This window comes from Schistocerca cancellata, unplaced genomic scaffold (assembly GCF_023864275.1).
Source record: "Schistocerca cancellata isolate TAMUIC-IGC-003103 unplaced genomic scaffold, iqSchCanc2.1 HiC_scaffold_1150, whole genome shotgun sequence".
NCBI lineage: Eukaryota > Metazoa > Arthropoda > Insecta > Orthoptera > Acrididae > Schistocerca > Schistocerca cancellata.
This window is the reverse complement of record NW_026047149.1, coordinates 464,870-711,318: the sequence shown is the minus strand read 5'-3', so window position 1 is coordinate 711,318 and position 246,449 is coordinate 464,870. Positions and strand designations below refer to the sequence as shown.

The 246,449-nt window shown below is 58.6% G+C and overlaps 73 protein-coding genes across 73 annotated transcripts; all 73 read left to right on the top strand.

Annotated features, from left to right (window-relative positions):
- The first annotated feature begins 10,806 nt into the window (after positions 1–10,806).
- Positions 10,807–11,250, top strand: LOC126160068 (uncharacterized). The gene has a single exon (XM_049916874.1). The coding sequence runs from the start codon at positions 10,807–10,809 to the stop codon at positions 11,248–11,250; it is 444 nt and encodes a 147-aa protein (XP_049772831.1).
- Positions 11,251–12,279: 1,029 nt separating this feature from the next.
- LOC126160066 (uncharacterized) lies at positions 12,280–13,092 on the top strand. The gene has a single exon (XM_049916873.1). It carries the CDS (start codon positions 12,280–12,282, stop codon positions 13,090–13,092), a length of 813 nt encoding a protein of 270 aa, XP_049772830.1.
- Positions 13,093–17,881: 4,789 nt separating this feature from the next.
- Positions 17,882–19,373, top strand: LOC126160065 (glycine, alanine and asparagine-rich protein-like). The gene is made up of 2 exons (XM_049916871.1): positions 17,882–18,602; positions 18,745–19,373. The coding sequence occupies exons 1-2, from the start codon at positions 17,882–17,884 to the stop codon at positions 19,371–19,373; spliced, it is 1,350 nt and encodes a 449-aa protein (XP_049772828.1).
- Positions 19,374–20,375: 1,002 nt separating this feature from the next.
- On the top strand, positions 20,376–21,374 carry LOC126160064 (ice-structuring glycoprotein-like). Its single transcript, XM_049916870.1, has one exon. It carries the CDS (start codon positions 20,376–20,378, stop codon positions 21,372–21,374), a length of 999 nt encoding a protein of 332 aa, XP_049772827.1.
- A 463-nt stretch (positions 21,375–21,837) lies between these two features.
- On the top strand, positions 21,838–22,434 carry LOC126160063 (trophinin-like). Its single transcript, XM_049916869.1, has one exon. It carries the CDS (start codon positions 21,838–21,840, stop codon positions 22,432–22,434), a length of 597 nt encoding a protein of 198 aa, XP_049772826.1.
- Positions 22,435–26,934: 4,500 nt separating this feature from the next.
- On the top strand, positions 26,935–27,894 carry LOC126160061 (ice-structuring glycoprotein-like). Its single transcript, XM_049916868.1, has one exon. The coding sequence runs from the start codon at positions 26,935–26,937 to the stop codon at positions 27,892–27,894; it is 960 nt and encodes a 319-aa protein (XP_049772825.1).
- LOC126160060 (uncharacterized) lies at positions 27,891–28,505 on the top strand. The gene has a single exon (XM_049916867.1). The coding sequence runs from the start codon at positions 27,891–27,893 to the stop codon at positions 28,503–28,505; it is 615 nt and encodes a 204-aa protein (XP_049772824.1).
- On the top strand, positions 28,502–29,098 carry LOC126160059 (trophinin-like). Its single transcript, XM_049916866.1, has one exon. The coding sequence runs from the start codon at positions 28,502–28,504 to the stop codon at positions 29,096–29,098; it is 597 nt and encodes a 198-aa protein (XP_049772823.1).
- Positions 29,099–35,872: 6,774 nt separating this feature from the next.
- LOC126160058 (uncharacterized) lies at positions 35,873–36,685 on the top strand. Its single transcript, XM_049916865.1, has one exon. It carries the CDS (start codon positions 35,873–35,875, stop codon positions 36,683–36,685), a length of 813 nt encoding a protein of 270 aa, XP_049772822.1.
- LOC126160057 (trophinin-like) lies at positions 36,682–37,278 on the top strand. The gene has a single exon (XM_049916864.1). It carries the CDS (start codon positions 36,682–36,684, stop codon positions 37,276–37,278), a length of 597 nt encoding a protein of 198 aa, XP_049772821.1.
- Positions 37,279–38,085: 807 nt separating this feature from the next.
- LOC126160056 (uncharacterized) lies at positions 38,086–38,898 on the top strand. Its single transcript, XM_049916863.1, has one exon. It carries the CDS (start codon positions 38,086–38,088, stop codon positions 38,896–38,898), a length of 813 nt encoding a protein of 270 aa, XP_049772820.1.
- A 3,254-nt stretch (positions 38,899–42,152) lies between these two features.
- Positions 42,153–42,764, top strand: LOC126160055 (uncharacterized). Its single transcript, XM_049916862.1, has one exon. The coding sequence runs from the start codon at positions 42,153–42,155 to the stop codon at positions 42,762–42,764; it is 612 nt and encodes a 203-aa protein (XP_049772819.1).
- A 197-nt stretch (positions 42,765–42,961) lies between these two features.
- On the top strand, positions 42,962–44,185 carry LOC126160054 (ovarian abundant message protein-like). Its single transcript, XM_049916860.1, has one exon. The coding sequence runs from the start codon at positions 42,962–42,964 to the stop codon at positions 44,183–44,185; it is 1,224 nt and encodes a 407-aa protein (XP_049772817.1).
- A 5,958-nt stretch (positions 44,186–50,143) lies between these two features.
- Positions 50,144–51,103, top strand: LOC126160053 (ice-structuring glycoprotein-like). The gene has a single exon (XM_049916859.1). It carries the CDS (start codon positions 50,144–50,146, stop codon positions 51,101–51,103), a length of 960 nt encoding a protein of 319 aa, XP_049772816.1.
- A 5,922-nt stretch (positions 51,104–57,025) lies between these two features.
- Positions 57,026–57,985, top strand: LOC126160052 (ice-structuring glycoprotein-like). Its single transcript, XM_049916858.1, has one exon. It carries the CDS (start codon positions 57,026–57,028, stop codon positions 57,983–57,985), a length of 960 nt encoding a protein of 319 aa, XP_049772815.1.
- Positions 57,982–58,596, top strand: LOC126160050 (uncharacterized). The gene has a single exon (XM_049916857.1). The coding sequence runs from the start codon at positions 57,982–57,984 to the stop codon at positions 58,594–58,596; it is 615 nt and encodes a 204-aa protein (XP_049772814.1).
- LOC126160049 (trophinin-like) lies at positions 58,593–59,189 on the top strand. The gene has a single exon (XM_049916856.1). The coding sequence runs from the start codon at positions 58,593–58,595 to the stop codon at positions 59,187–59,189; it is 597 nt and encodes a 198-aa protein (XP_049772813.1).
- A 6,792-nt stretch (positions 59,190–65,981) lies between these two features.
- On the top strand, positions 65,982–66,794 carry LOC126160048 (uncharacterized). Its single transcript, XM_049916855.1, has one exon. The coding sequence runs from the start codon at positions 65,982–65,984 to the stop codon at positions 66,792–66,794; it is 813 nt and encodes a 270-aa protein (XP_049772812.1).
- On the top strand, positions 66,791–67,387 carry LOC126160047 (trophinin-like). Its single transcript, XM_049916854.1, has one exon. The coding sequence runs from the start codon at positions 66,791–66,793 to the stop codon at positions 67,385–67,387; it is 597 nt and encodes a 198-aa protein (XP_049772811.1).
- Positions 67,388–68,194: 807 nt separating this feature from the next.
- LOC126160046 (uncharacterized) lies at positions 68,195–69,007 on the top strand. Its single transcript, XM_049916853.1, has one exon. The coding sequence runs from the start codon at positions 68,195–68,197 to the stop codon at positions 69,005–69,007; it is 813 nt and encodes a 270-aa protein (XP_049772810.1).
- Positions 69,008–73,195: 4,188 nt separating this feature from the next.
- On the top strand, positions 73,196–74,098 carry LOC126160045 (uncharacterized). The gene has a single exon (XM_049916852.1). The coding sequence runs from the start codon at positions 73,196–73,198 to the stop codon at positions 74,096–74,098; it is 903 nt and encodes a 300-aa protein (XP_049772809.1).
- On the top strand, positions 74,095–75,141 carry LOC126160044 (trophinin-like). The gene has a single exon (XM_049916851.1). It carries the CDS (start codon positions 74,095–74,097, stop codon positions 75,139–75,141), a length of 1,047 nt encoding a protein of 348 aa, XP_049772808.1.
- A 3,445-nt stretch (positions 75,142–78,586) lies between these two features.
- Positions 78,587–79,057, top strand: LOC126160043 (keratin-associated protein 4-3-like). Its single transcript, XM_049916849.1, has one exon. It carries the CDS (start codon positions 78,587–78,589, stop codon positions 79,055–79,057), a length of 471 nt encoding a protein of 156 aa, XP_049772806.1.
- Positions 79,058–79,134: 77 nt separating this feature from the next.
- LOC126160042 (uncharacterized) lies at positions 79,135–81,015 on the top strand. Its single transcript, XM_049916848.1, has one exon. It carries the CDS (start codon positions 79,135–79,137, stop codon positions 81,013–81,015), a length of 1,881 nt encoding a protein of 626 aa, XP_049772805.1.
- An 11,847-nt stretch (positions 81,016–92,862) lies between these two features.
- Positions 92,863–93,675, top strand: LOC126160041 (uncharacterized). The gene has a single exon (XM_049916847.1). It carries the CDS (start codon positions 92,863–92,865, stop codon positions 93,673–93,675), a length of 813 nt encoding a protein of 270 aa, XP_049772804.1.
- A 4,789-nt stretch (positions 93,676–98,464) lies between these two features.
- Positions 98,465–99,956, top strand: LOC126160039 (glycine, alanine and asparagine-rich protein-like). The gene is made up of 2 exons (XM_049916846.1): positions 98,465–99,185; positions 99,328–99,956. Exons 1-2 carry the CDS (start codon positions 98,465–98,467, stop codon positions 99,954–99,956), a joined length of 1,350 nt encoding a protein of 449 aa, XP_049772803.1.
- Positions 99,957–100,997: 1,041 nt separating this feature from the next.
- Positions 100,998–101,921, top strand: LOC126160038 (ice-structuring glycoprotein-like). The gene has a single exon (XM_049916845.1). It carries the CDS (start codon positions 100,998–101,000, stop codon positions 101,919–101,921), a length of 924 nt encoding a protein of 307 aa, XP_049772802.1.
- A 463-nt stretch (positions 101,922–102,384) lies between these two features.
- LOC126160037 (trophinin-like) lies at positions 102,385–102,981 on the top strand. Its single transcript, XM_049916844.1, has one exon. The coding sequence runs from the start codon at positions 102,385–102,387 to the stop codon at positions 102,979–102,981; it is 597 nt and encodes a 198-aa protein (XP_049772801.1).
- On the top strand, positions 102,978–104,504 carry LOC126160036 (glycine, alanine and asparagine-rich protein-like). Its single transcript, XM_049916843.1, has 2 exons — positions 102,978–103,503; positions 103,876–104,504. Exons 1-2 carry the CDS (start codon positions 102,978–102,980, stop codon positions 104,502–104,504), a joined length of 1,155 nt encoding a protein of 384 aa, XP_049772800.1.
- A 1,041-nt stretch (positions 104,505–105,545) lies between these two features.
- Positions 105,546–106,469, top strand: LOC126160035 (ice-structuring glycoprotein-like). Its single transcript, XM_049916842.1, has one exon. It carries the CDS (start codon positions 105,546–105,548, stop codon positions 106,467–106,469), a length of 924 nt encoding a protein of 307 aa, XP_049772799.1.
- Positions 106,470–106,932: 463 nt separating this feature from the next.
- LOC126160034 (trophinin-like) lies at positions 106,933–107,529 on the top strand. The gene has a single exon (XM_049916841.1). The coding sequence runs from the start codon at positions 106,933–106,935 to the stop codon at positions 107,527–107,529; it is 597 nt and encodes a 198-aa protein (XP_049772798.1).
- A 4,862-nt stretch (positions 107,530–112,391) lies between these two features.
- On the top strand, positions 112,392–113,351 carry LOC126160033 (ice-structuring glycoprotein-like). The gene has a single exon (XM_049916840.1). The coding sequence runs from the start codon at positions 112,392–112,394 to the stop codon at positions 113,349–113,351; it is 960 nt and encodes a 319-aa protein (XP_049772797.1).
- On the top strand, positions 113,348–113,962 carry LOC126160032 (uncharacterized). Its single transcript, XM_049916838.1, has one exon. The coding sequence runs from the start codon at positions 113,348–113,350 to the stop codon at positions 113,960–113,962; it is 615 nt and encodes a 204-aa protein (XP_049772795.1).
- Positions 113,959–114,555, top strand: LOC126160031 (trophinin-like). The gene has a single exon (XM_049916837.1). It carries the CDS (start codon positions 113,959–113,961, stop codon positions 114,553–114,555), a length of 597 nt encoding a protein of 198 aa, XP_049772794.1.
- Positions 114,556–118,310: 3,755 nt separating this feature from the next.
- Positions 118,311–118,853, top strand: LOC126160030 (uncharacterized). Its single transcript, XM_049916836.1, has one exon. The coding sequence runs from the start codon at positions 118,311–118,313 to the stop codon at positions 118,851–118,853; it is 543 nt and encodes a 180-aa protein (XP_049772793.1).
- A 2,494-nt stretch (positions 118,854–121,347) lies between these two features.
- LOC126160028 (uncharacterized) lies at positions 121,348–122,160 on the top strand. The gene has a single exon (XM_049916835.1). It carries the CDS (start codon positions 121,348–121,350, stop codon positions 122,158–122,160), a length of 813 nt encoding a protein of 270 aa, XP_049772792.1.
- LOC126160027 (trophinin-like) lies at positions 122,157–122,753 on the top strand. The gene has a single exon (XM_049916834.1). The coding sequence runs from the start codon at positions 122,157–122,159 to the stop codon at positions 122,751–122,753; it is 597 nt and encodes a 198-aa protein (XP_049772791.1).
- An 807-nt stretch (positions 122,754–123,560) lies between these two features.
- Positions 123,561–124,373, top strand: LOC126160026 (uncharacterized). Its single transcript, XM_049916833.1, has one exon. It carries the CDS (start codon positions 123,561–123,563, stop codon positions 124,371–124,373), a length of 813 nt encoding a protein of 270 aa, XP_049772790.1.
- Positions 124,370–124,966, top strand: LOC126160025 (trophinin-like). Its single transcript, XM_049916832.1, has one exon. The coding sequence runs from the start codon at positions 124,370–124,372 to the stop codon at positions 124,964–124,966; it is 597 nt and encodes a 198-aa protein (XP_049772789.1).
- Positions 124,967–128,723: 3,757 nt separating this feature from the next.
- LOC126160024 (uncharacterized) lies at positions 128,724–129,626 on the top strand. The gene has a single exon (XM_049916831.1). It carries the CDS (start codon positions 128,724–128,726, stop codon positions 129,624–129,626), a length of 903 nt encoding a protein of 300 aa, XP_049772788.1.
- Positions 129,623–130,669, top strand: LOC126160023 (trophinin-like). Its single transcript, XM_049916830.1, has one exon. It carries the CDS (start codon positions 129,623–129,625, stop codon positions 130,667–130,669), a length of 1,047 nt encoding a protein of 348 aa, XP_049772787.1.
- Positions 130,670–130,761: 92 nt separating this feature from the next.
- On the top strand, positions 130,762–133,574 carry LOC126160022 (trophinin-like). The gene is made up of 3 exons (XM_049916829.1): positions 130,762–131,316; positions 131,394–132,263; positions 132,645–133,574. The coding sequence occupies exons 1-3, from the start codon at positions 130,762–130,764 to the stop codon at positions 133,572–133,574; spliced, it is 2,355 nt and encodes a 784-aa protein (XP_049772786.1).
- A 487-nt stretch (positions 133,575–134,061) lies between these two features.
- On the top strand, positions 134,062–135,657 carry LOC126160021 (trophinin-like). The gene has a single exon (XM_049916827.1). It carries the CDS (start codon positions 134,062–134,064, stop codon positions 135,655–135,657), a length of 1,596 nt encoding a protein of 531 aa, XP_049772784.1.
- A 3,569-nt stretch (positions 135,658–139,226) lies between these two features.
- On the top strand, positions 139,227–139,697 carry LOC126160020 (keratin-associated protein 4-3-like). Its single transcript, XM_049916826.1, has one exon. It carries the CDS (start codon positions 139,227–139,229, stop codon positions 139,695–139,697), a length of 471 nt encoding a protein of 156 aa, XP_049772783.1.
- A 77-nt stretch (positions 139,698–139,774) lies between these two features.
- Positions 139,775–141,655, top strand: LOC126160019 (uncharacterized). Its single transcript, XM_049916825.1, has one exon. The coding sequence runs from the start codon at positions 139,775–139,777 to the stop codon at positions 141,653–141,655; it is 1,881 nt and encodes a 626-aa protein (XP_049772782.1).
- Positions 141,656–144,159: 2,504 nt separating this feature from the next.
- Positions 144,160–145,305, top strand: LOC126160017 (Golgi associated RAB2B interactor protein 3-like). Its single transcript, XM_049916824.1, has one exon. The coding sequence runs from the start codon at positions 144,160–144,162 to the stop codon at positions 145,303–145,305; it is 1,146 nt and encodes a 381-aa protein (XP_049772781.1).
- Positions 145,302–149,181, top strand: LOC126160016 (uncharacterized). The gene is made up of 4 exons (XM_049916823.1): positions 145,302–145,950; positions 146,669–146,898; positions 147,048–147,382; positions 148,146–149,181. The coding sequence occupies exons 1-4, from the start codon at positions 145,302–145,304 to the stop codon at positions 149,179–149,181; spliced, it is 2,250 nt and encodes a 749-aa protein (XP_049772780.1).
- A 1,736-nt stretch (positions 149,182–150,917) lies between these two features.
- On the top strand, positions 150,918–151,388 carry LOC126160015 (keratin-associated protein 4-3-like). Its single transcript, XM_049916822.1, has one exon. The coding sequence runs from the start codon at positions 150,918–150,920 to the stop codon at positions 151,386–151,388; it is 471 nt and encodes a 156-aa protein (XP_049772779.1).
- A 77-nt stretch (positions 151,389–151,465) lies between these two features.
- LOC126160014 (uncharacterized) lies at positions 151,466–153,346 on the top strand. Its single transcript, XM_049916821.1, has one exon. The coding sequence runs from the start codon at positions 151,466–151,468 to the stop codon at positions 153,344–153,346; it is 1,881 nt and encodes a 626-aa protein (XP_049772778.1).
- A 15,019-nt stretch (positions 153,347–168,365) lies between these two features.
- Positions 168,366–169,325, top strand: LOC126160013 (ice-structuring glycoprotein-like). The gene has a single exon (XM_049916820.1). The coding sequence runs from the start codon at positions 168,366–168,368 to the stop codon at positions 169,323–169,325; it is 960 nt and encodes a 319-aa protein (XP_049772777.1).
- A 463-nt stretch (positions 169,326–169,788) lies between these two features.
- Positions 169,789–170,385, top strand: LOC126160012 (trophinin-like). The gene has a single exon (XM_049916819.1). The coding sequence runs from the start codon at positions 169,789–169,791 to the stop codon at positions 170,383–170,385; it is 597 nt and encodes a 198-aa protein (XP_049772776.1).
- Positions 170,386–175,247: 4,862 nt separating this feature from the next.
- Positions 175,248–176,207, top strand: LOC126160011 (ice-structuring glycoprotein-like). Its single transcript, XM_049916818.1, has one exon. It carries the CDS (start codon positions 175,248–175,250, stop codon positions 176,205–176,207), a length of 960 nt encoding a protein of 319 aa, XP_049772775.1.
- On the top strand, positions 176,204–176,818 carry LOC126160010 (uncharacterized). The gene has a single exon (XM_049916816.1). It carries the CDS (start codon positions 176,204–176,206, stop codon positions 176,816–176,818), a length of 615 nt encoding a protein of 204 aa, XP_049772773.1.
- On the top strand, positions 176,815–177,411 carry LOC126160009 (trophinin-like). Its single transcript, XM_049916815.1, has one exon. It carries the CDS (start codon positions 176,815–176,817, stop codon positions 177,409–177,411), a length of 597 nt encoding a protein of 198 aa, XP_049772772.1.
- Positions 177,412–186,666: 9,255 nt separating this feature from the next.
- On the top strand, positions 186,667–187,479 carry LOC126160008 (uncharacterized). Its single transcript, XM_049916814.1, has one exon. It carries the CDS (start codon positions 186,667–186,669, stop codon positions 187,477–187,479), a length of 813 nt encoding a protein of 270 aa, XP_049772771.1.
- On the top strand, positions 187,476–188,072 carry LOC126160006 (trophinin-like). The gene has a single exon (XM_049916813.1). The coding sequence runs from the start codon at positions 187,476–187,478 to the stop codon at positions 188,070–188,072; it is 597 nt and encodes a 198-aa protein (XP_049772770.1).
- A 3,757-nt stretch (positions 188,073–191,829) lies between these two features.
- Positions 191,830–192,732, top strand: LOC126160005 (uncharacterized). Its single transcript, XM_049916812.1, has one exon. The coding sequence runs from the start codon at positions 191,830–191,832 to the stop codon at positions 192,730–192,732; it is 903 nt and encodes a 300-aa protein (XP_049772769.1).
- Positions 192,729–193,775, top strand: LOC126160004 (trophinin-like). The gene has a single exon (XM_049916811.1). The coding sequence runs from the start codon at positions 192,729–192,731 to the stop codon at positions 193,773–193,775; it is 1,047 nt and encodes a 348-aa protein (XP_049772768.1).
- A 3,516-nt stretch (positions 193,776–197,291) lies between these two features.
- Positions 197,292–197,762, top strand: LOC126160003 (keratin-associated protein 4-3-like). Its single transcript, XM_049916810.1, has one exon. It carries the CDS (start codon positions 197,292–197,294, stop codon positions 197,760–197,762), a length of 471 nt encoding a protein of 156 aa, XP_049772767.1.
- A 77-nt stretch (positions 197,763–197,839) lies between these two features.
- On the top strand, positions 197,840–199,720 carry LOC126160002 (uncharacterized). Its single transcript, XM_049916809.1, has one exon. It carries the CDS (start codon positions 197,840–197,842, stop codon positions 199,718–199,720), a length of 1,881 nt encoding a protein of 626 aa, XP_049772766.1.
- Positions 199,721–202,224: 2,504 nt separating this feature from the next.
- On the top strand, positions 202,225–203,370 carry LOC126160001 (Golgi associated RAB2B interactor protein 3-like). Its single transcript, XM_049916808.1, has one exon. It carries the CDS (start codon positions 202,225–202,227, stop codon positions 203,368–203,370), a length of 1,146 nt encoding a protein of 381 aa, XP_049772765.1.
- Positions 203,371–205,022: 1,652 nt separating this feature from the next.
- LOC126160000 (ice-structuring glycoprotein-like) lies at positions 205,023–205,982 on the top strand. The gene has a single exon (XM_049916807.1). The coding sequence runs from the start codon at positions 205,023–205,025 to the stop codon at positions 205,980–205,982; it is 960 nt and encodes a 319-aa protein (XP_049772764.1).
- Positions 205,983–209,278: 3,296 nt separating this feature from the next.
- On the top strand, positions 209,279–210,238 carry LOC126159999 (glycine, alanine and asparagine-rich protein-like). Its single transcript, XM_049916805.1, has one exon. The coding sequence runs from the start codon at positions 209,279–209,281 to the stop codon at positions 210,236–210,238; it is 960 nt and encodes a 319-aa protein (XP_049772762.1).
- Positions 210,239–214,999: 4,761 nt separating this feature from the next.
- LOC126159998 (uncharacterized) lies at positions 215,000–215,812 on the top strand. The gene has a single exon (XM_049916804.1). The coding sequence runs from the start codon at positions 215,000–215,002 to the stop codon at positions 215,810–215,812; it is 813 nt and encodes a 270-aa protein (XP_049772761.1).
- Positions 215,813–218,288: 2,476 nt separating this feature from the next.
- Positions 218,289–219,101, top strand: LOC126159997 (uncharacterized). The gene has a single exon (XM_049916803.1). The coding sequence runs from the start codon at positions 218,289–218,291 to the stop codon at positions 219,099–219,101; it is 813 nt and encodes a 270-aa protein (XP_049772760.1).
- Positions 219,098–219,694, top strand: LOC126159995 (trophinin-like). Its single transcript, XM_049916802.1, has one exon. It carries the CDS (start codon positions 219,098–219,100, stop codon positions 219,692–219,694), a length of 597 nt encoding a protein of 198 aa, XP_049772759.1.
- Positions 219,695–220,501: 807 nt separating this feature from the next.
- On the top strand, positions 220,502–221,314 carry LOC126159994 (uncharacterized). Its single transcript, XM_049916801.1, has one exon. It carries the CDS (start codon positions 220,502–220,504, stop codon positions 221,312–221,314), a length of 813 nt encoding a protein of 270 aa, XP_049772758.1.
- LOC126159993 (trophinin-like) lies at positions 221,311–221,907 on the top strand. The gene has a single exon (XM_049916800.1). It carries the CDS (start codon positions 221,311–221,313, stop codon positions 221,905–221,907), a length of 597 nt encoding a protein of 198 aa, XP_049772757.1.
- A 3,757-nt stretch (positions 221,908–225,664) lies between these two features.
- LOC126159991 (uncharacterized) lies at positions 225,665–226,567 on the top strand. Its single transcript, XM_049916799.1, has one exon. It carries the CDS (start codon positions 225,665–225,667, stop codon positions 226,565–226,567), a length of 903 nt encoding a protein of 300 aa, XP_049772756.1.
- On the top strand, positions 226,564–227,610 carry LOC126159990 (trophinin-like). The gene has a single exon (XM_049916798.1). The coding sequence runs from the start codon at positions 226,564–226,566 to the stop codon at positions 227,608–227,610; it is 1,047 nt and encodes a 348-aa protein (XP_049772755.1).
- Positions 227,611–231,018: 3,408 nt separating this feature from the next.
- LOC126159989 (keratin-associated protein 4-3-like) lies at positions 231,019–231,489 on the top strand. Its single transcript, XM_049916797.1, has one exon. The coding sequence runs from the start codon at positions 231,019–231,021 to the stop codon at positions 231,487–231,489; it is 471 nt and encodes a 156-aa protein (XP_049772754.1).
- A 77-nt stretch (positions 231,490–231,566) lies between these two features.
- On the top strand, positions 231,567–233,447 carry LOC126159988 (uncharacterized). The gene has a single exon (XM_049916796.1). The coding sequence runs from the start codon at positions 231,567–231,569 to the stop codon at positions 233,445–233,447; it is 1,881 nt and encodes a 626-aa protein (XP_049772753.1).
- A 2,414-nt stretch (positions 233,448–235,861) lies between these two features.
- LOC126159987 (Golgi associated RAB2B interactor protein 3-like) lies at positions 235,862–237,007 on the top strand. The gene has a single exon (XM_049916794.1). It carries the CDS (start codon positions 235,862–235,864, stop codon positions 237,005–237,007), a length of 1,146 nt encoding a protein of 381 aa, XP_049772751.1.
- The last annotated feature ends 9,442 nt before the right edge of the window (positions 237,008–246,449 follow it).

Below are 246,449 nucleotides of genomic sequence, written 5' to 3'. Positions count from 1 at the left end.
CCACGCTTGGTGTGCCATCCTTGCAAGGTGTGCCATCCCCACAAGATGTGCCTTCCTCACAAAGGGTGCCATCCTCACAAGGTGTGCTGTCCTCGCAAGGTGTGCTGTCCTCGCAAGGTGTGCCGTCCTCGCAAGGTGTGCCGTCCTCGCAAGGTGTGCCATCCTTGCAAGGTGTGCTGTCCTCACAAGGTGTGCTGTCCTCACAAGGTGTGCTGTCCTCACAAGGTGTGCTGTCCTCACAAGGTGTGCTGTCCTCGCAAGGTGTCCTGTCCTCGCAAGGTGTGCCGTCCTCGCAAGCAGTGCTGTCCTCTCAGGGAGTGCCATCCTTGCAAGGAGTGCCAACATTGCTAGCTGTGCTGTACGCACATACAATGCATGACAAGCCCCCCTTGCAGAGCAAGCTAAGCTCACATTGTGTGGTTCTACCATCCCAAGATGTTCTGACCTCACATAATGCGCTGTCCTCAGTAGGGATGCTGCCCTCAAATAAAGTGGTGCCCACACTTCACGTTCTGTCCTTCAATAGAGTCACTTCCTAATAATATGTGCCATCTAAGATCAGTGTAGCCTCTCACAATCTGTACTGTCTTTCGAATGTGTGTTGCCCCTGGTAGATGTGCTTTCCTTTCATGGTGAGCTGTGAGCTGCGCTGACAAGAGCGACTGATATCAGAACGTATGCTCCTCTACCTGTAGCAACATGTCTCTTTCTTAAATTATCTTAATCACAACCTGGGATTATTACATTAAAAGAGCTATCCCACTAGGTGTACTGACTACATGTCATGATGCTTGGACATGGTTCGCAGTCCTTACGTCCACAAAGATCTTCTCACTTATTAGGAGTGACGAAATCAGACTACGCAGTATTAACAGTGTGTGAAGACTTCGCAAGGTGTGCAGCCTTTTTAAGGAGTGCGGCCTTTTTAAGGAGTGCAGCCCTTGCAAAGGGTGAGACTTTCAATGACTGGAGCCTTCACAATAAGTGCAGCCTCCACATGGAGTGAGTGCAGCCTCCACATGGAGTGCAGTCTCTGCATGGATTGCACCCTGCACTGGGAGTACACCTTCCGCAGGGAGTGAAGCCTCCACACGGAGTACACCCTTCGCACAGAGTGCAGTCTTTGCATGCAGTGCAGCCTTCGCATGGAAGGCAGCCTACGCATGGAGTGCAGCCTTCGCATGGAGTGCAGCCTTCGCATGGAGTGCTGCCTTCGCAAGGAGTGCAGCCTTCGCATGGAGTGCAGCCTTCACATGATAGTGCAGCCTACGCATGGAGTGCAGCCTTCGCAAGGAGTGCTGCCATCGCATGGAGTGCTGAATTCGCACGGAGTGCTGCCTTTGCACGGAGTGCTGCCTTTGCACGGAGTGCTGCCTTTGCACGGAGTGCTGCCTTCCCAAGGGGTGCTGCCGTCGCAAGGAGTGCTGCCTTCGCAAGGAGTGCTGCCTTCGCAAGGAGTGCTGCCTTCGTAAGGAGTGCTGCCTTCGCAAGGAGTGCTGCCTTCGCAAGGAGAGCTGCCTTCACAAGGAGTGCTGCCATCGCAAGGAGTGCTGCCTTCGCAAGGAGTGCTGCCTTCGCAAGGAGTGCTGCCTTCGCAAGGAGTGCTGACTTCGCAAGGAGTGCTGCCTTCGCAAGGTGTGCTGCCTTCGCAAGGTGTGCTGCCTTCGCAAGGTGTGCTGCCTTCGCAAGGAGTGCTGCCTTTGCAAGGAGTGCTGCCTTTGCAAGGTGTGCTGCATTCGCACGGAAAGCATCCTTCGCAAGGAGTGCTGCCTTTGCACGGAGTGCTGCCTTCGCACGGAGTGCAGCCTTCGCACGTAGTGCTGACTTTGCATGGAGTGCTGCCTTTCTACAGATTGCTGCCTTCGCAAGGAGTGCTGCCTTCGCAAAGAGTGCTGACTTCGCAAGGTATGATGCCTTCGCAAGGAGTGCTGCCTTCGCAAGGAGTGCTGCCTTCGCAAGGAGTGCTGCCTTTGCATGGAGTGCTGCCTAAGCAAGGAGTGCTGTCTTCGCACAGAGTGCGCCTTCTCACGAAGTGCTGCCTTCACAGGGAGTGCTGCCTTCGCAAGGAGTGCTGCCTCCGCAAGGAGTGCTGCCTTCGCAAGGAGTGCTGCCTTCACACAGAGTGCTGCCTTCGCAAGGAGTGCTGCCTTCACACAGAGTGCTGCCTTCGCACGGAGTGCTGGTTCGCACAGAGTGCAGCCTTCGCATGGAGTGCTGATTTCGCAGGGAGTGCTGCCTTCGCAAGGAGTGCTGCCTTTGCATGGAGTGCAGCCGTCACACGTAGTGCTGCCTTCGTACTGAGGCCTGCCTTTGCACTGAGTGCTGCTTTCGCACGGAGTGCTGCCTTTGCATGGAGTGCAGCCTTCGCACATAGTGCTGCCTTCACACGGAGTGCTTCCTTTGACACAGTGCTGCCTTCGCAAGGAGGGCTGCCTTCGCAAAGAGTGCTGCCTTCGCAAGGAGTGCTGCCTTTGCACAGAGTACTGCCTTTGCAGGGAGTGCTGCCTTTGCACAGAGTGCTGCCTCCGCAAGGACTGCTGCCTTTGCATGGAATGTTGCCTTTGCATGGACTGTTGCCTTTGCAAGGAGTGCTGCCTTCGCAAGGAGTAATGCCTTCGCTAGGAGTGCTGCCTTCGCAAGGAGTGCTGCCTTCGCAAGGAGTGCTGCCTTCGCAAGGAGTGCTGCCTTCGCTAGGAGTGCTGCCTTCGCTAGGAGTGCTGCCTTCGCTCGGAGTGCTGCCTTCGCAGGGAGTGCTGCCTACGCAAGGAGTGCTGCCTTCGCAAGGAGTGCTGCCTTCGCAAGGAGTGCTGCCCTCGCAAGGAGTGCTGCCTTCGCAAGGAGTGCTGCCTTCGCAAGGAGTGCTGCCTTCGCAAGGAGTGCTGCCTTCGCAAGGAGTGCTGCCTTCGCAAGGAGTGCTGCCTTCGCAAGGAGTGCTGCCTTCGCAAGGAGTGCTGCCTTCCAAGGAGTCCTGCCTTCGCTAGAAGTGCTGCCTTCGCACGGAGGGCTGCCTTCGCAAGGTGTGCTCCCTTCGCAGGGAGTGCTGCCTTCGCAAGGGGTAATGCCTTCGCAAGTACTGCTGCCTTTGCAAGGGAGTACTGCCTTTGCAACGAGTGCTGCCTTCCAATGAGTGCTGCCTTCGCAAGGAGTACTGCCTTCGCACGGAGTGCAGCCTTCGCATGGAGTGCTGCTTTTGCTCAGAGTGCTGCCTTCGCAAAGAGTGCAGCCTTCGCAAGGAAGGCTGCCTTCGCATGTAGTTCTGCCTTCGCAAGGAGTGCTGCCTTTGCACAGAGTGCTGCCTTTGCAGGGAGTGCTGCCTTTGCACACAGAATGCTGCCTCCGCAAAGAGTGCTGCTTTTGCATGGACTGTTACCTTAGCAATAGTGCTGCCTTTGCAAGGAGTGCTGCCTTCGCTAGGAGTGCTGCCTTCGCTAGGAGTGCTGCCTTCGAAAGGAGTGCTGCCTTCGCAAGGAGTGCTGCCTTTGCCAGGAGCGCTGCCATCGCAAGGAGTGCTGCCTTTGCATGGAGTGCTGCCTAATCAAGGAGTGCTGTCTTCGCACAGAGTGCGCCTTCTCACGAAGTGCTGCCTTCACAGGGAGTGCTGCCTCCGCAAGGACTGCTGCCTTTGCATGGACTGTTGCCTTTGCATGGACTGTTGCCTTTGCAAGGAGTGCTGCCTTCGCAAGGAGTAATGCCTTCGCTAGGAGTGCTGCCTTCGCAAGGAGTGCTGCCTTCGCAAGGAGTGCTGCCTTCGCAAGGAGAGCTGCCTTCGCTAGGAGTGCTGCCTTCGCTAGGAGTGCTGCCTTCGCAAGGAGTGCTGCCTTCGCTCGGAGTGCTGCCTTCGCAGGGAGTGCTGCCTACGCAGGGGGTGCTGCCTTCGCAAGGAGAGCTGCCTTCGCAAGGAGTGCTGCCTTCGCAAGGAGTGCTGCCTTCGCAAGGAGTGCTGCCTTCGCAAGGAGTGCTGCCTTCGCAAGGAGTGCTGCCTTCGCAAGGAGTGCTGCCTTCGCAAGGAGTGCTGCCTTCCAAGAAGTCCTGCCTTCGCTAGAAGTGCTGCCTTCGCACGGAGGGCTGCCTTCGCAAGGGGTAATGCCTTCGCAAGTACTGCTGCCTTTGCAGAGAGTACTGCCTTTGCAACGAGTGCAGCCTTCCAATGAGTGCTGCCTTCGCAAGGAAAGCTGCCTTCGCACGGAGTGCAGCCTTCGCATGGAGTGCTGCTTTTGCTCAGAGTGCTGCCTTCGCAAAGAGTGCAGCCTTCGCAAGGAGTGCTGCCTTCGCAAGGAGTTCTGCCTTCGCAAGGAGTGCTGCCTTTGCACAGAGTGCTGCCTTTGCAGGGAGTGCTGCCTTTGCACACAGAATGCTGCCTCCGCAAAGAGTGCTGCTTTTGCATGGACTGTTACCTTCGCAAGGAGTGCTGCCTTTGCAAGGAGTGCTGCCTTCGCTAGGAGTGCTGCCTTCGCTAGGAGTGCTGCCTTCGAAAGGAGTGCTGCCTTCGCAAGGAGTGCTGCCTTTGCAAGGAGCGCTGCCATCGCAAGGAGTGCTGCCTTCGCAAAGAGGGCTGCCTTCGCAGGGAGTGCTGCCTTCGCAAGGGGTAATGCCTTCGCAAGTAGTTCTGCTTTCGCAGGGAGTACTGCCTTTGCAAGGAGTGCTGCCTTCCAAGGAGTGCTGCCTTCGCAAGGAGTGCTCCCTTGGCAAAGAGTGCTGCCTTCGCAAGGAGTGCTGCCTTCGCAATGAGGGCTGCCTTCGCTAGGAGTGCTGCCTTCGCTAAGAGTGCTGCCTTCGCTAGGAGTGCTGCCTTCGCTAGGAGTGCTGCCTTCGCAAGGAGTGCTGCCTTCGCAAGGAGTACTGCCTTTGCACAGAGTGCAGCCTTCGCACATAGTGCTGCCTTCACACGGAGTGCTTCCTTTGACAGAGTGCTGCCTTCGCAAGGAGTGCTGCCTTCGCAAGGAGTGCTGCCTTCGCAAGGAGTGTTGCCTTCGCAAGGAGTGCAGCCTTTGCAAGGAGTGCAGCCTTTGCAAGGAGTGCAGCCTTCGCAAGGAGTGCTGCCTTCGCAAGGAGTGCTGCCTTCGCAAGGAGTGCTGCCTTAGGACGGAGTGCTGCCTTCGCTAGGAGTGCTGAATTCGTACGGAGTGCAGCCTTCGCAAGGACTGCTGCCTTTGCAAGGAGTGCTGCCTTCGCAAGGAGTGCTGCTTTCGCACAGAGTGCAGCCTTCGCACATAGTGCTACCTTCACACAGAGTGCTGCCTTCTCAAGGAGGGCTGCCTTCGCAGGGACTGCTGCCTACGCAGGGAGTGCTGCCTTCGCAAGGAGTGCTGCCTTCGCAAGGAGTGCTGCCTTCGCAAGGAGTGCTCCCTTCTCACGGAGTGCAGCCTTCGCACATAGTGCTGCCTTCACAACGAGTGCTTCCTTTGACAGAGTGCTGCCTTCGCAAGGAGGGCTGACTTTGCACAGATTGCTGCCTTCGCACGGAGTGCAGCCTACGCACAGTGTGCTGCCTTCGCAAGAAGTGCTGCCTTCGCAGGGACTGCTGCCTTCGCATGTGGTGGCGCCTTCGCAAGGAGTGCTGCCTTCGCAGGGAGTGCTGCCTTTGCGAGGAGTGTTGCCTTTGCAAGGAGTGCTGCGTTCACAAGGAGTGCTGCCTTCGCAAGGAGTGCTGCCTTCGCAAGGAGTGTTGCCTTCGCAAGTAGTACTGCCTTTGCAAGGAGTGCTGCCTTCGCAAGGAGTGCTGCCTTCCAAGGAGTGCTGCCTTCGCTAGAAGTGCTGCCTTCGCACGGAGGGCTGCCTTTGCAAGGAGGGCTCCCTTCACATGGAGTGCTGCCTTCGCAAGGGGTAATGCCTTCGCAAGTACTGCTGCCTTCACAGGGAGTACTGCCTTAGCAACGAGTGCTGCCTTCCAATCAGTGCTGCCTTTGCAAGGAGTGCTCCCTTCGCACAGAGTGCAGCCTTCAAATGGAGTGCTGCTTTTGCTCAGAGTGCTGCCTTCGCAAGGAGTGGAGCCTTCGCAAGGAGTGCTGCCTTCGCAAGGAGTGCTGCCTTTGCTAGGAGTGCTGCCTTCGCAGGGAGAGCTGCCTACGCAGGGAGTGCTGCCTTCGCAAGGAAAGCTGCCTTCACAAGGAGTGCTGCCTTCGCAAGGAGTGCTGCCTTTGCACAGAGTGCTGCCTTTGCAGGGAGTGCTGCCTTTGCACAGAGTGCTGCCTCCGCAAGAGGAGTGCTGCCTTTGCAAGGATTGCTGCCTTTGCAAGGATTGCTGCCTTTGCAAGGATTGCTGCCTTCGCAAGGAGTGCTGCCATCGCTAGGAGTGCTGCCTTTGCTAGGAGTGCTGCCTTCGCAGGGAGAGCTGCCTACGCAGGGAGTGCTGCCTTCGCAAGGAAAGCTGCCTTCACAAGGAGTGCTGCCTTCGCAAGGAGTGCTGCCTTCGCAAGGAGTTCTGCCTTTTCAAGGAGTGCTGCTTTCGCACGGTGTGCACCCTTCGCACATAGTGCTGCCTTCACTCAGAGTGCTTCCTTTGACAGAGTGCTGCCTTCGAAAGGAGGGCTGCCTTCGCAGGGAGTGCTGCCTACGCAGGGAGTGCTGCCTACGCAGGGAGTGCTGCCTTCGCAAGGAGTGCTGCCTTCGCAAGGAGTGCTGCCTTCGCAAGGACTGCTGCCTTCGCAAGGACTGCTGCCTTCGCAAGGAGTGCTGCCTTCGCACAGAGTGCAGCCTTCGCACATAGTGCTGCCTTCACACGGAGTACTTCCTTTGACAGAGTGCTGCCTTCGCAAGGAGGGCTGCCTTCGCAAAGAGTGCTGCCTTCGAAAGGAGTGCTGCATTTGCACAGAGTGCTGCCTTTGCAGGGAGTGCTGCCTTTGCACCGAGTGCTGCCTCCGTAAGGACTGCTGCCTTTGCAAGGATTGCTGCCTTCGCAAGGAGTGCTGCCTTCGCTAGGAGTGCTGCCTTCGCTAGGAGTGCTGCCTTCGCAGGGAGTGCTGCCTACGCTGGGAGTGCTGCCTTCGCAAGGAGTGCTGCCTTCGCAAGGAGTGCTGCCTTCGCAAGGAGAGCTGCCTTCGCAGGGAGTGCTGCCTTCGCAATGAGGGCTGCCTTCGCAGGGAGCGCTGCCTTTGCAGGGAGTGCTGCCTTCGCAAGGAGTGGTGCCTTCGCAAGCAGTGCTGCCTTCGCAAGGAGTGCTGCCTTTGCAAGGAGCGAAGCCATCGCAAGGACTGTTGCCTTCGCTAGGAGTGCTGCCTTCGCAAGGAGGGCTGCCTTCGCAAAGAGGGCTGCCTTCGCAGGGAGTGCTGCCTTCGCAAGGGTTAATGCCTTCGCAAGTAGTTCTGCTTTTGCAGGGAGTACTGCCTTTGCAAGGAGTGCTGCCTTCCAAGGAGTGCTGCCTTCGCAAGTAGTGCTCCCTTCGCAAAGAGTGCTGCCTTCGCAGGGAGTGCTGCATCCGCAAGGAGTGCTGCCTTCGCAAGGTGTGCTGCCTTCGCAAGGAGTGCTGCCTTTGCAAGGAGCGCTGCCATCGCAAGGAGTGCTGCCTTCGCTAGGAGTGCTGCCATCGCAAGGAGGGCTGCTTCGCAAAGAGGGAGTACTGCCTTTGCAACGAGTGCTGCCTTCCAATGAGTGCTGCCTTTGCAAGGAGTGCTGCCTTTGCAAGGAGTGCTGCCTTCACAAGGAGTGCTGCCTTCGCAACGAGGGCTGCCTTTGTAGGGAGTGCTGTCTTCATAAGGGGTTTTCCCTTCGCCAGGACTGCTGCCTTTGCAAGGAGTGCTGCCTTCGCAAGGAGAAATCCCTTCCCAAGGAGTGCTGCCTTCGCAAGGAGTGCTGCCTTTGCACAGAGTGCTGCCTTTGCAGGGAGTGCTGCCTTTGCACAAAGTGCTGCCTCCGCAAGGAGTGCTGCCTTTGCAAGGATTGCTGCCTTCGCAAGGAGTGCTGCCTTCGCTAGGAGTGCTGCCTTTGCTAGGAGTGCTGCCTTCGCTAGGAGTGCTGCCTTCGCAGGGAGAGCTGCCTACGCAGGGAGTGCTGCCTTCGCAAGGAGAGCTGCCTTCACAAGGAATGCTGCCTTCACAAGGAGTGCTGCCTTCGCAAGGAGTGCTGCCTTCGCAAGGAGTGCAGCCTTCGCACGTAGTGCTGCCTTCCCACGGAGTGCTGCCTTTGCACAGAGATCTGCATTCGCAGGGTGTGGTGCCTTCGTAAGGTGTGCTGCCTTCGGTAGGAGTGCTGCCTTCAAAGGGAGTGCTGCATCCGCAAGGAGTGCTGCCATCGCAAGGAGTGCTGCCTTCGCAAGGAGTGCTGCCTTTGCAAGGAGCGCTGCCACCGCAAGGACTGTTGCCTTCGCTAGGAATGCTGCCTTCGCAAGGAGGGCTGCCTTCGCAAAGAGGGCTGCCTTCGCAGGGAGTGCTGCCTTCGCAAGGGGTAATGCCTTCGCAAGTAGTTCTGCATTCGCAGGGAGTACTGCCTTTGCAAGGAGTGCTGCCTTCCAAGGAGTGCTGCCTTCGCAAGTAGTGCTCCCTTCGCAAAGAGTGCTGCCTTCGCAATGAGTGCTGCCTTCGCAATGAGGGCTGCCTTCGCTAGGAGTGCTGCCTTCGCAAGGAGTGCTGCCTTCGCAAGGAGTGCTGCCTTCGCAAGTAGTGCTGTCTTCGCAAGGAGTGCTGCCTTCGCAAGGAGTGCTGCCTTCGCAGGGAGTGCTGCCTTCGCAAGGAGTGCTGATTTCGCAAGGAGTGCTGCCTTCCCAAGGAGTGCTGCATTGGGACAGAGTGCTGCCTTCGCTAGGAGTGTTGCATTCGTACACAGTGCAGCCTTCGCAAGGAGTGCTACCTTCGCAAGGTGTGCTGCCTTCGCTAGCAGTGTTGCCTTCGCAAGGAGTGCTGCGTTCAGAATGAGTGGTGCCTCCGCAAGGGGTGATGCCTTCGCAAGGAGTGCTGCCTTTGCAAGGAGTACTGCCTTCGCAAGGAGGGCTGCCTTCGCAAGGAGTGCTGCCTTCGCTAGGAGTGTTTCCTTCGCAAAGAGGGCTGCCTTCACAAGGAGGGCTGCCTTCGCAGGGAGTACTGCCTTCGCTAGGAGTGATGTCTTTGCAAGGAGGGCTGCCTTCAAGAGGAGGGCTGCCTTCGCAGGGAGTGCTGCCTTCGCAAGGGGTAATGCCTTCGCAAGTAGTGCTGCCTTCTCAGGCAGTACTGCCTTTGCAATGAGTGCTGCCTTCCAATGAGTGCTGCCTTCCCAAGGAGTGCTGCTTTCGCAAGGAGGGCTGCCTTCGCAGAGAGTGCTGCCTTTGCAGGGAGTACTGCCTTCGCAAGGAATGGTGTCTTCGCAAGGAGTGCTGCCTTCGCAGGGAGTGCTGCATCCGCAAGGAGTGCTGCCATTGCAATGTGTGCTGCCTTCGCAAGGAGTGCTGCCTTTCCAAGGAGCGCTGCCATCGCAAGGAGTGCTGCCTTCGCTGGGAGTGCTGCCTTCGCAAGGAGGGGCTGCCTTCGCAAAGAGGGAGTACTGCCTTTGCAACGAGTGCTGCCTTCCAATGAGTGCTGCCTTTGCAAGGAGTGCTGCCTTCGCAAGGAGTGCCGCCTTCGCAAGGAGTGCTGCCTTCGCAACGGGGGCTGCCTTTGTAGGGAGTGCTGTCTTCGTAAGGGGTTTTCCCTTGCCAGGAGTGCTGCCTTTGCAAGAAGTGCTGCCTTTGCAAGGAGTGCTGCCCTTGCAAGGAGTGCTGCCTTCGCAAGGAGTGCTGCCTTCGCAAGGACTGCTGCCTTCGCAAGGAGTGCTTCCTTTGCACAGAGTGCTGCCTTTGCAGGTAGTACTGCCTTTGCACAGAGTGATGCCTCCGCAAGGATTGCTGCCTTTGCATGGACTGTTGACTTCGCAAGGAGTGCTGCCTTTGCAAGGATTGCTGCCTTCACAAGGAGTGCTGCCTTCGCTAGAAGTACTGCCTTTGCATGGAGGGCTGCCTTCGCAAGGAGGGCTCCCTTCACATGGAGTGCTGCCTTCGCAAGGGTTAATGCCTTCGCAAGTACTGCTGCCTTCACAGGGAGTACTGCCTTAGCAGCGAGTGCTGCCTTGCAATCAGTGCTGCCTTTGCAAGGAGTGCTCCCTTCGCACGGAGTGCAGCCTTCAAATGGAGTGCTGCTTTTGCTCAGAGTGCTGCCTTCGCCAGGAGTTGAGCCTTCGCAAGGAGTGCTGCCTTCGCAAGGAGTGCTGCCTTCGCAAGGAGTGCTGCCTTTGCACAGAGTGCTGCCTTTGCAGGGAGTGCTGCCTTTGCACAGAGTGCTGCCTCCGCAAGGAGTGCTGCCTTTGTATGTACTGTTGCCTTCGCAAGGAGTGCTGCCTTTGCAAGGATTGCTGCCTTTGCAAGGATTGCTGCGTTTGCAAGGATTGCTGCCTACGCAAGGAGTGCTGCCATCGCTAGGAGTGCTGCCTTTGCTAGGAGTGCTGCCTTCGCAGGGAGAGCTGCCTACGCAGGGAGTGCTGCCTTCGTAAGGAAAGCTGCCATCACAAGGACTGCTGCCTTCGCAAGGCGTACTGCCTTCGCAAGGAGTTCTGCCTTCGCAAGGAGTGCTGCTTCCGCACGGTGTGCACCCTTCGCACATAGTGCTGCATTCACACAGAGTGCTTCCTTTGACAGAGTGCTGCCTTCGCAAGGAGGGCTGCCTTCGCAGGGAGTGCTGCCTACGCAGGGAGTGCTGCCTACGCAGGGAGTGCTGCCTTTGCAAGGAGTGCTGCCTTCGCAAGGAGTGCTGCCTTCGCAAGGACTGCTGCCTTCGCAAGGAGTGCTGCCTTCGCACAGAGTGCAGCCTTCGCACATAGTGCTGCCTTCACACGGAGTGCTTCCTTTGACAGAGTGCTGCCTTCGCAAGGATGGCTGCCTTCGCAAAGAGTGCTGCCTTCGAAAGGAGTGCTGCCTTTCCACAGAGTGCTGCCTTTGCAGGGAGTGCTGCCTTTGCTCAGAGTGCTGCCTCCGTAAGGACTGCTGCCTTTGCATGGACTGTTGCCTTCGTAAGGAGTGCTGCCTTTGCAAGGATTGCTGCCTTCGCAAGGAGTGCTGCCTTCGGTAGGAGTGCTGCCTTCGCTAGGAGTGCTGCCTTCGCAGGGAGTGCTGCCTACGCTGGGAGTGCTGCCTTAGCAAGGAGTGCTGCCTTCGCAAGGAGTGCTGCCTTCGCTAGGAGTGCTGCCTTCGCAATGAGGGCTGCCTTTGCAGGGAGTGCTGCCTTCGCAAGGGGTGGTGCCTTCGCAAGCAGTGCTGCCTTCGCAAGGAGTGCTGCCTTTGCAAGGAGCGCAGCCATCGCAAGGACTGTTGCCTAAGCTAGGAGTGCTGCCTTCGCAAGGAGGGCTGCCTTCGCAAAGAGGGCTGCCTTCGCAGGGAGTGCTGCCTTCGCAAGGGGTAATGCCTTCGCAAGTAGTTCTGCTTTCGCAGGGAGTACTGCCTTTGCAAGGAGTGCTGCCTTCCAAGGAGTGCTGCCTTCGCAAGTAGTGCTCCCTTCGCAAAGAGTGCTGCCTTCGCAAGGAGTGCTGCCTTCGCAATGAGGGCTGCCTTCGCTAGGAGTGCTGCCTTCGCAAGGAGTGCTGTCTTCGCAAGGAGTGCTGCCTTCGCAAGGAGTGCTGCCTTCGCAAGGAGTGCTGCCTTCGCAAGGAGTGCTGCCTTCGCAAGGGGTGCTGCCTTCCCATAAACTGCTGCCTTGGGACAGAGTGCTGCCTTCGCTAGGGGTGTTGCCTTCGTACACAGTGCAGCCTTCGCAAGGAGTGCTGCCTTCGCAAGGTGTGCTGCCTTTGCAAGGAGTACTGCCTTCGCAAGGAGTGCTGCCTTCGCAAGGAGTGCTGCCTTCGCTAGCAGTGTTGCCTTCGCAAGGAGCGCCTCGTTCAGAAGGAGTGGTGCCTCCGCAAGGGGTGCTCCCTTCGCAAGGAGTGCTGCCTTTGCAAGGAGTACTGCCTTCGCAAGGAGTGCTGCCTTTGCAAGGAGTGCTGCCTTCGCAAGGAGGGCTGCCTTCGAGAGGAGGGCTGCCTTCGCAGGGAGTGCTGCCTTCGCAAGGGGTAATGCCTTCGCAAGTAGTGCTGCCTTCTCAGGGAGTACTGCCTTTGCAACGAGTGCTGCCTTCCAATGAGGGCTGCCTTCGCAAGGAGTGCTGCTTTCGCAAGGAGTGCTGCCTTCGCAGGGAGTGCTGCATCCGCAAGGAGTGCTGCCTTCGCAAGGTGTGCTGCCTTCGCAAGAAGTGCTGCCTTTGCAAGGAGCGCTGCCATCGCAAGGAGTGCTGCCTTCGCTAGGAGTGCTGCCTTCGCAAGGAGGGATGCTTCGCAAAGAGGGAGTACTGCCTTTGCAACGAGTGCTGCCTTCCAATGAGAGCTGCCTTTGCAAGGAGTGCTGCCTTCGCAAGGAGTGCTGCCTTCGCAAGGAGTGCTGCCTTCGCAACGAGGGCTGCCTTTGTAGGGTGTGCTGTCTTCATAAGGGGTTTTGCCTTCGCCAGGACTGCTGCCTTTGCAAGGAGTGCTGCCTTCAAAAGGAGAAATGCCTTCGCAAGGAGTGCTGCCTTTGCAAGGATTGCTGCCTTCACAAGGAGTGCTGCCTTCGCTAGGAGTGCTGCCTTTGCTAGGAGTGCTGCCTTCGCTAGGAGTGCTGCCTTCGCAGGGAGAGCTGCCTACGCAGGGAGTGCTGCCTTCGCAAGGAGAGCTGCCTTCACAAGGAATGCTGCCTTCACAAGGAGTGCTGCCTTCGCAAGGAGTGCTGCCTTCGCAAGGAGTGCAGCCTTCGCACGTAGTGCTGCCTTCCCACGGAGTGCTGCCTTTGCACAGAGATCTGCATTCGCAGGGTGTGGTGCCTTCGGTAGGAGTGCTGCCTTCAAAAGGAGTGCTGGCTTCGCAAGGAGTACTGCCTTCGAAAGGAGTGCTGCCTTCGCAAGGAGTGCTGCCTTCGCTAGGAGTGTTGTCTTCGCAAGGAGGGCTGCCTTCGAGAGGAGGGCTGCCTTCGCAGGGAGTGCTGCCTTCGCAAGGGGTAACGCATTTTCAAGTAGTGCTGCCTTCTCAGGGAGTACTGCCTTTGCAACGAGTGCTGCCTCCCAAAGAGTGCTGCCATCACAAGGAGTGCTGCCTTCGCAAGGAGTGCTGCCTTCGCAAGGAGTGCTGCCTTCGCAAGGAGTGCTCCCTTCACAATGAGGGCTGCCTTTGCAGGGAGTGCTGCCTTCGCAAGGGCTGGTGCCTTCGCAAGCAGTGCTGCCTTTGCAAGGAGTGCTGCTTTCGCAAGGAGTGCTGCCTTCGCTAGGAATGCTGCCCTTCTAAGGAGAGCTGGCTTCGCAAGGAGTGCTGCCATCGCTAGGAGTGCTGCTTTCGCAAGAGGGCTGATTTCGCAGGGAGTGCTGCCTTTGCAGGAAGTGCTGCCTTTGCAAGGAGTGGTGCCTTCGCAAGGAGTGCTGCCTTCGCAGGGAGTGCTGCATCCGCAAGGAGTGTTGCCTTCGCAAAGAGTGCTGCCTTTGCAAGGAGTGCTGCCTTTGCAAGGAGCGCTGCCATCGCAAGGACTGTTGCCTTCACTAGGAGTGCTGCCTTCGCAAGGAGGGCTGCCTTCGCAAAGAGGGCTGCCTTCGCAGGGAGTGCTGCCTTCGCAAGGGGAAATGCCTTCGCAAGTAGTTCTGCATTCGCAGGGAGTACTGCCTTTGAAGGAGTGCTGCCTTCCAAGGAGTGCTGCCTTCGCAAGTAGTGCTCCCTTCGCAAAGAGTGCTGCCTTCACAAGAAGTGCTGCCTTCGCAATGAGGGCTGCCTTCTATAGGAGTGCTCCCTTCACAAGGAGTGCTGCCTTCGCAAGGAGTGCTGCCTTCGTAAGGAGTGCTGCCTTCGCAAGGAGTGCTGCCTACGCAGGGAGTGCTGCCTTCGCAAGGAGTGCTGCCTTCGCAAGGCGTGCTGCCTTCCCAAGGAGTGCTGCGTTGGGACAGAGTGCTGCCTTCGCTAGGAGTGTTGCATTCGTACACAGTGCAGCCTTCTCAAGGAGTGCTACCTTCGCAAGGTGTGCTGCCTTTGCGAGGAGTACTGCCTTCGCAAGGAGTGCTGCCTTCGCAAGGAGTGCTGCCTTCGATAGCAGTGTTGCCTTCGCAAGGAGTGCTGCGTTCAGAATGAGTGGTGCCTCCGCAAGGGGTGATGCCTTCGCAAGGAGTGCTGCCTTTGCAAGGAGTACTGCCTTCGCAAGGAGGGCTGCCTTCGCAAGGAGTGCTGACATCGCTAGGAGTGTTGCCCTCGCAAAGAGGGCTGCCTTCGCAAGGAGGGCTGCCTTCGCAGGGAGTACTGCCTTCGCTAGGAGTGATGTCTTCGCAAGGAGGGCTGCCTTCGAGAGGAGGGCTGCCTTCGCAGGGAGTGCTGCCTTCGCAAGGGGTAATGCCTTCGCAAGTAGTGCTGCCTTCTCAGGCAGTACTGCCTTTGCAACGAGTGCTGCCTTCCAATGAGTGCTGCCTTCCCAAGGAGTGCTGCTTTCGCAAGGAGGGCTGCCTTCGCAGAGAGTGCTGCCTTTGCAGGGAGTACTGCCTTCGCAAGGAATGGTGTCTTCGCAAGGAGTGCTGCCTTCGCAGGGAGTGCTGCATCTGCAAGGAGAGCTGCCTTCGCAATGTGTGCTGCCTTCGCAAGGAGTGCTGCCTTTCCAAGGAGCGCTGGCATCGCAAGGAGTGCTGCCTTCGCTGGGAGTGCTGCCTTCGCAAGGAGGGGCTGCCTTCGCAAAGAGGGAGTACTGCCTTTGCAACGAGTGCTGCCTTCCAATGAGTGCTGCCTTTGCAAGGAGTGCTGCCTTCGCAAGGAGTGCTGCCTTCGCAAGGAGTGCTGCCTTCGCAACAGGGGCTGCCTTTGTAGGGAGTGCTGTCTTCGTAAGGGGTTTTCCCTTGCCAGGAGTGCTGCCTTTGCAAGAAGTGCTGCCTTTGCAAGGAGTGCTGCCTTTGCAAGGAGTGCTGCCTTCGCAAGGAGTGCTGCCTTCGCAAGGAGTGCTGCCTTCGCAAGGAGTGCTGCCTTTGCACAGAGTGCTGCCTTTGCAGGGAGTACTGCCTTTGCACAGAGTGCTGCCTCCGCAAGGAGTGCTGCCTTTGCATGGACTGTTGCGTTCGCAAGGAGTGCTGCCTTTGCAAGGATTGCTGCCTTCGCAAGGAGTGCTGCCTTCGCTAGGAGTGCTGCCTTTGCTAGGAGTGCTGCCTTCGCAGGGAGTGCTGCCTACGCAGGGAGAGCTGCCTTCGCAAGGAGAGCTGCCTTCACAAGGAGAGCTGCCTTTGCAAGGAGTGCTGCCTTCGCAAGGAGGTCTGCTTTCGCACGGAGTGCAGCCTTCGCACATAGTGCTGCCTTCACACAGAGTGCTTCCTTTGACAGAGTGCTGCCTTCGCAAGGAGGGCTGCCTTCGCAGGGAGTGCTGCCTACGCAGGGAGTGCTGCCTTCGCAAGGAGTGCTGACATCGCAAGGAGTGCTGCCTTCGCAGGGAGTGCTGCCTTCGCAAGGAGTGCTAACTTCGCACGGAGTGCAGCCTTCGCACAGATAGCTGCCTTCACACGGAGTGCAGCCTACGCACAGTGTGCTGCCTTCGCAATAAGTGCTGCCTTCGCAGGGAGTGCTGCCTTAGCATGAGGTGGTGCCTTCGAAAGGAGTGCTGCCTTTGCAGGGAGTGCTGCCTTTGCAAGGGGTGTTGCCTTCGCAAGGAGTGCTGCGTTCACAAAGAGGGCTGCCTTCGCAAGGAGTGCTGCCTTCGCAAGTAGTGCTGCCTTCTCAGGGAGTACTGCCTTTGCAACGAGTGCTGCCTTCCAATGAGTGCTGCCTTCGCAAGGAGTGCTGCCTTCGCAAAGGGGTGCTGCCTTCGCAAGGAGTGCTGCCTTCGCAATGAGGGCTGCCTTTGCAGCGAGTGCTGGCTTCGCAAGGGGTGGTGCCTTCGCAAAGAGTGCTGCCTCTGCAAGGAGTGCTGCCTTCGTAAGGAGATATGCCTTCGCAAGGAGTGCTGCCATCACTAGGAGTGCTGCTTCGCAAGGAGGGCTGAATTCGCAGGGACTGCTGCCTATGTAGGCAGTGCTGCCTTTGCAAGGAGTGCTGCCTTCGTACGGAGTGCAGCCTTCGCACTTAGTGCTGCCTACCCATGGAGTGCTGCCTTTGCACTGAGATCTGCATTCGCAGGGTGTCTTCAAAAGGAGTGCAGCCTTTGCAAGGAGTATTGTCTTCGAAAGGAGTGCTGCTTTCGCAAGGAGTGCTGCCTTCGCTAGGAGTGTTGTCATCGCAAGGAGTGCTGCCTTCCAGAGGAGGGCTGCCTTCGCAGGGAGTGCTGCCTTCGAAAGGGGTAATGCATTCGCAAGTAGTGCTGCCTTCTCAGGGAGTACTGCCTTTGCAACAAGTGCTGCCTCCCAATGAGTGCTGCCTTCGAAGGAGTGCTGCCTTCGCAAGGAGTGCTGCCTTCGCAAGGAGTGCTGCCTTCGCAATGAGGGCTGCCATTGCAGGGAGTGCTGCCTTCGCAAGGGAAGGTGTCTTCGCAAGGAGTGCTGCCCTTCTAAGGAGAGCTGGCTTCGCAAGGAGTGCTGCCATCGCTGGGAGTGCTGCTTTCGCAAGGAGGGCTGACTTCGCAGGGAGTGCTGCCTTTGCAGCGAGTGCTGCCTTCGCAAGGAGTGGTGCCTTCGCAGGGAGTGCTGCCATCGCAGGGAGTGCTGCATCCGCAAAGAGTGCTGCCTTCGCAAGGAGTGCTGCCTTCACAAGGAGTGCTGTCTTTGCAAGGAGCGCTGCCATCGCAAGGAGTGCTTCCTTCGCTAGGAGTGCTGCCTTCACAAGGAGGGCTGCCTTCGCAAATTAGGGCTGCCTTCCGAGGGAGTGCTGCCTTCGCAAGCAGTATTGCCTTCGCAAAGAGTGCTGCCTTCGCAAGGAGTGCTGCCTTCGCAAGGAGTGCTCCCTTCGCAAAGAGTGCTGCCTTCGCAAGGAGTGCTGCCTTCGCAATGTGGGCTGCCTTCGCTAGGAGTGCTGCCTTCGCAAGGAGTGCAGCCTTCGCAAGTAGTGCTGCCTTCGCAAGGAGTGCTGCCTTCCCAATGAGTGCTGCCTTAGGACGGAGTGCTGCCTTCGCTAGGAGTGCTGCCTTCGTACGGAGTGCAGCCTACGCACAGAGTTCTGCCTTCGCAAGAAGTGCTGCCTTCGCAGGGAGTGCTGCCTTCGCTAGGAGTGCTGCCTTTGCACAGATTGTTGCCTTTGCACGGAGTGCAGCCTACGCACAGAGTGCTGCCTTCGCAAGAAGTGCTGCCTTCGCAGGGAGTGCTGCCTTCGCATGGGGTGGCGCCTTCGCAAGGAGTGCTGCCTTCGCAGGGAGTGCTGCCTTTGCAAGGAGTGTTGCCTTCGCAAGGAGTGCTGCATTCACAAGGAGTGCTGCCTTCGCAAGGAGTGCTGCCTTCGCAAGGAGTGTTGCCTTCGCAAGTAGTACTGCCTTCGCAAGGAGTGCTGCCTTCGCAATGAGTGCTGCCTTCCAAGGAGTGCTGCCTTCGCTAGAAGTGCTGCCTTTGCACGGAGGGCTGCCTTCGCAAGGAGGGCTCCCTTCGCAGGGAGTGCTGCCTTCGAAAGGGGTAATGCCTTCGCAAGTACTACTGCCTTCGCAGGGAGTACTGCCTTTGCAACGAGTGCTGCCTTCCAATGAGTGCTGCCTTTGCAAGGAGTGCTGCCTTCGCAAGGAGTGCTGCCTTCGCAAGGAGTGCTGCCTTCGCAACGAGGGCTGCCTTTGTAGGGAGTGCTGTCTTCGCAAGGGGTTTTGCCTTCGCCAGGAGTGCTGCCTTTGCAAGGAGTGCTGCCTTCGCAAGGAGAAATGCCTTCGCAAGGAGTGCTGCCTTCGCAAGGAGTGCTGCCTTCGCACAAAGGGCTGCTTCGCAAGGAGGGCTCCCTTCGCAGGGAGTGCTGCCTTCGCAAGGGGTACTGCCTTCGCAAGTACTGCTGCCTTCGCAGGGAGTACTGCCTTTGCAACGAGTGCTGCTTTCCAATGAGTGCTGCCTTTGCAAGGAGTGCTGCCTTCGCAAGCAGTGCAGCCTTGGCAAGGAGTGCTGCTTTCGCAAGGAGTGCTGCTGTCGCAAGGAGTGCAGCCTTGGCAAGGGGTGCTGCTTTCGCAAGGGGTGCTGCCTTCGCAAGGAGTGCTGCCTTTGCACAGAGTGCTGCCTTTGCAGGGAGTGCTGCCTTTGCACAGAGTGCTGCCTCCGCAAGGAGTGCTGCCTTTGCATGGACTGTTGCCTTCGCAAGGAGTGCTGCCTTTGCAAGGATTGCTGCCTTCGCAAGGAGTGCTGCCTTCGCTAGGAGTGCTGCCTTCGCAAGGAGTGCTGCCTTCGCAAGGAGTGCTGCCTTCCCAAGGAGTGCTGCCTTAGGACGGAGTGCTGCCTTCGCTAGGAGTGCTGCCTTCGTACGGAGTGCAGCCTTCTCAAGGAGTGCTGCCATCGCAAGGAGTGCTGCCTTTGCACAGATTGCTGCCTTCGCACGGAGTGCAGCGTACGCACAGAGTGCTGCCTTCGCAAGAAGTGCTGCCTTAACAGGGAGTGCTGCCTTCGCATGTGGTGGCGCCTTCGCATGGGGTGGCGCCTTCGCAAGGAGTGCTGCCTTCGTAGGGAGTGCTGCCTTTGCAAGGAGTGTTGCCTTCGCATGGAGTGCTGCGTTCACACGTAGTGCTGCCTTCGCAAGGAGAGCTGCCTTCGCAAGGAGTGTTGCCTTCGCAAGTAGTACTGCCTTCGCAAGGAGTGCTGCCTTCGCAATGAGTGCTACCTTCCAAGGAGTGCTGCTTCGCTAGAAGTGCTGCCTTTGCCCGGAGGGCTGCCTTCGGAAGGAGGGCTGCCTTCGCAGGGAGTGCTGCCTTTGCAGGGAGTGCTGCCTTCGCAAGGAGTGGTGCCTTCGCAAGCAGTGCTGCCTTCGCGAGGAGTGCTGCCTTTGCAAGGAGCGAAGCCATCGCAAGGACTGTTGCCTTCGCTAGGAGTGCTGCCTTCGCAAGGAGGGCTGCCTTCGCAAAGAGTGCTGCCTTCGAAAGGAGTGCTGCCTTTGCACAGAGTGCTGCCTTTGCAGGGAGTGTTGCCTTTGCACAGAGTGCTGCCTCATTAAGGACTGCTGCCTTTGCATGGACTGTTGCCTTCGCAAGGAGTGCTGCCTTTGCAAGGATTGCTGCCTTCGCAAGGAGTGCTGCCTTCGCTAGGAGTGCTGCCTTCGCTAGGAGTGCTGCCTTCGCAGGGAGTGCTGCCTACGCTGGGAGTGCTGCCTTCGCAAGGAGTGCTGCCTTCACAAGGAGTGCTGCCTTCGCAAGGAGTGCTGCCTTCGCAAGGAGAGCTGCCTTCGCTAGGAGTGCTGCCTTCGCAATGAGGGCTGCCTTCGCAGGGAGTGCTGATTTGCAGGGAGTGCTGCCTTCGCAAGGAGTGGTGCCTTCGCAAGCAGTGTTGCCTTCGCAAGGAGAGCTGCCTTTGCAAGGAGCGAAGCCATCGCAAGGACTGTTGCCTTCGTAGGAGTGCTGCCTTCGCAAGGAGGGCTGCCTTCGCAAAGAGGGCTGCCTTCGCAGGGAGTGCTGCCTTCGCAAGGGGTAATGCCTTCGCAAGTAGTTCTGCTTTCGCAGGGAGTACTGCCTTTGCAAGGAGTGCTGCCTTCCAAGGAGTGCTGCCTTCGCAAGTAGTGCTCCCTTCGCAAAGAGTGCTGCCTTCGCAAGGAGTGCTGCCTTCGCAATGAGGGCTGCCTTCGCTAGGAGTGCTGCCTTCACAAGGAGTGCTGTCTTCGCAAGGAGTGCTGCCTTCGCAAGGAGTGCTGCCTTCACAAGGAGTGCTGCCTTCGCAAGGAGTGCTGCCTTCGCAAGGAGTGCTGCCTTCGCAAGGAGTGCTGCCTTCCCATGGAGTGCTGCCTTGGGACAGAGTGCTGCCTTCGCTAGGGGTGTTGCCTTCGTACACAGTGCAGCCTTCGCAAGGAGTGCTGCCTTCGCAAGGTGTGCTGCCTTTGCAAGGAGTACTGCCTTCGCAAGGAGTGCTGCCATCGCAAGGAGTGCTGCCTTCGCTAGCAGTGTTGCCTTCGCAAGGAGTGCTGCGTTCAGAAGGAGTGGTGCCTCCGCAAGGGGTGCTGCCTTCGCAAGGAGTGCTGCCTTTGCAAGGAGTACTGCCTTCACAAGGAGTGCTGCCTTCGCAAGGAGTGCTGCCTTCGCAAGGAGGGCTGCCTTCGAGAGGAGGGCTGCCTTCGCAGGGAGTGCTGACTTCGCAAGGGGTAATGACTTCGCAAGTAGTGCTGCCTTCTCAGGAAGTACTGCCTTTGCAACGAGTGCTGCCTTCCAATGAGTGCTGCCTTCCAATGAGTGCTGCCTTCGCAAGGAGTGCTGCCTTCGCAGGGAGTGCTGCATCCGCAAGGAGTGCTGCCTTCGCAAGGTGTGCTGCCTTCGCAAGGAGTGCTGCCTTTGCAAGGAGCGCTGCCATCGCAAGGAGTGCTGCCTTCGCTAGGAGTGCTGCCTTCGCAAGGAGGGCTGCTTCGCAATGAGGGAGTACTGCCTTTGCAACGAGTGCTGCCTTCCAATGAGTGCTGCCTTTGCAAGGAGTGCTGCCTTCGCAAGGATTGCTGCCTTCGCAAGGAGTGCTGCCTTCGTAAGGAGTGCTGCCTTCGCAACGAGGGCTGCCTTTGTAGGGAGTGCTGTCTTCATAAGGGGTTTTGCCTTCGCCAGGACTGCTGGCTTTGCAAGGAGTGCTGCCTTCGCAAGGAGAAATGCCTTCGCAAGGAGTGCTGCCCTCGCAAGGAGTGCTGCCTTTGCACAGAGTGCTGCCTTTGCAGGGAGTGCTGCCTTTGCACAGAGTGCTGCCTCTGCAAAGAGTGCTGCCTTTGCAAGGATTGCTGCCTTCGCAAGGAGTGCTGCCTTCACTAGGAGTGCTGCCTTTGCTAGGAGTGCTGCCTTCGCAAGGAGTGGTGCCTTCGCAAGCAGTGCTGCCTTCGCAAGGAGTGCTGCCTTTGCAAGGAGCGAAGCCATCGCAAGGACTGTTGCCTTCGCTAGGAGTGCTGCCTTCGCAAGGAGGGCTGCCTTCGCAAAGAGTGCTGCCTTCGAAAGGAGTGCTGCCTTTGCACAGAGTGCTGCCTTTGCAGGGAGTGCTGCCTTTGCACAGAGTGCTGCCTCCATAAGGACTGCTGCCTTTGCATGGACTGTTGCCTTCGCAAGGAGTGCTGCCTTTGCAAGGATTGCTGCCTTCACAAGGAGTGTTGCCTTCGCTAGGAGTGCTGCCTTCGCTAGGAGTGCTGCCTTCGCAGGGAGTGCTGCCTACGCTGGGAGTGCTGCCTTCGCAAGGAGTGCTGCCTTCGCAAGGAGTGCTGCCTTTGCAAGGAGCGCTGCCATCGCAAGGAGTGCTGCCTTCGCTAGGAGTGCTGCCTTTGCAAGGAGCGCTGCCATCGCAAGGAGTGCTGCCTTCGCTAGGAGTGCTGCCTTCGCAAGGAGGGCTGCTTCGCAAAGAGGGAGTACTGCCTTTGCAACGAGTGCTGCCTTCCAATGAGTGCTGCCTTTGCAAGGAGTGCTGCCTTCGCAAGGAGAAATGCCTTCGCAAGGAGTGCTGCCCTCGCAAGGAGTGCTGTCTTTGCACAGAGATCTGCATTCGCAGGGTGTGGTGCCTTCGCAAGGTGTGCTGCCTTCGGTAGGAGTGCTGCCTTCAAAAGGAGTGGTGCCTTCGCAAGGAGTACTGCCTTCGAAAGGAGTGCTGCCTTCGCAAGGAGTGCTGCCTTCGCTAGGAGTGTTGTCTTCGCAAGGAGGGCTGCCTTCGAGAGGAGGGCTGCCTTCGCAGGGAGTGCTGCCTTCGCAAGGGGTAATGCATTTTCAAGTAGTGCTGCCTTCTCAGGGAGTACTGGCTTTGTATCGAGTGCTGCCTCCCAAAGAGTGCTGCCATCACAAGGAGTGCTGCCTTCGCAAGGAGTGCTGCCTTCGCAAGGAGTGCTGCCTTCGCAAGGAGTGCTCCCTTCGCAATGAGGGCTGCCTTTGCAGGGAGTGCTGCCTTCGCAAGGGCTGGTGCCTTTGCAAGCAGTGCTGCCTTTGCAAGGAGTGCTGCTTTCGCAAGGAGTGCTGCCTTCGCTAGGAATGCTGCCCTTCTAAGGAGAGCTGGCTTCGCAAGGAGTGCTGCCATCGCTAGGAGTGCTGCTATCGCAAGGAGGGCTGACTTCGCAGGGAGTGCTGCCTTTGCAGGAAGTGCTGCCTTTGCAAGGAGTGGTGCCTTCGCAAGGAGTGCTGCCTTCGCAGGGAGTGCTGCATCCGCAAGGAGTGCTGCCTTCGCAAGGAGTGCTGCCTTCGCAAGGAGTGCTGCCTTTGCAAGGAGCACTGCCATCGCAAGGACTGTTGCCTTCGCTAGGAGTGCTGCCTTCGCAAGGAGGGCTGCCTTCGCAAAGAGGGCTGCCTTCGCAGGGAGTGCTGCCTTCGCAAGGGGTAATGCCTTCGCAAGTAGTTCTGCATTCGCAGGGAGTACTGCCTTTACAAGGAGTGCTGCCTTCCAAGGAGTGCTGCCTTCGCAAGTAGTGCTCCCTTCGCAAAGAGTGCTGCCTTCGCAAGGAGTGCTGCCTTCGCAATGAGGGCTGCCTTCGCTAGGAGTGCTGCCTTCGCAAGGAGTGCTGCCTTCACAAGGAGTGCTGTCTTCGCAAGGATTGCTGTCTTCGCAAGGAGTGCTGCCTTCGCAAGGAGTGCTGCCTTCGCAGGGAGTGCTGCCTTCGCAAGGAGTGCTGCCTTCGCAAGGAGTGCTGCCTTCCCAAGGAGTGCTGCCTTGGGACAGAGTGCTGCCTTCGCTAGGAGTGTTGCATTCGTACACAGTGCAGCCTTCGCAAGGAGTGCTACCTTCGCAAGGTGTGCTGCCTTTGCGAGGAGTACTGCCTTTGCAAGGAGTGCTGCCTTCGCAAGGAGTGCTGCCTTCGCTACCAGTGTTGCCTTCGCAAGGAGTGCTGCGTTCAGAATGATTGGTGCCTCCGCAAGGAGTGATGCCTTCGCAAGGAGTGCTGCCTTTGCAAGGAGTACTGCCTTTGCAAGGAGGGCTGCCTTCGCAAGGAGTGCTGCCTTCGCTAGGAGTGTTGCCCTCGCAAAGAGGGCTGCCTTCGCAAGGAGGGCTGCCTTCGCAGGGAGTACTGCCTTCGCTAGGAGTGATGTCTTCGCAAGGAGGGCTGCCTTCGAGAGGAGGGCTGCCTTCGCAGGGAGTACTGCCTTCGCTAGGAGTGATGTCTTCGCAAGGAGGGCTGCCTTCGAGAGGAGTGCTGCCTTCGCAACGGGGGCTGCCTTTGTAGGGAGTGCTGTCTTCGTATGGGGTTTTCCCTTGCCAGGAGTGCTGCCTTTGCAAGAAGTGCTGCCTTTGCAAGGAGTGCTGCCTTTGCAAGGAGTGCTGCCTTCGCAAGGAGTGCTGCCTTCGCAAGGAGTGCTGCCTTCGCAAGGAGTGCTGCCTTTGCACAGAGTGCTGCCTTTGCAGGGAGTACTGCCTTTGCACAGAGTGCTGCCTCCGCAAGGAGTGCTGCCTTTGCATGGACTGTTGCCTTCGCAAGGAGTGCTGCCTTTGCAAGGATTGCTGCCTTCGCATGGAGTGCTGCCTTCGCTAGAAGTGCTGCCTTCGCACGGAGGGCTGCCTTCGCAAGGAGGGCTCCCTTCACATGGAGTGCTGATTTCGCAAGGGGTAATGCCTTCGCAAGTACTGCTGCCTTCACAGGGTGTACTGCCTTAGCAACGAGTGCTGCCTTCCAATCAGTGCTGCCTTTGCAAGGAGTGCTCCCTTCGCACGGAGTGCAGCCTTCAAATGGAGTGCTGCTTTTGCTCAGAGTGCTTTCTTCGCAAGGAGTGGAGCCTTCGCAAGGAGTGCTGCCTTCGCAAGGAGTGCTGCCTTCGCAAGGAGTGCTGACTTTGCACAGAGGGCTGCCTTTGCAGGGAGTGCTGCCTTTGCACAGAGTGCTGCCTCCGCAAGGAGTGCTGCCTTTGTATGTACTGTTGCCTTCGCAAGCAGTGCTGCCTTTGCAAGGATTGCTGCCTTTGCAAGGATTGCTGCCTTTGCAAGGATTGCTGCCTTTGCAAGGATTGCTGCCTTCGCAAGGAGTGCTGCCATCGCTAGGAGTGCTGCCTTTGCTAGGAGTGCTGCCTTCGCAGGGAGAGCTGCCTACACAGGGAGTGCTGCCTTCGCAAGGAAAGCTGCCTTCACAAGGAGTGCTGCCTTCGCAAGGAGTGCTGCCTTCGCAAGGAGTTCTGCCTTCGCAAGGAGTGCTGCTTTCGCAGGGTGTGCACCCTTCGCACATAGTGCTGCCTTCACACAGAGTGCTTCCTTTGACAGAGTGCTGCCTTCGCAAGGAGGGCTGCCTTCGCAGGGAGTGCTGCCTACGCAGGGAGTGCTGCCTACGCAGGGAGTGCTGCCTTCGCAAGGAGTGCTGCCTTCGCAAGGAGTGCTGCCTTCGCAAGGACTGCTGCCTTCGCAAGGAGTGCTGCCTTCGCACGGAGTGCAGCCTTCGCACATAGTGCTGCCTTCACACGGAGTGCTTCCTTTGACAGAGTGCTGCCTTCGCAAGGAGGGCTGCCTTTGCAAAGAGTGCTGCCTTCGAAAGGAGTGCTGCCTTTGCACAGAGTGCTGCCTTTGCAGGGAGTGCTGCCTTTGCACAGAGTGCTGCCTCCGTAAGGACTGCTGCCTTTGCATGGACTGTTGCCTTCGCAAGGAGTGCTGCCTTTGCAAGGATTGCTGCCTTCGCAAGGAGTGCTGCCTTCGGTAGGAGTGCTGCCTTCGCTAGGAGTGCTGCCTTCGCAGGGAGTGCTGCCTACGCTGGGAGTGCTGCCTTCGCAAGGAGTGCTGCCTCCGCAAGGAGTGCTGCCTTCGCTAGGAGTGCTGCCTTCGCAATGAGAGCTGCCTTTGCAGGGAGTGCTGCCTTCGCAAGGGGTGGTGCCTTCGCAAGCAGTGCTGCCTTCGCAAGGAGTGCTGCCTTCGCAATGAGGGCTGCCTTTGCAGCGAGTGCTGGCTTCGCAAGGGGTGGTGCCTTCGCAAAGAGTGCTGCCTCTGCAAGGAGTGCTGCCTTCGTAAGGAGATATGCCTTCGCAAGGAGTGCTGCCATCACTAGGAGTGCTGCTTCGCAAGGAGGGCTGAATTCGCAGGGACTGCTGCCTTTGCAGGCAGAGCTGCCTTTGCAAGGAGTGCTGCCTTCGTACGGAGTGCAGCCTTCGCACTTAGTGCTGCCTACCCATGGAGTGCTGCCTTTGCACTGAGATCTGCATTCGCAGGGTGTCTTTAAAAGGAGTGCAGCCTTTGCAAGGAGTATTGTCTTCGAAAGGAGTGCTGCTTTCGCAAGGAGTGCTGCCTTCGCTAGGAGTGTTGTCATCGCAAGGAGTGCTGCCTTCCAGAGGAGGGCTGCCTTCGCAGGGAGTGCTGCCTTCGAAAGGGGTAATGCATTCGCAAGTAGTGCTGCCTTCTCAGGGAGTACTGCGTTTGCAACAAGTGCTGCCTCCCAATGAGTGCTGCCTTCGAAGGAGTGCTGCCTTCGCAAGGAGTGCTGCCTTCGCAAGGAGTGCTGCCTTCGCAATGAGGGCTGCCATTGCAGGGAGTGCTGCCTTCGCAAGGGAAGGTGTCTTCGCAAGGAGTGCTGCCCTTCTAAGGAGAGCTGGCTTCGCAAGGAGTGCTGCCATCGCTGGGAGTGCTGCTTTCGCAAGGAGGGCTGACTTCGCAGGGAGTGCTGCCTTTGCAGCGAGTGCTGCCTTCGCAAGGAGTGGTGCCTTCGCAGGGAGTGCTGCCATCGCAGGGAGTGCTGCATCCGCAAGGAGTGCTGCCTTCGAAGGAGTGCTGCCTTCGCAAGGAGTGCTGCCTTCGCAGGGAGTGCTGCCTTTGCAAGGAGATCTGCCTTCGCAAGGAGAGCTGCCTTCGCTAGGAGTGCTGCCTTCGCAATGAGGGCTGCCTTCGCAGGGAGTGCTGCCTTTGCAGGGAGTGCTGCCTTCGCAAGGAGTGGTGCCTTCGCAAGCAGTGTTGCCTTCGCAAGGAGTGCTGCCTTTGCAAGGAGCGAAGCCATCGCAAGGACTGTTGCCTTCGCTAGGAGTGCTGCCTTCGCAAGGAGGGCTGCCTTCGCAAAGAGGGCTGCCTTCGCAGGGAGTGCTGCCTTCGCAAGGGGTAATGCCTTCGCAAGTAGTTCTGCTTTCGCAGGGAGTACTGCCTTTGCAAGGAATGCTGCCTTCCAAGGAGTGCTGCCTTCGCAAGTAGTGCTCCCTTCGCAAAGAGTGCTGCCTTCGCAAGGAGTGCTGCCTTCGCAATGAGGGCTGCCTTCGCTAGGAGTGCTGCCTTCACAAGGAGTGCTGTCTTCGCAAGGAGTGCTGCCTTCGCAAGGAGTGCTGCCTTTGCAAGGAGTGCTGCCTTCGCAAGGAGTGCTGCCTTCGCAAGGAGTGCTGCCTTCGCAAGGAGTGCTGCCTTCCCATGGAGTGCTGCCTTGGGACAGAGTGCTGCCTTCGCTAGGGGTGTTGCCTTCGTACACAGTGCAGCCTTCGCAAGGAGTGCTGCCTTCGCAAGGTGTGCTGCCTTTGCAAGGAGTACTGCCTTCGCAAGGAGTGCTGCCATCGCAAGGAGTGCTGCCTTCGCTAGCAGTGTTGCCTTCGCAAGGATTGCAGCGTTCAGAAGGAGTGGTGCCTCCGCAAGGGGTGCTGCCTTCGCAAGGAGTGCTGCCTTTGCAAGGAGTACTGCCTTCGCAAGGAGTGCTGCCTTCGCAAGGAGTGCTGCCTTCGCAAGGAGGGCTGCCTTCGAGAGGAGGGCTGCCTTCGCAGGGAGTGCTGCCTTCGCAAGGGGTAATGACTTCGCAAGTAGTGCTGCCTTCTCAGGGAGTACTGCCTTTGCAACGAGTGCTGCCTTCCAATGAGTGCTGCCTTCCAATGAGTGCTGCCTTCGCAAGGAGTGCTGCCTTCGCAGGGAGTGCTGCATCCGCAAGGAGTGCTGCCTTCGCAAGTTGTGCTGCCTTCGCAAGGAGTGCTGCCTTTGCAAGGAGCGCTGCCATCGCAAGGAGTGCTGCCTTCGCTAGGAGTGCTGCCTTCGCAAGGAGGGCTGCTTCGCAAAGAGGGAGTACTGCCTTTGCAACGAGTGCTGCCTTCCAATGAGTGCTGCCTTTGCAAGGAGTGCTGCCTTCGCAAGGAGTGCTGCCTTCGCAAGGAGTGCTGCCTTCGCAAGGAGTGCTGCCTTCGCAACGAGGGCTGCCTTTGTAGGGAGTGCTGTCTTCATAAGGGGTTTTGCCTTCGCCAGGACTGCTGGCTTTGCAAGGAGTGCTGCCTTCGCAAGGAGAAATGCCTTCGCAAGGAGTGCTGCCCTCGCAAGGAGTGCTGCCTTTGCACAGAGTGCTGCCTTTGCAGGGAGTGCTGCCTTTGCACAGAGTGCTGCCTCTGCAAAGAGTGCTGCCTTTGCAAGGATTGCTGCCTTCGCAAGGAGTGCTGCCTTCACTAGGAGTGCTGCCTTTGCTAGGAGTGCTGCCTTCGCAAGGAGTGGTGCCTTCGCAAGCAGTGCTGCCTTCGCAAGGAGTGCTGCCTTTGCAAGGAGCGAAGCCATCGCAAGGACTGTTGCCTTTGCTAGGAGTGCTGCCTTCGCAAGGAGGGCTGCCTTTGCAAAGAGTGCTGCCTTCGAAAGGAGTGCTGCCTTTGCACAGAGTGCTGCCTTTGCAGGGAGTGCTGTCTTTGCACAGAGTGCTGCCTCCATAAAGACTGCTGCCTTTGCATGGACTGTTGCCTTCGCAAGGAGTGCTGCCTTTGCAAGGATTGCTGCCTTCGCAAGGAGTGCTGCCTTCGCTAGGAGTGCTGCCTTCGCTAGGAGTGCTGCCTTCGCAGGGAGTGCTGCCTACGCTGGGAGTGCTGCCTTTGCAAGGAGTGCTGCCTTCGCAAGGAGTGCTGCCTTTGCAAGGAGCGCTGCCATCGCAAGGAGTGCTGCCTTCGCTAGGAGCGCTGCCTTTGCAAGGAGCGCTGCCATCGCAAGGAGTGCTGCCTTCGCTAGGAGTGCTGCCTTCGCAAGGAGGGCTGCTTCGCAAAGAGGGAGTACTGCCTTTGCAACGAGTGCTGCCTTCCAATGAGTGCTGCCTTTGCAAGGAGTGCTGCCTTCGCAAGGAGTGCTGCCTTCGCAAGGAGTGCTGCCTTCGCAAGGAGTGCTGCCTTCGCAACGAGGGCTGCCTTTGTAGGGAGTGCTGTCTTCATAAGGGGTTTTGCCTTCGCCAGGACTCCTGGCTTTGCAAGGAGTGCTGCCTTCGCAAGGAGAAATGCCTTCGCAAGGAGTGCTGCCCTCGCAAGGAGTGCTGCCTTTGCACAGAGATCTGCATTCGCAGGGTGTGGTGCCTTCGCAAGGTGTGCTGCCTTCGGTAGGAGTGCTGCCTTCAAAAGGAGTGCTGCCTTCGCAAGGAGTACTGCCTTCGAAAGGAGTGCTGCCTTCGCAAGGAGTGCTGCCTTCGCTAGGAGTGTTGTCTTCGCAAGGAGGGCTGCCTTCGAGAGGAGGGCTGCCTTCGCAGGGAGTGCTGCCTTCGCAAGGGGTAATGCATTTTCAAGTAGTGCTGCCTTCTCAGGGAGTACTGGCTTTGTAACGAGTGCTGCCTCCCAAAGAGTGCTGCCATCACAAGGAGTGCTGCCTTCGCAAGGAGTGCTGCCTTCGCAAGGAGTGCTGCCTTCGCAAGGAGTGCTCCCTTCGCAATGAGGGCTGCCTTTGCAGGGAGTGCTGCCTTCGCAAGGGCTGGTGCCTTTGCAAGCAGTGCTGCCTTTGCAAGGAGTGCTGCTTTCGCGAGGAGTGCTGCCTTCGCTAGGAATGCTGCCCTTCTAAGGAGAGCTGGCTTCGCAAGGAGTGCTGCCATCGCTAGGAGTGCTGCTTTCGCAAGGAGGGCTGACTTCGCAGGGAGTGCTGCCTTTGCAGGAAGTGCTGCCTTTGCAAGGAGTGGTGCCTTCGCAAGGAGTGCTGCCTTCGCAGGGAGTGCTGCATCCGCAAGGAGTGCTGCCTTCGCAAGGAGTGCTGCCTTCGCAAGGAGTGCTGCCTTTGCAAGGAGCACTGCCATCGCAAGGACTGTTGCCTTCGCTAGGAGTGCTGCCTTCACAGGGAGGGCTGCCTTCGCAAAGAGGGCTGCCTTCGCAGGGAGTGCTGCCTTCGCAAGGGGTAATGCCTTCGCAAGTAGTTCTGCATTCACAGGGAGTACTGCCTTTACAAGGAGTGCTGCCTTCCAAGGAGTGCTGCCTTCGCAAGTAGTGCTCCCTTCGCAAAGAGTGCTGCCTTCGCAAGGAGTGCTGCCTTCGCAATGAGGGCTGCCTTCGCTAGAAGTGCTGCCTTCGCAAGGAGTGCTGCCTTCGCAAGGAGTGCTGCCTTCGCAAGGAGTGCTGTCTTCGCAAGGAGTGCTGCCTTCGCAAGGAGTGCTGCCTTCGCAGGGAGTGCTGCCTTCGCAGGGAGTGCTGCCTTCCCAAGGAGTGCTGCCTTGGGACAGAGTGCTGCCTTCGCTAGGAGTGTTGCATTCGTACACAGTGCAGCCTTCGCAAGGAGTGCTACCTTCGCAAGGTGTGCTGCCTTTGCGAGGAGTACTGCCTTCGCAAGGAGTGCTGCCTTCGCAAGGAGTGCTGCCTTCGTTACCAGTGTTGCCTTCGCAAGGAGTGCTGCGTTCAGAATGAGTGGTGCCTCCGCAAGGGGTGATGCCTTCGCAAGGAGTGCTGCCTTTGCAAGGAGTACTGCCTTTGCAAGGAGGGCTGCCTTCGCAAGGAGTGCTGCCTTCGCTAGGAGTGTTGCCCTCGCAAAGAGGGCTGCCTTCGCAAGGAGGGCTGCCTTCGCAGGGAGTACTGCCTTCGCTAGGAGTGATGTCTTCGCAAGGAGGGCTGCCTTCGAGAGGAGGGCTGCCTTCGCAGGGAGTGCTGCCTTCGCAAGGGGTAATGCCTTCGCAAGTAGTGCTACTTCTCAGGCAGTACTGCCTTTGCAACGAGTGCTGCCTTCCAATGAGTGCTGCCTTCCCAAGGAGTGCTGCTTTCGCAAGGGAGGCTGCCTTCGCAGAGAGTGCTGCCTTTGCAGGGAGTACTGCCTTCGCAAGGAATGGTGTCTTCGAAAGGAGTGCTGCCTTCGCAGGGAGTGCTGCATCCGCAAGGAGTGCTGCCTTTGCAATGTGTGCTGCCATCGCAAGGAGTGCTGCCTTCGCTGGGAGTGCTGCCTTCGCAAGGAGGGGCTGCCTTCGCAAAGAGGGAGTACTGCCTTTGCAACGAGTGCTGCCTTCCAATGAGTGCTGCCTTTGCAAGGAGTGCTGCCTTCACAAGGAGTGCTGCCTTCGCAAGGAGTGCTGCCTTCGCAACGGGGGCTGCCTTTGTAGGGAGTGCTGTCTTCGTATGGGGTTTTCCCTTGCCAGGAGTGCTGCCTTTGCAAGAAGTGCTGCCTTTGCAAGGAGTGCTGCCTTTGCAAGGAGTGCTGCCTTCGCAAGGAGTGCTGCCTTCGCAAGGAGTGCTGCCTTCGCAAGGAGTGCTGCCTTTGCACAGAGTGCTGCCTTTGCAGGGAGTACTGCCTTTGCACAGAGTGCTGCCTCCGCAAGGAGTGCTGCGTTTGCATGGACTGTTGCCTTCGCAAGGAGTGCTGCCTTTGCAAGGATTGCTGCCTTCGCAAGGAGTGCTGCCTTCGCTAGAAGTGCTGCCTTTGCACGGAGGGCTGCCTTCGCAAGGAGGGCTTCCTTCACATGGAGTGCTGCCTTCGCAAGGGGTAATGCCTTCGCAAGTACTGCTGCCTTCACAGGGAGTACTGCCTTAGCAACGAGTGCTGCCTTCCAATCAGTGCTGCCTTTGCAAGGAGTGCTCCCTTCGCACGGAGTGCAGCCTTCAAATGGAGTGCTGCTTTTGCTCAGAGTGCTGCCTTCGCAAGGAGTGGAGCCTTCGCAAGGAGTGCTGCCTTCGCAAGGAGTGCTGCCTTCGCAAGGAGTGCTGACTTTGCACAGAGTGCTGCCTTTGCAGGGAGTGCTGCCTTTGCACAGAGTGCTGCCTCCGCAAGGAGTGCTGCCTTTGTATGTACTGTTGCCTTCGCAAGCAGTGCTGCCTTTGCAAGGATTGCTGCCTTTGCAAGGATTGCTGCCTTTGCAAGGATTGCTGCCTTCGCAAGGAGTGCTGCCATCGCTAGGAGTGCTGCCTTTGCTAGGAGTGCTGCCTTCGCAGGGAGAGCTGCCTACACAGGGAGTGCTGCCTTCGCAAGGAAAGCTGCCTTCACAAGGAGTGCTGCCTTCGCAAGGAGTGTTGCCTTCGCAAGGAGTTCTGCCTTCGCAAGGAGTGCTGCTTTCGCACAGTGTGCACCCTTCGCACATAGTGCTGCCTTCACACAGAGTGTTTCCTTTGACAGAGTGCTGCCTTCGCAAGGAGGGCTGCCTTCGCAGGGAGTGCTGCCTACGCAGGGAGTGCTGCCTACGCAGGGAGTGCTGCCTTCGCAAGGAGTGCTGCCTTCGCAAGGAGTGCTGCCTTCGCAAGGACTGCTGCCTTCGCAAGGAGTGCTGCCTTCGCACGGAGTGCAGCCTTCGCACATAGTGCTGCCTTCACACGGAGTGCTTCCTTTGACAGAGTGCTGCCTTCGCAAGGAGGGCTGCCTTTGCAAAGAGTGCTGCCTTCGAAAGGAGTGCTGCCTTTGCACAGAGTGCTGCCTTTGCAGGGAGTGCTGCCTTTGCACAGAGTGCTGCCTCCGTAAGGACTGCTGCCTTTGCATGGACTGTTGGCTTCGGAAGGAGTGCTGCCTTTGCAAGGATTGCAGCCTTCGCAAGGAGGGCTGCCTTCGGTAGGAGTGCTGCCTTCGCTAGGAGTGCTGCCTTCGCAGGGAGTGCTGCCTACGCTGGGAGTGCTGCCTTCGCAAGGAGTGCTGCCTCCGCAAGGAGTGCTGCCTTCGCTAGGAGTGCTGCCTTCGCAATGAGAGCTGCCTTTGCAGGGAGTGCTGCCTTCGCAAGGGGTGGTGCCTTCGCAAGCAGTGCTGCCTTCGCAAGGAGTGCTGCCTTTGCAAGGAGCGCAGCCATCGCAAGAACTGTTGCTTCGCTAGGAGTGCTTCCTTCGCAAGGAGGGCTGCCTTCGCAAAGAGGGCTGCCTTCGCAGGGAGTGCTGCCTTCGCAAGGGGTAATGCCTTCGCAAGTAGTTCTGCTTTCGCAGGGAGTACTGCCTTTGCAAGGAGTGCTGCCTTCCAAGGAGTGCTGCCTTCGCAAGTAGTGCTCCCTTCGCAAGGAGTGCTGCCTTCGCAATGAGGGCTGCCTTCGCTAGGAGTGCTGCCTTCGCAAGGAGTGCTGTCTTCGCAAGGAGTGCTGCCTTCGCAAGGAGTGCTGCCTTCGCAAGGAGTGCTGCCTTCGCAAGGAGTGCTGCCTTCGCAAGGAGTGCTGCCTTCCCATGGAGTGCTGCCTTAGGACAGAGTGCTGCCTTCGCTAGGGGTGTTGCCTTCGTACAAAGTGCAGCCTTCGCAAGGAGTGCTGCCTTCGCAAGGTGTGCTGCCTTTGCAAGGAGTACTGCCTTCGCAAGGAGTGCTGCCTTCGCAAGGAGTGCTGCCTTCGCTAGGAGTGTTGCCTTCGCAAAGAGTGCTGCGTTCAGAAGGAGTGGTGCCTCCGCAAGGGGTGCTGCCTTCGCAAGGAGTGCTGCCTTTGCAAGGAGTACTGCCTTCGCAAGGAGTAATGCCTTCGCAAGGAGTGCTCCCCTCGCAATGAGGGCTGCCTTCGAGAGGAGGGCTGCCTTCGCAGGGAGTGCTGCCTTCGCAAGGGGTAATGCCTTCGCAAGTAGTGCTGCCTTCTCAGGGAGTACTGCCTTTGCAACGAGTGCTGCCTTCCAATGAGTGCTGCCTTCGCAAGGAGTGCTGCTTTCGCAAAGAGTGCTGCCTTCGCAGGGAGTGCTGCATCCGCAAGGAGTGCTGCCTTCGCAAGGTGTGCTGCCTTCGCAAGGAGAGCTGCCTTTGCAAGGAGCGCTGCCATCACAAGGAGTGCTGCCTTCGCTAGGAGTGCTGCCATCGCAAGGAGGGCTGCTTCGCAAAGAGGGAGTACTGCCTTTGCAACGGGTGCTGCCTTCCAATGAGTGCTGCCTTTGCAAGGAGTGCTGCCTTCGCAAGGAGTGCTGCCTTCGCAAGGAGAAATGCCTTCCCAAGGAGTGCTGCCTTCGCAAGGAGTGCTGCCTTCGCAAGGAGTGCAGCCTTCGCACGTAGTGCTGCCTTCCCACGGAGTGCTGCCTTTGCACAGAGATCTGCATGCGCAGGGTGTGGTGCCTTCGCAAGGTGTGCTGCCTTCGGTGTTAGTGCTGCCTTCAAAAGGAGTGCTGCCTTCGCAAGGAGTACTGCCTTCGAAAGGAGTGCTGCCTTCGCAAGGAGTGCTGCCTTCGCTAGGAGTGTTGTCTTCGCAAGGAGGGCTGCCTTCGAGAGGAGGGCTGCCTTCGCAGGGAGTGCTGCCTTCGCAAGGGGTAATGCATTTTCAAGTAGTGCTGCCTTCTCAGGGAGTACTGCCTTTGCAACGAGTGCTGCCTCCCAAAGAGTGCTGCCATCACAAGGAGTGCTGCCTTCGCAAGGAGTGCTGCCTTCGCAAGGAGTGCTGCCTTCGCAAGGAGTGCTCCCTTCGCAATGAGGGCTGCCTTTGCAGGGAGTGCTGCCTTCGCAAGGGCTGGTGCCTTTGCAAGCAGTGCTGCCTTTGCAAGGAGTGCTGCTTTCGCAAGGAGTGCTGCCTTCGCGAGGAATGCTGCCCTTCTAAGGAGAGCTGGCTTCGCAAGGAGTGCTGCCATCGCTAGGAGTGCTGCTTTCGCAAGAAGGGCTGACTTCGCAGGGAGTGCTGCCTTTGCAGGAAGTGCTGCCTTTGCAAGGAGTGGTGCCTTCGCAAGGAGTGCTGCCTTCGCAGGGAGTGCTGTATCCGCAAGGAGTGCTGCCTTCGCAAGGAGTGCAGCCTTCGCAAGGAGTGCTGCCTTTGCAAGGAGCGCTGCCATCGCAAGGACTGTTGCCTTCGCTAGGAATGCTGCCTTCGCAAGGAGGGCTGCCTTCGCAAAGAGGGCTGCCTTCGCAGGGAGTGCTGCCTTCGCAAGGGGTAATGCCTTCGCAAGTAGTTCTGCATTCGCAGGGAGTACTGCCTTTGCAAGGAGTGCTGCCTTCCAAGGATTGCTGCCTTTGCAAGGATTGCTGCCTTCGCAAGGAGTGCTGCCATCGCTAGGAGTGCTGCCTTTGCTAGGAGTGCTGCCTTCGCAGGGAGAGCTGCCTACACAGGGAGTGCTGCCTTCGCAAGGAAAGCTGCCTTCACAAGGAGTGCTGCCTTCACAAGGAGTGCTGCCTTCGCAAGGAGTTCTGCCTTCGCAAGGAGTGCTGCTTTCGCACAGTGTGCACCCTTCGCACATAGTGCTGCCTTCACACAGAGTGTTTCCTTTGACAGAGTGCTGCCTTCGCAAGGAGGGCTGCCTTCGCAGGGAGTGCTGCCTACGCAGGGAGTGCTGCCTACGCAGGGAGTGCTGCCTTCGCAAGGAGTGCTGCCTTCGCAAGGAGTGCTGCCTTCGCAAGGACTGCTGCCTTCGCAAGGAGTGCTGCCTTCGCACGGAGTGCAGCCTTCGCACATAGTGCTGCCTTCACACGGAGTGCTTCCTTTGACAGAGTGCTGCCTTCGCAAGGAGGGCTGCCTTTGCAAAGAGTGCTGCCTTCGAAAGGAGTGCTGCCTTTGCACAGAGTGCTGCCTTTGCAGGGAGTGCTGCCTTTGCACAGAGTGCTGCCTCCGTAAGGACTGCTGCCTTTGCATGGACTGTTGGCTTCGCAAGGAGTGCTGCCTTTGCAAGGATTGCTGCCTTCGCAAGGAGTGCTGCCTTCGGTAGGAGTGCTGCCTTCGCTAGGAGTGCTGCCTTCGCAGGGAGTGCTGCCTACGCTGGGAGTGCTGCCTTCGCAAGGAGTGCTGCCTCCGCAAGGAGTACTGCCTTCGCTAGGAGTGCTGCCTTCGCAATGAGAGCTGCCTTTGCAGGGAGTGCTGCCTTCGCAAGGGGTGGTGCCTTCGCAAGCAGTGCTGCCTTCGCAAGGAGTGCTGCCTTTGCAAGGAGCGCAGCCATCGCAAGAACTGTTGCTTCGCTAGGAGTGCTGCCTTCGCAAGGAGGGCTGCCTTCGCAAAGAGGGCTGCCTTCGCAGGGAGTGCTGCCTTCGCAAGGGGTAATGCCTTCGCAAGTAGTTCTGCTTTCGCAGGGAGTACTGCCTTTGCAAGGAGTGCTGCCTTCCAAGGAGTGCTGCCTTCGCAAGTAGTGCTCCCTTCGCAAAGAGTGCTGCCTTCGCAAGGAGTGCTGCCTTCGCAATGAGGGCTGCCTTCGCTAGGAGTGCTGCCTTCGCAAGGAGTGCTGTCTTCGCAAGGAGTGCTGCCTTCGCAAGGAGTGCTGCCTTCGCAAGGAGTGCTGCCTTCGCAAGGAGTGCTGCCTTCGCAAGGAGTGCTGCCTTCCCATGGAGTGCTGCCTTAGGACAGAGTGCTGCCTTCGCTAGGGGTGTTGCCTTCGTACAAAGTGCAGCCTTTGCAAGGAGTGCTGCCTTCGCAAGGTGTGCTGCCTTTGCAAGGAGTACTGCCTTCGCAAGGAGTGCTGCCTTCGCAAGGAGTGCTGCCTTCGCTAGGAGTGTTGCCTTCGCAAAGAGTGCTGCGTTCAGAAGGAGTGGTGCCTCCGCAAGGGGTGCTGCCTTCGCAAGGAGTGCTGCCTTTGCAAGGAGTACTGCCTTCGCAAGGAGTGCTGCCTTCGCAAGGAGTGCTCCCCTCGCAAGGAGGGCTGCCTTCGAGAGGAGGGCTGCCTTCGCAGGGAGTGCTGCCTTCGCAAGGGGTAATGCCTTCGCAAGTAGTGCTGCCTTCTCAGGGAGTACTGCCTTTGCAACGAGTGCTGCCTTCCAATGAGTGCTGCCTTCGCAAGGAGTGCTGCTTTCGCAAAGAGTGCTGCCTTCGCAGGGAGTGCTGCATCCGCAAGGAGTGCTGCCTTCGCAAGGTGTGCTGCCTTCGCAAGGAGTGCTGCCTTTGCAAGGAGCGCTGCCATCGCAAGGAGTGCTGCCTTCGCTAGGAGTGCTGCCATCGCAAGGAGGGCTGCTTCGCAAAGAGGGAGTACTGCCTTTGCAACGGGTGCTGCCTTCCAATGAGTGCTGCCTTTGCAAGGAGTGCTGCCTTCGCAAGGAGTGCTGCCTTCGCAAGGAGAAATGCCTTCCCAAGGAGTGCTGCCTTCGCAAGGAGTGCTGCCTTTGCACAGAGTGCTGCCTTTGCAGGGAGTGCTGCCTTTGCACAGAGTGCTGCCTCCGCAAAGAGTGCTGCCTTTGCAAGGATTGCTGCCTTCGCAAGGAGTGCTGCCTTCGCTAGGAGTGCTGCCTTTGCTAGGAGTGCTGCCTTCGCTAGGAGTGCTGCCTTCGCGGGGAGAGCTGTCTACGCAGGGAGTGCTGCCTTCGCAAGGAGAGCTGCCTTCACAAGGAATGCTGCCTTCACAAGGAGTGCTGCCTTCGCAAGGAGTGCTGCCTTCGCAAGGAGTGCAGCCTTCGCACGTAGTGCTGCCTTCCCACGGAGTGCTGCCTTTGCACAGAGATCTGCATGCGCAGGGTGTGGTGCCTTCGCAAGGTGTGCTGCCTTCGGTATTAGTGCTGCCTTCAAAAGGAGTGCTGCCTTCGCAAGGAGTACTGCCTTCGAAAGGAGTGCTGCCTTCGCAAGGAGTGCTGCCTTTGCTAGGAGTGTTGTCTTCGCAAGGAGGGCTGCCTTCGAGAGGAGGGCTGCCTTCGCAGTGAGTGCTGCCTTCGAAAGGGGTAATGCATTTTCAAGTAGTGCTGCCTTCTCAGGGAGTACTGCCTTTGCAACGAGTGCTGCCTCCCAAAGAGTGCTGCCATCACAAGGAGTGCTGCCTTCGCAAGGAGTGCTGCCTTCGCAAGGAGTGCTGCCTTCGCAAGGAGTGCTCCCTTCGCAATGAGGGCTGCCTTTGCAGGGAGTGCTGCCTTCGCAAGGGCTGGTGCCTTTGCAAGCAGTGCTGCCTTTGCAAGGAGTGCTGCTTTCGCAAGGAGTGCTGCCTTCGCGAGGAATGCTGCCCTTCTAAGGAGAGCTGGCTTCGCAAGGAGTGCTGCCATCGCTAGGAGTGCTGCTTTCGCAAGAAGGGCTGACTTCGCAGGGAGTGCTGCCTTTGCAGGAAGTGCTGCCTTTGCAAGGAGTGGTGCCTTCGCAAGGAGTGCTGCCTTCGCAGGGAGTGCTGTATCCGCAAGGAGTGCTGCCTTCGCAAGGAGTGCAGCCTTCGCAAGGAGTGCTGCCTTTGCAAGGAGCGCTGCCATCGCAAGGACTGTTGCCTTCGCTAGGAATGCTGCCTTCGCAAGGAGGGCTGCCTTCGCAAGGAGGGCTGCCTTCGCAGGGAGTGCTGCCTTCGCAAGGGGTAATGCCTTCGCAAGTAGTTCTGCATTCGCAGGGAGTACTGCCTTTGCAAGGAGTGCTGCCTTCCAAGGAGTGCTGCCATCGCAAGTAGTGCTCCCTTCGCAAAGAGTGCTGCCTTCGCAAGGAGTGCTGCCTTCGCAATGAGGGCTGCCTTCGCTAGGAGTGCTGCCTTCGCAAGGAGTGCTGTCTTCGCAAGGAGTGCTGCCTTCGCAAGGAGTGCTGCCTTCGCAAGGAGTGCTGCCTTCGCAAGGAGTGCTGCCTTCGCAAGGAGTGCTGCCTTCCCATGGAGTGCTGCCTTGGGACAGAGTGCTGCCTTCGCTAGGGGTGTTGCCTTCGTACAAAGTGCAGCCTTCGCAAGGAGTGCTGCCTTCGCAAGGTGTGCTGCCTTTGCAAGGAGTACTGCCTTCGCAAGGAGTGCTGCCTTCGCAAGGAGTGCTGCCTTCGCTAGGAGTGTTGCCTTCGCAAAGAGTGCTGCGTTCAGAAGGAGTGGTGCCTCCGCAAGGGGTGCTGCCTTCGCAAGGAGTGCTGCCTTTGCAAGGAGTACTGCCTTCGCAAGGAGTGCTGCCTTCGCAAGGAGTGCTCCCCTCGCAAGGAGGGCTGCCTTCGAGAGGAGGGCTGCCTTCGCAGGGAGTGCTGCCTTCGCAAGGGGTAATGCCTTCGCAAGTAGTGCTGCCTTCTCAGGGAGTACTGCCTTTGCAACGAGTGCTGCCTTCCAATGAGTGCTGCCTTCGCAAGGAGTGCTGCTTTCGCAATGAGTGCTGCCTTCGCAGGGAGTGCTGCATCCGCAAGGAGTGCTGCCTTCGCAAGGTGTGCTGCCTTCGCAAGGAGTGCTGCCTTTGCAAGGAGCGCTGCCATCGCAAGGAGTGCTGCCTTCGCTAGGAGTGCTGCCATCGCAGGGAGGGCTGCTTCGCAAAGAGGGAGTACTGCCTTTGCAACGGGTGCTGCCTTCCAATGAGTGCTGCCTTTGCAAGGAGTGCTGCCTTCGCAAGGAGTGCTGCCTTCGCAAGGAGAAATGCCTTCCCAAGGAGTGCTGCCTTCGCAAGGAGTGCTGCCTTTGCACAGAGTGCTGCCTTTGCAGGGAGTGCTGCCTTTGCACAGAGTGCTGCCTCCGCAAAGAGTGCTGCCTTTGCAAGGATTGCTGCCTTCGCAAGGAGTGCTGCCTTCGCTAGGAGTGCTGCCTTTGCTAGGAGTGCTGCCTTCACTAGGAGTGCTGCCTTCGCGGGGAGAGCTGTCTACGCAGGGAGTGCTGCCTTCGCAAGGAGAGCTGCCTTCACAAGGAGTGCTGCCTTCACAAGGAGTGCTGCCTTCGCAAGGAGTGCTGCCTTCGCAAGGTGTGCAGCCTTCGCACGTAGTGCTGCCTTCCCACGGAGTGCTGCCTTTGCACAGAGATCTGCATTCGCAGGGTGTGCTGCCTTCGCAAGGTGTGCTGCCTTCGGTATTAGTGCTGCCTTCAAAAGGAGTGCTGCCTTCGCAAGGAGTACTGCCTTCGAAAGGAGTGCTGCCTTCGCAAGGAGTGCTGCCTTCGCTAGGAGTGTTGTCTTCGCAAGGAGGCCTGCCTTCGAGAGGAGGGCTGCCTTCGCAGGGAGTGCTGCCTTCGCAAGGGGTAATGCATTTTCAAGTAGTGCTGCCTTCTCAGGGAGTACTGCCTTTGCAACGAGTGCTGCCTCCCAAAGAGTGCTGCCATCACAAGGAGTGCTGCCTTCGCAAGGAGTGCTGCCTTCGCAAGGAGTGCTGCCTTCGCAAGGAGTGCTCCCTTCGCAATGAGGGCTGCCTTTGCAGGGAGTGCTGCCTTCGCAAGGGCTGGTGCCTTTGCAAGCAGTGCTGCCTTTGCAAGGAGTGCTGCTTTCGCAAGGAGTGCTGCCTTCGCGAGGAATGCTGCCCTTCTAAGGAGAGCTGGCTTCGCAAGGAGTGCTGCCATCGCTAGGAGTGCTGCTTTCGCAAGGAGGGCTGACTTCGCAGGGAGTGCTGCCTTTGCAGGAAGTGCTGCCTTTGCAAGGAGTGGTGCCTTCGCAAAGAGTGCTGCCTTCGCAGGGAGTGCTGCATCCGCAAGGAGTGCTGCCATTGCAATGTGTGCTGCCTTCGCAAGGAGTGCTGCCTTTCCAAGGAGCGCTGCCATCGCAAGGAGTGCTGCCTTCGCTGGGAGTGCTGCCTTCGCAAGGAGGGGCTGCCTTCGCAAAGAGGGAGTACTGCCTTTGCAACGAGTGCTGCCTTCCAATGAGTGCTGCCTTTGCAAGGAGTGCTGCCTTCGCAAGGAGTGCCGCCTTCGCAAGGAGTGCTGCCTTCGCAACGGGGGCTGCCTTTGTAGGGAGTGCTGTCTTCGTAAGGGGTTTTCCCTTGCCAGGAGTGCTGCCTTTGCAAGAAGTGCTGCCTTTGCAAGGAGTGCTGCCCTTGCAAGGAGTGCTGCCTTCGCAAGGAGTGCTGCCTTCGCAAGGACTGCTGCCTTCGCAAGGAGTGCTTCCTTTGCACAGAGTGCTGCCTTTGCAGGGAGTACTGCCTTTGCACAGAGTGATGCCTCCGCAAGGATTGCTGCCTTTGCATGGACTGTTGACTTCGCAAGGAGTGCTGCCTTTGCAAGGATTGCTGCCTTCACAAGGAGTGCTGCCTTCGCTAGAAGTACTGCCTTTGCACGGAGGGCTGCCTTCGCAAGGAGGGCTCCCTTCACATGGAGTGCTGCCTTCGCAAGGGTTAATGCCTTCGCAAGTACTGCTGCCTTCACAGGGAGTACTGCCTTAGCAGCGAGTGCTGCCTTCCAATCAGTGCTGCCTTTGCAAGGAGTGCTCCCTTCGCACGGAGTGCAGCCTTCAAATGGAGTGCTGCTTTTGCTCAGAGTGCTGCCTTCGCCAGGAGTTGAGCCTTCGCAAGGAGTGCTGCCTTCGCAAGGAGTGCTGCCTTCGCAAGGAGTGCTGCCTTTGCACAGAGTGCTGCCTTTGCAGGGAGTGCTGCCTTTGCACAGAGTGCTGCCTCCGCAAGGAGTGCTGCCTTTGTATGTACTGTTGCCTTCGCAAGGAGTGCTGCCTTTGCAAGGATTGCTGCCTTTGCAAGGATTGCTGCGTTTGCAAGGATTGCTGCCTACGCAAGGAGTGCTGCCATCGCTAGGAGTGCTGCCTTTGCTAGGAGTGCTGCCTTCGCAGGGAGAGCTGCCTACGCAGGGAGTGCTGCCTTCGTAAGGAAAGCTGCCATCACAAGGACTGCTGCCTTCGCAAGGCGTACTGCCTTCGCAAGGAGTTCTGCCTTCGCAAGGAGTGCTGCTTCCGCACGGTGTGCACCCTTCGCACATAGTGCTGCATTCACACAGAGTGCTTCCTTTGACAGAGTGCTGCCTTCGCAAGGAGGGCTGCCTTCGCAGGGAGTGCTGCCTACGCAGGGAGTGCTGCCTACGCAGGGAGTGCTGCCTTTGCAAGGAGTGCTGCCTTCGCAAGGAGTGCTGCCTTCACAAGGACTGCTGCCTTCGCAAGGAGTGCTGCCTTCGCACAGAGTGCAGCCTTCGCACATAGTGCTGCCTTCACACGGAGTGCTTCCTTTGACAGAGTGCTGCCTTCGCAAGGAGGGCTGCCTTCGCAAAGAGTGCTGCCTTCGAAAGGAGTGCTGCCTTTCCACAGAGTGCTGCCTTTGCAGGGAGTGCTGCCTTTGCTCAGAGTGCTGCCTCCGTAAGGACTGCTGCCTTTGCATGGACTGTTGCCTTCGCAAGGAGTGCTGCCTTTGCAAGGATTGCTGCCTTCGCAAGGAGTGCTGCCTTCGGTAGGAGTGCTGCCTTCGCTAGGAGTGCTGCCTTCGCAGGGAGTGCTGCCTACGCTGGGAGTGCTGCCTTAGCAAGGAGTGCTGCCTTCGCAAGGAGTGCTGCCTTCGCTAGGAGTGCTGCCTTCGCAATGAGGGCTGCCTTTGCAGGGAGTGCTGCCTTCGCAAGGGGTGGTGCCTTCGCAAGCAGTGCTGCCTTCGCAAGGAGTGCTGCCTTTGCAAGGAGCGCAGCCATCGCAAGGACTGTTGCCTAAGCTAGGAGTGCTGCCTTCGCAAGGAGGGCTGCCTTCGCAAAGAGGGCTGCCTTCGCAGGGAGTGCTGCCTTCGCAAGGGGTAATGCCTTCGCAAGTAGTTCTGCTTTCGCAGGGAGTACTGCCTTTGCAAGGAGTGCTGCCTTCCAAGGAGTGCTGCCTTCGCAAGTAGTGCTCCCTTCGCAAAGAGTGCTGCCTTCGCAAGGAGTGCTGCCTTCGCAATGAGGGCTGCCTTCGCTAGGAGTGCTGCCTTCGCAAGGAGTGCTGTCTTCGCAAGGAGTGCTGCCTTCGCAAGGAGTGCTGCCTTCGCAAGGAGTGCTGCCTTCGCAAGGAGTGCTGCCTTCGCAAGGGGTGCTGCCTTCCCATAAACTGCTGCCTTGGGACAGAGTGCTGCCTTCGCTAGGGGTGTTGCCTTCGTACACAGTGCAGCCTTCGCAAGGAGTGCTGCCTTCGCAAGGTGTGCTGCCTTTGCAAGGAGTACTGCCTTCGCAAGGAGTGCTGCCTTCGCAAGGAGTGCTGCCTTCGCTAGCAGTGTTGCCTTCGCAAGGAGCGCCTCGTTCAGAAGGAGTGGTGCCTCCGCAAGGGGTGCTCCCTTCGCAAGGAGTGCTGCCTTTGCAAGGAGTACTGCCTTCGCAAGGAGTGCTGCCTTCGCAAGGAGTGCTGCCTTCGCAAGGAGGGCTGCCTTCGAGAGGAGGGCTGCCTTCGCAGGGAGTGCTGCCTTCGCAAGGGGTAATGCCTTCGCAAGTAGTGCTGCCTTCTCAGGGAGTACTGCCTTTGCAACGAGTGCTGCCTTCCAATGAGGGCTGCCTTCGCAAGGAGTGCTGCTTTCGCAAGGAGTGCTGCCTTCGCAGGGAGTGCTGCATCCGCAAGGAGTGCTGCCTTCGCAAGGTGTGCTGCTTTCGCAAGGAGTGCTGCCTTTGCAAGGAGCGCTGCCATCGCAAGGAGTGCTGCCTTCGCTAGGAGTGCTGCCTTCGCAAGGAGGGATGCTTCGCAAAGAGGGAGTACTGCCTTTGCAACGAGTGCTGCCTTCCAATGAGAGCTGCCTTTGCAAGGAGTGCTGCCTTCGCAAGGAGTGCTGCCTTCGCAAGGAGTGCTGCCTTCGCAACGAGGGCTGCCTTTGTAGGGTGTGCTGTCTTCATAAGGGGTTTTGCCTTCGCCAGGACTGCTGCCTTTGCAAGGAGTGCTGCCTTCAAAAGGAGAAATGCCTTCGCAAGGAGTGCTGCCTTTGCAAGGATTGCTGCCTTCGCAAGGAGTGCTGCCTTCGCTAGGAGTGCTGCCTTTGCTAGGAGTGCTGCCTTCGCTAGGAGTGCTGCCTTCGCAGGGAGAGCTGCCTACGCAGGGAGTGCTGCCTTCGCAAGGAGAGCTGCCTTCACAAGGAATGCTGCCTTCACAAGGAGTGCTGCCTTCGCAAGGAGTGCTGCCTTCGCAAGGAGTGCAGCCTTCGCACGTAGTGCTGCCTTCCCACGGAGTGCTGCCTTTGCACAGAGATCTGCATTCGCAGGGTGTGGTGCCTTCGGTAGGAGTGCTGCCTTCAAAAGGAGTGCTGGCTTCGCAAGGAGTACTGCCTTCGAAAGGAGTGCTGCCTTCGCAAGGAGTGCTGCCTTCGCTAGGAGTGTTGTCTTCGCAAGGAGGGCTGCCTTCTAGAGGAGGGCTGCCTTCGCAGGGAGTGCTGCCTTCGCAAGGGGTAACGCATTTTCAAGTAGTGCTGCCTTCTCAGGGAGTACTGCCTTTGCAACGAGTGCTGCCTCCCAAAGAGTGCTGCCATCACAAGGAGTGCTGCCTTCGCAAGGAGTGCTGCCTTCGCAAGGAGTGCTGCCTTCGCAAGGAGTGCTCCCTTCACAATGAGGGCTGCCTTTGCAGGGAGTGCTGCCTTCGCAAGGGCTGGTGCCTTCGCAAGCAGTGCTGCCTTTGCAAGGAGTGCTGCTTTCGCAAGGAGTGCTGCCTTCGCTAGGAATGCTGCCCTTCTAAGGAGAGCTGGCTTCGCAAGGAGTGCTGCCATCGCTAGGAGTGCTGCTTTCGCAAGAGGGCTGATTTCGCAGGGAGTGCTGCCTTTGCAGGAAGTGCTGCCTTTGCAAGGAGTGGTGCCTTCGCAAGGAGTGCTGCCTTCGCAGGGAGTGCTGCATCCGCAAGGAGTGTTGCCTTCGCAAAGAGTGCTGCCTTTGCAAGGAGTGCTGCCTTTGCAAGGAGCGCTGCCATCGCAAGGACTGTTGCCTTCACTAGGAGTGCTGCCTTCGCAAGGAGGGCTGCCTTCGCAAAGAGGGCTGCCTTCGCAGGGAGTGCTGCCTTCGCAAGGGGAAATGCCTTCGCAAGTAGTTCTGCATTCGCAGGGAGTACTGCCTTTGAAGGAGTGCTGCCTTCCAAGGAGTGCTGCCTTCGCAAGTAGTGCTCCCTTCGCAAAGAGTGCTGCCTTCACAAGAAGTGCTGCCTTCGCAATGAGGGCTGCCTTCTATAGGAGTGCTCCCTTCACAAGGAGTGCTGCCTTCGCAAGGAGTGCTGCCTTCGTAAGGAGTGCTGCCTTCGCAAGGAGTGCTGCCTACGCAGGGAGTGCTGCCTTCGCAAGGAGTGCTGCCTTCGCAAGGCGTGCTGCCTTCCCAAGGAGTGCTGCGTTGGGACAGAGTGCTGCCTTCGCTAGGAGTGTTGCATTCGTACACAGTGCAGCCTTCTCAAGGAGTGCTACCTTCGCAAGGTGTGCTGCCTTTGCGAGGAGTACTGCCTTCGCAAGGAGTGCTGCCTTCGCAAGGAGTGCTGCCTTCGATAGCAGTGTTGCCTTCGCAAGGAGTGCTGCGTTCAGAATGAGTGGTGCCTCCGCAAGGGGTGATGCCTTCGCAAGGAGTGCTGCCTTTGCAAGGAGTACTGCCTTCGCAAGGAGGGCTGCCTTCGCAAGGAGTGCTGACATCGCTAGGAGTGTTGCCCTCGCAAAGAGGGCTGCCTTCGCAAGGAGGGCTGCCTTCGCAGGGAGTACTGCCTTCGCTAGGAGTGATGTCTTCGCAAGGAGGGCTGCCTTCGAGAGGAGGGCTGCCTTCTCAGGCAGTACTGCCTTTGCAACGAGTGCTGCCTTCCAATGAGTGCTGCCTTCCCAAGGAGTGCTGCTTTCGCAAGGAGGGCTGCCTTCGCAGAGAGTGCTGCCTTTGCAGGGAGTACTGCCTTCGCAAGGAATGGTGTCTTCGCAAGGAGTGCTGCCTTCGCAGGGAGTGCTGCATCTGCAAGGAGAGCTGCCTTCGCAATGTGTGCTGCCTTCGCAAGGAGTGCTGCCTTTCCAAGGAGCGCTGGCATCGCAAGGAGTGCTGCCTTCGCTGGGAGTGCTGCCTTCGCAAGGAGGGGCTGCCTTCGCAAAGAGGGAGTACTGCCTTTGCAACGAGTGCTGCCTTCCAATGAGTGCTGCCTTTGCAAGGAGTGCTGCCTTCGCAAGGAGTGCTGCCTTCGCAAGGAGTGCTGCCTTCGCAACAGGGGCTGCCTTTGTAGGGAGTGCTGTCTTCGTAAGGGGTTTTCCCTTGCCAGGAGTGCTGCCTTTGCAAGAAGTGCTGCCTTTGCAAGGAGTGCTGCCTTTGCAAGGAGTGCTGCCTTCGCAAGGAGTGCTGCCTTCGCAAGGAGTGCTGCCTTCGCAAGGAGTGCTGCCTTTGCACAGAGTGCTGCCTTTGCAGGGAGTACTGCCTTTGCACAGAGTGCTGCCTCCGCAAGGAGTGCTGCCTTTGCATGGACTGTTGCCTTCGCAAGGAGTGCTGCCTTTGCAAGGATTGCTGCCTTCGCAAGGAGTGCTGCCTTCGCTAGGAGTGCTGCCTTTGCTAGGAGTGCTGCCTTCGCAGGGAGTGCTGCCTACGCAGGGAGAGCTGCCTTCGCAAGGAGAGCTGCCTTCACAAGGAGAGCTGCCTTTGCAAGGAGTGCTGCCTTCGCAAGGAGGTCTGCTTTCGCATGGAGTGCAGCCTTCGCACATAGTGCTGCCTTCACACAGAGTGCTTCCTTTGACAGAGTGCTGCCTTCGCAAGGAGGGCTGCCTTCGCAGGGAGTGCTGCCTACGCAGGGAGTGCTGCCTTCGCAAGGAGTGCTGACATCGCAAGGAGTGCTGCCTTCGCAGGGAGTGCTGCCTTCGCAAGGAGTGCTAACTTCGCACGGAGTGCAGCCTTCGCACAGATAGCTGCCTTCACACGGAGTGCAGCCTACGCACAGTGTGCTGCCTTCGCAATAAGTGCTGCCTTCGCAGGGAGTGCTGCCTTAGCATGAGGTGGTGCCTTCGAAAGGAGTGCTGCCTTTGCAGGGAGTGCTGCCTTTGCAAGGGGTGTTGCCTTCGCAAGGAGTGCTGCGTTCACAAAGAGGGCTGCCTTCGCAAGGAGTGCTGCCTTCGCAAGTAGTGCTGCCTTCTCAGGGAGTACTGCCTTTGCAACGAGTGCTGCCTTCCAATGAGTGCTGCCTTCGCAAGGAGTGCTGCCTTCGCAAAGGGGTGCTGCCTTCGCAAGGAGTGCTGCCTTCGCAATGAGGGCTGCCTTTGCAGCGAGTGCTGGCTTCGCAAGGGGTGGTGCCTTCGCAAAGAGTGCTGCCTCTGCAAGGAGTGCTGCCTTCGTAAGGAGATATGCCTTCGCAAGGAGTGCTGCCATCACTAGGAGTGCTGCTTCGCAAGGAGGGCTGAATTCGCAGGGACTGCTGCCTATGTAGGCAGTGCTGCCTTTGCAAGGAGTGCTGCCTTCGTACGGAGTGCAGCCTTCGCACTTAGTGCTGCCTACCCATGGAGTGCTGCCTTTGCACTGAGATCTGCATTCGCAGGGTGTCTTCAAAAGGAGTGCAGCCTTTGCAAGGAGTATTGTCTTCGAAAGGAGTGCTGCTTTCGCAAGGAGTGCTGCCTTCGCTAGGAGTGTTGTCATCGCAAGGAGTGCTGCCTTCCAGAGGAGGGCTGCCTTCGCAGGGAGTGCTGCCTTCGAAAGGGGTAATGCATTCGCAAGTAGTGCTGCCTTCTCAGGGAGTACTGCCTTTGCAACAAGTGCTGCCTCCCAATGAGTGCTGCCTTCGAAGGAGTGCTGCCTTCGCAAGGAGTGCTGCCTTCGCAAGGAGAGCTGGCTTCGCAAGGAGTGCTGCCATCGCTGGGAGTGCTGCTTTCGCAAGGAGGGCTGACTTCGCAGGGAGTGCTGCCTTTGCAGCGAGTGCTGCCTTCGCAAGGAGTGGTGCCTTCGCAGGGAGTGCTGCCATCGCAGGGAGTGCTGCATCCGCAAAGAGTGCTGCCTTCGCAAGGAGTGCTGCCTTCACAAGGAGTGCTGTCTTTGCAAGGAGCGCTGCCATCGCAAGGAGTGCTTCCTTCGCTAGGAGTGCTGCCTTCACAAGGAGGGCTGCCTTCGCAAATTAGGGCTGCCTTCCGAGGGAGTGCTGCCTTCGCAAGCAGTATTGCCTTCGCAAAGAGTGCTGCCTTCGCAAGGAGTGCTGCCTTCGCAAGGAGTGCTCCCTTCGCAAAGAGTGCTGCCTTCGCAAGGAGTGCTGCCTTCGCAATGTGGGCTGCCTTCGCTAGGAGTGCTGCCTTCGCAAGGAGTGCAGCCTTCGCAAGTAGTGCTGCCTTCGCAAGGAGTGCTGCCTTCCCAATGAGTGCTGCCTTAGGACGGAGTGCTGCCTTCGCTAGGAGTGCTGCCTTCGTACGGAGTGCAGCCTACGCACAGAGTTCTGCCTTCGCAAGAAGTGCTGCCTTCGCAGGGAGTGCTGCCTTCGCTAGGAGTGCTGCCTTTGCACAGATTGTTGCCTTTGCACGGAGTGCAGCCTACGCACAGAGTGCTGCCTTCGCAAGAAGTGCTGCCTTCGCAGGGAGTGCTGCCTTCGCATGGGGTGGCGCCTTCGCAAGGAGTGCTGCCTTCGCAGGGAGTGCTGCCTTTGCAAGGAGTGTTGCCTTCGCAAGGAGTGCTGCATTCACAAGGAGTGCTGCCTTCGCAAGGAGTGCTGCCTTCGCAAGGAGTGTTGCCTTCGCAAGTAGTACTGCCTTCGCAAGGAGTGCTGCCTTCGCAATGAGTGCTGCCTTCCAAGGAGTGCTGCCTTCGCTAGAAGTGCTGCCTTTGCACGGAGGGCTGCCTTCGCAAGGAGGGCTCCCTTCGCAGGGAGTGCTGCCTTCGAAAGGGGTAATGCCTTCGCAAGTACTACTGCCTTCGCAGGGAGTACTGCCTTTGCAACGAGTGCTGCCTTCCAATGAGTGCTGCCTTTGCAAGGAGTGCTGCCTTCGCAAGGAGTGCTGCCTTCGCAAGGAGTGCTGCCTTCGTAACGAGGGCTGCCTTTGTAGGGAGTGCTGTCTTCGCAAGGGGTTTTGCCTTCGCCAGGAGTGCTGCCTTTGCAAGGAGTGCTGCCTTCGCAAGGAGAAATGCCTTCGCAAGGAGTGCTGCCTTCGCAAGGAGTGCTGCCTTCGCACAAAGGGCTGCTTCGCAAGGAGGGCTCCCTTCGCAGGGAGTGCTGCCTTCGCAAGGGGTACTGCCTTCGCAAGTACTGCTGCCTTCGCAGGGAGTACTGCCTTTGCAACGAGTGCTGCTTTCCAATGAGTGCTGCCTTTGCAAGGAGTGCTGCCTTCGCAAGCAGTGCAGCCTTGGCAAGGAGTGCTGCTTTCGCAAGGAGTGCTGCTGTCGCAAGGAGTGCAGCCTTGGCAAGGGGTGCTGCTTTCGCAAGGGGTGCTGCCTTCGCAAGGAGTGCTGCCTTTGCACAGAGTGCTGCCTTTGCAGGGAGTGCTGCCTTTGCACAGAGTGCTGCCTCCGCAAGGAGTGCTGCCTTTGCATGGACTGTTGCCTTCGCAAGGAGTGCTGCCTTTGCAAGGATTGCTGCCTTCGCAAGGAGTGCTGCCTTCGCTAGGAGTGCTGCCTTCGCAAGGAGTGCTGCCTTCGCAAGGAGTGCTGCCTTCCCAAGGAGTGCTGCCTTAGGACGGAGTGCTGCCTTCGCTAGGAGTGCTGCCTTCGTACGGAGTGCAGCCTTCTCAAGGAGTGCTGCCATCGCAAGGAGTGCTGCCTTTGCACAGATTGCTGCCTTCGCACGGAGTGCAGCGTACGCACAGAGTGCTGCCTTCGCAAGAAGTGCTGCCTTAACAGGGAGTGCTGCCTTCGCATGTGGTGGCGCCTTCGCATGGGGTGGCGCCTTCGCAAGGAGTGCTGCCTTCGTAGGGAGTGCTGCCTTTGCAAGGAGTGTTGCCTTCGCATGGAGTGCTGCGTTCACACGGAGTGCTGCCTTCGCAAGGAGAGCTGCCTTCGCAAGGAGTGTTGCCTTCGCAAGTAGTACTGCCTTCGCAAGGAGTGCTGCCTTCGCAATGAGTGCTACCTTCCAAGGAGTGCTGCTTCGCTAGAAGTGCTGCCTTTGCCCGGAGGGCTGCCTTCGGAAGGAGGGCTGCCTTCGCAGGGAGTGCTGCCTTTGCAGGGAGTGCTGCCTTCGCAAGGAGTGGTGCCTTCGCAAGCAGTGCTGCCTTCGCGAGGAGTGCTGCCTTTGCAAGGAGCGAAGCCATCGCAAGGACTGTTGCCTTCGCTAGGAGTGCTGCCTTCGCAAGGAGGGCTGCCTTCGCAAAGAGTGCTGCCTTCGAAAGGAGTGCTGCCTTTGCACAGAGTGCTGCCTTTGCAGGGAGTGTTGCCTTTGCACAGAGTGCTGCCTCATTAAGGACTGCTGCCTTTGCATGGACTGTTGCCTTCGCAAGGAGTGCTGCCTTTGCAAGGATTGCTGCCTTCGCAAGGAGTGCTGCCTTCGCTAGGAGTGCTGCCTTCGCTAGGAGTGCTGCCTTCGCAGGGAGTGCTGCCTACGCTGGGAGTGCTGCCTTCGCAAGGAGTGCTGCCTTCACAAGGAGTGCTGCCTTCGCAAGGAGTGCTGCCTTCGCAAGGAGAGCTGCCTTCGCTAGGAGTGCTGCCTTCGCAATGAGGGCTGCCTTCGCAGGGAGTGCTGATTTGCAGGGAGTGCTGCCTTCGCAAGGAGTGGTGCCTTCGCAAGCAGTGTTGCCTTCGCAAGGAGAGCTGCCTTTGCAAGGAGCGAAGCCATCGCAAGGACTGTTGCCTTCGTAGGAGTGCTGCCTTCGCAAGGAGGGCTGCCTTCGCAAAGAGGGCTGCCTTCGCAGGGAGTGCTGCCTTCGCAAGGGGTAATGCCTTCGCAAGTAGTTCTGCTTTCGCAGGGAGTACTGCCTTTGCAAGGAGTGCTGCCTTCCAAGGAGTGCTGCCTTCGCAAGTAGTGCTCCCTTCGCAAAGAGTGCTGCCTTCGCAAGGAGTGCTGCCTTCGCAATGAGGGCTGCCTTCGCTAGGAGTGCTGCCTTCACAAGGAGTGCTGTCTTCGCAAGGAGTGCTGCCTTCGCAAGGAGTGCTGCCTTCACAAGGAGTGCTGCCTTCGCAAGGAGTGCTGCCTTCGCAAGGAGTGCTGCCTTCGCAAGGAGTGCTGCCTTCCCATGGAGTGCTGCCTTGGGACAGAGTGCTGCCTTCGCTAGGGGTGTTGCCTTCGTACACAGTGCAGCCTTCGCAAGGAGTGCTGCCTTCGCAAGGTGTGCTGCCTTTGCAAGGAGTACTGCCTTCGCAAGGAGTGCTGCCATCGCAAGGAGTGCTGCCTTCGCTAGCAGTGTTGCCTTCGCAAGGAGTGCTGCGTTCAGAAGGAGTGGTGCCTCCGCAAGGGGTGCTGCCTTCGCAAGGAGTGCTGCCTTTGCAAGGAGTACTGCCTTCACAAGGAGTGCTGCCTTCGCAAGGAGTGCTGCCTTCGCAAGGAGGGCTGCCTTCGAGAGGAGGGCTGCCTTCGCAGGGAGTGCTGCCTTCGCAAGGGGTAATGACTTCGCAAGTAGTGCTGCCTTCTCAGGAAGTACTGCCTTTGCAACGAGTGCTGCCTTCCAATGAGTGCTGCCTTCCAATGAGTGCTGCCTTCGCAAGGAGTGCTGCCTTCGCAGGGAGTGCTGCATCCGCAAGGAGTGCTGCCTTCGCAAGGTGTGCTGCCTTCGCAAGGAGTGCTGCCTTTGCAAGGAGCGCTGCCATCGCAAGGAGTGCTGCCTTCGCTAGGAGTGCTGCCTTCGCAAGGAGGGCTGCTTCGCAAAGAGGGAGTACTGCCTTTGCAACGAGTGCTGCCTTCCAATGAGTGCTGCCTTTGCAAGGAGTGCTGCCTTCGCAAGGATTGCTGCCTTCGCAAGGAGTGCTGCCTTCGCAAGGAGTGCTGCCTTCGCAACGAGGGCTGCCTTTGTAGGGAGTGCTGTCTTCATAAGGGGTTTTGCCTTCGCCAGGACTGCTGGCTTTGCAAGGAGTGCTGCCTTCGCAAGGAGAAATGCCTTCGCAAGGAGTGCTGCCCTCGCAAGGAGTGCTGCCTTTGCACAGAGTGCTGCCTTTGCAGGGAGTGCTGCCTTTGCACAGAGTGCTGCCTCTGCAAAGAGTGCTGCCTTTGCAAGGATTGCTGCCTTCGCAAGGAGTGCTGCCTTCACTAGGAGTGCTGCCTTTGCTAGGAGTGCTGCCTTCGCAAGGAGTGGTGCCTTCGCAAGCAGTGCTGCCTTCGCAAGGAGTGCTGCCTTTGCAAGGAGCGAAGCCATCGCAAGGACTGTTGCCTTCGCTAGGAGTGCTGCCTTCGCAAGGAGGGCTGCCTTCGCAAAGAGTGCTGCCTTCGAAAGGAGTGCTGCCTTTGCACAGAGTGCTGCCTTTGCAGGGAGTGCTGCCTTTGCACAGAGTGCTGCCTCCATAAGGACTGCTGCCTTTGCATGGACTGTTGCCTTCGCAAGGAGTGCTGCCTTTGCAAGGATTGCTGCCTTCACAAGGAGTGTTGCCTTCGCTAGGAGTGCTGCCTTCGCTAGGAGTGCTGCCTTCGCAGGGAGTGCTGCCTACGCTGGGAGTGCTGCCTTCGCAAGGAGTGCTGCCTTCGCAAGGAGTGCTGCCTTTGCAAGGAGCGCTGCCATCGCAAGGAGTGCTGCCTTCGCTAGGAGTGCTGCCTTTGCAAGGAGCGCTGCCATCGCAAGGAGTGCTGCCTTCGCTAGGAGTGCTGCCTTCGCAAGGAGGGCTGCTTCGCAAAGAGGGAGTACTGCCTTTGCAACGAGTGCTGCCTTCCAATGAGTGCTGCCTTTGCAAGGAGTGCTGCCTTCGCAAGGAGAAATGCCTTCGCAAGGAGTGCTGCCCTCGCAAGGAGTGCTGCCTTTGCACAGAGATCTGCATTCGCAGGGTGTGGTGCCTTCGCAAGGTGTGCTGCCTTCGGTAGGAGTGCTGCCTTCAAAAGGAGTGGTGCCTTCGCAAGGAGTACTGCCTTCGAAAGGAGTGCTGCCTTCGCAAGGAGTGCTGCCTTCGCTAGGAGTGTTGTCTTCGCAAGGAGGGCTGCCTTCGAGAGGAGGGCTGCCTTCGCAGGGAGTGCTGCCTTCGCAAGGGGTAATGCATTTTCAAGTAGTGCTGCCTTCTCAGGGAGTACTGGCTTTGTATCGAGTGCTGCCTCCCAAAGAGTGCTGCCATCACAAGGAGTGCTGCCTTCGCAAGGAGTGCTGCCTTCGCAAGGAGTGCTGCCTTCGCAAGGAGTGCTCCCTTCGCAATGAGGGCTGCCTTTGCAGGGAGTGCTGCCTTCGCAAGGGCTGGTGCCTTTGCAAGCAGTGCTGCCTTTGCAAGGAGTGCTGCTTTCTCAAGGAGTGCTGCCTTCGCTAGGAATGCTGCCCTTCTAAGGAGAGCTGGCTTCGCAAGGAGTGTTGCCATCGCTAGGAGTGCTGCTATCGCAAGGAGGGCTGACTTCGCAGGGAGTGCTGCCTTTGCAGGAAGTGCTGCCTTTGCAAGGAGTGGTGCCTTCGCAAGGAGTGCTGCCTTCGCAGGGAGTGCTGCATCCGCAAGGAGTGCTGCCTTCGCAAGGAGTGCTGCCTTCGCAAGGAGTGCTGCCTTTGCAAGGAGCACTGCCATCGCAAGGACTGTTGCCTTCGCTAGGAGTGCTGCCTTCGCAAGGAGGGCTGCCTTCGCAAAGAGGGCTGCCTTCGCAGGGAGTGCTGCCTTCGCAAGGGGTAATGCCTTCGCAAGTAGTTCTGCATTCGCAGGGAGTACTGCCTTTACAAGGAGTGCTGCCTTCCAAGGAGTGCTGCCTTCGCAAGTAGTGCTCCCTTCGCAAAGAGTGCTGCCTTCGCAAGGAGTGCTGCCTTCGCAATGAGGGCTGCCTTCGCTAGGAGTGCTGCCATCGCAAGGAGTGCTGCCTTCGCAAGGAGTGCTGCCTTCGCAAGGAGTGCTGTCTTCGCAAGGAGTGCTGCCTTCGCAAGGAGTGCTGCCTTCGCAGGGAGTGCTGCCTTCGCAAGGAGTGCTGCCTTCGCAAGGAGTGCTGCCTTCCCAAGGAGTGCTGCCTTGGGACAGAGTGCTGCCTTCGCTAGGAGTGTTGCATTCGTACACAGTGCAGCCTTCGCAAGGAGTGCTACCTTCGCAAGGTGTGCTGCCTTTGCGAGGAGTACTGCCTTTGCAAGGAGTGCTGCCTTCGCAAGGAGTGCTGCCTTCGCTACCAGTGTTGCCTTCGCAAGGAGTGCTGCGTTCAGAATGATTGGTGCCTCCGCAAGGAGTGATGCCTTCGCAAGGAGTGCTGCCTTTGCAAGGAGTACTGCCTTTGCAAGGAGGGCTGCCTTCGCAAGGAGTGCTGCCTTCGCTAGGAGTGTTGCCCTCGCAAAGAGGGCTGCCTTCGCAAGGAGGGCTGCCTTCGCAGGGAGTACTGCCTTCGCTAGGAGTGATGTCTTCGCAAGGAGGGCTGCCTTCGAGAGGAGGGCTGCCTTCGCAGGGAGTGCTGCCTTCGCAAGGGGTAATGCCTTCGCAAGTAGTGCTACTTCTCAGGCAGTACTGCCTTTGCAACGAGTGCTGCCTTCCAATGAGTGCTGCCTTCCCAAGGAGTGCTGCTTTCGCAAGGGAGGCTGCCTTCGCAGAGAGTGCTGCCTTTGCAGGGAGTACTGCCTTCGCAAGGAATGGTGTCTTCGCAAGGAGTGCTGCCTTCGCAGGGAGTGCTGCATCCGCAAGGAGAGCTGCCTTCGCAATGTGTGCTGCCATCGCAAGGAGTGCTGCCTTCGCTGGGAGTGCTGCCTTCGCAAGGAGGGGCTGCCTTCGCAAAGAGGGAGTACTGCCTTTGCAACGAGTGCTGCCTTCCAATGAGTGCTGCCTTTGCAAGGAGTGCTGCCTTCACAAGGAGTGCTGCCTTCGCAAGGAGTGCTGCCTTCGCAACGGGGGCTGCCTTTGTAGGGAGTGCTGTCTTCGTATGGGGTTTTCCCTTGCCAGGAGTGCTGCCTTTGCAAGAAGTGCTGCCTTTGCAAGGAGTGCTGCCTTTGCAAGGAGTGCTGCCTTCGCAAGGAGTGCTGCCTTCGCAAGGAGTGCTGCCTTCGCAAGGAGTGCTGCCTTTGCACAGAGTGCTGCCTTTGCAGGGAGTACTGCCTTTGCACAGAGTGCTGCCTCCGCAAGGAGTGCTGCCTTTGCATGGACTGTTGCCTTCGCAAGGAGTGCTGCCTTTGCAAGGATTGCTGCCTTCGCATGGAGTGCTGCCTTCGCTAGAAGTGCTGCCTTCGCACGGAGGGCTGCCTTCGCAAGGAGGGCTCCCTTCACATGGAGTGCTGATTTCGCAAGGGGTAATGCCTTCGCAAGTACTGCTGCCTTCACAGGGAGTACTGCCTTAGCAACGAGTGCTGCCTTCCAATCAGTGCTGCCTTTGCAAGGAGTGCTCCCTTCGCACGGAGTGCAGCCTTCAAATGGAGTGCTGCTTTTGCTCAGAGTGCTTTCTTCGCAAGGAGTGGAGCCTTCGCAAGGAGTGCTGCCTTCGCAAGGAGTGCTGCCTTCGCAAGGAGTGCTGACTTTGCACAGAGTGCTGCCTTTGCAGGGAGTGCTGCCTTTGCACAGAGTGCTGCCTCCGCAAGGAGTGCTGCCTTTGTATGTACTGTTGCCTTCGCAAGCAGTGCTGCCTTTGCAAGGATTGCTGCCTTTGCAAGGATTGCTGCCTTTGCAAGGATTGCTGCCTTTGCAAGGATTGCTGCCTTCGCAAGGAGTGCTGCCATCGCTAGGAGTGCTGCCTTTGCTAGGAGTGCTGCCTTCGCAGGGAGAGCTGCCTACACAGGGAGTGCTGCCTTCGCAAGGAAAGCTGCCTTCACAAGGAGTGCTGCCTTCGCAAGGAGTGCTGCCTTCGCAAGGAGTTCTGCCTTCGCAAGGAGTGCTGCTTTCGCAGGGTGTGCACCCTTCGCACATAGTGCTGCCTTCACACAGAGTGCTTCCTTTGACAGAGTGCTGCCTTCGCAAGGAGGGCTGCCTTCGCAGGGAGTGCTGCCTACGCAGGGAGTGCTGCCTACGCAGGGAGTGCTGCCTTCGCAAGGAGTGCTGCCTTCGCAAGGAGTGCTGCCTTCGCAAGGACTGCTGCCTTCGCAAGGAGTGCTGCCTTCGCACGGAGTGCAGCCTTCGCACATAGTGCTGCCTTCACACGGAGTGCTTCCTTTGACAGAGTGCTGCCTTCGCAAGGAGGGCTGCCTTTGCAAAGAGTGCTGCCTTCGAAAGGAGTGCTGCCTTTGCACAGAGTGCTGCCTTTGCAGGGAGTGCTGCCTTTGCACAGAGTGCTGCCTCCGTAAGGACTGCTGCCTTTGCATGGACTGTTGCCTTCGCAAGGAGTGCTGCCTTTGCAAGGATTGCTGCCTTCGCAAGGAGTGCTGCCTTCGGTAGGAGTGCTGCCTTCGCTAGGAGTGCTGCCTTCGCAGGGAGTGCTGCCTACGCTGGGAGTGCTGCCTTCGCAAGGAGTGCTGCCTCCGCAAGGAGTGCTGCCTTCGCTAGGAGTGCTGCCTTCGCAATGAGAGCTGCCTTTGCAGGGAGTGCTGCCTTCGCAAGGGGTGGTGCCTTCGCAAGCAGTGCTGCCTTCGCAAGGAGTGCTGCCTTCGCAATGAGGGCTGCCTTTGCAGCGAGTGCTGGCTTCGCAAGGGGTGGTGCCTTCGCAAAGAGTGCTGCCTCTGCAAGGAGTGCTGCCTTCGTAAGGAGATATGCCTTCGCAAGGAGTGCTGCCATCACTAGGAGTGCTGCTTCGCAAGGAGGGCTGAATTCGCAGGGACTGCTGCCTTTGCAGGCAGAGCTGCCTTTGCAAGGAGTGCTGCCTTCGTACGGAGTGCAGCCTTCGCACTTAGTGCTGCCTACCCATGGAGTGCTGCCTTTGCACTGAGATCTGCATTCGCAGGGTGTCTTTAAAAGGAGTGCAGCCTTTGCAAGGAGTATTGTCTTCGAAAGGAGTGCTGCTTTCGCAAGGAGTGCTGCCTTCGCTAGGAGTGTTGTCATCGCAAGGAGTGCTGCCTTCCAGAGGAGGGCTGCCTTCGCAGGGAGTGCTGCCTTCGAAAGGGGTAATGCATTCGCAAGTAGTGCTGCCTTCTCAGGGAGTACTGCGTTTGCAACAAGTGCTGCCTCCCAATGAGTGCTGCCTTCGAAGGAGTGCTGCCTTCGCAAGGAGTGCTGCCTTCGCAAGGAGTGCTGCCTTCGCAATGAGGGCTGCCATTGCAGGGAGTGCTGCCTTCGCAAGGGAAGGTGTCTTCGCAAGGAGTGCTGCCCTTCTAAGGAGAGCTGGCTTCGCAAGGAGTGCTGCCATCGCTGGGAGTGCTGCTTTCGCAAGGAGGGCTGACTTCGCAGGGAGTGCTGCCTTTGCAGCGAGTGCTGCCTTCGCAAGGAGTGGTGCCTTCGCAGGGAGTGCTGCCATCGCAGGGAGTGCTGCATCCGCAAGGAGTGCTGCCTTCGAAGGAGTGCTGCCTTCGCAAGGAGTGCTGCCTTCGCAGGGAGTGCTGCCTTTGCAAGGAGATCTGCCTTCGCAAGGAGAGCTGCCTTCGCTAGGAGTGCTGCCTTCGCAATGAGGGCTGCCTTCGCAGGGAGTGCTGCCTTTGCAGGGAGTGCTGCCTTCGCAAGGAGTGGTGCCTTCGCAAGCAGTGTTGCCTTCGCAAGGAGTGCTGCCTTTGCAAGGAGCGAAGCCATCGCAAGGACTGTTGCCTTCGCTAGGAGTGCTGCCTTCGCAAGGAGGGCTGCCTTCGCAAAGAGGGCTGCCTTCGCAGGGAGTGCTGCCTTCGCAAGGGGTAATGCCTTCGCAAGTAGTTCTGCTTTCGCAGGGAGTACTGCCTTTGCAAGGAATGCTGCCTTCCAAGGAGTGCTGCCTTCGCAAGTAGTGCTCCCTTCGCAAAGAGTGCTGCCTTCGCAAGGAGTGCTGCCTTCGCAATGAGGGCTGCCTTCGCTAGGAGTGCTGCCTTCACAAGGAGTGCTGTCTTCGCAAGGAGTGCTGCCTTCGCAAGGAGTGCTGCCTTTGCAAGGAGTGCTGCCTTCGCAAGGAGTGCTGCCTTCGCAAGGAGTGCTGCCTTCGCAAGGAGTGCTGCCTTCCCATGGAGTGCTGCCTTGGGACAGAGTGCTGCCTTCGCTAGGGGTGTTGCCTTCGTACACAGTGCAGCCTTCGCAAGGAGTGCTGCCTTCGCAAGGTGTGCTGCCTTTGCAAGGAGTACTGCCTTCGCAAGGAGTGCTGCCATCGCAAGGAGTGCTGCCTTCGCTAGCAGTGTTGCCTTCGCAAGGATTGCAGCGTTCAGAAGGAGTGGTGCCTCCGCAAGGGGTGCTGCCTTCGCAAGGAGTGCTGCCTTTGCAAGGAGTACTGCCTTCGCAAGGAGTGCTGCCTTCGCAAGGAGTGCTGCCTTCGCAAGGAGGGCTGCCTTCGAGAGGAGGGCTGCCTTCGCAGGGAGTGCTGCCTTCGCAAGGGGTAATGACTTCGCAAGTAGTGCTGCCTTCTCAGGGAGTACTGCCTTTGCAACGAGTGCTGCCTTCCAATGAGTGCTGCCTTCCAATGAGTGCTGCCTTCGCAAGGAGTGCTGCCTTCGCAGGGAGTGCTGCATCCGCAAGGAGTGCTGCCTTCGCAAGTTGTGCTGCCTTCGCAAGGAGTGCTGCCTTTGCAAGGAGCGCTGCCATCGCAAGGAGTGCTGCCTTCGCTAGGAGTGCTGCCTTCGCAAGGAGGGCTGCTTCGCAAAGAGGGAGTACTGCCTTTGCAACGAGTGCTGCCTTCCAATGAGTGCTGCCTTTGCAAGGAGTGCTGCCTTCGCAAGGAGTGCTGCCTTCGCAAGGAGTGCTGCCTTCGCAAGGAGTGCTGCCTTCGCAACGAGGGCTGCCTTTGTAGGGAGTGCTGTCTTCATAAGGGGTTTTGCCTTCGCCAGGACTGCTGGCTTTGCAAGGAGTGCTGCCTTCGCAAGGAGAAATGCCTTCGCAAGGAGTGCTGCCCTCGCAAGGAGTGCTGCCTTTGCACAGAGTGCTGCCTTTGCAGGGAGTGCTGCCTTTGCACAGAGTGCTGCCTCTGCAAAGAGTGCTGCCTTTGCAAGGATTGCTGCCTTCGCAAGGAGTGCTGCCTTCACTAGGAGTGCTGCCTTTGCTAGGAGTGCTGCCTTCGCAAGGAGTGGTGCCTTCGCAAGCAGTGCTGCCTTCGCAAGGAGTGCTGCCTTTGCAAGGAGCGAAGCCATCGCAAGGACTGTTGCCTTTGCTAGGAGTGCTGCCTTCGCAAGGAGGGCTGCCTTTGCAAAGAGTGCTGCCTTCGAAAGGAGTGCTGCCTTTGCACAGAGTGCTGCCTTTGCAGGGAGTGCTGTCTTTGCACAGAGTGCTGCCTCCATAAAGACTGCTGCCTTTGCATGGACTGTTGCCTTCGCAAGGAGTGCTGCCTTTGCAAGGATTGCTGCCTTCGCAAGGAGTGCTGCCTTCGCTAGGAGTGCTGCCTTCGCTAGGAGTGCTGCCTTCGCAGGGAGTGCTGCCTACGCTGGGAGTGCTGCCTTTGCAAGGAGTGCTGCCTTCGCAAGGAGTGCTGCCTTTGCAAGGAGCGCTGCCATCGCAAGGAGTGCTGCCTTCGCTAGGAGCGCTGCCTTTGCAAGGAGCGCTGCCATCGCAAGGAGTGCTGCCTTCGCTAGGAGTGCTGCCTTCGCAAGGAGGGCTGCTTCGCAAAGAGGGAGTACTGCCTTTGCAACGAGTGCTGCCTTCCAATGAGTGCTGCCTTTGCAAGGAGTGCTGCCTTCGCAAGGAGTGCTGCCTTCGCAAGGAGTGCTGCCTTCGCAAGGAGTGCTGCCTTCGCAACGAGGGCTGCCTTTGTAGGGAGTGCTGTCTTCATAAGGGGTTTTGCCTTCGCCAGGACTCCTGGCTTTGCAAGGAGTGCTGCCTTCGCAAGGAGAAATGCCTTCGCAAGGAGTGCTGCCCTCGCAAGGAGTGCTGCCTTTGCACAGAGATCTGCATTCGCAGGGTGTGGTGCCTTCGCAAGGTGTGCTGCCTTCGGTAGGAGTGCTGCCTTCAAAAGGAGTGCTGCCTTCGCAAGGAGTACTGCCTTCGAAAGGAGTGCTGCCTTCGCAAGGAGTGCTGCCTTCGCTAGGAGTGTTGTCTTCGCAAGGAGGGCTGCCTTCGAGAGGAGGGCTGCCTTCGCAGGGAGTGCTGCCTTCGCAAGGGGTAATGCATTTTCAAGTAGTGCTGCCTTCTCAGGGAGTACTGGCTTTGTAACGAGTGCTGCCTCCCAAAGAGTGCTGCCATCACAAGGAGTGCTGCCTTCGCAAGGAGTGCTGCCTTCGCAAGGAGTGCTGCCTTCGCAAGGAGTGCTCCCTTCGCAATGAGGGCTGCCTTTGCAGGGAGTGCTGCCTTCGCAAGGGCTGGTGCCTTTGCAAGCAGTGCTGCCTTTGCAAGGAGTGATGCTTTCGCGAGGAGTGCTGCCTTCGCTAGGAATGCTGCCCTTCTAAGGAGAGCTGGCTTCGCAAGGAGTGCTGCCATCGCTAGGAGTGCTGCTTTCGCAAGGAGGGCTGACTTCGCAGGGAGTGCTGCCTTTGCAGGAAGTGCTGCCTTTGCAAGGAGTGGTGCCTTCGCAAGGAGTGCTGCCTTCGCAGGGAGTGCTGCATCCGCAAGGAGTGCTGCCTTCGCAAGGAGTGCTGCCTTCGCAAGGAGTGCTGCCTTTGCAAGGAGCACTGCCATCGCAAGGACTGTTGCCTTCGCTAGGAGTGCTGCCTTCACAGGGAGGGCTGCCTTCGCAAAGAGGGCTGCCTTCGCAGGGAGTGCTGCCTTCGCAAGGGGTAATGCCTTCGCAAGTAGTTCTGCATTCACAGGGAGTACTGCCTTTACAAGGAGTGCTGCCTTCCAAGGAGTGCTGCCTTCGCAAGTAGTGCTCCCTTCACAAAGAGTGCTGCCTTCGCAAGGAGTGCTGCCTTCGCAATGAGGGCTGCCTTCGCTAGAAGTGCTGCCTTCGCAAGGAGTGCTGCCTTCGCAAGGAGTGCTGCCTTCGCAAGGAGTGCTGTCTTCGCAAGGAGTGCTGCCTTCGCAAGGAGTGCTGCCTTCGCAGGGAGTGCTGCCTTCGCAGGGAGTGCTGCCTTCCCAAGGAGTGCTGCCTTGGGACAGAGTGCTGCCTTCGCTAGGAGTGTTGCATTCGTACACAGTGCAGCCTTCGCAAGGAGTGCTACCTTCGCAAGGTGTGCTGCCTTTGCGAGGAGTACTGCCTTCGCAAGGAGTGCTGCCTTCGCAAGGAGTGCTGCCTTCGTTACCAGTGTTGCCTTCGCAAGGAGTGCTGCGTTCAGAATGAGTGGTGCCTCCGCAAGGGGTGATGCCTTCGCAAGGAGTGCTGCCTTTGCAAGGAGTACTGCCTTTGCAAGGAGGGCTGCCTTCGCAAGGAGTGCTGCCTTCGCTAGGAGTGTTGCCCTCGCAAAGAGGGCTGCCTTCGCAAGGAGGGCTGCCTTCGCAGGGAGTACTGCCTTCGCTAGGAGTGATGTCTTCGCAAGGAGGGCTGCCTTCGAGAGGAGGGCTGCCTTCGCAGGGAAAGCTGCCTTCGCAAGGGGTAATGCCTTTGCAAGTAGTGCTACTTCTCAGGCAGTACTGCCTTTGCAACGAGTGCTGCCTCCCAATGAGTGCTGCCTTCCCAAGGAGTGCTGCTTTCGCAAGGGAGGCTGCCTTCGCAGAGAGTGCTGCCTTTGCAGGGAGTACTGCCTTCGCAAGGAATGGTGTCTTCGAAAGGAGTGCTGCCTTCGCAGGGAGTGCTGCATCCGCAAGGAGTGCTGCCTTTGCAATGTGTGCTGCCATCGCAAGGAGTGCTGCCTTCGCTGGGAGTGCTGCCTTCGCAAGGAGGGGCTGCCTTCGCAAAGAGGGAGTACTGCCTTTGCAACGAGTGCTGCCTTCCAATGAGTGCTGCCTTTGCAAGGAGTGCTGCCTTCACAAGGAGTGCTGCCTTCGCAAGGAGTGCTGCCTTCGCAACGGGGGCTGCCTTTGTAGGGAGTGCTGTCTTCGTATGGGGTTTTCCCTTGCCAGGAGTGCTGCCTTTGCAAGAAGTGCTGCCTTTGCAAGGAGTGCTGCCTTTGCAAGGAGTGCTGCCTTCGCAAGGAGTGCTGCCTTCGCAAGGAGTGCTGCCTTCGCAAGGAGTGCTGCCTTTGCACAGAGTGCTGCCTTTGCAGGGAGTACTGCCTTTGCACAGAGTGCTGCCTCCGCAAGGAGTGCTGCGTTTGCATGGACTGTTGCCTTCGCAAGGAGTGCTGCCTTTGCAAGGATTGCTGCCTTCGCAAGGAGTGCTGCCTTCGCTAGAAGTGCTGCCTTTGCACGGAGGGCTGCCTTCGCAAGGAGGGCTTCCTTCACATGGAGTGCTGCCTTCGCAAGGGGTAATGCCTTCGCAAGTACTGCTGCCTTCACAGGGAGTACTGCCTTAGCAACGAGTGCTGCCTTCCAATCAGTGCTGCCTTTGCAAGGAGTGCTCCCTTCGCACGGAGTGCAGCCTTCAAATGGAGTGCTGCTTTTGCTCAGAGTGCTGCCTTCGCAAGGAGTGGAGCCTTCGCAAGGAGTGCTGCCTTCGCAAGGAGTGCTGCCTTCGCAAGGAGTGCTGACTTTGCACAGAGTGCTGCCTTTGCAGGGAGTGCTGCCTTTGCACAGAGTGCTGCCTCCGCAAGGAGTGCTGCCTTTGTATGTACTGTTGCCTTCGCAAGCAGTGCTGCCTTTGCAAGGATTGCTGCCTTTGCAAGGATTGCTGCCTTTGCAAGGATTGCTGCCTTCGCAAGGAGTGCTGCCATCGCTAGGAGTGCTGCCTTTGCTAGGAGTGCTGCCTTCGCAGGGAGAGCTGCCTACACAGGGAGTGCTGCCTTCGCAAGGAAAGCTGCCTTCACAAGGAGTGCTGCCTTCGCAAGGAGTGCTGCCTTCGCAAGGAGTTCTGCCTTCGCAAGGAGTGCTGCTTTCGCACAGTGTGCACCCTTCGCACATAGTGCTGCCTTCACACAGAGTGTTTCCTTTGACAGAGTGCTGCCTTCGCAAGGAGGGCTGCCTTCGCAGGGAGTGCTGCCTACGCAGGGAGTGCTGCCTACGCAGGGAGTGCTGCCTTCGCAAGGAGTGCTGCCTTCGCAAGGAGTGCTGCCTTCGCAAGGACTGCTGCCTTCGCAAGGAGTGCTGCCTTCGCACGGAGTGCAGCCTTCGCACATAGTGCTGCCTTCACACGGAGTGCTTCCTTTGACAGAGTGCTGCCTTCGCAAGGAGGGCTGCCTTTGCAAAGAGTGCTGCCTTCGAAAGGAGTGCTGCCTTTGCACAGAGTGCTGCCTTTGCAGGGAGTGCTGCCTTTGCACAGAGTGCTGCCTCCGTAAGGACTGCTGCCTTTGCATGGACTGTTGGCTTCGGAAGGAGTGCTGCCTTTGCAAGGATTGCTGCCTTCGCAAGGAGTGCTGCCTTCGGTAGGAGTGCTGCCTTCGCTAGGAGTGCTGCCTTCGCAGGGAGTGCTGCCTACGCTGGGAGTGCTGCCTTCGCAAGGAGTGCTGCCTCCGCAAGGAGTGCTGCCTTCGCTAGGAGTGCTGCCTTCGCAATGAGAGCTGCCTTTGCAGGGAGTGCTGCCTTCGCAAGGGGTGGTGCCTTCGCAAGCAGTGCTGCCTTCGCAAGGAGTGCTGCCTTTGCAAGGAGCGCAGCCATCGCAAGAACTGTTGCTTCGCTAGGAGTGCTGCTTTCGCAAGGAGGGCTGCCTTCGCAAAGAGGGCTGCCTTCGCAGGGAGTGCTGCCTTCGCAAGGGGTAATGCCTTCGCAAGTAGTTCTGCTTTCGCAGGGAGTACTGCCTTTGCAAGGAGTGCTGCCTTCCAAGGAGTGCTGCCTTCGCAAGTAGTGCTCCCTTCGCAAAGAGTGCTGCCTTCGCAAGGAGTGCTGCCTTCGCAATGAGGGCTGCCTTCGCTAGGAGTGCTGCCTTCGCAAGGAGTGCTGTCTTCGCAAGGAGTGCTGCCTTCGCAAGGAGTGCTGCCTTCGCAAGGAGTGCTGCCTTCGCAAGGAGTGCTGCCTTCGCAAGGAGTGCTGCCTTCCCATGGAGTGCTGCCTTAGGACAGGGTGCTGCCTTCGCTAGGGGTGTTGCCTTCGTACAAAGTGCAGCCTTCGCAAGGAGTGCTGCCTTCGCAAGGTGTGCTGCCTTTGCAAGGAGTACTGCCTTCGCAAGGAGTGCTGCCTTCGCAAGGAGTGCTGCCTTCGCTAGGAGTGTTGCCTTCGCAAAGAGTGCTGCGTTCAGAAGGAGTGGTGCCTCCGCAAGGGGTGCTGCCTTCGCAAGGAGTGCTGCCTTTGCAAGGAGTACTGCCTTCGCAAGGAGTAATGCCTTCGCAAGGAGTGCTCCCCTCGCAATGAGGGCTGCCTTCGAGAGGAGGGCTGCCTTCGCAGGGAGTGCTGCCTTCGCAAGGGGTAATGCCTTCGCAAGTAGTGCTGCCTTCTCAGGGAGTACTGCCTTTGCAACGAGTGCTGCCTTCCAATGAGTGCTGCCTTCGCAAGGAGTGCTGCTTTCGCAAAGAGTGCTGCCTTCGCAGGGAGTGCTGCATCCGCAAGGAGTGCTGCCTTCGCAAGGTGTGCTGCCTTCGCAAGGAGTGCTGCCTTTGCAAGGAGCGCTGCCATCGCAAGGAGTGCTGCCTTCGCTAGGAGTGCTGCCATCGCAAGGAGGGCTGCTTCGCAAAGAGGGAGTACTGCCTTTGCAACGGGTGCTGCCTTCCAATGAGTGCTGCCTTTGCAAGGAGTGCTGCCTTCGCAAGGAGTGCTGCCTTCGCAAGGAGAAATGCCTTCCCAAGGAGTGCTGCCTTCGCAAGGAGTGCTGCCTTCGCAAGGAGTGCAGCCTTCGCACGTAGTGCTGCCTTCCCACGGAGTGCTGCCTTTGCACAGAGATCTGCATGCGCAGGGTGTGGTGCCTTCGCAAGGGGTGCTGCCTTCGGTATTAGTGCTGCCTTCAAAAGGAGTGCTGCCTTCGCAAGGAGTACTGCCTTCGAAAGGAGTGCTGCCTTCGCAAGGAGTGCTGCCTTCGCTAGGAGTGTTGTCTTCGCAAGGAGGGCTGCCTTCGAGAGGAGGGCTGCCTTCGCAGGGAGTGCTGCCTTCGCAAGGGGTAATGCATTTTCAAGTAGTGCTGCCTTCTCAGGGAGTACTGCCTTTGCAACGAGTGCTGCCTCCCAAAGAGTGCTGCCATCACAAGGAGTGCTGCCTTCGCAAGGAGTGCTGCCTTCGCAAGGAGTGCTGCCTTCGCAAGGAGTGCTCCCTTCGCAATGAGGGCTGCCTTTGCAGGGAGTGCTGCCTTCGCAAGGGCTGGTGCCTTTGCAAGCAGTGCTGCCTTTGCAAGGAGTGCTGCTTTCGCAAGGAGTGCTGCCTTCGCGAGGAATGCTGCCCTTCTAAGGAGAGCTGGCTTCGCAAGGAGTGCTGCCATCGCTAGGAGTGCTGCTTTCGCAAGAAGGGCTGACTTCGCAGGGAGTGCTGCCTTTGCAGGAAGTGCTGCCTTTGCAAGGAGTGGTGCCTTCGCAAGGAGTGCTGCCTTCGCAGGGAGTGCTGTATCCGCAAGGAGTGCTGCCTTCGCAAGGAGTGCAGCCTTCGCAAGGAGTGCTGCCTTTGCAAGGAGCGCTGCCATCGCAAGGACTGTTGCCTTCGCTAGGAATGCTGCCTTCGCAAGGAGGGCTGCCTTCGCAAAGAGGGCTGCCTTCGCAGGGAGTGCTGCCTTCGCAAGGGGTAATGCCTTCGCAAGTAGTTCTGCATTCGCAGGGAGTACTGCCTTTGCAAGGAGTGCTGCCTTCCAAGGATTGCTGCCTTTGCAAGGATTGCTGCCTTCGCAAGGAGTGCTGCCATCGCTAGGAGTGCTGCCTTTGCTAGGAGTGCTGCCTTCGCAGGGAGAGCTGCCTACACAGGGAGTGCTGCCTTCGCAAGGAAAGCTGCCTTCACAAGGAGTGCTGCCTTCGCAAGGAGTGCTGCCTTCGCAAGGAGTTCTGCCTTCGCAAGGAGTGCTGCTTTCGCACAGTGTGCACCCTTCGCACATAGTGCTGCCTTCACACAGAGTGTTTCCTTTGACAGAGTGCTGCCTTCGCAAGGAGGGCTGCCTTCGCAGGGAGTGCTGCCTACGCAGGGAGTGCTGCCTACGCAGGGAGTGCTGCCTTCGCAAGGAGTGCTGCCTTCGCAAGGAGTGCTGCCTTCGCAAGGACAGCTGCCTTCGCAAGGAGTGCTGCCTTCGCACGGAGTGCAGCCTTCGCACATAGTGCTGCCATCACACGGAGTGCTTCCTTTGACAGAGTGCTGCCTTCGCAAGGAGGGCTGCCTTTGCAAAGAGTGCTGCCTTCGAAAGGAGTGCTGCCTTTGCACAGAGTGCTGCCTTTGCAGGGAGTGCTGCCTTTGCACAGAGTGCTGCCTCCGTAAGGACTGCTGCCTTTGCATGGACTGTTGGCTTCGCAAGGAGTGCTGCCTTTGCAAGGATTGCTGCCTTCGCAAGGAGTGCTGCCTTCGGTAGGAGTGCTGCCTTCGCTAGGAGTGCTGCCTTCGCAGGGAGTGCTGCCTACGCTGGGAGTGCTGCCTTCGCAAGGAGTGCTGCCTCCGCAAGGAGTACTGCCTTCGCTAGGAGTGCTGCCTTCGCAATGAGAGCTGCCTTTGCAGGGAGTGCTGCCTTCGCAAGGGGTGGTGCCTTCGCAAGCAGTGCTGCCTTCGCAAGGAGTGCTGCCTTTGCAAGGAGCGCAGCCATCGCAAGAACTGTTGCTTCGCTAGGAGTGCTGCCTTCGCAAGGAGGGCTGCCTTCGCAAAGAGGGCTGCCTTCGCAGGGAGTGCTGCCTTCGCAAGGGGTAATGCCTTCGCAAGTAGTTCTGCTTTCGCAGGGAGTACTGCCTTTGCAAGGAGTGCTGCCTTCCAAGGAGTGCTGCCTTCGCAAGTAGTGCTCCCTTCGCAAAGAGTGCTGCCTTCGCAAGGAGTGCTGCCTTCGCAATGAGGGCTGCCTTCGCTAGGAGTGCTGCCTTCGCAAGGAGTGCTGTCTTCGCAAGGAGTGCTGCCTTCGCAAGGAGTGCTGCCTTCGCAAGGAGTGCTGCCTTCGCAAGGAGTGCTGCCTTCGCAAGGAGTGCTGCCTTCCCATGGAGTGCTGCCTTAGGACAGAGTGCTGCCTTCGCTAGGGGTGTTGCCTTCGTACAAAGTGCAGCCTTCGCAAGGAGTGCTGCCTTCGCAAGGTGTGCTGCCTTTGCAAGGAGTACTGCCTTCGCAAGGAGTGCTGCCTTCGCAAGGAGTGCTGCCTTCGCTAGGAGTGTTGCCTTCGCAAAGAGTGCTGCGTTCAGAAGGAGTGGTGCCTCCGCAAGGGGTGCTGCCTTCGCAAGGAGTGCTGCCTTTGCAAGGAGTACTGCCTTCGCAAGGAGTGCTGCCTTCGCAAGGAGTGCTCCCCTCGCAAGGAGGGCTGCCTTCGAGAGGAGGGCTGCCTTCGCAGGGAGTGCTGCCTTCGCAAGGGGTAATGCCTTCGCAAGTAGTGCTGCCTTCTCAGGGAGTACTGCCTTTGCAACGAGTGCTGCCTTCCAATGAGTGCTGCCTTCGCAAGGAGTGCTGCTTTCGCAAAGAGTGCTGCCTTCGCAGGGAGTGCTGCATCCGCAAGGAGTGCTGCCTTCGCAAGGTGTGCTGCCTTCGCAAGGAGTGCTGCCTTTGCAAGGAGCGCTGCCATCGCAAGGAGTGCTGCCTTCGCTAGGAGTGCTGCCATCGCAAGGAGGGCTGCTTCGCAAAGAGGGAGTACTGCCTTTGCAACGGGTGCTGCCTTCCAATGAGTGCTGCCTTTGCAAGGAGTGCTGCCTTCGCAAGGAGTGCTGCCTTCGCAAGGAGAAATGCCTTCCCAAGGAGTGCTGCCTTCGCAAGGAGTGCTGCCTTTGCACAGAGTGCTGCCTTTGCAGGGAGTGCTGCCTTTGCACAGAGTGCTGCCTCCGCAAAGAGTGCTGCCTTTGCAAGGATTGCTGCCTTCGCAAGGAGTGCTGCCTTCGCTAGGAGTGCTGCCTTTGCTAGGAGTGCTGCCTTCGCTAGGAGTGCTGCCTTCGCGGGGAGAGCTGTCTACGCAGGGAGTGCTGCCTTCGCAAGGAGAGCTGCCTTCACAAGGAATGCTGCCTTCACAAGGAGTGCTGCCTTCGCAAGGAGTGCTGCCTTCGCAAGGAGTGCAGCCTTCGCACGTAGTGCTGCCTTCCCACGGAGTGCTGCCTTTGCACAGAGATCTGCATGCGCAGGGTGTGGTGCCTTCGCAAGGTGTGCTGCCTTCGGTATTAGTGCTGCCTTCAAAAGGAGTGCTGCCTTCGCAAGGAGTACTGCCTTCGAAAGGAGTGCTGCCTTCGCAAGGAGTGCTGCCTTTGCTAGGAGTGTTGTCTTCGCAAGGAGGGCTGCCTTCGAGAGGAGGGCTGCCTTCGCAGGGAGTGCTGCCTTCGCAAGGGGTAATGCATTTTCAAGTAGTGCTGCCTTCTCAGGGAGTACTGCCTTTGCAACGAGTGCTGCCTCCCAAAGAGTGCTGCCATCACAAGGAGTGCTGCCTTCGCAAGGAGTGCTGCCTTCGCAAGGAGTGCTGCCTTCGCAAGGAGTGCTCCCTTCGCAATGAGGGCTGCCTTTGCAGGGAGTGCTGCCTTCGCAAGGGCTGGTGCCTTTGCAAGCAGTGCTGCCTTTGCAAGGAGTGCTGCTTTCGCAAGGAGTGCTGCCTTCGCGAGGAATGCTGCCCTTCTAAGGAGAGCTGGCTTCGCAAGGAGTGCTGCCATCGCTAGGAGTGCTGCTTTCGCAAGAAGGGCTGACTTCGCAGGGAGTGCTGCCTTTGCAGGAAGTGCTGCCTTTGCAAGGAGTGGTGCCTTCGCAAGGAGTGCTGCCTTCGCAGGGAGTGCTGTATCCGCAAGGAGTGCTGCCTTCGCAAGGAGTGCAGCCTTCGCAAGGAGTGCTGCCTTTGCAAGGAGCGCTGCCATCGCAAGGACTGTTGCCTTCGCTAGGAATGCTGCCTTCGCAAGGAGGGCTGCCTTCGCAAAGAGGGCTGCCTTCGCAGGGAGTGCTGCCTTCGCAAGGGGTAATGCCTTCGCAAGTAGTTCTGCATTCGCAGGGAGTACTGCCTTTGCAAGGAGTGCTGCCTTCCAAGGAGTGCTGCCATCGCAAGTAGTGCTCCCTTCGCAAAGAGTGCTGCCTTCGCAAGGAGTGCTGCCTTCGCAATGAGGGCTGCCTTCGCTAGGAGTGCTGCCTTCGCAAGGAGTGCTGTCTTCGCAAGGAGTGCTGCCTTCGCAAGGAGTGCTGCCTTCGCAAGGAGTGCTGCCTTCGCAAGGAGTGCTGCCTTCGCAAGGAGTGCTGCCTTCCCATGGAGTGCTGCCTTGGGACAGAGTGCTGCCTTCGCTAGGGGTGTTGCCTTCGTACAAAGTGCAGCCTTCGCAAGGAGTGCTGCCTTCGCAAGGTGTGCTGCCTTTGCAAGGAGTACTGCCTTCGCAAGGAGTGCTGCCTTCGCAAGGAGTGCTGCCTTCGCTAGGAGTGTTGCCTTCGCAAAGAGTGCTGCGTTCAGAAGGAGTGGTGCCTCCGCAAGGGGTGCTGCCTTCGCAAGGAGTGCTGCCTTTGCAAGGAGTACTGCCTTCGCAAGGAGTGCTGCCTTCGCAAGGAGTGCTCCCCTCGCAAGGAGGGCTGCCTTCGAGAGGAGGGCTGCCTTCGCAGGGAGTGCTGCCTTCGCAAGGGGTAATGCCTTCGCAAGTAGTGCTGCCTTCTCAGGGAGTACTGCCTTTGCAACGAGTGCTGCCTTCCAATGAGTGCTGCCTTCGCAAGGAGTGCTGCTTTCGCAAAGAGTGCTGCCTTCGCAGGGAGTGCTGCATCCGCAAGGAGTGCTGCCTTCGCAAGGTGTGCTGCCTTCGCAAGGAGTGCTGCCTTTGCAAGGAGCGCTGCCATCGCAAGGAGTGCTGCCTTCGCTAGGAGTGCTGCCATCGCAGGGAGGGCTGCTTCGCAAAGAGGGAGTACTGCCTTTGCAACGGGTGCTGCCTTCCAATGAGTGCTGCCTTTGCAAGGAGTGCTGCCTTCGCAAGGAGTGCTGCCTTCGCAAGGAGAAATGCCTTCCCAAGGAGTGCTGCCTTCGCAAGGAGTGCTGCCTTTGCACAGAGTGCTGCCTTTGCAGGGAGTGCTGCCTTTGCACAGAGTGCTGCCTCCGCAAAGAGTGCTGCCTTTGCAAGGATTGCTGCCTTCGCAAGGAGTGCTGCCTTCGCTAGGAGTGCTGCCTTTGCTAGGAGTGCTGCCTTCGCTAGGAGTGCTGCCTTCGCGGGGAGAGCTGTCTACGCAGGGAGTGCTGCCTTCGCAAGGAGAGCTGCCTTCACAAGGAGTGCTGCCTTCACAAGGAGTGCTGCCTTCGCAAGGAGTGCTGCCTTCGCAAGGTGTGCAGCCTTCGCACGTAGTGCTGCCTTCCCACGGAGTGCTGCCTTTGCACAGAGATCTGCATTTGCAGGGTGTGCTGCCTTCGCAAGGTGTGCTGCCTTCGGTATTAGTGCTGCCTTCAAAAGGAGTGCTGCCTTCGCAAGGAGTACTGCCTTCGAAAGGAGTGCTGCCTTCGCAAGGAGTGCTGCCTTCGCTAGGAGTGTTGTCTTCGCAAGGAGGGCTGCCTTCGAGAGGAGGGCTGCCTTCGCAGGGAGTGCTGCCTTCGCAAGGGGTAATGCATTTTCAAGTAGTGCTGCCTTCTCAGGGAGTACTGCCTTTGCAACGAGTGCTGCCTCCCAAAGAGTGCTGCCATCACAAGGAGTGCTGCCTTCGCAAGGAGTGCTGCCTTCGCAAGGAGTGCTGCCTTCGCAAGGAGTGCTCCCTTCGCAATGAGGGCTGCCTTTGCAGGGAGTGCTGCCTTCGCAAGGGCTGGTGCCTTTGCAAGCAGTGCTGCCTTTGCAAGGAGTGCTGCTTTCGCAAGGAGTGCTGCCTTCGCGAGGAATGCTGCCCTTCTAAGGAGAGCTGGCTTCGCAAGGAGTGCTGCCATCGCTAGGAGTGCTGCTTTCGCAAGGAGGGCTGACTTCGCAAGGACTGTTGCCTTCGCTAGGAATGCTGCCTTCGCAAGGAGGGCTGCCTTCGCAAAGAGGGCTGCCTTCGCATGGAGTGCTGCCTTCGCAAGGGGTAATGCCTTCGCAAGTAGTTCTGCATTCGCAGGGAGTACTGCCTTTGCAAGGAGTGCTGCCTTCCAAGGAGTGCTGCCATCGCAAGTAGTGCTCCCTTCGCAAAGAGTGCTGCCTTCGCAAGGAGTGCTGCCTTCGCAATGAGGGCTGCCTTCGCTAGGAGTGCTGCCTTCGCAAGGAGTGCTGCCTTCGCAAGGAGTGCTGCCTTTGCAAGGAGTGCTGTCTTCGCAAGGAGTGCTGCCTTCGCAAGGAGTGCTGCCTTCGCAGGGAGTGCTGCCTTCCCAAGGAGTGCTGCCTTGGGACAGAGTGCTGCCTTCGCTAGGAGTGTTGCATTCGTACACAGTGCAGCCTTCACAAGGAGTGCTACCTTCGCAAGGTTAGCTGCCTTCGCTAGCAGTGTTGCCTTCGCAAGGAGTGCTGCGTTCAGAATGAGTGGTGCCTCCGCAAGGGGTGATGCCTTCGCAAGGAGTGCTGCCTTTGCAAGGAGTACTGCCTTCGCAAGGAGGGCTGCCTTCGCAAGGAGTGCTGCCTTCGCTAGGAGTGTTGCCCTCGCAAAGAGGGCTGCCTTCGCAAGGAGGGCTGCCTTCGCAGGGAGTACTGCCTTCGCTAGGAGTGATGTCTTCGCAAAGAGGGCTGCCTTCGAGAGGAGGGCTGCCTTCGCAGGGAGTGCTGCCTTCGCAAGGGGTAATGCCTTCGCAAGTAGTGCTGCCTTCTCAGGCAGTACTGCCTTTGCAACGAGTGCTGCCTTCCAATGAGTGCTGCCTTCCCAAGGAGTGCTGCTTTTGCAAGGAGGGCTGCCTTCGCAGAAAGTGCTGCCTTTGCAGGGAGTACTGCCTTCGCAAGGAATGGTGTCTTCGCAAGGAGTGCTGCCTTCGCAGGGAGTGCTGCATTAGCAAGGAGTGCTGCCATCGCAATGTGTGCTGCCTTCGCAAGGAGTGCTGCCTTTCCAAGGAGCGCTGCCATCGCAAGGAGTGCTGCCTTCGCTGGGAGTGCTGCCTTTGCAAGGAGGGGCTGCCTTCGCAAAGAGGGAGTATTGCCTTTGCAACGAGTACTGCCTTCCAATGAGTGCTGCCTTTGCAAGGAGTGCTGCCTTCGCAAGGAGTGCTGCCTTCGCAAGGAGTGCTGCCTTCGCAACGGGGGCTGCCTTTGTAGGGAGTGCTGTCTTCGTAAGGGGTTTTCCCTTGCCAGGAGTGCTGCCTTTGCAAGAAGTGCTGCCTTTGCAAGGAGTGCTGCCCTTGCAAGGAGTGCTGCCTTCGCAAGGAGTGCTGCCTTCGCAAGGAGTGCTGCCTTCGCAAGGAGTGCTGCCTTTGCACAGAGTGCTGCCTTTGCAGGGAGTACTGCCTTTGCACAGAGTGATGCCTCCGTAAGGAGTGCTGCCTTTGCATGGACTGTTGACTTCGCAAGGAGTGCTGCCTTTGCAAGGATTGCTGCCTTCGCAAGGAGTGCTGCCTTCGCTAGAAGTACTGCCTTTGCACGGAGGGCTGCCTTCGCAAGGAGGGCTCCCTTCACATGGAGTGCTGCCTTCGCAAGGGGTAATGCCTTCGCAAGTACTGCTGCCTTCACAGGGAGTACTGCCTTAGCAACGAGTGCTGCCTTCCAATCAGTGCTGCCTTTGCAAGGAGTGCTCCCTTCGCACGGAGTGCAGCCTTCAAATGGAGTGCTGCTTTTGCTCAGAGTGCTGCCTTCGCAAGGAGTGGAGCCTTCGCAAGGAGTGCTGCCTTCGCAAGGAGTGCTGCCTTCGCAAGGAGTGCTGCCTTTGCACAGAGTGCTGCCTTTGCAGGGAGTGCTGCCTTTGCACAGAGTGCTGCCTTTGCAAGGATTGCTGCGTTTGCAAGGATTGCAGCCTTCGCAAGAAGTGCTGCCTTTGTATGTACTGTTGCCTTCGCAAGGAGTGCTGCCTTTGCAAGGATTGCTGCCTTTGCAAGGATTGCTGCGTTTTCAAGGATTGCTGCCTTCGCAAGGAGTGCTGCCATCGCTAGGAGTGCTGCCTTTGCTGGGAGTGCTGCCTTCGCAGGGAGAGCTGCCTACGCAGGGAGTGCTGCCTTCGCAAGGAAAGCTGCCTTCACAAGGACTGCTGCCTTCGCAAGGCGTGCTGCCTTCGCAAGGAGTTCTGCCTTCGCAAGGAGTGCTGCTTTCGCACGGTGTGCACCCTTCGCACATAGTGCTGCATTCACACAGAGTGCTTCCTTTGACAGAGTGCTGCCTTCGCAAGGAGGGCTGCCTTCGCAGGGAATGCTGCCTACGCAGGGAGTGCTGCCTACGCAGGGAGTGCTGCCTTCGCAAGGAGTGCTGCCTTCGCAAGGAGTGCTGCCTTCGCAAGGACTGCTGCCTTCGCAAGGAGTGCTGCCTTCGCACAGAGTGCAGCCTTCGCACATAGTGGTGCCTTCACACGGAGTGCTTCCTTTGACAGAGTGCTGCCTTCGCAAGGAGGGCTGCCTTCGCAAAGAGTGCTGCCTTCGAAAGGAGTGCTGCCTTTGCACAGAGTGCTGCCTTTGCAAAGAGCGCTGCCTTTGCACAGAGTGCTGCCTCCGTAAGGACTGCTGCCTTTGCATGGACTGTTGCCTTCGCAAGAAGTGCTGCCTTTGCAAGGATTGCTGCCTTCGCAAGGAGTGCTGCCTTCGGTAGGAGTGCTGCCTTCGCTAGGAGTGCTGCCTTCGCAGGGAGTGCTGCCTACGCTGGGAGTGCTGCCTTCGCAAGGAGTGCTGCCTTCGCAAGGAGTGCTGCATTCGCTAGGAGTGCTGCCTTCGCAATGAGGGCTGCCTTTGCAGGGAGTGCTGCCTTCGCAAGGAGTGGTGCCTTCGCAAGCAGTGCTGCCATCGCAAGGAGTGCTGCCTTTGCAAGGAGCGCAGCCATCGCAAGGACTGTTGCCTTCGCTAGGAGTGCTGCCTCCGCAAGGAGGGCTGCCTTCGCAAAGAGGGCTGCCTTCGCAGGGAGTGCTGCCTTCGCAAGGGGTAATGCCTTCGCAAGTAGTTCTGCTTTCGCAGGGAGTACTGCCTTTGCAAGGAGTGCTGCCTTCCAAGGAGTGCTGCCTTCGCAAGTAGTGCTCCCTTCGCAAAGAGTGCTGCCTTCGCAAGGAGTGCTGCCTTCGCAATGAGGGCTGCCTTCGCTAGGAGTGCTGCCTTCGCAAGGAATGCTGTCTTCACAAGGAGTGCTGCCTTCGCAAGGAGTGCTGCCTTCGCAAGGAGTGCTGCCTTCGCAAGGAGTGCTGCCTTCGCAAGGGGTGCTGCCTTCCCATAAACTGCTGCCTTGGGACAGAGTGCTGCCTTCGCTAGGGGTGTTGCCTTCGTACATAGTGCAGCCTTCGCAAGGAGTGCTGCCTTCGCAAGGTGTGCTGCCTTTGCAAGGAGTACTGCCTTCGCAAGGAGTGCTGCCTTCGCAAGGAGAGCTGCCTTCGCTAGCAGTGTTGCCTTCGCAAGGAGTGCCTCGTTCAGAAGGAGTGGTGCCTCCGCAAGGGGTGCTGCCTTCGCAAGGAGTGCTGCCTTTGCAAGGAGTACTGCCTTCGCAAGGAGTGCTGCCTTCGCAATGAGTGCTGCCTTCGCAAGGAGGGCTGCCTTCGAGAGGAGGGCTGCCTTCGCAGGGAGTGCTGCCTTCGCAAGGGGTAATGCCTTCGCAAGTAGTGCTGCCTTCTCAGGGAGTACTGCCTTTGCAACGAGTGCTGCCTTCCAATGAGTGCTGCCTTCGCAAGGAGTGCTGCTTTCGCAAGGAGTGCTGCCTACGCAGGGAGTGCTGCATCCGCAAGGAGTGCTGCCTTCGCAAGGTGTGCTGCCTTCGCGAGGAGTGCTGCCTTTGCAAGGAGCGCTGCCATCGCAAGGAGTGCTGCCTTCGCTAGGAGTGCTGCCTTCGCAAGGAGGGCTGCTTCGCAAAGAGGGAGTACTGCCTTTGCAACGAGTGCTGCCTTCCAATGAGTGCTGCCTTTGCAAGGAGTGCTGCCTTCGCAAGGTGTGCTGCCTTCGCAAGGAGTGCTGCCTTCGCAACGAGGGCTGCCTTTGTAGGGAGTGCTGTCTTCATAAGGGGTTTTGCCTTCGCCAGGACTGCTGCATTTGCAAGGAGTGCTGCCTTCGCAAGGAGAAATGCCTTCGCAAGGAGTGCTGCCTTCGCAAGGAGTGCTGCCTTTGCACAGAGTGCTGCCTTTGCAGGGAGTGCTGCCTTTGCACAGAGTGCTGCCTCCGCAAAGAGTGCTGCCTTTGCAAGGATTGCTGCCTTCGCAAGGAGTGCTGCCTTCGCTAGGAGTGCTGCCTTTGCTAGGAGTGCTGCCTTCGCTAGGAGTGCTGCCTTCGCAGGGAGAGCTGCCTACGCAGGGAGTGCTGCCTTCGCAAGGAGAGCTGCCTTCACAAGGAATGTTGCCTTCACAAGGAGTGCTGCCTTCGCAAGGAGTGCTGCCTTCGCAAGGAGTGCAGCCTTCGCACGTAGTGCTGCCTTCCCACGGAGTGCTGCCTTTGCACAGAGATCTGCATTCGCAGGGTGTGGTGCCTTCGGTAGGAGTGCTGCCTTCAAAAGGAGTACTGCCTTCGCAAGGAGTACTGCCTTCGAAAGGAGTGCTGCCTTCGCAAGGAGTGCTGCCTTCGCTAGGAGTGTTGTCTTCGCAAGGAGGGCTGTCTTCGAGAGGAGGGCTGCCTTCGCAGGGAGTGCTGCCTTCGCAAGGGGTAATGCATTTTCAATTAGTGCTGCCTTCTCAGGGAGTACTGCCTTTGCAACGAGTGCTGCCTCCCAAAGAGTGCTGCCATCACAAGGAGTGCTGCCTTCGCAAGGAGTGCTGCCTTCGCAAGGAGTGCTGCCTTCGCAAGGAGTGCTCCCTTCACAATGAGTGCTGCCTTTGCAGGGAGTGCTGCCTTCGCAAGGGCTGGTGCCTTTGCAAGCAGTGCTGCCTTTGCAAGGAGTGCTGCTTTCGCAAGGAGTGCTGCCTTCGCTAGGAATGCTGCCCTTCTAAGGAGAGCTGGCTTCGCAAGGAGTGCTGCCATCGCTAGGAGTGCTGCTTTCGCAAGGAGGGCTGACTTCGCAGGGAGTGCTGCCTTTGCAGGAAGTGCTGCCTTTGCAAGGAGTGGTGCCTTCGCAAGGAGTGCTGCCTTCGCAGGGAGTGCTGCATCCGCAAGGAGTGCTGCCTTCGCAAAGAGTGCTGCCTTTGCAAGGAGTGCTGCCTTTGCAAGGAGCGCTGCCATCGCAAGGACTGTTGCCTTCGCTAGGAGTGCTGCCTTCACAAGGAGTGCTGCCTTCGCAAGGAGTGCTGCCTTCGCAAGGAGTGCTGCCTTCGCAAGGAGTGCTGCCTACGCAGGGAGTGCTGCCTTCGCAAGGAGTGCTGCCTTCGCAAGGAGTACTGCCTTCCCAAGGAGTGCTGCGTTGGGACAGAGTGCTGCCTTCGCTAGGAGTGTTGCATTCGTACACAGTGCAGCCCTCGCAAGGAGTGCTACCTTCGCAAGGTGTGCTGCCTTTGCGAGGAGTACTGCCTTCGCAAGGAGTGCTGCCTTCGCAAGGAGTGCTGCCTTCGATAGCAGTGTTGCCTTCGCAAGGAGTGCTGCGTTCAGAATGAGTGGTGCCTCCGCAAGGGGTGATGCCTTCGCAAGGAGTGCTGCCTTTGCAAGGAGTACTGCCTTCACAAGGAGGGCTGCCTTCGCAAGGAGTGCTGCCTTCGCTAGGAGTGTTGCCCTCGCAAAGAGGGCTGCCTTCGCAAGGAGGGCTGCCTTCGCAGGGAGTACTGCCTTCGCTAGGAGTGATGTCTTCGCAAGGAGGGCTGCCTTCGAGAGGAGGGCTGCCTTCGCAGGGAGTGCTGCCTTCGCAAGGGGTAATGCCTTCGCAAGTAGTGCTGCCTTCTCAGGCAGTACTGCCTTTGCAACGAGTGCTGCCTTCCAATGAGTGCTGCCTTCCCAAGGAGTGTGCTGCTTTCGCAAGGAGGGCTGCCTTCGCAGAGAGTGCTGCCTTTGCAGGGAGTACTGCCTTCGCAAGGAATGGTGTCTTGGCAAGGAGTGCTGCCTTCGCAGGGAGTGCTGCATCTGCAACGAGTGCTGCCTTCGCAATGTGTGCTGCCTTCGCAAGGAGTGCTGCCTTTCCAAGGAGCGCTGCCATCGCAAGGAGTGCTGCCTTCGCTGGGAGTGCTGCCTTCGCAAGGAGGGGCTGCCTTCGCAAAGAGGGAGTACTGCCTTTGCAATGAGTGCTGCCTTCCAATGAGTGCTGCCTTTGCAAGGAGTGCTGCCTTCGCAAGGAGTGCTGCCTTCGCAAGGAGTGCTGCCTTCGCAACGGGGGCTGCCTTTGTAGGGAGTGCTGTCTTCGTAAGGAGTTTTCCCTTGCCAGGAGTGCTGCCTTTGCAAGAAGTGCTGCCTTTGCAAGGAGTGCTGCCTTTGCAAGGAGTGCTGCCTTCGCAAGGAGTGCTGCCTTCGCAAGGAGTGCTGCCTTCACAAGGAGTGCTGCCTTTGCACAGAGTGCTGCCTTTGCAGGGAGTACTGCCTTTGCACAGAGTGCTGCCTCCGCAAGGAGTGCTGCCTTTGCATGGACTGTTGCCTTCGCAAGGAGTGCTGCCTTTGCAAGGATTGCTGCCTTCGCAAGGAGTGCTGCCTTCGCTAGGAGTGCTGCCTTTGCTAGGAGTGCTGCCTTCGCGGGGAGTGCTGCCTACGCAGGGAGAGCTGCCTTCGCAAGGAGAGCTGCCTTCACAAGGAGAGCTGCCTTTGCAAGGAGTGCTGCCTTCGCAAGGAGGTCTTCTTTCGCACGGAGTGCAGCCTTCGCACATAGTGCTGCCTTCAAACAGAGTGCTTCCTTTGACAGAGTGCTGCCTTCGCAAGGAGGGCTGCCTTCGCAGGGAGTGCTGCCTATGCAGGGAGTGCTGCCTTCGCAAGGAGTGCTGACATCGCAAGGAGTGCTGCCTTCGCAGGGAGTGCTGCCTTCGCAAGGAGTGCTAACTTCGCACGGAGTGCAGCCTTCGCACAGATAGCTGCCTTCACACGGAGTGCAGCCTACGCACAGTGTGCTGCCTTCGCAATAAGTGCTGCCTTCACAGGGAGTGCTGCCTTAGCATGGGGTGGTGCCTTCGCAAGGAGTGCTGCCTTTGCAGGGAGTGCTGCCTTTGCAAGGGGTGTTGCCTTCGCAAGGAGTGCTGCGTTCACAAAGAGGGCTGCCTTCGCAAGGAGTGCTGCCTTCGCAAGGAGTGCTCCCTTCGCAAGGAGTGCTGCCTTCGCAATGAGGGCTGCCTTTGCAGCGAGTGCTGGCTTCGCAAGGGTTGGTGCCTTCGCAAGGAGTGCTGCCTCTGCAAGGAGTGCTGCCTTCGTACGGAGTGCAGCCTTCGCACTTAGTGCTGCCTACCCACGGAGTGCTGCCTTTGCACAGAGATCTGCATTCGCAGGGTGTCTTCAAAAGGAGTGCTGCCTTTGCAAGGAGTACTGTCTTCGAAAGGAGTGCTGCTTTCGCAAGGAGTGCTGCCTTCGCTAGGAGTGTAGTCATCGCAAGGAGTGCTGCCTTCCAGAGGAGGGCTGCCTTCGCAGGGAGTGCTGCCTTCGAAAGGGGTAATGCATTCGCAAGTAGTGCTGCCTTCTCAGGGAGTACTGCCTTTGCAACGAGTGCTGCCTCCCAATGAGTGCTGCCTTCGAAGGAGTGCTGCCTTCGCAAGGAGTGCTGCCTTCGCAAGGAGTGCTGCCTTCTCAATGAGGGCTGCCATTGCAGGGAGTGCTGCCTTCGCAAGGGAAGGTGTCTTCGCAAGGAGTGCTGCCCTTCTAAGGAGAGCTGGCTTCACAAGGAGTGCTGCCATCGCTGGGAGAGCTGCTTTCGCAAGGAGGGCTGACTTCGCAGGGAGTGCTGCCTTCGCAGGGAGTGCTGCCTTCGAAAGGGGTAATGCATTCGCAAGTAGTGCTGCCTTCTCAGGGAGTACTGCCTTTGCAAGGAGTGCTGCCTTCCAAGGAGTGCTGCCTTCGCAAGGTGTGCTCCCTTCGCAAAGAGTGCTGTCTTCGCAAGAAGTGCTGCCTTCGCAATGAGGGCTGCCTTCGCTAGGAGTGCTGCCCTCACAAGGAGGACTGCCTTCACAAGGAGGGCTGCCTTCGCAGGGAGTGCTGCCTTCACAAGGGGTAATGCCTTCGCAGGGAGTGCTGCCTTCGCAAGGGGTGGTGCCTTCGCAAGGAGTGTTGCCTTCGCAAGGAGTGCTGCATTCACAAGGAGTGCTGCCTCCGCAAGGAGTGCTGCTTTCGCAAGGAGTACTGCCTTCACAAGGAGTACTGCCTTCGCAAGGAGGCCTGCCTTCACAAGGAGTGCTGCCTTTGCTAGGAGTGCTGTCTTCGCAAGGAGGGCTGCCTTCGAGAGGAGGGCTGCCTTCGCAAGGGGTAATGCCTTCGCAAGTAGTGCTGCCTTCTCAGGGAGTACTGCCTTTGAACGAGTGCTGCCTTCCAATGAGTGCTGCCTTCGCAAGGAGTGCTGCCTTCGCAAGGAGTGCTGCCTTCGCAAGGAGTGCTGCCTTCGCAAGGAGTGCTGCCTTCGCAATGAGGGCTGCCTTTGCAGGGAGTGCTGCCTTCGCATGGGGTGGTGCCTTCGCAAAGAGTGCTGCCTTCGCAAGGAGTGCTGCCTTCGCAAGGAGTGCTGCCTTCGCAAGGAGTGCTGCCTTTGCAAGGAGCGCTGCCATCGCAAGGAGTGCTGCCTTCGCTAGGAGTGCTGCCTTCGCAAGGAGGGCTGCCTTCACAAGTGGTGGTGCCTTCGCAAGGAGTGCTGCCTTCGCAAGGAGTGCTGCCTTCGCTAGGAGTGCTGCCCTTCTAAGGAGAGCTACCTTCGCAAGGAGTGCTGCCTTCGCTAGGAGTGCTGTTTTTCGCAAGGAGGTCTGCCTTCGCAGGGAGTGCTGCCTTTGCAGGGAGTGCTGCCTTCGCAAGGAGTGGTGCCTTCGCAAGGAGTGCTGCCTTCGCAGGGAGTGCTGCATCCGCAAGGAGTGCTGCCTTCGCAAGTTGTGCTGCCTTCGCAAGGAGTGCTGCCTTTGCAAGGAGTGCTGCCATCGCAAGGAGTGCTGCCTTCGCTAGGAGTGCTGCCTTCGCAAGGAGGGCTGCCTTCGCAAAGAGGGCTGCCTTCGCAGGGAGTGCTGCCTTCGCAAAGAGTAATGCCTTCGCAAGTAGTTCTGCTTTCGCAGGGAGTACTGCCTTTGCAAGGAGTGCTGCCTTCCAAGGAGTGCTGGCTTCGCAAGGAGTGCTGCCTTCGCAAGGAGTGCTCCCTTCGCAAGGAGTGCTGCCTTCGCAAGGAGTGCTTCCTTCGCAAGGAGTGGTGCCTATGCACATAGTGCTGCCTTCGCACAGGTTGCTGCCTTTGCATGAAGTGCTGCCTTCGCACAGAGTGCAGCCTTCGCATGGAGTGCTGCTTTTGCTCAGAGTGCTGCCTTCGCAAGGTGTCCTGCCTTCGCAAGGAGTGCTGCCTTCGCCAGGAGTGCTGCCTTCGCCAGGAGTGCTGCCTTCGCAACGAGTGCTGCCTTCGCAAGGGGTGCTGCCTACAAAAGGAGTGCTGCCCTCGTAAGGAGTTCTGCCTTCGCAAGGAGTGCTGCCTTCGCAAGGAATGCTCCCTTCTCACGGAGTGCTGCCTTTGCACAGAATGCTGCCTTCGCAAGGACGTCTGCCTTTGCACAGAGTGCTGCCTTTGCACAGAGTGCTACCTTCGCAAGGAGTGCTGCCTTCGCTACCAGTGTTGCCTTCGCAAGGAGTGCTGCGTTCAGAAGGAGTGGTGCCTCCGCAAGGAGTGCTGCCTTCACAAGGAGTGCTGCCTTTGCAACGAGTACTGCCTTCGCAAGGAGTGCTGCCTTCGCAAGGAGTGCTGCCTTCGCTAGGAGTACTGCCCTCACAAGGAGGACTGCCTTCACAAGGAGGGCTGCCTTCGCAGGGAGTGCTGCCTTCACAAGGGGTAATGCCTTCGCAGGGAGTGCTGCCTTCGCAAGGGGTGGTGCCTTCGCAAGGAGTGTTGCCTTCGCAAGGAGTGCTGCATTCACAAGGAGTGCTGCCTCCGCAAGGAGTGCTGCTTTCGCAAGGAGTACTGCCTTTGCAAGGAGTACTGCCTTCGCAAGGAGTGCTGCCTTCACAAGGAGTGCTGCCTTCGCTAGGAGTGCTGTCTTCGCAAGGAGGGCTGCCTTCGAGAGGAGGGCTGCCTTCGCAAGGGGTAATGCCTTCGCAAGTAGTGCTGCCTTCTCAGGGAGTACTGCCTTTGAACGAGTGCTGCCTTCCAATGAGTGCTGCCTTCGCAAGGAGTGCTGCCTTCGCAAGGAGTGCTGCCTTCGCAAGGAGTGCTGCCTTCGCAAGGAGTGCTGCCTTCGCAATGAGGGCTGCCTTTGCAGGGAGTGCTGCCTTCGCAAGGGGTGGTGCCTTCGCAAAGAGTGCTGCCTTCGCAAGGAGTGCTGCCTTCGCAAGGAGTGCTGCCTTCACAATGAGGGCTGCCTTTGCTGGGAGTGCTGGCTTCACAAGGGGTGGTGAATCCGCAAGGATTGCTGCCTTCGCAGGGAGTGCTGCCTTCGCAAGGAGTGGTGCCTATGCACATAGTGCTGCCTTCGCACAGGTTGCTCCCTTTGCACGGAGTGCTGCCTTCGCACAGAGTGCAGCCTTCGCATGGAGTGCTGCTTTTGCTGAGAGTGCTGCCTTCGCAAGGAGTGCAGCCATCGCAAGGAGTGCTGCCTTCGCAAGGAGTGCTTCCCTCGCAAGGAGTGCTGCCTTCGAAAGGAGTGCTGCCTTCGCAAGGAGTCCTGCCTTCGCAAGGAGTGCTGCCTTCGCCAGGAGTGCTGCCTTCGCCAGGAGTGCTGCCTTCACTACGAGTGCTGCCTTCGCAAGGGGTGCTGCCTACAAAAGGAGTGCTGCCCTCGTAAGGAGTTCTGCCTTCGCAAGGAGTGCTGCCTTCGCAAGGAATGCTACCTTCTCACAGAGTGCTGCCTTTGCACAGAATGCTGCCTTCACAAGGACTGCTGCCTTTGCACAGATTGCTGCCTTTGCACAGAGTGCTGCCTCCGCAAGGAGTGCTGCCTTTGGATGGACTGTTGCCTTCGCAAGGAGTGCTGCCTTTGCAAGGATTGCTGCCTTCGCAAGGAGTGCTGCCTTCGCTAGGAGTGCTGCCTTCGCTAGGAGTGCTGCCTTCGCTAGGAGTGCTGCCTTCGCAGGCAGTGCTGCCTACGCAGGGAGTGCTGCCTTCGCAAGGAGAGCTGCCTTCACAAGGAATGTTGCCTTTGCAAGGATTGCTGCCTTCGCAAGGAGTGCTGCCTTCGCTAGGAGTGCTGCCCTTCTAAGGAGAGCTGGCTTCGCAAGGAGTGCTGCCATCGCTAGGAGTGCTGCTTTCGCAAGGAGGGCTGACTTCGCAGGGAGTGCTGCCGTTGCAAGGAGTGCTGCCTTCGCAAGGAGTGGTGCCTTCGCAAGGAGTGCTGCCTTCGCAGGGAGTGCTGCATCCGCAAGGAGTGCTGCCTTCGCAAGGTGTGCTGCCTTCGCAAGAAGTGCTGCCTTTGCAAGGAGTGCTACCTTCGCAAGGAGTGCTGCCTTCGCTAGGAGTGCTGCCCTTCTAAGGAGATCTGGCTTCGCAAGGAGTGCTGCCTTCGCTAGGAGTGCTGCTTTCGCAAGGAGTGCTGCCTTCGCAAGGAATGCTGCCTTCCCAAGGAGTTCTGCCTTGGGACCGAGTGCTGCCTTCCCTAGGAGTGTTGCCTTCGTACAGAGTGCAGCCTTCACAAGGTGCTGCCTTCGCAAGGTGTGCTGCCTTTGCAAGGAGTACTGCCTTCGCAAGGAGTGCTGCCTTCGCAAGGAGTGCTGCCTTCGCTAGCAGTGTTGCCTTCGCAAGGAGTACTGCGTTCAGAAGGAGTGGTGCCTCCGCAAGGAGTGCTGCCTTCGCAAGGAGTGCTGCCTTTGCAAGGAGTACTGCCTTCGCAAGGAGTGCTGTCTTCGCAAGGAGTGCTGCCTTCGCTAGGAGTGCTGCCCTCACAAGGAGGGCTGCCTTCGCAAGGAGTGCTGCCTTTGCAACGAGTACTGCCTTCGCAAGGAGTGCTGCCTTCGCAAGGAGTGCTGCCTTCGCTAGGAGTGCTGCCCTCACAAGGAGGGCTGCCTTCGCAAGGAGGGCTGCCTTCGCAGGGAGTGCTGCCTTCACAAGGGGTAATGCCTTCGCAGGGACTGCTGCCTTCGCAAGGGGTGGTGCCTTCGCAAGGAGTGTTGCCTTCGCAAGGAGTGCTGCATTCACAAGGAGTGCTGCCTCCGCAAGGAGTGCTGCTTTCACAAGGAGTACTGCCTTCGCAAGGAGTACTGCCTTCGCAAGGAGTGCTGCCTTCACAAGGAGTGCTGCCTTCGCTAGGAGTGCTGACTTCGCAAGGAGGGCTGCCTTCGAGAGGAGGGCTGCCTTCGCAAGGGGTAATGCCTTCGCAAGTAGTGCTGCCTTCTCAGGGAGTACTGCCTTTGAACGAGTGCTGCCTTCCAATGAGTGCTGCCTTCGCAAGGAGTGCTGCCTTCGCAATGAGGGCTGCCTTTGCAGGGAGTGCTGCCTTCGCAAGGGGTGGTGCCTTCACAAAGAGTGCTGCCTTCGCAAGGAGTGCTGCCTTCGCAAGGAGTGCTGCCTTCGCAAGGAGTGCTGCCTTCGCAATGAGGGCTGCCTTTGCTGGGAGTGCTGCCTTCGCAAGGGGCGGTGCCTTCGCAAGGAGTGCTGCATTTGCAAGGAGTGCTGCCTTCGCAAGGAGATATGCCTTCGCAAGGAGTGCTGCCTTCGCTAGGAGTGCTGCCCTTCTAAGGAGAGCTACCTTCGCAAGGAGTGCTGCCTTCGCTAGGAGTGCTGCTTTCGCAAGGAGGGCTGCCTTCGCAGGGAGTGCTGCCTTTGCAGGGAGTGCTGCCTTCGCAAGGAGTGGTGCCTTCGCAAGGAGTGCTGCCTTCGCAGGGAGCGCTGCATATGCAAGGAGTGCTGCCTTCGCAAGGTGTGCTGCCTTCGCAAGGAGTGCTGCCTTTGCAAGGAGCGCTGCCATCGCAAGGAGTGCTGCCTTCGCTAGGAGTGCTGCCTTCGCAAGGAGGGCTGCCTTCGCAAAGAGGGCTGCCTTCGAAGGGAGTGCTGCCTTCGCAACGAGTAATGCCTTCGCAAGTAGTTCTGCTTTCGCAGGGAGTACTGCCTTTGCAAGGAGTGCTGCCTTCCAAGGAGTGCTGCCTTCGCAAGGTGTGCTGCCTTCGCAAGGAGTGCTGCCTTTGCAAGGAGCGCTGCCATCGCAAGGAGTGCTGCCTTCGCTAGGAGTGCTGCCTTCGCAAGGAGGGCTGCCTTCACAAGTGGTGGTGCCTTCGCAAGGAGTGCTGCCTTTGCAAGGAGTGCTGCCTTCGCAAGGAGATATGCCTTCGCAAGGAGTGCTGCCTTCGCTAGGAGTGCTGCCCTTCTAAGGAGAGCTACCTTCGCAAGGAGTGCTGCCTTCGCTAGGAGTGCTGTTTTTCGCAAGGAGGTCTGCCTTCGCAGGGAGTGCTGCCTTTGCAGGGAGTGCTGCCTTCGCAAGGAGTGGTGCCTTCGCAAGGAGTGCTGCCTTCGCAGGGAGTGCTGCATCCGCAAGGAGTGCTGCCTTCGCAAGGTGTGCTGCCTTCGCAAGGAGTGCTGCCTTTGCAAGGAGCGCTGCCATCGCAAGGAGTGCTGCCTTCGCTAGGAGTGCTGCCTTCGCAAGGAGGGCTGCCTTCGCAAAGAGGGCTGCCTTCGCAGGGAGTGCTGCCTTCGCAAAGAGTAATGCCATCGCAAGTAGTTCTGCTTTCGCAGGGAGTACTGCCTTTGCAAGGAGTGCTGCCTTCCAAGGAGTGCTGCCTTCGCAAGGAGTGCTGCCTTCGCAAGGAGTGCTCCCTTCGCAAGGAGTGCTGCCTTCGCAAGGAGTGCTGCCTTCGCAAGGAGTGGTGCCTATGCACATAGTGCTGCCTTCGCACAGGTTGCTGCCTTTGCACGGAGTGCTGCCTTCGCACAGAGTGCAGCCTTCGCATGGAGTGCTGCTTTTGCTCAGAGTGCTGCCTTTGCAAGGTGTCCTGCCTTCGCAAGGAGTGCTGCCTTCGCCAGGAGTGCTGCCTTCGCCAGGAGTGCTGCCTTCGCAACGAGTGCTGCCTTCGCAAGGGGTGCTGCCTACATAAGGAGTGCTGCCCTCGTAAGGAGTTCTGCCTTCGCAAGGAGTGCTGCCTTCGCAAGTTGTGCTCCCTTCGCAAAGAGTGCTGTCTTCGCAAGGAGTGCTGCCTTCGCAAGGAGTGCTGCCTACGCTAGGAGTACTGCCCTCACAAGGAGGACTGCCTTCACAAGGAGGGCTTCCTTCGAAGGGAGTGCTGCCTTCACAAGGGGTAATGCCTTCGCAGGGAGTGCTGCCTTCGCAAGGGGTGGTGCCTTCGCAAGGAGTGTTGCCTTCGCAAGGAGTGCTGCATTCACAAGGAGTGCTGCCTCCGCAAGGAGTGCTACTTTCGCAAGGAGTACTGCCTTTGCAAGGAGTACTGCCTTCGCAAGGAGTGCTGCCTTCACAAGGAGTGCTGCCTTCGCTAGGAGTGCTGTCTTCGCAAGGAGGGCTGCCTTCGAGAGGAGGGCTGCCTTCGCAAGGGGTAATGCCTTCGCAAGTAGTGCTGCCTTCTCAGGGAGTACTGCCTTTGAACGAGTGCTGCCTTCCAATGAGTGCTGCCTTCGCAAGGAGTGCTGCCTTCGCAAGGAGTGCTGCCTTCGCAAGGAGTGCTGCCTTCGCAAGGAGTGCTGCCTTCGCAATGAGGGCTGCCTTTGCAGGGAGTGCTGCCTTCGCAAGGGGTGGTGCCTTCGCAAAGAGTGCTGCCTTCGCAAGGAGTGCTGCCTTTGCAATGAGAGCTGCCTTTGCTGGGAGTGCTGGCTTCACAAGGGGTGGTGAATCCGCAAGGAGTGCTGCCTTTGCAAGGAGTGCTGCCTTAGCAAGGAGATATGCCTTCGCAAGGAGTGCTGCCTTCGCTAGGAGTGCGGCCCTTCTAAGGAGAGCTACCTTCGCAAGGAGTGCTGCCTTCGCTAGGAGTGCTGCTTTCGCAAGGAGGTCTGCCTTTGCAGGGAGTGCTGCCTTTGCAGGGAGTGCTGCCTTCGCAAGGAGTGGTGCCTTCGCAAGGAGTGCTGCCTTCGCAGAGAGTGCTGCATCCGCAAGGAGTGCTGCCTTCTCAAGGTGTGCTGCCTTCGCAAGGAGTGCTGCCTTTGCAAGGAGCGCTGCCATCGCAAGGAGTGCTTCCTTCGCTAGGAGTGCTGCCTTCGCAAGGAGGGCTGCCTTCGCAAAGAGGGCTGCCTTCGCAGGGAGTGCTGCCTTCGCAAAGAGTAATGCCTTCGCAAGTAGTTCTGCTTTCGCAGGGAGTACTGCCTTTGCAAGGAGCGCTGCCTTCCCAGGAGTGCTGCCTTCGCAAGGAGTGCTGCCTTCGCAAGGAGTGCTCCCTTCGCAAGGAGTGCTGCCTTCGCAAGGAGTGCTGCCTTCGCAATGAGGGCTCCCTTCGCAGGGAGTGCTGCCTTCGCATGGGGTGGTGCCTTCGCAAAGTATGCTTCGTTCGCAGGGAGTGCTGCCTTTGCACAGAGTGCTGCGTTCTCTTGGAGTGCTGCCTTCAAAGGGAGTGCTGCCTTCACAAGGGATGGTGCCTACGCACGTAGTGCTGCCTTCGCACGGAGTGCTGCCTTCGCAAGTAGTGGTGGATTCGCAAGGGGTGCTGCCTTCGCACGGAGTGCTGTCTTTGCACAGAGTGCTGCCTTTGCACGGAGTGCTATCTCCGCACGGAAAGCAACCTTCGCAAGTAGTGCTTCCCTTGCACGGTATTCTGCCTTTGCAAGTAGTTCTGCCTTCGCAAGGAGTGCTGCCTTTGCAAGGAGTGCTGCCTTCGCAAGGAGTGGTGCCTTCGCAAGGAGTGCTGCCTTCGCAGGGAGTGCTGCATCCGCAAGGAGTGCTGCCTTCGCAAGGTGTGCTGCCTTCGCAAGGAGTGCTGCCTTTGCAAGGAGCGCTGAAATCGCAAGGAGTGCTGCCTTCGCTAGGAGTGCTGCCTTCGCAAGGAGGGCTGCCTTCGCAAGGAGGGCTGCCTTCGGAAAGAGGGCTGCCTTCGCAGGGAGTGCTGCCTTCGCAAAGAGTAATGCCTTCGCAAGTAGTTCTGCTTTCGCAGGGAGTACTGCCTTTGCAAGGAGTGCTGCCTTCCAAGGAGTGCTGCCTTCGCAAGGAGTGCTGCCTTCGCAAGGAGTGCTCCCTTCGCAAGGAGTGCTGCCTTCGCAAGGAGTGCTGCCTTCGCAAGGACTACTGCCTTTGCACAGAGTGCAGCCTTCGCACATAGTGCTGCCTTCACACGGAGTGCTTCCTTTGACAGAGTGCTGCCTTCGCAAGGAGTGCTGCCTTCGCAAGGAGTGCTGCCTTCGCAAGGAGTGTTGCCTTCGCAAGGAGTGCAGCCTTTGCAAGGAGTGCAGCCTTCGCAAGGAGTGCTGCCTTCGCAAGGAGTGCTGCCTTCGCAAGGAGTGCTGCCTTAGGACGGAGTGCTGCCTTCGCTAGGAGTGCTGAATTCGTACGGAGTGCAGCCTTCGCAAGGACTGCTGCCTTTGCAAGGAGTGCTGCCTTCGCAAGGAGTGCTGCTTTCGCACAGAGTGCAGCCTTCGCACATAGTGCTACCTTCACACAGAGTGCTGCCTTCTCAAGGAGGGCTGCCTTCGCAGGGACTGCTGCCTACGCAGGGAGTGCTGCCTTCGCAAGGAGTGCTGCCTTCGCAAGGAGTGCTGCCTTCGCAAGGAGTGCTCCCTTCTCACGGAGTGCAGCCTTCGCACATATTGCTGCCTTCACAACGAGTGCTTCCTTTGACAGAGTGCTGCCTTCGCAAGGAGGGCTGACTTTGCACAGATTGCTGCCTTCGCACGGAGTGCAGCCTACGCACAGTGTGCTGCCTTCGCAAGAAGTGCTGCCTTCGCAGGGACTGCTGCCTTCGCATGTGGTGGCGCCTTCGCAAGGAGTGCTGCCTTCGCAGGGAGTGCTGCCTTTGCGAGGAGTGTTGCCTTTGCAAGGAGTGCTGCGTTCACAAGGAGTGCTGCCTTCGCAAGGAGTGCTGCCTTCGCAAGGAGTGTTGCCTTCGCAAGTAGTACTGCCTTTGCAAGGAGTGCTGCCTTCGCAAGGAGTGCTGCCTTCCAAGGAGTGCTGCCTTCGCTAGAAGTGCTGCCTTCGCACGGAGGGCTGCCTTTGCAAGGAGGGCTCCCTTCACATGGAGTGCTGCCTTCGCAAGGGGTAATGCCTTCGCAAGTACTGCTGCCTTCACAGGGAGTACTGCCTTAGCAACGAGTGCTGCCTTCCAATCAGTGCTGCCTTTGCAAGGAGTGCTCCCTTCGCACAGAGTGCAGCCTTCAAATGGAGTGCTGCTTTTGCTCAGAGTGCTGCCTTCGCAAGGAGTGGAGCCTTCGCAAGGAGTGCTGCCTTCGCAAGGAGTGCTGCCTTTGCTAGGAGTGCTGCCTTCGCAGGGAGAGCTGCCTACGCAGGGAGTGCTGCCTTCGCAAGGAAAGCTGCCTTCACAAGGAGTGCTGCCTTCGCAAGGAGTGCTGCCTTTGCACAGAGTGCTGCCTTTGCAGGGAGTGCTGCCTTTGCACAGAGTGCTGCCTCCGCAAGAGGAGTGCTGCCTTTGCAAGGATTGCTGCCTTTGCAAGGATTGCTGCCTTTGCAAGGATTGCTGCCTTCGCAAGGAGTGCTGCCATCGCTAGGAGTGCTGCCTTTGCTAGGAGTGCTGCCTTCGCAGGGAGAGCTGCCTACGCAGGGAGTGCTGCCTTCGCAAGGAAAGCTGCCTTCACAAGGAGTGCTGCCTTCGCAAGGAGTGCTGCCTTCGCAAGGAGTTCTGCCTTTTCAAGGAGTGCTGCTTTCGCACGGTGTGCACCCTTCGCACATAGTGCTGCCTTCACTCAGAGTGCTTCCTTTGACAGAGTGCTGCCTTCGAAAGGAGGGCTGCCTTCGCAGGGAGTGCTGCCTACGCAGGGAGTGCTGCTACGCAGGGAGTGCTGCCTTCGCAAGGAGTGCTGCCTTCGCAAGGAGTGCTGCCTTCGCAAGGACTGCTGCCTTCGCAAGGACTGCTGCCTTCGCAAGGAGTGCTGCCTTCGCACAGAGTGCAGCCTTCGCACATAGTGCTGCCTTCACACGGAGTACTTCCTTTGACAGAGTGCTGCCTTCGCAAGGAGGGCTGCCTTCGCAAAGAGTGCTGCCTTCGAAAGGAGTGCTGCCTTTGCACAGAGTGCTGCCTTTGCAGGGAGTGCTGCCTTTGCACCGAGTGCTGCCTCCGTAAGGACTGCTGCCTTTGCAAGGATTGCTGCCTTCGCAAGGAGTGCTGCCTTCGCTAGGAGTGCTGCCTTCGCTAGGAGTGCTGCCTTCGCAGGGAGTGCTGCCTACGCTGGGAGTGCTGCCTTCGCAAGGAGTGCTGCCTTCGCAAGGAGTGCTGCCTTCGCAAGGAGAGCTGCCTTCGCAGGGAGTGCTGCCTTCGCAATGAGGGCTGCCTTCGCAGGGAGCGCTGCCTTTGCAGGGAGTGCTGCCTTCGCAAGGAGTGGTGCCTTCGCAAGCAGTGCTGCCTTCGCAAGGAGTGCTGCCTTTGCAAGGAGCGAAGCCATCGCAAGGACTGTTGCCTTCGCTAGGAGTGCTGCCTTCGCAAGGAGGGCTGCCTTCGCAAAGAGGGCTGCCTTCGCAGGGAGTGCTGCCTTCGCAAGGGTTAATGCCTTCGCAAGTAGTTCTGCTTTTGCAGGGAGTACTGCCTTTGCAAGGAGTGCTGCCTTCCAAGGAGTGCTGCCTTCGCAAGTAGTGCTCCCTTCGCAAAGAGTGCTGCCTTCGCAGGGAGTGCTGCATCCGCAAGGAGTGCTGCCTTCGCAAGGTGTGCTGCCTTCGCAAGGAGTGCTGCCTTTGCAAGGAGCGCTGCCATCGCAAGGAGTGCTGCCTTCGCTAGGAGTGCTGCCATCGCAAGGAGGGCTGCTTCGCAAAGAGGGAGTACTGCCTTTGCAACGAGTGCTGCCTTCCAATGAGTGCTGCCTTTGCAAGGAGTGCTGCCTTTGCAAGGAGTGCTGCCTTCACAAGGAGTGCTGCCTTCGCAACGAGGGCTGCCTTTGTAGGGAGTGCTGTCTTCATAAGGGGTTTTGCCTTCGCCAGGACTGCTGCCTTTGCAAGGAGTGCTGCCTTCGCAAGGAGAAATCCCTTCCCAAGGAGTGCTGCCTTCGCAAGGAGTGCTGCCTTTGCACAGAGTGCTGCCTTTGCAGGGAGTGCTGCCTTTGCACAAAGTGCTGCCTCCGCAAAGAGTGCTGCCTTTGCAAGGATTGCTGCCTTCGCAAGGAGTGCTGCCTTCGCTAGGAGTGCTGCCTTTGCTAGGAGTGCTGCCTTCGCTAGGAGTGCTGCCTTCGCAGGGAGAGCTGCCTACGCAGGGAGTGCTGCCTTCGCAAGGAGAGCTGCCTTCACAAGGAATGCTGCCCTCACAAGGAGTGCTGCCTTCGCAAGGAGTGCTGCCTTCGCAAGGAGTGCAGCCTTCGCACGTAGTGCTGCCTTCCCACGGAGTGCTGCCTTTGCACAGAGATCTGCATTCGCAGGGTGTGGTGCCTTCGTAAGGTGTGCTGCCTTCGGTAGGAGTGCTGCCTTCAAAGGGAGTGCTGCATCCGCAAGGAGTGCTGCCATCGCAAGGAGTGCTGCCTTCGCAAGGAGTGCTGCCTTTGCAAGGAGCGCTGCCATCGCAAGGACTGTTGCCTTCGCTAGGAATGCTGCCTTCGCAAGGAGGGCTGCCTTCGCAAAGAGGGCTGCCTTCGCAGGGAGTGCTGCCTTCGCAAGGGGTAATGCCTTCGCAAGTAGTTCTGCATTCGCAGGGAGTACTGCCTTTGCAAGGAGTGCTGCCTTCCAAGGAGTGCTGCCTTCGCAAGTAGTGCTCCCTTCGCAAAGAGTGCTGCCTTCGCAAGGAGTGCTGCCTTCGCAATGAGGGCTGCCTTCGCTAGGAGTGCTGCCTTCGCAAGGAGTGCTGCCTTCGCAAGGAGTGCTGCCTTCGCAAGTAGTGCTGTCTTCGCAAGGAGTGCTGCCTTCGCAAGGAGTGCTGCCTTCGCAGGGAGTGCTGCCTTCGCAAGGAGTGCTGATTTCGCAAGGAGTGCTGCCTTCCCAAGGAGTGCTGCATTGGGACAGAGTGCTGCCTTCGCTAGGAGTGTTGCATTCGTACACAGTGCAGCCTTCGCAAGGAGTGCTACCTTCGCAAGGTGTGCTGCCTTCGCTAGCAGTGTTGCCTTCGCAAGGAGTGCTGCGTTCAGAATGAGTGGTGCCTCCGCAAGGGGTGATGCCTTCGCAAGGAGTGCTGCCTTTGCAAGGAGTACTGCCTTCGCAAGGAGGGCTGCCTTCGCAAGGAGTGCTGCCTTCGCTAGGAGTGTTTCCCTCGCAAAGAGGGCTGCCTTCGCAAGGAGGGCTGCCTTCGCAGGGAGTACTGCCTTCGCTAGGAGTGATGTCTTTGCAAGGAGGGCTGCCTTCAAGAGGAGGGCTGCCTTCGCAGGGAGTGCTGCCTTCGCAAGGGGTAATGCCTTCGCAAGTAGTGCTGCCTTCTCAGGCAGTACTGCCTTTGCAACGAGTGCTGCCTTCCAATGAGTGCTGCCTTCCCAAGGAGTGCTGCTTTCGCAAGGAGGGCTGCCTTCGCAGAGAGTGCTGCCTTTGCAGGGAGTACTGCCTTCGCAAGGAATGGTGTCTTCGCAAGGAGTGCTGCCTTCGCAGGGAGTGCTGCATCCACAAGGAGTGCTGCCATTGCAATGTGTGCTGCCTTCGCAAGGAGTGCTGCCTTTCCAAGGAGCGCTGCCATCGCAAGGAGTGCTGCCTTCGCTGGGAGTGCTGCCTTCGCAAGGAGGGGCTGCCTTCGCAAAGAGGGAGTACTGCCTTTGCAACGAGTGCTGCCTTCCAATGAGTGCTGCCTTTGCAAGGAGTGCTGCCTTCGCAAGGAGTGCCGCCTTCGCAAGGAGTGCTGCCTTCGCAACGGGGGCTGCCTTTGTAGGGAGTGCTGTCTTCGTAAGGGGTTTTCCCTTGCCAGGAGTGCTGCCTTTGCAAGAAGTGCTGCCTTTGCAAGGAGTGCTGCCCTTGCAAGGAGTGCTGCCTTCGCAAGGAGTGCTGCCTTCGCAAGGACTGCTGCCTTCGCAAGGAGTGCTTCCTTTGCACAGAGTGCTGCCTTTGCAGGGAGTACTGCCTTTGCACAGAGTGATGCCTCCGCAAGGATTGCTGCCTTTGCATGGACTGTTGACTTCGCAAGGAGTGCTGCCTTTGCAAGGATTGCTGCCTTCACAAGGAGTGCTGCCTTCGCTAGAAGTACTGCCTTTGCACGGAGGGCTGCCTTCGCAAGGAGGGCTCCCTTCACATGGAGTGCTGCCTTCGCAAGGGTTAATGCCTTCGCAAGTACTGCTGCCTTCACAGGGAGTACTGCCTTAGCAGCGAGTGCTGCCTTCCAATCAGTGCTGCCTTTGCAAGGAGTGCTCCCTTCGCACGGAGTGCAGCCTTCAAATGGAGTGCTGCTTTTGCTCAGAGTGCTGCCTTCGCCAGGAGTTGAGCCTTCGCAAGGAGTGCTGCCTTCGCAAGGAGTGCTGCCTTCGCAAGGAGTGCTGCCTTTGCACAGAGTGCTGCCTTTGCAGGGAGTGCTGCCTTTGCACAGAGTGCTGCCTCCGCAAGGAGTGCTGCCTTTGTATGTACTGTTGCCTTCGCAAGGAGTGCTGCCTTTGCAAGGATTGCTGCCTTTGCAAGGATTGCTGCGTTTGCAAGGATTGCTGCCTACGCAAGGAGTGCTGCCATCGCTAGGAGTGCTGCCTTTGCTAGGAGTGCTGCCTTCGCAGGGAGAGCTGCCTACGCAGGGAGTGCTGCCTTCGTAAGGAAAGCTGCCATCACAAGGACTGCTGCCTTCGCAAGGCGTACTGCCTTCGCAAGGAGTTCTGCCTTCGCAAGGAGTGCTGCTTCCGCACGGTGTGCACCCTTCGCACATAGTGCTGCATTCACACAGAGTGCTTCCTTTGACAGAGTGCTGCCTTCGCAAGGAGGGCTGCCTTCGCAGGGAGTGCTGCCTACGCAGGGAGTGCTGCCTACGCAGGGAGTGCTGCCTTTGCAAGGAGTGCTGCCTTCGCAAGGAGTGCTGCCTTCGCAAGGACTGCTGCCTTCGCAAGGAGTGCTGCCTTCGCACAGAGTGCAGCCTTCGCACATAGTGCTGCCTTCACACGGAGTGCTTCCTTTGACAGAGTGCTGCCTTCGCAAGGAGGGCTGCCTTCGCAAAGAGTGCTGCCTTCGAAAGGAGTGCTGCCTTTCCACAGAGTGCTGCCTTTGCAGGGAGTGCTGCCTTTGCTCAGAGTGCTGCCTCCGTAAGGACTGCTGCCTTTGCATGGACTGTTGCCTTCGCAAGGAGTGCTGCCTTTGCAAGGATTGCTGCCTTCGCAAGGAGTGCTGCCTTCGGTAGGAGTGCTGCCTTCGCTAGGAGTGCTGCCTTCGCAGGGAGTGCTGCCTACGCTGGGAGTGCTGCCTTAGCAAGGAGTGCTGCCTTCGCAAGGAGTGCTGCCTTCGCTAGGAGTGCTGCCTTCGCAATGAGGGCTGCCTTTGCAGGGAGTGCTGCCTTCGCAAGGGGTGGTGCCTTCGCAAGCAGTGCTGCCTTCGCAAGGAGTGCTGCCTTTGCAAGGAGCGCAGCCATCGCAAGGACTGTTGCCTAAGCTAGGAGTGCTGCCTTCGCAAGGAGGGCTGCCTTCGCAAAGAGGGCTGCCTTCGCAGGGAGTGCTGCCTTCGCAAGGGGTAATGCCTTCGCAAGTAGTTCTGCTTTCGCAGGGAGTACTGCCTTTGCAAGGAGTGCTGCCTTCCAAGGAGTGCTGCCTTCGCAAGTAGTGCTCCCTTCGCAAAGAGTGCTGCCTTCGCAAGGAGTGCTGCCTTCGCAATGAGGGCTGCCTTCGCTAGGAGTGCTGCCTTCGCAAGGAGTGCTGTCTTCGCAAGGAGTGCTGCCTTCGCAAGGAGTGCTGCCTTCGCAAGGAGTGCTGCCTTCGCAAGGAGTGCTGCCTTCGCAAGGGGTGCTGCCTTCCCATAAACTGCTGCCTTGGGACAGAGTGCTGCCTTCGCTAGGGGTGTTGCCTTCGTACACAGTGCAGCCTTCGCAAGGAGTGCTGCCTTCGCAAGGTGTGCTGCCTTTGCAAGGAGTACTGCCTTCGCAAGGAGTGCTGCCTTCGCAAGGAGTGCTGCCTTCGCTAGCAGTGTTGCCTTCGCAAGGAGCGCCTCGTTCAGAAGGAGTGGTGCCTCCGCAAGGGGTGCTCCCTTCGCAAGGAGTGCTGCCTTTGCAAGGAGTACTGCCTTCGCAAGGAGTGCTGCCTTCGCAAGGAGTGCTGCCTTCGCAAGGAGGGCTGCCTTCGAGAGGAGGGCTGCCTTCGCAGGGAGTGCTGCCTTCGCAAGGGGTAATGCCTTCGCAAGTAGTGCTGCCTTCTCAGGGAGTACTGCCTTTGCAACGAGTGCTGCCTTCCAATGAGGGCTGCCTTCGCAAGGAGTGCTGCTTTCGCAAGGAGTGCTGCCTTCGCAGGGAGTGCTGCATCCGCAAGGAGTGCTGCCTTCGCAAGGTGTGCTGCCTTCGCAAGGAGTGCTGCCTTTGCAAGGAGCGCTGCCATCGCAAGGAGTGCTGCCTTCGCTAGGAGTGCTGCCTTCGCAAGGAGGGATGCTTCGCAAAGAGGGAGTACTGCCTTTGCAACGAGTGCTGCCTTCCAATGAGTGCTGCCTTTGCAAGGAGTGCTGCCTTCGCAAGGAGTGCTGCCTTCGCAAGGAGTGCTGCCTTCGCAACGAGGGCTGCCTTTGTAGGGTGTGCTGTCTTCATAAGGGGTTTTGCCTTCGCCAGGACTGCTGCCTTTGCAAGGAGTGCTGCCTTCAAAAGGAGAAATGCCTTCGCAAGGAGTGCTGCCTTTGCAAGGATTGCTGCCTTCGCAAGGAGTGCTGCCTTCGCTAGGAGTGCTGCCTTTGCTAGGAGTGCTGCCTTCGCTAGGAGTGCTGCCTTCGCAGGGAGAGCTGCCTACGCAGGGAGTGCTGCCTTCGCAAGGAGAGCTGCCTTCACAAGGAATGCTGCCTTCACAAGGAGTGCTGCCTTCGCAAGGAGTGCTGCCTTCGCAAGGAGTGCAGCCTTCGCACGTAGTGCTGCCTTCCCACGGAGTGCTGCCTTTGCACAGAGATCTGCATTCGCAGGGTGTGGTGCCTTCGGTAGGAGTGCTGCCTTCAAAAGGAGTGCTGGCTTCGCAAGGAGTACTGCCTTCGAAAGGAGTGCTGCCTTCGCAAGGAGTGCTGCCTTCGCTAGGAGTGTTGTCTTCGCAAGGAGGGCTGCCTTCGAGAGGAGGGCTGCCTTCGCAGGGAGTGCTGCCTTCGCAAGGGGTAACGCATTTTCAAGTAGTGCTGCCTTCTCAGGGAGTACTGCCTTTGCAACGAGTGCTGCCTCCCAAAGAGTGCTGCCATCACAAGGAGTGCTGCCTTCGCAAGGAGTGCTGCCTTCGCAAGGAGTGCTGCCTTCGCAAGGAGTGCTCCCTTCACAATGAGGGCTGCCTTTGCAGGGAGTGCTGCCTTCGCAAGGGCTGGTGCCTTCGCAAGCAGTGCTGCCTTTGCAAGGAGTGCTGCTTTCGCAAGGAGTGCTGCCTTCGCTAGGAATGCTGCCCTTCTAAGGAGAGCTGGCTTCGCAAGGAGTGCTGCCATCGCTAGGAGTGCTGCTTTCGCAAGAGGGCTGATTTCGCAGGGAGTGCTGCCTTTGCAGGAAGTGCTGCCTTTGCAAGGAGTGGTGCCTTCGCAAGGAGTGCTGCCTTCGCAGGGAGTGCTGCATCCGCAAGGAGTGTTGCCTTCGCAAAGAGTGCTGCCTTTGCAAGGAGTGCTGCCTTTGCAAGGAGCGCTGCCATCGCAAGGACTGTTGCCTTCACTAGGAGTGCTGCCTTCGCAAGGAGGGCTGCCTTCGCAAAGAGGGCTGCCTTCGCAGGGAGTGCTGCCTTCGCAAGGGGAAATGCCTTCGCAAGTAGTTCTGCATTCGCAGGGAGTACTGCCTTTGAAGGAGTGCTGCCTTCCAAGGAGTGCTGCCTTCGCAAGTAGTGCTCCCTTCGCAAAGAGTGCTGCCTTCACAAGAAGTGCTGCCTTCGCAATGAGGGCTGCCTTCTATAGGAGTGCTCCCTTCACAAGGAGTGCTGCCTTTGCAAGGAGTGCTGCCTTCGTAAGGAGTGCTGCCTTCGCAAGGAGTGCTGCCTACGCAGGGAGTGCTGCCTTCGCAAGGAGTGCTGCATTCGCAAGGCGTGCTGCCTTCCCAAGGAGTGCTGCGTTGGGACAGAGTGCTGCCTTCGCTAGGAGTGTTGCATTCGTACACAGTGCAGCCTTCTCAAGGAGTGCTACCTTCGCAAGGTGTGCTGCCTTTGCGAGGAGTACTGCCTTCGCAAGGAGTGCTGCCTTCGCAAGGAGTGCTGCCTTCGATAGCAGTGTTGCCTTCGCAAGGAGTGCTGCGTTCAGAATGAGTGGTGCCTCCGCAAGGGGTGATGCCTTCGCAAGGAGTGCTGCCTTTGCAAGGAGTACTGCCTTCGCAAGGAGGGCTGCCTTCGCAAGGAGTGCTGACATCGCTAGGAGTGTTGCCCTCGCAAAGAGGGCTGCCTTCGCAAGGAGGGCTGCCTTCGCAGGGAGTACTGCCTTCGCTAGGAGTGATGTCTTCGCAAGGAGGGCTGCCTTCGAGAGGAGGGCTGCCTTCGCAGGGAGTGCTGCCTTCGCAAGGGGTAATGCCTTCGCAAGTAGTGCTGCCTTCTCAGGCAGTACTGCCTTTGCAACGAGTGCTGCCTTCCAATGAGTGCTGCCTTCCCAAGGAGTGCTGCTTTCGCAAGGAGGGCTGCCTTCGCAGAGAGTGCTGCCTTTGCAGGGAGTACTGCCTTCGCAAGGAATGGTGTCTTCGCAAGGAGTGCTGCCTTCGCAGGGAGTGCTGCATCTGCAAGGAGAGCTGCCTTCGCAATGTGTGCTGCCTTCGCAAGGAGTGCTGCCTTTCCAAGGAGCGCTGGCATCGCAAGGAGTGCTGCCTTCGCTGGGAGTGCTGCCTTCGCAAGGAGGGGCTGCCTTCGCAAAGAGGGAGTACTGCCTTTGCAACGAGTGCTGCCTTCCAATGAGTGCTGCCTTTGCAAGGAGTGCTGCCTTCGCAAGGAGTGCTGCCTTCGCAAGGAGTGCTGCCTTCGCAACAGGGGCTGCCTTTGTAGGGAGTGCTGTCTTCGTAAGGGGTTTTCCCTTGCCAGGAGTGCTGCCTTTGCAAGAAGTGCTGCCTTTGCAAGGAGTGCTGCCTTTGCAAGGAGTGCTGCCTTCGCAAGGAGTGCTGCCTTCGCAAGGAGTGCTGCCTTCGCAAGGAGTGCTGCCTTTGCACAGAGTGCTGCCTTTGCAGGGAGTACTGCCTTTGCACAGAGTGCTGCCTCCGCAAGGAGTGCTGCCTTTGCATGGACTGTTGCCTTCGCAAGGAGTGCTGCCTTTGCAAGGATTGCTGCCTTCGCAAGGAGTGCTGCCTTCGCTAGGAGTGCTGCCTTTGCTAGGAGTGCTGCCTTCGCAGGGAGTGCTGCCTACGCAGGGAGAGCTGCCTTCGCAAGGAGAGCTGCCTTCACAACGAGAGCTGCCTTTGCAAGGAGTGCTGCCTTCGCAAGGAGGTCTGCTTTCGCACGGAGTGCAGCCTTCGCACATAGTGCTGCCTTCACACAGAGTGCTTCCTTTGACAGAGTGCTGCCTTCGCAAGGAGGGCTGCCTTCGCAGGGAGTGCTGCCTACGCAGGGAGTGCTGCCTTCGCAAGGAGTGCTGACATCGCAAGGAGTGCTGCCTTCGCAGGGAGTGCTGCCTTCGCAAGGAGTGCTAACTTCGCACGGAGTGCAGCCTTCGCACAGATAGCTGCCTTCACACGGAGTGCAGCCTACGCACAGTGTGCTGCCTTCGCAATAAGTGCTGCCTTCGCAGGGAGTGCTGCCTTAGCATGAGGTGGTGCCTTCGAAAGGAGTGCTGCCTTTGCAGGGAGTGCTGCCTTTGCAAGGGGTGTTGCCTTCGCAAGGAGTGCTGCGTTCACAAAGAGGGCTGCCTTCGCAAGGAGTGCTGCCTTCGCAAGTAGTGCTGCCTTCTCAGGGAGTACTGCCTTTGCAACGAGTGCTGCCTTCCAATGAGTGCTGCCTTCGCAAGGAGTGCTGCCTTCGCAAAGGGGTGCTGCCTTCGCAAGGAGTGCTGCCTTCGCAATGAGGGCTGCCTTTGCAGCGAGTGCTGGCTTCGCAAGGGGTGCTGCCTTCGCAAAGAGTGCTGCCTCTGCAAGGAGTGCTGCCTTCGTAAGGAGATATGCCTTCGCAAGGAGTGCTGCCATCACTAGGAGTGCTGCTTCGCAAGGAGGGCTGAATTCGCAGGGACTGCTGCCTATGCAGGCAGTGCTGCCTTTGCAAGGAGTGCTGCCTTCGTACGGAGTGCAGCCTTCGCACTTAGTGCTGCCTACCCATGGAGTGCTGCCTTTGCACTGAGATCTGCATTCGCAGGGTGTCTTCAAAAGGAGTGCAGCCTTTGCAAGGAGTATTGTCTTCGAAAGGAGTGCTGCTTTCGCAAGGAGTGCTGCCTTCGCTAGGAGTGTTGTCATCGCAAGGAGTGCTGCCTTCCAGAGGAGGGCTGCCTTCGCAGGGAGTGCTGCCTTCGAAAGGGGTAATGCATTCGCAAGTAGTGCTGCCTTCTCAGGGAGTACTGCCTTTGCAACAAGTGCTGCCTCCCAATGAGTACTGCCTCCGAAGGAGTGCTGCCTTCGCAAGGAGTGCTGCCTTCGCAAGGAGTGCTGCCTTCGCAATGAGGGCTGCCATTGCAGGGAGTGCTGCCTTCGCAAGGGAAGGTGTCTTCGCAAGGAGTGCTGCCCTTCTAAGGAGAGCTGGCTTCGCAAGGAGTGCTGCCATCGCTGGGAGTGCTGCTTTCGCAAGGAGGGCTGACTTCGCAGGGAGTGCTGCCTTTGCAGCGAGTGCTGCCTTCGCAAGGAGTGGTGCCTTCGCAGGGAGTGCTGCCATCGCAGGGAGTGCTGCATCCGCAAAGAGTGCTGCCTTCGCAAGGAGTGCTGCATTCACAAGGAGTGCTGTCTTTGCAAGGAGCGCTGCCATCGCAAGGAGTGCTTCCTTCGCTAGGAGTGCTGCCTTCACAAGGAGGGCTGCCTTCGCAAATTAGGGCTGCCTTCCGAGGGAGTGCTGCCTTCGCAAGCAGTATTGCCTTCGCAAAGAGTACTGCCTTCGCAAGGAGTGCTGCCTTCGCAAGGAGTGCTCCCTTCGCAAAGAGTGCTGCCTTCGCAAGGAGTGCTGCCTTCGCAATGTGGGCTGCCTTCGCTAGGAGTGCTGCCTTCGCAAGGAGTGCAGCCTTCGCAAGTAGTGCTGCCTTCGCAAGGAGTGCTGCCTTCCCAATGAGTGCTGCCTTAGGACGGAGTGCTGCCTTCGCTAGGAGTGCTGCCTTCGTACGGAGTGCAGCCTACGCACAGAGTTCTGCCTTCGCAAGAAGTGCTGCCTTCGCAGGGAGTGCTGCCTTCGCTAGGAGTGCTGCCTTTGCACAGATTGTTGCCTTTGCACGGAGTGCAGCCTACGCACAGAGTGCTGCCTTCGCAAGAAGTGCTGCCTTCGCAGGGAGTGCTGCCTTCGCATGGGGTGGCGCCTTCGCAAGGAGTGCTGCCTTCGCAGGGAGTGCTGCCTTTGCAAGGAGTGTTGCCTTCGCAAGGAGTGCTGCATTCACAAGGAGTGCTGCCTTCGCAAGGAGTGCTGCCTTCGCAAGGAGTGTTGCCTTCGCAAGTAGTACTGCCTTCGCAAGGAGTGCTGCCTTCGCAATGAGTGCTGCCTTCCAAGGAGTGCTGCCTTCGCTAGAAGTGCTGCCTTTGCACGGAGGGCTGCCTTCGCAAGGAGGGCTCCCTTCGCAGGGAGTGCTGCCTTCGAAAGGGGTAATGCCTTCGCAAGTACTACTGCCTTCGCAGGGAGTACTGCCTTTGCAACGAGTGCTGCCTTCCAATGAGTGCTGCCTTTGCAAGGAGTGCTGCCTTCGCAAGGAGTGCTGCCTTCGCAAGGAGTGCTGCCTTCGCAACGAGGGCTGCCTTTGTAGGGAGTGCTGTCTTCGCAAGGGGTTTTGCCTTCGCCAGGAGTGCTGCCTTTGCAAGGAGTGCTGCCTTCGCAAGGAGAAATGCCTTCGCAAGGAGTGCTGCCTTCGCAAGGAGTGCTGCCTTCGCACAAAGGGCTGCTTCGCAAGGAGGGCTCCCTTCGCAGGGAGTGCTGCCTTCGCAAGGGGTACTGCCTTCGCAAGTACTGCTGCCTTCGCAGGGAGTACTGCCTTTGCAACGAGTGCTGCTTTCCAATGAGTGCTGCCTTTGCAAGGAGTGCTGCCTTCGCAAGCAGTGCAGCCTTGGCAAGGAGTGCTGCTTTCGCAAGGAGTGCTGCTGTCGCAAGGAGTGCAGCCTTGGCAAGGGGTGCTGCTTTCGCAAGGGGTGCTGCCTTCGCAAGGAGTGCTGCCTTTGCACAGAGTGCTGCCTTTGCAGGGAGTGCTGCCTTTGCACAGAGTGCTGCCTCCGCAAGGAGTGCTGCCTTTGCATGGACTGTTGCCTTCGCAAGGAGTGCTGCCTTTGCAAGGATTGCTGCCTTCGCAAGGAGTGCTGCCTTCGCTAGGAGTGCTGCCTTCGCAAGGAGTGCTGCCTTCGCAAGGAGTGCTGCCTTCCCAAGGAGTGCTGCCTTAGGACGGAGTGCTGCCTTCGCTAGGAGTGCTGCCTTCGTACGGAGTGCAGCCTTCTCAAGGAGTGCTGCCATCGCAAGGAGTGCTGCCTTTGCACAGATTGCTGCCTTCGCACGGAGTGCAGCGTACGCACAGAGTGCTGCCTTCGCAAGAAGTGCTGCCTTAACAGGGAGTGCTGCCTTCGCATGTGGTGGCGCCTTCGCATGGGGTGGCGCCTTCGCAAGGAGTGCTGCCTTCGTAGGGAGTGCTGCCTTTGCAAGGAGTGTTGCCTTCGCATGGAGTGCTGCGTTCACACGGAGTGCTGCCTTCGCAAGGAGAGCTGCCTTCGCAAGGAGTGTTGCCTTCGCAAGTAGTACTGCCTTCGCAAGGAGTGCTGCCTTCGCAATGAGTGCTACCTTCCAAGGAGTGCTGCTTCGCTAGAAGTGCTGCCTTTGCCCGGAGGGCTGCCTTCGGAAGGAGGGCTGCCTTCGCAGGGAGTGCTGCCTTTGCAGGGAGTGCTGCCTTCGCAAGGAGTGGTGCCTTCGCAAGCAGTGCTGCCTTCGCGAGGAGTGCTGCCTTTGCAAGGAGCGAAGCCATCGCAAGGACTGTTGCCTTCGCTAGGAGTGCTGCCTTCGCAAGGAGGGCTGCCTTCGCAAAGAGCGCTGCCTTCGAAAGGAGTGCTGCCTTTGCACAGAGTGCTGCCTTTGCAGGGAGTGTTGCCTTTGCACAGAGTGCTGCCTCATTAAGGACTGCTGCCTTTGCATGGACTGTTGCCTTCGCAAGGAGTGCTGCCTTTGCAAGGATTGCTGCCTTCGCAAGGAGTGCTGCCTTCGCTAGGAGTGCTGCCTTCGCTAGGAGTGCTGCCTTCGCAGGGAGTGCTGCCTACGCTGGGAGTGCTGCCTTCGCAAGGAGTGCTGCCTTCACAAGGAGTGCTGCCTTCGCAAGGAGTGCTGCCTTCGCAAGGAGAGCTGCCTTCGCTAGGAGTGCTGCCTTCGCAATGAGGGCTGCCTTCGCAGGGAGTGCTGATTTGCAGGGAGTGCTGCCTTCGCAAGGAGTGGTGCCTTCGCAAGCAGTGTTGCCTTCGCAAGGAGAGCTGCCTTTGCAAGGAGCGAAGCCATCGCAAGGACTGTTGCCTTCGTAGGAGTGCTGCCTTCGCAAGGAGGGCTGCCTTCGCAAAGAGGGCTGCCTTCGCAGGGAGTGCTGCCTTCGCAAGGGGTAATGCCTTCGCAAGTAGTTCTGCTTTCGCAGGGAGTACTGCCTTTGCAAGGAGTGCTGCCTTCCAAGGAGTGCTGCCTTCGCAAGTAGTGCTCCCTTCGCAAAGAGTGCTGCCTTCGCAAGGAGTGCTGCCTTCGCAATGAGGGCTGCCTTCGCTAGGAGTGCTGCCTTCACAAGGAGTGCTGTCTTTGCAAGGAGTGCTGCCTTCGCAAGGAGTGCTGCCTTCACAAGGAGTGCTGCCTTCGCAAGGAGTGCTGCCTTCGCAAGGAGTGCTGCCTTCGCAAGGAGTGCTGCCTTCCCATGGAGTGCTGCCTTGGGACAGAGTGCTGCCTTCGCTAGGGGTGTTGCCTTCGTACACAGTGCAGCCTTCGCAAGGAGTGCTGCCTTCGCAAGGTGTGCTGCCTTTGCAAGGAGTACTGCCTTCGCAAGGAGTGCTGCCATCGCAAGGAGTGCTGCCTTCGCTAGCAGTGTTGCCTTCGCAAGGAGTGCTGCGTTCAGAAGGAGTGGTGCCTCCGCAAGGGGTGCTGCCTTCGCAAGGAGTGCTGCCTTTGCAAGGAGTACTGCCTTCACAAGGAGTGCTGCCTTCGCAAGGAGTGCTGCCTTCGCAAGGAGGGCTGCCTTCGAGAGGAGGGCTGCCTTCGCAGGGAGTGCTGCCTTCGCAAGGGGTAATGACTTCGCAAGTAGTGCTGCCTTCTCAGGAAGTACTGCCTTTGCAACGAGTGCTGCCTTCCAATGAGTGCTGCCTTCCAATGAGTGCTGCCTTCGCAAGGAGTGCTGCCTTCGCAGGGAGTGCTGCATCCGCAAGGAGTGCTGCCTTCGCAAGGTGTGCTGCCTTCGCAAGGAGTGCTGCCTTTGCAAGGAGCGCTGCCATCGCAAGGAGTGCTGCCTTCGCTAGGAGTGCTGCCTTCGCAAGGAGGGCTGCTTCGCAAAGAGGGAGTACTGCCTTTGCAACGAGTGCTGCCTTCCAATGAGTGCTGCCTTTGCAAGGAGTGCTGCCTTCGCAAGGATTGCTGCCTTCGCAAGGAGTGCTGCCTTCGCAAGGAGTGCTGCCTTCGCAACGAGGGCTGCCTTTGTAGGGAGTGCTGTCTTCATAAGGGGTTTTGCCTTCGCCAGGACTGCTGGCTTTGCAAGGAGTGCTGCCTTCGCAAGGAGAAATGCCTTCGCAAGGAGTGCTGCCCTCGCAAGGAGTGCTGCCTTTGCACAGAGTGCTGCCTTTGCAGGGAGTGCTGCCTTTGCACAGAGTGCTGCCTCTGCAAAGAGTGCTGCCTTTGCAAGGATTGCTGCCTTCGCAAGGAGTGCTGCCTTCACTAGGAGTGCTGCCTTTGCTAGGAGTGCTGCCTTCGCAAGGAGTGGTGCCTTCGCAAGCAGTGCTGCCTTCGCAAGGAGTGCTGCCTTTGCAAGGAGCGAAGCCATCGCAAGGACTGTTGCCTTCGCTAGGAGTGCTGCCTTCGAAAGGAGTGCTGCCTTTGCACAGAGTGCTGCCTTTGCAGGGAGTGCTGCCTTTGCACAGAGTGCTGCCTCCATAAGGACTGCTGCCTTTGCATGGACTGTTGCCTTCGCAAGGAGTGCTGCCTTTGCAAGGATTGCTGCCTTCACAAGGAGTGTTGCCTTCGCTAGGAGTGCTGCCTTTGCTAGGAGTGCTGCCTTCGCAGGGAGTGCTGCCTACGCTGGGAGTGCTGCCTTCGCAAGGAGTGCTGCCTTCGCAAGGAGTGCTGCCTTTGCAAGGAGCGCTGCCATCGCAAGGAGTGCTGCCTTCGCTAGGAGTGCTGCCTTTGCAAGGAGCGCTGCCATCGCAAGGAGTGCTGCCTTCGCTAGGAGTGCTGCCTTCGCAAGGAGGGCTGCTTCGCAAAGAGGGAGTACTGCCTTTGCAACGAGTGCTGCCTTCCAATGAGTGCTGCCTTTGCAAGGAGTGCTGCCTTCGCAAGGAGAAATGCCTTCGCAAGGAGTGCTGCCCTCGCAAGGAGTGCTGCCTTTGCACAGAGATCTGCATTCGCAGGGTGTGGTGCCTTCGCAAGGTGTGCTGCCTTCGGTAGGAGTGCTGCCTTCAAAAGGAGTGGTGCCTTCGCAAGGAGTACTGCCTTCGAAAGGAGTGCTGCCTTCGCAAGGAGTGCTGCCTTCGCTAGGAGTGTTGTCTTCGCAAGGAGGGCTGCCTTCGAGAGGAGGGCTGCCTTCGCAGGGAGTGCTGCCTTCGCAAGGGGTAATGCATTTTCAAGTAGTGCTGCCTTCTCAGGGAGTACTGGCTTTGTATCGAGTGCTGCCTCCCAAAGAGTGCTGCCATCACAAGGAGTGCTGCCTTCGCAAGGAGTGCTGCCTTCGCAAGGAGTGCTGCCTTCGCAAGGAGTGCTCCCTTCGCAATGAGGGCTGCCTTTGCAGGGAGTGCTGCCTTCGCAAGGGCTGGTGCCTTTGCAAGCAGTGCTGCCTTTGCAAGGAGTGCTGCTTTCGCAAGGAGTGCTGCCTTCGCTAGGAATGCTGCCCTTCTAAGGAGAGCTGGCTTCGCAAGGAGTGCTGCCATCGCTAGGAGTGCTGCTATCGCAAGGAGGGCTGACTTCGCAGGGAGTGCTGCCTTTGCAGGAAGTGCTGCCTTTGCAAGGAGTGGTGCCTTCGCAAGGAGTGCTGCCTTCGCAGGGAGTGCTGCATCCGCAAGGAGTGCTGCCTTCGCAAGGAGTGCTGCCTTCGCAAGGAGTGCTGCCTTTGCAAGGAGCACTGCCATCGCAAGGACTGTTGCCTTCGCTAGGAGTGCTGCCTTCGCAAGGAGGGCTGCCTTCGCAAAGAGGGCTGCCTTCGCAGGGAGTGCTGCCTTCGCAAGGGGTAATGCCTTCGCAAGTAGTTCTGCATTCGCAGGGAGTACTGCCTTTACAAGGAGTGCTGCCTTCCAAGGAGTGCTGCCTTCGCAAGTAGTGCTCCCTTCGCAAAGAGTGCTGCCTTCGCAAGGAGTGCTGCCTTCGCAATGAGGGCTGCCTTCGCTAGGAGTGCTGCCTTCGCAAGGAGTGCTGCCTTCGCAAGGAGTGCTGCCTTCGCAAGGAGTGCTGTCTTCGCAAGGAGTGCTGCCTTCGCAAGGAGTGCTGCCTTCGCAGGGAGTGCTGCCTTCGCAAGGAGTGCTGCCTTCGCAAGGAGTGCTGCCTTCCCAAGGAGTGCTGCCTTGGGACAGAGTGCTGCCTTCGCTATGAGTGTTGCATTCGTACACAGTGCAGCCTTCGCAAGGAGTGCTACCTTCGCAAGGTGTGCTGCCTTTGCGAGGAGTACTGCCTTTGCAAGGAGTGGTGCCTTCGCAAGGAGTGCTGCCTTCGCAGGGAGTGCTGCATCCGCAAGGAGTGCTGCCTTCGCAAGGAGTGCTGCCTTCGCAAGGAGTGCTGCCTTTGCAAGGAGCACTGCCATCGCAAGGACTGTTGCCTTCGCTAGGAGTGCTGCCTTCGCAAGGAGGGCTGCCTTCGCAAAGAGGGCTGCCTTCGCAGGGAGTGCTGCCTTCGCAAGGGGTAATGCCTTCGCAAGTAGTTCTGCATTCGCAGGGAGTACTGCCTTTACAAGGAGTGCTGCCTTCCAAGGAGTGCTGCCTTCGCAAGTAGTGCTCCCTTCGCAAAGAGTGCTGCCTTCGCAAGGAGTGCTGCCTTCGCAATGAGGGCTGCCTTCGCTAGGAGTGCTGCCTTCGCAAGGAGTGCTGCCTTCGCAAGGAGAGCTGCCTTCGCAAGGAGTGTTGCCTTCGCAAGTAGTACTGCCTTCGCAAGGAGTGCTGCCTTCGCAATGAGTGCTACCTTCCAAGGAGTGCTGCTTCGCTAGAAGTGCTGCCTTTGCCCGGAGGGCTGCCTTCGGAAGGAGGGCTGCCTTCGCAGGGAGTGCTGCCTTTGCAGGGAGTGCTGCCTTCGCAAGGAGTGGTGCCTTCGCAAGCAGTGCTGCCTTCGCGAGGAGTGCTGCCTTTGCAAGGAGCGAAGCCATCGCAAGGACTGTTGCCTTCGCTAGGAGTGCTGCCTTCGCAAGGAGGGCTGCCTTCGCAAAGAGTGCTGCCTTCGAAAGGAGTGCTGCCTTTGCACAGAGTGCTGCCTTTGCAGGGAGTGTTGCCTTTGCACAGAGTGCTGCCTCATTAAGGACTGCTGCCTTTGCATGGACTGTTGCCTTCGCAAGGAGTGCTGCCTTTGCAAGGATTGCTGCCTTCGCAAGGAGTGCTGCCTTCGCTAGGAGTGCTGCCTTCGCTAGGAGTGCTGCCTTCGCAGGGAGTGCTGCCTACGCTGGGAGTGCTGCCTTCGCAAGGAGTGCTGCCTTCACAAGGAGTGCTGCCTTCGCAAGGAGTGCTGCCTTCGCAAGGAGAGCTGCCTTCGCTAGGAGTGCTGCCTTCGCAATGAGGGCTGCCTTCGCAGGGAGTGCTGATTTGCAGGGAGTGCTGCCTTCGCAAGGAGTGGTGCCTTCGCAAGCAGTGTTGCCTTCGCAAGGAGAGCTGCCTTTGCAAGGAGCGAAGCCATCGCAAGGACTGTTGCCTTCGTAGGAGTGCTGCCTTCGCAAGGAGGGCTGCCTTCGCAAAGAGGGCTGCCTTCGCAGGGAGTGCTGCCTTCGCAAGGGGTAATGCCTTCGCAAGTAGTTCTGCTTTCGCAGGGAGTACTGCCTTTGCAAGGAGTGCTGCCTTCCAAGGAGTGCTGCCTTCGCAAGTAGTGCTCCCTTCGCAAAGAGTGCTGCCTTCGCAAGGAGTGCTGCCTTCGCAATGAGGGCTGCCTTCGCTAGGAGTGCTGCCTTCACAAGGAGTGCTGTCTTCGCAAGGAGTGCTGCCTTCGCAAGGAGTGCTGCCTTCACAAGGAGTGCTGCCTTCGCAAGGAGTGCTGCCTTCGCAAGGAGTGCTGCCTTCGCAAGGAGTGCTGCCTTCCCATGGAGTGCTGCCTTGGGACAGAGTGCTGCCTTCGCTAGGGGTGTTGCCTTCGTACACAGTGCAGCCTTCGCAAGGAGTGCTGCCTTCGCAAGGTGTGCTGCCTTTGCAAGGAGTACTGCCTTCGCAAGGAGTGCTGCCATCGCAAGGAGTGCTGCCTTCGCTAGCAGTGTTGCCTTCGCAAGGAGTGCTGCGTTCAGAAGGAGTGGTGCCTCCGCAAGGGGTGCTGCCTTCGCAAGGAGTGCTGCCTTTGCAAGGAGTACTGCCTTCACAAGGAGTGCTGCCTTCGCAAGGAGTGCTGCCTTCGCAAGGAGGGCTGCCTTCGAGAGGAGGGCTGCCTTCGCAGGGAGTGCTGCCTTCGCAAGGGGTAATGACTTCGCAAGTAGTGCTGCCTTCTCAGGAAGTACTGCCTTTGCAACGAGTGCTGCCTTCCAATGAGTGCTGCCTTCCAATGAGTGCTGCCTTCGCAAGGAGTGCTGCCTTCGCAGGGAGTGCTGCATCCGCAAGGAGTGCTGCCTTCGCAAGGTGTGCTGCCTTCGCAAGGAGTGCTGCCTTTGCAAGGAGCGCTGCCATCGCAAGGAGTGCTGCCTTCGCTAGGAGTGCTGCCTTCGCAAGGAGGGCTGCTTCGCAAAGAGGGAGTACTGCCTTTGCAACGAGTGCTGCCTTCCAATGAGTGCTGCCTTTGCAAGGAGTGCTGCCTTCGCAAGGATTGCTGCCTTCGCAAGGAGTGCTGCCTTCGCAAGGAGTGCTGCCTTCGCAACGAGGGCTGCCTTTGTAGGGAGTGCTGTCTTCATAAGGGGTTTTGCCTTCGCCAGGACTGCTGGCTTTGCAAGGAGTGCTGCCTTCGCAAGGAGAAATGCCTTCGCAAGGAGTGCTGCCCTCGCAAGGAGTGCTGCCTTTGCACAGAGTGCTGCCTTTGCAGGGAGTGCTGCCTTTGCACAGAGTGCTGCCTCTGCAAAGAGTGCTGCCTTTGCAAGGATTGCTGCCTTCGCAAGGAGTGCTGCCTTCACTAGGAGTGCTGCCTTTGCTAGGAGTGCTGCCTTCGCAAGGAGTGGTGCCTTCGCAAGCAGTGCTGCCTTCGCAAGGAGTGCTGCCTTTGCAAGGAGCGAAGCCATCGCAAGGACTGTTGCCTTCGCTAGGAGTGCTGCCTTCGAAAGGAGTGCTGCCTTTGCACAGAGTGCTGCCTTTGCAGGGAGTGCTGCCTTTGCACAGAGTGCTGCCTCCATAAGGACTGCTGCCTTTGCATGGACTGTTGCCTTCGCAAGGAGTGCTGCCTTTGCAAGGATTGCTGCCTTCACAAGGAGTGTTGCCTTCGCTAGGAGTGCTGCCTTCGCTAGGAGTGCTGCCTTCGCAGGGAGTGCTGCCTACGCTGGGAGTGCTGCCTTCGCAAGGAGTGCTGCCTTCGCAAGGAGTGCTGCCTTTGCAAGGAGCGCTGCCATCGCAAGGAGTGCTGCCTTCGCTAGGAGTGCTGCCTTTGCAAGGAGCGCTGCCATCGCAAGGAGTGCTGCCTTCGCTAGGAGTGCTGCCTTCGCAAGGAGGGCTGCTTCGCAAAGAGGGAGTACTGCCTTTGCAACGAGTGCTGCCTTCCAATGAGTGCTGCCTTTGCAAGGAGTGCTGCCTTCGCAAGGAGAAATGCCTTCGCAAGGAGTGCTGCCCTCGCAAGGAGTGCTGCCTTTGCACAGAGATCTGCATTCGCAGGGTGTGGTGCCTTCGCAAGGTGTGCTGCCTTCGGTAGGAGTGCTGCCTTCAAAAGGAGTGGTGCCTTCGCAAGGAGTACTGCCTTCGAAAGGAGTGCTGCCTTCGCAAGGAGTGCTGCCTTCGCTAGGAGTGTTGTCTTCGCAAGGAGGGCTGCCTTCGAGAGGAGGGCTGCCTTCGCAGGGAGTGCTGCCTTCGCAAGGGGTAATGCATTTTCAAGTAGTGCTGCCTTCTCAGGGAGTACTGGCTTTGTATCGAGTGCTGCCTCCCAAAGAGTGCTGCCATCACAAGGAGTGCTGCCTTCGCAAGGAGTGCTGCCTTCGCAAGGAGTGCTGCCTTCGCAAGGAGTGCTCCCTTCGCAATGAGGGCTGCCTTTGCAGGGAGTGCTGCCTTCGCAAGGGCTGGTGCCTTTGCAAGCAGTGCTGCCTTTGCAAGGAGTGCTGCTTTCGCAAGGAGTGCTGCCTTCGCTAGGAATGCTGCCCTTCTAAGGAGAGCTGGCTTCGCAAGGAGTGCTGCCATCGCTAGGAGTGCTGCTATCGCAAGGAGGGCTGACTTCGCAGGGAGTGCTGCCTTTGCAGGAAGTGCTGCCTTTGCAAGGAGTGGTGCCTTCGCAAGGAGTGCTGCCTTCGCAGGGAGTGCTGCATCCGCAAGGAGTGCTGCCTTCGCAAGGAGTGCTGCCTTCGCAAGGAGTGCTGCCTTTGCAAGGAGCACTGCCATCGCAAGGACTGTTGCCTTCGCTAGGAGTGCTGCCTTCGCAAGGAGGGCTGCCTTCGCAAAGAGGGCTGCCTTCGCAGGGAGTGCTGCCTTCGCAAGGGGTAATGCCTTCGCAAGTAGTTCTGCATTCGCAGGGAGTACTGCCTTTACAAGGAGTGCTGCCTTCCAAGGAGTGCTGCCTTCGCAAGTAGTGCTCCCTTCGCAAAGAGTGCTGCCTTCGCAAGGAGTGCTGCCTTCGCAATGAGGGCTGCCTTCGCTAGGAGTGCTGCCTTCGCAAGGAGTGCTGCCTTCGCAAGGAGTGCTGCCTTCGCAAGGAGTGCTGTCTTCGCAAGGAGTGCTGCCTTCGCAAGGAGTGCTGCCTTCGCAGGGAGTGCTGCCTTCGCAAGGAGTGCTGCCTTCGCAAGGAGTGCTGCCTTCCCAAGGAGTGCTGCCTTGGGACAGAGTGCTGCCTTCGCTAGGAGTGTTGCATTCGTACACAGTGCAGCCTTCGCAAGGAGTGCTACCTTCGCAAGGTGTGCTGCCTTTGCGAGGAGTACTGCCTTTGCAAGGAGTGCTGCCTTCGCAAGGAGTGCTGCCTTCGCTACCAGTGTTGCCTTCGCAAGGAGTGCTGCGTTCAGAATGATTGGTGCCTCCGCAAGGAGTGATGCCTTCGCAAGGAGTGCTGCCTTTGCAAGGAGTACTGCCTTTGCAAGGAGGGCTGCCTTCGCAAGGAGTGCTGCCTTCGCTAGGATTGTTGCCCTCGCAAAGAGGGCTGCCTTCGCAAGGAGGGCTGCCTTCGCAGGGAGTACTGCCTTCGCTAGGAGTGATGTCTTCGCAAGGAGGGCTGCCTTCGAGAGGAGGGCTGCCTTCGCAGGGAGTGCTGCCTTCGCAAGGGGTAATGCCTTCGCAAGTAGTGCTACTTCTCAGGCAGTACTGCCTTTGCAACGAGTGCTGCCTTCCAATGAGTGCTGCCTTCCCAAGGAGTGCTGCTTTCGCAAGGGAGGCTGCCTTCGCAGAGAGTGCTGCCTTTGCAGGGAGTACTGCCTTCGCAAGGAATGGTGTCTTCGCAAGGAGTGCTGCCTTCGCAGGGAGTGCTGCATCCGCAAGGAGAGCTGCCTTCGCAATGTGTGCTGCCATCGCAAGGAGTGCTGCCTTCGCTGGGAGTGCTGCCTTCGCAAGGAGGGGCTGCCTTCGCAAAGAGGGAGTACTGCCTTTGCAACGAGTGCTGCCTTCCAATGAGTGCTGCCTTTGCAAGGAGTGCTGCCTTCACAAGGAGTGCTGCCTTCGCAAGGAGTGCTGCCTTCGCAACGGGGGCTGCCTTTGTAGGGAGTGCTGTCTTCGTATGGGGTTTTCCCTTGCCAGGAGTGCTGCCTTTGCAAGAAGTGCTGCCTTTGCAAGGAGTGCTGCCTTTGCGAGGAGTGCTGCCTTCGCAAGGAGTGCTGCCTTCGCAAGGAGTGCTGCCTTCGCAAGGAGTGCTGCCTTTGCACAGAGTGCTGCCTTTGCAGGGAGTACTGCCTTTGCACAGAGTGCTGCCTCCGCAAGGAGTGCTGCCTTTGCATGGACTGTTGCCTTCGCAAGGAGTGCTGCCTTTGCAAGGATTGCTGCCTTCGCATGGAGTGCTGCCTTCGCTAGAAGTGCTGCCTTCGCACGGAGGGCTGCCTTCGCAAGGAGGGCTCCCTTCACATGGAGTGCTGATTTCGCAAGGGGTAATGCCTTCGCAAGTACTGCTGCCTTCACAGGGAGTACTGCCTTAGCAACGAGTGCTGCCTTCCAATCAGTGCTGCCTTTGCAAGGAGTGCTCCCTTCGCACGGAGTGCAGCCTTCAAATGGAGTGCTGCTTTTGCTCAGAGTGCTTTCTTCGCAAGGAGTGGAGCCTTCGCAAGGAGTGCTGCCTTCGCAAGGAGTGCTGCCTTCGCAAGGAGTGCTGACTTTGCACAGAGTGCTGCCTTTGCAGGGAGTGCTGCCTTTGCACAGAGTGCTGCCTCCGCAAGGAGTGCTGCCTTTGTATGTACTGTTGCCTTCGCAAGCAGTGCTGCCTTTGCAAGGATTGCTGCCTTTGCAAGGATTGCTGCCTTTGCAAGGATTGCTGCCTTTGCAAGGATTGCTGCCTTCGCAAGGAGTGCTGCCATCGCTAGGAGTGCTGCCTTTGCTAGGAGTGCTGCCTTCGCAGGGAGAGCTGCCTACACAGGGAGTGCTGCCTTCGCAAGGAAAGCTGCCTTCACAAGGAGTGCTGCCTTCGCAAGGAGTGCTGCCTTCGCAAGGAGTTCTGCCTTCGCAAGGAGTGCTGCTTTCGCAGGGTGTGCACCCTTCGCACATAGTGCTGCCTTCACACAGAGTGCTTCCTTTGACAGAGTGCTGCCTTCGCAAGGAGGGCTGCCTTCGCAGGGAGTGCTGCCTACGCAGGGAGTGCTGCCTACGCAGGGAGTGCTGCCTTCGCAAGGAGTGCTGCCTTCGCAAGGAGTGCTGCCTTCGCAAGGACTGCTGCCTTCGCAAGGAGTGCTGCCTTCGCACGGAGTGCAGCCTTCGCACATAGTGCTGCCTTCACACGGAGTGCTTCCTTTGACAGAGTGCTGCCTTCGCAAGGAGGGCTGCCTTTGCAAAGAGTGCTGCCTTCGAAAGGAGTGCTGCCTTTGCACAGAGTGCTGCCTTTGCAGGGAGTGCTGCCTTTGCACAGAGTGCTGCCTCCGTAAGGACTGCTGCCTTTGCATGGACTGTTGCCTTCGCAAGGAGTGCTGCCTTTGCAAGGATTGCTGCCTTCGCAAGGAGTGCTGCCTTCGGTAGGAGTGCTGCCTTCGCTAGGAGTGCTGCCTTCGCAGGGAGTGCTGCCTACGCTGGGAGTGCTGCCTTCGCAAGGAGTGCTGCCTCCGCAAGGAGTGCTGCCTTCGCTAGGAGTGCTGCCTTCGCAATGAGAGCTGCCTTTGCAGGGAGTGCTGCCTTCGCAAGGGGTGGTGCCTTCGCAAGCAGTGCTGCCTTCGCAAGGAGTGCTGCCTTCGCAATGAGGGCTGCCTTTGCAGCGAGTGCTGGCTTCGCAAGGGGTGGTGCCTTCGCAAAGAGTGCTGCCTCTGCAAGGAGTGCTGCCTTCGTAAGGAGATATGCCTTTGCAAGGAGTGCTGCCATCACTAGGAGTGCTGCTTCGCAAGGAGGGCTGAATTCGCAGGGACTGCTGCCTTTGCAGGCAGAGCTGCCTTTGCAAGGAGTGCTGCCTTCGTACGGAGTGCAGCCTTCGCACTTAGTGCTGCCTACCCATGGAGTGCTGCCTTTGCACTGAGATCTGCATTCGCAGGGTGTCTTTAAAAGGAGTGCAGCCTTTGCAAGGAGTATTGTCTTCGAAAGGAGTGCTGCTTTCGCAAGGAGTGCTGCCTTCGCTAGGAGTGTTGTCATCGCAAGGAGTGCTGCCTTCCAGAGGAGGGCTGCCTTCGCAGGGAGTGCTGCCTTCGAAAGGGGTAATGCATTCGCAAGTAGTGCTGCCTTCTCAGGGAGTACTGCGTTTGCAACAAGTGCTGCCTCCCAATGAGTGCTGCCTTCGAAGGAGTGCTGCCTTCGCAAGGAGTGCTGCCTTCGCAAGGAGTGCTGCCTTCGCAATGAGGGCTGCCATTGCAGGGAGTGCTGCCTTCGCAAGGGAAGGTGTCTTCGCAAGGAGTGCTGCCCTTCTAAGGAGAGCTGGCTTCGCAAGGAGTGCTGCCATCGCTGGGAGTGCTGCTTTCGCAAGGAGGGCTGACTTCGCAGGGAGTGCTGCCTTTGCAGCGAGTGCTGCCTTCGCAAGGAGTGGTGCCTTCGCAGGGAGTGCTGCCATCGCAGGGAGTGCTGCATCCGCAAGGAGTGCTGCCTTCGAAGGAGTGCTGCCTTCGCAAGGAGTGCTGCCTTCGCAGGGAGTGCTGCCTTTGCAAGGAGATCTGCCTTCGCAAGGAGAGCTGCCTTCGCTAGGAGTGCTGCCTTCGCAATGAGGGCTGCCTTCGCAGGGAGTGCTGCCTTTGCAGGGAGTGCTGCCTTCGCAAGGAGTGGTGCCTTCGCAAGCAGTGTTGCCTTCGCAAGGAGTGCTGCCTTTGCAAGGAGCGAAGCCATCGCAAGGACTGTTGCCTTCGCTAGGAGTGCTGCCTTCGCAAGGAGGGCTGCCTTCGCAAAGAGGGCTGCCTTCGCAGGGAGTGCTGCCTTCGCAAGGGGTAATGCCTTCGCAAGTAGTTCTGCTTTCGCAGGGAGTACTGCCTTTGCAAGGAATGCTGCCTTCCAAGGAGTGCTGCCTTCGCAAGTAGTGCTCCCTTCGCAAAGAGTGCTGCCTTCGCAAGGAGTGCTGCCTTCGCAATGAGGGCTGCCTTCGCTAGGAGTGCTGCCTTCACAAGGAGTGCTGTCTTCGCAAGGAGTGCTGCCTTCGCAAGGAGTGCTGCCTTTGCAAGGAGTGCTGCCTTCGCAAGGAGTGCTGCCTTCGCAAGGAGTGCTGCCTTCGCAAGGAGTGCTGCCTTCCCATGGAGTGCTGCCTTGGGACAGAGTGCTGCCTTCGCTAGGGGTGTTGCCTTCGTACACAGTGCAGCCTTCGCAAGGAGTGCTGCCTTCGCAAGGTGTGCTGCCTTTGCAAGGAGTACTGCCTTCGCAAGGAGTGCTGCCATCGCAAGGAGTGCTGCCTTCGCTAGCAGTGTTGCCTTCGCAAGGATTGCAGCGTTCAGAAGGAGTGGTGCCTCCGCAAGGGGTGCTGCCTTCGCAAGGAGTGCTGCCTTTGCAAGGAGTACTGCCTTCGCAAGGAGTGCTGCCTTCGCAAGGAGTGCTGCCTTCGCAAGGAGGGCTGCCTTCGAGAGGAGGGCTGCCTTCGCAGGGAGTGCTGCCTTCGCAAGGGGTAATGACTTCGCAAGTAGTGCTGCCTTCTCAGGGAGTACTGCCTTTGCAACGAGTGCTGCCTTCCAATGAGTGCTGCCTTCCAATGAGTGCTGCCTTCGCAAGGAGTGCTGCCTTCGCAGGGAGTGCTGCATCCGCAAGGAGTGCTGCCTTCGCAAGTTGTGCTGCCTTCGCAAGGAGTGCTGCCTTTGCAAGGAGCGCTGCCATCGCAAGGAGTGCTGCCTTCGCTAGGAGTGCTGCCTTCGCAAGGAGGGCTGCTTCGCAAAGAGGGAGTACTGCCTTTGCAACGAGTGCTGCCTTCCAATGAGTGCTGCCTTTGCAAGGAGTGCTGCCTTCGCAAGGAGTGCTGCCTTCGCAAGGAGTGCTGCCTTCGCAAGGAGTGCTGCCTTCGCAACGAGGGCTGCCTTTGTAGGGAGTGCTGTCTTCATAAGGGGTTTTGCCTTCGCCAGGACTGCTGGCTTTGCAAGGAGTGCTGCCTTCGCAAGGAGAAATGCCTTCGCAAGGAGTGCTGCCCTCGCAAGGAGTGCTGCCTTTGCACAGAGTGCTGCCTTTGCAGGGAGTGCTGCCTTTGCACAGAGTGCTGCCTCTGCAAAGAGTGCTGCCTTTGCAAGGATTGCTGCCTTCGCAAGGAGTGCTGCCTTCACTAGGAGTGCTGCCTTTGCTAGGAGTGCTGCCTTCGCAAGGAGTGGTGCCTTCGCAAGCAGTGCTGCCTTCGCAAGGAGTGCTGCCTTTGCAAGGAGCGAAGCCATCGCAAGGACTGTTGCCTTTGCTAGGAGTGCTGCCTTCGCAAGGAGGGCTGCCTTTGCAAAGAGTGCTGCCTTCGAAAGGAGTGCTGCCTTTGCACAGAGTGCTGCCTTTGCAGGGAGTGCTGTCTTTGCACAGAGTGCTGCCTCCATAAAGACTGCTGCCTTTGCATGGACTGTTGCCTTCGCAAGGAGTGCTGCCTTTGCAAGGATTGCTGCCTTCGCAAGGAGTGCTGCCTTCGCTAGGAGTGCTGCCTTCGCTAGGAGTGCTGCCTTCGCAGGGAGTGCTGCCTACGCTGGGAGTGCTGCCTTTGCAAGGAGTGCTGCCTTCGCAAGGAGTGCTGCCTTTGCAAGGAGCGCTGCCATCGCAAGGAGTGCTGCCTTCGCTAGGAGCGCTGCCTTTGCAAGGAGCGCTGCCATCGCAAGGAGTGCTGCCTTCGCTAGGAGTGCTGCCTTCGCAAGGAGGGCTGCTTCGCAAAGAGGGAGTACTGCCTTTGCAACGAGTGCTGCCTTCCAATGAGTGCTGCCTTTGCAAGGAGTGCTGCCTTCGCAAGGAGTGCTGCCTTCGCAAGGAGTGCTGCCTTCGCAAGGAGTGCTGCCTTCGCAACGAGGGCTGCCTTTGTAGGGAGTGCTGTCTTCATAAGGGGTTTTGCCTTCGCCAGGACTCCTGGCTTTGCAAGGAGTGCTGCCTTCGCAAGGAGAAATGCCTTCGCAAGGAGTGCTGCCCTCGCAAGGAGTGCTGCCTTTGCACAGAGATCTGCATTCGCAGGGTGTGGTGCCTTCGCAAGGTGTGCTGCCTTCGGTAGGAGTGCTGCCTTCAAAAGGAGTGCTGCCTTCGCAAGGAGTACTGCCTTCGAAAGGAGTGCTGCCTTCGCAAGGAGTGCTGCCTTCGCTATGAGTGTTGTCTTCGCAAGGAGGGCTGCCTTCGAGAGGAGGGCTGCCTTCGCAGGGAGTGCTGCCTTCGCAAGGGGTAATGCATTTTCAAGTAGTGCTGCCTTCTCAGGGAGTACTGGCTTTGTAACGAGTGCTGCCTCCCAAAGAGTGCTGCCATCACAAGGAGTGCTGCCTTCGCAAGGAGTGCTGCCTTCGCAAGGAGTGCTGCCTTCGCAAGGAGTGCTCCCTTCGCAATGAGGGCTGCCTTTGCAGGGAGTGCTGCCTTCGCAAGGGCTGGTGCCTTTGCAAGCAGTGCTGCCTTTGCAAGGAGTGCTGCTTTCGCGAGGAGTGCTGCCTTCGCTAGGAATGCTGCCCTTCTAAGGAGAGCTGGCTTCGCAAGGAGTGCTGCCATCGCTAGGAGTGCTGCTTTCGCAAGGAGGGCTGACTTCGCAGGGAGTGCTGCCTTTGCAGGAAGTGCTGCCTTTGCAAGGAGTGGTGCCTTCGCAAGGAGTGCTGCCTTCGCAGGGAGTGCTGCATCCGCAAGGATTGCTGCCTTCGCAAGGAGTGCTGCCTTCGCAAGGAGTGCTGCCTTTGCAAGGAGCACTGCCATCGCAAGGACTGTTGCCTTCGCTAGGAGTGCTGCCTTCACAGGGAGGGCTGCCTTCGCAAAGAGGGCTGCCTTCGCAGGGAGTGCTGCCTTCGCAAGGGGTAATGCCTTCGCAAGTAGTTCTGCATTCACAGGGAGTACTGCCTTTACAAGGAGTGCTGCCTTCCAAGGAGTGCTGCCTTCGCAAGTAGTGCTCCCTTCGCAAAGAGTGCTGCCTTCGCAAGGAGTGCTGCCTTCGCAATGAGGGCTGCCTTCGCTAGAAGTGCTGCCTTCGCAAGGAGTGCTGCCTTCGCAAGGAGTGCTGCCTTCGCAAGGAGTGCTGTCTTCGCAAGGAGTGCTGCCTTCGCAAGGAGTGCTGCCTTCGCAGGGAGTGCTGCCTTCGCAGGGAGTGCTGCCTTCCCAAGGAGTGCTGCCTTGGGACAGAGTGCTGCCTTCGCTAGGAGTGTTGCATTCGTACACAGTGCAGCCTTCGCAAGGAGTGCTACCTTCGCAAGGTGTGCTGCCTTTGCGAGGAGTACTGCCTTCGCAAGGAGTGCTGCCTTCGCAAGGAGTGCTGCCTTCGTTACCAGTGTTGCCTTCGCAAGGAGTGCTGCGTTCAGAATGAGTGGTGCCTCCGCAAGGGGTGATGCCTTCGCAAGGAGTGCTGCCTTTGCAAGGAGTACTGCCTTTGCAAGGAGGGCTGCCTTCGCAAGGAGTGCTGCCTTCGCTAGGAGTGTTGCCCTCGCAAAGAGGGCTGCCTTCGCAAGGAGGGCTGCCTTCGCAGGGAGTACTGCCTTCGCTAGGAGTGATGTCTTCGCAAGGAGGGCTGCCTTCGAGAGGAGGGCTGCCTTCGCAGGGAGTGCTGCCTTCGCAAGGGGTAATGCCTTCGCAAGTAGTGCTACTTCTCAGGCAGTACTGCCTTTGCAACGAGTGCTGCCTTCCAATGAGTGCTGCCTTCCCAAGGAGTGCTGCTTTCGCAAGGGAGGCTGCCTTCGCAGAGAGTGCTGCCTTTGCAGGGAGTACTGCCTTCGCAAGGAATGGTGTCTTCGAAAGGAGTGCTGCCTTCGCAGGGAGTGCTGCATCCGCAAGGAGTGCTGCCTTTGCAATGTGTGCTGCCATCGCAAGGAGTGCTGCCTTCGCTGGGAGTGCTGCCTTCGCAAGGAGGGGCTGCCTTCGCAAAGAGGGAGTACTGCCTTTGCAACGAGTGCTGCTTTCCAATGAGTGCTGCCTTTGCAAGGAGTGCTGCCTTCACAAGGAGTGCTGCCTTCGCAAGGAGTGCTGCCTTCGCAACGGGGGCTGCCTTTGTAGGGAGTGCTGTCTTCGTATGGGGTTTTCCCTTGCCAGGAGTGCTGCCTTTGCAAGAAGTGCTGCCTTTGCAAGGAGTGCTGCCTTTGCAAGGAGTGCTGCCTTCGCAAGGAGTGCTGCCTTCGCAAGGAGTGCTGCCTTCGCAAGGAGTGCTGCCTTTGCACAGAGTGCTGCCTTTGCAGGGAGTACTGCCTTTGCACAGAGTGCTGCCTCCGCAAGGAGTGCTGCGTTTGCATGGACTGTTGCCTTCGCAAGGAGTGCTGCCTTTGCAAGGATTGCTGCCTTCGCAAGGAGTGCTGCCTTCGCTAGAAGTGCTGCCTTTGCACGGAGGGCTGCCTTCGCAAGGAGGGCTTCCTTCACATGGAGTGCTGCCTTCGGAAGGGGTAATGCCTTCGCAAGTACTGCTGCCTTCACAGGGAGTACTGCCTTAGCAACGAGTGCTGCCTTCCAATCAGTGCTGCCTTTGCAAGGAGTGCTCCCTTCGCACGGAGTGCAGCCTTCAAATGGAGTGCTGCTTTTGCTCAGAGTGCTGCCTTCGCAAGGAGTGGAGCCTTCGCAAGGAGTGCTGCCTTCGCAAGGAGTGCTGCCTTCGCAAGGAGTGCTGACTTTGCACAGAGTGCTGCCTTTGCAGGGAGTGCTGCCTTTGCACAGAGTGCTGCCTCCGCAAGGAGTGCTGCCTTTGTATGTACTGTTGCCTTCGCAAGCAGTGCTGCCTTTGCAAGGATTGCTGCCTTTGCAAGGATTGCTGCCTTTGCAAGGATTGCTGCCTTCGCAAGGAGTGCTGCCATCGCTAGGAGTGCTGCCTTTGCTAGGAGTGCTGCCTTCGCAGGGAGAGCTGCCTACACAGGGAGTGCTGCCTTCGCAAGGAAAGCTGCCTTCACAAGGAGTGCTGCCTTCGCAAGGAGTGCTGCCTTCGCAAGGAGTTCTGCCTTCGCAAGGAGTGCTGCTTTCGCACAGTGTGCACCCTTCGCACATAGTGCTGCCTTCACACAGAGTGTTTCCTTTGACAGAGTGCTGCCTTCGCAAGGAGGGCTGCCTTCGCAGGGAGTGCTGCCTACGCAGGGAGTGCTGCCTACGCAGGGAGTGCTGCCTTCGCAAGGAGTGCTGCCTTCGCAAGGAGTGCTGCCTTCGCAAGGACTGCTGCCTTCGCAAGGAGTGCTGCCTTCGCACGGAGTGCAGCCTTCGCACATAGTGCTGCCTTCACACGGAGTGCTTCCTTTGACAGAGTGCTGCCTTCGCAAGGAGGGCTGCCTTTGCAAAGAGTGCTGCCTTCGAAAGGAGTGCTGCCTTTGCACAGAGTGCTGCCTTTGCAGGGAGTGCTGCCTTTGCACAGAGTGCTGCCTCCGTAAGGACTGCTGCCTTTGCATGGACTGTTGGCTTCGGAAGGAGTGCTGCCTTTGCAAGGATTGCTGCCTTCGCAAGGAGTGCTGCCTTCGGTAGGAGTGCTGCCTTCGCTAGGAGTGCTGCCTTCGCAGGGAGTGCTGCCTACGCTGGGAGTGCTGCCTTCGCAAGGAGTGCTGCCTCCGCAAGGAGTGTTGCCTTCGCTAGGAGTGCTGCCTTCGCAATGAGAGCTGCCTTTGCAGGGAGTGCTGCCTTCGCAAGGGGTGGTGCCTTCGCAAGCAGTGCTGCCTTCGCAAGGAGTGCTGCCTTTGCAAGGAGCGCAGCCATCGCAAGAACTGTTGCTTCGCTAGGAGTGCTGCCTTCGCAAGGAGGGCTGCCTTCGCAAAGAGGGCTGCCTTCGCAGGGAGTGCTGCCTTCGCAAGGGGTAATGCCTTCGCAAGTAGTTCTGCTTTCGCAGGGAGTACTGCCTTTGCAAGGAGTGCTGCCTTCCAAGGAGTGCTGCCTTCGCAAGTAGTGCTCCCTTCGCAAAGAGTGCTGCCTTCGCAAGGAGTGCTGCCTTCGCAATGAGGGCTGCCTTCGCTAGGAGTGCTGCCTTCGCAAGGAGTGCTGTCTTCGCAAGGAGTGCTGCCTTCGCAAGGAGTGCTGCCTTCGCAAGGAGTGCTGCCTTCGCAAGGAGTGCTGCCTTCGCAAGGAGTGCTGCCTTCCCATGGAGTGCTGCCTTAGGACAGAGTGCTGCCTTCGCTAGGGGTGTTGCCTTCGTACAATGTGCAGCCTTCGCAAGGAGTGCTGCCTTCGCAAGGTGTGCTGCCTTTGCAAGGAGTACTGCCTTCGCAAGGAGTGCTGCCTTCGCAAGGAGTGCTGCCTTCGCTAGGAGTGTTGCCTTCGCAAAGAGTGCTGCGTTCAGAAGGAGTGGTGCCTCCGCAAGGGGTGCTGCCTTCGCAAGGAGTGCTGCCTTTGCAAGGAGTACTGCCTTCGCAAGGAGTAATGCCTTCGCAAGGAGTGCTCCCCTCGCAATGAGGGCTGCCTTCGAGAGGAGGGCTGCCTTCGCAGGGAGTGCTGCCTTCGCAAGGGGTAATGCCTTCGCAAGTAGTGCTGCCTTCTCAGGGAGTACTGCCTTTGCAACGAGTGCTGCCTTCCAATGAGTGCTGCCTTCGCAAGGAGTGCTGCTTTCGCAAAGAGTGCTGCCTTCGCAGGGAGTGCTGCATCCGCAAGGAGTGCTGCCTTCGCAAGGTGTGCTGCCTTCGCAAGGAGTGCTGCCTTTGCAAGGAGCGCTGCCATCGCAAGGAGTGCTGCCTTCGCTAGGAGTGCTGCCATCGCAAGGAGGGCTGCTTCGCAAAGAGGGAGTACTGCCTTTGCAACGGGTGCTGCCTTCCAATGAGTGCTGCCTTTGCAAGGAGTGCTGCCTTCGCAAGGAGTGCTGCCTTCGCAAGGAGAAATGCCTTCCCAAGGAGTGCTGCCTTCGCAAGGAGTGCTGCCTTCGCAAGGAGTGCAGCCTTCGCACGTAGTGCTGCCTTCCCACGGAGTGCTGCCTTTGCACAGAGATCTGCATGCGCAGGGTGTGGTGCCTTCGCAAGAGGTGCTGCCTTCGGTATTAGTGCTGCCTTCAAAAGGAGTGCTGCCTTCGCAAGGAGTACTGCCTTCGAAAGGAGTGCTGCCTTCGCAAGGAGTGCTGCCTTCGCTAGGAGTGTTGTCTTCGCAAGGAGGGCTGCCTTCGAGAGGAGGGCTGCCTTCGCAGGGAGTGCTGCCTTCGCAAGGGGTAATGCATTTTCAAGTAGTGCTGCCTTCTCAGGGAGTACTGCCTTTGCAACGAGTGCTGCCTCCCAAAGAGTGCTGCCATCACAAGGAGTGCTGCCTTCGCAAGGAGTGCTGCCTTCGCAAGGAGTGCTGCCTTCGCAAGGAGTGCTCCCTTCGCAATGAGGGCTGCCTTTGCAGGGAGTGCTGCCTTCGCAAGGGCTGGTGCCTTTGCAAGCAGTGCTGCCTTTGCAAGGAGTGCTGCTTTCGCAAGGAGTGCTGCCTTCGCGAGGAATGCTGCCCTTCTAAGGAGAGCTGGCTTCGCAAGGAGTGCTGCCATCGCTAGGAGTGCTGCTTTCGCAAGAAGGGCTGACTTCGCAGGGAGTGCTGCCTTTGCAGGAAGTGCTGCCTTTGCAAGGAGTGGTGCCTTCGCAAGGAGTGCTGCCTTCGCAGGGAGTGCTGTATCCGCAAGGAGTGCTGCCTTCGCAAGGAGTGCAGCCTTCGCAAGGAGTGCTGCCTTTGCAAGGAGCGCTGCCATCGCAAGGACTGTTGCCTTCGCTAGGAATGCTGCCTTCGCAAGGAGGGCTGCCTTCGCAAAGAGGGCTGCCTTCGCAGGGAGTGCTGCCTTCGCAAGGGGTAATGCCTTCGCAAGTAGTTCTGCATTCGCAGGGAGTACTGCCTTTGCAAGGAGTGCTGCCTTCCAAGGATTGCTGCCTTTGCAAGGATTGCTGCCTTCGCAAGGAGTGCTGCCATCGCTAGGAGTGCTGCCTTTGCTAGGAGTGCTGCCTTCGCAGGGAGAGCTGCCTACACAGGGAGTGCTGCCTTCGCAAGGAAAGCTGCCTTCACAAGGAGTGCTGCCTTCGCAAGGAGTGCTGCCTTCGCAAGGAGTTCTGCCTTCGCAAGGAGTGCTGCTTTCGCACAGTGTGCACCCTTCGCACATAGTGCTGCCTTCACACAGAGTGTTTCCTTTGACAGAGTGCTGCCTTCGCAAGGAGGGCTGCCTTCGCAGGGAGTGCTGCCTACGCAGGGAGTGCTGCCTACGCAGGGAGTGCTGCCTTCGCAAGGAGTGCTGCCTTCGCAAGGAGTGCTGCCTTCGCAAGGACTGCTGCCTTCGCAAGGAGTGCTGCCTTCGCACGGAGTGCAGCCTTCGCACATAGTGCTGCCTTCACACGGAGTGCTTCCTTTGACAGAGTGCTGCCTTCGCAAGGAGGGCTGCCTTTGCAAAGAGTGCTGCCTTCGAAAGGAGTGCTGCCTTTGCACAGAGTGCTGCCTTTGCAGGGAGTGCTGCCTTTGCACAGAGTGCTGCCTCCGTAAGGACTGCTGCCTTTGCATGGACTGTTGGCTTCGCAAGGAGTGCTGCCTTTGCAAGGATTGCTGCCTTCGCAAGGAGTGCTGCCTTCGGTAGGAGTGCTGCCTTCGCTAGGAGTGCTGCCTTCGCAGGGAGTGCTGCCTACGCTGGGAGTGCTGCCTTCGCAAGGAGTGCTGCCTCCGCAAGGAGTACTGCCTTCGCTAGGAGTGCTGCCTTCGCAATGAGAGCTGCCTTTGCAGGGAGTGCTGCCTTCGCAAGGGGTGGTGCCTTCGCAAGCAGTGCTGCCTTCGCAAGGAGTGCTGCCTTTGCAAGGAGCGCAGCCATCGCAAGAACTGTTGCTTCGCTAGGAGTGCTGCCTTCGCAAGGAGGGCTGCCTTCGCAAAGAGGGCTGCCTTCGCAGGGAGTGCTGCCTTCGCAAGGGGTAATGCCTTCGCAAGTAGTTCTGCTTTCGCAGGGAGTACTGCCTTTGCAAGGAGTGCTGCCTTCCAAGGAGTGCTGCCTTCGCAAGTAGTGCTCCCTTCGCAAAGAGTGCTGCCTTCGCAAGGAGTGCTGCCTTCGCAATGAGGGCTGCCTTCGCTAGGAGTGCTGCCTTCGCAAGGAGTGCTGTCTTCTCAAGGAGTGCTGCCTTCGCAAGGAGTGCTGCCTTCGCAAGGAGTGCTGCCTTCGCAAGGAGTGCTGCCTTCGCAAGGAGTGCTGCCTTCCCATGGAGTGCTGCCTTAGGACAGAGTGCTGCCTTCGCTAGGGGTGTTGCCTTCGTACAAAGTGCAGCCTTCGCAAGGAGTGCTGCCTTCGCAAGGTGTGCTGCCTTTGCAAGGAGTACTGCCTTCGCAAGGAGTGCTGCCTTCGCAAGGAGTGCTGCCTTCGCTAGGAGTGTTGCCTTCGCAAAGAGTGCTGCGTTCAGAAGGAGTGGTGCCTCCGCAAGGGGTGCTGCCTTCGCAAGGAGTGCTGCCTTTGCAAGGAGTACTGCCTTCGCAAGGAGTGCTGCCTTCGCAAGGAGTGCTCCCCTCGCAAGGAGGGCTGCCTTCGAGAGGAGGGCTGCCTTCGCAGGGAGTGCTGCCTTCGCAAGGGGTAATGCCTTCGCAAGTAGTGCTGCCTTCTCAGGGAGTACAGCCTTTGCAACGAGTGCTGCCTTCCAATGAGTGCTGCCTTCGCAAGGAGTGCTGCTTTCGCAAAGAGTGCTGCCTTCGCAGGGAGTGCTGCATCCGCAAGGAGTGCTGCCTTCGCAAGGTGTGCTGCCTTCGCAAGGAGTGCTGCCTTTGCAAGGAGCGCTGCCATCGCAAGGAGTGCTGCCTTCGCTAGGAGTGCTGCCATCGCAAGGAGGGCTGCTTCGCAAAGAGGGAGTACTGCCTTTGCAACGGGTGCTGCCTTCCAATGAGTGCTGCCTTTGCAAGGAGTGCTGCCTTCGCAAGGAGTGCTGCCTTCGCAAGGAGAAATGCCTTCCCAAGGAGTGCTGCCTTCGCAAGGAGTGCTGCCTTTGCACAGAGTGCTGCCTTTGCAGGGAGTGCTGCCTTTGCACAGAGTGCTGCCTCCGCAAAGAGTGCTGCCTTTGCAAGGATTGCTGCCTTCGCAAGGAGTGCTGCCTTCGCTAGGAGTGCTGCCTTTGCTAGGAGTGCTGCCTTCGCTAGGAGTGCTGCCTTCGCGGGGAGAGCTGTCTACGCAGGGAGTGCTGCCTTCGCAAGGAGAGCTGCCTTCACAAGGAATGCTGCCTTCACAAGGAGTGCTGCCTTCGCAAGGAGTGCTGCCTTCGCAAGGAGTGCAGCCTTCGCACGTAGTGCTGCCTTCCCACGGAGTGCTGCCTTTGCACAGAGATCTGCATGCGCAGGGTGTGGTGCCTTCGCAAGGTGTGCTGCCTTCGGTATTAGTGCTGCCTTCAAAAGGAGTGCTGCCTTCGCAAGGAGTACTGCCTTCGAAAGGAGTGCTGCCTTCGCAAGGAGTGCTGCCTTTGCTAGGAGTGTTGTCTTCGCAAGGAGGGCTGCCTTCGAGAGGAGGGCTGCCTTCGCAGGGAGTGCTGCCTTCGCAAGGGGTAATGCATTTTCAAGTAGTGCTGCCTTCTCAGGGAGTACTGCCTTTGCAACGAGTGCTGCCTCCCAAAGAGTGCTGCCATCACAAGGAGTGCTGCCTTCGCAAGGAGTGCTGCCTTCGCAAGGAGTGCTGCCTTCGCAAGGAGTGCTCCCTTCGCAATGAGGGCTGCCTTTGCAGGGAGTGCTGCCTTCGCAAGGGCTGGTGCCTTTGCAAGCAGTGCTGCCTTTGCAAGGAGTGCTGCTTTCGCAAGGAGTGCTGCCTTCGCGAGGAATGCTGCCCTTCTAAGGAGAGCTGGCTTCGCAAGGAGTGCTGCCATCGCTAGGAGTGCTGCTTTCGCAAGAAGGGCTGACTTCGCAGGGAGTGCTGCCTTTGCAGGAAGTGCTGCCTTTGCAAGGAGTGGTGCCTTCGCAAGGAGTGCTGCCTTCGCAGGGAGTGCTGTATCCGCAAGGAGTGCTGCCTTCGCAAGGAGTGCAGCCTTCGCAAGGAGTGCTGCCTTTGCAAGGAGCGCTGCCATCGCAAGGACTGTTGCCTTCGCTAGGAATGCTGCCTTCGCAAGGAGGGCTGCCTTCGCAAAGAGGGCTGCCTTCGCAGGGAGTGCTGCCTTCGCAAGGGGTAATGCCTTCGCAAGTAGTTCTGCATTCGCAGGGAGTACTGCCTTTGCAAGGAGTGCTGCCTTCCAAGGAGTGCTGCCATCGCAAGTAGTGCTCCCTTCGCAAAGAGTGCTGCCTTCGCAAGGAGTGCTGCCTTCGCAATGAGGGCTGCCTTCGCTAGGAGTGCTGCCTTCGCAAGGAGTGCTGTCTTCGCAAGGAGTGCTGCCTTCGCAAGGAGTGCTGCCTTCGCAAGGAGTGCTGCCTTCGCAAGGAGTGCTGCCTTCGCAAGGAGTGCTGCCTTCCCATGGAGTGCTGCCTTGGGACAGAGTGCTGCCTTCGCTAGGGGTGTTGCCTTCGTACAAAGTGCAGCCTTCGCAAGGAGTGCTGCCTTCGCAAGGTGTGCTGCCTTTGCAAGGAGTACTGCCTTCGCAAGGAGTGCTGCCTTCGCAAGGAGTGCTGCCTTCGCTAGGAGTGTTGCCTTCGCAAAGAGTGCTGCGTTCAGAAGGAGTGGTGCCTCCGCAAGGGGTGCTGCCTTCGCAAGGAGTGCTGCCTTTGCAAGGAGTACTGCCTTCGCAAGGAGTGCTGCCTTCGCAAGGAGTGCTCCCCTCGCAAGGAGGGCTGCCTTCGAGAGGAGGGCTGCCTTCGCAGGGAGTGCTGCCTTCGCAAGGGGTAATGCCTTCGCAAGTAGTGCTGCCTTCTCAGGGAGTACTGCCTTTGCAACGAGAGCTGCCTTCCAATGAGTGCTGCCTTCGCAAGGAGTGCTGCTTTCGCAAAGAGTGCTGCCTTCGCAGGGAGTGCTGCATCCGCAAGGAGTGCTGCCTTCGCAAGGTGTGCTGCCTTCGCAAGGAGTGCTGCCTTTGCAAGGAGCGCTGCCATCGCAAGGAGTGCTGCCTTCGCTAGGAGTGCTGCCATCGCAGGGAGGGCTGCTTCGCAAAGAGGGAGTACTGCCTTTGCAACGGGTGCTGCCTTCCAATGAGTGCTGCCTTTGCAAGGAGTGCTGCCTTCGCAAGGAGTGCTGCCTTCGCAAGGAGAAATGCCTTCCCAAGGAGTGCTGCCTTCGCAAGGAGTGCTGCCTTTGCACAGAGTGCTGCCTTTGCAGGGAGTGCTGCCTTTGCACAGAGTGCTGCCTCCGCAAAGAGTGCTGCCTTTGCAAGGATTGCTGCCTTCGCAAGGAGTGCTGCCTTCGCTAGGAGTGCTGCCTTTGCTAGGAGTGCTGCCTTCGCTAGGAGTGCTGCCTTCGCGGGGAGAGCTGTCTACGCAGGGAGTGCTGCCTTCGCAAGGAGAGCTGCCTTCACAAGGAGTGCTGCCTTCACAAGGAGTGCTGCCTTCGCAAGGAGTGCTGCCTTCGCAAGGTGTGCAGCCTTCGCACGTAGTGCTGCCTTCCCACGGAGTGCTGCCTTTGCACAGAGATCTGCATTCGCAGGGTGTGCTGCCTTCGCAAGGTGTGCTGCCTTCGGTATTAGTGCTGCCTTCAAAAGGAGTGCTGCCTTCGCAAGGAGTACTGCCTTCGAAAGGAGTGCTGCCTTCGCAAGGAGTGCTGCCTTCGCTAGGAGTGTTGTCTTCGCAAGGAGGGCTGCCTTCGAGAGGAGGGCTGCCTTCGCAGGGAGTGCTGCCTTCGCAAGGGGTAATGCATTTTCAAGTAGTGCTGCCTTCTCAGGGAGTACTGCCTTTGCAACGAGTGCTGCCTCCCAAAGAGTGCTGCCATCACAAGGAGTGCTGCCTTCGCAAGGAGTGCTGCCTTCGCAAGGAGTGCTGCCTTCGCAAGGAGTGCTCCCTTCGCAATGAGGGCTGCCTTTGCAGGGAGTGCTGCCTTCGCAAGGGCTGGTGCCTTTGCAAGCAGTGCTGCCTTTGCAAGGAGTGCTGCTTTCGCAAGGAGTGCTGCCTTCGCGAGGAATGCTGCCCTTCTAAGGAGAGCTGGCTTCGCAAGGAGTGCTGCCATCGCTAGGAGTGCTGCTTTCGCAAGGAGGGCTGACTTCGCAGGGAGTGCTGCCTTTGCAGGAAGTGCTGCCTTTGCAAGGAGTGGTGCCTTCGCAAGGAGTGCTGCCTTCGCAGGGAGTGCTGCATCCGCAAGGAGTGCTGCCTTCGCAAGGAGTGCTGCCTTCGCAAGGAGTGCTGCCTTTGCAAGGAGCGCTGCCATCGCAAGGACTGTTGCCTTCGCTAGGAATGCTGCCTTCGCAAGGAGGGCTGCCTTCGCAAAGAGGGCTGCCTTCGCATGGAGTGCTGCCTTCGCAAGGGGTAATGCCTTCGCAAGTAGTTCTGCATTCGCAGGGAGTACTGCCTTTGCAAGGAGTGCTGCCTTCCAAGGAGTGCTGCCATCGCAAGTAGTGCTCCCTTCGCAAAGAGTGCCGCCTTCGCAAGGAGTGCTGCCTTCGCAATGAGGGCTGCCTTCGCTAGGAGTGCTGCCTTCGCAAGGAGTGCTGCCTTCGCAAGGAGTGCTGCCTTTGCAAGGAGTGCTGTCTTCGCAAGGAGTGCTGCCTTCGCAAGGAGTGCTGCCTTCGCAGGGAGTGCTGCCTTCCCAAGGAGTGCTGCCTTGGGACAGAGTGCTGCCTTCGCTAGGAGTGTTGCATTCGTACACAGTGCAGCCTTCACAAGGAGTGCTACCTTCGCAAGGTTAGCTGCCTTCGCTAGCAGTGTTGCCTTCGCAAGGAGTGCTGCGTTCAGAATGAGTGGTGCCTCCGCAAGGGGTGATGCCTTCGCAAGGAGTGCTGCCTTTGCAAGGAGTACTGCCTTCGCAAGGAGGGCTGCCTTCGCAAGGAGTGCTGCCTTCGCTAGGAGTGTTGCCCTCGCAAAGAGGGCTGCCTTCGCAAGGAGGGCTGCCTTCGCAGGGAGTACTGCCTTCGCTAGGAGTGATGTCTTCGCAAAGAGGGCTGCCTTCGAGAGGAGGGCTGCCTTCGCAGGGAGTGCTGCCTTCGCAAGGGGTAATGCCTTCGCAAGTAGTGCTGCCTTCTCAGGCAGTACTGCCTTTGCAACGAGTGCTGCCTTCCAATGAGTGCTGCCTTCCCAAGGAGTGCTGCTTTTGCAAGGAGGGCTGCCTTCGCAGAAAGTGCTGCCTTTGCAGGGAGTACTGCCTTCGCAAGGAATGGTGTCTTCGCAAGGAGTGCTGCCTTCGCTGGGAGTGCTGCATTAGCAAGGAGTGCTGCCATCGCAATGTGTGCTGCCTTCGCAAGGAGTGCTGCCTTTCCAAGGAGCGCTGCCATCGCAAGGAGTGCTGCCTTCGCTGGGAGTGCTGCCTTTGCAAGGAGGGGCTGCCTTCGCAAAGAGGGAGTACTGCCTTTGCAACGAGTACTGCCTTCCAATGAGTGCTGCCTTTGCAAGGAGTGCTGCCTTCGCAAGGAGTGCTGCCTTCGCAAGGAGTGCTGCCTTCGCAACGGGGGCTGCCTTTGTAGGGAGTGCTGTCTTCGTAAGGGGTTTTCCCTTGCCAGGAGTGCTGCCTTTGCAAGAAGTGCTGCCTTTGCAAGGAGTGCTGCCCTTGCAAGGAGTGCTGCCTTCGCAAGGAGTGCTGCCTTCGCAAGGAGTGCTGCCTTCGCAAGGAGTGCTGCCTTTGCACAGAGTGCTGCCTTTGCAGGGAGTACTGCCTTTGCACAGAGTGATGCCTCCGTAAGGAGTGCTGCCTTTGCATGGACTGTTGACTTCGCAAGGAGTGCTGCCTTTGCAAGGATTGCTGCCTTCGCAAGGAGTGCTGCCTTCGCTAGAAGTACTGCCTTTGCACGGAGGGCTGCCTTCGCAAGGAGGGCTCCCTTCACATGGAGTGCTGCCTTCGCAAGGGGTAATGCCTTCGCAAGTACTGCTGCCTTCACAGGGAGTACTGCCTTAGCAACGAGTGCTGCCTTCCAATCAGTGCTGCCTTTGCAAGGAGTGCTCCCTTCGCACGGAGTGCAGCCTTCAAATGGAGTGCTGCTTTTGCTCAGAGTGCTGCCTTCGCAAGGAGTGGAGCCTTCGCAAGGAGTGCTGCCTTCGCAAGGAGTGCTGCCTTCGCAAGGAGTGCTGCCTTTGCACAGAGTGCTGCCTTTGCAGGGAGTGCTGCCTTTGCACAGAGTGCTGCCTTTGCAAGGATTGCTGCGTTTGCAAGGATTGCAGCCTTCGCAAGAAGTGCTGCCTTTGTATGTACTGTTGCCTTCGCAAGGAGTGCTGCCTTTGCAAGGATTGCTGCCTTTGCAAGGATTGCTGCGTTTTCAAGGATTGCTGCCTTCGCAAGGAGTGCTGCCATCGCTAGGAGTGCTGCCTTTGCTGGGAGTGCTGCCTTCGCAGGGAGAGCTGCCTACGCAGGGAGTGCTGCCTTCGCAAGGAAAGCTGCCTTCACAAGGACTGCTGCCTTCGCAAGGCGTGCTGCCTTCGCAAGGAGTTCTGCCTTCGCAAGGAGTGCTGCTTTCGCACGGTGTGCACCCTTCGCACATAGTGCTGCATTCACACAGAGTGCTTCCTTTGACAGAGTGCTGCCTTCGCAAGGAGGGCTGCCTTCGCAGGGAATGCTGCCTACGCAGGGAGTGCTGCCTACGCAGGGAGTGCTGCCTTCGCAAGGAGTGCTGCCTTCGCAAGGAGTGCTGCCTTCGCAAGGACTGCTGCCTTCGCAAGGAGTGCTGCCTTCGCACAGAGTGCAGCCTTCGCACATAGTGGTGCCTTCACACGGAGTGCTTCCTTTGACAGAGTGCTGCCTTCGCAAGGAGGGCTGCCTTCGCAAAGAGTGCTGCCTTCGAAAGGAGTGCTGCCTTTGCACAGAGTGCTGCCTTTGCAAAGAGCGCTGCCTTTGCACAGAGTGCTGCCTCCGTAAGGACTGCTGCCTTTGCATGGACTGTTGCCTTCGCAAGAAGTGCTGCCTTTGCAAGGATTGCTGCCTTCGCAAGGAGTGCTGCCTTCGGTAGGAGTGCTGCCTTCGCTAGGAGTGCTGCCTTCGCAGGGAGTGCTGCCTACGCTGGGAGTGCTGCCTTCGCAAGGAGTGCTGCCTTCGCAAGGAGTGCTGCATTCGCTAGGAGTGCTGCCTTCGCAATGAGGGCTGCCTTTGCAGGGAGTGCTGCCTTCGCAAGGAGTGGTGCCTTCGCAAGTAGTGCTGCCATCGCAAGGAGTGCTGCCTTTGCAAGGAGCGCAGCCATCGCAAGGACTGTTGCCTTCGCTAGGAGTGCTGCCTCCGCAAGGAGGGCTGCCTTCGCAAAGAGGGCTGCCTTCGCAGGGAGTGCTGCCTTCGCAAGGGGTAATGCCTTCGCAAGTAGTTCTGCTTTCGCAGGGAGTACTGCCTTTGCAAGGAGTGCTGCCTTCCAAGGAGTGCTGCCTTCGCAAGTAGTGCTCCCTTCGCAAAGAGTGCTGCCTTCGCAAGGAGTGCTGCCTTCGCAATGAGGGCTGCCTTCGCTAGGAGTGCTGCCTTCGCAAGGAATGCTGTCTTCACAAGGAGTGCTGCCTTCGCAAGGAGTGCTGCCTTCGCAAGGAGTGCTGCCTTCGCAAGGAGTGCTGCCTTCGCAAGGGGTGCTGCCTTCCCATAAACTGCTGCCTTGGGACAGAGTGCTGCCTTCGCTAGGGGTGTTGCCTTCGTACATAGTGCAGCCTTCGCAAGGAGTGCTGCCTTCGCAAGGTGTGCTGCCTTTGCAAGGAGTACTGCCTTCGCAAGGAGTGCTGCCTTCGCAAGGAGAGCTGCCTTCGCTAGCAGTGTTGCCTTCGCAAGGAGTGCCTCGTTCAGAAGGAGTGGTGCCTCCGCAAGGGGTGCTGCCTTCGCAAGGAGTGCTGCCTTTGCAAGGAGTACTGCCTTCGCAAGGAGTGCTGCCTTCGCAATGAGTGCTGCCTTCGCAAGGAGGGCTGCCTTCGAGAGGAGGGCTGCCTTCGCAGGGAGTGCTGCCTTCGCAAGGGGTAATGCCTTCGCAAGTAGTGCTGCCTTCTCAGGGAGTACTGCCTTTGCAACGAGTGCTGCCTTCCAATGAGTGCTGCCTTCGCAAGGAGTGCTGCTTTCGCAAGGAGTGCTGCCTTCGCAGGGAGTGCTGCATCCGCAAGGAGTGCTGCCTTCGCAAGGTGTGCTGCCTTCGCGAGGAGTGCTGCCTTTGCAAGGAGCGCTGCCATCGCAAGGAGTGCTGCCTTCGCTAGGAGTGCTGCCTTCGCAAGGAGGGCTGCTTCGCAAAGAGGGAGTACTGCCTTTGCAACGAGTGCTGCCTTCCAATGAGTGCTGCCTTTGCAAGGAGTGCTGCCTTCGCAAGGTGTGCTGCCTTCGCAAGGAGTGCTGCCTTCGCAACGAGGGCTGCCTTTGTAGGGAGTGCTGTCTTCATAAGGGGTTTTGCCTTCGCCAGGACTGCTGCCTTTGCAAGGAGTGCTGCCTTCGCAAGGAGAAATGCCTTCGCAAGGAGTGCTGCCTTCGCAAGGAGTGCTGCCTTTGCACAGAGTGCTGCCTTTGCAGGGAGTGCTGCCTTTGCACAGAGTGCTGCCTCCGCAAAGAGTGCTGCCTTTGCAAGGATTGCTGCCTTCGCAAGGAGTGCTGCCTTCGCTAGGAGTGCTGCCTTTGCTAGGAGTGCTGCCTTCGCTAGGAGTGCTGCCTTCGCAGGGAGAGCTGCCTACGCAGGGAGTGCTGCCTTCGCAAGGAGAGCTGCCTTCACAAGGAATGTTGCCTTCACAAGGAGTGCTGCCTTCGCAAGGAGTGCTGCCTTCGCAAGGAGTGCAGCCTTCGCACGTAGTGCTGCCTTCCCACGGAGTGCTGCCTTTGCACAGAGATCTGCATTCGCAGGGTGTGGTGCCTTCGGTAGGAGTGCTGCCTTCAAAAGGAGTACTGCCTTCGCAAGGAGTACTGCCTTCGAAAGGAGTGCTGCCTTCGCAAGGAGTGCTGCCTTCGCTAGGAGTGTTGTCTTCGCAAGGAGGGCTGTCTTCGAGAGGAGGGCTGCCTTCGCAGGGAGTGCTGCCTTCGCAAGGGGTAATGCATTTTCAATTAGTGCTGCCTTCTCAGGGAGTACTGCCTTTGCAACGAGTGCTGCCTCCCAAAGAGTGCTGCCATCACAAGGAGTGCTGCCTTCGCAAGGAGTGCTGCCTTCGCAAGGAGTGCTGCCTTCGCAAGGAGTGCTCCCTTCACAATGAGGGCTGCCTTTGCAGGGAGTGCTGCCTTCGCAAGGGCTGGTGCCTTTGCAAGCAGTGCTGCCTTTGCAAGGAGTGCTGCTTTCGCAAGGAGTGCTGCCTTCGCTAGGAATGCTGCCCTTCTAAGGAGAGCTGGCTTCGCAAGGAGTGCTGCCATCGCTAGGAGTGCTGCTTTCGCAAGGAGGGCTGACTTCGCAGGGAGTGCTGCCTTTGCAGGAAGTGCTGCCTTTGCAAGGAGTGGTGCCTTCGCAAGGAGTGCTGCCTTCGCAGGGAGTGCTGCATCCGCAAGGAGTGCTGCCTTCGCAAAGAGTGCTGCCTTTGCAAGGAGTGCTGCCTTTGCAAGGAGCGCTGCCATCGCAAGGACTGTTGCCTTCGCTAGGAGTGCTGCCTTCACAAGGAGTGCTGCCTTCGCAAGGAGTGCTGCCTTCGCAAGGAGTGCTGCCTTCGCAAGGAGTGCTGCCTACGCAGGGAGTGCTGCCTTTGCAAGGAGTGCTGCCTTCGCAAGGAGTACTGCCTTCCCAAGGAGTGCTGCGTTGGGACAGAGTGCTGCCTTCGCTAGGAGTGTTGCATTCGTACACAGTGCAGCCCTCGCAAGGAGTGCTACCTTCGCAAGGTGTGCTGCCTTTGCGAGGAGTACTGCCTTCGCAAGGAGTGCTGCCTTCGCAAGGAGTGCTGCCTTCGATAGCAGTGTTGCCTTCGCAAGGAGTGCTGCGTTCAGAATGAGTGGTGCCTCCGCAAGGGGTGATGCCTTCGCAAGGAGTGCTGCCTTTGCAAGGAGTACTGCCTTCACAAGGAGGGCTGCCTTCGCAAGGAGTGCTGCCTTCGCTAGGAGTGTTGCCCTCGCAAAGAGGGCAGCCTTCGCAAGGAGGGCTGCCTTCGCAGGGAGTACTGCCTTCGCTAGGAGTGATGTCTTCGCAAGGAGGGCTGCCTTCGAGAGGAGGGCTGCCTTCGCAGGGAGTGCTGCCTTCGCAAGGGGTAATGCCTTCGCAAGTAGTGCTGCCTTCTCAGGCAGTACTGCCTTTGCAACGAGTGCTGCCTTCCAATGAGTGCTGCCTTCCCAAGGAGTGTGCTGCTTTCGCAAGGAGGGCTGCCTTCGCAGAGAGTGCTGCCTTTGCAGGGAGTACTGCCTTCGCAAGGAATGGTGTCTTGGCAAGGAGTGCTGCCTTCGCAGGGAGTGCTGCATCTGCAACGAGTGCTGCCTTCGCAATGTGTGCTGCCTTCGCAAGGAGTGCTGCCTTTCCAAGGAGCGCTGCCATCGCAAGGAGTGCTGCCTTCGCTGGGAGTGCTGCCTTCGCAAGGAGGGGCTGCCTTCGCAAAGAGGGAGTACTGCCTTTGCAATGAGTGCTGCCTTCCAATGAGTGCTGCCTTTGCAAGGAGTGCTGCCTTCGCAAGGAGTGCTGCCTTCGCAAGGAGTGCTGCCTTTGCACAGAGTGCTGCCTTTGCAGGGAGTACTGCCTTTGCACAGAGTGCTGCCTCCGCAAGGAGTGCTGCCTTTGCATGGACTGTTGCCTTCGCAAGGAGTGCTGCCTTTGCAAGGATTGCTGCCTTCGCAAGGAGTGCTGCCTTCGCTAGGAGTGCTGCCTTTGCTAGGAGTGCTGCCTTCGCGGGGAGTGCTGCCTACGCAGGGAGAGCTGCCTTCGCAAGGAGAGCTGCCTTCACAAGGAGAGCTGCCTTTGCAAGGAGTGCTGCCTTCGCAAGGAGGTCTTCTTTCGCACGGAGTGCAGCCTTCGCACATAGTGCTGCCTTCACACAGAGTGCTTCCTTTGACAGAGTGCTGCCTTCGCAAGGAGGGCTGCCTTCGCAGGGAGTGCTGCCTATGCAGGGAGTGCTGCCTTCGCAAGGAGTGCTGACATCGCAAGGAGTGCTGCCTTCGCAGGGAGTGCTGCCTTCGCAAGGAGTGCTAACTTCGCACGGAGTGCAGCCTTCGCACAGATAGCTGCCTTCACACGGAGTGCAGCCTACGCACAGTGTGCTGCCTTCGCAATAAGTGCTGCCTTCACAGGGAGTGCTGCCTTAGCATGGGGTGGTGCCTTCGCAAGGAGTGCTGCCTTTGCAGGGAGTGCTGCCTTTGCAAGGGGTGTTGCCTTCGCAAGGAGTGCTGCGTTCACAAAGAGGGCTGCCTTCGCAAGGAGTGCTGCCTTCGCAAGGAGTGCTCCCTTCGCAAGGAGTGCTGCCTTCGCAATGAGGGCTGCCTTTGCAGCGAGTGCTGGCTTCGCAAGGGTTGGTGCCTTCGCAAGGAGTGCTGCCTCTGCAAGGAGTGCTGCCTTCGTAAGGATATATGCCTTCGCAAGGAGTGCTGCCATCACTAGGAGTGCTGCTTTGCAAGGAGGGCTGGCTTCGCAGGGACTGCTGCCTTTGCAGGCAGTGCTGCCTTTGCAAGGAGTGCTGCCTTCGTACGGAGTGCAGCCTTCGCACTTAGTGCTGCCTACCCACGGAGTGCTGCCTTTGCACAGAGATCTGCATTCGCAGGGTGTCTTCAAAAGGAGTGCTGCCTTTGCAAGGAGTACTGTCTTCGAAAGGAGTGCTGCTTTCGCAAGGAGTGCTGCCTTCGCTAGTAGTGTAGGCATCGCAAGGAGTGCTGCCTTCCAGAGGAGGGCTGCCTTCGCAGGGAGTGCTGCCTTCGAAAGGGGTAATGCATTCGCAAGTAGTGCTGCCTTCTCAGGGAGTACTGCCTTTGCAACGAGTGCTGCCTCCCAATGAGTGCTGCCTTCGAAGGAGTGCTGCCTTCGCAAGGAGTGCTGCCTTTGCATGGACTGTTGCCTTCGCAAGGAGTGCTGCCTTTGCAAGGATTGCTGCCTTCGCAAGGAGTGCTGCCTTCGCTAGGAGTGCTGCCTTTGCTAGGAGTGCTGCCTTCGCGGGGAGTGCTGCCTACGCAGGGAGAGCTGCCTTCGCAAGGAGAGCTGCCTTCACAAGGAGAGCTGCCTTTGCAAGGAGTGCTGCCTTCGCAAGGAGGTCTTCTTTCGCACGGAGTGCAGCCTTCGCACATAGTGCTGCCTTCACACAGAGTGCTTCCTTTGACAGAGTGCTGCCTTCGCAAGGAGGGCTGCCTTCGCAGGGAGTGCTGCCTATGCAGGGAGTGCTGCCTTCGCAAGGAGTGCTGACATCGCAAGGAGTGCTGCCTTCGCAGGGAGTGCTGCCTTCGCAAGGAGTGCTAACTTCGCACGGAGTGCAGCCTTCGCACAGATAGCTGCCTTCACACGGAGTGCAGCCTACGCACAGTGTGCTGCCTTCGCAATAAGTGCTGCCTTCACAGGGAGTGCTGCCTTAGCATGGGGTGGTGCCTTCGCAAGGAGTGCTGCCTTTGCAGGGAGTGCTGCCTTTGCAAGGGGTGTTGCCTTCGCAAGGAGTGCTGCGTTCACAAAGAGGGCTGCCTTCGCAAGGAGTGCTGCCTTCGCAAGGAGTGCTCCCTTCGCAAGGAGTGCTGCCTTCGCAATGAGGGCTGCCTTTGCAGCGAGTGCTGGCTTCGCAAGGGTTGGTGCCTTCGCAAGGAGTGCTGCCTCTGCTAGGAGTGCTGCCTTCGTAAGGATATATGCCTTCGCAAGGAGTGCTGCCATCACTAGGAGTGCTGCTTTGCAAGGAGGGCTGGCTTCGCAGGGACTGCTGCCTTTGCAGGCAGTGCTGCCTTTGCAAGGAGTGCTGCCTTCGTACGGAGTGCAGCCTTCGCACTTAGTGCTGCCTACCCACGGAGTGCTGCCTTTGCACAGAGATCTGCATTCGCAGGGTGTCTTCAAAAGGAGTGCTGCCTTTGCAAGGAGTACTGTCTTCGAAAGGAGTGCTGCTTTCGCAAGGAGTGCTGCCTTCGCTAGTAGTGTAGGCATCGCAAGGAGTGCTGCCTTCCAGAGGAGGGCTGCCTTCGCAGGGAGTGCTGCCTTCGAAAGGGGTAATGCATTCGCAAGTAGTGCTGCCTTCTCAGGGAGTACTGCCTTTGCAACGAGTGCTGCCTCCCAATGAGTGCTGCCTTCGAAGGAGTGCTGCCTTCGCAAGGAGTGCTGCCTTCGCAAGGAGTGCTGCCTTCTCAATGAGGGCTGCCATTGCAGGGAGTGCTGCCTTCGCAAGGGAAGGTGTCTTCGCAAGGAGTGCTGCCCTTCTAAGGAGAGCTGGCTTCACAAGGAGTGCTGCCATCGCTGGGAGAGCTGCTTTCGCAAGGAGGGCTGACTTCGCAGGGAGTGCTGCCTTCGCAGGGAGTGCAGCCTTCGAAAGGGGTAATGCATTCGCAAGTAGTGCTGCCTTCTCAGGGAGTACTGCCTTTGCAAGGAGTGCTGCCTTCCAAGGAGTGCTGCCTTCGCAAGGTGTGCTCCCTTCGCAAAGAGTGCTGTCTTCGCAAGAAGTGCTGCCTTCGCAATGAGGGCTGCCTTCGCTAGGAGTGCTGCCCTCACAAGGAGGACTGCCTTCACAAGGAGGGCTGCCTTCGCAGGGAGTGCTGCCTTCACAAGGGGTAATGCCTTCGCAGGGAGTGCTGCCTTCGCAAGGGGTGGTGCCTTCGCAAGGAGTGTTGCCTTCGCAAGGAGTGCTGCATTCACAAGGAGTGCTGCCTCCGCAAGGAGTGCTGCTTTCGCAAGGAGTACTGCCTTCACAAGGAGTACTGCCTTCGCAAGGAGTGCTGCCTTCACAAGGAGTGCTGCCTTTGCTAGGAGTGCTGTCTTCGCAAGGAGGGCTGCCTTCGAGAGGAGGGCTGCCTTCGCAAGGGGTAATGCCTTCGCAAGTAGTGCTGCCTTCTCAGGGAGTACTGCCTTTGAACGAGTGCTGCCTTCCAATGAGTGCTGCCTTCGCAAGGAGTGCTGCCTTCGCAAGGAGTGCTGCCTTCGCAAGGAGTGCTGCCTTCGCAAGGAGTGCTGCCTTCGCAATGAGGGCTGCCTTTGCAGGGAGTGCTGCCTTCGCATGGGGTGGTGCCTTCGCAAAGAGTGCTGCCTTCGCAAGGAGTGCTGCCTTCGCAAGGAGTGCTGCCTTCGCAAGGAGTGCTGCCTTTGCAAGGAGCGCTGCCATCGCAAGGAGTGCTGCCTTCGCTAGGAGTGCTGCCTTCGCAAGGAGGGCTGCCTTCACAAGTGGTGGTGCCTTCGCAAGGAGTGCTGCCTTCGCAAGGAGTGCTGCCTTCGCTAGGAATGCTGCCCTTCTAAGGAGAGCTGGCTTCGCAAGGAGTGCTGCCATCGCTAGGAGTGCTGCTTTCGCAAGGAGGGCTGACTTCGCAGGGAGTGCTGCCTTTGCAGGAAGTGCTGCCTTTGCAAGGAGTGGTGCCTTCGCAAGGAGTGCTGCCTTCGCAGGGAGTGCTGCATCCGCAAGGAGTGCTGCCTTCGCAAAGAGTGCTGCCTTTGCAAGGAGTGCTGCCTTTGCAAGGAGCGCTGCCATCGCAAGGACTGTTGCCTTCGCTAGGAGTGCTGCCTTCACAAGGAGTGCTGCCTTCGCAAGGAGTGCTGCCTTCGCAAGGAGTGCTGCCTTCGCAAGGAGTGCTGCCTACGCAGGGAGTGCTGCCTTCGCAAGGAGTGCTGCCTTCGCAAGGAGTACTGCCTTCCCAAGGAGTGCTGCGTTGGGACAGAGTGCTGCCTTCGCTAGGAGTGTTGCATTCGTACACAGTGCAGCCCTCGCAAGGAGTGCTACCTTCGCAAGGTGTGCTGCCTTTGCGAGGAGTACTGCCTTCGCAAGGAGTGCTGCCTTCGCAAGGAGTGCTGCCTTCGATAGCAGTGTTGCCTTCGCAAGGAGTGCTGCGTTCAGAATGAGTGGTGCCTCCGCAAGGGGTGATGCCTTCGCAAGGAGTGCTGCCTTTGCAAGGAGTACTGCCTTCACAAGGAGGGCTGCCTTCGCAAGGAGTGCTGCCTTCGCTAGGAGTGTTGCCCTCGCAAAGAGGGCTGCCTTCGCAAGGAGGGCTGCCTTCGCAGGGAGTACTGCCTTCGCTAGGAGTGATGTCTTCGCAAGGAGGGCTGCCTTCGAGAGGAGGGCTGCCTTCGCAGGGAGTGCTGCCTTCGCAAGGGGTAATGCCTTCGCAAGTAGTGCTGCCTTCTCAGGCAGTACTGCCTTTGCAACGAGTGCTGCCTTCCAATGAGTGCTGCCTTCCCAAGGAGTGTGCTGCTTTCGCAAGGAGGGCTGCCTTCGCAGAGAGTGCTGCCTTTGCAGGGAGTACTGCCTTCGCAAGGAATGGTGTCTTGGCAAGGAGTGCTGCCTTCGCAGGGAGTGCTGCATCTGCAACGAGTGCTGCCTTCGCAATGTGTGCTGCCTTCGCAAGGAGTGCTGCCTTTCCAAGGAGCGCTGCCATCGCAAGGAGTGCTGCCTTCGCTGGGAGTGCTGCCTTCGCAAGGAGGGGCTGCCTTCGCAAAGAGGGAGTACTGCCTTTGCAATGAGTGCTGCCTTCCAATGAGTGCTGCCTTTGCAAGGAGTGCTGCCTTCGCAAGGAGTGCTGCCTTCGCAAGGAGTGCTGCCTTCGCAACGGGGGCTGCCTTTGTAGGGAGTGCTGTCTTCGTAAGGAGTTTTCCCTTGCCAGGAGTGCTGCCTTTGCAAGAAGTGCTGCCTTTGCAAGGAGTGCTGCCTTTGCAAGGAGTGCTGCCTTCGCAAGGAGTGCTGCCTTCGCAAGGAGTGCTGCCTTCACAAGGAGTGCTGCCTTTGCACAGAGTGCTGCCTTTGCAGGGAGTACTGCCTTTGCACAGAGTGCTGCCTCCGCAAGGAGTGCTGCCTTTGCATGGACTGTTGCCTTCGCAAGGAGTGCTGCCTTTGCAAGGATTGCTGCCTTCGCAAGGAGTGCTGCCTTCGCTAGGAGTGCTGCCTTTGCTAGGAGTGCTGCCTTCGCGGGGAGTGCTGCCTACGCAGGGAGAGCTGCCTTCGCAAGGAGAGCTGCCTTCACAAGGAGAGCTGCCATTGCAAGGAGTGCTGCCTTCGCAAGGAGGTCTTCTTTCGCACGGAGTGCAGCCTTCGCACATAGTGCTGCCTTCACACAGAGTGCTTCCTTTGACAGAGTGCTGCCTTCGCAAGGAGGGCTGCCTTCGCAGGGAGTGCTGCCTATGCAGGGAGTGCTGCCTTCGCAAGGAGTGCTGACATCGCAAGGAGTGCTGCCTTCGCAGGGAGTGCTGCCTTCGCAAGGAGTGCTAACTTCGCACGGAGTGCAGCCTTCGCACAGATAGCTGCCTTCACACGGAGTGCAGCCTACGCACAGTGTGCTGCCTTCGCAATAAGTGCTGCCTTCACAGGGAGTGCTGCCTTAGCATGGGGTGGTGCCTTCGCAAGGAGTGCTGCCTTTGCAGGGAGTGCTGCCTTTGCAAGGGGTGTTGCCTTCGCAAGGAGTGCTGCGTTCACAAAGAGGGCTGCCTTCGCAAGGAGTGCTGCCTTCGCAAGGAGTGCTCCCTTCGCAAGGAGTGCTGCCTTCGCAATGAGGGCTGCCTTTGCAGCGAGTGCTGGCTTCGCAAGGGTTGGTGCCTTCGCAAGGAGTGCTGCCTCTGCAAGGAGTGCTGCCTTCGTAAGGATATATGCCTTCGCAAGGAGTGCTGCCATCACTAGGAGTGCTGCTTTGCAAGGAGGGCTGGCTTCGCAGGGACTGCTGCCTTTGCAGGCAGTGCTGCCTTTGCAAGGAGTGCTGCCTTCGTACGGAGTGCAGCCTTCGCACTTAGTGCTGCCTACCCACGGAGTGCTGCCTTTGCACAGAGATCTGCATTCGCAGGGTGTCTTCAAAAGGAGTGCTGCCTTTGCAAGGAGTACTGTCTTCGAAAGGAGTGCTGCTTTCGCAAGGAGTGCTGCCTTCGCTAGGAGTGTAGGCATCGCAAGGAGTGCTGCCTTCCAGAGGAGGGCTGCCTTCGCAGGGAGTGCTGCCTTCGAAAGGGGTAATGCATTCGCAAGTAGTGCTGCCTTCTCAGGGAGTACTGCCTTTGCAACGAGTGCTGCCTCCCAATGAGTGCTGCCTTCGAAGGAGTGCTGCCTTCGCAAGGAGTGCTGCCTTCGCAAGGAGTGCTGCCTTCTCAATGAGGGCTGCCATTGCAGGGAGTGCTGCCTTCGCAAGGGAAGGTGTCTTCGCAAGGAGTGCTGCCCTTCTAAGGAGAGCTGGCTTCACAAGGAGTGCTGCCATCGCTGGGAGAGCTGCTTTCGCAAGGAGGGCTGACTTCGCAGGGAGTGCTGCCTTCGCAGGGAGTGCAGCCTTCGAAAGGGGTAATGCATTCGCAAGTAGTGCTGCCTTCTCAGGGAGTACTGCCTTTGCAAGGAGTGCTGCCTTCCAAGGAGTGCTGCCTTCGCAAGGTGTGCTCCCTTCGCAAAGAGTGCTGTCTTCGCAAGAAGTGCTGCCTTCGCAATGAGGGCTGCCTTCGCTAGGAGTGCTGCCCTCACAAGGAGGACTGCCTTCACAAGGAGGGCTGCCTTCGCAGGGAGTGCTGCCTTCACAAGGGGTAATGCCTTCGCAGGGAGTGCTGCCTTCGCAAGGGGTGGTGCCTTCGCAAGGAGTGTTGCCTTCGCAAGGAGTGCTGCATTCACAAGGAGTGCTGCCTCCGCAAGGAGTGCTGCTTTCGCAAGGAGTACTGCCTTCACAAGGAGTACTGCCTTCGCAAGGAGTGCTGCCTTCACAAGGAGTGCTGCCTTTGCTAGGAGTGCTGTCTTCGCAAGGAGGGCTGCCTTCGAGAGGAGGGCTGCCTTCGCAAGGGGTAATGCCTTCGCAAGTAGTGCTGCCTTCTCAGGGAGTACTGCCTTTGAACGAGTGCTGCCTTCCAATGAGTGCTGCCTTCGCAAGGAGTGCTGCCTTCGCAAGGAGTGCTGCCTTCGCAAGGAGTGCTGCCTTCGCAAGGAGTGCTGCCTTCGCAATGAGGGCTGCCTTTGCAGGGAGTGCTGCCTTCGCATGGGGTGGTGCCTTCGCAAAGAGTGCTGCCTTCGCAAGGAGTGCTGCCTTCGCAAGGAGTGCTGCCTTCGCAAGGAGTGCTGCCTTTGCAAGGAGCGCTGCCATCGCAAGGAGTGCTGCCTTCGCTAGGAGTGCTGCCTTCGCAAGGAGGGCTGCCTTCACAAGTGGTGGTGCCTTCGCAAGGAGTGCTGCCTTCGCAAGGAGTGCTGCCTTCGCTAGGAGTGCTGCCCTTCTAAGGAGAGCTACCTTCGCAAGGAGTGCTGCCTTCGCTAGGAGTGCTGTTTTTCGCAAGGAGGTCTGCCTTCGCAGGGAGTGCTGCCTTTGCAGGGAGTGCTGCCTTCGCAAGGAGTGGTGCCTTCGCAAGGAGTGCTGCCTTCGCAGGGAGTGCTGCATCCGCAAGGAGTGCTGCCTTCGCAAGTTGTGCTGCCTTCGCAAGGAGTGCTGCCTTTGCAAGGAGTGCTGCCATCGCAAGGAGTGCTGCCTTCGCTAGGAGTGCTGCCTTCGCAAGGAGGGCTGCCTTCGCAAAGAGGGCTGCCTTCGCAGGGAGTGCTGCCTTCGCAAAGAGTAATGCCTTCGCAAGTAGTTCTGCTTTCGCAGGGAGTACTGCCTTTGCAAGGAGTGCTGCCTTCAAGGAGTGCTGGCTTCGCAAGGAGTGCTGCCTTCGCAAGGAGTGCTCCCTTCGCAAGGAGTGCTGCCTTCGCAAGGAGTGCTTCCTTCGCAAGGAGTGGTGCCTATGCACATAGTGCTGCCTTCGCACAGGTTGCTGCCTTTGCATGAAGTGCTGCCTTCGCACAGAGTGCAGCCTTCGCATGGAGTGCTGCTTTTGCTCAGAGTGCTGCCTTCGCAAGGTGTCCTGCCTTCGCAAGGAGTGCTGCCTTCGCCAGGAGTGCTGCCTTCGCCAGGAGTGCTGCCTTCGCAACGAGTGCTGCCTTCGCAAGGGGTGCTGCCTACAAAAGGAGTGCTGCCCTCGTAAGGAGTTCTGCCTTCGCAAGGAGTGCTGCCTTCGCAAGGAATGCTCCCTTCTCACGGAGTGCTGCCTTTGCACAGAATGCTGCCTTCGCAAGGACGTCTGCCTTTGCACAGAGTGCTGCCTTTGCACAGAGTGCTACCTTCGCAAGGAGTGCTGCCTTCGCTACCAGTGTTGCCTTCGCAAGGAGTGCTGCGTTCAGAAGGAGTGGTGCCTCCGCAAGGAGTGCTGCCTTCACAAGGAGTGCTGCCTTTGCAACGAGTACTGCCTTCGCAAGGAGTGCTGCCTTCGCAAGGAGTGCTGCCTTCGCTAGGAGTACTGCCCTCACAAGGAGGACTGCCTTCACAAGGAGGGCTGCCTTCGCAGGGAGTGCTGCCTTCACAAGGGGTAATGCCTTCGCAGGGAGTGCTGCCTTCGCAAGGGGTGGTGCCTTCGCAAGGAGTGTTGCCTTCGCAAGGAGTGCTGCATTCACAAGGAGTGCTGCCTCCGCAAGGAGTGCTGCTTTCGCAAGGAGTACTGCCTTTGCAAGGAGTACTGCCTTCGCAAGGAGTGCTGCCTTCACAAGGAGTGCTGCCTTCGCTAGGAGTGCTGTCTTCGCAAGGAGGGCTGCCTTCGAGAGGAGGGCTGCCTTCGCAAGGGGTAATGCCTTCGCAAGTAGTGCTGCCTTCTCAGGGAGTACTGCCTTTGAACGAGTGCTGCCTTCCAATGAGTGCTGCCTTCGCAAGGAGTGCTGCCTTCGCAAGGAGTGCTGCCTTCGCAAGGAGTGCTGCCTTCGCAAGGAGTGCTGCCTTCGCAATGAGGGCTGCCTTTGCAGGGAGTGCTGCCTTCGCAAGGGGTGGTGCCTTCGCAAAGAGTGCTGCCTTCGCAAGGAGTGCTGCCTTCGCAAGGAGTGCTGCCTTCACAATGAGGGCTGCCTTTGCTGGGAGTGCTGGCTTCACAAGGGGTGGTGAATCCGCAAGGATTGCTGCCTTCGCAGGGAGTGCTGCCTTCGCAAGGAGTGGTGCCTATGCACATAGTGCTGCCTTCGCACAGGTTGCTCCCTTTGCACGGAGTGCTGCCTTCGCACAGAGTGCAGCCTTCGCATGGAGTGCTGCTTTTGCTGAGAGTGCTGCCTTCGCAAGGAGTGCAGCCATCGCAAGGAGTGCTGCCTTCGCAAGGAGTGCTTCCCTCGCAAGGAGTGCTGCCTTCGAAAGGAGTGCTGCCTTCGCAAGGAGTCCTGCCTTCGCAAGGAGTGCTGCCTTCGCCAGGAGTGCTGCCTTCGCCAGGAGTGCTGCCTTCGCTACGAGTGCTGCCTTCGCAAGGGGTGCTGCCTACAAAAGGAGTGCTGCCCTCGTAAGGAGTTCTGCCTTCGCAAGGAGTGCTGCCTTTGCAAGGAATGCTACCTTCTCACAGAGTGCTGCCTTTGCACAGAATGCTGCCTTCACAAGGACTGCTGCCTTTGCACAGATTGCTGCCTTTGCACAGAGTGCTGCCTCCGCAAGGAGTGCTGCCTTTGGATGGACTGTTGCCTTCGCAAGGAGTGCTGCCTTTGCAAGGATTGCTGCCTTCGCAAGGAGTGCTGCCTTCGCTAGGAGTGCTGCCTTCGCTAGGAGTGCTGCCTTCGCTAGGAGTGCTGCCTTCGCAGGCAGTGCTGCCTACGCAGGGAGTGCTGCCTTCGCAAGGAGAGCTGCCTTCACAAGGAATGCTGCCTTTGCAAGGATTGCTGCCTTCGCAAGGAGTGCTGCCTTCGCTAGGAGTGCTGCCCTTCTAAGGAGAGCTGGCTTCGCAAGGAGTGCTGCCATCGCTAGGAGTGCTGCTTTCGCAAGGAGGGCTGACTTCGCAGGGAGTGCTGCCGTTGCAAGGAGTGCTGCCTTCGCAAGGAGTGGTGCCTTCGCAAGGAGTGCTGCCTTCGCAGGGAGTGCTGCATCCGCAAGGAGTGCTGCCTTCGCAAGGTGTGCTGCCTTCGCAAGAAGTGCTGCCTTTGCAAGGAGTGCTACCTTCGCAAGGAGTGCTGCCTTCGCTAGGAGTGCTGCCCTTCTAAGGAGATCTGGCTTCGCAAGGAGTGCTGCCTTCGCTAGGAGTGCTGCTTTCGCAAGGAGTGCTGCCTTCGCAAGGAATGCTGCCTTCCCAAGGAGTTCTGCCTTGGGACCGAGTGCTGCCTTCCCTAGGAGTGTTGCCTTCGTACAGAGTGCAGCCTTCACAAGGTGCTGCCTTCGCAAGGTGTGCTGCCTTTGCAAGGAGTACTGCCTTCGCAAGGAGTGCTGCCTTCGCAAGGAGTGCTGCCTTCGCTAGCAGTGTTGCCTTCGCAAGGAGTACTGCGTTCAGAAGGAGTGGTGCCTCCGCAAGGAGTGCTGCCTTCGCAAGGAGTGCTGCCTTTGCAAGGAGTACTGCCTTCGCAAGGAGTGCTGTCTTCGCAAGGAGTGCTGCCTTCGCTAGGAGTGCTGCCCTCACAAGGAGGGCTGCCTTCGCAAGGAGTGCTGCCTTTGCAACGAGTACTGCCTTCGCAAGGAGTGCTGCCTTCGCAAGGAGTGCTGCCTTCGCTAGGAGTGCTGCCCTCACAAGGAGGGCTGCCTTCGCAAGGAGGGCTGCCTTCGCAGGGAGTGCTGCCTTCACAAGGGGTAATGCCTTTGCAGGGACTGCTGCCTTCGCAAGGGGTGGTGCCTTCGCAAGGAGTGTTGCCTTCGCAAGGAGTGCTGCATTCACAAGGAGTGCTGCCTCCGCAAGGAGTGCTGCTTTCACAAGGAGTACTGCCTTCGCAAGGAGTACTGCTTTCGCAAGGAGTGCTGCCTTCACAAGGAGTGCTGCCTTCGCTAGGAGTGCTGACTTCGCAAGGAGGGCTGCCTTCGAGAGGTGGGCTGCCTTCGCAAGGGGTAATGCCTTCGCAAGTAGTGCTGCCTTCTCAGGGAGTACTGCCTTTGAACGAGTGCTGCCTTCCAATGAGTGCTGCCTTCGCAAGGAGTGCTGCCTTCGCAATGAGGGCTGCCTTTGCAGGGAGTGCTGCCTTCGCAAGGGGTGGTGCCTTCACAAAGAGTGCTGCCTTCGCAAGGAGTGCTGCCTTCGCAAGGAGTGCTACCTTCGCAAGGAGTGCTGCCTTCGCAATGAGGGCTGCCTTTGCTGGGAGTGCTGCCTTCGCAAGGGGTGGTGCCTTCGCAAGGAGTGCTGCATTTGCAAGGAGTGCTGCCTTCGCAAGGAGATATGCCTTCGCAAGGAGTGCTGCCTTCGCTAGGAGTGCTGCCCTTCTAAGGAGAGCTACCTTCGCAAGGAGTGCTGCCTTCGCTAGGAGTGCTGCTTTCGCAAGGAGGGCTGCCTTCGCAGGGAGTGCTGCCTTTGCAGGGAGTGCTGCCTTCGCAAGGAGTGGTGCCTTCGCAAGGAGTGCTGCCTTCGCAGGGAGCGCTGCATATGCAAGGAGTGCTGCCTTCGCAAGGTGTGCTGCCTTCGCAAGGAGTGCTGCCTTTGCAAGGAGCGCTGCCATCGCAAGGAGTGCTGCCTTCGCTAGGAGTGCTGCCTTCGCAAGGAGGGCTGCCTTCGCAAAGAGGGCTGCCTTCGAAGGGAGTGCTGCCTTCGCAACGAGTAATGCCTTCGCAAGTAGTTCTGCTTTCGCAGGGAGTACTGCCTTTGCAAGGAGTGCTGCCTTCCAAGGAGTGCTGCCTTCGCAAGGTGTGCTGCCTTCGCAAGGAGTGCTGCCTTTGCAAGGAGCGCTGCCATCGCAAGGAGTGCTGCCTTCGCTAGGAGTGCTGCCTTCGCAAGGAGGGCTGCCTTCACAAGTGGTGGTGCCTTCGCAAGGAGTGCTGCCTTTGCAAGGAGTGCTGCCTTCGCAAGGAGATATGCCTTCGCAAGGAGTGCTGCCTTCGCTAGGAGTGCTGCCCTTCTAAGGAGAGCTACCTTCGCAAGGAGTGCTGCCTTCGCTAGGAGTGCTGTTTTTCGCAAGGAGGTCTGCCTTCGCAGGGAGTGCTGCCTTTGCAGGGAGTGCTGCCTTCGCAAGGAGTGGTGCCTTCGCAAGGAGTGCTGCCTTCGCAGGGAGTGCTGCATCCGCAAGGAGTGCTGCCTTCGCAAGGTGTGCTGCCTTCGCAAGGAGTGCTGCCTTTGCAAGGAGCGCTGCCATCGCAAGGAGTGCTGCCTTCGCTAGGAGTGCTGCCTTCGCAAGGAGGGCTACCTTCGCAAAGAGGGCTGCCTTCGCAGGGAGTGCTGCCTTCGCAAAGAGTAATGCCATCGCAAGTAGTTCTGCTTTCGCAGGGAGTACTGCCTTTGCAAGGAGTGCTGCCTTCCAAGGAGTGCTGCCTTCGCAAGGAGTGCTGCCTTCGCAAGGAGTGCTCCCTTCGCAAGGAGTGCTGCCTTCGCAAGGAGTGCTGCCTTCGCAAGGAGTGGTGCCTATGCACATAGTGCTGCCTTCGCACAGGTTGCTGCCTTTGCACGGAGTGCTGCCTTCGCACAGAGTGCAGCCTTCGCATGGAGTGCTGCTTTTGCTCAGAGTGCTGCCTTCGCAAGGTGTCCTGCCTTCGCAAGGAGTGCTGCCTTCGCCAGGAGTGCTGCCTTCGCCAGGAGTGCTGCCTTCGCAACGAGTGCTGCCTTCGCAAGGGGTGCTGCCTACATAAGGAGTGCTGCCCTCGTAAGGAGTTCTGCCTTCGCAAGGAGTGCTGCCTTCGCAAGTTGTGCTCCCTTCGCAAAGAGTGCTGTCTTCGCAAGGAGTGCTGCCTTCGCAAGGAGTGCTGCCTACGCTAGGAGTACTGCCCTCACAAGGAGGACTGCCTTCACAAGGAGGGCTGCCTTCGAAGGGAGTGCTGCCTTCACAAGGGGTAATGCCTTCGCAGGGAGTGCTGCCTTCGCAAGGGGTGGTGCCTTCGCAAGGAGTGTTGCCTTCGCAAGGAGTGCTGCATTCACAAGGAGTGCTGCCTCCGCAAGGAGTGCTACTTTCGCAAGGAGTACTGCCTTTGCAAGGAGTACTGCCTTCGCAAGGAGTGCTGCCTTCACAAGGAGTGCTGCCTTCGCTAGGAGTGCTGTCTTCGCAAGGAGGGCTGCCTTCGAGAGGAGGGCTGCCTTCGCAAGGGGTAATGCCTTCGCAAGTAGTGCTGCCTTCTCAGGGAGTACTGCCTTTGAACGAGTGCTGCCTTCCAATGAGTGCTGCCTTCGCAAGGAGTGCTGCCTTCGCAAGGAGTGCTGCCTTCGCAAGGAGTGCTGCCTTCGCAAGGAGTGCTGCCTTCGCAATGAGGGCTGCCTTTGCAGGGAGTGCTGCCTTCACAAGGGGTGGTGCCTTCGCAAAGAGTGCTGCCTTCGCAAGGAGTGCTGCCTTCGCAAGGAGTGCTGCCTTTGCAATGAGAGCTGCCTTTGCTGGGAGTGCTGGCTTCACAAGGGGTGGTGAATCCGCAAGGAGTGCTGCCTTTGCAAGGAGTGCTGCCTTAGCAAGGAGATATGCCTTCGCAAGGAGTGCTGCCTTCGCTAGGAGTGCGGCCCTTCTAAGGAGAGCTACCTTCGCAAGGAGTGCTGCCTTCGCTAGGAGTGCTGCTTTCGCAAGGAGGTCTGCCTTTGCAGGGAGTGCTGCCTTTGCAGGGAGTGCTGCCTTCGCAAGGAGTGGTGCCTTCGCAAGGAGTGCTGCCTTCGCAGAGAGTGCTGCATCCGCAAGGAGTGCTGCCTTCTCAAGGTGTGCTGCCTTCGCAAGGAGTGCTGCCTTTGCAAGGAGCGCTGCCATCGCAAGGAGTGCTTCCTTCGCTAGGAGTGCTGCCTTCGCAAGGAGGGCTGCCTTCGCAAAGAGGGCTGCCTTCGCAGGGAGTGCTGCCTTCGCAAAGAGTAATGCCTTCGCAAGTAGTTCTGCTTTCGCAGGGAGTACTGCCTTTGCAAGGAGCGCTGCCTTCCCAGGAGTGCTGCCTTCGCAAGGAGTGCTGCCTTCGCAAGGAGTGCTCCCTTCGCAAGGAGTGCTGCCTTCGCAAGGAGTGCTGCCTTCGCAATGAGGGCTCCCTTCGCAGGGAGTGCTGCCTTCGCATGGGGTGGTGCCTTCGCAAAGTATGCTTCGTTCGCAGGGAGTGCTGCCTTTGCACAGAGTGCTGCGTTCTCTTGGAGTGCTGCCTTCAAAGGGAGTGCTGCCTTCACAAGGGATGGTGCCTACGCACGTAGTGCTGCCTTCGCACGGAGTGCTGCCTTCGCAAGTAGTGGTGGATTCGCAAGGGGTGCTGCCTTCGCACGGAGTGCTGTCTTTGCACAGAGTGCTGCCTTTGCACGGAGTGCTATCTCCGCACGGAAAGCAACCTTCGCAAGTAGTGCTTCCCTTGCACGGTATTCTGCCTTTGCAAGTAGTTCTGCCTTCGCAAGGAGTGCTGCCTTTGCAAGGAGTGCTGCCTTCGCAAGGAGTGGTGCCTTCGCAAGGAGTGCTGCCTTCGCAGGGAGTGCTGCATCCGCAAGGAGTGCTGCCTTCGCAAGGTGTGCTGCCTTCGCAAGGAGTGCTGCCTTTGCAAGGAGCGCTGCCATCGCAAGGAGTGCTGCCTTCGCTAGGAGTGCTGCCTTCGCAAGGAGGGCTGCCTTCGCAAGGAGGGCTGCCTTCGGAAAGAGGGCTGCCTTCACAGGGAGTGCTGCCTTCGCAAAGAGTAATGCCTTCGCAAGTAGTTCTGCTTTCGCAGGGAGTACTGCCTTTGCAAGGAGTGCTGCCTTCCAAGGAGTGCTGCCTTCGCAAGGAGTGCTGCCTTCGCAAGGAGTGCTCCCTTCGCAAGGAGTGCTCCCTTCGCAAGGAGTGCTGCCTTCGCAAAGAGTGCTGCCTTCGCAACGAGGGCTCCCTTCGCAGGGAGTGCTGCTTTCGCATGGGGTGGTGCCTTCGCAAGGTATGCTTCCTTCGCAGGGAGTGCTGCCTTTGCACAGAGTGCTGCCTTTGCAGGGAGTACTGCCTTTGCACAGAGTGATGCCTCCGCAAGGATTGCTGCCTTTGCATGGACTGTTGACTTCGCAAGGAGTGCTGCCTTTGCAAGGATTGCTGCCTTCACAAGGAGTGCTGCCTTCGCTAGAAGTACTGCCTTTGCACGGAGGGCTGCCTTCGCAAGGAGGGCTCCCTTCACATGGAGTGCTGCCTTCGCAAGGGTTAATGCCTTCGCAAGTACTGCTGCCTTCACAGGGAGTACTGCCTTAGCAGCGAGTGCTGCCTTCCAATCAGTGCTGCCTTTGCAAGGAGTGCTCCCTTCGCACGGAGTGCAGCCTTCAAATGGAGTGCTGCTTTTGCTCAGAGTGCTGCCTTCGCCAGGAGTTGAGCCTTCGCAAGGAGTGCTGCCTTCGCAAGGAGTGCTGCCTTCGCAAGGAGTGCTGCCTTTGCACAGAGTGCTGCCTTTGCAGGGAGTGCTGCCTTTGCACAGAGTGCTGCCTCCGCAAGGAGTGCTGCCTTTGTATGTACTGTTGCCTTCGCAAGGAGTGCTGCCTTTGCAAGGATTGCTGCCTTTGCAAGGATTGCTGCGTTTGCAAGGATTGCTGCCTACGCAAGGAGTGCTGCCATCGCTAGGAGTGCTGCCTTTGCTAGGAGTGCTGCCTTCGCAGGGAGAGCTGCCTACGCAGGGAGTGCTGCCTTCGTAAGGAAAGCTGCCATCACAAGGACTGCTGCCTTCGCAAGGCGTACTGCCTTCGCAAGGAGTTCTGCCTTCGCAAGGAGTGCTGCTTCCGCACGGTGTGCACCCTTCGCACATAGTGCTGCATTCACACAGAGTGCTTCCTTTGACAGAGTGCTGCCTTCGCAAGGAGGGCTGCCTTCGCAGGGAGTGCTGCCTACGCAGGGAGTGCTGCCTACGCAGGGAGTGCTGCCTTTGCAAGGAGTGCTGCCTTCGCAAGGAGTGCTGCCTTCGCAAGGACTGCTGCCTTCGCAAGGAGTGCTGCCTTCGCACAGAGTGCAGCCTTCGCACATAGTGCTGCCTTCACACGGAGTGCTTCCTTTGACAGAGTGCTGCCTTCGCAAGGAGGGCTGCCTTCGCAAAGAGTGCTGCCTTCGAAAGGAGTGCTGCCTTTCCACAGAGTGCTGCCTTTGCAGGGAGTGCTGCCTTTGCTCAGAGTGCTGCCTCCGTAAGGACTGCTGCCTTTGCATGGACTGTTGCCTTCGCAAGGAGTGCTGCCTTTGCAAGGATTGCTGCCTTCGCAAGGAGTGCTGCCTTCGGTAGGAGTGCTGCCTTCGCTAGGAGTGCTGCCTTCGCAGGGAGTGCTGCCTACGCTGGGAGTGCTGCCTTAGCAAGGAGTGCTGCCTTCGCAAGGAGTGCTGCCTTCGCTAGGAGTGCTGCCTTCGCAATGAGGGCTGCCTTTGCAGGGAGTGCTGCCTTCGCAAGGGGTGGTGCCTTCGAAAGCAGTGCTGCCTTCGCAAGGAGTGCTGCCTTTGCAAGGAGCGCAGCCATCGCAAGGACTGTTGCCTAAGCTAGGAGTGCTGCCTTCGCAAGGAGGACTGCCTTCGCAAAGAGGGCTGCCTTCGCAGGGAGTGCTGCCTTCGCAAGGGGTAATGCCTTCGCAAGTAGTTCTGCTTTCGCAGGGAGTACTGCCTTTGCAAGGAGTGCTGCCTTCCAAGGAGTGCTGCCTTCGCAAGTAGTGCTCCCTTCGCAAAGAGTGCTGCCTTCGCAAGGAGTGCTGCCTTCGCAATGAGGGCTGCCTTCGCTAGGAGTGCTGCCTTCGCAAGGAGTGCTGTCTTCGCAAGGAGTGCTGCCTTCGCAAGGAGTGCTGCCTTCGCAAGGAGTGCTGCCTTCGCAAGGAGTGCTGCCTTCGCAAGGGGTGCTGCCTTCCCATAAACTGCTGCCTTGGGACAGAGTGCTGCCTTCGCTAGGGGTGTTGCCTTCGTACACAGTGCAGCCTTCGCAAGGAGTGCTGCCTTCGCAAGGTGTGCTGCCTTTGCAAGGAGTACTGCCTTCGCAAGGAGTGCTGCCTTCGCAAGGAGTGCTGCCTTCGCTAGCAGTGTTGCCTTCGCAAGGAGCGCCTCGTTCAGAAGGAGTGGTGCCTCCGCAAGGGGTGCTCCCTTCGCAAGGAGTGCTGCCTTTGCAAGGAGTACTGCCTTCGCAAGGAGTGCTGCCTTCGCAAGGAGTGCTGCCTTCGCAAGGAGGGCTGCCTTCGAGAGGAGGGCTGCCTTCGCAGGGAGTGCTGCCTTCGCAAGGGGTAATGCCTTCGCAAGTAGTGCTGCCTTCACAGGGAGTGCTGCCTTAGCATGGGGTGGTGCCTTCGCAAGGAGTGCTGCCTTTGCAGGGAGTGCTGCCTTTGCAAGGGGTGTTGCCTTCGCAAGGAGTGCTGCGTTCACAAAGAGGGCTGCCTTCGCAAGGAGTGCTGCCTTCGCAAGGAGTGCTCCCTTCGCAAGGAGTGCTGCCTTCGCAATGAGGGCTGCCTTTGCAGCGAGTGCTGGCTTTGCAAGGGTTGGTGCCTTCGCAAGGAGTGCTGCCTCTGCAAGGAGTGCTGCCTTCGTAAGGATATATGCCTTCGCAAGGAGTGCTGCCATCACTAGGAGTGCTGCTTTGCAAGGAGGGCTGGCTTCGCAGGGACTGCTGCCTTTGCAGGCAGTGCTGCCTTTGCAAGGAGTGCTGCCTTCGTACGGAGTGCAGCCTTCGCACTTAGTGCTGCCTACCCACGGAGTGCTGCCTTTGCACAGAGATCTGCATTCGCAGGGTGTCTTCAAAAGGAGTGCTGCCTTTGCAAGGAGTACTGTCTTCGAAAGGAGTGCTGCTTTCGCAAGGAGTGCTGCCTTCGCTAGGAGTGTAGGCATCGCAAGGAGTGCTGCCTTCCAGAGGAGGGCTGCCTTCGCAGGGAGTGCTGCCTTCGAAAGGGGTAATGCATTCGCAAGTAGTGCTGCCTTCTCAGGGAGTACTGCCTTTGCAACGAGTGCTGCCTCCCAATGAGTGCTGCCTTCGAAGGAGTGCTGCCTTCGCAAGGAGTGCTGCCTTCGCAAGGAGTGCTGCCTTCTCAATGAGGGCTGCCATTGCAGGGAGTGCTGCCTTCGCAAGGGAAGGTGTCTTCGCAAGGAGTGCTGCCCTTCTAAGGAGAGCTGGCTTCACAAGGAGTGCTGCCATCGCTGGGAGAGCTGCTTTCGCAAGGAGGGCTGACTTCGCAGGGAGTGCTGCCTTCGCAGGGAGTGCAGCCTTCGAAAGGGGTAATGCATTCGCAAGTAGTGCTGCCTTCTCAGGGAGTACTGCCTTTGCAAGGAGTGCTGCCTTCCAAGGAGTGCTGCCTTCGCAAGGTGTGCTCCCTTCGCAAAGAGTGCTGTCTTCGCAAGAAGTGCTGCCTTCGCAATGAGGGCTGCCTTCGCTAGGAGTGCTGCCCTCACAAGGAGGACTGCCTTCACAAGGAGGGCTGCCTTCGCAGGGAGTGCTGCCTTCACAAGGGGTAATGCCTTCGCAGGGAGTGCTGCCTTCGCAAGGGGTGGTGCCTTCGCAAGGAGTGTTGCCTTCGCAAGGAGTGCTGCATTCACAAGGAGTGCTGCCTCCGCAAGGAGTGCTGCTTTCGCAAGGAGTACTGCCTTCACAAGGAGTACTGCCTTCGCAAGGAGTGCTGCCTTCACAAGGAGTGCTGCCTTTGCTAGGAGTGCTGTCTTCGCAAGGAGGGCTGCCTTCGAGAGGAGGGCTGCCTTCGCAAGGGGTAATGCCTTCGCAAGTAGTGCTGCCTTCTCAGGGAGTACTGCCTTTGAACGAGTGCTGCCTTCCAATGAGTGCTGCCTTCGCAAGGAGTGCTGCCTTCGCAAGGAGTGCTGCCTTCGCAAGGAGTGCTGCCTTCGCAAGGAGTGCTGCCTTCGCAATGAGGGCTGCCTTTGCAGGGAGTGCTGCCTTCGCATGGGGTGGTGCCTTCGCAAAGAGTGCTGCCTTCGCAAGGAGTGCTGCCTTCGCAAGGAGTGCTGCCTTCGCAAGGAGTGCTGCCTTTGCAAGGAGCGCTGCCATCGCAAGGAGTGCTGCCTTCGCTAGGAGTGCTGCCTTCGCAAGGAGGGCTGCCTTCACAAGTGGTGGTGCCTTCGCAAGGAGTGCTGCCTTCGCAAGGAGTGCTGCCTTCGCTAGGAGTGCTGCCCTTCTAAGGAGAGCTACCTTCGCAAGGAGTGCTGCCTTCGCTAGGAGTGCTGTTTTTCGCAAGGAGGTCTGCCTTCGCAGGGAGTGCTGCCTTTGCAGGGAGTGCTGCCTTCGCAAGGAGTGGTGCCTTCGCAAGGAGTGCTGCCTTCGCAGGGAGTGCTGCATCCGCAAGGAGTGCTGCCTTCGCAAGTTGTGCTGCCTTCGCAAGGAGTGCTGCCTTTGCAAGGAGTGCTGCCATCGCAAGGAGTGCTGCCTTCGCTAGGAGTGCTGCCTTCGCAAGGAGGGCTGCCTTCGCAAAGAGGGCTGCCTTCGCAGGGAGTGCTGCCTTCGCAAAGAGTAATGCCTTCGCAAGTAGTTCTGCTTTCGCAGGGAGTACTGCCTTTGCAAGGAGTGCTGCCTTCAAGGAGTGCTGGCTTCGCAAGGAGTGCTGCCTTCGCAAGGAGTGCTCCCTTCGCAAGGAGTGCTGCCTTCGCAAGGAGTGCTTCCTTCGCAAGGAGTGGTGCCTATGCACATAGTGCTGCCTTCGCACAGGTTGCTGCCTTTGCATGAAGTGCTGCCTTCGCACAGAGTGCAGCCTTCGCATGGAGTGCTGCTTTTGCTCAGAGTGCTGCCTTCGCAAGGTGTCCTGCCTTCGCAAGGAGTGCTGCCTTCGCCAGGAGTGCTGCCTTCGCCAGGAGTGCTGCCTTCGCAACGAGTGCTGCCTTCGCAAGGGGTGCTGCCTACAAAAGGAGTGCTGCCCTCGTAAGGAGTTCTGCCTTCGCAAGGAGTGCTGCCTTCGCAAGGAATGCTCCCTTCTCACGGAGTGCTGCCTTTGCACAGAATGCTGCCTTCGCAAGGACGTCTGCCTTTGCACAGAGTGCTGCCTTTGCACAGAGTGCTACCTTCGCAAGGAGTGCTGCCTTCGCTACCAGTGTTGCCTTCGCAAGGAGTGCTGCGTTCAGAAGGAGTGGTGCCTCCGCAAGGAGTGCTGCCTTCACAAGGAGTGCTGCCTTTGCAACGAGTACTGCCTTCGCAAGGAGTGCTGCCTTCGCAAGGAGTGCTGCCTTCGCTAGGAGTACTGCCCTCACAAGGAGGACTGCCTTCACAAGGAGGGCTGCCTTCGCAGGGAGTGCTGCCTTCACAAGGGGTAATGCCTTCGCAGGGAGTGCTGCCTTCGCAAGGGGTGGTGCCTTCGCAAGGAGTGTTGCCTTCGCAAGGAGTGCTGCATTCACAAGGAGTGCTGCCTCCGCAAGGAGTGCTGCTTTCGCAAGGAGTACTGCCTTTGCAAGGAGTACTGCCTTCGCAAGGAGTGCTGCCTTCACAAGGAGTGCTGCCTTCGCTAGGAGTGCTGTCTTCGCAAGGAGGGCTGCCTTCGAGAGGAGGGCTGCCTTCGCAAGGGGTAATGCCTTCGCAAGTAGTGCTGCCTTCTCAGGGAGTACTGCCTTTGAACGAGTGCTGCCTTCCAATGAGTGCTGCCTTCGCAAGGAGTGCTGCCTTCGCAAGGAGTGCTGCCTTCGCAAGGAGTGCTGCCTTCGCAAGGAGTGCTGCCTTCGCAATGAGGGCTGCCTTTGCAGGGAGTGCTGCCTTCGCAAGGGGTGGTGCCTTCGCAAAGAGTGCTGCCTTCGCAAGGAGTGCTGCCTTCGCAAGGAGTGCTGCCTTCACAATGAGGGCTGCCTTTGCTGGGAGTGCTGGCTTCACAAGGGGTGGTGAATCCGCAAGGATTGCTGCCTTCGCAGGGAGTGCTGCCTTCGCAAGGAGTGGTGCCTATGCACATAGTGCTGCCTTCGCACAGGTTGCTCCCTTTGCACGGAGTGCTGCCTTCGCACAGAGTGCAGCCTTCGCATGGAGTGCTGCTTTTGCTGAGAGTGCTGCCTTCGCAAGGAGTGCAGCCATCGCAAGGAGTGCTGCCTTCGCAAGGAGTGCTTCCCTCGCAAGGAGTGCTGCCTTCGAAAGGAGTGCTGCCTTCGCAAGGAGTCCTGCCTTCGCAAGGAGTGCTGCCTTCGCCAGGAGTGCTGCCTTCGCCAGGAGTGCTGCCTTCGCTACGAGTGCTGCCTTCGCAAGGGGTGCTGCCTACAAAAGGAGTGCTGCCCTCGTAAGGAGTTCTGCCTTCGCAAGGAGTGCTGCCTTCGCAAGGAATGCTACCTTCTCACAGAGTGCTGCCTTTGCACAGAATGCTGCCTTCACAAGGACTGCTGCCTTTGCACAGATTGCTGCCTTTGCACAGAGTGCTGCCTCCGCAAGGAGTGCTGCCTTTGGATGGACTGTTGCCTTCGCAAGGAGTGCTGCCTTTGCAAGGATTGCTGCCTTCGCAAGGAGTGCTGCCTTCGCTAGGAGTGCTGCCTTCGCTAGGAGTGCTGCCTTCGCTAGGAGTGCTGCCTTCGCAGGCAGTGCTGCCTACGCAGGGAGTGCTGCCTTCGCAAGGAGAGCTGCCTTCACAAGGAATGCTGCCTTTGCAAGGATTGCTGCCTTCGCAAGGAGTGCTGCCTTCGCTAGGAGTGCTGCCCTTCTAAGGAGAGCTGGCTTCGCAAGGAGTGCTGCCATCGCTAGGAGTGCTGCTTTCGCAAGGAGGGCTGACTTCGCAGGGAGTGCTGCCGTTGCAAGGAGTGCTGCCTTCGCAAGGAGTGGTGCCTTCGCAAGGAGTGCTGCCTTCGCAGGGAGTGCTGCATCCGCAAGGAGTGCTGCCTTCGCAAGGTGTGCTGCCTTCGCAAGAAGTGCTGCCTTTGCAAGGAGTGCTACCTTCGCAAGGAGTGCTGCCTTCGCTAGGAGTGCTGCCCTTCTAAGGAGATCTGGCTTCGCAAGGAGTGCTGCCTTCGCTAGGAGTGCTGCTTTCGCAAGGAGTGCTGCCTTCGCAAGGAATGCTGCCTTCCCAAGGAGTTCTGCCTTGGGACCGAGTGCTGCCTTCCCTAGGAGTGTTGCCTTCGTACAGAGTGCAGCCTTCACAAGGTGCTGCCTTCGCAAGGTGTGCTGCCTTTGCAAGGAGTACTGCCTTCGCAAGGAGTGCTGCCTTCGCAAGGAGTGCTGCCTTCGCTAGCAGTGTTGCCTTCGCAAGGAGTACTGCGTTCAGAAGGAGTGGTGCCTCCGCAAGGAGTGCTGCCTTCGCAAGGAGTGCTGCCTTTGCAAGGAGTACTGCCTTCGCAAGGAGTGCTGTCTTCGCAAGGAGTGCTGCCTTCGCTAGGAGTGCTGCCCTCACAAGGAGGGCTGCCTTCGCAAGGAGTGCTGCCTTTGCAACGAGTACTGCCTTCGCAAGGAGTGCTGCCTTCGCAAGGAGTGCTGCCTTCGCTAGGAGTGCTGCCCTCACAAGGAGGGCTGCCTTCGCAAGGAGGGCTGCCTTCGCAGGGAGTGCTGCCTTCACAAGGGGTAATGCCTTTGCAGGGACTGCTGCCTTCGCAAGGGGTGGTGCCTTCGCAAGGAGTGTTGCCTTCGCAAGGAGTGCTGCATTCACAAGGAGTGCTGCCTCCGCAAGGAGTGCTGCTTTCACAAGGAGTACTGCCTTCGCAAGGAGTACTGCCTTCGCAACGAGTGCTGCCTTCACAAGGAGTGCTGCCTTCGCTAGGAGTGCTGACTTCGCAAGGAGGGCTGCCTTCGAGAGGTGGGCTGCCTTCGCAAGGGGTAATGCCTTCGCAAGTAGTGCTGCCTTCTCAGGGAGTACTGCCTTTGAACGAGTGCTGCCTTCCAATGAGTGCTGCCTTCGCAAGGAGTGCTGCCTTCGCAATGAGGGCTGCCTTTGCAGGGAGTGCTGCCTTCGCAAGGGGTGGTGCCTTCACAAAGAGTGCTGCCTTCGCAAGGAGTGCTGCCTTCGCAAGGAGTGCTACCTTCGCAAGGAGTGCTGCCTTCGCAATGAGGGCTGCCTTTGCTGGGAGTGCTGCCTTCGCAAGGGGTGGTGCCTTCGCAAGGAGTGCTGCATTTGCAAGGAGTGCTGCCTTCGCAAGGAGATATGCCTTCGCAAGGAGTGCTGCCTTCGCTAGGAGTGCTGCCCTTCTAAGGAGAGCTACCTTCGCAAGGAGTGCTGCCTTCGCTAGGAGTGCTGCTTTCGCAAGGAGGGCTGCCTTCGCAGGGAGTGCTGCCTTTGCAGGGAGTGCTGCCTTCGCAAGGAGTGGTGCCTTCGCAAGGAGTGCTGCCTTCGCAGGGAGCGCTGCATATGCAAGGAGTGCTGCCTTCGCAAGGTGTGCTGCCTTCGCAAGGAGTGCTGCCTTTGCAAGGAGCGCTGCCATCGCAAGGAGTGCTGCCTTCGCTAGGAGTGCTGCCTTCGCAAGGAGGGCTGCCTTCGCAAAGAGGGCTGCCTTCGAAGGGAGTGCTGCCTTCGCAACGAGTAATGCCTTCGCAAGTAGTTCTGCTTTCGCAGGGAGTACTGCCTTTGCAAGGAGTGCTGCCTTCCAAGGAGTGCTGCCTTCGCAAGGTGTGCTGCCTTCGCAAGGAGTGCTGCCTTTGCAAGGAGCGCTGCCATCGCAAGGAGTGCTGCCTTCGCTAGGAGTGCTGCCTTCGCAAGGAGGGCTGCCTTCACAAGTGGTGGTGCCTTCGCAAGGAGTGCTGCCTTTGCAAGGAGTGCTGCCTTCGCAAGGAGATATGCCTTCGCAAGGAGTGCTGCCTTCGCTAGGAGTGCTGCCCTTCTAAGGAGAGCTACCTTCGCAAGGAGTGCTGCCTTCGCTAGGAGTGCTGTTTTTCGCAAGGAGGTCTGCCTTCGCAGGGAGTGCTGCCTTTGCAGGGAGTGCTGCCTTCGCAAGGAGTGGTGCCTTCGCAAGGAGTGCTGCCTTCGCAGGGAGTGCTGCATCCGCAAGGAGTGCTGCCTTCGCAAGGTGTGCTGCCTTCGCAAGGAGTGCTGCCTTTGCAAGGAGCGCTGCCATCGCAAGGAGTGCTGCCTTCGCTAGGAGTGCTGCCTTCGCAAGGAGGGCTGCCTTCGCAAAGAGGGCTGCCTTCGCAGGGAGTGCTGCCTTCGCAAAGAGTAATGCCATTGCAAGTAGTTCTGCTTTCGCAGGGAGTACTGCCTTTGCAAGGAGTGCTGCCTTCCAAGGAGTGCTGCCTTCGCAAGGAGTGCTGCCTTCGCAAGGAGTGCTCCCTTCGCAAGGAGTGCTGCCTTCGCAAGGAGTGCTGCCTTCGCAAGGAGTGGTGCCTATGCACATAGTGCTGCCTTCGCACAGGTTGCTGCCTTTGCACGGAGTGCTGCCTTCGCACAGAGTGCAGCCTTCGCATGGAGTGCTGCTTTTGCTCAGAGTGCTGCCTTCGCAAGGTGTCCTGCCTTCGCAAGGAGTGCTGCCTTCGCCAGGAGTGCTGCCTTCGCAACGAGTGCTGCCTTCGCAAGGGGTGCTGCCTACATAAGGAGTGCTGCCCTCGTAAGGAGTTCTGCCTTCGCAAGGAGTGCTGCCTTCGCAAGTTGTGCTCCCTTCGCAAAGAGTGCTGTCTTCGCAAGGAGTGCTGCCTTCGCAAGGAGTGCTGCCTACGCTAGGAGTACTGCCCTCACAAGGAGGACTGCCTTCACAAGGAGGGCTGCCTTCGAAGGGAGTGCTGCCTTCACAAGGGGTAATGCCTTCGCAGGGAGTGCTGCCTTCGCAAGGGGTGGTGCCTTCGCAAGGAGTGTTGCCTTCGCAAGGAGTGCTGCATTCACAAGGAGTGCTGCCTCCGCAAGGAGTGCTACTTTCGCAAGGAGTACTGCCTTTGCAAGGAGTACTGCCTTCGCAAGGAGTGCTGCCTTCACAAGGAGTGCTGCCTTCGCTAGGAGTGCTGTCTTCGCAAGGAGGGCTGCCTTCGAGAGGAGGGCTGCCTTCGCAAGGGGTAATGCCTTCGCAAGTAGTGCTGCCTTCTCAGGGAGTACTGCCTTTGAACGAGTGCTGCCTTCCAATGAGTGCTGCCTTCGCAAGGAGTGCTGCCTTCGCAAGGAGTGCTGCCTTCGCAAGGAGTGCTGCCTTCGCAAGGAGTGCTGCCTTCGCAATGAGGGCTGCCTTTGCAGGGAGTGCTGCCTTCACAAGGGGTGGTGCCTTCGCAAAGAGTGCTGCCTTCGCAAGGAGTGCTGCCTTCGCAAGGAGTGCTGCCTTTGCAATGAGAGCTGCCTTTGCTGGGAGTGCTGGCTTCACAAGGGCTGGTGAATCCGCAAGGAGTGCTGCCTTTGCAAGGAGTGCTGCCTTAGCAAGGAGATATGCCTTCGCAAGGAGTGCTGCCTTCGCTAGGAGTGCGGCCCTTCTAAGGAGAGCTACCTTCGCAAGGAGTGCTGCCTTCGCTAGGAGTGCTGCTTTCGCAAGGAGGTCTGCCTTTGCAGGGAGTGCTGCCTTTGCAGGGAGTGCTGCCTTCGCAAGGAGTGGTGCCTTCGCAAGGAGTGCTGCCTTCGCAGAGAGTGCTGCATCCGCAAGGAGTGCTGCCTTCTCAAGGTGTGCTGCCTTCGCAAGGAGTGCTGCCTTTGCAAGGAGCGCTGCCATCGCAAGGAGTGCTTCCTTCGCTAGGAGTGCTGCCTTCGCAAGGAGGGCTGCCTTCGCAAAGAGGGCTGCCTTCGCAGGGAGTGCTGCCTTCGCAAAGAGTAATGCCTTCGCAAGTAGTTCTGCTTTCGCAGGGAGTACTGCCTTTGCAAGGAGCGCTGCCTTCCCAGGAGTGCTGCCTTCGCAAGGAGTGCTGCCTTCGCAAGGAGTGCTCCCTTCGCAAGGAGTGCTGCCTTCGCAAGGAGTGCTGCCTTCGCAATGAGGGCTCCCTTCGCAGGGAGTGCTGCCTTCGCATGGGGTGGTGCCTTCGCAAAGTATGCTTCGTTCGCAGGGAGTGCTGCCTTTGCACAGAGTGCTGCGTTCTCTTGGAGTGCTGCCTTCAAAGGGAGTGCTGCCTTCACAAGGGATGGTGCCTACGCACGTAGTGCTGCCTTCGCAAGTAGTGGTGGATTCGCAAGGGGTGCTGCCTTCGCACGGAGTGCTGTCTTTGCACAGAGTGCTGCCTTTGCACGGAGTGCTATCTCCGCACGGAAAGCAACCTTCGCAAGTAGTGCTTCCCTTGCACGGTATTCTGCCTTTGCAAGTAGTTCTGCCTTCGCAAGGAGTGCTGCCTTTGCAAGGAGTGCTGCCTTCGCAAGGAGTGGTGCCTTCGCAAGGAGTGCTGCCTTCGCAGGGAGTGCTGCATCCGCAAGGAGTGCTGCCTTCGCAAGGTGTGCTGCCTTCGCAAGGAGTGCTGCCTTTGCAAGGAGCGCTGCCATCGCAAGGAGTGCTGCCTTCGCTAGGAGTGCTGCCTTCGCAAGGAGGGCTGCCTTCGCAAGGAGGGCTGCCTTCGGAAAGAGGGCTGCCTTCGCAGGGAGTGCTGCCTTCGCAAAGAGTAATGCCTTCGCAAGTAGTTCTGCTTTCGCAGGGAGTACTGCCTTTGCAAGGAGTGCTGCCTTCCAAGGAGTGCTGCCTTCGCAAGGAGTGCTGCCTTCGCAAGGAGTGCTCCCTTCGCAAGGAGTGCTCCCTTCGCAAGGAGTGCTGCCTTCGCAAAGAGTGCTGCCTTCGCAACGAGGGCTCCCTTCGCAGGGAGTGCTGCTTTCGCATGGGGTGGTGCCTTCGCAAGGTATGCTTCCTTCGCAGGGAGTGCTGCCTTTGCACAGAGTGCTGCCTTTGCAGGGAGTACTGCCTTTGCACAGAGTGATGCCTCCGCAAGGATTGCTGCCTTTGCATGGACTGTTGACTTCGCAAGGAGTGCTGCCTTTGCAAGGATTGCTGCCTTCACAAGGAGTGCTGCCTTCGCTAGAAGTACTGCCTTTGCACGGAGGGCTGCCTTCGCAAGGAGGGCTCCCTTCACATGGAGTGCTGCCTTCGCAAGGGTTAATGCCTTCGCAAGTACTGCTGCCTTCACAGGGAGTACTGCCTTAGCAGCGAGTGCTGCCTTCCAATCAGTGCTGCCTTTGCAAGGAGTGCTCCCTTCGCACGGAGTGCAGCCTTCAAATGGAGTGCTGCTTTTGCTCAGAGTGCTGCCTTCGCCAGGAGTTGAGCCTTCGCAAGGAGTGCTGCCTTCGCAAGGAGTGCTGCCTTCGCAAGGAGTGCTGCCTTTGCACAGAGTGCTGCCTTTGCAGGGAGTGCTGCCTTTGCACAGAGTGCTGCCTCCGCAAGGAGTGCTGCCTTTGTATGTACTGTTGCCTTCGCAAGGAGTGCTGCCTTTGCAAGGATTGCTGCCTTTGCAAGGATTGCTGCGTTTGCAAGGATTGCTGCCTACGCAAGGAGTGCTGCCATCGCTAGGAGTGCTGCCTTTGCTAGGAGTGCTGCCTTCGCAGGGAGAGCTGCCTACGCAGGGAGTGCTGCCTTCGTAAGGAAAGCTGCCATCACAAGGACTGCTGCCTTCGCAAGGCGTACTGCCTTCGCAAGGAGTTCTGCCTTCGCAAGGAGTGCTGCTTCCGCACGGTGTGCACCCTTCGCACATAGTGCTGCATTCACACAGAGTGCTTCCTTTGACAGAGTGCTGCCTTCGCAAGGAGGGCTGCCTTCGCAGGGAGTGCTGCCTACGCAGGGAGTGCTGCCTACGCAGGGAGTGCTGCCTTTGCAAGGAGTGCTGCCTTCGCAAGGAGTGCTGCCTTCGCAAGGACTGCTGCCTTCGCAAGGAGTGCTGCCTTCGCACAGAGTGCAGCCTTCGCACATAGTGCTGCCTTCACACGGAGTGCTTCCTTTGACAGAGTGCTGCCTTCGCAAGGAGGGCTGCCTTCGCAAAGAGTGCTGCCTTCGAAAGGAGTGCTGCCTTTCCACAGAGTGCTGCCTTTGCAGGGAGTGCTGCCTTTGCTCAGAGTGCTGCCTCCGTAAGGACTGCTGCCTTTGCATGGACTGTTGCCTTCGCAAGGAGTGCTGCCTTTGCAAGGATTGCTGCCTTCGCAAGGAGTGCTGCCTTCGGTAGGAGTGCTGCCTTCGCTAGGAGTGCTGCCTTCGCAGGGAGTGCTGCCTACGCTGGGAGTGCTGCCTTAGCAAGGAGTGCTGCCTTCGCAAGGAGTGCTGCCTTCGCTAGGAGTGCTGCCTTCGCAATGAGGGCTGCCTTTGCAGGGAGTGCTGCCTTCGCAAGGGGTGGTGCCTTCGAAAGCAGTGCTGCCTTCGCAAGGAGTGCTGCCTTTGCAAGGAGCGCAGCCATCGCAAGGACTGTTGCCTAAGCTAGGAGTGCTGCCTTCGCAAGGAGGACTGCCTTCGCAAAGAGGGCTGCCTTCGCAGGGAGTGCTGCCTTCGCAAGGGGTAATGCCTTCGCAAGTAGTTCTGCTTTCGCAGGGAGTACTGCCTTTGCAAGGAGTGCTGCCTTCCAAGGAGTGCTGCCTTCGCAAGTAGTGCTCCCTTCGCAAAGAGTGCTGCCTTCGCAAGGAGTGCTGCCTTCGCAATGAGGGCTGCCTTCGCTAGGAGTGCTGCCTTCGCAAGGAGTGCTGTCTTCGCAAGGAGTGCTGCCTTCGCAAGGAGTGCTGCCTTCGCAAGGAGTGCTGCCTTCGCAAGGAGTGCTGCCTTCGCAAGGGGTGCTGCCTTCCCATAAACTGCTGCCTTGGGACAGAGTGCTGCCTTCGCTAGGGGTGTTGCCTTCGTACACAGTGCAGCCTTCGCAAGGAGTGCTGCCTTCGCAAGGTGTGCTGCCTTTGCAAGGAGTACTGCCTTCGCAAGGAGTGCTGCCTTCGCAAGGAGTGCTGCCTTCGCTAGCAGTGTTGCCTTCGCAAGGAGCGCCTCGTTCAGAAGGAGTGGTGCCTCCGCAAGGGGTGCTCCCTTCGCAAGGAGTGCTGCCTTTGCAAGGAGTACTGCCTTCGCAAGGAGTGCTGCCTTCGCAAGGAGTGCTGCCTTCGCAAGGAGGGCTGCCTTCGAGAGGAGGGCTGCCTTCGCAGGGAGTGCTGCCTTCGCAAGGGGTAATGCCTTCGCAAGTAGTGCTGCCTTCTCAGGGAGTACTGCCTTTGCAACGAGTGCTGCCTTCCAATGAGGGCTGCCTTCGCAAGGAGTGCTGCTTTCGCAAGGAGTGCTGCCTTCGCAGGGAGTGCTGCATCCGCAAGGAGTGCTGCCTTCGCAAGGTGTGCTGCCTTCGCAAGGAGTGCTGCCTTTGCAAGGAGCGCTGCCATCGCTAGGAGTGCTGCCTTCGCTAGGAGTGCTGCCTTCGCAAGGAGGGATGCTTCGCAAAGAGGGAGTACTGCCTTTGCAACGAGTGCTGCCTTCCAATGAGTGCTGCCTTTGCAAGGAGTGCTGCCTTCGCAAGGAGTGCTGCCTTCGCAAGGAGTGCTGCCTTCGCAACGAGGGCTGCCTTTGTAGGGTGTGCTGTCTTCATAAGGGGTTTTGCCTTCGCCAGGACTGCTGCCTTTGCAAGGAGTGCTGCCTTCAAAAGGAGAAATGCCTTCGCAAGGAGTGCTGCCTTTGCAAGGATTGCTGCCTTCGCAAGGAGTGCTGCCTTCGCTAGGAGTGCTGCCTTTGCTAGGAGTGCTGCCTTCGCTAGGAGTGCTGCCTTCGCAGGGAGAGCTGCCTACGCAGGGAGTGCTGCCTTCGCAAGGAGAGCTGCCTTCACAAGGAATGCTGCCTTCACAAGGAGTGCTGCCTTCGCAAGGAGTGCTGCCTTCGCAAGGAGTGCAGCCTTCGCACGTAGTGCTGCCTTCCCACGGAGTGCTGCCTTTGCACAGAGATCTGCATTCGCAGGGTGTGGTGCCTTCGGTAGGAGTGCTGCCTTCAAAAGGAGTGCTGGCTTCGCAAGGAGTACTGCCTTCGAAAGGAGTGCTGCCTTCGCAAGGAGTGCTGCCTTCGCTAGGAGTGTTGTCTTCGCAAGGAGGGCTGCCTTCGAGAGGAGGGCTGCCTTCGCAGGGAGTGCTGCCTTCGCAAGGGGTAACGCATTTTCAAGTAGTGCTGCCTTCTCAGGGAGTACTGCCTTTGCAACGAGTGCTGCCTCCCAAAGAGTGCTGCCATCACAAGGAGTGCTGCCTTCGCAAGGAGTGCTGCCTTCGCAAGGAGTGCTGCCTTCGCAAGGAGTGCTCCCTTCACAATGAGGGCTGCCTTTGCAGGGAGTGCTGCCTTCGCAAGGGCTGGTGCCTTCGCAAGCAGTGCTGCCTTTGCAAGGAGTGCTGCTTTCGCAAGGAGTGCTGCCTTCGCTAGGAATGCTGCCCTTCTAAGGAGAGCTGGCTTCGCAAGGAGTGCTGCCATCGCTAGGAGTGCTGCTTTCGCAAGAGGGCTGATTTCGCAGGGAGTGCTGCCTTTGCAGGAAGTGCTGCCTTTGCAAGGAGTGGTGCCTTCGCAAGGAGTGCTGCCTTCGCAGGGAGTGCTGCATCCGCAAGGAGTGTTGCCTTCGCAAAGAGTGCTGCCTTTGCAAGGAGTGCTGCCTTTGCAAGGAGCGCTGCCATCGCAAGGACTGTTGCCTTCACTAGGAGTGCTGCCTTCGCAAGGAGGGCTGCCTTCGCAAAGAGGGCTGCCTTCGCAGGGAGTGCTGCCTTCGCAAGGGGAAATGCCTTCGCAAGTTGTTCTGCATTCGCAGGGAGTACTGCCTTTGAAGGAGTGCTGCCTTCCAAGGAGTGCTGCCTTCGCAAGTAGTGCTCCCTTCGCAAAGAGTGCTGCCTTCACAAGAAGTGCTGCCTTCGCAATGAGGGCTGCCTTCTATAGGAGTGCTCCCTTCACAAGGAGTGCTGCCTTCGCAAGGAGTGCTGCCTTCGTAAGGAGTGCTGCCTTCGCAAGGAGTGCTGCCTACGCAGGGAGTGCTGCCTTCGCAAGGAGTGCTGCCTTCGCAAGGCGTGCTGCCTTCCCAAGGAGTGCTGCGTTGGGACAGAGTGCTGCCTTCGCTAGGAGTGTTGCATTCGTACACAGTGCAGCCTTCTCAAGGAGTGCTACCTTCGCAAGGTGTGCTGCCTTTGCGAGGAGTACTGCCTTCGCAAGGAGTGCTGCCTTCGCAAGGAGTGCTGCCTTCGATAGCAGTGTTGCCTTCGCAAGGAGTGCTGCGTTCAGAATGAGTGGTGCCTCCGCAAGGGGTGATGCCTTCGCAAGGAGTGCTGCCTTTGCAAGGAGTACTGCCTTCGCAAGGAGGGCTGCCTTCGCAAGGAGTGCTGACATCGCTAGGAGTGTTGCCCTCGCAAAGAGGGCTGCCTTCGCAAGGAGGGCTGCCTTCGCAGGGAGTACTGCCTTCGCTAGGAGTGATGTCTTCGCAAGGAGGGCTGCCTTCGAGAGGAGGGCTGCCTTCGCAGGGAGTGCTGCCTTCGCAAGGGGTAATGCCTTCGCAAGTAGTGCTGCCTTCTCAGGCAGTACTGCCTTTGCAACGAGTGCTGCCTTCCAATGAGTGCTGCCTTCCCAAGGAGTGCTGCTTTCGCAAGGAGGGCTGCCTTCGCAGAGAGTGCTGCCTTTGCAGGGAGTACTGCCTTCGCAAGGAATGGTGTCTTCGCAAGGAGTGCTGCCTTCGCAGGGAGTGCTGCATCTGCAAGGAGAGCTGCCTTCGCAATGTGTGCTGCCTTCGCAAGGAGTGCTGCCTTTCCAAGGAGCGCTGGCATCGCAAGGAGTGCTGCCTTCGCTGGGAGTGCTGCCTTCGCAAGGAGGGGCTGCCTTCGCAAAGAGGGAGTACTGCCTTTGCAACGAGTGCTGCCTTCCAATGAGTGCTGCCTTTGCAAGGAGTGCTGCCTTCGCAAGGAGTGCTGCCTTCGCAAGGAGTGCTGCCTTCGCAACAGGGGCTGCCTTTGTAGGGAGTGCTGTCTTCGTAAGGGGTTTTCCCTTGCCAGGAGTGCTGCCTTTGCAAGAAGTGCTGCCTTTGCAAGGAGTGCTGCCTTTGCAAGGAGTGCTGCCTTCGCAAGGAGTGCTGCCTTCGCAAGGAGTGCTGCCTTCGCAAGGAGTGCTGCCTTTGCACAGAGTGCTGCCTTTGCAGGGAGTACTGCCTTTGCACAGAGTGCTGCCTCCGCAAGGAGTGCTGCCTTTGCATGGACTGTTGCCTTCGCAAGGAGTGCTGCCTTTGCAAGGATTGCTGCCTTCGCAAGGAGTGCTGCCTTCGCTAGGAGTGCTGCCTTTGCTAGGAGTGCTGCCTTCGCAGGGAGTGCTGCCTACGCAGGGAGAGCTGCCTTCGCAAGGAGAGCTGCCTTCACAAGGAGAGCTGCCTTTGCAAGGAGTGCTGCCTTCGCAAGGAGGTCTGCTTTCGCACGGAGTGCAGCCTTCGCACATAGTGCTGCCTTCACACAGAGTGCTTCCTTTGACAGAGTGCTGCCTTCGCAAGGAGGGCTGCCTTCGCAGGGAGTGCTGCCTACGCAGGGAGTGCTGCCTTCGCAAGGAGTGCTGACATCGCAAGGAGTGCTGCCTTCGCAGGGAGTGCTGCCTTCGCAAGGAGTGCTAACTTCGCACGGAGTGCAGCCTTCGCACAGATAGCTGCCTTCACACGGAGTGCAGCCTACGCACAGTGTGCTGCCTTCGCAATAAGTGCTGCCTTCGCAGGGAGTGCTGCCTTAGCATGAGGTGGTGCCTTCGAAAGGAGTGCTGCCTTTGCAGGGAGTGCTGCCTTTGCAAGGGGTGTTGCCTTCGCAAGGAGTGCTGCGTTCACAAAGAGGGCTGCCTTCGCAAGGAGTGCTGCCTTCGCAAGTAGTGCTGCCTTCTCAGGGAGTACTGCCTTTGCAACGAGTGCTGCCTTCCAATGAGTGCTGCCTTCGCAAGGAGTGCTGCCTTCGCAAAGGGGTGCTGCCTTCGCAAGGAGTGCTGCCTTCGCAATGAGGGCTGCCTTTGCAGCGAGTGCTGGCTTCGCAAGGGGTGGTGCCTTCGCAAAGAGTGCTGCCTCTGCAAGGAGTGCTGCCTTCGTAAGGAGATATGCCTTCGCAAGGAGTGCTGCCATCACTAGGAGTGCTGCTTCGCAAGGAGGGCTGAATTCGCAGGGACTGCTGCCTATGCAGGCAGTGCTGCCTTTGCAAGGAGTGCTGCCTTCGTACGGAGTGCAGCCTTCGCACTTAGTGCTGCCTACCCATGGAGTGCTGCCTTTGCACTGAGATCTGCATTCGCAGGGTGTCTTCAAAAGGAGTGCAGCCTTTGCAAGGAGTATTGTCTTCGAAAGGAGTGCTGCTTTCGCAAGGAGTGCTGCCTTCGCAAGGAGTGCTGCCTTCGCAATGAGGGCTGCCATTGCAGGGAGTGCTGCCTTCGCAAGGGAAGGTGTCTTCGCAAGGAGTGCTGCCCTTCTAAGGAGAGCTGGCTTCGCAAGGAGTGCTGCCATCGCTGGGAGTGCTGCTTTCGCAAGGAGGGCTGACTTCGCAGGGAGTGCTGCCTTTGCAGCGAGTGCTGCCTTCGCAAGGAGTGGTGCCTTCGCAGGGAGTGCTGCCATCGCAGGGAGTGCTGCATCCGCAAAGAGTGCTGCCTTCGCAAGGAGTGCTGCCTTCACAAGGAGTGCTGTCTTTGCAAGGAGCGCTGCCATCGCAAGGAGTGCTTCCTTCGCTAGGAGTGCTGCCTTCACAAGGAGGGCTGCCTTCGCAAATTAGGGCTGCCTTCCAAGGGAGTGCTGCCTTCGCAAGCAGTATTGCCTTCGCAAAGAGTGCTGCCTTCGCAAGGAGTGCTGCCTTCGCAAGGAGTGCTCCCTTCGCAAAGAGTGCTGCCTTCGCAAGGAGTGCTGCCTTCGCAATGTGGGCTGCCTTCGCTAGGAGTGCTGCCTTCGCAAGGAGTGCAGCCTTCGTAAGTAGTGCTGCCTTCGCAAGGAGTGCTGCCTTCCCAATGAGTGCTGCCTTAGGACGGAGTGCTGCCTTCGCTAGGAGTGCTGCCTTCGTACGGAGTGCAGCCTACGCACAGAGTTCTGCCTTCGCAAGAAGTGCTGCCTTCGCAGGGAGTGCTGCCTTCGCTAGGAGTGCTGCCTTTGCACAGATTGTTGCCTTTGCACGGAGTGCAGCCTACGCACAGAGTGCTGCCTTCGCAAGAAGTGCTGCCTTCGCAGGGAGTGCTGCCTTCGCATGGGGTGGCGCCTTCGCAAGGAGTGCTGCCTTCGCAGGGAGTGCTGCCTTTGCAAGGAGTGTTGCCTTCGCAAGGAGTGCTGCATTCACAAGGAGTGCTGCCTTCGCAAGGAGTGCTGCCTTCGCAAGGAGTGTTGCCTTCGCAAGTAGTACTGCCTTCGCAAGGAGTGCTGCCTTCGCAATGAGTGCTGCCTTCCAAGGAGTGCTGCCTTCGCTAGAAGTGCTGCCTTTGCACGGAGGGCTGCCTTCGCAAGGAGGGCTCCCTTCGCAGGGAGTGCTGCCTTCGAAAGGGGTAATGCCTTCGCAAGTACTACTGCCTTCGCAGGGAGTACTGCCATTGCAACGAGTGCTGCCTTCCAATGAGTGCTGCCTTTGCAAGGAGTGCTGCCTTCGCAAGGAGTGCTGCCTTCGCAAGGAGTGCTGCCTTCGCAACGAGGGCTGCCTTTGTAGGGAGTGCTGTCTTCGCAAGGGGTTTTGCCTTCGCCAGGAGTGCTGCCTTTGCAAGGAGTGCTGCCTTCGCAAGGAGAAATGCCTTCGCAAGGAGTGCTGCCTTCGCAAGGAGTGCTGCCTTCGCACAAAGGGCTGCTTCGCAAGGAGGGCTCCCTTCGCAGGGAGTGCTGCCTTCGCAAGGGGTACTGCCTTCGCAAGTACTGCTGCCTTCGCAGGGAGTACTGCCTTTGCAACGAGTGCTGCTTTCCAATGAGTGCTGCCTTTGCAAGGAGTGCTGCCTTCGCAAGCAGTGCAGCCTTGGCAAGGAGTGCTGCTTTCGCAAGGAGTGCTGCTGTCGCAAGGAGTGCAGCCTTGGCAAGGGGTGCTGCTTTCGCAAGGGGTGCTGCCTTCGCAAGGAGTGCTGCCTTTGCACAGAGTGCTGCCTTTGCAGGGAGTGCTGCCTTTGCACAGAGTGCTGCCTCCGCAAGGAGTGCTGCCTTTGCATGGACTGTTGCCTTCGCAAGGAGTGCTGCCTTTGCAAGGATTGCTGCCTTCGCAAGGAGTGCTGCCTTCGCTAGGAGTGCTGCCTTCGCAAGGAGTGCTGCCTTCGCAAGGAGTGCTGCCTTCCCAAGGAGTGCTGCCTTAGGACGGAGTGCTGCCTTCGCTAGGAGTGCTGCCTTCGTACGGAGTGCAGCCTTCTCAAGGAGTGCTGCCATCGCAAGGAGTGCTGCCTTTGCACAGATTGCTGCCTTCGCACAGAGTGCAGCGTACGCACAGAGTGCTGCCTTCGCAAGAAGTGCTGCCTTAACAGGGAGTGCTGCCTTCGCATGTGGTGGCGCCTTCGCATGGGGTGGCGCCTTCGCAAGGAGTGCTGCCTTCGTAGGGAGTGCTGCCTTTGCAAGGAGTGTTGCCTTCGCATGGAGTGCTGCGTTCACACGGAGTGCTGCCTTCGCAAGGAGAGCTGCCTTCGCAAGGAGTGTTGCCTTCGCAAGTAGTACTGCCTTCGCAAGGAGTGCTGCCTTCGCAATGAGTGCTACCTTCCAAGGAGTGCTGCTTCGCTAGAAGTGCTGCCTTTGCCCGGAGGGCTGCCTTCGGAAGGAGGGCTGCCTTCGCAGGGAGTGCTGCCTTTGCAGGGAGTGCTGCCTTCGCAAGGAGTGGTGCCTTCGCAAGCAGTGCTGCCTTCGCGAGGAGTGCTGCCTTTGCAAGGAGCGAAGCCATCGCAAGGACTGTTGCCTTCGCTAGGAGTGCTGCCTTCGCAAGGAGGGCTGCCTTCGCAAAGAGTGCTGCCTTCGAAAGGAGTGCTGCCTTTGCACAGAGTGCTGCCTTTGCAGGGAGTGTTGCCTTTGCACAGAGTGCTGCCTCATTAAGGACTGCTGCCTTTGCATGGACTGTTGCCTTCGCAAGGAGTGCTGCCTTTGCAAGGATTGCTGCCTTCGCAAGGAGTGCTGCCTTCGCTAGGAGTGCTGCCTTCGCTAGGAGTGCTGCCTTCGCAGGGAGTGCTGCCTACGCTGGGAGTGCTGCCTTCGCAAGGAGTGCTGCCTTCACAAGGAGTGCTGCCTTCGCAAGGAGTGCTGCCTTCGCAAGGAGAGCTGCCTTCGCTAGGAGTGCTGCCTTCGCAATGAGGGCTGCCTTCGCAGGGAGTGCTGATTTGCAGGGTGTGCTGCCTTCGCAAGGAGTGGTGCCTTCGCAAGCAGTGTTGCCTTCGCAAGGAGAGCTGCCTTTGCAAGGAGCGAAGCCATCGCAAGGACTGTTGCCTTCGTAGGAGTGCTGCCTTCGCAAGGAGGGCTGCCTTCGCAAAGAGGGCTGCCTTCGCAGGGAGTGCTGCCTTCGCAAGGGGTAATGCCTTCGCAAGTAGTTCTGCTTTCGCAGGGAGTACTGCCTTTGCAAGGAGTGCTGCCTTCCAAGGAGTGCTGCCTTCGCAAGTAGTGCTCCCTTCGCAAAGAGTGCTGCCTTCGCAAGGAGTGCTGCCTTCGCAATGAGGGCTGCCTTCGCTAGGAGTGCTGCCTTCACAAGGAGTGCTGTCTTCGCAAGGAGTGCTGCCTTCGCAAGGAGTGCTGCCTTCACAAGGAGTGCTGCCTTCGCAAGGAGTGCTGCCTTCGCAAGGAGTGCTGCCTTCGCAAGGAGTGCTGCCTTCGCAAGGAGTGCTGCCTTCCCATGGAGTGCTGCCTTGGGACAGAGTGCTGCCTTCGCTAGGGGTGTTGCCTTCGTACACAGTGCAGCCTTCGCAAGGAGTGCTGCCTTCGCAAGGTGTGCTGCCTTTGCAAGGAGTACTGCCTTCGCAAGGAGTGCTGCCATCGCAAGGAGTGCTGCCTTCGCTAGCAGTGTTGCCTTCGCAAGGAGTGCTGCGTTCAGAAGGAGTGGTGCCTCCGCAAGGGGTGCTGCCTTCGCAAGGAGTGCTGCCTTTGCAAGGAGTACTGCCTTCACAAGGAGTGCTGCCTTCGCAAGGAGTGCTGCCTTCGCAAGGAGGGCTGCCTTCGAGAGGAGGGCTGCCTTCGCAGGGAGTGCTGCCTTCGCAAGGGGTAATGACTTCGCAAGTAGTGCTGCCTTCTCAGGAAGTACTGCCTTTGCAACGAGTGCTGCCTTCCAATGAGTGCTGCCTTCCAATGAGTGCTGCCTTCGCAAGGAGTGCTGCCTTCGCAGGGAGTGCTGCATCCGCAAGGAGTGCTGCCTTCGCAAGGTGTGCTGCCTTCGCAAGGAGTGCTGCCTTTGCAAGGAGCGCTGCCATCGCAAGGAGTGCTGCCTTCGCTAGGAGTGCTGCCTTCGCAAGGAGGGCTGCTTCGCAAAGAGGGAGTACTGCCTTTGCAACGAGTGCTGCCTTCCAATGAGTGCTGCCTTTGCAAGGAGTGCTGCCTTCGCAAGGAGTGCTGCCTTCGCAAGGAGTGCTGCCTTCGCAAGGAGTGCTGCCTTCGCAACGAGGGCTGCCTTTGTAGGGAGTGCTGTCTTCATAAGGGGTTTTGCCTTCGCCAGGACTGCTGGCTTTGCAAGGAGTGCTGCCTTCGCAAGGAGAAATGCCTTCGCAAGGAGTGCTGCCCTCGCAAGGAGTGCTGCCTTTGCACAGAGTGCTGCCTTTGCAGGGAGTGCTGCCTTTGCACAGAGTGCTGCCTCTGCAAAGAGTGCTGCCTTTGCAAGGATTGCTGCCTTCGCAAGGAGTGCTGCCTTCACTAGGAGTGCTGCCTTTGCTAGGAGTGCTGCCTTCGCAAGGAGTGGTGCCTTCGCAAGCAGTGCTGCCTTCGCAAGGAATGCTGCCTTTGCAAGGAGCGAAGCCATCGCAAGGACTGTTGCCTTCGCTAGGAGTGCTGCCTTCGCAAGGAGGGCTGCCTTCGCAAAGAGTGCTGCCTTCGAAAGGAGTGCTGCCTTTGCACAGAGTGCTGCCTTTGCAGGGAGTGCTGCCTTTGCACAGAGTGCTGCCTCCATAAGGACTGCTGCCTTTGCATGGACTGTTGCCTTCGCAAGGAGTGCTGCCTTTGCAAGGATTGCTGCCTTCACAAGGAGTGTTGCCTTCGCTAGGAGTGCTGCCTTCGCTAGGAGTGCTGCCTTCGCAGGGAGTGCTGCCTACGCTGGGAGTGCTGCCTTCGCAAGGAGTGCTGCCTTCGCAAGGAGTGCTGCCTTTGCAAGGAGCGCTGCCATCGCAAGGAGTGCTGCCTTCGCTAGGAGTGCTGCCTTTGCAAGGAGCGCTGCCATCGCAAGGAGTGCTGCCTTCGCTAGGAGTGCTGCCTTCGCAAGGAGGGCTGCTTCGCAAAGAGGGAGTTTTGCCTTTGCAACGAGTGCTGCCTTCCAATGAGTGCTGCCTTTGCAAGGAGTGCTGCCTTCGCAAGGAGAAATGCCTTCGCAAGGAGTGCTGCCCTCGCAAGGAGTGCTGCCTTTGCACAGAGATCTGCATTCGCAGGGTGTGGTGCCTTCGCAAGGTGTGCTGCCTTCGGTAGGAGTGCTGCCTTCAAAAGGAGTGGTGCCTTCGCAAGGAGTACTGCCTTCGAAAGGAGTGCTGCCTTCGCAAGGAGTGCTGCCTTCGCTAGGAGTGTTGTCTTCGCAAGGAGGGCTGCCTTCGAGAGGAGGGCTGCCTTCGCAGGGAGTGCTGCCTTCGCAAGGGGTAATGCATTTTCAAGTAGTGCTGCCTTCTCAGGGAGTACTGGCTTTGTATCGAGTGCTGCCTCCCAAAGAGTGCTGCCATCACAAGGAGTGCTGCCTTCGCAAGGAGTGCTGCCTTCGCAAGGAGTGCTGCCTTCGCAAGGAGTGCTCCCTTCGCAATGAGGGCTGCCTTTGCAGGGAGTGCTGCCTTCGCAAGGGCTGGTGCCTTTGCAAGCAGTGCTGCCTTTGCAAGGAGTGCTGCTTTCGCAAGGAGTGCTGCCTTCGCTAGGAATGCTGCCCTTCTAAGGAGAGCTGGTTTCGCAAGGAGTGCTGCCATCGCTAGGAGTGCTGCTATCGCAAGGAGGGCTGACTTCGCAGGGAGTGCTGCCTTTGCAGGAAGTGCTGCCTTTGCAAGGAGTGGTGCCTTCGCAAGGAGTGCTGCCTTCGCAGGGAGTGCTGCATCCGCAAGGAGTGCTGCCTTCGCAAGGAGTGCTGCCTTCGCAAGGAGTGCTGCCTTTGCAAGGAGCACTGCCATCGCAAGGACTGTTGCCTTCGCTAGGAGTGCTGCCTTCGCAAGGAGGGCTGCCTTCGCAAAGAGGGCTGCCTTCGCAGGGAGTGCTGCCTTCGCAAGGGGTAATGCCTTCGCAAGTAGTTCTGCATTCGCAGGGAGTACTGCCTTTACAAGGAGTGCTGCCTTCCAAGGAGTGCTGCCTTCGCAAGTAGTGCTCCCTTCGCAAAGAGTGCTGCCTTCGCAAGGAGTGCTGCCTTCGCAATGAGGGCTGCCTTCGCTAGGAGTGCTGCCTTCGCAAGGAGTGCTGCCTTCGCAAGGAGTGCTGCCTTCGCAAGGAGTGCTGTCTTCGCAAGGAGTGCTGCCTTCGCAAGGAGTGCTGCCTTCGCAGGGAGTGCTGCCTTCGCAAGGAGTGCTGCCTTCGCAAGGAGTGCTGCCTTCCCAAGGAGTGCTGCCTTGGGACAGAGTGCTGCCTTCGCTAGGAGTGTTGCATTCGTACACAGTGCAGCCTTCGCAAGGAGTGCTACCTTCGCAAGGTGTGCTGCCTTTGCGAGGAGTACTGCCTTTGCAAGGAGTGCTGCCTTCGCAAGGAGTGCTGCCTTCGCTACCAGTGTTGCCTTCGCAAGGAGTGCTGCGTTCAGAATGATTGGTGCCTCCGCAAGGAGTGATGCCTTCGCAAGGAGTGCTGCCTTTGCAAGGAGTACTGCCTTTGCAAGGAGGGCTGCCTTCGCAAGGAGTGCTGCCTTCGCTAGGAGTGTTGCCCTCGCAAAGAGGGCTGCCTTCGCAAGGAGGGCTGCCTTCGCAGGGAGTACTGCCTTCGCTAGGAGTGATGTCTTCGCAAGGAGGGCTGCCTTCGAGAGGAGGGCTGCCTTCGCAGGGAGTGCTGCCTTCGCAAGGGGTAATGCCTTCGCAAGTAGTGCTACTTCTCAGGCAGTACTGCCTTTGCAACGAGTGCTGCCTTCCAATGAGTGCTGCCTTCCCAAGGAGTGCTGCTTTCGCAAGGGAGGCTGCCTTCGCAGAGAGTGCTGCCTTTGCAGGGAGTACTGCCTTCGCAAGGAATGGTGTCTTCGCAAGGAGTGCTGCCTTCGCAGGGAGTGCTGCATCCGCAAGGAGAGCTGCCTTCGCAATGTGTGCTGCCATCGCAAGGAGTGCTGCCTTCGCTGGGAGTGCTGCCTTCGCAAGGAGGGGCTGCCTTCGCAAAGAGGGAGTACTGCCTTTGCAACGAGTGCTGCCTTCCAATGAGTGCTGCCTTTGCAAGGAGTGCTGCCTTCACAAGGAGTGCTGCCTTCGCAAGGAGTGCTGCCTTCGCAACGGGGGCTGCCTTTGTAGGGAGTGCTGTCTTCGTATGGGGTTTTCCCTTGCCAGGAGTGCTGCCTTTGCAAGAAGTGCTGCCTTTGCAAGGAGTGCTGCCTTTGCAAGGAGTGCTGCCTTCGCAAGGAGTGCTGCCTTCGCAAGGAGTGCTGCCTTCGCAAGGAGTGCTGTCTTTGCACAGAGTGCTGCCTTTGCAGGGAGTACTGCCTTTGCACAGAGTGCTGCCTCCGCAAGGAGTGCTGCCTTTGCATGGACTGTTGCCTTCGCAAGGAGTGCTGCCTTTGCAAGGATTGCTGCCTTCGCATGGAGTGCTGCCTTCGCTAGAAGTGCTGCCTTCGCACGGAGGGCTGCCTTCGCAAGGAGGGCTCCCTTCACATGGAGTGCTGATTTCGCAAGGGGTAATGCCTTCGCAAGTACTGCTGCCTTCACAGGGAGTACTGCCTTAGCAACGAGTGCTGCCTTCCAATCAGTGCTGCCTTTGCAAGGAGTGCTCCCTTCGCACGGAGTGCAGCCTTCAAATGGAGTGCTGCTTTTGCTCAGAGTGCTTTCTTCGCAAGGAGTGGAGCCTTCGCAAGGAGTGCTGCCTTCGCAAGGAGTGCTGCCTTCGCAAGGAGTGCTGACTTTGCACAGAGTGCTGCCTTTGCAGGGAGTGCTGCCTTTGCACAGAGTGCTGCCTCCGCAAGGAGTGCTGCCTTTGTATGTACTGTTGCCTTCGCAAGCAGTGCTGCCTTTGCAAGGATTGCTGCCTTTGCAAGGATTGCTGCCTTTGCAAGGATTGCTGCCTTTGCAAGGATTGCTGCCTTCGCAAGGAGTGCTGCCATCGCTAGGAGTGCTGCCTTTGCTAGGAGTGCTGCCTTCGCAGGGAGAGCTGCCTACACAGGGAGTGCTGCCTTCGCAAGGAAAGCTGCCTTCACAAGGAGTGCTGCCTTCGCAAGGAGTGCTGCCTTCGCAAGGAGTTCTGCCTTCGCAAGGAGTGCTGCTTTCGCAGGGTGTGCACCCTTCGCACATAGTGCTGCCTTCACACAGAGTGCTTCCTTTGACAGAGTGCTGCCTTCGCAAGGAGGGCTGCCTTCGCAGGGAGTGCTGCCTACGCAGGGAGTGCTGCCTACGCAGGGAGTGCTGCCTTCGCAAGGAGTGCTGCCTTCGCAAGGAGTGCTGCCTTCGCAAGGACTGCTGCCTTCGCAAGGAGTGCTGCCTTCGCACGGAGTGCAGCCTTCGCACATAGTGCTGCCTTCACACGGAGTGCTTCCTTTGACAGAGTGCTGCCTTCGCAAGGAGGGCTGCCTTTGCAAAGAGTGCTGCCTTCGAAAGGAGTGCTGCCTTTGCACAGAGTGCTGCCTTTGCAGGGAGTGCTGCCTTTGCACAGAGTGCTGCCTCCGTAAGGACTGCTGCCTTTGCATGGACTGTTGCCTTCGCAAGGAGTGCTGCCTTTGCAAGGATTGCTGCCTTCGCAAGGAGTGCTGCCTTCGGTAGGAGTGCTGCCTTCGCTAGGAGTGCTGCCTTCGCAGGGAGTGCTGCCTACGCTGGGAGTGCTGCCTTCGCAAGGAGTGCTGCCTCCGCAAGGAGTGCTGCCTTCGCTAGGAGTGCTGCCTTCGCAATGAGAGCTGCCTTTGCAGGGAGTGCTGCCTTCGCAAGGGGTGGTGCCTTCGCAAGCAGTGCTGCCTTCGCAAGGAGTGCTGCCTTCGCAATGAGGGCTGCCTTTGCAGCGAGTGCTGGCTTCGCAAGGGGTGGTGCCTTCGCAAAGAGTGCTGCCTCTGCAAGGAGTGCTGCCTTCGTAAGGAGATATGCCTTCGCAAGGAGTGCTGCCATCACTAGGAGTGCTGCTTCGCAAGGAGGGCTGAATTCGCAGGGACTGCTGCCTTTGCAGGCAGAGCTGCCTTTGCAAGGAGTGCTGCCTTCGTACGGAGTGCAGCCTTCGCACTTAGTGCTGCCTACCCATGGAGTGCTGCCTTTGCACTGAGATCTGCATTCGCAGGGTGTCTTTAAAAGGAGTGCAGCCTTTGCAAGGAGTATTGTCTTCGAAAGGAGTGCTGCTTTCGCAAGGAGTGCTGCCTTCGCTAGGAGTGTTGTCATCGCAAGGAGTGCTGCCTTCCAGAGGAGGGCTGCCTTCGCAGGGAGTGCTGCCTTCGAAAGGGGTAATGCATTCGCAAGTAGTGCTGCCTTCTCAGGGAGTACTGCGTTTGCAACAAGTGCTGCCTCCCAATGAGTGCTGCCTTCGAAGGAGTGCTGCCTTCGCAAGGAGTGCTGCCTTCGCAAGGAGTGCTGCCTTCGCAATGAGGGCTGCCATTGCAGGGAGTGCTGCCTTCGCAAGGGAAGGTGTCTTCGCAAGGAGTGCTGCCCTTCTAAGGAGAGCTGGCTTCGCAAGGAGTGCTGCCATCGCTGGGAGTGCTGCTTTCGCAAGGAGGGCTGACTTCGCAGGGAGTGCTGCCTTTGCAGCGAGTGCTGCCTTCGCAAGGAGTGGTGCCTTCGCAGGGAGTGCTGCCATCACAGGGAGTGCTGCATCCGCAAGGAGTGCTGCCTTCGAAGGAGTGCTGCCTTCGCAAGGAGTGCTGCCTTCGCAGGGAGTGCTGCCTTTGCAAGGAGATCTGCCTTCGCAAGGAGAGCTGCCTTCGCTAGGAGTGCTGCCTTCGCAATGAGGGCTGCCTTCGCAGGGAGTGCTGCCTTTGCAGGGAGTGCTGCCTTCGCAAGGAGTGGTGCCTTCGCAAGCAGTGTTGCCTTCGCAAGGAGTGCTGCCTTTGCAAGGAGCGAAGCCATCGCAAGGACTGTTGCCTTCGCTAGGAGTGCTGCCTTCGCAAGGAGGGCTGCCTTCGCAAAGAGGGCTGCCTTCGCAGGGAGTGCTGCCTTCGCAAGGGGTAATGCCTTCGCAAGTAGTTCTGCTTTCGCAGGGAGTACTGCCTTTGCAAGGAATGCTGCCTTCCAAGGAGTGCTGCCTTCGCAAGTAGTGCTCCCTTCGCAAAGAGTGCTGCCTTCGCAAGGAGTGCTGCCTTCGCAATGAGGGCTGCCTTCGCTAGGAGTGCTGCCTTCACAAGGAGTGCTGTCTTCGCAAGGAGTGCTGCCTTCGCAAGGAGTGCTGCCTTTGCAAGGAGTGCTGCCTTCGCAAGGAGTGCTGCCTTCGCAAGGAGTGCTGCCTTCGCAAGGAGTGCTGCCTTCCCATGGAGTGCTGCCTTGGGACAGAGTGCTGCCTTCGCTAGGGGTGTTGCCTTCGTACACAGTGCAGCCTTCGCAAGGAGTGCTGCCTTCGCAAGGTGTGCTGCCTTTGCAAGGAGTACTGCCTTCGCAAGGAGTGCTGCCATCGCAAGGAGTGCTGCCTTCGCTAGCAGTGTTGCCTTCGCAAGGATTGCAGCGTTCAGAAGGAGTGGTGCCTCCGCAAGGGGTGCTGCCTTCGCAAGGAGTGCTGCCTTTGCAAGGAGTACTGCCTTCGCAAGGAGTGCTGCCTTCGCAAGGAGTGCTGCCTTCGCAAGGAGGGCTGCCTTCAAGAGGAGGGCTGCCTTCGCAGGGAGTGCTGCCTTCGCAAGGGGTAATGACTTCGCAAGTAGTGCTGCCTTCTCAGGGAGTACTGCCTTTGCAACGAGTGCTGCCTTCCAATGAGTGCTGCCTTCCAATGAGTGCTGCCTTCGCAAGGAGTGCTGCCTTCGCAGGGAGTGCTGCATCCGCAAGGAGTGCTGCCTTCGCAAGTTGTGCTGCCTTCGCAAGGAGTGCTGCCTTTGCAAGGAGCGCTGCCATCGCAAGGAGTGCTGCCTTCGCTAGGAGTGCTGCCTTCGCAAGGAGGGCTGCTTCGCAAAGAGGGAGTACTGCCTTTGCAACGAGTGCTGCCTTCCAATGAGTGCTGCCTTTGCAAGGAGTGCTGCCTTCGCAAGGAGTGCTGCCTTCGCAAGGAGTGCTGCCTTCGCAAGGAGTGCTGCCTTCGCAACGAGGGCTGCCTTTGTAGGGAGTGCTGTCTTCATAAGGGGTTTTGCCTTCGCCAGGACTGCTGGCTTTGCAAGGAGTGCTGCCTTCGCAAGGAGAAATGCCTTCGCAAGGAGTGCTGCCCTTGCAAGGAGTGCTGCCTTTGCACAGAGTGCTGCCTTTGCAGGGAGTGCTGCCTTTGCACAGAGTGCTGCCTCTGCAAAGAGTGCTGCCTTTGCAAGGATTGCTGCCTTCGCAAGGAGTGCTGCCTTCACTAGGAGTGCTGCCTTTGCTAGGAGTGCTGCCTTCGCAAGGAGTGGTGCCTTCGCAAGCAGTGCTGCCTTCGCAAGGAGTGCTGCCTTTGCAAGGAGCGAAGCCATCGCAAGGACTGTTGCCTTTGCTAGGAGTGCTGCCTTCGCAAGGAGGGCTGCCTTTGCAAAGAGTGCTGCCTTCGAAAGGAGTGCTGCCTTTGCACAGAGTGCTGCCTTTGCAGGGAGTGCTGCCTTTGCACAGAGTGCTGCCTCCATAAAGACTGCTGCCTTTGCATGGACTGTTGCCTTCGCAAGGAGTGCTGCCTTTGCAAGGATTGCTGCCTTCGCAAGGAGTGCTGCCTTCGCTAGGAGTGCTGCCTTCGCTAGGAGTGCTGCCTTCGCAGGGAGTGCTGCCTACGCTGGGAGTGCTGCCTTTGCAAGGAGTGCTGCCTTCGCAAGGAGTGCTGCCTTTGCAAGGAGCGCTGCCATCGCAAGGAGTGCTGCCTTCGCTAGGAGCGCTGCCTTTGCAAGGAGCGCTGCCATCGTAAGGAGTGCTGCCTTCGCTAGGAGTGCTGCCTTCGCAAGGAGGGCTGCTTCGCAAAGAGGGAGTACTGCCTTTGCAACGAGTGCTGCCTTCCAATGAGTGCTGCCTTTGCAAGGAGTGCTGCCTTCGCAAGGAGTGCTGCCTTCGCAAGGAGTGCTGCCTTCGCAAGGAGTGCTGCCTTCGCAACGAGGGCTGCCTTTGTAGGGAGTGCTGTCTTCATAAGGGGTTTTGCCTTCGCCAGGACTCCTGGCTTTGCAAGGAGTGCTGCCTTCGCAAGGAGAAATGCCTTCGCAAGGAGTGCTGCCCTCGCAAGGAGTGCTGCCTTTGCACAGAGATCTGCATTCGCAGGGTGTGGTGCCTTCGCAAGGTGTGCTGCCTTCGGTAGGAGTGCTGCCTTCAAAAGGAGTGCTGCCTTCGCAAGGAGTACTGCCTTCGAAAGGAGTGCTGCCTTCGCAAGGAGTGCTGCCTTCGCTAGGAGTGTTGTCTTCGCAAGGAGGGCTGCCTTCGAGAGGAGGGCTGCCTTCGCAGGGAGTGCTGCCTTCGCAAGGTGTAATGCATTTTCAAGTAGTGCTGCCTTCTCAGGGAGTACTGGCTTTGTAACGAGTGCTGCCTCCCAAAGAGTGCTGCCATCACAAGGAGTGCTGCCTTCGCAAGGAGTGCTGCCTTCGCAAGGAGTGCTGCCTTCGCAAGGAGTGCTCCCTTCGCAATGAGGGCTGCCTTTGCAGGGAGTGCTGCCTTCGCAAGGGCTGGTGCCTTTGCAAGCAGTGCTGCCTTTGCAAGGAGTGCTGCTTTCGCGAGGAGTGCTGCCTTCGCTAGGAATGCTGCCCTTCTAAGGAGAGCTGGCTTCGCAAGGAGTGCTGCCATCGCTAGGAGTGCTGCTTTCGCAAGGAGGGCTGACTTCGCAGGGAGTGCTGCCTTTGCAGGAAGTGCTGCCTTTGCAAGGAGTGGTGCCTTCGCAAGGAGTGCTGCCTTCGCAGGGAGTGCTGCATCCGCAAGGAGTGCTGCCTTCGCAAGGAGTGCTGCCTTCGCAAGGAGTGCTGCCTTTGCAAGGAGCACTGCCATCGCAAGGACTGTTGCCTTCGCTAGGAGTGCTGCCTTCACAGGGAGGGCTGCCTCCGCAAAGAGGGCTGCCTTCGCAGAGAGTGCTGCCTTCGCAAGGGGTAATGCCTTCGCAAGTAGTTCTGCATTCACAGGGAGTACTGCCTTTACAAGGAGTGCTGCCTTCCAAGGAGTGCTGCCTTCGCAAGTAGTGCTCCCTTCGCAAAGAGTGCTGCCTTCGCAAGGAGTGCTGCCTTCGCAATGAGGGCTGCCTTCGCTAGAAGTGCTGCCTTCGCAAGGAGTGCTGCCTTCGCAAGGAGTGCTGCCTTCGCAAGGAGTGCTGTCTTCGCAAGGAGTGCTGCCTTCGCAAGGAGTGCTGCCTTCGCAGGGAGTGCTGCCTTCGCAGGGAGTGCTGCCTTCCCAAGGAGTGCTGCCTTGGGACAGAGTGCTGCCTTCGCTAGGAGTGTTGCATTCGTACACAGTGCAGCCTTCGCAAGGAGTGCTACCTTCGCAAGGTGTGCTGCCTTTGCGAGGAGTACTGCCTTCGCAAGGAGTGCTGCCTTCGCAAGGAGTGCTGCCTTCGTTACCAGTGTTGCCTTCGCAAGGAGTGCTGCGTTCAGAATGAGTGGTGCCTCCGCAAGGGGTGATGCCTTCGCAAGGAGTGCTGCCTTTGCAAGGAGTACTGCCTTTGCAAGGAGGGCTGCCTTCGCAAGGAGTGCTGCCTTCGCTAGGAGTGTTGCCCTCGCAAAGAGGGCTGCCTTCGCAAGGAGGGCTGCCTTCGCAGGGAGTACTGCCTTCGCTAGGAGTGATGTCTTCGCAAGGAGGGCTGCCTTCGAGAGGAGGGCTGCCTTCGCAGGGAGTGCTGCCTTCGCAAGGGGTAATGCCTTCGCAAGTAGTGCTACTTCTCAGGCAGTACTGCCTTTGCAACGAGTGCTGCCTTCCAATGAGTGCTGCCTTCCCAAGGAGTGCTGCTTTCGCAAGGGAGGCTGCCTTCGCAGAGAGTGCTGCCTTTGCAGGGAGTACTGCCTTCGCAAGGAATGGTGTCTTCGAAAGGAGTGCTGCCTTCGCAGGGAGTGCTGCATCCGCAAGGAGTGCTGCCTTTGCAATGTGTGCTGCCATCGCAAGGAGTGCTGCCTTCGCTGGGAGTGCTGCCTTCGCAAGGAGGGGCTGCCTTCGCAAAGAGGGAGTACTGCCTTTGCAACGAGTGCTGCCTTCCAATGAGTGCTGCCTTTGCAAGGAGTGCTGCCTTCACAAGGAGTGCTGCCTTCGCAAGGAGTGCTGCCTTCGCAACGGGGGCTGCCTTTGTAGGGAGTGCTGTCTTCGTATGGGGTTTTCCCTTGCCAGGAGTGCTGCCTTTGCAAGAAGTGCTGCCTTTGCAAGGAGTGCTGCCTTTGCAAGGAGTGCTGCCTTCGCAAGGAGTGCTGCCTTCGCAAGGAGTGCTGCCTTCGCAAGGAGTGCTGCCTTTGCACAGAGTGCTGCCTTTGCAGGGAGTACTGCCTTTGCACAGAGTGCTGCCTCCGCAAGGAGTGCTGCGTTTGCATGGACTGTTGCCTTCGCAAGGAGTGCTGCCTTTGCAAGGATTGCTGCCTTCGCAAGGAGTGCTGCCTTCGCTAGAAGTGCTGCCTTTGCACGGAGGGCTGCCTTCGCAAGGAGGGCTTCCTTCACATGGAGTGCTGCCTTCGCAAGGGGTAATGCCTTCGCAAGTACTGCTGCCTTCACAGGGAGTACTGCCTTAGCAACGAGTGCTGCCTTCCAATCAGTGCTGCCTTTGCAAGGAGTGCTCCCTTCGCACGGAGTGCAGCCTTCAAATGGAGTGCTGCTTTTGCTCAGAGTGCTGCCTTCGCAAGGAGTGGAGCTTTCGCAAGGAGTGCTGCCTTCGCAAGGAGTGCTGCCTTCGCAAGGAGTGCTGACTTTGCACAGAGTGCTGCCTTTGCAGGGAGTGCTGCCTTTGCACAGAGTGCTGCCTCCGCAAGGAGTGCTGCCTTTGTATGTACTGTTGCCTTCGCAAGCAGTGCTGCCTTTGCAAGGATTGCTGCCTTTGCAAGGATTGCTGCCTTTGCAAGGATTGCTGCCTTCGCAAGGAGTGCTGCCATCGCTAGGAGTGCTGCCTTTGCTAGGAGTGCTGCCTTCGCAGGGAGAGCTGCCTACACAGGGAGTGCTGCCTTCGCAAGGAAAGCTGCCTTCACAAGGAGTGCTGCCTTCGCAAGGAGTGCTGCCTTCGCAAGGAGTTCTGCCTTCGCAAGGAGTGCTGCTTTCGCACAGTGTGCACCCTTCGCACATAGTGCTGCCTTCACACAGAGTGTTTCCTTTGACAGAGTGCTGCCTTCGCAAGGAGGGCTGCCTTCGCAGGGAGTGCTGCCTACGCAGGGAGTGCTGCCTACGCAGGGAGTGCTGCCTTCGCAAGGAGTGCTGCCTTCGCAAGGAGTGCTGCCTTCGCAAGGACTGCTGCCTTCGCAAGGAGTGCTGCCTTCGCACGGAGTGCAGCCTTCGCACATAGTGCTGCCTTCACACGGAGTGCTTCCTTTGACAGAGTGCTGCCTTCGCAAGGAGGGCTGCCTTTGCAAAGAGTGCTGCCTTCGAAAGGAGTGCTGCCTTTGCACAGAGTGCTGCCTTTGCAGGGAGTGCTGCCTTTGCACAGAGTGCTGCCTCCGTAAGGACTGCTGCCTTTGCATGGACTGTTGGCTTCGGAAGGAGTGCTGCCTTTGCAAGGATTGCTGCCTTCGCAAGGAGTGCTGCCTTCGGTAGGAGTGCTGCCTTCGCTAGGAGTGCTGCCTTCGCAGGGAGTGCTGCCTACGCTGGGAGTGCTGCCTTCGCAAGGAGTGCTGCCTCCGCAAGGAGTGCTGCCTTCGCTAGGAGTGCTGCCTTCGCAATGAGAGCTGCCTTTGCAGGGAGTGCTGCCTTCGCAAGGGGTGGTGCCTTCGCAAGCAGTGCTGCCTTCGCAAGGAGTGCTGCCTTTGCAAGGAGCGCAGCCATCGCAAGAACTGTTGCTTCGCTAGGAGTGCTGCCTTCGCAAGGAGGGCTGCCTTCGCAAAGAGGGCTGCCTTCGCAGGGAGTGCTGCCTTCGCAAGGGGTAATGCCTTCGCAAGTAGTTCTGCTTTCGCAGGGAGTACTGCCTTTGCAAGGAGTGCTGCCTTCCAAGGAGTGCTGCCTTCGCAAGTAGTGCTCCCTTCGCAAAGAGTGCTGCCTTCGCAAGGAGTGCTGCCTTCGCAATGAGGGCTGCCTTCGCTAGGAGTGCTGCCTTCGCAAGGAGTGCTGTCTTCGCAAGGAGTGCTGCCTTCGCAAGGAGTGCTGCCTTCGCAAGGAGTGCTGCCTTCGCAAGGAGTGCTGCCTTCGCAAGGAGTGCTGCCTTCCCATGGAGTGCTGCCTTAGGACAGAGTGCTGCCTTCGCTAGGGGTGTTGCCTTCGTACAAAGTGCAGCCTTCGCAAGGAGTGCTGCCTTCGCAAGGTGTGCTGCCTTTGCAAGGAGTACTGCCTTCGCAAGGAGTGCTGCCTTCGCAAGGAGTGCTGCCTTCGCTAGGAGTGTTGCCTTCGCAAAGAGTGCTGCGTTCAGAAGGAGTGGTGCCTCCGCAAGGGGTGCTGCCTTCGCAAGGAGTGCTGCCTTTGCAAGGAGTACTGCCTTCGCAAGGAGTAATGCCTTCGCAAGGAGTGCTCCCCTCGCAATGAGGGCTGCCTTCGAGAGGAGGGCTGCCTTCGCAGGGAGTGCTGCCTTCGCAAGGGGTAATGCCTTCGCAAGTAGTGCTGCCTTCTCAGGGAGTACTGCCTTTGCAACGAGTGCTGCCTTCCAATGAGTGCTGCCTTTGCAAGGAGTGCTGCTTTCGCAAAGAGTGCTGCCTTCGCAGGGAGTGCTGCATCCGCAAGGAGTGCTGCCTTCGCAAGGTGTGCTGCCTTCGCAAGGAGTGCTGCCTTTGCAAGGAGCGCTGCCATCGCAAGGAGTGCTGCCTTCGCTAGGAGTGCTGCCATCGCAAGGAGGGCTGCTTCGCAAAGAGGGAGTACTGCCTTTGCAACGGGTGCTGCCTTCCAATGAGTGCTGCCTTTGCAAGGAGTGCTGCCTTCGCAAGGAGTGCTGCCTTCGCAAGGAGAAATGCCTTCCCAAGGAGTGCTGCCTTCGCAAGGAGTGCTGCCTTTGCACAGAGTGCTGCCTTTGCAGGGAGTGCTGCCTTTGCACAGAGTGCTGCCTCCGCAAAGAGTGCTGCCTTTGCAAGGATTGCTGCCTTCGCAAGGAGTGCTGCCTTCGCTAGGAGTGCTGCCTTTGCTAGGAGTGCTGCCTTCGCTAGGAGTACTGCCTTCGCGGGGAGAGCTGCCTATGCAGGGAGTGCTGCCTTCGCAAGGAGAGCTGCCTTCACAAGGAATGCTGATTCACAAGGAGTGCTGCCTTCGCAAGGAGTGCTGCCTTCGCAAGGAGTGCAGCCTTCGCACGTAGTGCTGCCTTCCCACGGAGTGCTGCCTTTGCACAGAGATCTGCATGCGCAGGGTGTGGTGCCTTCGCAAGGTGTGCTGCCTTCGGTATTAGTGCTGCCTTCAAAAGGAGTGCTGCCTTCGCAAGGAGTACTGCCTTCGAAAGGAGTGCTGCCTTCGCAAGGAGTGCTGCCTTCGCTAGGAGTGTTGTCTTCGCAAGGAGGGCTGCCTTCGAGAGGAGGGCTGCCTTCGCAGGGAGTGCTGCCTTCGCAAGGGGTAATGCATTTTCAAGTAGTGCTGCCTTCTCAGGGAGTACTGCCTTTGCAACGAGTGCTGCCTCCCAAAGAGTGCTGCCATCACAAGGAGTGCTGCCTTCGCAAGGAGTGCTGCCTTTGCAAGGAGTGCTGCCTTCGCAAGGAGTGGTCCCTTCGCAATGAGGGCTGCCTTTGCAGGGAGTGCTGCCTTCGCAAGGGCTGGTGCCTTTGCAAGCAGTGCTGCCTTTGCAAGGAGTGCTGCTTTCGCAAGGAGTGCTGCCTTCGCGAGGAATGCTGCCCTTCTAAGGAGAGCTGGCTTCGCAAGGAGTGCTGCCATCGCTAGGAGTGCTGCTTTCGCAAGAAGGGCTGACTTCGCAGGGAGTGCTGCCTTTGCAGGAAGTGCTGCCTTTGCAAGGAGTGGTGCCTTCGCAAGGAGTGCTGCCTTCGCAGGGAGTGCTGTATCCGCAAGGAGTGCTGCCTTCGCAAGGAGTGCAGCCTTCGCAAGGAGTGCTGCCTTTGCAAGGAGCGCTGCCATCGCAAGGACTGTTGCCTTCGCTAGGAATGCTGCCTTCGCAAGGAGGGCTGCCTTCGCAAAGAGGGCTGCCTTCGCAGGGAGTGCTGCCTTCGCAAGGGGTAATGCCTTCGCAAGTAGTTCTGCATTCGCAGGGAGTACTGCCTTTGCAAGGAGTGCTGCCTTCCAAGGATTGCTGCCTTTGCAAGGATTGCTGCCTTCGCAAGGAGTGCTGCCATCGCTAGGAGTGCTGCCTTTGCTAGGAGTGCTGCCTTCGCAGGGAGAGCTGCCTACACAGGGAGTGCTGCCTTCGCAAGGAAAGCTGCCTTCACAAGGAGTGCTGCCTTCGCAAGGAGTGCTGCCTTCGCAAGGAGTTCTGCCTTCGCAAGGAGTGCTGCTTTCGCACAGTGTGCACCCTTCGCACATAGTGCTGCCTTCACACAGAGTGTTTCCTTTGACAGAGTGCTGCCTTCGCAAGGAGGGCTGCCTTCGCAGGGAGTGCTGCCTACGCAGGGAGTGCTGCCTACGCAGGGAGTGCTGCCTTCGCAAGGAGTGCTGCCTTCGCAAGGAGTGCTGCCTTCGCAAGGACTGCTGCCTTCGCAAGGAGTGCTGCCTTCGCACGGAGTGCAGCCTTCGCACATAGTGCTGCCTTCACACGGAGTGCTTCCTTTGACAGAGTGCTGCCTTCGCAAGGAGGGCTGCCTTTGCAAAGAGTGCTGCCTTCGAAAGGAGTGCTGCCTTTGCACAGAGTGCTGCCTTTGCAGGGAGTGCTGCCTTTGCACAGAGTGCTGCCTCCGTAAGGACTGCTGCCTTTGCATGGACTGTTGGCTTCGCAAGGAGTGCTGCCTTTGCAAGGATTGCTGCCTTCGCAAGGAGTGCTGCCTTCGGTAGGAGTGCTGCCTTCGCTAGGAGTGCTGCCTTCGCAGGGAGTGCTGCCTACGCTGAGAGTGCTGCCTTCGCAAGGAGTGCTGCCTCCGCAAGGAGTGCTGCCTTCGCTAGGAGTGCTGCCTTCGCAATGAGAGCTGCCTTTGCAGGGAGTGCTGCCTTCGCAAGGGGTGGTGCCTTCGCAAGCAGTGCTGCCTTCGCAAGGAGTGCTGCCTTTGCAAGGAGCGCAGCCATCGCAAGAACTGTTGCTTCGCTAGGAGTGCTGCCTTCGCAAGGAGGGCTGCCTTCGCAAAGAGGGCTGCCTTCGCAGGGAGTGCTGCCTTCGCAAGGGGTAATGCCTTCGCAAGTAGTTCTGCTTTCGCAGGGAGTACTGCCTTTGCAAGGAGTGCTGCCTTCCAAGGAGTGCTGCCTTCGCAAGTAGTGCTCCCTTCGCAAAGAGTGCTGCCTTCGCAAGGAGTGCTGCCTTCGCAATGAGGGCTGCCTTCGCTAGGAGTGCTGCCTTCGCAAGGAGTGCTGTCTTCGCAAGGAGTGCTGCCTTCGCAAGGAGTGCTGCCTTTGCAAGGAGTGCTGCCTTCGCAAGGAGTGCTGCCTTCCCATGGAGTGCTGCCTTAGGACAGAGTGCTGCCTTCGCTAGGGGTGTTGCCTTCGTACAAAGTGCAGCCTTCGCAAGGAGTGCTGCCTTCGCAAGGTGTGCTGCCTTTGCAAGGAGTACTGCCTTCGCAAGGAGTGCTGCCTTCGCAAGGAGTGCTGCCTTCGCTAGGAGTGTTGCCTTCGCAAAGAGTGCTGCGTTCAGAAGGAGTGGTGCCTCCGCAAGGGGTGCTGCCTTCGCAAGGAGTGCTGCCTTTGCAAGGAGTACTGCCTTCGCAAGGAGTGCTGCCTTTGCAAGGAGTGCTCCCCTCGCAAGGAGGGCTGCCTTCGAGAGGAGGGCTGCCTTCGCAGGGAGTGCTGCCTTCGCAAGGGGTAATGCCTTCGCAAGTAGTGCTGCCTTCTCAGGGAGTACTGCCTTTGCAACGAGTGCTGCCTTCCAATGAGTGCTGCCTTCGCAAGGAGTGCTGCTTTCGCAAAGAGTGCTGCCTTCGCAGGGAGTGCTGCATCCGCAAGGAGTGCTGCCTTCGCAAGGTGTGCTGCCTTCGCAAGGAGTGCTGCCTTTGCAAGGAGCGCTGCCATCGCAAGGAGTGCTGCCTTCGCTAGGAGTGCTGCCATCGCAAGGAGGGCTGCTTCGCAAAGAGGGAGTACTGCCTTTGCAACGGGTGCTGCCTTCCAATGAGTGCTGCCTTTGCAAGGAGTGCTGCCTTCGCAAGGAGTGCTGCCTTCGCAAGGAGAAATGCCTTCCCAAGGAGTGCTGCCTTCGCAAGGAGTGCTGCCTTTGCACAGAGTGCTGCCTTTGCAGGGAGTGCTGCCTTTGCACAGAGTGCTGCCTCCGCAAAGAGTGCTGCCTTTGCAAGGATTGCTGCCTTCGCAAGGAGTGCTGCCTTCGCTAGGAGTGCTGCCTTTGCTAGGAGTGCTGCCTTCGCTAGGAGTGCTGCCTTCGCGGGGAGAGCTGTCTACGCAGGGAGTGCTGCCTTCGCAAGGAGAGCTGCCTTCACAAGGAATGCTGCCTTCACAAGGAGTGCTGCCTTCGCAAGGAGTGCTGCCTTCGCAAGGAGTGCAGCCTTCGCACGATGTGCTGCCTTCCCACGGAGTGCTGCCTTTGCACAGAGATCTGCATGCGCAGGGTGTGGTGCCTTCGCAAGGTGTGCTGCCTTCGGTATTAGTGCTGCCTTCAAAAGGAGTGCTGCCTTCGCAAGGAGTACTGCCTTCGAAAGGAGTGCTGCCTTCGCAAGGAGTGCTGCCTTTGCTAGGAGTGTTGTCTTCGCAAGGAGGGCTCCTTCGAGAGGAGGGCTGCCTTCGCAGGGAGTGCTGCCTTCGCAAGGGGTAATGCATTTTCAAGTAGTGCTGCCTTCTCAGGGAGTACTGCCTTTGCAACGAGTGCTGCCTCCCAAAGAGTGCTGCCATCACAAGGAGTGCTGCCTTCGCAAGGAGTGCTGCCTTCGCAAGGAGTGCTGCCTTCGCAAGGAGTGCTCCCTTCGCAATGAGGGCTGCCTTTGCAGGGAGTGCTGCCTTCGCAAGGGCTGGTGCCTTTGCAAGCAGTGCTGCCTTTGCAAGGAGTGCTGCTTTCGCAAGGAGTGCTGCCTTCGCGAGGAATGCTGCCCTTCTAAGGAGAGCTGGCTTCGCAAGGAGTGCTGCCATCGCTAGGAGTGCTGCTTTCGCAAGAAGGGCTGACTTCGCAGGGAGTGCTGCCTTTGCAGGAAGTGCTGCCTTTGCAAGGAGTGGTGCCTTCGCAAGGAGTGCTGCCTTCGCAGGGAGTGCTGTATCCGCAAGGAGTGCTGCCTTCGCAAGGAGTGCAGCCTTCGCAAGGAGTGCTGCCTTTGCAAGGAGCGCTGCCATCGCAAGGACTGTTGCCTTCGCTAGGAATGCTGCCTTCGCAAGGAGGGCTGCCTTCGCAAAGAGGGCTGCCTTCGCAGGGAGTGCTGCCTTCGCAAGGGGTAATGCCTTCGCAAGTAGTTCTGCATTCGCAGGGAGTACTGCCTTTGCAAGGAGTGCTGCCTTCCAAGGAGTGCTGCCATCGCAAGTAGTGCTCCCTTCGCAAAGAGTGCTGCCTTCGCAAGGAGTGCTGCCTTCGCAATGAGGGCTGCCTTCGCTAGGAGTGCTGCCTTCGCAAGGAGTGCTGTCTTCGCAAGGAGTGCTGCCTTCGCAAGGAGTGCTGCCTTCGCAAGGAGTGCTGCCTTCGCAAGGAGTGCTGCCTTCGCAAGGAGTGCTGCCTTCCCATGGAGTGCTGCCTTGGGACAGAGTGCTGCCTTCGCTAGGGGTGTTGCCTTCGTACAAAGTGCAGCCTTCGCAAGGAGTGCTGCCTTCGCAAGGTGTGCTGCCTTTGCAAGGAGTACTGCCTTCGCAAGGAGTGCTGCCTTCGCAAGGAGTGCTGCCTTCGCTAGGAGTGTTGCCTTCGCAAAGAGTGCTGCGTTCAGAAGGAGTGGTGCCTCCGCAAGGGGTGCTGCCTTCGCAAGGAGTGCTGCCTTTGCAAGGAGTACTGCCTTCGCAAGGAGTGCTGCCTTCGCAAGGAGTGCTCCCCTCGCAAGGAGGGCTGCCTTCGAGAGGAGGGCTGCCTTCGCAGGGAGTGCTGCCTTCGCAAGGGGTAATGCCTTCGCAAGTAGTGCTGCCTTCTCAGGGAGTACTGCCTTTGCAACGAGTGCTGCCTTCCAATGAGTGCTGCCTTCGCAAGGAGTGCTGCTTTCGCAAAGAGTGCTGCCTTCGCAGGGAGTGCTGCATCCGCAAGGAGTGCTGCCTTCGCAAGGTGTGCTGCCTTCGCAAGGAGTGCTGCCTTTGCAAGGAGCGCTGCCATCGCAAGGAGTGCTGCCTTCGCTAGGAGTGCTGCCATCGCAGGGAGGGCTGCTTCGCAAAGAGGGAGTACTGCCTTTGCAACGGGTGCTGCCTTCCAATGAGTGCTGCCTTTGCAAGGAGTGCTGCCTTCGCAAGGAGTGCTGCCTTCGCAAGGAGAAATGCCTTCCCAAGGAGTGCTGCCTTCGCAAGGAGTGCTGCCTTTGCACAGAGTGCTGCCTTTGCAGGGAGTGCTGCCTTTGCACAGAGTGCTGCCTCCGCAAAGAGTGCTGCCTTTGCAAGGATTGCTGCCTTCGCAAGGAGTGCTGCCTTCGCTAGGAGTGCTGCCTTTGCTAGGAGTGCTGCCTTCGCTAGGAGTGCTGCCTTCGCGGGGAGAGCTGTCTACGCAGGGAGTGCTGCCTTCGCAAGGAGAGCTGCCTTCACAAGGAGTGCTGCCTTCACAAGGAGTGCTGCCTTCGCAAGGAGTGCTGCCTTCGCAAGGTGTGCAGCCTTCGCACGTAGTGCTGCCTTCCCACGGAGTGCTGCCTTTGCACAGAGATCTGCATTCGCAGGGTGTGCTGCCTTCGCAAGGTGTGCTGCCTTCGGTATTAGTGCTGCCTTCAAAAGGAGTGCTGCCTTCGCAAGGAGTACTGCCTTCGAAAGGAGTGCTGCCTTCGCAAGGAGTGCTGCCTTCGCTAGGAGTGTTGTCTTCGCAAGGAGGGCTGCCTTCGAGAGGAGGGCTGCCTTCGCAGGGAGTGCTGCCTTCGCAAGGGGTAATGCATTTTCAAGTAGTGCTGCCTTCTCAGGGAGTACTGCCTTTGCAACGAGTGCTGCCTCCCAAAGAGTGCTGCCATCACAAGGAGTGCTGCCTTCGCAAGGAGTGCTGCCTTCGCAAGGAGTGCTGCCTTCGCAAGGAGTGCTCCCTTCGCAATGAGGGCTGCCTTTGCAGGGAGTGCTGCCTTCGCAAGGGCTGGTGCCTTTGCAAGCAGTGCTGCCTTTGCAAGGAGTGCTGCTTTCGCAAGGAGTGCTGCCTTCGCGAGGAATGCTGCCCTTCTAAGGAGAGCTGGCTTCGCAAGGAGTGCTGCCATCGCTAGGAGTGCTGCTTTCGCAAGGAGGGCTGACTTCGCAGGGAGTGCTGCCTTTGCAGGAAGTGCTGCCTTTGCAAGGAGTGGTGCCTTCGCAAGGAGTGCTGCCTTCGCAGGGAGTGCTGCATCCGCAAGGAGTGCTGCCTTCGCAAGGAGTGCTGCCTTCGCAAGGAGTGCTGCCTTTGCAAGGAGCGCTGCCATCGCAAGGACTGTTGCCTTCGCTAGGAATGCTGCCTTCGCAAGGAGGGCTGCCTTCGCAAAGAGGGCTGCCTTCGCATGGAGTGCTGCCTTCGCAAGGGGTAATGCCTTCGCAAGTAGTTCTGCATTCGCAGGGAGTTCTGCCTTTGCAAGGAGTGCTGCCTTCCAAGGAGTGCTGCCATCGCAAGTAGTGCTCCCTTCGCAAAGAGTGCTGCCTTCGCAAGGAGTGCTGCCTTCGCAATGAGGGCTGCCTTCGCTAGGAGTGCTGCCTTCGCAAGGAGTGCTGCCTTCGCAAGGAGTGCTGCCTTTGCAAGGAGTGCTGTCTTCGCAAGGAGTGCTGCCTTCGCAAGGAGTGCTGCCTTCGCAGGGAGTGCTGCCTTCCCAAGGAGTGCTGCCTTGGGACAGAGTGCTGCCTTCGCTAGGAGTGTTGCATTCGTACACAGTGCAGCCTTAACAAGGAGTGCTACCTTCGCAAGGTTAGCTGCCTTCGCTAGCAGTGTTGCCTTCGCAAGGAGTGCTGCGTTCAGAATGAGTGGTGCCTCCGCAAGGGGTGATGCCTTCGCAAGGAGTGCTGCCTTTGCAAGGAGTACTGCCTTCGCAAGGAGGGCTGCCTTCGCAAGGAGTGCTGCCTTCGCTAGGAGTGTTGCCCTCGCAAAGAGGGCTGCCTTCGCAAGGAGGGCTGCCTTCGCAGGGAGTACTGCCTTCGCTAGGAGTGATGTCTTCGCAAAGAGGGCTGCCTTCGAGAGGAGGGCTGCCTTCGCAGGGAGTGCTGCCTTCGCAAGGGGTAATGCCTTCGCAAGTAGTGCTGCCTTCTCAGGCAGTACTGCCTTTGCAACGAGTGCTGCCTTCCAATGAGTGCTGCCTTCCCAAGGAGTGCTGCTTTTGCAAGGAGGGCTGCCTTCGCAGAAAGTGCTGCCTTTGCAGGGAGTACTGCCTTCGCAAGGAATGGTGTCTTCGCAAGGAGTGCTGCCTTCGCAGGGAGTGCTGCATTAGCAAGGAGTGCTGCCATCGCAATGTGTGCTGCCTTCGCAAGGAGTGCTGCCTTTCCAAGGAGCGCTGCCATCGCAAGGAGTGCTGCCTTCGCTGGGAGTGCTGCCTTTGCAAGGAGGGGCTGCCTTCGCAAAGAGGGAGTACTGCCTTTGCAACGAGTACTGCCTTCCAATGAGTGCTGCCTTTGCAAGGAGTGCTGCCTTCGCAAGGAGTGCTGCCTTCGCAAGGAGTGCTGCCTTCGCAACGGGGGCTGCCTTTGTAGGGAGTGCTGTCTTCGTAAGGGGTTTTCCCTTGCCAGGAGTGCTGCCTTTGCAAGAAGTGCTGCCTTTGCAAGGAGTGCTGCCCTTGCAAGGAGTGCTGCCTTCGCAAGGAGTGCTGCCTTCGCAAGGAGTGCTGCCTTCGCAAGGAGTGCTGCCTTTGCACAGAGTGCTGCCTTTGCAGGGAGTACTGCCTATGCACAGAGTGATGCCTCCGTAAGGAGTGCTGCCTTTGCATGGACTGTTGACTTCGCAAGGAGTGCTGCCTTTGCAAGGATTGCTGCCTTCGCAAGGAGTGCTGCCTTCGCTAGAAGTACTGCCTTTGCACGGAGGGCTGCCTTCGCAAGGAGGGCTCCCTTCACATGGAGTGCTGCCTTCGCAAGGGGTAATGCCTTCGCAAGTACTGCTGCCTTCACAGGGAGTACTGCCTTAGCAACGAGTGCTGCCTTCCAATCAGTGCTGCCTTTGCAAGGAGTGCTCCCTTCGCACGGAGTGCAGCCTTCAAATGGAGTGCTGCTTTTGCTCAGAGTGCTGCCTTCGCAAGGAGTGGAGCCTTCGCAAGGAGTGCTGCCTTCGCAAGGAGTGCTGCCTTCGCAAGGAGTGCTGCCTTTGCACAGAGTGCTGCCTTTGCAGGGAGTGCTGCCTTTGCACAGAGTGCTGCCTTTGCAAGGATTGCTGCGTTTGCAAGGATTGCAGCCTTCGCAAGAAGTGCTGCCTTTGTATGTACTGTTGCCTTCGCAAGGAGTGCTGCCTTTGCAAGGATTGCTGCCTTTGCAAGGATTGCTGCGTTTTCAAGGATTGCTGCCTTCGCAAGGAGTGCTGCCATCGCTAGGAGTGCTGCCTTTGCTGGGAGTGCTGCCTTCGCAGGGAGAGCTGCCTACGCAGGGAGTGCTGCCTTCGCAAGGAAAGCTGCCTTCACAAGGACTGCTGCCTTCGCAAGGCGTGCTGCCTTCGCAAGGAGTTCTGCCTTCGCAAGGAGTGCTGCTTTCGCACGGTGTGCACCCTTCGCACATAGTGCTGCATTCACACAGAGTGCTTCCTTTGACAGAGTGCTGCCTTCGCAAGGAGGGCTGCCTTCGCAGGGAATGCTGCCTACGCAGGGAGTGCTGCCTACGCAGGGAGTGCTGCCTTCGCAAGGAGTGCTGCCTTCGCAAGGAGTGCTGCCTTCGCAAGGACTGCTGCCTTCGCAAGGAGTGCTGCCTTCGCACAGAGTGCAGCCTTCGCACATAGTGGTGCCTTCACACGGAGTGCTTCCTTTGACAGAGTGCTGCCTTCGCAAGGAGGGCTGCCTTCGCAAAGAGTGCTGCCTTCGAAAGGAGTGCTGCCTTTGCACAGAGTGCTGCCTTTGCAAAGAGCGCTGCCTTTGCACAGAGTGCTGCCTCCGTAAGGACTGCTGCCTTTGCATGGACTGTTGCCTTCGCAAGAAGTGCTGCCTTTGCAAGGATTGCTGCCTTCGCAAGGAGTGCTGCCTTCGGTAGGAGTGCTGCCTTCGCTAGGAGTGCTGCCTTCGCAGGGAGTGCTGCCTACGCTGGGAGTGCTGCCTTCGCAAGGAGTGCTGCCTTCGCAAGGAGTGCTGCATTCACTAGGAGTGCTGCCTTCGCAATGAGGGCTGCCTTTGCAGGGAGTGCTGCCTTCGCAAGGAGTGGTGCCTTCGCAAGCAGTGCTGCCATCGCAAGGAGTGCTGCCTTTGCAAGGAGCGCAGCCATCGCAAGGACTGTTGCCTTCGCTAGGAGTGCTGCCTCCGCAAGGAGGGCTGCCTTCGCAAAGAGGGCTGCCTTCGCAGGGAGTGCTGCCTTCGCAAGGGGTAATACCTTCGCAAGTAGTTCTGCTTTCGCAGGGAGTACTGCCTTTGCAAGGAGTGCTGCCTTCCAAGGAGTGCTGCCTTCGCAAGTAGTGCTCCCTTCGCAAAGAGTGCTGCCTTCGCAAGGAGTGCTGCCTTCGCAATGAGGGCTGCCTTCGCTAGGAGTGCTGCCTTCGCAAGGAATGCTGTCTTCACAAGGAGTGCTGCCTTCGCAAGGAGTGCTGCCTTCGCAAGGAGTGCTGCCTTCGCAAGGAGTGCTGCCTTCGCAAGGGGTGCTGCCTTCCCATAAACTGCTGCCTTGGGACAGAGTGCTGCCTTCGCTAGGGGTGTTGCCTTCGTACATAGTGCAGCCTTCGCAAGGAGTGCTGCCTTCGCAAGGTGTGCTGCCTTTGCAAGGAGTACTGCCTTCGCAAGGAGTGCTGCCTTCGCAAGGAGAGCTGCCTTCGCTAGCAGTGTTGCCTTCGCAAGGAGTGCCTCGTTCAGAAGGAGTGGTGCCTCCGCAAGGGGTGCTGCCTTCGCAAGGAGTGCTGCCTTTGCAAGGAGTACTGCCTTCGCAAGGAGTGCTGCCTTCGCAATGAGTGCTGCCTTCGCAAGGAGGGCTGCCTTCGAGAGGAGGGCTGCCTTCGCAGGGAGTGCTGCCTTCGCAAGGGGTAATGCCTTCGCAAGTAGTGCTGCCTTCTCAGGGAGTACTGCCTTTGCAACGAGTGCTGCCTTCCAATGAGTGCTGCCTTCGCAAGGAGTGCTGCTTTCGCAAGGAGTGCTGCCTTCGCAGGGAGTGCTGCATCCGCAAGGAGTGCTGCCTTCGCAAGGTGTGCTGCCTTCGCGAGGAGTGCTGCCTTTGCAAGGAGCGCTGCCATCGCAAGGAGTGCTGCCTTCGCTAGGAGTGCTGCCTTCGCAAGGAGGGCTGCTTCGCAAAGAGGGAGTACTGCCTTTGCAACGAGTGCTGCCTTCCAATGAGTGCTGCCTTTGCAAGGAGTGCTGCCTTCGCAAGGTGTGCTGCCTTCGCAAGGAGTGCTGCCTTCGCAACGAGGGCTGCCTTTGTAGGGAGTGCTGTCTTCATAAGGGGTTTTGCCTTCGCCAGGACTGCTGCCTTATCAAGGAGTGCTGCCTTCGCAAGGAGAAATGCCTTCGCAAGGAGTGCTGCCTTCGCAAGGAGTGCTGCCTTTGCACAGAGTGCTGCCTTTGCAGGGAGTGCTGCCTTTGCACAGAGTGCTGCCTCCGCAAAGAGTGCTGCCTTTGCAAGGATTGCTGCCTTCGCAAGGAGTGCTGCCTTCGCTAGGAGTGCTGCCTTTGCTAGGAGTGCTGCCTTCGCTAGGAGTGCTGCCTTCGCAGGGAGAGCTATCTACGCAGGGAGTGCTGCCTTCGCAAGGAGAGCTGCCTTCACAAGGAATGTTGCCTTCACAAGGAGTGCTGCCTTCGCAAGGAGTGCTGCCTTCGCAAGGAGTGCAGCCTTCGCACGTAGTGCTGCCTTCCCACGGAGTGCTGCCTTTGCACAGAGATCTGCATTCGCAGGGTGTGGTGCCTTCGGTAGGAGTGCTGCCTTCAAAAGGAGTACTGCCTTCGCAAGGAGTACTGCCTTCGAAAGGAGTGCTGCCTTCGCAAGGAGTGCTGCCTTCGCTAGGAGTGTTGTCTTCGCAAGGAGGGCTGTCTTCGAGAGGAGGGCTGCCTTCGCAGGGAGTGCTGCCTTCGCAAGGGGTAATGCATTTTCAATTAGTGCTGCCTTCTCAGGGAGTACTGCCTTTGCAACGAGTGCTGCCTCCCAAAGAGTGCTGCCATCACAAGGAGTGCTGCCTTCGCAAGGAGTGCTGCCTTCGCAAGGAGTGCTGCCTTCGCAAGGAGTGCTCCCTTCACAATGAGGGCTGCCTTTGCAGGGAGTGCTGCCTTCGCAAGGGCTGGTGCCTTTGCAAGCAGTGCTGCCTTTGCAAGGAGTGCTGCTTTCGCAAGGAGTGCTGCCTTCGCTAGGAATGCTGCCCTTCTAAGGAGAGCTGGCTTCGCAAGGAGTGCTGCCATCGCTAGGAGTGCTGCTTTCGCAAGGAGGGCTGACTTCGCAGGGAGTGCTGCCTTTGCAGGAAGTGCTGCCTTTGCAAGGAGTGGTGCCTTCGCAAGGAGTGCTGCCTTCGCAGGGAGTGCTGCATCCGCAAGGAGTGCTGCCTTCGCAAAGAGTGCTGCCTTTGCAAGGAGTGCTGCCTTTGCAAGGAGCGCTGCCATCGCAAGGACTGTTGCCTTCGCTAGGAGTGCTGCCTTCACAAGGAGTGCTGCCTTCGCAAGGAGTGCTGCCTTCGCAAGGAGTGCTGCCTTCGCAAGGAGTGCTGCCTACGCAGGGAGTGCTGCCTTCGCAAGGAGTGCTGCCTTCGCAAGGAGTACTGCCTTCCCAAGGAGTGCTGCGTTGGGACAGAGTGCTGCCTTCGCTAGGAGTGTTGCATTCGTACACAGTGCAGCCCTCGCAAGGAGTGCTACCTTCGCAAGGTGTGCTGCCTTTGCGAGGAGTACTGCCTTCGCAAGGAGTGCTGCCTTCGCAAGGAGTGCTGCCTTCGATAGCAGTGTTGCCTTCGCAAGGAGTGCTGCGTTCAGAATGAGTGGTGCCTCCGCAAGGGGTGATGCCTTCGCAAGGAGTGCTGCCTTTGCAAGGAGTACTGCCTTCACAAGGAGGGCTGCCTTCGCAAGGAGTGCTGCCTTCGCTAGGAGTGTTGCCCTCGCAAAGAGGGCTGCCTTCGCAAGGAGGGCTGCCTTCGCAGGGAGTACTGCCTTCACTAGGAGTGATGTCTTCGCAAGGAGGGCTGCCTTCGAGAGGAGGGCTGCCTTCGCAGGGAGTGCTGCCTTCGCAAGGGGTAATGCCTTCGCAAGTAGTGCTGCCTTCTCAGGCAGTACTGCCTTTGCAACGAGTGCTGCCTTCCAATGAGTGCTGCCTTCCCAAGGAGTGTGCTGCTTTCGCAAGGAGGGCTGCCTTCGCAGAGAGTGCTGCCTTTGCAGGGAGTACTGCCTTCGCAAGGAATGGTGTCTTGGCAAGGAGTGCTGCCTTCGCAGGGAGTGCTGCATCTGCAACGAGTGCTGCCTTCGCAATGTGTGCTGCCTTCGCAAGGAGTGCTGCCTTTCCAAGGAGCGCTGCCATCGCAAGGAGTGCTGCCTTCGCTGGGAGTGCTGCCTTCGCAAGGAGGGGCTGCCTTCGCAAAGAGGGAGTACTGCCTTTGCAATGAGTGCTGCCTTCCAATGAGTGCTGCCTTTGCAAGGAGTGCTGCCTTCGCAAGGAGTGCTGCCTTCGCAAGGAGTGCTGCCTTCGCAACGGGGGCTGCCTTTGTAGGGAGTGCTGTCTTCGTAAGGAGTTTTCCCTTGCCAGGAGTGCTGCCTTTGCAAGAAGTGCTGCCTTTGCAAGGAGTGCTGCCTTTGCAAGGAGTGCTGCCTTCGCAAGGAGTGCTGCCTTCGCAAGGAGTGCTGCCTTCACAAGGAGTGCTGCCTTTGCACAGAGTGCTGCCTTTGCAGGGAGTACTGCCTTTGCACAGAGTGCTGCCTCCGCAAGGAGTGCTGCCTTTGCATGGACTGTTGCCTTCGCTAGGAGTGCTGCCTTTGCTAGGAGTGCTGCCTTCGCGGGGAGTGCTGCCTACGCAGGGAGAGCTGCCTTCGCAAGGAGAGCTGCCTTCACAAGGAGAGCTGCCTTTGCAAGGAGTGCTGCCTTCGCAAGGAGGTCTTCTTTCGCACGGAGTGCAGCCTTCGCACATAGTGCTGCCTTCACACAGAGTGCTTCCTTTGACAGAGTGCTGCCTTCGCAAGGAGGGCTGCCTTCGCAGGGAGTGCTGCCTATGCAGGGAGTGCTGCCTTCGCAAGGAGTGCTGACATCGCAAGGAGTGCTGCCTTCGCAGGGAGTGCTGCCTTCGCAAGGAGTGCTAACTTCGCACGGAGTGCAGCCTTCGCACAGATAGCTGCCTTCACACGGAGTGCAGCCTACGCACAGTGTGCTGCCTTCGCAATAAGTGCTGCCTTCACAGGGAGTGCTGCCTTAGCATGGGGTGGTGCCTTCGCAAGGAGTGCTGCCTTTGCAGGGAGTGCTGCCTTTGCAAGGGGTGTTGCCTTCGCAAGGAGTGCTGCGTTCACAAAGAGGGCTGCCTTCGCAAGGAGTGCTGCCTTCGCAAGGAGTGCTCCCTTCGCAAGGAGTGCTGCCTTCGCAATGAGGGCTGCCTTTGCAGCGAGTGCTGGCTTCGCAAGGGTTGGTGCCTTCGCAAGGAGTGCTGCCTCTGCAAGGAGTGCTGCCTTCGTAAGGATATATGCCTTCGCAAGGAGTGCTGCCATCACTAGGAGTGCTGCTTTGCAAGGAGGGCTGGCTTCGCAGGGACTGCTGCCTTTGCAGGCAGTGCTGCCTTTGCAAGGAGTGCTGCCTTCGTACGGAGTGCAGCCTTCGCACTTAGTGCTGCCTACCCACGGAGTGCTGCCTTTGCACAGAGATCTGCATTCGCAGGGTGTCTTCAAAAGGAGTGCTGCCTTTGCAAGGAGTACTGTCTTCGAAAGGAGTGCTGCTTTCGCAAGGAGTGCTGCCTTCGCTAGGAGTGTTGTCATCGCAAGGAGTGCTGCCTTCCAGAGGAGGGCTGCCTTCGCAGGGAGTGCTGCCTTCGAAAGGGGTAATGCATTCGCAAGTAGTGCTGCCTTCTCAGGGAGTACTGCCTTTGCAACGAGTGCTGCCTCCCAATGAGTGCTGCCTTCGAAGGAGTGCTGCCTTCGCAAGGAGTGCTGCCTTCGCAAGGAGTGCTGCCTTCTCAATGAGGGCTGCCATTGCAGGGAGTGCTGCCTTCGCAAGGGAAGGTGTCTTCGCAAGGAGTGCTGCCCTTCTAAGGAGAGCTGGCTTCACAAGGAGTGCTGCCATCGCTGGGAGAGCTGCTTTCGCAAGGAGGGCTGACTTCGCAGGGAGTGCTGCCTTCGCAGGGAGTGCTGCCTTCGAAAGGGGTAATGCATTCGCAAGTAGTGCTGCCTTCTCAGGGAGTACTGCCTTTGCAAGGAGTGCTGCCTTCCAAGGAGTGCTGCCTTCGCAAGGTGTGCTCCCTTCGCAAAGAGTGCTGTCTTCGCAAGAAGTGCTGCCTTCGCAATGAGGGCTGCCTTCGCTAGGAGTGCTGCCCTCACAAGGAGGACTGCCTTCACAAGGAGGGCTGCCTTCGCAGGGAGTGCTGCCTTCACAAGGGGTAATGCCTTCGCAGGGAGTGCTGCCTTCGCAAGGGGTGGTGCCTTCGCAAGGAGTGTTGCCTTCGCAAGGAGTGCTGCATTCACAAGGAGTGCTGCCTCCGCAAGGAGTGCTGCTTTCGCAAGGAGTACTGCCTTCACAAGGAGTACTGCCTTCGCAAGGAGTGCTGCCTTCACAAGGAGTGCTGCCTTTGCTAGGAGTGCTGTCTTCGCAAGGAGGGCTGCCTTCGAGAGGAGGGCTGCCTTCGCAAGGGGTAATGCCTTCGCAAGTAGTGCTGCCTTCTCAGGGAGTACTGCCTTTGAACGAGTGCTGCCTTCCAATGAGTGCTGCCTTCGCAAGGAGTGCTGCCTTCGCAAGGAGTGCTGCCTTCGCAAGGAGTGCTGCCTTCGCAAGGAGTGCTGCCTTCGCAATGAGGGCTGCCTTTGCAGGGAGTGCTGCCTTCGCATGGGGTGGTGCCTTCGCAAAGAGTGCTGCCTTCGCAAGGAGTGCTGCCTTCGCAAGGAGTGCTGCCTTCGCAAGGAGTGCTGCCTTTGCAAGGAGCGCTGCCATCGCAAGGAGTGCTGCCTTCGCTAGGAGTGCTGCCTTCGCAAGGAGGGCTGCCTTCACAAGTGGTGGTGCCTTCGCAAGGAGTGCTGCCTTCGCAAGGAGTGCTGCCTTCGCTAGGAGTGCTGCCCTTCTAAGGAGAGCTACCTTCGCAAGGAGTGCTGCCTTCGCTAGGAGTGCTGTTTTTCGCAAGGAGGTCTGCCTTCGCAGGGAGTGCTGCCTTTGCAGGGAGTGCTGCCTTCGCAAGGAGTGGTGCCTTCGCAAGGAGTGCTGCCTTCGCAGGGAGTGCTGCATCCGCAAGGAGTGCTGCCTTCGCAAGTTGTGCTGCCTTCGCAAGGAGTGCTGCCTTTGCAAGGAGTGCTGCCATCGCAAGGAGTGCTGCCTTCGCTAGGAGTGCTGCCTTCGCAAGGAGGGCTGCCTTCGCAAAGAGGGCTGCCTTCGCAGGGAGTGCTGCCTTCGCAAAGAGTAATGCCTTCGCAAGTAGTTCTGCTTTCGCAGGGAGTACTGCCTTTGCAAGGAGTGCTGCCTTCCAAGGAGTGCTGGCTTCGCAAGGAGTGCTGCCTTCGCAAGGAGTGCTCCCTTCGCAAGGAGTGCTGCCTTCGCAAGGAGTGCTTCCTTCGCAAGGAGTGGTGCCTATGCACATAGTGCTGCCTTCGCACAGGTTGCTGCCTTTGCATGAAGTGCTGCCTTCGCACAGAGTGCAGCCTTCGCATGGAGTGCTGCTTTTGCTCAGAGTGCTGCCTTCGCAAGGTGTCCTGCCTTCGCAAGGAGTGCTGCCTTCGCCAGGAGTGCTGCCTTCGCCAGGAGTGCTGCCTTCGCAACGAGTGCTGCCTTCGCAAGGGGTGCTGCCTACAAAAGGAGTGCTGCCCTCGTAAGGAGTTCTGCCTTCGCAATGAGTGCTGCCTTCGCAAGGAATGCTCCCTTCTCACGGAGTGCTGCCTTTGCACAGAATGCTGCCTTCGCAAGGACGTCTGCCTTTGCACAGAGTGCTGCCTTTGCACAGAGTGCTACCTTCGCAAGGAGTGCTGCCTTCGCTACCAGTGTTGCCTTCGCAAGGAGTGCTGCGTTCAGAAGGAGTGGTGCCTCCGCAAGGAGTGCTGCCTTCACAAGGAGTGCTGCCTTTGCAACGAGTACTGCCTTCGCAAGGAGTGCTGCCTTCGCAAGGAGTGCTGCCTTCGCTAGGAGTACTGCCCTCACAAGGAGGACTGCCTTCACAAGGAGGGCTGCCTTCGCAGGGAGTGCTGCCTTCACAAGGGGTAATGCCTTCGCAGGGAGTGCTGCCTTCGCAAGGGGTGGTGCCTTCGCAAGGAGTGTTGCCTTCGCAAGGAGTGCTGCATTCACAAGGAGTGCTGCCTCCGCAAGGAGTGCTGCTTTCGCAAGGAGTACTGCCTTTGCAAGGAGTACTGCCTTCGCAAGGAGTGCTGCCTTCACAAGGAGTGCTGCCTTCGCTAGGAGTGCTGTCTTCGCAAGGAGGGCTGCCTTCGAGAGGAGGGCTGCCTTCGCAAGGGGTAATGCCTTCGCAAGTAGTGCTGCCTTCTCAGGGAGTACTGCCTTTGAACGAGTGCTGCCTTCCAATGAGTGCTGCCTTCGCAAGGAGTGCTGCCTTTGCAAGGAGTGCTGCCTTCGCAAGGAGTGCTGCCTTCGCAAGGAGTGCTGCCTTCGCAATGAGGGCTGCCTTTGCAGGGAGTGCTGCCTTCGCAAGGGGTGGTGCCTTCGCAAAGAGTGCTGCCTTCGCAAGGAGTGCTGCCTTCGCAAGGAGTGCTGCCTTCACAATGAGGGCTGCCTTTGCTGGGAGTGCTGGCTTCACAAGGGGTGGTGAATCCGCAAGGATTGCTGCCTTCGCAGGGAGTGCTGCCTTCGCAAGGAGTGGTGCCTATGCACATAGTGCTGCCTTCGCACAGGTTGCTCCCTTTGCACGGAGTGCTGCCTTCGCACAGAGTGCAGCCTTCGCATGGAGTGCTGCTTTTGCTGAGAGTGCTGCCTTCGCAAGGAGTGCAGCCATCGCAAGGAGTGCTGCCTTCGCAAGGAGTGCTTCCTTCGCAAGGAGTGCTGCCTTCGAAAGGAGTGCTGCCTTCGCAAGGAGTCCTGCCTTCGCAAGGAGTGCTGCCTTCGCCAGGAGTGCTGCCTTCGCCAGGAGTGCTGCCTTCGCTACGAGTGCTGCCTTCGCAAGGGGTGCTGCCTACAAAAGGAGTGCTGCCCTCGTAAGGAGTTCTGCCTTCGCAAGGAGTGCTGCCTTCGCAAGGAATGCTACCTTCTCACAGAGTGCTGCCTTTGCACAGAATGCTGCCTTCACAAGGACTGCTGCCTTTGCACAGATTGCTGCCTTTGCACAGAGTGCTGCCTCCGCAAGGAGTGCTGCCTTTGGATGGACTGTTGCCTTCGCAAGGAGTGCTGCCTTTGCAAGGATTGCTGCCTTCGCAAGGAGTGCTGCCTTCGCTAGGAGTGCTGCCTTCGCTAGGAGTGCTGCCTTCGCTAGGAGTGCTGCCTTCGCAGGCAGTGCTGCCTACGCAGGGAGTGCTGCCTTCGCAAGGAGAGCTGCCTTCACAAGGAATGCTGCCTTTGCAAGGATTGCTGCCTTCGCAAGGAGTGCTGCCTTCGCTAGGAGTGCTGCCCTTCTAAGGAGAGCTGGCTTCGCAAGGAGTGCTGCCATCGCTAGGAGTGCTGCTTTCGCAAGGAGGGCTGACTTCGCAGGGAGTGCTGCCGTTGCAAGGAGTGCTGCCTTCGCAAGGAGTGGTGCCTTCGCAAGGAGTGCTGCCTTCGCAGGGAGTGCTGCATCCGCAAGGAGTGCTGCCTTCGCAAGGTGTGCTGCCTTCGCAAGAAGTGCTGCCTTTGCAAGGAGTGCTACCTTCGCAAGGAGTGCTGCCTTCGCTAGGAGTGCTGCCCTTCTAAGGAGATCTGGCTTCGCAAGGAGTGCTGCCTTCGCTAGGAGTGCTGCTTTCGCAAGGAGTGCTGCCTTCGCAAGGAATGCTGCCTTCCCAAGGAGTTCTGCCTTGGGACCGAGTGCTGCCTTCCCTAGGAGTGTTGCCTTCGTACAGAGTGCAGCCTTCACAAGGTGCTGCCTTCGCAAGGTGTGCTGCCTTTGCAAGGAGTACTGCCTTCGCAAGGAGTGCTGCCTTCGCAAGGAGTGCTGCCTTCGCTAGCAGTGTTGCCTTCGCAAGGAGTACTGCGTTCAGAAGGATTGGTGCCTCCGCAAGGAGTGCTGCCTTCGCAAGGAGTGCTGCCTTTGCAAGGAGTACTGCCTTCGCAAGGAGTGCTGTCTTCGCAAGGAGTGCTGCCTTCGCTAGGAGTGCTGCCCTCACAAGGAGGGCTGCCTTCGCAAGGAGTGCTGCCTTTGCAACGAGTACTGCCTTCGCAAGGAGTGCTGCCTTCGCAAGGAGTGCTGCCTTCGCTAGGAGTGCTGCCCTCACAAGGAGGGCTGCCTTCGCAAGGAGGGCTGCCTTCGCAGGGAGTGCTGCCTTCACAAGGGGTAATGCCTTCGCAGGGACTGCTGCCTTCGCAAGGGGTGGTGCCTTCGCAAGGAGTGTTGCCTTCGCAAGGAGTGCTGCATTCACAAGGAGTGCTGCCTCCGCAAGGAGTGCTGCTTTCACAAGGAGTACTGCCTTCGCAAGGAGTACTGCCTTCGCAAGGAGTGCTGCCTTCACAAGGAGTGCTGCCTTCGCTAGGAGTGCTGACTTCGCAAGGAGGGCTGCCTTCGAGAGGAGGGCTGCCTTCGCAAGGGGTAATGCCTTCGCAAGTAGTGCTGCCTTCTCAGGGAGTACTGCCTTTGAACGAGTGCTGCCTTCCAATGAGTGCTGCCTTCGCAAGGAGTGCTGCCTTCGCAATGAGGGCTGCCTTTGCAGGGAGTGCTGCCTTCGCAAGGGGTGGTGCCTTCACAAAGAGTGCTGCCTTCGCAAGGAGTGCTGCCTTCGCAAGGAGTGCTGCCTTCGCAAGGAGTGCTGCCTTCGCAATGAGGGCTGCCTTTGCTGGGAGTGCTGCCTTCGCAAGGGGTGGTGCCTTCGCAAGGAGTGCTGCATTTGCAAGGAGTGCTGCCTTCGCAAGGAGATATGCCTTCGCAAGGAGTGCTGCCTTCGCTAGGAGTGCTGCCCTTCTAAGGAGAGCTACCTTCGCAAGGAGTGCTGCCTTCGCTAGGAGTGCTGCTTTCGCAAGGAGGGCTGCCTTCGCAGGGAGTGCTGCCTTTGCAGGGAGTGCTGCCTTCGCAAGGAGTGGTGCCTTCGCAAGGAGTGCTGCCTTCGCAGGGAGCGCTGCATATGCAAGGAGTGCTGCCTTCGCAAGGTGTGCTGCCTTCGCAAGGAGTGCTGCCTTTGCAAGGAGCGCTGCCATCGCAAGGAGTGCTGCCTTCGCTAGGAGTGCTGCCTTCGCAAGGAGGGCTGCCTTCGCAAAGAGGGCTGCCTTCGAAGGGAGTGCTGCCTTCGCAACGAGTAATGCCTTCGCAAGTAGTTCTGCTTTCGCAGGGAGTACTGCCTTTGCAAGGAGTGCTGCCTTCCAAGGAGTGCTGCCTTCGCAAGGTGTGCTGCCTTCGCAAGGAGTGCTGCCTTTGCAAGGAGCGCTGCCATCGCAAGGAGTGCTGCCTTCGCTAGGAGTGCTGCCTTCGCAAGGAGGGCTGCCTTCACAAGTGGTGGTGCCTTCGCAAGGAGTGCTGCCTTTGCAAGGAGTGCTGCCTTCGCAAGGAGATATGCCTTCGCAAGGAGTGCTGCCTTCGCTAGGAGTGCTGCCCTTCTAAGGAGAGCTACCTTCGCAAGGAGTGCTGCCTTCGCTAGGAGTGCTGTTTTTCGCAAGGAGGTCTGCCTTCGCAGGGAGTGCTGCCTTTGCAGGGAGTGCTGCCTTCGCAAGGAGTGGTGCCTTCGCAAGGAGTGCTGCCTTCGCAGGGAGTGCTGCATCCGCAAGGAGTGCTGCCTTCGCAAGGTGTGCTGCCTTCGCAAGGAGTGCTGCCTTTGCAAGGAGCGCTGCCATCGCAAGGAGTGCTGCCTTCGCTAGGAGTGCTGCCTTCGCAAGGAGGGCTGCCTTCGCAAAGAGGGCTGCCTTCGCAGGGAGTGCAGCCTTCGCAAAGAGTAATGCCATCGCAAGTAGTTCTGCTTTCGCAGGGAGTACTGCCTTTGCAAGGAGTGCTGCCTTCCAAGGAGTGCTGCCTTCGCAAGGAGTGCTGCCTTCGCAAGGAGTGCTCCCTTCGCAAGGAGTGCTGCCTTCGCAAGGAGTGCTGCCTTCGCAAGGAGTGGTGCCTATGCACATAGTGCTGCCTTCGCACAGGTTGCTGCCTTTGCACGGAGTGCTGCCTTCGCACAGAGTGCAGCCTTCGCATGGAGTGCTGCTTTTGCTCAGAGTGCTGCCTTCGCAAGGTGTCCTGCCTTCGCAAGGAGTGCTGCCTTCGCCAGGAGTGCTGCCTTCGCCAGGAGTGCTGCCTTCGCAACGAGTGCTGCCTTCGCAAGGGGTGCTGCCTACATAAGGAGTGCTGCCCTCGTAAGGAGTTCTGCCTTCGCAAGGAGTGCTGCCTTCGCAAGTTGTGCTCCCTTCGCAAAGAGTGCTGTCTTCGCAAGGAGTGCTGCCTTCGCAAGGAGTGCTGCCTACGCTAGGAGTACTGCCCTCACAAGGAGGACTGCCTTCACAAGGAGGGCTGCCTTCGAAGGGAGTGCTGCCTTCACAAGGGGTAATGCCTTCGCAGGGAGTGCTGCCTTCGCAAGGGGTGGTGCCTTCGCAAGGAGTGTTGCCTTCGCAAGGAGTGCTGCATTCACAAGGAGTGCTGCCTCCGCAAGGAGTGCTACTTTCGCAAGGAGTACTGCCTTTGCAAGGAGTACTGCCTTCGCAAGGAGTGCTGCCTTCACAAGGAGTGCTGCCTTCGCTAGGAGTGCTGTCTTCGCAAGGAGGGCTGCCTTCGAGAGGAGGGCTGCCTTCGCAAGGGGTAATGCCTTCGCAAGTAGTGCTGCCTTCTCAGGGAGTACTGCCTTTGAACGAGTGCTGCCTTCCAATGAGTGCTGCCTTCGCAAGGAGTGCTGCCTTCGCAAGGAGTGCTGCCTTCGCAAGGAGTGCTGCCTTCGCAAGGAGTGCTGCCTTCGCAATGAGGGCTGCCTTTGCAGGGAGTGCTGCCTTCGCAAGGGGTGGTGCCTTCGCAAAGAGTGCTGCCTTCGCAAGGAGTGCTGCCTTCGCAAGGAGTGCTGCCTTTGCAATGAGAGCTGCCTTTGCTGGGAGTGCTGGCTTCACAAGGGGTGGTGAATCCGCAAGGAGTGCTGCCTTTGCAAGGAGTGCTGCCTTAGCAAGGAGATATGCCTTCGCAAGGAGTGCTGCCTTCGCTAGGAGTGCGGCCCTTTTAAGGAGAGCTACCTTCGCAAGGAGTGCTGCCTTCGCTAGGAGTGCTGCTTTCGCAAGGAGGTCTGCCTTTGCAGGGAGTGCTGCCTTTGCAGGGAGTGCTGCCTTCGCAAGGAGTGGTGCCTTCGCAAGGAGTGCTGCCTTCGCAGAGAGTGCTGCATCCGCAAGGAGTGCTGCCTTCTCAAGGTGTGCTGCCTTCGCAAGGAGTGCTGCCTTTGCAAGGAGCGCTGCCATCGCAAGGAGTGCTTCCTTCGCTAGGAGTGCTGCCTTCGCAAGGAGGGCTGCCTTCGCAAAGAGGGCTGCCTTCGCAGGGAGTGCTGCCTTCGCAAAGAGTAATGCCTTCGCAAGTAGTTCTGCTTTCGCAGGGAGTACTGCCTTTGCAAGGAGCGCTGCCTTCCCAGGAGTGCTGCCTTCGCAAGGAGTGCTGCCTTCGCAAGGAGTGCTCCCTTCGCAAGGAGTGCTGCCTTCGCAAGGAGTGCTGCCTTCGCAATGAGGGCTCCCTTCGCAGGGAGTGCTGCCTTCGCATGGGGTGGTGCCTTCGCAAAGTATGCTTCGTTCGCAGGGAGTGCTGCCTTTGCACAGAGTGCTGCGTTCTCTTGGAGTGCTGCCTTCAAAGGGAGTGCTGCCTTCACAAGGGATGGTGCCTACGCACGTAGTGCTGCCTTCGCACGGAGTGCTGCCTTCGCAAGTAGTGGTGGATTCGCAAGGGGTGCTGCCTTCGCACGGAGTGCTGTCTTTGCACAGAGTGCTGCCTTTGCACGGAGTGCTATCTCCGCACGGAAAGCAACCTTCGCAAGTAGTGCTTCCCTTGCACGGTATTCTGCCTTTGCAAGTAGTTCTGCCTTCGCAAGGAGTGCTGCCTTTGCAAGGAGTGCTGCCTTCGCAAGGAGTGGTGCCTTCGCAAGGAGTGCTGCCTTCGCAGGGAGTGCTGCATCCGCAAGGAGTGCTGCCTTCGCAAGGTGTGCTGCCTTCGCAAGGAGTGCTGCCTTTGCAAGGAGCGCTGCCATCGCAAGGAGTGCTGCCTTCGCTAGGAGTGCTGCCTTCGCAAGGAGGGCTGCCTTCGCAAGGAGGGCTGCCTTCGGAAAGAGGGCTGCCTTCGCAGGGAGTGCTGCCTTCGCAAAGAGTAATGCCTTCGCAAGTAGTTCTGCTTTCGCAGGGAGTACTGCCTTCGCAAGGAGTGCTGCCTTTGCAAGGAGCGCTGCCATCGCAAGGAGTGCTGCCTTCGCTAGGAGTGCTGCCTTCGCAAGGAGGGCTGCCTTCGCAAGGAGGGCTGCCTTCGCAAAGAGTGCTGCCTTCGCAAGGAGTGCTGCCTTCGCAATGAGGGCTGCCTTCGCTAGGAGTGCTGCCTTCACAAGGAGTGCTGTCTTCGCAAAGAGTGCTGCCTTCGCAAGGAGTGCTGCCTTCACAAGGAGTGCTGCCTTCGCAAGGAGTGCTGCCTTCGCAAGGAGTGCTGCCTTCGCAAGGAGTGCTGCCTTCCCATGGAGTGCTGCCTTGGGACAGAGTGCTGCCTTCGCTAGGGGTGTTGCCTTCGTACACAGTGCAGCCTTCGCAAGGAGTGCTGCCTTCGCAAGGTGTGCTGCCTTTGCAAGGAGTACTGCCTTCGCAAGGAGTGCTGCCATCGCAAGGAGTGCTGCCTTCGCTAGCAGTGTTGCCTTCGCAAGGAGTGCTGCGTTCAGAAGGAGTGGTGCCTCCGCAAGGGGTGCTGCCTTCGCAAGGAGTGCTGCCTTTGCAAGGAGTACTGCCTTCACAAGGAGTGCTGCCTTCGCAAGGAGTGCTGCCTTCGCAAGGAGGGCTGCCTTCGAGAGGAGGGCTGCCTTCGCAGGGAGTGCTGCCTTCGCAAGGGGTAATGACTTCGCAAGTAGTGCTGCCTTCTCAGGAAGTACTGCCTTTGCAACGAGTGCTGCCTTCCAATGAGTGCTGCCTTCCAATGAGTGCTGCCTTCGCAAGGAGTGCTGCCTTCGCAGGGAGTGCTGCATCCGCAAGGAGTGCTGCCTTCGCAAGGTGTGCTGCCTTCGCAAGGAGTGCTGCCTTTGCAAGGAGCGCTGCCATCGCAAGGAGTGCTGCCTTCGCTAGGAGTGCTGCCTTCGCAAGGAGGGCTGCTTCGCAAAGAGGGAGTACTGCCTTTGCAACGAGTGCTGCCTTCCAATGAGTGCTGCCTTTGCAAGGAGTGCTGCCTTCGCAAGGAGTGCTGCCTTCGCAAGGAGTGCTGCCTTCGCAAGGAGTGCTGCCTTCGCAACGAGGGCTGCCTTTGTAGGGAGTGCTGTCTTCATAAGGGGTTTTGCCTTCGCCAGGACTGCTGGCTTTGCAAGGAGTGCTGCCTTCGCAAGGAGAAATGCCTTCGCAAGGAGTGCTGCCCTCGCAAGGAGTGCTGCCTTTGCACAGAGTGCTGCCTTTGCAGGGAGTGCTGCCTTTGCACAGAGTGCTGCCTCTGCAAAGAGTGCTGCCTTTGCAAGGATTGCTGCCTTCGCAAGGAGTGCTGCCTTCACTAGGAGTGCTGCCTTTGCTAGGAGTGCTGCCTTCGCAAGGAGTGGTGCCTTCGCAAGCAGTGCTGCCTTCGCAAGGAGTGCTGCCTTTGCAAGGAGCGAAGCCATCGCAAGGACTGTTGCCTTCGCTAGGAGTGCTGCCTTCGCAAGGAGGGCTGCCTTCGCAAAGAGTGCTGCCTTCGAAAGGAGTGCTGCCTTTGCACAGAGTGCTGCCTTTGCAGGGAGTGCTGCCTTTGCACAGAGTGCTGCCTCCATAAGGACTGCTGCCTTTGCATGGACTGTTGCCTTCGCAAGGAGTGCTGCCTTTGCAAGGATTGCTGCCTTCACAAGGAGTGTTGCCTTCGCTAGGAGTGCTGCCTTCGCTAGGAGTGCTGCCTTCGCAGGGAGTGCTGCCTATGCTGGGAGTGCTGCCTTCGCAAGGAGTGCTGCCTTCGCAAGGAGTGCTGCCTTTGCAAGGAGCGCTGCCATCGCAAGGAGTGCTGCCTTCGCTAGGAGTGCTGCCTTTGCAAGGAGCGCTGCCATCGCAAGGAGTGCTGCCTTCGCTAGGAGTGCTGCCTTCGCAAGGAGGGCTGCTTCGCAAAGAGGGAGTACTGCCTTTGCAACGAGTGCTGCCTTCCAATGAGTGCTGCCTTTGCAAGGAGTGCTGCCTTCGCAAGGAGAAATGCCTTCGCAAGGAGTGCTGCCCTCGCAAGGAGTGCTGCCTTTGCACAGAGATCTGCATTCGCAGGGTGTGGTGCCTTCGCAAGGTGTGCTGCCTTCGGTAGGAGTGCTGCCTTCAAAAGGAGTGGTGCCTTCGCAAGGAGTACTGCCTTCGCAAGGAGTGCTGACTTTGCAAGGAGTGCTGACTTTGCAAGGATTGCTGCCTTTGCAAGGATTGCTGCCTTTGCAAGGATTGCTGCCTTCGCAAGGAGTGCTGCCATCGCTAGGAGTGCTGCCTTTGCTAGGAGTGCTGCCTTCGCAGGGAGAGCTGCCTACACAGGGAGTGCTGCCTTCGCAAGGAAAGCTGCCTTCACAAGGAGTGCTGCCTTCGCAAGGAGTGCTGCCTTCGCAAGGAGTTCTGCCTTCGCAAGGAGTGCTGCTTTCGCAGGGTGTGCACCCTTCGCACATAGTGCTGCCTTCACACAGAGTGCTTCCTTTGACAGAGTGCTGCCTTCGCAAGGAGGGCTGCCTTCGCAGGGAGTGCTGCCTACGCAGGGAGTGCTGCCTACGCAGGGAGTGCTGCCTTCGCAAGGAGTGCTGCCTTCGCAAGGAGTGCTGCCTTCGCAAGGACTGCTGCCTTCGCAAGGAGTGCTGCCTACGCACGGAGTGCAGCCTTCGCACATAGTGCTGCCTTCACACGGAGTGTTTCCTTTGACAGAGTGCTGCCTTCGCAAGGAGGGCTGCCTTTGCAAAGAGTGCTGCCTTCGAAAGGAGTGCTGCCTTTGCACAGAGTGCTGCCTTTGCAGGGAGTGCTGCCTTTGCACAGAGTGCTGCCTCCGTAAGGACTGCTGCCTTTGCATGGACTGTTGCCTTCGCAAGGAGTGCTGCCTTTGCAAGGATTGCTGCCTTCGCAAGGAGTGCTGCCTTCGGTAGGAGTGCTGCCTTCGCTAGGAGTGCTGCCTTCGCAGGGAGTGCTGCCTACGCTGGGAGTGCTGCCTTCGCAAGGAGTGCTGCCTCCGCAAGGAGTGCTGCCTTCGCTAGGAGTGCTGCCTTCGCAATGAGAGCTGCCTTTGCAGGGAGTGCTGCCTTCGCAAGGGGTGGTGCCTTCGCAAGCAGTGCTGCCTTCGCAAGGAGTGCTGCCTTCGCAATGAGGGCTGCCTTTGCAGCGAGTGCTGGCTTCGCAAGGGGTGGTGCCTTCGCAAAGAGTGCTGCCTCTGCAAGGAGTGCTGCCTTCGTAAGGAGATATGCCTTCGCAAGGAGTGCTGCCATCACTAGGAGTGCTGCTTCGCAAGGAGGGCTGAATTCGCAGGGACTGCTGCCTTTGCAGGCAGAGCTGCCTTTGCAAGGAGTGCTGCCTTCGTACGGAGTGCAGCCTTCGCACTTAGTGCTGCCTACCCATGGAGTGCTGCCTTTGCACTGAGATCTGCATTCGCAGGGTGTCTTTAAAAGGAGTGCAGCCTTTGCAAGGAGTATTGTCTTCGAAAGGAGTGCTGCTTTCGCAAGGAGTGCTGCCTTCGCTAGGAGTGTTGTCATCGCAAGGAGTGCTGCCTTCCAGAGGAGGGCTGCCTTCGCAGGGAGTGCTGCCTTCGAAAGGGGTAATGCATTCGCAAGTAGTGCTGCCTTCTCAGGGAGTACTGCGTTTGCAACAAGTGCTGCCTCCCAATGAGTGCTGCCTTCGAAGGAGTGCTGCCTTCGCAAGGAGTGCTGCCTTCGCAAGGAGTGCTGCCTTCGCAATGAGGGCTGCCATTGCAGGGAGTGCTGCCTTCGCAAGGGAAGGTGTCTTCGCAAGGAGTGCTGCGCTTCTAAGGAGAGCTGGCTTCGCAAGGAGTGCTGCCATCGCTGGGAGTGCTGCTTTCGCAAGGAGGGCTGACTTCGCAGGGAGTGCTGCCTTTGCAGCGAGTGCTGCCTTCGCAAGGAGTGGTGCCTTCGCAGGGAGTGCTGCCATCGCAGGGAGTGCTGCATCCGCAAGGAGTGCTGCCTTCGAAGGAGTGCTGCCTTCGCAAGGAGTGCTGCCTTCGCAGGGAGTGCTGCCTTTGCAAGGAGATCTGCCTTCGCAAGGAGAGCTGCCTTCGCTAGGAGTGCTGCCTTCGCAATGAGGGCTGCCTTCGCAGGGAGTGCTGCCTTTGCAGGGAGTGCTGCCTTCGCAAGGAGTGGTGCCTTCGCAAGCAGTGTTGCCTTCGCAAGGAGTGCTGCCTTTGCAAGGAGCGAAGCCATCGCAAGGACTGTTGCCTTCGCTAGGAGTGCTGCCTTCGCAAGGAGGGCTGCCTTCGCAAAGAGGGCTGCCTTCGCAGGGAGTGCTGCCTTCGCAAGGGGTAATGCCTTCGCAAGTAGTTCTGCTTTCGCAGGGAGTACTGCCTTTGCAAGGAATGCTGCCTTCCAAGGAGTGCTGCCTTCGCAAGTAGTGCTCCCTTCGGAAAGAGTGCTGCCTTCGCAAGGAGTGCTGCCTTCGCAATGAGGGCTGCCTTCGCTAGGAGTGCTGCCTTCACAAGGAGTGCTGTCTTCGCAAGGAGTGCTGCCTTCGCAAGGAGTGCTGCCTTTGCAAGGAGTGCTGCCTTCGCAAGGAGTGCTGCCTTCGCAAGGAGTGCTGCCTTCGCAAGGAGTGCTGCCTTCCCATGGAGTGCTGCCTTGGGACAGAGTGCTGCCTTCGCTAGGGGTGTTGCCTTCGTACACAGTGCAGCCTTCGCAAGGAGTGCTGCCTTCGCAAGGTGTGCTGCCTTTGCAAGGAGTACTGCCTTCGCAAGGAGTGCTGCCATCGCAAGGAGTGCTGCCTTCGCTAGCAGTGTTGCCTTCGCAAGGATTGCAGCGTTCAGAAGGAGTGGTGCCTCCGCAAGGGGTGCTGCCTTCGCAAGGAGTGCTGCCTTTGCAAGGAGTACTGCCTTCGCAAGGAGTGCTGCCTTCGCAAGGAGTGCTGCCTTCGCAAGGAGGGCTGCCTTCGAGAGGAGGGCTGCCTTCGCAGGGAGTGCTGCCTTCGCAAGGGGTAATGACTTCGCAAGTAGTGCTGCCTTCTCAGGGAGTACTGCCTTTGCAACGAGTGCTGCCTTCCAATGAGTGCTGCCTTCCAATGAGTGCTGCCTTCGCAAGGAGTGCTGCCTTCGCAGGGAGTGCTGCATCCGCAAGGAGTGCTGCCTTCGCAAGTTGTGCTGCCTTCGCAAGGAGTGCTGCCTTTGCAAGGAGCGCTGCCATCGCAAGGAGTGCTGCCTTCGCTAGGAGTGCTGCCTTCGCAAGGAGGGCTGCTTCGCAAAGAGGGAGTACTGCCTTTGCAACGAGTGCTGCCTTCCAATGAGTGCTGCCTTTGCAAGGAGTGCTGCCTTCGCAAGGAGTGCTGCCTTCGCAAGGAGTGCTGCCTTCGCAAGGAGTGCTGCCTTCGCAACGAGGGCTGCCTTTGTAGGGAGTGCTGTCTTCATAAGGGGTTTTGCCTTCGCCAGGACTGCTGGCTTTGCAAGGAGTGCTGCCTTCGCAAGGAGAAATGCCTTCGCAAGGAGTGCTGCCCTCGCAAGGAGTGCTGCCTTTGCACAGAGTGCTGCCTTTGCAGGGAGTGCTGCCTTTGCACAGAGTGCTGCCTCTGCAAAGAGTGCTGCCTTTGCAAGGATTGCTGCCTTCGCAAGGAGTGCTGCCTTCACTAGGAGTGCTGCCTTTGCTAGGAGTGCTGCCTTCGCAAGGAGTGGTGCCTTCGCAAGCAGTGCTGCCTTCGCAAGGAGTGCTGCCTTTGCAAGGAGCGAAGCCATCGCAAGGACTGTTGCCTTTGCTAGGAGTGCTGCCTTCGCAAGGAGGGCTGCCTTTGCAAAGAGTGCTGCCTTCGAAAGGAGTGCTGCCTTTGCACAGAGTGCTGCCTTTGCAGGGAGTGCTGCCTTTGCACAGAGTGCTGCCTCCATAAAGACTGCTGCCTTTGCATGGACTGTTGCCTTCGCAAGGAGTGCTGCCTTTGCAAGGATTGCTGCCTTCGCAAGGAGTGCTGCCTTCGCTAGGAGTGCTGCCTTCGCTAGGAGTGCTGCCTTCGCAGGGAGTGCTGCCTACGCTGGGAGTGCTGCCTTTGCAAGGAGTGCTGCCTTCGCAAGGAGTGCTGCCTTTGCAAGGAGCGCTGCCATCGCAAGGAGTGCTGCCTTCGCTAGGAGCGCTGCCTTTGCAAGGAGCGCTGCCATCGCAAGGAGTGCTGCCTTCGCTAGGAGTGCTGCCTTCGCAAGGAGGGCTGCTTCGCAAAGAGGGAGTACTGCCTGTGCAACGAGTGCTGCCTTCCAATGAGTGCTGCCTTTGCAAGGAGTGCTGCCTTCGCAAGGAGTGCTGCCTTCGCAAGGAGTGCTGCCTTCGCAAGGAGTGCTGCCTTCGCAACGAGGGCTGCCTTTGTAGGGAGTGCTGTCTTCATAAGGGGTTTTGCCTTCGCCAGGACTCCTGGCTTTGCAAGGAGTGCTGCCTTCGCAAGGAGAAATGCCTTCGCAAGGAGTGCTGCCCTCGCAAGGAGTGCTGCCTTTGCACAGAGATCTGCATTCGCAGGGTGTGGTGCCTTCGCAAGGTGTGCTGCCTTCGGTAGGAGTGCTGCCTTCAAAAGGAGTGCTGCCTTCGCAAGGAGTACTGCCTTCGAAAGGAGTGCTGCCTTCGCAAGGAGTGCTGCCTTCGCTAGGAGTGTTGTCTTCGCAAGGAGGGCTGCCTTCGAGAGGAGGGCTGCCTTCGCAGGGAGTGCTGCCTTCGCAAGGGGTAATGCATTTTCAAGTAGTGCTGCCTTCTCAGGGAGTACTGGCTTTGTAACGAGTGCTGCCTCCCAAAGAGTGCTGCCATCACAAGGAGTGCTGCCTTCGCAAGGAGTGCTGCCTTCGCAAGGAGTGCTGCCTTCGCAAGGAGTGCTCCCTTCGCAAGGAGTGCTGCCTTTGCAGGAAGTGCTGCCTTTGCAAGGAGTGGTGCCTTCGCAAGGAGTGCTGCCTTCGCAGGGAGTGCTGCATCCGCAAGGAGTGCTGCCTTCGCAAGGAGTGCTGCCTTCGCAAGGAGTGCTGCCTTTGCAAGGAGCACTGCCATCGCAAGGACTGTTGCCTTCGCTAGGAGTGCTGCCTTCACAGGGAGGGCTGCCTTCGCAAAGAGGGCTGCCTTCGCAGGGAGTGCTGCCTTCGCAAGGGGTAATGCCTTCGCAAGTAGTTCTGCATTCACAGGGAGTACTGCCTTTACAAGGAGTGCTGCCTTCCAAGGAGTGCTGCCTTCGCAAGTAGTGCTCCCTTCGCAAAGAGTGCTGCCTTCGCAAGGAGTGCTGCCTTCGCAATGAGGGCTGCCTTCGCTAGAAGTGCTGCCTTCGCAAGGAGTGCTGCCTTCGCAAGGAGTGCTGCCTTCGCAAGGAGTGCTGTCTTCGCAAGGAGTGCTGCCTTCGCAAGGAGTGCTGCCTTCGCAGGGAGTGCTGCCTTCGCAGGGAGTGCTGCCTTCCCAAGGAGTGCTGCCTTGGGACAGAGTGCTGCCTTCGCTAGGAGTGTTGCATTCGTACACAGTGCAGCCTTCGCAAGGAGTGCTACCTTCGCAAGGTGTGCTGCCTTTGCGAGGAGTACTGCCTTCGCAAGGAGTGCTGCCTTCGCAAGGAGTGCTGCCTTCGTTACCAGTGTTGCCTTCGCAAGGAGTGCTGCGTTCAGAATGAGTGGTGCCTCCGCAAGGGGTGATGCCTTCGCAAGGAGTGCTGCCTTTGCAAGGAGTACTGCCTTTGCAAGGAGGGCTGCCTTCGCAAGGAGTGCTGCCTTCGCTAGGAGTGTTGCCCTCGCAAAGAGGGCTGCCTTCGCAAGGAGGGCTGCCTTCGCAGGGAGTACTGCCTTCGCTAGGAGTGATGTCTTCGCAAGGAGGGCTGCCTTCGAGAGGAGGGCTGCCTTCGCAGGGAGTGCTGCCTTCGCAAGGGGTAATGCCTTCGCAAGTAGTGCTACTTCTCAGGCAGTACTGCCTTTGCAACGAGTGCTGCCTTCCAATGAGTGCTGCCTTCCCAAGGAGTGCTGCTTTCGCAAGGGAGGCTGCCTTCGCAGAGAGTGCTGCCTTTGCAGGGAGTACTGCCTTCGCAAGGAATGGTGTCTTCGAAAGGAGTGCTGCCTTCGCAGGGAGTGCTGCATCCGCAAGGAGTGCTGCCTTTGCAATGTGTGCTGCCATCGCAAGGAGTGCTGCCTTCGCTGGGAGTGCTGCCTTCGCAAGGAGGGGCTGCCTTCGCAAAGAGGGAGTACTGCCTTTGCAACGAGTGCTGCCTTCCAATGAGTGCTGCCTTTGCAAGGAGTGCTGCCTTCACAAGGAGTGCTGCCTTCGCAAGGAGTGCTGCCTTCGCAACGGGGGCTGCCTTTGTAGGGAGTGCTGTCTTCGTATGGGGTTTTCCCTTGCCAGGAGTGCTGCCTTTGCAAGAAGTGCTGCCTTTGCAAGGAGTGCTGCCTTTGCAAGGAGTGCTGCCTTCGCAAGGAGTGCTGCCTTCGCAAGGAGTGCTGCCTTCGCAAGGAGTGCTGCCTTTGCACAGAGTGCTGCCTTTGCAGGGAGTACTGCCTTTGCACAGAGTGCTGCCTCCGCAAGGAGTGCTGCGTTTGCATGGACTGTTGCCTTCGCAAGGAGTGCTGCCTTTGCAAGGATTGCTGCCTTCGCAAGGAGTGCTGCCTTCGCTAGAAGTGCTGCCTTTGCACGGAGGGCTGCCTTCGCAAGGAGGGCTTCCTTCACATGGAGTGCTGCCTTCGCAAGGGGTAATGCCTTCGCAAGTACTGCTGCCTTCACAGGGAGTACTGCCTTAGCAACGAGTGCTGCCTTCCAATCAGTGCTGCCTTTGCAAGGAGTGCTCCCTTCGCACGGAGTGCAGCCTTCAAATGGAGTGCTGCTTTTGCTCAGAGTGCTGCCTTCGCAAGGAGTGGAGCCTTCGCAAGGAGTGCTGCCTTCGCAAGGAGTGCTGCCTTCGCAAGGAGTGCTGACTTTGCACAGAGTGCTGCCTTTGCAGGGAGTGCTGCCTTTGCACAGAGTGCTGCCTCCGCAAGGAGTGCTGCCTTTGTATGTACTGTTGCCTTCGCAAGCAGTGCTGCCTTTGCAAGGATTGCTGCCTTTGCAAGGATTGCTGCCTTTGCAAGGATTGCTGCCTTCGCAAGGAGTGCTGCCATCGCTAGGAGTGCTGCCTTTGCTAGGAGTGCTGCCTTCGCAGGGAGAGCTGCCTACACAGGGAGTGCTGCCTTCGCAAGGAAAGCTGCCTTCACAAGGAGTGCTGCCTTCGCAAGGAGTGCTGCCTTCGCAAGGAGTTCTGCCTTCGCAAGGAGTGCTGCTTTCGCACAGTGTGCACCCTTCGCACATAGTGCTGCCTTCACACAGAGTGTTTCCTTTGACAGAGTGCTGCCTTCGCAAGGAGGGCTGCCTTCGCAGGGAGTGCTGCCTACGCAGGGAGTGCTGCCTACGCAGGGAGTGCTGCCTTCGCAAGGAGTGCTGCCTTCGCAAGGAGTGCTGCCTTCGCAAGGACTGCTGCCTTCGCAAGGAGTGCTGCCTTCGCACGGAGTGCAGCCTTCGCACATAGTGCTGCCTTCACACGGAGTGCTTCCTTTGACAGAGTGCTGCCTTCGCAAGGAGGGCTGCCTTTGCAAAGAGTGCTGCCTTCGACAGGAGTGCTGCCTTTGCACAGAGTGCTGCCTTTGCAGGGAGTGCTGCCTTTGCACAGAGTGCTGCCTCCGTAAGGACTGCTGCCTTTGCATGGACTGTTGGCTTCGGAAGGAGTGCTGCCTTTGCAAGGATTGCTGCCTTCGCAAGGAGTGCTGCCTTCGGTAGGAGTGCTGCCTTCGCTAGGAGTGCTGCCTTCGCAGGGAGTGCTGCCTACGCTGGGAGTGCTGCCTTCGCAAGGAGTGCTGCCTCCGCAAGGAGTGCTGCCTTCGCTAGGAGTGCTGCCTTCGCAATGAGAGCTGCCTTTGCAGGGAGTGCTGCCTTCGCAAGGGGTGGTGCCTTCGCAAGCAGTGCTGCCTTCGCAAGGAGTGCTGCCTTTGCAAGGAGCGCAGCCATCGCAAGAACTGTTGCTTCGCTAGGAGTGCTGCCTTCGCAAGGAGGGCTGCCTTCGCAAAGAGGGCTGCCTTCGCAGGGAGTGCTGCCTTCGCAAGGGGTAATGCCTTCGCAAGTAGTTCTGCTTTCGCAGGGAGTACTGCCTTTGCAAGGAGTGCTGCCTTCCAAGGAGTGCTGCCTTCGCAAGTAGTGCTCCCTTCGCAAAGAGTGCTGCCTTCGCAAGGAGTGCTGCCTTCCCAATGAGGGCTGCCTTCGCTAGGAGTGCTGCCTTCGCAAGGAGTGCTGTCTTCGCAAGGAGTGCTGCCTTCGCAAGGAGTGCTGCCTTCGCAAGGAGTGCTGCCTTCGCAAGGAGTGCTGCCTTCGCAAGGAGTGCTGCCTTCCCATGGAGTGCTGCCTTAGGACAGAGTGCTGCCTTCGCTAGGGGTGTTGCCTTCGTACAAAGTGCAGCCTTCGCAAGGAGTGCTGCCTTCGCAAGGTGTGCTGCCTTTGCAAGGAGTACTGCCTTCGCAAGGAGTGCTGCCTTCGCAAGGAGTGCTGCCTTCGCTAGGAGTGTTGCCTTCGCAAAGAGTGCTGCGTTCAGAAGGAGTGGTGCCTCCGCAAGGGGTGCTGCCTTCGCAAGGAGTGCTGCCTTTGCAAGGAGTACTGCCTTCGCAAGGAGTAATGCCTTCGCAAGGAGTGCTCCCCTCGCAATGAGGGCTGCCTTCGAGAGGAGGGCTGCCTTCGCAGGGAGTGCTGCCTTCGCAAGGGGTAATGCCTTCGCAAGTAGTGCTGCCTTCTCAGGGAGTACTGCCTTTGCAACGAGTGCTGCCTTCCAATGAGTGCTGCCTTCGCAAGGAGTGCTGCTTTCGCAAAGAGTGCTGCCTTCGCAGGGAGTGCTGCATCCGCAAGGAGTGCTGCCTTCGCAAGGTGTGCTGCCTTCGCAAGGAGTGCTGCCTTTGCAAGGAGCGCTGCCATCGCAAGGAGTGCTGCCTTCGCTAGGAGTGCTGCCATCGCAAGGAGGGCTGCTTCGCAAAGAGGGAGTACTGCCTTTGCAACGGGTGCTGCCTTCCAATGAGTGCTGCCTTTGCAAGGAGTGCTGCCTTCGCAAGGAGTGCTGCCTTCGCAAGGAGAAATGCCTTCCCAAGGAGTGCTGCCTTCGCAAGGAGTGCTGCCTTTGCACAGAGTGCTGCCTTTGCAGGGAGTGCTGCCTTTGCACAGAGTGCTGCCTCCGCAAAGAGTGCTGCCTTTGCAAGGATTGCTGCCTTCGCAAGGAGTGCTGCCTTCGCTAGGAGTGCTGCCTTTGCTAGGAGTGCTGCCTTCGCTAGGAGTGCTGCCTTCGCGGGGAGAGCTGTCTACGCAGGGAGTGCTGCCTTCGCAAGGAGAGCTGCCTTCACAAGGAATGCTGCCTTCACAAGGAGTGCTGCCTTCGCAAGGAGTGCTGCCATCGCAAGGAGTGCAGCCTTCGCACGTAGTGCTGCCTTCCCACGGAGTGCTGCCTTTGCACAGAGATCTGCATGCGCAGGGTGTGGTGCCTTCGCAAGGTGTGCTGCCTTCGGTATTAGTGCTGCCTTCAAAAGGAGTGCTGCCTTCGCAAGGAGTACTGCCTTCGAAAGGAGTGCTGCCTTCGCAAGGAGTGCTGCCTTCGCTAGGAGTGTTGTCTTCGCAAGGAGGGCTGCCTTCGAGAGGAGGGCTGCCTTCGCAGGGAGTGCTGCCTTCGCAAGGGGTAATGCATTTTCAAGTAGTGCTGCCTTCTCAGGGAGTACTGCCTTTGCAACGAGTGCTGCCTCCCAAAGAGTGCTGCCATCACAAGGAGTGCTGCCTTCGCAAGGAGTGCTGCCTTCGCAAGGAGTGCTGCCTTCGCAAGGAGTGCTCCCTTCGCAATGAGGGCTGCCTTTGCAGGGAGTGCTGCCTTCGCAAGGGCTGGTGCCTTTGCAAGCAGTGCTGCCTTTGCAAGGAGTGCTGCTTTCGCAAGGAGTGCTGCCTTCGCGAGGAATGCTGCCCTTCTAAGGAGAGCTGGCTTCGCAAGGAGTGCTGCCATCGCTAGGAGTGCTGCTTTCGCAAGAAGGGCTGACTTCGCAGGGAGTGCTGCCTTTGCAGGAAGTGCTGCCTTTGCAAGGAGTGGTGCCTTCGCAAGGAGTGCTGCCTTCACAGGGAGTGCTGTATCCGCAAGGAGTGCTGCCTTCGCAAGGAGTGCAGCCTTCGCAAGGAGTGCTGCCTTTGCAAGGAGCGCTGCCATCGCAAGGACTGTTGCCTTCGCTAGGAATGCTGCCTTCGCAAGGAGGGCTGCCTTCGCAAAGAGGGCTGCCTTCGCAGGGAGTGCTGCCTTCGCAAGGGGTAATGCCTTCGCAAGTAGTTCTGCATTCGCAGGGAGTACTGCCTTTGCAAGGAGTGCTGCCTTCCAAGGATTGCTGCCTTTGCAAGGATTGCTGCCTTCGCAAGGAGTGCTGCCATCGCTAGGAGTGCTGCCTTTGCTAGGAGTGCTGCCTTCGCAGGGAGAGCTGCCTACACAGGGAGTGCTGCCTTCGCAAGGAAAGCTGCCTTCACAAGGAGTGCTGCCTTCGCAAGGAGTGCTGCCTTCGCAAGGAGTTCTGCCTTCGCAAGGAGTGCTGCTTTCGCACAGTGTGCACCCTTCGCACATAGTGCTGCCTTCACACAGAGTGTTTCCTTTGACAGAGTGCTGCCTTCGCAAGGAGGGCTGCCTTCGCAGGGAGTGCTGCCTACGCAGGGAGTGCTGCCTACGCAGGGAGTGCTGCCTTCGCAAGGAGTGCTGCCTTCGCAAGGAGTGCTGCCTTCGCAAGGACTGCTGCCTTCGCAAGGAGTGCTGCCTTCGCACGGAGTGCAGCCTTTGCACATAGTGCTGCCTTCACACGGAGTGCTTCCTTTGACAGAGTGCTGCCTTCGCAAGGAGGGCTGCCTTTGCAAAGAGTGCTGCCTTCGAAAGGAGTGCTGCCTTTGCACAGAGTGCTGCCTTTGCAGGGAGTGCTGCCTTTGCACAGAGTGCTGCCTCCGTAAGGACTGCTGCCTTTGCATGGACTGTTGGCTTCGCAAGGAGTGCTGCCTTTGCAAGGATTGCTGCCTTCGCAAGGAGTGCTGCCTTCGGTAGGAGTGCTGCCTTCGCTAGGAGTGCTGCCTTCGCAGGGAGTGCTGCCTACGCTGGGAGTGCTGCCTTCGCAAGGAGTGCTGCCTCCGCAAGGAGTGCTGCCTTCGCTAGGAGTGCTGCCTTCGCAATGAGAGCTGCCTTTGCAGGGAGTGCTGCCTTCGCAAGGGGTGGTGCCTTCGCAAGCAGTGCTGCCTTCGCAAGGAGTGCTGCCTTTGCAAGGAGCGCAGCCATCGCAAGAACTGTTGCTTCGCTAGGAGTGCTGCCTTCGCAAGGAGGGCTGCCTTCGCAAAGAGGGCTGCCTTCGCAGGGAGTGCTGCCTTCGCAAGGGGTAATGCCTTCGCAAGTAGTTCTGCTTTCGCAGGGAGTACTGCCTTTGCAAGGAGTGCTGCCTTCCAAGGAGTGCTGCCTTCGCAAGTAGTGCTCCCTTCGCAAAGAGTGCTGCCTTCGCAAGGAGTGCTGCCTTCGCAATGAGGGCTGCCTTCGCTAGGAGTGCTGCCTTCGCAAGGAGTGCTGTCTTCGCAAGGAGTGCTGCCTTCGCAAGGAGTGCTGCCTTCGCAAGGAGTGCTGCCTTCGCAAGGAGTGCTGCCTTCGCAAGGAGTGCTGCCTTCCCATGGAGTGCTGCCTTAGGACAGAGTGCTGCCTTCGCTAGGGGTGTTGCCTTCGTACAAAGTGCAGCCTTCGCAAGGAGTGCTGCCTTCGCAAGGTGTGCTGCCTTTGCAACGAGTACTGCCTTCGCAAGGAGTGCTGCCTTCGCAAGGAGTGCTGCCTTCGCTAGGAGTGTTGCCTTCGCAAAGAGTGCTGCGTTCAGAAGGAGTGGTGCCTCCGCAAGGGGTGCTGCCTTCGCAAGGAGTGCTGCCTTTGCAAGGAGTACTGCCTTCGCAAGGAGTGCTGCCTTCGCAAGGAGTGCTCCCCTCGCAAGGAGGGCTGCCTTCGAGAGGAGGGCTGCCTTCGCAGGGAGTGCTGCCTTCGCAAGGGGTAATGCCTTCGCAAGTAGTGCTGCCTTCTCAGGGAGTACTGCCTTTGCAACGAGTGCTGCCTTCCAATGAGTGCTGCCTTCGCAAGGAGTGCTGCTTTCGCAAAGAGTGCTGCCTTCGCAGGGAGTGCTGCCTTCGCAAGGTGTGCTGCCTTCGCAAGGAGTGCTGCCTTTGCAAGGAGCGCTGCCATCGCAAGGAGTGCTGCCTTCGCTAGGAGTGCTGCCATCGCAAGGAGGGCTGCTTCGCAAAGAGGGAGTACTGCCTTTGCAACGGGTGCTGCCTTCCAATGAGTGCTGCCTTTGCAAGGAGTGCTGCCTTCGCAAGGAGTGCTGCCTTCGCAAGGAGAAATGCCTTCCCAAGGAGTGCTGCCTTCGCAAGGAGTGCTGCCTTTGCACAGAGTGCTGCCTTTGCAGGGAGTGCTGCCTTTGCACAGAGTGCTGCCTCCGCAAAGAGTGCTGCCTTTGCAAGGATTGCTGCCTTCGCAAGGAGTGCTGCCTTCGCTAGGAGTGCTGCCTTTGCTAGGAGTGCTGCCTTCGCTAGGAGTGCTGCCTTCGCGGGGAGAGCTGTCTACGCAGGGAGTGCTGCCTTCGCAAGGAGAGCTGCCTTCACAAGGAATGCTGCCTTCACAAGGAGTGCTGCCTTCGCAAGGAGTGCTGCCTTCGCAAGGAGTGCAGCCTTCGCACGTAGTGCTGCCTTCCCACGGAGTGCTGCCTTTGCACAGAGATCTGCATGCGCAGGGTGTGGTGCCTTCGCAAGGTGTGCTGCCTTCGGTATTAGTGCTGCCTTCAAAAGGAGTGCTGCCTTCGCAAGGAGTACTGCCTTCGAAAGGAGTGCTGCCTTCGCAAGGAGTGCTGCCTTTGCTAGGAGTGTTGTCTTCGCAAGGAGGGCTGCCTTCGAGAGGAGGGCTGCCTTCGCAGGGAGTGCTGCCTTCGCAAGGGGTAATGCATTTTCAAGTAGTGCTGCCTTCTCAGGGAGTACTGCCTTTGCAACGAGTGCTGCCTCCCAAAGAGTGCTGCCATCACAAGGAGTGCTGCCTTCGCAAGGAGTGCTGCCTTCGCAAGGAGTGCTGCCTTCGCAAGGAGTGCTCCCTTCGCAATGAGGGCTGCCTTTGCAGGGAGTGCTGCCTTCGCAAGGGCTGGTGCCTTTGCAAGCAGTGCTGCCTTTGCAAGGAGTGCTGCTTTCGCAAGGAGTGCTGCCTTCGCGAGGAATGCTGCCCTTCTAAGGAGAGCTGGCTTCGCAAGGAGTGCTGCCATCGCTAGGAGTGCTGCTTTCGCAAGAAGGGCTGACTTCGCAGGGAGTGCTGCCTTTGCAGGAAGTGCTGCCTTTGCAAGGAGTGGTGCCTTCGCAAGGAGTGCTGCCTTCGCAGGGAGTGCTGTATCCGCAAGGAGTGCTGCCTTCGCAAGGAGTGCAGCCTTCGCAAGGAGTGCTGCCTTTGCAAGGAGCGCTGCCATCGCAAGGACTGTTGCCTTCGCTAGGAATGCTGCCTTCGCAAGGAGGGCTGCCTTCGCAAAGAGGGCTGCCTTCGCAGGGAGTGCTGCCTTCGCAAGGGGTAATGCCTTCGCAAGTAGTTCTGCATTCGCAGGGAGTACTGCCTTTGCAAGGAGTGCTGCCTTCCAAGGAGTGCTGCCATCGCAAGTAGTGCTCCCTTCGCAAAGAGTGCTGCCTTCGCAAGGAGTGCTGCCTTCGCAATGAGGGCTGCCTTCGCTAGGAGTGCTGCCTTCGCAAGGAGTGCTGTCTTCGCAAGGAGTGCTGCCTTCGCAAGGAGTGCTGCCTTCGCAAGGAGTGCGGCCTTCGCAAGGAGTGCTGCCTTCGCAAGGAGTGCTGCCTTCCCATGGAGTGCTGCCTTGGGACAGAGTGCTGCCTTCGCTAGGGGTGTTGCCTTCGTACAAAGTGCAGCCTTCGCAAGGAGTGCTGCCTTCGCAAGGTGTGCTGCCTTTGCAAGGAGTACTGCCTTCGCAAGGAGTGCTGCCTTCGCAAGGAGTGCTGCCTTCGCTAGGAGTGTTGCCTTCGCAAAGAGTGCTGCGTTCAGAAGGAGTGGTGCCTCCGCAAGGGGTGCTGCCTTCGCAAGGAGTGCTGCCTTTGCAAGGAGTACTGCCTTCGCAAGGAGTGCTGCCTTCGCAAGGAGTGCTCCCCTCGCAAGGAGGGCTGCCTTCGAGAGGAGGGCTGCCTTCGCAGGGAGTGCTGCCTTCGCAAGGGGTAATGCCTTCGCAAGTAGTGCTGCCTTCTCAGGGAGTACTGCCTTTGCAACGAGTGCTGCCTTCCAATGAGTGCTGCCTTCGCAAGGAGTGCTGCTTTCGCAAAGAGTGCTGCCTTCGCAGGGAGTGCTGCATCCGCAAGGAGTGCTGCCTTAGCAAGGTGTGCTGCCTTCGCAAGGAGTGCTGCCTTTGCAAGGAGCGCTGCCATCGCAAGGAGTGCTGCCTTCGCTAGGAGTGCTGCCATCGCAGGGAGGGCTGCTTCGCAAAGAGGGAGTACTGCCTTTGCAACGGGTGCTGCCTTCCAATGAGTGCTGCCTTTGCAAGGAGTGCTGCCTTCGCAAGGAGTGCTGCCTTCGCAAGGAGAAATGCCTTCCCAAGGAGTGCTGCCTTCGCAAGGAGTGCTGCCTTTGCACAGAGTGCTACCTTTGCAGGGAGTGCTGCCTTTGCACAGAGTGCTGCCTCCGCAAAGAGTGCTGCCTTTGCAAGGATTGCTGCCTTCGCAAGGAGTGCTGCCTTCGCTAGGAGTGCTGCCTTTGCTAGGAGTGCTGCCTTCGCTAGGAGTGCTGCCTTCGCGGGGAGAGCTGTCTACGCAGGGAGTGCTGCCTTCGCAAGGAGAGCTGCCTTCACAAGGAGTGCTGCCTTCACAAGGAGTGCTGCCTTCGCAAGGAGTGCTGCCTTCGCAAGGTGTGCAGCCTTCGCACGTAGTGCTGCCTTCCCACGGAGTGCTGCCTTTGCACAGAGATCTGCATTCGCAGGGTGTGCTGCCTTCGCAAGGTGTGCTGCCTTCGGTATTAGTGCTGCCTTCAAAAGGAGTGCTGCCTTCGCAAGGAGTACTGCCTTCGAAAGGAGTGCTGCCTTCGCAAGGAGTGCTGCCTTCGCTAGGAGTGTTGTCTTCGCAAGGAGGGCTGCCTTCGAGAGGAGGGCTGCCTTCGCAGGGAGTGCTGCCTTCGCAAGGGGTAATGCATTTTCAAGTAGTGCTGCCTTCTCAGGGAGTACTGCCTTTGCAACGAGTGCTGCCTCCCAAAGAGTGCTGCCATCACAAGGAGTGCTGCCTTCGCAAGGAGTGCTGCCTTCGCAAGGAGTGCTGCCTTCGCAAGGAGTGCTCCCTTCGCAATGAGGGCTGCCTTTGCAGGGAGTGCTGCCTTCGCAAGGGCTGGTGCCTTTGCAAGCAGTGCTGCCTTTGCAAGGAGTGCTGCTTTCGCAAGGAGTGCTGCCTTCGCGAGGAATGCTGCCCTTCTAAGGAGAGCTGGCTTCGCAAGGAGTGCTGCCATCGCTAGGAGTGCTGCTTTCGCAAGGAGGGCTGACTTCGCAGGGAGTGCTGCCTTTGCAGGAAGTGCTGCCTTTGCAAGGAGTGGTGCCTTCGCAAGGAGTGCTGCCTTCGCAGGGAGTGCTGCATCCGCAAGGAGTGCTGCCTTCGCAAGGAGTGCTGCCTTCGCAAGAAGTGCTGCCTTTGCAAGGAGCGCTGCCATCGCAAGGACTGTTGCCTTCGCTAGGAATGCTGCCTTCGCAAGGAGGGCTGCCTTCGCAAAGAGGGCTGCCTTCGCATGGAGTGCTGCCTTCGCAAGGGGTAATGCCTTCGCAAGTAGTTCTGCATTCGCAGGGAGTACTGCCTTTGCAAGGAGTGCTGCCTTCCAAGGAGTGCTGCCATCGCAAGTAGTGCTCCCTTCGCAAAGAGTGCTGCCTTCGCAAGGAGTGCTGCCTTCGCAATGAGGGCTGCCTTCGCTAGGAGTGCTGCCTTCGCAAGGAGTGCTGCCTTCGCAAGGAGTGCTGCCTTTGCAAGGAGTGCTGTCCTCGCAAGGAGTGCTGCCTTCGCAAGGAGTGCTGCCTTCGCAGGGAGTGCTGCCTTCCCAAGGAGTGCTGCCTTGGGACAGAGTGCTGCCTTCGCTAGGAGTGTTGCATTCGTACACAGTGCAGCCTTCACAAGGAGTGCTACCTTCGCAAGGTTAGCTGCCTTCGCTAGCAGTGTTGCCTTCGCAAGGAGTGCTGCGTTCAGAATGAGTGGTGCCTCCGCAAGGGGTGATGCCTTCGCAAGGAGTGCTGCCTTTGCAAGGAGTACTGCCTTCGCAAGGAGGGCTGCCTTCGCAAGGAGTGCTGCCTTCGCTAGGAGTGTTGCCCTCGCAAAGAGGGCTGCCTTCGCAAGGAGGGCTGCCTTCGCAGGGAGTACTGCCTTCGCTAGGAGTGATGTCTTCGCAAAGAGGGCTGCCTTCGAGAGGAGGGCTGCCTTCGCAGGGAGTGCTGCCTTCGCAAGGGGTAATGCCTTCGCAAGTAGTGCTGCCTTCTCAGGCAGTACTGCCTTTGCAACGAGTGCTGCCTTCCAATGAGTGCTGCCTTCCCAAGGAGTGCTGCTTTTGCAAGGAGGGCTGCCTTCGCAGAAAGTGCTGCCTTTGCAGGGAGTACTGCCTTCGCAAGGAATGGTGTCTTCGCAAGGAGTGCTGCCTTCGCAGGGAGTGCTGCATTAGCAAGGAGTGCTGCCATCGCAATGTGTGCTGCCTTCGCAAGGAGTGCTGCCTTTCCAAGGAGCGCTGCCATCGCAAGGAGTGCTGCCTTCGCTGGGAGTGCTGCCTTTGCAAGGAGGGGCTGCCTTCGCAAAGAGGGAGTACTGCCTTTGCAACGAGTACTGCCTTCCAATGAGTGCTGCCTTTGCAAGGAGTGCTGCCTTCGCAAGGAGTGCTGCCTTCGCAAGGAGTGCTGCCTTCGCAACGGGGGCTGCCTTTGTAGGGAGTGCTGTCTTCGTAAGGGGTTTTCCCTTGCCAGGAGTGCTGCCTTTGCAAGAAGTGCTGCCTTTGCAAGGAGTGCTGCCCTTGCAAGGAGTGCTGCCTTCGCAAGGAGTGCTGCCTTCGCAAGGAGTGCTGCCTTCGCAAGGAGTGCTGCCTTTGCACAGAGTGCTGCCTTTGCAGGGAGTACTGCCTTTGCACAGAGTGATGCCTCCGTAAGGAGTGCTGCCTTTGCATGGACTGTTGACTTCGCAAGGAGTGCTGCCTTTGCAAGGATTGCTGCCTTCGCAAGGAGTGCTGCCTTCGCTAGAAGTACTGCCTTTGCACGGAGGGCTGCCTTCGCAAGGAGGGCTCCCTTCACATGGAGTGCTGCCTTCGCAAGGGGTAATGCCTTCGCAAGTACTGCTGCCTTCACAGGGAGTACTGCCTTAGCAACGAGTGCTGCCTTCCAATCAGTGCTGCCTTTGCAAGGAGTGCTCCCTTCGCACGGAGTGCAGCCTTCAAATGGAGTGCTGCTTTTGCTCAGAGTGCTGCCTTCGCAAGGAGTGGAGCCTTCGCAAGGAGTGCTGCCTTCGCAAGGAGTGCTGCCTTCGCAAGGAGTGCTGCCTTTGCACAGAGTGCTGCCTTTGCAGGGAGTGCTGCCTTTGCACAGAGTGCTGCCTTTGCAAGGATTGCTGCGTTTGCAAGGATTGCAGCCTTCGCAAGAAGTGCTGCCTTTGTATGTACTGTTGCCTTCGCAAGGAGTGCTGCCTTTGCAAGGATTGCTGCCTTTGCAAGGATTGCTGCGTTTTCAAGGATTGCTGCCTTCGCAAGGAGTGCTGCCATCGCTAGGAGTGCTGCCTTTGCTGGGAGTGCTGCCTTCGCAGGGAGAGCTGCCTACGCAGGGAGTGCTGCCTTCGCAAGGAAAGCTGCCTTCACAAGGACTGCTGCCTTCGCAAGGCGTGCTGCCTTCGCAAGGAGTTCTGCCTTCGCAAGGAGTGCTGCTTTCGCACGGTGTGCACCCTTCGCACATAGTGCTGCATTCACACAGAGTGCTTCCCTTGACAGAGTGCTGCCTTCGCAAGGAGGGCTGCCTTCGCAGGGAATGCTGCCTACGCAGGGAGTGCTGCCTTCGCAGGGAGTGCTGCCTTCGCAAGGAGTGCTGCCTTCGCAAGGAGTGCTGCCTTCGCAAGGACTGCTGCCTTCGCAAGGAGTGCTGCCTTCGCACAGAGTGCAGCCTTCGCACATAGTGGTGCCTTCACACGGAGTGCTTCCTTTGACAGAGTGCTGCCTTCGCAAGGAGGGCTGCCTTCGCAAAGAGTGCTGCCTTCGAAAGGAGTGCTGCCTTTGCACAGAGTGCTGCCTTTGCAAAGAGCGCTGCCTTTGCACAGAGTGCTGCCTCCGTAAGGACTGCTGCCTTTGCATGGACTGTTGCCTTCGCAAGAAGTGCTGCCTTTGCAAGGATTGCTGCCTTCGCAAGGAGTGCTGCCTTCGGTAGGAGTGCTGCCTTCGCTAGGAGTGCTGCCTTCGCAGGGAGTGCTGCCTACGCTGGGAGTGCTGCCTTCGCAAGGAGTGCTGCCTTCGCAAGGAGTGCTGCATTCGCTAGGAGTGCTGCCTTCGCAATGAGGGCTGCCTTTGCAGGGAGTGCTGCCTTCGCAAGGAGTGGTGCCTTCGCAAGCAGTGCTGCCATCGCAAGGAGTGCTGCCTTTGCAAGGAGCGCAGCCATCGCAAGGACTGTTGCCTTCGCTAGGAGTGCTGCCTCCGCAAGGAGGGCTGCCTTCGCAAAGAGGGCTGCCTTCGCAGGGAGTGCTGCCTTCGCAAGGGGTAATGCCTTCGCAAGTAGTTCTGCTTTCGCAGGGAGTACTGCCTTTGCAAGGAGTGCTGCCTTCCAAGGAGTGCTGCCTTCGCAAGTAGTGCTCCCTTCGCAAAGAGTGCTGCCTTCGCAAGGAGTGCTGCCTTCGCAATGAGGGCTGCCTTCGCTAGGAGTGCTGCCTTCGCAAGGAATGCTGTCTTCACAAGGAGTGCTGCCTTCGCAAGGAGTGCTGCCTTCGCAAGGAGTGCTGCCTTCGCAAGGAGTGCTGCCTTCGCAAGGGGTGCTGCCTTCCCATAAACTGCTGCCTTGGGACAGAGTGCTGCCTTCGCTAGGGGTGTTGCCTTCGTACATAGTGCAGCCTTCGCAAGGAGTGCTGCCTTCGCAAGGTGTGCTGCCTTTGCAAGGAGTACTGCCTTCGCAAGGAGTGCTGCCTTCGCAAGGAGAGCTGCCTTCGCTAGCAGTGTTGCCTTCGCAAGGAGTGCCTCGTTCAGAAGGAGTGGTGCCTCCGCAAGGGGTGCTGCCTTCGCAAGGAGTGCTGCCTTTGCAAGGAGTACTGCCTTCGCAAGGAGTGCTGCCTTCGCAATGAGTGCTGCCTTCGCAAGGAGGGCTGCCTTCGAGAGGAGGGCTGCCTTCGCAGGGAGTGCTGCCTTCGCAAGGGGTAATGCATTCGCAAGTAGTGCTGCCTTCTCAGGGAGTACTGCCTTTGCAACGAGTGCTGCCTTCCAATGAGTGCTGCCTTCGCAAGGAGTGCTGCTTTCGCAAGGAGTGCTGCCTTCGCAGGGAGTGCTGCATCCGCAAGGAGTGCTGCCTTCGCAAGGTGTGCTGCCTTCGCGAGGAGTGCTGCCTTTGCAAGGAGCGCTGCCATCGCAAGGAGTGCTGCCTTCGCTAGGAGTGCTGCCTTCGCAAGGAGGGCTGCTTCGCAAAGAGGGAGTACTGCCTTTGCAACGAGTGCTGCCTTCCAATGAGTGCTGCCTTTGCAAGGAGTGCTGCCTTCGCAAGGTGTGCTGCCTTCGCAAGGAGTGCTGCCTTCGCAACGAGGGCTGCCTTTGTAGGGAGTGCTGTCTTCATAAGGGGTTTTGCCTTCGCCAGGACTGCTGCCTTTGCAAGGAGTGCTGCCTTCGCAAGGAGAATTGCCTTCGCAAGGAGTGCTGCCTTCGCAAGGAGTGCTGCCTTTGCACAGAGTGCTGCCTTTGCAGGGAGTGCTGCCTTTGCACAGAGTGCTGCCTCCGCAAAGAGTGCTGCCTTTGCAAGGATTGCTGCCTTCGCAAGGAGTGCTGCCTTCGCTAGGAGTGCTGCCTTTGCTAGGAGTGCTGCCTTCGCTAGGAGTGCTGCCTTCGCAGGGAGAGCTGCCTACGCGGGGAGTGCTGCCTTCGCAAGGAGAGCTGCCTTCACAAGGAATGTTGCCTTCACAAGGAGTGCTGCCTTCGCAAGGAGTGCTGCCTTCGCAAGGAGTGCAGCCTTCGCACGTAGTGCTGCCTTCCCACGGAGTGCTGCCTTTGCACAGAGATCTGCATTCGCAGGGTGTGGTGCCTTCGGTAGGAGTGCTGCCTTCAAAAGGAGTACTGCCTTCGCAAGGAGTACTGCCTTCGAAAGGAGTGCTGCCTTCGCAAGGAGTGCTGCCTTCGCTAGGAGTGTTGTCTTCGCAAGGAGGGCTGTCTTCGAGAGGAGGGCTGCCTTCGCAGGGAGTGCTGCCTTCGCAAGGGGTAATGCATTTTCAATTAGTGCTGCCTTCTCAGGGAGTACTGCCTTTGCAACGAGTGCTGCCTCCCAAAGAGTGCTGCCATCACAAGGAGTGCTGCCTTCGCAAGGAGTGCTGCCTTCGCAAGGAGTGCTGCCTTCGCAAGGAGTGCTCCCTTCACAATGAGGGCTGCCTTTGCAGGGAGTGCTGCCTTCGCAAGGGCTGGTGCCTTTGCAAGCAGTGCTGCCTTTGCAAGGAGTGCTGCTTTCGCAAGGAGTGCTGCCTTCGCTAGGAATGCTGCCCTTCTAAGGAGAGCTGGCTTCGCAAGGAGTGCTGCCATCGCTAGGAGTGCTGCTTTCGCAAGGAGGGCTGACTTCGCAGGGAGTGCTGCCTTTGCAGGAAGTGCTGCCTTTGCAAGGAGTGGTGCCTTCGCAAGGAGTGCTGCCTTCGCAGGGAGTGCTGCATCCGCAAGGAGTGCTGCCTTCGCAAAGAGTGCTGCCTTTGCAAGGAGTGCTGCCTTTGCAAGGAGCGCTGCCATCGCAAGGACTGTTGCCTTCGCTAGGAGTGCTGCCTTCACAAGGAGTGCTGCCTTCGCAAGGAGTGCTGCCTTCGCAAGGAGTGCTGCCTTCGCAAGGAGTGCTGCCTACGCAGGGAGTGCTGCCTTCGCAAGGAGTGCTGCCTTCGCAAGGAGTACTGCCTTCCCAAGGAGTGCTGCGTTGGGACAGAGTGCTGCCTTCGCTAGGAGTGTTGCATTCGTACACAGTGCAGCCCTCGCAAGGAGTGCTACCTTCGCAAGGTGTGCTGCCTTTGCGAGGAGTACTGCCTTCGCAAGGAGTGCTGCCTTCGCAAGGAGTGCTGCCTTCGATAGCAGTGTTGCCTTCGCAAGGAGTGCTGCGTTCAGAATGAGTGGTGCCTCCGCAAGGGGTGATGCCTTCGCAAGGAGTGCTGCCTTTGCAAGGAGTACTGCCTTCACAAGGAGGGCTGCCTTCGCAAGGAGTGCTGCCTTCGCTAGGAGTGTTGCCCTCGCAAAGAGGGCTGCCTTCGCAAGGAGGGCTGCCTTCGCAGGGAGTACTGCCTTCGCTAGGAGTGATGTCTTCGCAAGGAGGGCTGCCTTCGAGAGGAGGGCTGCCTTCGCAGGGAGTGCTGCCTTCGCAAGGGGTAATGCCTTCGCAAGTAGTGCTGCCTTCTCAGGCAGTACTGCCTTTGCAACGAGTGCTGCCTTCCAATGAGTGCTGCCTTCCCAAGGAGTGTGCTGCTTTCGCAAGGAGGGCTGCCTTCGCAGAGAGTGCTGCCTTTGCAGGGAGTACTGCCTTCGCAAGGAGGGGCTGCCTTCGCAAAGAGGGAGTACTGCCTTTGCAATGAGTGCTGCCTTCCAATGAGTGCTGCCTTTGCAAGGAGTGCTGCCTTCGCAAGGAGTGCTGCCTTCGCAAGGAGTGCTGCCTTCGCAACGGGGGCTGCCTTTGTAGGGAGTGCTGTCTTCGTAAGGAGTTTTCCCTTGCCAGGAGTGCTGCCTTTGCAAGAAGTGCTGCCTTTGCAAGGAGTGCTGCCTTTGCAAGGAGTGCTGCCTTCGCAAGGAGTGCTGCCTTCGCAAGGAGTGCTGCCTTCACAAGGAGTGCTGCCTTTGCACAGAGTGCTGCCTTTGCAGGGAGTACTGCCTTTGCACAGAGTGCTGCCTCCGCAAGGAGTGCTGCCTTTGCATGGACTGTTGCCTTCGCAAGGAGTGCTGCCTTTGCAAGGATTGCTGCCTTCGCAAGGAGTGCTGCCTTCGCTAGGAGTGCTGCCTTTGCTAGGAGTGCTGCCTTCGCGGGGAGTGCTGCCTACGCAGGGAGAGCTGCCTTCGCAAGGAGAGCTGCCTTCACAAGGAGAGCTGCCTTTGCAAGGAGTGCTGCCTTCGCAAGGAGGTCTTCTTTCGCACGGAGTGCAGCCTTCGCACATAGTGCTGCCTTCACACAGAGTGCTTCCTTTGACAGAGTGCTGCCTTCGCAAGGAGGGCTGCCTTCGCAGGGAGTGCTGCCTATGCAGGGAGTGCTGCCTTCGCAAGGAGTGCTGACATCGCAAGGAGTGCTGCCTTCGCAGGGAGTGCTGCCTTCGCAAGGAGTGCTAACTTCGCACGGAGTGCAGCCTTCGCACAGATAGCTGCCTTCACACGGAGTGCAGCCTACGCACAGTGTGCTGCCTTCGCAATAAGTGCTGCCTTCACAGGGAGTGCTGCCTTAGCATGGGGTGGTGCCTTCGCAAGGAGTGCTGCCTTTGCAGGGAGTGCTGCCTTTGCAAGGGGTGTTGCCTTCGCAAGGAGTGCTGCGTTCACAAAGAGGGCTGCCTTCGCAAGGAGTGCTGCCTTCGCAAGGAGTGCTCCCTTCGCAAGGAGTGCTGCCTTCGCAATGAGGGCTGCCTTTGCAGCGAGTGCTGGCTTCGCAAGGGTTGGTGCCTTCGCAAGGAGTGCTGCCTCTGCAAGGAGTGCTGCCTTCGTAAGGATATATGCCTTCGCAAGGAGTGCTGCCATCACTAGGAGTGCTGCTTTGCAAGGAGGGCTGGCTTCGCAGGGACTGCTGCCTTTGCAGGCAGTGCTGCCTTTGCAAGGAGTGCTGCCTTCGTACGGAGTGCAGCCTTCGCACTTAGTGCTGCCTACCCACGGAGTGCTGCCTTTGCACAGAGATCTGCATTCGCAGGGTGTCTTCAAAAGGAGTGCTGCCTTTGCAAGGAGTACTGTCTTCGAAAGGAGTGCTGCTTTCGCAAGGAGTGCTGCCTTCGCTAGGAGTGTTGTCATCGCAAGGAGTGCTGCCTTCCAGAGGAGGGCTGCCTTCGCAGGGAGTGCTGCCTTCGAAAGGGGTAATGCATTCGCAAGTAGTGCTGCCTTCTCAGGGAGTACTGCCTTTGCAACGAGTGCTGCCTCCCAATGAGTGCTGCCTTCGAAGGAGTGCTGCCTTCGCAAGGAGTGCTGCCTTCGCAAGGAGTGCTGCCTTCTCAATGAGGGCTGCCATTGCAGGGAGTGCTGCCTTCGCAAGGGAAGGTGTCTTCGCAAGGAGTGCTGCCCTTCTAAGGAGAGCTGGCTTCACAAGGAGTGCTGCCATCGCTGGGAGAGCTGCTTTCGCAAGGAGGGCTGACTTCGCAGGGAGTGCTGCCTTCGCAGGGAGTGCTGCCTTCGAAAGGGGTAATGCATTCGCAAGTAGTGCTGCCTTCTCAGGGAGTACTGCCTTTGCAAGGAGTGCTGCCTTCCAAGGAGTGCTGCCTTCGCAAGGTGTGCTCCCTTCGCAAAGAGTGCTGTCTTCGCAAGAAGTGCTGCCTTCGCAATGAGGGCTGCCTTCGCTAGGAGTGCTGCCCTCACAAGGAGGACTGCCTTCACAAGGAGGGCTGCCTTCGCAGGGAGTGCTGCCTTCACAAGGGGTAATGCCTTCGCAGGGAGTGCTGCCTTCGCAAGGGGTGGTGCCTTCGCAAGGAGTGTTGCCTTCGCAAGGAGTGCTGCATTCACAAAGAGTGCTGCCTCCGCAAGGAGTGCTGCTTTCGCAAGGAGTACTGCCTTCACAAGGAGTACTGCCTTCGCAAGGAGTGCTGCCTTCACAAGGAGTGCTGCCTTTGCTAGGAGTGCTGTCTTCGCAAGGAGGGCTGCCTTCGAGAGGAGGGCTGCCTTCGCAAGGGGTAATGCCTTCGCAAGTAGTGCTGCCTTCTCAGGGAGTACTGCCTTTGAACGAGTGCTGCCTTCCAATGAGTGCTGCCTTCGCAAGGAGTGCTGCCTTCGCAAGGAGTGCTGCCTTCGCAAGGAGTGCTGCCTTCGCAAGGAGTGCTGCCTTCGCAATGAGGGCTGCCTTTGCAGGGAGTGCTGCCTTCGCATGGGGTGGTGCCTTCGCAAAGAGTGCTGCCTTCGCAAGGAGTGCTGCCTTCGCAAGGAGTGCTGCCTTCGCAAGGAGTGCTGCCTTTGCAAGGAGCGCTGCCATCGCAAGGAGTGCTGCCTTCGCTAGGAGTGCTGCCTTCGCAAGGAGGGCTGCCTTCACAAGTGGTGGTGCCTTCGCAAGGAGTGCTGCCTTCGCAAGGAGAGCTGCCTTCGCTAGGAGTGCTGCCCTTCTAAGGAGAGCTACCTTCGCAAGGAGTGCTGCCTTCGCTAGGAGTGCTGTTTTTCGCAAGGAGGTCTGCCTTCGCAGGGAGTGCTGCCTTTGCAGGGAGTGCTGCCTTCGCAAGGAGTGGTGCCTTCGCAAGGAGTGCTGCCTTCGCAGGGAGTGCTGCATCCGCAAGGAGTGCTGCCTTCGCAAGTTGTGCTGCCTTCGCAAGGAGTGCTGCCTTTGCAAGGAGTGCTGCCATCGCAAGGAGTGCTGCCTTCGCTAGGAGTGCTGCCTTCGCAAGGAGGGCTGCCTTCGCAAAGAGGGCTGCCTTCGCAGGGAGTGCTGCCTTCGCAAAGAGTAATGCCTTCGCAAGTAGTTCTGCTTTCGCAGGGAGTACTGCCTTTGCAAGGAGTGCTGCCTTCCAAGGAGTGCTGGCTTCGCAAGGAGTGCTGCCTTCGCAAGGAGTGCTCCCTTCGCAAGGAGTGCTGCCTTCGCAAGGAGTGCTTCCTTCGCAAGGAGTGGTGCCTATGCACATAGTGCTGCCTTCGCACAGGTTGCTGCCTTTGCATGAAGTGCTGCCTTCGCACAGAGTGCAGCCTTCGCATGGAGTGCTGCTTTTGCTCAGAGTGCTGCCTTCGCAAGGTGTCCTGCCTTCGCAAGGAGTGCTGCCTTCGCCAGGAGTGCTGCCTTCGCCAGGAGTGCTGCCTTCGCAACGAGTGCTGCCTTCGCAAGGGGTGCTGCCTACAAAAGGAGTGCTGCCCTCGTAAGGAGTTCTGCCTTCGCAAGGAGTGCTGCCTTCGCAAGGAATGCTCCCTTCTCACGGAGTGCTGCCTTTGCACAGAATGCTGCCTTCGCAAGGACGTCTGCCTTTGCACAGAGTGCTGCCTTTGCACAGAGTGCTACCTTCGCAAGGAGTGCTGCCTTCGCTACCAGTGTTGCCTTCGCAAGGAGTGCTGCGTTCAGAAGGAGTGGTGCCTCCGCAAGGAGTGCTGCCTTCACAAGGAGTGCTGCCTTTGCAACGAGTACTGCCTTCGCAAGGAGTGCTGCCTTCGCAAGGAGTGCTGCCTTCGCTAGGAGTACTGCCCTCACAAGGAGGACTGCCTTCACAAGGAGGGCTGCCTTCGCAGGGAGTGCTGCCTTCACAAGGGGTAATGCCTTCGCAGGGAGTGCTGCCTTCGCAAGGGGTGGTGCCTTCGCAAGGAGTGTTGCCTTCGCAAGGAGTGCTGCATTCACAAGGAGTGCTGCCTCCGCAAGGAGTGCTGCTTTCGCAAGGAGTACTGCCTTTGCAAGGAGTACTGCCTTCGCAAGGAGTGCTGCCTTCACAAGGAGTGCTGCCTTCGCTAGGAGTGCTGTCTTCGCAAGGAGGGCTGCCTTCGAGAGGAGGGCTGCCTTCGCAAGGGGTAATGCCTTCGCAAGTAGTGCTGCCTTCTCAGGGAGTACTGCCTTTGAACGAGTGCTGCCTTCCAATGAGTGCTGCCTTCGCAAGGAGTGCTGCCTTCGCAAGGAGTGCTGCCTTCGCAAGGAGTGCTGCCTTCGCAAGGAGTGCTGCCTTCGCAATGAGGGCTGCCTTTGCAGGGAGTGCTGCCTTCGCAAGGGGTGGTGCCTTCGCAAAGAGTGCTGCCTTCGCAAGGAGTGCTGCCTTCGCAAGGAGTGCTGCCTTCACAATGAGGGCTGCCTTTGCTGGGAGTGCTGGCTTCACAAGGGGTGGTGAATCCGCAAGGATTGCTGCCTTCGCAGGGAGTGCTGCCTTCGCAAGGAGTGGTGCCTATGCACATAGTGCTGCCTTCGCACAGGTTGCTCCCTTTGCACGGAGTGCTGCCTTCGCACAGAGTGCAGCCTTCGCATGGAGTGCTGCTTTTGCTGAGAGTGCTGCCTTCGCAAGGAGTGCAGCCATCGCAAGGAGTGCTGCCTTCGCAAGGAGTGCTTCCTTCGCAAGGAGTGCTGCCTTCGAAAGGAGTGCTGCCTTCGCAAGGAGTCCTGCCTTCGCAAGGAGTGCTGCCTTCGCCAGGAGTGCTGCCTTCGCCAGGAGTGCTGCCTTCGCTACGAGTGCTGCCTTCGCAAGGGGTGCTGCCTACAAAAGGAGTGCTGCCCTCGTAAGGAGTTCTGCCTTCGCAAGGAGTGCTGCCTTCGCAAGGAATGCTACCTTCTCACAGAGTGCTGCCTTTGCACAGAATGCTGCCTTCACAAGGACTGCTGCCTTTGCACAGATTGCTGCCTTTGCACAGAGTGCTGCCTCCGCAAGGAGTGCTGCCTTTGGATGGACTGTTGCCTTCGCAAGGAGTGCTGCCTTTGCAAGGATTGCTGCCTTCGCAAGGAGTGCTGCCTTCGCTAGGAGTGCTGCCTTCGCTAGGAGTGCTGCCTTCGCTAGGAGTGCTGCCTTCGCAGGCAGTGCTGCCTACGCAGGGAGTGCTGCCTTCGCAAGGAGAGCTGCCTTCACAAGGAATGCTGCCTTTGCAAGGATTGCTGCCTTCGCAAGGAGTGCTGCCTTCGCTAGGAGTGCTGCCCTTCTAAGGAGAGCTGGCTTCGCAAGGAGTGCTGCCATCGCTAGGAGTGCTGCTTTCGCAAGGAGGGCTGACTTCGCAGGGAGTGCTGCCGTTGCAAGGAGTGCTGCCTTCGCAAGGAGTGGTGCCTTCGCAAGGAGTGCTGCCTTCGCAGGGAGTGCTGCATCCGCAAGGAGTGCTGCCTTCGCAAGGTGTGCTGCCTTCGCAAGAAGTGCTGCCTTTGCAAGGAGTGCTACCTTCGCAAGGAGTGCTGCCTTCGCTAGGAGTGCTGCCCTTCTAAGGAGATCTGGCTTCGCAAGGAGTGCTGCCTTCGCTAGGAGTGCTGCTTTCGCAAGGAGTGCTGCCTTCGCAAGGAATGCTGCCTTCCCAAGGAGTTCTGCCTTGGGACCGAGTGCTGCCTTCCCTAGGAGTGTTGCCTTCGTACAGAGTGCAGCCTTCACAAGGTGCTGCCTTCGCAAGGTGTGCTGCCTTTGCAAGGAGTACTGCCTTCGCAAGGAGTGCTGCCATCGCAAGGAGTGCTGCCTTCGCTAGCAGTGTTGCCTTCGCAAGGAGTACTGCGTTCAGAAGGAGTGGTGCCTCCGCAAGGAGTGCTGCCTTCGCAAGGAGGGCTGCCTTCGCAAGGAGTGCTGCCTTTGCAACGAGTACTGCCTTCGCAAGGAGTGCTGCCTTCGCAAGGAGTGCTGCCTTCGCTAGGAGTGCTGCCCTCACAAGGAGGGCTGCCTTCGCAAGGAGGGCTGCCTTCGCAGGGAGTGCTGCCTTCACAAGGGGTAATGCCTTCGCAGGGACTGCTGCCTTCGCAAGGGGTGGTGCCTTCGCAAGGAGTGTTGCCTTCGCAAGGAGTGCTGCATTCACAAGGAGTGCTGCCTCCGCAAGGAGTGCTGCTTTCACAAGGAGTACTGCCTTCGCAAGGAGTACTGCCTTCGCAAGGAGTGCTGCCTTCACAAGGAGTGCTGCCTTCGCTAGGAGTGCTGACTTCGCAAGGAGGGCTGCCTTCGAGAGGAGGGCTGCCTTCGCAAGGGGTAATGCCTTCGCAAGTAGTGCTGCCTTCTCAGGGAGTACTGCCTTTGAACGAGTGCTGCCTTCCAATGAGTGCTGCCTTCGCAAGGAGTGCTGCCTTCGCAATGAGGGCTGCCTTTGCAGGGAGTGCTGCCTTCGCAAGGGGTGGTGCCTTCACAAAGAGTGCTGCCTTCGCAAGGAGTGCTGCCTTCGCAAGGAGTGCTGCCTTCGCAAGGAGTGCTGCCTTCGCAATGAGGGCTGCCTTTGCTGGGAGTGCTGCCTTCGCAAGGGGTGGTGCCTTCGCAAGGAGTGCTGCATTTGCAAGGAGTGCTGCCTTCGCAAGGAGATATGCCTTCGCAAGGAGTGCTGCCTTCGCTAGGAGTGCTGCCCTTCTAAGGAGAGCTACCTTCGCAAGGAGTGCTGCCTTCGCTAGGAGTGCTGCTTTCGCAAGGAGGGCTGCCTTCGCAGGGAGTGCTGCCTTTGCAGGGAGTGCTGCCTTCGCAAGGAGTGGTGCCTTCGCAAGGAGTGCTGCCTTCGCAGGGAGCGCTGCATATGCAAGGAGTGCTGCCTTCGCAAGGTGTGCTGCCTTCGCAAGGAGTGCTGCCTTTGCAAGGAGCGCTGCCATCGCAAGGAGTGCTGCCTTCGCTAGGAGTGCTGCCTTCGCAAGGAGGGCTGCCTTCGCAAAGAGGGCTGCCTTCGAAGGGAGTGCTGCCTTCGCAACGAGTAATGCCTTCGCAAGTAGTTCTGCTTTCGCAGGGAGTACTGCCTTTGCAAGGAGTGCTGCCTTCCAAGGAGTGCTGCCTTCGCAAGGTGTGCTGCCTTCGCAAGGAGTGCTGCCTTTGCAAGGAGCGCTGCCATCGCAAGGAGTGCTGCCTTCGCTAGGAGTGCTGCCTTCGCAAGGAGGGCTGCCTTCACAAGTGGTGGTGCCTTCGCAAGGAGTGCTGCCTTTGCAAGGAGTGCTGCCTTCGCAAGGAGATATGCCTTCGCAAGGAGTGCTGCCTTCGCTAGGAGTGCTGCCCTTCTAAGGAGAGCTACCTTCGCAAGGAGTGCTGCCTTCGCTAGGAGTGCTGTTTTTCGCAAGGAGGTCTGCCTTCGCAGGGAGTGCTGCCTTTGCAGGGAGTGCTGCCTTCGCAAGGAGTGGTGCCTTCGCAAGGAGTGCTGCCTTTCCAGGGAGTGCTGCATCCGCAAGGAGTGCTGCCTTCGCAAGGTGTGCTGCCTTCGCAAGGAGTGCTGCCTTTGCAAGGAGCGCTGCCATCGCAAGGAGTGCTGCCTTCGCTAGGAGTGCTGCCTTCGCAAGGAGGGCTGCCTTCGCAAAGAGGGCTGCCTTCGCAGGGAGTGCTGCCTTCGCAAAGAGTAATGCCATCGCAAGTAGTTCTGCTTTCGCAGGGAGTACTGCCTTTGCAAGGAGTGCTGCCTTCCAAGGAGTGCTGCCTTCGCAAGGAGTGCTGCCTTCGCAAGGAGTGCTCCCTTCGCAAGGAGTGCTGCCTTCGCAAGGAGTGCTGCCTTCGCAAGGAGTGGTGCCTATGCACATAGTGCTGCCTTCGCACAGGTTGCTGCCTTTGCACGGAGTGCTGCCTTTGCACAGAGTGCAGCCTTCGCATGGAGTGCTGCTTTTGCTCAGAGTGCTGCCTTCGCAAGGTGTCCTGCCTTCGCAAGGAGTGCTGCCTTCGCCAGGAGTGCTGCCTTCGCCAGGAGTGCTGCCTTCGCAACGAGTGCTGCCTTCGCAAGGGTTGCTGCCTACATAAGGAGTGCTGCCCTCGTAAGGAGTTCTGCCTTCGCAAGGAGTGCTGCCTTCGCAAGTTGTGCTCCCTTCGCAAAGAGTGCTGTCTTCGCAAGGAGTGCTGCCTTCGCAAGGAGTGCTGCCTACGCTAGGAGTACTGCCCTCACAAGGAGGACTGCCTTCACAAGGAGGGCTGCCTTCGAAGGGAGTGCTGCCTTCACAAGGGGTAATGCCTTCGCAGGGAGTGCTGCCTTCGCAAGGGGTGGTGCCTTCGCAAGGAGTGTTGCCTTCGCAAGGAGTGCTGCATTCACAAGGAGTGCTGCCTCCGCAAGGAGTGCTACTTTCGCAAGGAGTACTGCCTTTGCAAGGAGTACTGCCTTCGCAAGGAGTGCTGCCTTCACAACGAGTGCTGCCTTCGCTAGGAGTGCTGTCTTCGCAAGGAGGGCTGCCTTCGAGAGGAGGGCTGCCTTCGCAAGGGGTAATGCCTTCGCAAGTAGTGCTGCCTTCTCAGGGAGTACTGCCTTTGAACGAGTGCTGCCTTCCAATGAGTGCTGCCTTCGCAAGGAGTGCTGCCTTCGCAAGGAGTGCTGCCTTCGCAAGGAGTGCTGCCTTCGCAAGGAGTGCTGCCTTCGCAATGAGGGCTGCCTTTGCAGGGAGTGCTGCCTTCGCAAGGGGTGGTGCCTTCGCAAAGAGTGCTGCCTTCGCAAGGAGTGCTGCCTTCGCAAGGAGTGCTGCCTTTGCAATGAGAGCTGCCTTTGCTGGGAGTGCTGGCTTCACAAGGGGTGGTGAATCCGCAAGGAGTGCTGCCTTTGCAAGGAGTGCTGCCTTAGCAAGGAGATATGCCTTCGCAAGGAGTGCTGCCTTCGCTAGGAGTGCGGCCCTTCTAAGGAGAGCTACCTTCGCAAGGAGTGCTGCCTTCGCTAGGAGTGCTGCTTTCGCAAGGAGGTCTGCCTTTGCAGGGAGTGCTGCCTTTGCAGGGAGTGCTGCCTTCGCAAGGAGTGGTGCCTTCGCAAGGAGTGCTGCCTTCGCAGAGAGTGCTGCATCCGCAAGGAGTGCTGCCTTCTCAAGGTGTGCTGCCTTCGCAAGGAGTGCTGCCTTTGCAAGGAGCGCTGCCATCGCAAGGAGTGCTTCCTTCGCTAGGAGTGCTGCCTTCGCAAGGAGGGCTGCCTTCGCAAAGAGGGCTGCCTTCGCAGGGAGTGCTGCCTTCGCAAAGAGTAATGCCTTCGCAAGTAGTTCTGCTTTCGCAGGGAGTACTGCCTTTGCAAGGAGCGCTGCCTTCCCAGGAGTGCTGCCTTCGCAAGGAGTGCTGCCTTCGCAAGGAGTGCTCCCTTCGCAAGGAGTGCTGCCTTCGCAAGGAGTGCTGCCTTCGCAATGAGGGCTCCCTTCGCAGGGAGTGCTGCCTTCGCATGGGGTGGTGCCTTCGCAAAGTATGCTTCGTTCGCAGGGAGTGCTGCCTTTGCACAGAGTGCTGCGTTCTCTTGGAGTGCTGCCTTCAAAGGGAGTGCTGCCTTCACAAGGGATGGTGCCTACGCACGTAGTGCTGCCTTCGCACGGAGTGCTGCCTTCGCAAGTAGTGGTGGATTCGCAAGGGGTGCTGCCTTCGCACGGAGTGCTGTCTTTGCACAGAGTGCTGCCTTTGCACGGAGTGCTATCTCCGCACGGAAAGCAACCTTCGCAAGTAGTGCTTCCCTTGCACGGTATTCTGCCTTTGCAAGTAGTTCTGCCTTCGCAAGGAGTGCTGCCTTTGCAAGGAGTGCTGCCTTCGCAAGGAGTGGTGCCTTCGCAAGGAGTGCTGCCTTCGCAGGGTGTGCTGCATCCGCAAGGAGTGCTGCCTTCGCAAGGTGTGCTGCCTTCGCAAGGAGTGCTGCCTTTGCAAGGAGCGCTGCCATCGCAAGGAGTGCTGCCTTCGCTAGGAGTGCTGCCTTCGCAAGGAGGGCTGCCTTCGCAAGGAGGGCTGCCTTCGGAAAGAGGGCTGCCTTCGCAGGGAGTGCTGCCTTCGCAAAGAGTAATGCCTTCGCAAGTAGTTCTGCTTTCGCAGGGAGTACTGCCTTTGCAAGGAGTGCTGCCTTCCAAGGAGTGCTGCCTTCGCAAGGAGTGCTGCCTTCGCAAGGAGTGCTCCCTTCGCAAGGAGTGCTCCCTTCGCAAGGAGTGCTGCCTTCGCAAAGAGTGCTGCCTTCGCAACGAGGGCTCCCTTCGCAGGGAGTGCTGCTTTCGCATGGGGTGGTGCCTTCGCAAGGTATGCTTCCTTCGCAGGGAGTGCTGCCTTTGCACAGAGTGCTGCCTTCACAAGGAGTGATGCCTTCGCAAGGAGTGCTGCGTTCTCTTGGAGTGCTGCCTTCACAGGGAGTGCTGCCTTCACAAGGGATGGTGCCTACGCACGTAGTGCTGCCTTCGCACGGAGTGCTGCCTTCGCAAGTAGTGGTGGATTCGCAAGGGGTGCTGCCTTCGCACGGAGTGCTGCCTTTGCACAGAGTGCTGCCTTTGCACGGAGTGCTATCTCCGCACGGAAAGCAACCTTCGCAAGTAGTGCTTCCTTTGCACGGTATGCTGCCTTTGCAAGTAGTTCTGCCTTCACAATGAGTGCTGCCTTTGCAAGGAGTGCTGCCTTCGCAAGGAGTGCTTCCTTCACAAAGAGTGCTGCCTCAGCAAGGATTGCTGCCTTCGCAGGGAGTGCTGCCTTCGCAAGGAGTGGTGCCTATGCACATAGTGCTGCCTTCGCACAGGTTGCTCCCTTTGCACGGAGTGCTGCCTTCGCACAGAGTGCAGCCTTCGCATGGAGTGCTGCTTTTGCTGAGAGTGCTGCCTTCGCAAGCAGTGCAGCCATCGCAAGGAGTGCTGCCTTCGCAAGGAGTGCTGCCTTCGCAAGGAGTGCTGCCTTCGAAAGGAGTGCTGCCTTCGCAAGGAGTCCTGCCTTCGCAAGGAGTGCTGCCTTCGCCAGGAGTGCTGCCTTCGCCAGGAGTGCTGCCTTCGCTACGAGTGCTGCCTTCGCAAGGGGTGCTGCCTACAAAAGGAGTGCTGCCCTTGTAAGGAGTTCTGCCTTTGCAAGGAGTGCTGCCTTCGCAAGGAATGCTACCTTCTCACAGAGTGCTGCCTTTGCACAGAATGCTGCCTTCGCAAGGACTGCTGCCTTTGCACAGAGTGCTGCCTTTGCACAGAGTGCTGCCTCCGCAAGGAGTGCTGCCTTTGGATGGACTGTTGCCTTCGCAAGGAGTGCTGCCTTTGCAAGGATTGCTGCCTTCGCAAGGAGTGCTGCCTTCGCTAGGAGTGCTGCCTTCGCTAGGAGTGCTGCCTTCGCTAGGAGTGCTGCCTTCGCAGGCAGTGCTGCCTACGCAGGGAGTGCTGCCTTCGCAAGGAGAGCTGCCTTCACAAGGAATGCTGCCTCTGCAAGGATTGCTGCCTTCGCAAGGAGTGCTGCCTTCGCTAGGAGTGCTGCCCTTCTAAGGAGAGCTGGCTTCGCAAGGAGTGCTGCCATCACTAGGAGTGCTGCTTTCGCAAGGAGGGCTGACTTCGCAGGGAGTGCTGCCTTTGCAAGGAGTGCTGCCTTCGCAAGGAGTGGTGCCTTCGCAAGGAGTGCTGCCTTCGCAGGGAGTGCTGCATCCGCAAGGAGTGCTGCCTTCGCAAGGTGTGCTGCCTTCGCAAGAAGTGCTGCCTTTGCAAGGAGCGCTGCCATCACAATTAGTGCTGCCTTCGCTAGGAGTGCTGCTTTCGCAAGGAGTGCTGCCTTCGCAAGGAATGCTGCCTTCCCAAGGAGTGCTGCCTTGGGACCGAGTGCTGCCTTCCCTAGGAGTGTTGCCTTCGTACAGAGTGCAGCCTTCACAAGGTGCTGCCTTCGCAAGGTGTGCTGCCTTTGCAAGGAGTACTGCCTTCGCAAGGAGTGCTGCCTTCGCAAGGAGTGCTGCCTTCGCTAGCAGTGTTGCCTTCGCAAGGAGTACTGCGTTCAGAAGGAGTGGTGCCTCCGCAAGGAGTGCTGCCTTCGCAAGCAGTGCTGCCTTTGCAAGGAGTACTGCCTTCGCAAGGAGTGCTGCCTTCGCAAGGAGTGCTGCCTTCGTTAGGAGTGCTGCCCTCACAAGGAGGGCTGCCTTCGCAAGGAGTGCTGCCTTTGCAACGAGTACTGCCTTCGCAAGGAGTGCTGCCTTCGCAAGGAGTGCTGCCTTCGCTAGGAGTGCTGCCCTCACAAGGAGGGCTGCCTTCGCAAGGAGGGCTGCCTTCGCAGGGAGTGCTGCCTTCACAAGGGGTAATGCCTTCGCAGGGAGTGCTGCCTTCGCAAGGGGTGGTGCCTTCGCAAGGAGTGTTGCCTTCGCAAGGAGTGCTGCATTCACAAGGAGTGCTGCCTCCGCAAGGAGTGCTGCTTTCACAAGGAGTACTGCCTTTGCAAGGAGTACTGCCTTCGCAAGGAGTGCTGCCTTCACAAGGAGTGCTGCCTTCGCTAGGAGTGCTGACTTCGCAAGGAGGGCTGGCTTCGAGAGGAGGGCTGCCTTCGCAAGGGGTAATGCCTTCGCAAGTAGTGCTGCCTTCTCAGGGAGTACTGCCTTTGAACGAGTGCTGCCTTCCAATGAGTGCTGCCTTCGCAAGGAGTGCTGCCTTCGCAATGAGGGCTGCCTTTGCAGGGAGTGCTGCCTTCGCAAGGGGTGGTGCCTTCGCAAAGAGTGCTGCCTTCGCAAGGAGTGCTGCCTTCGCAAGGAGTGCTGCCTTCGCAAGGAGTGCTGCCTTCGCAATGAGGGCTGCCTTTGCTGGGAGTGCTGCCTTCGCAAGGGGTGGTGCCTTCGCAAGGAGTGCTGCCTTTGCAAGGAGTGCTGCCTTCGCAAGGAGATATGCCTTCGCAAGGAGTGCTGCCTTCGCTAGGTGTGCTGCCCTTCTAAGGAGAGCTACCTTCGCAAGGAATGCTGCCTTCGCTAGGAGTGCTGCTTTCGCAAGGAGGGCTGCCTTCGCAGGGAGTGCTTCCTTTGCAGGGAGTGCTGCCTTCGCAAGGAGTGGTGCATCCGCAAGGAGTGCTGCCTTCGCAAGGTGTGCTGCCTTCGCAAGGAGTGCTGCCTTTGCAAGGAGCGCTGCCATCGCAAGGAGTGCTGCCTTCGCTAGGAGTGCTGCCTTCGCAAGGAGGGCTGCCTTCGCAAAGAGGGCTGCCTTCGCAGGGAGTGCTGCCTTCGCAACGAGTAATGCCTTCGCAAGTAGTTCTGCTTTCGCAGGGTGTACTGCCTTTGCAAGGAGTGCTGCCTTCCAAGGAGTGCTGCCTTAGCAAGGTGTGCTGCCTTCGCAAGGAGTGCTCCCTTCGCAAGGAGTGCTGCATTCGCAAGGAGTGCTGCCTTCGCAATGAGGGCTGCCTTCACAGGGAGTGCTGCCTTCGCATGGGGTGGTGCCTTCGCAAGGTATGCTTCCTTCGCAGGGAGTGCTGCCTTTGCACAGAGTGCTGCCTTCACAAGGAGTGATGCCTTCGCAAGGAGTGCTGCGTTCTCTAGGAGTGCTGCCTTCACAGGGAGTGCTGCCTTCACAAGGGATGGTGCCTACGCACGTAGTGCTGCCTTCGCACGGAGTGCTGCCTTCGCAAGTAGTGGTGGATTCGCAAGGGGTGCTGCCTTCACACGGTGTGCTGTCTTTGCACAGAGTGCTGCCTTTGCACGGAGTGCTGTCTCCGCACGGAAAGCAACCTTCGCAAGTAGTGCTTCCTTTGCACGGTATGCTGCCTTTGCAAGTAGTTCTGCCTTCGCAAGGAGTGCTGCCTTTGCAAGGAGTGCTGCCTTCGCAAGGAGTGCTTCCTTCACAAAGAGGGCTGCCTCAGCAGGGATTGCTGCCTTCGCAGGGAGTGCTGCCTTCGCAAGGAGTGGTGCCTATGCACATAGTGCTGCCTTCGCACAGGTTGCTGCCTTTGCACGGAGTGCTGCCATCGCACGGAGTGCAGCCTTCGCATGGAGTGCTGCTTTTGCTCAGAGTGCTGCCTTCGCAAGGAGTGCAGCCATCGCAAGGAGTGCTGCCTTCGCAAGGAGTGCTGCCTTCGCAAGGAGTGCTGCCTTCGCAAGGAGTGCTGCCTTCGAAAGGAGTGCTGCCTTCGCAAGGAGTCCAGCCTTCGCAAGGAGTGCTGCCTTCGCCAGGAGTGCTGCCTTCGCCAGGAGTGCTGCCTTCGCAACGAGCGCTGCCTTCGCAAGGAGTGCTGCCTACAAAAGGAGTGCTGCCCTCGTAAGGAGTTCTGCCTTCGCAAGGAGTGCTGCCTTCGCAAGGAATGCTCCCTTCTCACTGAGTGCTGCCTTTGCACAGTGCTGCCTTCGCAAGGACTGCTGCCTTTGCACAGAGTGCTGCCTTTGCACAGAGTGCTGCCTCCGCAAAGAGTGCTGCCTTTGCATGGACTGTTGCCTTCGCAAGGAGTGCCGCCTTTGCAAGGATTGCTGCCTTCGCTAGGAGTGCTTACTTCGCTAGGAGTGCTGCTTTCGCTAGGAGTGCTGCCTTCGCTAGGAGTGCTGCCTTCACAAGGAATGCTGCCTTTGCATGGATTGCTGCCTTCGCAAGGAGTGCTGCCTTCGCTAGGAGTGCTGCCCTTCTAAGGAGAGCTGGCTTCGCAAGGAGTGCTGCATCGCTAGGAGTGCTGCTTTCGCAAGGAGGGCTGACTTTGCAGGGAGTGCTGCCTTTGCAAGGAGTGCTGCCTTCGCAAGCAGTGGTGCCTTCGCAAGGAGTGCTGCCTTCGCAGGGAGTGCTGCATCCGCAAGGAGTGCTGCCTTCGCAAGGTGTGCTGCCTTCGCAAGAAGTGCTGCCTTTGCAAGGAGCGCTGCCATCACAAGGAGTGCTGCCTTCGCTAGGAGTCCTGCTTTCGCAAGGAGTGCTGCCTTCGCAAGGAATGCTGCCTTCCCAAGGAGTGCTGCCTTGGGACCGAGTGCTGCCTTCCCTAGGATTGTTGCCTTCATACAGAGTGCAGCCTTCGCAAGGAGTGCTGCCTTCGCAAGGTTTGCTGCCTTTGCAAGGAGTACTGCCTTCGCAAGGAGTGCTGCCTTCGCAAGGAGTGCTGCCTTCGCTAGCAGTGTTGCCTTCGCATGGAGTACTGCAATCAGAAGGAGTGGTGCCTCCGCAAGGAGTGCTGCCTTCGCAAGGAGTGCTGCCTTTGCAAGGAGTACTGCCTTCGCAAGGAGTGCTGCCTTCGCAAGGAGTGCTGCCTTCGGAAGTAGTACTGCCTTCGCAAGGGGTGCTGCCTTCGCGAGGAGTGCTGCCTTCCAAGGAGTGCTGCCTTCGCTAGAAGTGCTGCCTTGACACGGAGGGTTGCCTTCGCAAGGAGGACTCCCTTCGCAGGGAGTTTTGCCTTCGCAAGGGGTAATGCCTTCGCAAGTACTGCTGCCTTCACAGGGAGTACTGCCTTTGCAACGAGTGCTGCCTTCCAATGAGTGCTGCCTTTGCAAGGAGTGCTGCCTTCGCAAGGAGTGCCTTCGCAAGGAGTGCTGCCTTCGCAACGAGGGCTGCCTTTGTAGGGTGTGCTGTCTTCGCAAGGGGTTTTGCCTTCGCCAGGAGTGCTGCCTTTGCAAGGAGTGCTGCCTTCGCAAGGAGAAATGCCTTCGCAAGGAGTGCTGCCTTCGCAATGAGGGCTGCCTTCGCAAGGAGTGCTGCCTTCGCAACGAGGGCTGCCTTTGTAGGGTGTGCTGTCTTCGCAAGGGGTTTTGCCTTCGCACGGAGTGCAGCCTTCGCACATAGTGCTGCCTTCACACGGAGTGCTTCCTTTGACAGAGTGCTGCCTTCGCAAGGAGTGCTGCCTTCACAAGGAGTGCTGCCTTCGCAAGGAGTGCAGCCTTCGCAAGGACTGCTGCCTTCGCAAGGACTGCAGCCTTCGCAAGGAGTGCTGCCTTCCCAAGGAGTGCTGCCTTAGGACGGAGTGCTGCCTTCGCTAGGAGTGCTGCCTTCGTACGGAGTGCAGCCTTCGCAAGGAGTGCTGCCTTTGCACAGATTGCTGCCTTCGCACGGAGTGCAGCCTACGCACAGAGTGCTGCCTACGCACAGAGTGCTGCCTTCGCAAGAAGTGCTGCCTTCGCAGGGAGTGCTGCCTTCGCATGGGGTGGCGCCTTCGCAAGGAGCGCTGCCTTCGCAGGGAGTGCTGCCTTTGCAAGGAGTGTTGCCTTCGCAAGGAGTGCTGCATTCACAAGGAGTGCTGCCTTCGCAAGGACTGCTGCCTTCACAAGGAGTGTTGCCTTCGCAAGTAGTACTGCTTTCGCAAGGAGTGCTGCCTTCGCTAGGAGTGCTGCCTTCGCAACGAGCGCTGCCTTTGCAAGGAGTGCTGCCTACAAAAGGAGTGCTGCCCTCGTAAGGAGTTCTGCCTTCGCAAGGAGTGCTGCCTTCGCAAGGAATGCTCCCTTCTCACTGAGTGCTGCCTTTGCACAGTGCTGCCTTCGCAAGGACTGCTGCCTTTGCACAGAGTGCTGCCTTTGCACAGAGTGCTGCCTCCGCAAAGAGTGCTGCCTTTGCATGGACTGTTGCCTTCGCAAGGAGTGCCGCCTTTGCAAGGATTGCTGCCTTCGCTAGGAGTGCTTACTTCGCTAGGAGTGCTGCTTTCGCTAGGAGTGCTGCCTTCGCTAGGAGTGCTGCCTTCACAAGGAATGCTGCCTTTGCATGGATTGCTGCCTTCGCAAGGAGTGCTGCCTTCGCTAGGAGTGCTGCCCTTCTAAGGAGAGCTGGCTTCGCAAGGAGTGCTGCATCGCTAGGAGTGCTGCTTTCGCAAGGAGGGCTGACTTTGCAGGGAGTGCTGCCTTTGCAAGGAGTGCTGCCTTCGCAAGCAGTGGTGCCTTCGCAAGGAGTGCTGCCTTCGCAGGGAGTGCTGCATCCGCAAGGAGTGCTGCCTTCGCAAGGTGTGCTGCCTTCGCAAGAAGTGCTGCCTTTGCAAGGAGCGCTGCCATCACAAGGAGTGCTGCCTTCGCTAGGAGTCCTGCTTTCGCAAGGATTGCTGCCTTTGCAAGGAATGCTGCCTTCCCAAGGAGTGCTGCCTTGGGACCGAGTGCTGCCTTCCCTAGGATTGTTGCCTTCATACAGAGTGCAGCCTTCGCAAGGAGTGCTGCCTTCGCAAGGTGTGCTGCCTTTGCAAGGAGTACTGCCTTCGCAAGGAGTGCTGCCTTCGCAAGGAGTGCTGCCTTCGCTAGCAGTGTTGCCTTCGCATGGAGTACTGCGTTCAGAAGGAGTGGTGCCTCCGCAAGGAGTGCTGCCTTCGCAAGGAGTGCTGCCTTTGCAAGGAGTACTGCCTTCGCAAGGAGTGCTGCCTTCGCAAGGAGTGCTGCCTTCGGAAGTAGTACTGCCTTCGCAAGGGGTGCTGCCTTCGCAAGGAGTGCTGCCTTCCAAGGAGTGCTGCCTTCGCTAGAAGTGCTGCCTTGACACGGAGGGTTGCCTTCGCAAGGAGGACTCCCTTCGCAGGGAGTTTTGCCTTCGCAAGGGGTAATGCCTTCGCAAGTACTGCTGCCTTCACAGGGAGTACTGCCTTTGCAACGACTGCTGCCTTCCAATGAGTGCTGCCTTTGCAAGGAGTGCTGCCTTCGCAAGGAGTGCCTTCGCAAGGAGTGCTGCCTTCGCAACGAGGGCTGCCTTTGTAGGGTGTGCTGTCTTCGCAAGGGGTTTTGCCTTCGCCAGGAGTGCTGCCTTTGCAAGGAGTGCTGCCTTCGCAAGGAGAAATGCCTTCGCAAGGAGTGCTGCCTTCGCAATGAGGGCTGCCTTCGCAAGGAGTGCTGCCTTCGCAACGAGGGCTGCCTTTGTAGGGTGTGCTGTCTTCGCAAGGGGTTTTGCCTTCGCACGGAGTGCAGCCTTCGCACATAGTGCTGCCTTCACACGGAGTGCTTCCTTTGACAGAGTGCTGCCTTCGCAAGGAGTGCTGCCTTCACAAGGAGTGCTGCCTTCGCAAGGAGTGCAGCCTTCGCAAGGACTGCTGCCTTCGCAAGGACTGCTGCCTTCGCAAGGAGTGCTGCCTTCCCAAGGAGTGCTGCCTTAGGACGGAGTGCTGCCTTCGCTAGGAGTGCTGCCTTCGTACGGAGTGCAGCCTTCGCAAGGAGTGCTGCCTTTGCACAGATTGCTGCCTTCGCACGGAGTGCAGCCTACGCACAGAGTGCTGCCTACGCACAGAGTGCTGCCTTCGCAAGAAGTGCTGCCTTCGCAGGGAGTGCTGCCTTCGCATGGGGTGGCGCCTTCGCAAGGAGCGCTGCCTTCGCAGGGAGTGCTGCCTTTGCAAGGAGTGTTGCCTTCGCAAGGAGTGCTGCATTCACAAGGAGTGCTGCCTTCGCAAGGACTGCTGCCTTCACAAGGAGTGTTGCCTTCACAAGTAGTACTGCTTTCGCAAGGAGTGCTGCCTTCGCTAGGAGTGCTGCCTTCCAAGGAGTGCTGCCTTCGCTAGAAGTGCTGCCTTTGCACGGAGGGCTGCCTTCGCAAGGGGTAATGCCTTCGCAAGTACTGCTGCCTTCGCAGGGAGTACTGCCTTTGCAACGAGTGCTGCCTTCCAATGAGTGCTGCCTTTGCAAGGAGTGCTGCTTTCGCAAGGAGTGCAGCCTTCGCTAGGAGTGCTGCCTTCACACAGAGTGCTGCCTTTGCATGGAGTGCTGCCTTTGCACAGGGTGCTGGCTTCGCAAGGTGTGCTGCCTTTGCAGGGAGTGCTGCCTTCGCACAGAGTGCTGCCTTCGCACGGAGTGCTGCCTTCGCAGGGAGTGCTGCCCTTGCTCAGAGTGCTGCCTTCGCAAGGAGTGCTGCCTTCGCAAGGAGTGCTGCCTTTGCAGAGGGTGCTGCCTTCGCAAGGAGTGCCGCCTTCACAAGGAGTGCTGCCTTCGCTAGTAGTGCTGCCTTCGCAGGGAGTGCTGGTTCTCTTCATCTCTAAAAACGTGCTGTGT

Excerpts from the sequence above, each read along its gene's own strand:
- LOC126160068 (XM_049916874.1), top strand. The coding sequence starts at position 10,807 with ATGGCTGCCTTCGCAAAGAGTGCTGCCTTCGAAAGGAGTGCTGCCTTT.
- LOC126160066 (XM_049916873.1), top strand. The coding sequence starts at position 12,280 with ATGAGAGCTGCCTTTGCAAGGAGTGCTGCCTTCGCAAGGAGTGCTGCC.
- LOC126160065 (XM_049916871.1), top strand. The coding sequence starts at position 17,882 with ATGAGTGCTGCCTTTGCAAGGAGTGCTGCCTTCGCAAGCAGTGCAGCC. Across the intron at positions 18,603-18,744 it reads AAGGAGTGTTGCCTTCGCAA|GGAGTGCTGCCTTCGCAAGG; the intron begins GTAGTACTGCCT and ends CTGCCTTTGCAG.
- LOC126160064 (XM_049916870.1), top strand. The coding sequence starts at position 20,376 with ATGAGGGAGTACTGCCTTTGCAACGAGTGCTGCCTTCCAATGAGTGCT.
- LOC126160063 (XM_049916869.1), top strand. The coding sequence starts at position 21,838 with ATGAGGGCTGCCTTTGCAGGGAGTGCTGCCTTCGCAAGGGCTGGTGCC.
- LOC126160061 (XM_049916868.1), top strand. The coding sequence starts at position 26,935 with ATGAGTGCTGCCTTTGCAAGGAGTGCTGCCTTCGCAAGGAGTGCTGCC.
- LOC126160060 (XM_049916867.1), top strand. The coding sequence starts at position 27,891 with ATGAGTGCTGCCTTTGCAAGGAGTGCTGCCTTCGCAAGGAGTGCTGCC.
- LOC126160059 (XM_049916866.1), top strand. The coding sequence starts at position 28,502 with ATGAGGGCTGCCTTTGCAGGGAGTGCTGCCTTCGCAAGGGCTGGTGCC.
- LOC126160058 (XM_049916865.1), top strand. The coding sequence starts at position 35,873 with ATGAGTGCTGCCTTTGCAAGGAGTGCTGCCTTCGCAAGGAGTGCTGCC.
- LOC126160057 (XM_049916864.1), top strand. The coding sequence starts at position 36,682 with ATGAGGGCTGCCTTTGCAGGGAGTGCTGCCTTCGCAAGGGCTGGTGCC.
- LOC126160056 (XM_049916863.1), top strand. The coding sequence starts at position 38,086 with ATGAGTGCTGCCTTTGCAAGGAGTGCTGCCTTCGCAAGGAGTGCTGCC.
- LOC126160055 (XM_049916862.1), top strand. The coding sequence starts at position 42,153 with ATGAGAGCTGCCTTTGCAAGGAGTGCTGCCTTCGCAAGGAGTGCTGCC.
- LOC126160054 (XM_049916860.1), top strand. The coding sequence starts at position 42,962 with ATGAGGGCTGCCTTTGCAGGGAGTGCTGCCTTCGCAAGGGCTGGTGCC.
- LOC126160053 (XM_049916859.1), top strand. The coding sequence starts at position 50,144 with ATGAGTGCTGCCTTTGCAAGGAGTGCTGCCTTCGCAAGGATTGCTGCC.
- LOC126160052 (XM_049916858.1), top strand. The coding sequence starts at position 57,026 with ATGAGTGCTGCCTTTGCAAGGAGTGCTGCCTTCGCAAGGAGTGCTGCC.
- LOC126160050 (XM_049916857.1), top strand. The coding sequence starts at position 57,982 with ATGAGTGCTGCCTTTGCAAGGAGTGCTGCCTTCGCAAGGAGTGCTGCC.
- LOC126160049 (XM_049916856.1), top strand. The coding sequence starts at position 58,593 with ATGAGGGCTGCCTTTGCAGGGAGTGCTGCCTTCGCAAGGGCTGGTGCC.
- LOC126160048 (XM_049916855.1), top strand. The coding sequence starts at position 65,982 with ATGAGTGCTGCCTTTGCAAGGAGTGCTGCCTTCGCAAGGAGTGCTGCC.
- LOC126160047 (XM_049916854.1), top strand. The coding sequence starts at position 66,791 with ATGAGGGCTGCCTTTGCAGGGAGTGCTGCCTTCGCAAGGGCTGGTGCC.
- LOC126160046 (XM_049916853.1), top strand. The coding sequence starts at position 68,195 with ATGAGTGCTGCCTTTGCAAGGAGTGCTGCCTTCGCAAGGAGTGCTGCC.
- LOC126160045 (XM_049916852.1), top strand. The coding sequence starts at position 73,196 with ATGAGTGCTGCCTTTGCAAGGAGTGCTGCCTTCGCAAGGTGTGCTGCC.
- LOC126160044 (XM_049916851.1), top strand. The coding sequence starts at position 74,095 with ATGAGTGCTGCCTTTGCAGGGAGTGCTGCCTTCGCAAGGGCTGGTGCC.
- LOC126160043 (XM_049916849.1), top strand. The coding sequence starts at position 78,587 with ATGGAGTGCTGCTTTTGCTCAGAGTGCTGCCTTCGCAAGGTGTCCTGC.
- LOC126160042 (XM_049916848.1), top strand. The coding sequence starts at position 79,135 with ATGCCTTCGCAGGGAGTGCTGCCTTCGCAAGGGGTGGTGCCTTCGCAA.
- LOC126160041 (XM_049916847.1), top strand. The coding sequence starts at position 92,863 with ATGAGTGCTGCCTTTGCAAGGAGTGCTGCCTTCGCAAGGAGTGCTGCC.
- LOC126160039 (XM_049916846.1), top strand. The coding sequence starts at position 98,465 with ATGAGTGCTGCCTTTGCAAGGAGTGCTGCCTTCGCAAGCAGTGCAGCC. Across the intron at positions 99,186-99,327 it reads AAGGAGTGTTGCCTTCGCAA|GGAGTGCTGCCTTCGCAAGG; the intron begins GTAGTACTGCCT and ends CTGCCTTTGCAG.
- LOC126160038 (XM_049916845.1), top strand. The coding sequence starts at position 100,998 with ATGAGTGCTGCCTTTGCAAGGAGTGCTGCCTTCGCAAGGATTGCTGCC.
- LOC126160037 (XM_049916844.1), top strand. The coding sequence starts at position 102,385 with ATGAGGGCTGCCTTTGCAGGGAGTGCTGCCTTCGCAAGGGCTGGTGCC.
- LOC126160036 (XM_049916843.1), top strand. The coding sequence starts at position 102,978 with ATGAGGGCTGCCTTCGCTAGGAGTGCTGCCTTCGCAAGGAGTGCTGCC. Across the intron at positions 103,504-103,875 it reads GAGTGCTGCCTTCGCAAGGG|GGAGTGCTGCCTTCGCAAGG; the intron begins GTAATGCCTTCG and ends CTGCCTTTGCAG.
- LOC126160035 (XM_049916842.1), top strand. The coding sequence starts at position 105,546 with ATGAGTGCTGCCTTTGCAAGGAGTGCTGCCTTCGCAAGGATTGCTGCC.
- LOC126160034 (XM_049916841.1), top strand. The coding sequence starts at position 106,933 with ATGAGGGCTGCCTTTGCAGGGAGTGCTGCCTTCGCAAGGGCTGGTGCC.
- LOC126160033 (XM_049916840.1), top strand. The coding sequence starts at position 112,392 with ATGAGTGCTGCCTTTGCAAGGAGTGCTGCCTTCGCAAGGAGTGCTGCC.
- LOC126160032 (XM_049916838.1), top strand. The coding sequence starts at position 113,348 with ATGAGTGCTGCCTTTGCAAGGAGTGCTGCCTTCGCAAGGAGTGCTGCC.
- LOC126160031 (XM_049916837.1), top strand. The coding sequence starts at position 113,959 with ATGAGGGCTGCCTTTGCAGGGAGTGCTGCCTTCGCAAGGGCTGGTGCC.
- LOC126160030 (XM_049916836.1), top strand. The coding sequence starts at position 118,311 with ATGAGTGCTGCCTTTGCAAGGAGTGCTGCCTTCGCAAGGAGTGCTGCC.
- LOC126160028 (XM_049916835.1), top strand. The coding sequence starts at position 121,348 with ATGAGTGCTGCCTTTGCAAGGAGTGCTGCCTTCGCAAGGAGTGCTGCC.
- LOC126160027 (XM_049916834.1), top strand. The coding sequence starts at position 122,157 with ATGAGGGCTGCCTTTGCAGGGAGTGCTGCCTTCGCAAGGGCTGGTGCC.
- LOC126160026 (XM_049916833.1), top strand. The coding sequence starts at position 123,561 with ATGAGTGCTGCCTTTGCAAGGAGTGCTGCCTTCGCAAGGAGTGCTGCC.
- LOC126160025 (XM_049916832.1), top strand. The coding sequence starts at position 124,370 with ATGAGGGCTGCCTTTGCAGGGAGTGCTGCCTTCGCAAGGGCTGGTGCC.
- LOC126160024 (XM_049916831.1), top strand. The coding sequence starts at position 128,724 with ATGAGTGCTGCCTTTGCAAGGAGTGCTGCCTTCGCAAGGTGTGCTGCC.
- LOC126160023 (XM_049916830.1), top strand. The coding sequence starts at position 129,623 with ATGAGGGCTGCCTTTGCAGGGAGTGCTGCCTTCGCAAGGGCTGGTGCC.
- LOC126160022 (XM_049916829.1), top strand. The coding sequence starts at position 130,762 with ATGGTGTCTTGGCAAGGAGTGCTGCCTTCGCAGGGAGTGCTGCATCTG. Across the intron at positions 131,317-131,393 it reads TTGCAAGGAGTGCTGCCTTC|AGTGCTGCCTTCGCAAGGAG; the intron begins GCAAGGAGGTCT and ends TTCCTTTGACAG. Across the intron at positions 132,264-132,644 it reads TCGAAAGGGGTAATGCATTC|AGTGCTGCCTTCGCAAGGAG; the intron begins GCAAGTAGTGCT and ends TTCCTTTGACAG.
- LOC126160021 (XM_049916827.1), top strand. The coding sequence starts at position 134,062 with ATGCCTTCGCAGGGAGTGCTGCCTTCGCAAGGGGTGGTGCCTTCGCAA.
- LOC126160020 (XM_049916826.1), top strand. The coding sequence starts at position 139,227 with ATGGAGTGCTGCTTTTGCTCAGAGTGCTGCCTTCGCAAGGTGTCCTGC.
- LOC126160019 (XM_049916825.1), top strand. The coding sequence starts at position 139,775 with ATGCCTTCGCAGGGAGTGCTGCCTTCGCAAGGGGTGGTGCCTTCGCAA.
- LOC126160017 (XM_049916824.1), top strand. The coding sequence starts at position 144,160 with ATGCCTTCGCAGGGAGTGCTGCCTTCGCAAGGGGTGGTGCCTTCGCAA.
- LOC126160016 (XM_049916823.1), top strand. The coding sequence starts at position 145,302 with ATGAGGGCTCCCTTCGCAGGGAGTGCTGCCTTCGCATGGGGTGGTGCC. Across the intron at positions 145,951-146,668 it reads AAAGAGTAATGCCTTCGCAA|GGAGTGCTGCCTTTGCACAG; the intron begins GTAGTTCTGCTT and ends CTGCCTTTGCAG. Across the intron at positions 147,383-148,145 it reads TTGCTCAGAGTGCTGCCTCC|TGCAGCCTTCGCAAGGAGTG; the intron begins GTAAGGACTGCT and ends CTTCGTACACAG.
- LOC126160015 (XM_049916822.1), top strand. The coding sequence starts at position 150,918 with ATGGAGTGCTGCTTTTGCTCAGAGTGCTGCCTTCGCAAGGTGTCCTGC.
- LOC126160014 (XM_049916821.1), top strand. The coding sequence starts at position 151,466 with ATGCCTTCGCAGGGAGTGCTGCCTTCGCAAGGGGTGGTGCCTTCGCAA.
- LOC126160013 (XM_049916820.1), top strand. The coding sequence starts at position 168,366 with ATGAGTGCTGCCTTTGCAAGGAGTGCTGCCTTCGCAAGGAGTGCTGCC.
- LOC126160012 (XM_049916819.1), top strand. The coding sequence starts at position 169,789 with ATGAGGGCTGCCTTTGCAGGGAGTGCTGCCTTCGCAAGGGCTGGTGCC.
- LOC126160011 (XM_049916818.1), top strand. The coding sequence starts at position 175,248 with ATGAGTGCTGCCTTTGCAAGGAGTGCTGCCTTCGCAAGGAGTGCTGCC.
- LOC126160010 (XM_049916816.1), top strand. The coding sequence starts at position 176,204 with ATGAGTGCTGCCTTTGCAAGGAGTGCTGCCTTCGCAAGGAGTGCTGCC.
- LOC126160009 (XM_049916815.1), top strand. The coding sequence starts at position 176,815 with ATGAGGGCTGCCTTTGCAGGGAGTGCTGCCTTCGCAAGGGCTGGTGCC.
- LOC126160008 (XM_049916814.1), top strand. The coding sequence starts at position 186,667 with ATGAGTGCTGCCTTTGCAAGGAGTGCTGCCTTCGCAAGGAGTGCTGCC.
- LOC126160006 (XM_049916813.1), top strand. The coding sequence starts at position 187,476 with ATGAGGGCTGCCTTTGCAGGGAGTGCTGCCTTCGCAAGGGCTGGTGCC.
- LOC126160005 (XM_049916812.1), top strand. The coding sequence starts at position 191,830 with ATGAGTGCTGCCTTTGCAAGGAGTGCTGCCTTCGCAAGGTGTGCTGCC.
- LOC126160004 (XM_049916811.1), top strand. The coding sequence starts at position 192,729 with ATGAGGGCTGCCTTTGCAGGGAGTGCTGCCTTCGCAAGGGCTGGTGCC.
- LOC126160003 (XM_049916810.1), top strand. The coding sequence starts at position 197,292 with ATGGAGTGCTGCTTTTGCTCAGAGTGCTGCCTTCGCAAGGTGTCCTGC.
- LOC126160002 (XM_049916809.1), top strand. The coding sequence starts at position 197,840 with ATGCCTTCGCAGGGAGTGCTGCCTTCGCAAGGGGTGGTGCCTTCGCAA.
- LOC126160001 (XM_049916808.1), top strand. The coding sequence starts at position 202,225 with ATGCCTTCGCAGGGAGTGCTGCCTTCGCAAGGGGTGGTGCCTTCGCAA.
- LOC126160000 (XM_049916807.1), top strand. The coding sequence starts at position 205,023 with ATGAGTGCTGCCTTTGCAAGGAGTGCTGCCTTCGCAAGGAGTGCTGCC.
- LOC126159999 (XM_049916805.1), top strand. The coding sequence starts at position 209,279 with ATGAGTGCTGCCTTTGCAAGGAGTGCTGCCTTCGCAAGGAGTGCTGCC.
- LOC126159998 (XM_049916804.1), top strand. The coding sequence starts at position 215,000 with ATGAGTGCTGCCTTTGCAAGGAGTGCTGCCTTCGCAAGGAGTGCTGCC.
- LOC126159997 (XM_049916803.1), top strand. The coding sequence starts at position 218,289 with ATGAGTGCTGCCTTTGCAAGGAGTGCTGCCTTCGCAAGGAGTGCTGCC.
- LOC126159995 (XM_049916802.1), top strand. The coding sequence starts at position 219,098 with ATGAGGGCTGCCTTTGCAGGGAGTGCTGCCTTCGCAAGGGCTGGTGCC.
- LOC126159994 (XM_049916801.1), top strand. The coding sequence starts at position 220,502 with ATGAGTGCTGCCTTTGCAAGGAGTGCTGCCTTCGCAAGGAGTGCTGCC.
- LOC126159993 (XM_049916800.1), top strand. The coding sequence starts at position 221,311 with ATGAGGGCTGCCTTTGCAGGGAGTGCTGCCTTCGCAAGGGCTGGTGCC.
- LOC126159991 (XM_049916799.1), top strand. The coding sequence starts at position 225,665 with ATGAGTGCTGCCTTTGCAAGGAGTGCTGCCTTCGCAAGGTGTGCTGCC.
- LOC126159990 (XM_049916798.1), top strand. The coding sequence starts at position 226,564 with ATGAGGGCTGCCTTTGCAGGGAGTGCTGCCTTCGCAAGGGCTGGTGCC.
- LOC126159989 (XM_049916797.1), top strand. The coding sequence starts at position 231,019 with ATGGAGTGCTGCTTTTGCTCAGAGTGCTGCCTTCGCAAGGTGTCCTGC.
- LOC126159988 (XM_049916796.1), top strand. The coding sequence starts at position 231,567 with ATGCCTTCGCAGGGAGTGCTGCCTTCGCAAGGGGTGGTGCCTTCGCAA.
- LOC126159987 (XM_049916794.1), top strand. The coding sequence starts at position 235,862 with ATGCCTTCGCAGGGAGTGCTGCCTTCGCAAGGGGTGGTGCCTTCGCAA.